The 288358-nt window shown below is 37.1% G+C and overlaps 3 protein-coding genes, 1 long non-coding RNA gene and 2 pseudogenes across 59 annotated transcripts, besides 11 other annotated features; 4 read left to right on the top strand and 2 right to left on the bottom strand.

Annotated features, from left to right (window-relative positions):
- The first annotated feature begins 24890 nt into the window (after window positions 1–24890).
- Window positions 24891–53682, top strand: PLSCR5 (phospholipid scramblase family member 5). Of its 3 annotated transcripts, none has more exons than NM_001321245.2 (8): window positions 24891–25037; window positions 29774–29913; window positions 35154–35196; window positions 36097–36317; window positions 38356–38517; window positions 40423–40584; window positions 44125–44207; window positions 53512–53682. In NM_001321245.2, the coding sequence occupies exons 1-7, from the start codon at window positions 25025–25027 to the stop codon at window positions 44161–44163; spliced, it is 780 nt and encodes a 259-aa protein (NP_001308174.1). In that variant the 5' UTR covers window positions 24891–25024; the 3' UTR covers window positions 44164–44207; window positions 53512–53682. The 3 variants fall into 3 exon arrangements, with proteins under 3 accessions (NP_001308174.1, NP_001078889.1, XP_016861862.1); NM_001085420.2 differs by lacking the exon at window positions 53512–53682 and adding an exon at window positions 44295–44400 and having other exon boundaries at window positions 29774–29949; XM_017006373.2 differs by lacking the exons at window positions 44125–44207; window positions 53512–53682 and having other exon boundaries at window positions 29774–29949; window positions 40423–40864.
- Window positions 39912–40635, bottom strand: PLSCR5-AS1 (PLSCR5 antisense RNA 1). The gene is made up of 2 exons (NR_046698.1): window positions 40449–40635; window positions 39912–40174 (listed from the first exon to the last, which is right to left on the bottom strand). It is a non-coding gene; the product is annotated as a PLSCR5 antisense RNA 1 (long non-coding RNA).
- Window positions 47357–48556: an enhancer, noted in NCBI's record as "MED14-independent group 3 enhancer chr3:146299468-146300667 (GRCh37/hg19 assembly coordinates)". NCBI's record gives its function as "activates an origin of replication core promoter dependent on BRD2, BRD4, P300/CBP and CDK7 cofactors, and independent of MED14, by STARR-seq in HCT116 cells {active_cell/tissue: HCT116}" and the evidence as "EXISTENCE:reporter gene assay evidence [ECO:0000049][PMID:35650434]".
- Window positions 58670–58760, bottom strand: RNU6-428P (RNA, U6 small nuclear 428, pseudogene; annotated as a pseudogene).
- Window positions 85301–85780: an enhancer, noted in NCBI's record as "active region_20674". NCBI's record gives its function as "activates an Ori minimal core promoter by ATAC-STARR-seq in GM12878 lymphoblastoid cells {active_cell/tissue: GM12878}" and the evidence as "EXISTENCE:reporter gene assay evidence [ECO:0000049][PMID:35858748]".
- On the top strand, window positions 85630–115057 carry PLSCR1 (phospholipid scramblase 1). 23 transcript variants are annotated; one of them, NM_001406035.1, is made up of 11 exons: window positions 85630–85770; window positions 89057–89103; window positions 92193–92241; window positions 93672–93697; window positions 96687–96767; window positions 101406–101623; window positions 104590–104632; window positions 108184–108404; window positions 108532–108693; window positions 113070–113231; window positions 114136–115057. In NM_001406035.1, exons 4-11 carry the CDS (start codon window positions 93685–93687, stop codon window positions 114190–114192), a joined length of 957 nt encoding a protein of 318 aa, NP_001392964.1. In that variant the 5' UTR covers window positions 85630–85770; window positions 89057–89103; window positions 92193–92241; window positions 93672–93684; the 3' UTR covers window positions 114193–115057. The 23 variants fall into 23 exon arrangements, 14 of the variants coding, with proteins under 14 accessions (NP_001392964.1, XP_047304285.1, NP_001392963.1 ...); XM_047448329.1 differs by having other exon boundaries at window positions 89057–91485; NM_001406034.1 differs by lacking the exon at window positions 89057–89103.
- Window positions 107064–107582: an enhancer, noted in NCBI's record as "OCT4-NANOG-H3K27ac hESC enhancer chr3:146240442-146240960 (GRCh37/hg19 assembly coordinates)". NCBI's record gives its function as "activates a minimal SCP1, AML or CMV promoter by ChIP-STARR-seq in naive H9 embryonic stem cells {active_cell/tissue: H9 hESC(naive)}" and the evidence as "EXISTENCE:reporter gene assay evidence [ECO:0000049][PMID:30033119]".
- Window positions 107583–108100: an enhancer, noted in NCBI's record as "OCT4-NANOG-H3K27ac hESC enhancer chr3:146239924-146240441 (GRCh37/hg19 assembly coordinates)". NCBI's record gives its function as "activates a minimal SCP1, AML or CMV promoter by ChIP-STARR-seq in naive H9 embryonic stem cells {active_cell/tissue: H9 hESC(naive)}" and the evidence as "EXISTENCE:reporter gene assay evidence [ECO:0000049][PMID:30033119]".
- Window positions 115584–116085: an enhancer, noted in NCBI's record as "H3K27ac hESC enhancer chr3:146231939-146232440 (GRCh37/hg19 assembly coordinates)". NCBI's record gives its function as "activates a minimal SCP1, AML or CMV promoter by ChIP-STARR-seq in naive H9 embryonic stem cells {active_cell/tissue: H9 hESC(naive)}" and the evidence as "EXISTENCE:reporter gene assay evidence [ECO:0000049][PMID:30033119]".
- Window positions 122821–123486: an enhancer, noted in NCBI's record as "NANOG-H3K27ac hESC enhancer chr3:146224538-146225203 (GRCh37/hg19 assembly coordinates)". NCBI's record gives its function as "activates a minimal SCP1, AML or CMV promoter by ChIP-STARR-seq in primed H9 embryonic stem cells {active_cell/tissue: H9 hESC(primed)}" and the evidence as "EXISTENCE:reporter gene assay evidence [ECO:0000049][PMID:30033119]".
- Window positions 125798–126614: an enhancer, noted in NCBI's record as "H3K27ac-H3K4me1 hESC enhancer chr3:146221410-146222226 (GRCh37/hg19 assembly coordinates)". NCBI's record gives its function as "activates a minimal SCP1, AML or CMV promoter by ChIP-STARR-seq in primed H9 embryonic stem cells {active_cell/tissue: H9 hESC(primed)}" and the evidence as "EXISTENCE:reporter gene assay evidence [ECO:0000049][PMID:30033119]".
- Window positions 126111–126160: an enhancer, noted in NCBI's record as "active region_20673". NCBI's record gives its function as "activates an Ori minimal core promoter by ATAC-STARR-seq in GM12878 lymphoblastoid cells {active_cell/tissue: GM12878}" and the evidence as "EXISTENCE:reporter gene assay evidence [ECO:0000049][PMID:35858748]".
- On the top strand, window positions 134246–238817 carry PLSCR2 (phospholipid scramblase 2). 32 transcript variants are annotated; one of them, XR_002959561.2, is made up of 13 exons: window positions 134246–134342; window positions 170154–170389; window positions 171784–171826; window positions 174778–174998; window positions 176074–176235; window positions 180870–181031; window positions 188416–188479; window positions 211094–211593; window positions 211721–213733; window positions 215070–215112; window positions 228678–228877; window positions 234316–234477; window positions 238675–238817. XR_002959561.2 is itself a non-coding variant. In XM_024453672.2 (10 exons), exons 3-9 carry the CDS (start codon window positions 168364–168366, stop codon window positions 188443–188445), a joined length of 894 nt encoding a protein of 297 aa, XP_024309440.1. In that variant the 5' UTR covers window positions 134246–134342; window positions 166243–166308; window positions 168281–168363; the 3' UTR covers window positions 188446–188479; window positions 196720–196949. The 32 variants fall into 32 exon arrangements, 21 of the variants coding, with proteins under 21 accessions (XP_024309440.1, NP_065092.1, XP_024309442.1 ...); XR_002959562.2 differs by adding an exon at window positions 215418–215480 and having other exon boundaries at window positions 211094–211869; XR_002959558.2 differs by having other exon boundaries at window positions 211094–211869; window positions 213631–213733.
- Window positions 160618–160687: an enhancer, noted in NCBI's record as "active region_20672". NCBI's record gives its function as "activates an Ori minimal core promoter by ATAC-STARR-seq in GM12878 lymphoblastoid cells {active_cell/tissue: GM12878}" and the evidence as "EXISTENCE:reporter gene assay evidence [ECO:0000049][PMID:35858748]".
- Window positions 241539–242738: an enhancer, noted in NCBI's record as "BRD4-independent group 4 enhancer chr3:146105286-146106485 (GRCh37/hg19 assembly coordinates)". NCBI's record gives its function as "activates an origin of replication core promoter dependent on BRD2, P300/CBP, MED14 and CDK7 cofactors, and independent of BRD4, by STARR-seq in HCT116 cells {active_cell/tissue: HCT116}" and the evidence as "EXISTENCE:reporter gene assay evidence [ECO:0000049][PMID:35650434]".
- On the top strand, window positions 281760–287254 carry PLSCR4P1 (PLSCR4 pseudogene 1; annotated as a pseudogene).
- Window positions 282740–283494: an enhancer, noted in NCBI's record as "OCT4-NANOG hESC enhancer chr3:146064530-146065284 (GRCh37/hg19 assembly coordinates)". NCBI's record gives its function as "activates a minimal SCP1, AML or CMV promoter by ChIP-STARR-seq in naive H9 embryonic stem cells {active_cell/tissue: H9 hESC(naive)}" and the evidence as "EXISTENCE:reporter gene assay evidence [ECO:0000049][PMID:30033119]".

The following is a 288358-nucleotide window of genomic DNA, read 5'->3' as shown; positions in this document are numbered from 1 at the left end:
AACCTAAAATATTTGTTATCAGTCTCTTTAACTGTGACAACATACAGTATAGGTTATAACTATGACAGAGTCAAAAATTGAAACCATATAAAAATCTTGATTTTTTGTATTGTATATTAATTGAATATCAGAGGTTTTTTTTTGAGAGCAACTCTATGATGCCTTTTTATTTAAAGGCATCCTACTGGCAACAAAACAGATATGAGAATGGAAAAGTTCAATGAGTAGTTTCAGAATTATGCCATTTAGGTTTATATAGCCCAGTTCCTCTAATACTCTAATACCATCTGAAGCCATTGTTTGTGGCTTGACATAAGACAAAGTTATTTGAAATTGTTCAATATTTTCCATTATATTAGAACTTTCAATATGCTATCAGATGCACTATTAATTTAATTTGTTATTATGTTACTGCCTAAAATGTTTTAGCTGTATTTAAGACAAATACAAGGACATACCAATAACAGTAATCTAGGATAAAATATATAAGTATGCAGAAATTAAATGTTTGGTCAGACCAGGGAATTATTCATAGATTCTACCTGTTTTCTGTCATACTCAGTGGCACATCAAAAAAAAAAAACTATCTCAGAGTGAAATAAATATATAGGTTATACACAATTGAGAATTTAATAATATAACATGCTTAATGAACTTGTATTCACATTAGTAATATTTAAAATGTATAATGTTAGAACTATGGTGCCCCTAATAATGATGGTTTTAAAAAGTATGCACACCCAAAATAAAGCTTTAAATTAAAAATAATAGATATTACTTATATTGCTTTTCTGAATGGAATTTCAAGACTGTTATTAAAAGTATAAAACAAATTAGACTGAGATTGTTAATGTCCTTTTTATTATTATAGAAGATAAATGCTTTGTTAGAATTAAATTCATCTCAAACTTATTCCTTCAACATGCTAATTAATAGAACAGGATCACGGATTTGTTAATTAAAATGAGATACCTCAGGGAATTGAAATTAATTTTGATGTCCTAATAGATACCCTTACATCAATAAATCTCCCAGATGTTTTGTCAGCATTATACAAAAATGTATAAAGGCATTTTTAGTTTGATTTTGGCTAAAATGAGAAGGAATTATTCATTTTAGGCTAGTTACAATGTATGAGGTAGATTAATGTAGTTTTTCATTAAGACTAATCTCTATGGATATGTTAGAAATTTTAGAGTAAGCTCTCAAACACTATATATCTAAGTCATTTGTTCAAATGTGATCCTGTTTAATAGTTACTGAAAGCTATAACCATCTGGCAGATGTTTTCTGGCCTATGTGAAATGAGTTGAGGGGCTCATTTCTGTTTCTATTGAACACATGTCCAGGTCACCAGAAATACCACCACAATTTGTACCCTAATTAGCAATCTCAAGCATGTTGTGGTTTGCATGGTAATGGAACATGGGCTTCTCTCCAAATTTGGATATAAATCTATTCAGATACAAATAGAAATGCCCTTGTAGGGTCAACATCAAGAGAGCTTGCATTTCTGTGTAGTGTAAATTTAAAGAACAAAAAAGATATTTTGGCTTATTCATTTGGCATTTTCTCTGAAAATTCTTCTTTCTCAGTAATAATTGTAAAATATAATACAGAGCAAAAGTGTATTGTGGCTTTGGTTCTTAACATTTGGGAAACACAGACCCCTTTGAGAATCTGATAAAAGCTACTGAGCATTAACCAAAAAAAAAAAAAAATTATATACATACACCAATATTTCTATATAATTTCAGAGTTTTCACAAAATATCCTTACTTTAGCATAATTAAAAATCTTATGATCAATATTTTCACTATGATGCATAAGCTAATATCAATAAACAAGGCTTTTCATTGTAATACTAAGGTCAATAAAAATACATGGTAAGAATTTTTAAATAAAAGGATTCAATAAAATCTATATCATTTCTTTTATATCCTAGCTAGAATCACACACACACACACACACACACACACACAAATTCCAGATGATTTCCGAAGTTAGTAATTCTTTAACATCTGAAGCTACATTTAAAAGTCTGTGGTCATATAGGCCACATGTTTATCAAGTCACCTGCATTACATGAGTCCCTTGATTTGGTTCATAAATATCAAGCACATACTATGAATGGCTAAATAGAATGTTCTTGGCCTGCTCAGAGAACAATTGCCAAAGTATAAATATAAAACTCATTTCATTGAGGGATAGCAAGAATTTTCCTTTTACATCAAGTGTATATAATAGTCACATGGGTGCTATGATCCGAATGTTTGAGTCCTCTGTCTTCCAAATTCATATATTAACATCCTAACCCCCAAGATGATGGTATTTGGAGGAAGGATCTCTGGGAGATGATTAGGTCATGAGGATGAAGGTCTCATGGATGGGATTAGTGTCCAGACATCAAATCTTCCAGTGCCCTGATCTTGGATATCTCAGCCTCCAGAACTGTGAGAAATAAATTTTTGTTGTTTATCAGCTTCCGAGTTTATGGTATTTGTTTTGGCAACCCAAACACACTAAGACAGTGAGTATGTGGCACTTGGGAAAATTCATTCAAAAACCTTTATTGAGTTAGAATGAAAGAAACAAGATAGGGGAAATTTCTGTCCTTTTGACAGAAACTAACATAAGGAAATAGTTGGATATAGCATAGCATAACAAAAGCTTTGCTGGGGAAGGACAAATTGGCCTGGTAGCCTCTGAGAAATAGATCTAAGAGAGAGCTGAGGGTCTCTGGACTTAGAGCTCCTAAAAGGTCATGTGTGTATTTCATTTGATTCTAAGTACTTTGTCCAGGACCATGACAGGTCCATAGAAAGGCTATAACAGAGATGTATTATTGTTAAAAATCCGATTAACAATGGAATTGGTGGTGGTGATGGTGTGTGTGTGTGTGTGTGTGTATGTGTGTGTACGATTTATAGACCATCCGAGTTTTTTGAATAATCAATATGGATAATTATTTTTACATTTTATAAAAATTTTTATAGAAATCTGAAGACCAGAAGAGACGTATGAGGTAATATTATAGATTTTTGAGTTGACAGAGATTAGAGCCAGCATGTAGATACAATTGTTCAGGGGGGGGTATAGAATGAGAAAATTAAAAAAGAGGATCAAGGATGAAGCACAGATAACACCAAAATTAAAAGTTAGGTAAAAACAAGAAAGCCCTCAGTGTCATAAAAGCAAAACTAGGGGGAAACACTATCAAATAAGCCAAAGAGGGAAAGTGTTTTGAAACAAGGGAGTTGTTAACCATCAATGCCAAGAGAGGTCAAGTGAGTAAGGATTTCAAAGCATATTTAGGTTTGGCAACCAGAGGGCCATATGTTACCTTGGAAACAGCAGTTTCAGAGATGCGATAGGCCTTTGAAACAGCGAGCGGAAGCAGATTGCACTTGTGTCAGTAGAGAATGGTGGGTGGTGGGTGGGGAGAGAAAGTTGACAAGGCAAATATTGACACGTTTTAGGAAGCTTCTACTCAAATGAAAGAAACAAAGGGTTTGACATTGCAGAGCTGCAAAATAGGAAAATATTCCTTCACATTTTCTGCCATATAATATGTAAATCCTGAGCAAAGAATTCCACACAGATTTATGATCTTCGTGCCGGGAACGGGAGGTCAAGAAAACATTACAATGAATTACTAGAAATAGTTTATGGAACCACCCTTCCTCTATGTTTATCTGTCCAAATTACTTATAAAATGTGTCTGAGGTTAATGAGATATAGCAGATAAGCCCTGGACCTCCCTTAAAACTCCGTAGCACTATCTACTTCTTCTATTTTAATTAGTCTTCTGTGGAACCACTTCCAAAGCTAATGTAACATTTCTCAGATTCTTCTTGGTTATAAAGAAGGTAAAATATAAGGGAAAAATTAAATAGAGATGATGTGTAAGCCCTTGCTTCAATTTCCTTATCTACAAATACTTGCAACCAAATCCTAGCCAGATCCTACTATAATCTTCACATTTCTTCCTTGCCATTGTTTTGTTTGTTTTACTTGACTAAACAATGGGTTTTCTTCTTGAGTTCTTTTGTACACTAATATATCCAAATGTAAATAAATTGAAACAGTCCAAATGAATTAGATGAAAATTTATGTATTCCTTTTTTCCTATATATAATAATTTTTAAAATGGAAAACTCTCAGATATAGTTTGTTTTTCTTCATTGATTTAAACTGGAAGATCATCGGACCCTTTGCTTTCCTCTAGCATGCCAATAAGGAGGAGGAGTGTGGTGGGCTTCTGGGAGATTCCCTATGGTCTCCTGCTTTGGAAATCCTATTTCAGTTATAAATGAAAGATAAATCTATCTTGAATTATTTTCCTCTCACTCTTTTTTTAAAAATTTTTTGATGTCTTATTTCTCTTTTATTTTTAAATTTTTGTTTTTAATTTTTGTGGGTACATAGTAGGCTTATATATTTATGAGTTATATAAGATATTTGATACAGGCATGCGATGCAATATCCATTACCTCCTTTGTGTTACAAACAATCCAATTATACTCTTTTGTACACTCTATATGTGTACAAAAAAAATAGAAAGAATAAGACCTGGTGTGTGATAGCACAACAGAGGGACTATAATTCCCTCACTCTTTTATCAAGATATCTTGGTGGCAGAGCCACTTAAGGCATTCTGTGTTACTTGATAGGCAGGTTTCATACCTCCGCCTGCCTGGAAAAAATTACAGATTGCTTCTAGATTCAGTATCAACATGAAAATGCAATATTTATACAGTAAATGGACAAATTATGCTTGCTTACTAATTGAATATTATCTTGATAAGAGTAAGAAGACAATAAGAGAACTCCCTAAAACAGATAAATGCCAGATTTTAAACAAGAACATGAAAATAATCTTTAGCCTGAGAGGTCACATGGTACTCCTTTTCTCACTTTCACTTTCTGAAGGAACTGCTCATGTGGGATCGCATATTTGTTTAATAAACTATCTGGCTTTCAATGACTTAATGGACCTTTGTTTGTGGAGCAAAATAGGTAATACTGAGTTTTTTGTGAATAGCAACCTGAATATTACTTTATTTCTACTTAAGTGTAATATTTGAAAGCCTTATTCCACTGGTATATTAGAGGAATTTTGAGTGAACATGAAGTAATTGATCACAAAATTTTTAGACTTTCTAGGCCAATTGTTTTAAAGAAAATTTTGAGATAAAATCAAAACTTCCTGATTAAAAAAGAGGAAATGGGAAACCAGAATCCCACCTGCTCAGCCTCACCGAAGCCCCCAATCTTGTACTGACCCTCATACACACAGCTGTCCAAGAGACCTCTTCTTGGGACCTGAGGTTTTCTCAAGACACATTTTAAAATTCATTGATCTGGTTTGTTACTTTATCACCTTTCTTTCCTTTTCTAATTTGGGTTATTTTATGGCTCATAATCACCTTCAACTGAAAAACAATCAACAAACATGGCTGGAACCAAATTTTGTAGAAAACATACACAGCATTTGTGAAATTAAGAGAAAATTACTCACCATATCAATTCGCTGTAATTAAATCTGTGTGTGTGTCTCTGTGTGTGTGTGTGTGTGTGCACGCAATCCCTTATTGTAGCATCTGATGCAAAATATGTGAAGCGTATGTGAATTTTCTTCCTTCCGTTTTCCTTCTTCAAGTATTCCCTTTCTCACATGAAACAAGGGATGTAGAGATACACCCTAGGCTTATTTTTTAAGAAAAAAATATTATTTAAAGTCATTATTCTCTAATAAGAATTATTTTGTTGTGTTTCCCAAACCATGGGTATACATATTCTAAACAAGGGCTGTAGAAAATGGAATGAATTTGAAGGAATTTCCCAATAATGGCTTTTAGGACCTGCTACACTTTGATGGGACTGGTTTCCCACTTCTGAATTCTATCAGTGTGACCCTGGTGATGTAATAAATTTTAAAATCACAGTAGCTCCATTTTACTGGTTAGAGGGGGCATTTTAAGCAAAAGACATCACTCATGGAGTCATGCTATGTTCCTAATTCTGAATTTTTGCTCACACATGAGGCATGGCTTTGTAAGTTGTGCAGTATACAACGTCATATTATCTATGAGAAGGCCACTCAATTGCACACAGGGCAAAAATCATTGATTCCAGTGATTTTTATGACAGACAAAAGTAACATCTCAGTTCTAACAAAACCAGAAAAGGGTCTCAATGTAGGGATTCCATGACAGATCTTTATTTTAGCCCCAGACACCCACTCTCTGTCCGTCTCCACCCATCCCCACCCTGCTCTCTGCCCAGGGAAGTTGACTTCTTTGTCCTACAAAACAAAATTTTCATGTCCTCTGTCTTCTTGTTGGCATTTAGTCAGTGAAGAGCCGGGAGATTGGGAAGGTGGGAGGACAGTGAGGTCAGAGTAGCTATTTCCCTGTCTCAATCCCTCTCAAGACAGCCAACCTCTGTGACTCTATTCTTCTGGATTCTTGTTTTAATTCATATATTTCTCTTTAGGACTGACTAATAGACTAAGGGGTATTTGTCTTTTGTCCCACACTCACAGATTTATAAATAATGCCTTTGCAAATGAGCATTCTGGATCTTCTTCCGTTTTGAAGGTGTCATCGAGTTTCTATTGGTACCCTGACTGTAGGAGGTCCCTTCCTCATGCACACTCAGGCATTGCATGACTAGCCCTTCCTTGTGCTCATGCTCCACATTCAGAATCTCAGTTCCACTGATATATGCCTCTGCATCTCCCTAACAGGAAAAAGGAAGCAAGGGGACAATCTAAAAAGAAGTATAGAGGCCGGGCGCGGTGGCTCACGCCTATAATCTCAGCACTTTGGGAGGCCGAGGCGGTCGGATCACGAGGTAAGGAGATCAAGACCACCCTGGTTAACGCAGTGAAACCCCGTATCTACTAAAAAAAGTACAAAAAATTAGCCGGGCGTGGGGGCGGGCGCCTGTAGTCCCAGCTACTCCAGAGGCTGAGGCAGGAGAATGGTGTGAACCCGGGAGGTGGAGCTTGCAGTGAGCCGAGATGGCGCCACTGCACTCCAGCCTGGGCGACAGAGCGAGACTCCGTCTTAAAATAAATAAATAAATAAATAAATAAATAAATAAATAAATAAATAAAAGTACAGTAGAAAATCTAGCAGATATGCTTATGTTCATCTTCAATTAGGAGAGAAATAAAAATTCCTAGACACTCCCTTTTTCTGTGAGAAATGCCACTACAGATTGCAGAACAAGAAATATTTTGATTTTTTTAACAAAGTGTCACTCTAGTTGTGTTTTTCCCACTTTGTATTTATTAATGCTATATTGTTTTTAAACTACTTCCATGTCCATTCTTTCATTTAATTAACCTAAAAGTATATGCTTTCAAAAAGTTAAAGTTGCCTATCTGTGATTACACAACTAATAAATGATAATTGCAAAAAAAAAAAGAAATATTTTGATTTTAAATTTGTTTAAAGTGCCTAATGCTCAAAACATGATATCAAACCATATAAAAGTTTTAAAATATGAGTTTTATATTCCATTCTCCAAACTCTGGTTCCATTGTATTTTTTAACAATTTACTCATTTTTCTTGGGATAGATGTCAGAAAATAATCTTAAAATACTCTAAAAATATTCAACTCTCTAAATATTATAAATACATAGAAACACTTATAAGATTAACCTAACATAATGCTTCAAATTCCTGATTTATCAATTTAACAGTATCTATTTATTCTCAATATAGGTTAGCTACCTAAGGAAATCACGCTTTCTTTCTCCATATATATAAATGTGTGTGTGTGTGTGTGTGTGTGTGTACACATACACAACTGCTGTTATGTTTTCAAGGTTTATATAATTTATCTTCTATTATTTATGTATAACCAAGACCTTTGGGTTTTATTCATAGGTGGATTACAAAAAGTGAAGACCAATAACAGTATTTATAATATAATGGCATACAATACTTCAGAACAAAGTTGCATGAAAGAAAAAAGTACAAGTAAGCTTAAGCTACTAAATATAAGCCACTAAAGGGAAAATATTCTCAGCATTAAGGTCAAATTAATTCTGTTTTCAGATAATCAATTGCTCAAAATCATGAGTGTGCTTGTTTCTCCACCTTGAACTGCAAATCTAGTTATATATAATTTTAAATGGAAGATAATTAAAAATAATCATATAGTCATCAATATATTATACACAAATATAGCATTATTTATGTTAAACTTTCAATGAATTTATTAATCCTAGGAAAAACTGATAATGAGAATGAAATCACAGCTTCAGAAAGGTAACCTTGGTAACAGTTTGGCTTGGTTTCCATGGTTACAAAGAGTACACTGAAAGACTCAAAGAATCACAATTTCCTTTGATTGGTATATTCTCAAAAATGATGATTTGGAAAGTGACAGAGGATTAAAAAAAGAAAACATATTTTTCTCATGAGGAATGAGACATTGGAAGTAATAATAGCATATTGATGGTTGGACACAAGACAGACCTTTGAAAATTAATGAAACTTTTGCTTCTTCATTAAAATATTGGGTAGAATATCTCCATTTTTAACAGTATGAATCTGCAGACAAAAATTCTTGCTCCTGATTAACTAGCTAAAGTATATTAGATTGTTTATAATCTACTTTAAATATTAGCTTAAAAATCTATTACTTAACTTACCTTGTGAATGAACCCAGACTAAAATACATATTTTTTAAATTTCTGTATTATTTTATGGAGTTTAATAGACAAAAAACTATGTTGTAATAGAAAGCATAGTAAGAAGAGCATTTAGAAAACTAGAGTTGGGTGTATCTCTGTAGCTAGTTGCATAATTTAGGTACATCATTTTAGTTGCAAATTGCTTTTCTTCTCACCAAGTAACTAGCAGTACGCACTATCAAAAATAACACAAAAACTGAAAAACTACCTAAGCTACTGATTAGGAAACACTATTCTGCATGATTTTAATAATGTCCTGCATGCCTTGAATCCCATGATTTTAAAACATTTTCTTTCAACTTGAAACATAAACTTGAAGAGATGCGTAGACAGTCCAGGTAAAAATTGTGGACAAAGCTCTATATACTTTAGTCCCCCAAGCCTCAGAAGACTCAGGAAAAATATTCAACAATCTTCAGGGCTTTTTCTCAGAAGGAAGAATGTTCAAAAGAAAAAGAAGAAGAAGAAGAAGAAGGATTGAACGATCTTTCCCAGAGTTAACTTGGAAAAGCAAAGCAATTGAAGACTAAGCATTAAAAAAAAAAAAATGCAAATCCTCTGAGAGAGGGGAAGAAGGTGAAATGAGTGCACTAAAGGCCATTGATTTAGCTGGGATCGTAACGCCAACCTCAGTCCCCTCTACTATGCAGTGCCTTAAACCTTCAAATTCTAACCTCATAGTCAATAGATCAGTCATTCTTGAAATTTTGTGATCAAAAGCAACAGTTTCTACTTGTGTTTCATTCCAGTGTGAGGAGACAGTGTGGAAATGGCTACGGGAAGAAGTGATGAGAGAATTACCTAGGCTAACCGCCTCAGGAGCAAAGGTGGGCTCCAGGGTCCACTTTATTTTGAATGCAAGAGCGCCCACCACAGAACAGAAGCAGCTGCACAGCCAACTTAGTATATTGAGACTTGATACAATATATTTCACAAAAAAATGGAAAAAGAAGCACAGAAAACACATCCTTTATATAAAATATCACAGAACCTAGGTTGAATTCTCCTCTTGAAACTTTGTGGTCTTAGGCTACGTAAAAGTAATGCAATGTGAAATAGCAGTGTTAAACTGAAGCTCTGTGAATTTTAAATTAGGTTGAAAAATTTACCCACACTGCATCATAACAATTAGAAGACCATGATATAGAAAAAAGAAAGCAGCATGTCAATACTGCAAATATACCATTATAAAAGGAAGGAATAAAAAAGAAAGAAAGAAACAGATAAAAGAAAGAGAGGAAGGAAAGAGGAAGACGAATGACCAAGGAGGTAGGAAGGAATAATGGACTACAAAAATGAAATAAAAAATCAACTCTAGAAGAAAAATATTACCTAATGAAATAAAGAAAAATATTGCACTGTTTCTTGGCAAAGAACTTACAGAAAACACATTCAAGGTATCAGTATACTAAGTTTACAATAATAAAATAGCAGATTAAAGTGAAAATACAGAGCTAAGAGCAAAACTGAAGGGGAAATAACAGTATTAAAGAACTAAAAAATAATTGGAAAATAACAGGTAAAGTAAGTAACCTAGATAATATTAAATAACATAAGTAGAACAGATAACACAGCCTTGCGGCCATAAAGTGAATGCAGAGAAACAAGACCAAGTGATTAAAGTAACTAGAAAAAAAAAAAACTATAGACAAAGAGCAGGGAATAAAAGTAAAACCTAAAATCCAGAATAACCTTGTATGCTAAGTAGAGAACACAATCGATGGGACAAAAAAGTTTCTTAAGAAAAAAATCTAACATATAGTAGTCCACCTCTTGAGATTCAAGGGTAAAGATAGACTTCTTCAGTCATGTAAGCAGTAAAAGCAAGACATTTATGAGGTGGAGAATGCATATTGTCTTCAGACATCCACATAAATATTCAGAGACTATAGAACAGTCTACAGTGTAACAGGACATGAAATGTAAACAAAGAATGCTATACTCAACCAATCTGCCAAGCAAGTATAAAGGCAACAGAAATTTTCAGATACACCTGAATTAAGAAAATATGAACCCATGAACCCTTCATGAAAACACAGCATCATGACAAATATAACCACCAATGATATGGTAATGTTGTGGTTAAAAGGCTAATGATAAACTCTAAAAATTCTATATGTAAGACTTAGACTTAAATGTTGTTAAGAAATATGATTGTGGAAAACAACTTTTGACTTTATTAAATATGCATGATCAGTTTGTAAGGTTGAGGCTCTAAAAGAATACAAATAAAACATTTAGCTTCCAAGCCAAGAAAGAAAAAGAAAATAAGGAGGAAGAATTAATAAAACTTTATCAATTCAAAAGGAGACAATGTGACTTTTTTAAATGAATCAGGAAAATAATATGCAACATATAAAATAAGATGGTAGAAATAAGCCCAAATAAATCAGAAATTGAAATAAATATAAAAGTAATATACATATTATATACTTGTCTACTGGAATATGTATATTACCAGATTGGATGGTTTTTTAAAAATCAGCTATATTTATTTTACATTTAAAATTTTGGGGGGCATATGATCTAGAAATTGAGTTAATCACAAACCTGTTTAATTCAACATTATCAGAACCATCTCTTATTTAGGTATTGCTTTACACTAATGTACTTGATGCATGTATTGGTGTGTATCTTGAAATAGCTTTAAGATTGTTTTATGTTGTGTGTTTCAACTATTTTGTTGTCATCTTGAGAATTAACTGTAGGGAACAGGGGCAGAAATGAGAAGTTTGTTTATGAGATGACTGCAATAACACAGGCAACAAAATATTACGACTGGACTAGGATGGAAGTCGTAGAGTGCTGAGAACTGGTTGGAGTCTTTATGTATTTTGAAGGAAGAGCCAAGGGATTCTGTATGTAAAATATATGGTATATGATTTTTTTTTCTATGAACTCTGCAGAGAAGTAAAAATATAAGGTATGAGATAAAGAGGGGAGTCACCAATGGCCACAAGATTTGGCCTAACTGGAGAGATACAGTTGGCATGGACTTGGTGGGTAAAGCAGATTAGGAGTTCAGTTTTCATCCTGTTGAGTTTGAAGTGTTATTATACAAGTAAAGAATGCAAAACAGAAGCCTGAGCTAGAGATATAAATTGGAACAGTCAACATGTATAGTTTATTTAAAGCCACGAGACTAGACGAGATAACCCAGGAAGTGAATATATAGATAAAGGGATTAAGGAAGAAGACTGAGGCACTACAAAATAGATGTCTGAAAGAAGAGGCGTTGCCAGCAAAACAGACTGAGAAAGAATGATCAGTAAAACCAATAATATGTGGCATGCTAAAAGCCTATTGAGGAAAGTGTGTCAAGAAGGAGGTTGTGATCAACTGTGTCAGGTGTTGTCAGTAGGTCAAACAAGAGGAGACACAAAAATTAATCATTGGACTCAAGGACAGGGAGATTATTATTAACTTTAACAAATGCAATTTGTGGAATAGTGAAGGCAGAAGCTTGAGTGGAGTGGGTTGAGGGAGTATGGGAGGAAAGAAATCAGGGGCTGCAAGTACAAAACTCTTCTGAAGAGTTTTGCTGCAAAGTGGAGCAAAGAAAGGGACAGCAACAAGTAGGGGGAGTCAGTCAAGAAAAAACATATTTAAGAAGGGAGAGAGGTGGATATGGCTAATGGGTACAAAAAATAGAAAAAAATGAGTAGTACCTGCTAATTTGATAGCACAGCAGGGTGACTATAATCAATAATAAGGTAATTGTACATTTTTAAATAAGTTAAAGAGTGTAATTGGATTGTAACTCAAAGGATAAATGCTTCAGGGAATAGACACCCCATTCTCCATGATGTGATTATTTCACATTTCATGCCTGTATCCAAACATCTCATGTACCCAATAAATATGTACACCTACTATGGACATGATCATGTGGAAAGTGAAAACTTGATGAAGTAGGAGAGAAGAGAGAACTGCTGGTGCACTGTCCTTGAGTGTAAAAGAGAGGATGAGACCTAGCGCACACGTGGAGGGAGGAGGCTGCTGTATCATCCTGGGAAACACGGGGGAAAGCGGACTACATGTGGGTGGGCTTGGACACTGGTGGGGAGATATGGTGGGGGAAGTTTTTAAAAGTCATCCTCTGATAGCTTCCATTTCTCAATTTATGTAAAGTCACCAGTTGAGAACAAGCGTAGGATAGGAGGTGTTGGGTTCTTGTGAAAGAAGTTTGAAATAGTCATCTAGGAGACTGGGTGACATGGACATCTTAAGTATTGAGGGCCCACTTGATTTTCAGGTTTACAAATATGGAAGTGAGACCAATAAGTATTCTTTTGCTTGCTTTATATGTGTTTAGGCACAAGCTTGGAAAAGGAGAAAAGTCAGAATAAACCAGGATTTTTCTTTTTTTCTTTGATCAAGTAAGTACTATCTAACAAGATATGCTTATATTCGGAGTGAAATTATAAAAATTCTTTCTGGAATTTAGGCTGGGTGACAAAGAGGATGAGGACATCAAGGAGGCAAAAGATAAGTGAGATCAAAGACCTTGGTGCATCAAAAGCTTATTTCAGTGGGAGTACCAGAGGGAGTGGGCCAGAAGTAGAGGAAGAAAATAGGGCAATAGGATACATGAATTTGATATTATGGTAGGACTGCATTTACAAGTCACAACAAATCTAAATTATAGCTATAAAATTATGTTTATTTAAAACAGGCCGAGGTAGAAGAAGAGACAAGATCATTGGAGAAAAGTAACAGGACATGAAAATGTTGGAATCATTTGTATGTACATGGAGTTTTCTAACAATTAAGATAAGGGTGATACAGGCCTACCTTAGAGGTATCACTGGTTCAGTTCTAGACCACTGCAATAAAGCAAGTCACACAAATAATTTTGGTTTCTCAATGCATATAAAAGTCATGTTTACACTATACTCTAGTCTATAAAGTATGTAATAGCATTATGTCTAGAAAACAATGTACATAACTTAAAAATATTTTATTGCTAAATAATACTAACAATCATCTGAGCATTTGGCCAGTCAAAACCTTTTTGCTGGTGGAGGTTCTTGCCTTGATGTTGATGGCTGCTAACTGGTCAGGGTGCTATTTGCTGAAAGTTAGGGTGGCTGTAGTAATTTCTTAAAATAATGCAACAATAAATGTTGCCACATCAATTGACTCTTCCTTTTTCAAAAGAGTTATCTGTAGCATGCAATATTGTTTGATAGCATTTTACCCATGGTAGAATTTTCAAAAGTGAAGTCAATCTTCTCAATCCCAGCTGCTTTATCAACCAACTTTTATGTAACATTCTAAATGTTTATGTCTTTTCAACAATGTTCACAGCATCTTCACCAGGAGTAAATTGCATCTCAAAAAACCTCTTCCTTTGCTTATCCATAAGAAGCAACTCCTCATTCATCAGATTTTATTGTGAGATTGGAGCAATTCAGTCCCATCTTCAGTCTTCACTTCTAATTCTAGTTCTCTTGTTATTTCCACCACAAGAGAATTGGTAATCACTTCCTCCACCAAAGTGTTGAACCCCTCAAAGTTATCCATGAGAGTTCTTTACTTCAACTGCGAATGTTGATATTTTGACCTTCTCCCATAAATCATGCTCTCAATGGCATCTGTTATAGAATGGTGAACCTTTTGCAAAAGGCTTTCAATTTACTTTGCCCAGATCAGAAGCTAAGAATTGACTTCTCCTCTTTAGGTATGAAATTTCTATCTAGTGTCTTCTTCCAGTCAAAAGCTGTTTCATATACAATGAAAATCTATTTTTTGATGTAGCCACCTTCATCTATTATTTTAGCTACATCTTTGGGAAAACTTGCTGCAGCTTCTACAGCAGCACTTGTTGCTTCACCTTGCACTCTTATGTTATGGAGATGGCTATTTTCATTAAACTATGGAGATGGCTATTTTCATTAAACATCATCAACCAACTTCTGCTAGCTTCAAACTTTTTATTTACAGCTTCCTTATCTCTCACCCTTTGCAGGATTGAAGAGTTAGGACCTTGTACTGGATTAGGCTTGGATTTAAAGAAATATTGTGGCTGATTTGATCTATTCAGACCACTAAAACTTTCTCCATATCAGCAATAATGCTGTTTCACTTAATTTTCTTCAAGAATTTTTCTTGGCATTCACAACTTGGCTAACCGGTGCTAGCATTCGACCTATCATGGCTTTTGACATGCCTTGTTCAGTATACTTAATCATCTCTGAGTTTGATTGGACGTGAGAGACATGTGACTCTTACTTTCACTTGAACACTTAGAGGCCATTACAGAGTTATTAATTGGCCTGTTTTCAGCTTGTGTCCCCGAGAATAGGAAGGCCTGAGGATGTGGAGAGAGATGGGAGAACACTCAATCGGTGGAGCAGTCAGAATACACACATTTATTGTTTGCCATTTTATAAGTTGATGGTTCGTGTGTTTCAACAAAAACAATTACAATAGTCACATCAATGATCACTGATCACATATTGTCAAAAAAGATACCATAGTAATGAAAATGTTTGCAATGTTGCAATGTTGCCAAAATTTCCAAAAAGGGATACGAAGTGAACACATGCTATTAGAAAAATGGCACTGATGAGCTTGCTCCAGATGCAGGGTTACAAACCTTTAATTTGTGAAAAACAAAAAACAAAAACAAACCAACAAAAAACCACTGTATCTACAAACAACAGTAAAACAAGGTATTCTTGTGTTGCAAATGGTGACAGAAAGCCAGGATCTCAAATCATTAAGAAGTAAAAGGGAATGTCAGATACCAGCAACAGAATGAACTTTGTTGAATTCTTACTTTTTTACTAAACACTTTTGTCAATATCTACTTAGGTAATTGTATGCACATGTACTTCATTATTTCTAATATTTGTATGCTATTCTACAGTGGGCCTCCATCACATTTTACTTTTATCAATTTTTTTTTGTTATGAACACCTGAGTTGCCTACAACTTCTCATTACCTCTAGCTATCATGAGTGTCCTCTATGAGCCCATGGAAGAATTTCACTGAGGTACGTACCCTCTGTATACACACAAATACTGCCAGATTACACTCCAAAGTGGCAACACCAATCTACAAACCACACCAGTTAAGAATTGGAATATTCCAGGAACTAAGAATCTAATTTTAGGTCCCTACCCTGTTCATATATCATTCTCTCCCCACTAAGGTAACTAAATATCAGTCTGATATTTGTATTAGTCATATGCCTGTTTTATTTTTTAAAGTATAGTTTTAGTATACAGGCATGCCATTGATTTAGGCCATTTCAAATTATATAAAAATTTAATCATACTTATAAGCAGTTTTCTGTGAATTGCTTTTTACATTTGACACCATGACTATAATATCCATGTTATATGCACATAGCCATAGGTCATTTATTTTCATTGATGAATAGCATTTCATTATATAGGTATGCAACTATCTCATGTTTGGTAAATGGACATTTTGGTTGTTTTCTATTTGAGGTAATAATGACCAATACTTCTACAAATAATTTTATGTAGTGTTCATGGTAAAACTATGCAAGTTTTTAAGCCTATACACCTAGAAGTGGAATTGCTATGACACAGAGTATGTATCTCTTCAGATATACTAAATATTGCCAAACTATTGTAGAAATACACTCAGTTGCCAGGAGTATATAAGAGCTGATATTGCTTTATGTTCTTCTAACACTTTGTATTGTCTGTCCTCTTAATTTTTGCCTCTCCAGTAAGTATTTAATGGTATCTTATTTAATTTATCTCTACTATTGAATTGGGCAGTGTACAGACAAATTTGTATAATATTTCATATGCATAGAAATTATAATATATATATATTCCATATATAATTATAAGCACATTTTTGACCCAAAATAGATATACAATAATTAAAGTAATTATTTTGGGGGAAAAGAACTGGTGGCAGGGGGAGAGATAATATTTTTAATTTTTATTTCTCATTTTACAGTATAATTAAAGTTAGTTTTTCATATCAATGTGTTACTTTTATTTTTAAAATATAAATTAAAAATTGAAGTTCAAAATTATTTTCAAACACTTATATTTAAACAAACTCATAAGGTTACTAAACAACATGTTATCTGTCACCAGCCAAGTCTTTTGCTGCTGGATCAATACACCAGGATTTTAGTGTTCAATACAGTAGCCAATAGTCATATGTGGCTACTGAACACTTCAAATGTGCTGATGGCCACATGATGAAATAAAAGTATTTTTTAAATAGTTGGTTAAATAAAATATATTATTTAAATTAATTTAACCTATTTCTTTTTATTTTCAATGTGATTTCTAGAAAATATTAAATTGCCTACATTGCTTACAGTATATTTCTACTGACAGCAATGCACTGGAATCTATTTAGTAAATTGAGAAAGGCATGATGAAGGCAGTTAAAAAAAACTATACAAGAATGTACTTCACTTGAAACAAAGCAGAATTTGAACAGTGTTCACAGAAAGTGAAATAGGAATTTATGAATTATTTTATAAATAAGGTAGGCAACAGTAATTTAGTTGAGTATTTAATATATTTTTAATTGATTTACATGCATCTTTTTACATGCATCTTTTTAAGAATTTGCTTAATTTGTACAATAAACCCACTGCAGTTTCATGTCTATATTTATTATCGATGCCATTCATTCAGACTGGAGTGCTCGTGTTTTATTACTCTACTTGGCACAATACTCGTACTATTCAGAATCGAGGTAAGATATCTCGTCCCGTAAGAAGTCTCGAAAGCCCCAATACCAGAGAGAGTGTTATCCTCTTCTTTATATTATACATACTTTAATTATAGGACTTTTTACATGTTCTGCTTTGCATCATAATTTGTTTGTATAGCTGCTTCTCACTGGACTACTCATTGCATTTTTTATTTGATCTTCTTAGCCTCAAAACATAGTACAGTACGTGGTACTTCCAAAAGATTCAATAAATATTTTTGAATTGACATTTGATGGATACCTCTTAAGAGCTATGGGTCAAAGTGCCTGGTCAGAAATTTCATATAAATCATGTGTATAAATAAGGTAAGTAGGAATATGAATCTGAGGTAAGCTAAAAATCTCAAAGCCTAAATTTTTGCCATGTCCATTTGATCATTATTTAATTCTGCAAAGAGTATCTTAATAATGTTTTCCAAAATTTATAGCAGTCTATATTTTTGGTCATACCAAAAATGCAGTAGTGCATACATATAAAATATGTATATATAAAATCATGACTATAATTTGAAGTCAGGAGCAAGACCATAGTTTTTATCTATTTTTCAAAGTTCAAGGTCAGGGCATGGTGACTCATGCTGTAATCCCAGCACACTGGGAAGCTGAGGCTGGAGGATTACTTGAGCCCAAGAGTTTGAGACCAGCCTGAGAAATATAGTGAAACCCCATCTCAAAAAAAAAAAAAAATACCTGGGAGTGGTGGTGTGCACTCGCAGTTCCAGCTACTCAGAAGGCTGAGGTGGGAGAGTCACTCCAGGAAGTTGAGGTTGCAGCGAGTTTTGATCATACCACTGCACTCAAGCCTAAGTGACAGAGTGAGACCCTGTCTCAAAATATATATATATATATGAATATATATGTATATAAATATATATATGAATATATATGTATATAAATATATATATATACACACACACATATATATACACACATATATATATATTTGTATCAGAATTGTTAAGGAGGAAGACTCAAGCCAGATGCTTAGAGTGACATCTATTCCATCATTCTTTCAATGAGCATTTCAGGAAAGCAGATAATGGGCCAGGACCTGCATTAGCAGCTTCTCTCCATTAAGCAATAACAAGGAAAAAAAAATTCACAAATAGCACAAACAGACCTTTTTCCACCAAACTTTAACCTTTCATTCAGGGAGGCAAGGTTCTACATGGTATATAGGACACATCCCACACTTCTAGCCACTGCTTAGCAAAGCATGCTTTCAAATGCAGGAACATTTTCTCAGTGATTTAGCCTATAAATAGCACCAGAAGTAAACACTAAACATACACTATTAAGCATAAATTAACTCTAATGTGTTTTGCCTATATATTTAATGTATATTTAACATAATAATTATCTCAATTTCTAGAAAACTTTGCTCTTGGGGGACCCAACCTCAGAGAAGCTTATTTTCATTGCTGGAAATGCAAAGAAAATGTGCTGCAGAAACAATTTATACACCCTTGCTGGCACTGAATTGCAGCTGCACTGGCCGTGCATGATATGGCTGCTGTCAATGAAGGCAGTTGTATGCAGAGCACTGCTGGGCTGTCGGCTGCAGCCACCAAAGGGCATGTTGCAGTATTTTGGTGATATCTGAAGATGCAGACAGATGTTGGGAAGACAAAGTGACTACATTGAGCAAAACCCAAGAACGAAGGCAAAGGTAAATATCATTTAAATAATGGTAGAAATAAAGAGGTTTTAAAAATAGTAAAGCAATTCTTGGTGGAAAGAATTGGGGTCTCTGAAAATTGTTAATGTCTTCTTAATTCTTCCCTCCATCTACTTAGTATAGCTCCAAATTCTTCTCTTCTCCCCTTCCTCCCTCCCTTCATCTCTCTCTCTCAGACACATACATAAACATATACTCTGAACAATATCTAGATAAATAGTCGTTGCTATTTCATATCTCTGCAGAGGGCCATTTTCTGCTTGCAATTTCCATCTCGTTTTCTTGTAATATAGCCTAGAATGTTTACATGCAAGAACCTCTCAGAATATTTGCTGTTGTTTTCAGACTCTTTAGAGGAAAGTACCATTATGAACTGTTAAAAGTTCATATTGTGCATAACAAATCATGCAAATGCCAGAAGACAAAGACACGAGTCTTGCTCAAAGAAAATGTATAAGGCTGAACATTTAAAAAGAACTTCTATAGATGAAACTTTTGCTTCTGCCTTGGGCTTTACAATCTGCTGATAATGAAATACCATTTGTCCCATGTTGTGTCTGTGCACAGGACTCCAAATTAGTTTTTTTCCATGTCATCTTGGTACATGGAGACCTAGATATATCTGCTCCAGAATTATCTTTTTCTTAGTTTCGGACAGATTCTACCATGTATCCAGGATTCTTTTTCTTTCATTCTAAAGAATGGATATTGGATCAATATAATTTTAGGTAGGCAGAAAAAGAGGGGATTAAAAAAATTATCTCTTATTAGAAGCTAAGAAGGGTGATCCAGTTTATTATCCTCATTATGTAAGAAAGAATATCTTAATAGTTATTACTTTCTTGTTTTAAAGTAACAGATTAAGGAAAAATCTGACATGTATGTGTGAAATAATGAATTTCTCATGTGAATGATACATTATTCATTCTAATTTCATTTGCTTTTAAGAGAGGATGAGTTATATCATTTTATTTTCTGGAGGTAGTAATTAACTTACAATTTAAAAAAATTAAAAAATTGCAATATTGCATCCTTGTATTATGATACTCCACTAAACTACATATTCCCCAGAGTGGAGTTCACATCATTAAACATCGGTATGCTCCACAATGTCATGTACATAGTAAAAAGTTAGTAAATGTTTGCTGAATGAATAAATGAATGAGGCACTCCATAAAAAGGGCAGGTTTAAATCAGATACTAAAAATTGCACATTGATAGGAGGTTTACAAAAGGTGAATAACTGGCTAATAGAAAAACACATTCCCAGAAAAGAAACATCCAGTTTGCATTAAGAAACTGGGTGTTTCATATTTAAGATGGTAGTTTTAAATCACATGACTCTGGAAAAACTATTTATAATATTTATTTATTCCCATATTTGTTTTATTTCTATTATTTTTTATTTACACATACAGTGTCTTGCTCCACGGTGAATTTTTTACTATGGAAAATTATAAATCCAGGGACAATAAGACTTAAGCATAGAAATGCATGCCTTAGGTGCTGCACGGTTGAATTCTTATGTGGATTCATATTTTAGCAGATCATGCCAGTAGCATCACTGAATGAAAGGAGCTATTTATCACTAACGTATAAACCATTTAGACACCATTCCCCACTTCTTTTATAACCAATTATTCACAAAATGTGCTATTATTCTTACACGATGAAATATAAGAAAAGATTTTTTTAAAAAGTGCTGGTTACCCAGATTATAATGTAATCAAGACCTCTGAAAGCTGCCTTCTCATAAATGAAAGACCCCTAGTTAATCCTCTACTACACTGACGAACCCAGTATTGGAAAGGGTATGTGGCAGTAGGAACTCTTATCCACTAACGTTTGGAATGTAAATTGGCACAAGTACTTTAAGATCAATTCAGTGCTAGCTGGTAAAAATGAAGATCTTCCTACCCCATAAACCAGAAATTTTATTTCTGAATATATGCCTTCAAAAGGCTGCTACAAATGTGCATAAGGACAATTGCTTTACATAATAGAAACAATTTAAATGCCCATTAAAAGGGCAATGGCCACCAATTATGTTCATTATATTTATAAAATGAAATAACATATGCAGTGATTTAAAATAAATGTAATTTTATGTATTATCATGAATTTTTAAAGAATATAATCTTAAGAGAATAAAATTTGTTTTAGAATTATACCTAAAATAATATTTATATAACTCAAAAAACAAGTAATTATCTCTCACTCCATATATTTGCATATATATGTATGTATGTATATGTTTGTATATGTATGTATGTATGTATATAATTTTTAAGATACATACATTTTATAGTAAAGCCAGAGGAAGAATAACCATAAGTCCAGTAAAGTATTTCTAAAGCCAGTTCATCCCAGTCCTTGGTTTTGCCCCAGAACTGTAAGATTATGTCTTACTCCATTTTCCATTCTAGAGAATATTAGTCTTTGCTTTGATTTATAACAGGCAACATTTCTATTCTGTCACTATATAGATTTAATTGACATTTCTCTCACCTTGTACTGAGAGAAAGCATTTTGATGCGTCTTTCAGACATTAAAATGTAAGTCAAATACTAGCCACTAAATAAAGAGTAAAGTTATGAACATCACTGTAATATTGAATGGACAACTCTTTAGAAACACCTGTGATATGTCCTGAAAATAGTCTATGGGCAGAAGGTAATTGTGCAGCAATTATGGTGCAATTTGTTTCCATTTCCTTTTGGCTGGAATGGAAGAAAAGGGGGGATATATGAGGCTCCTCTTGTTTCAGGAGGTACAGGACCAGAAAGGCAGATCATCCTGAGTAAATGAGCAAGCCCATGCAGCAGAGCAGCAAACCAGTGGCTCAGGAGAGAGCGATGACCAATAGGGAGTTTCCTGGGAAGAGGCAAAGCCCATTCACCCTATGGTTTCTGATATTCGTGTTCAAGTTTCCTGTTTCTTACAGCAATGCCCTCGATGTGATCTCAAGTCTTCAGTACTGTGTTAGACATGCCCACCTTGGGTTGGAATCAAGTGAGTGGGCCATAAAAACTGCAGGCTGGTGGCAAAGTCAAACTGATGCTTCTTGAAAAGGTCAAGGGCTTCATGGCACAGAGCCAAGAGGATGGTATGACCATCGTTCTTCTAGGAAGGCAGCAGGTGTTAGGAGAAGAGCACTGAGTACTATGAAGGTGAAGTTGAATGGCAGCAGCAATAGCAACAGGAGAGAGGCCAGCTTGTGGAGCAGCATCTCCTGGCTGCGTGAACACACAGTGTTAGGACACTTGAAACATGTGAGAGTCCTATTAAACAGAGTTTTGTGAGCCTCTCCTTGAGAAAAGCTGAGAAAAAGAAAGGAATGAACAAAAGGGAGATCTCAGGTTGGCAAACACTTAGCCTTTAAAAAGAAAAAAAACATTGGTATTGTCTTTGGCAAGACAGGGAGAGTGCATAAGGGAAGAAAAATGCATTGAGTATACCTCACCAGTAGCATTACCAGGTTCGATGATCTGAAAAGCCTCCACTGCAGATTAAATATTAAAAGATCCCATCAGTCAGTCATATGCCCATGTCATCATATGCCCAAGTCATATATGGTTGTCTTTGGAGAGTTCACAAATATGTTTAATTCACTAAGATTTTTATTTTTATTCCAAAATTTGTGCTGTGTAGGGCAGTCAAAATTAACTGGTGAATTCTGACCACATTTCAAAACATCTTGTTTGATAGCAGCATGATTTATATTCCTTTAGGTATATACCCAGTAATGGGATGGCTGGGTCAAATGGTATTTCTAGTTCTAGATCCCTGAGGAATTGCCACACTGTCTTCCACAATGGTTGAACTAGTTTACAGTCCCACCAACAGTGTAAAAGTGTTCTTATTTCTCCACATCCTCTCCAGCACCTGTTGTTTCCTGACTTTTTAATGATCACCATTCTAACTGGTGTGAGATGATATCTCATTGTGGTTTCAATTTGCATTTCTCTGATGACCAGTGATGATGAGCATTTTTTCATGTGTCTGTTGGCTGCGTAAATGTCTTCTTTTGAGAAGTGTCTGTTCATATCCTTCACCCACTTTTTGATGGGGTTGCTTGTTTTTTTCTTGTAAATTTGTTTGAGTTCTTTGTAGATTCTGGACATTAGCCCTTTGTCAGATGAGTAGATTGCAAAAATTTTCTCCCATCCTGTAGGTTGCCTGTTCACTCTGATGGTAGTTCCTTTTGCTGAGCAAAGACACATGCACACGTATGTTTATTGCGCACTACTCACAATACAAAGACTTGGAACCAACCCAAATGTCCAACAATGATAGACTGGATTAAGAAAATGTGGCACATATGCACCATGGAATACTATGCAGCCATAAAAAATGATGAGTACATGTCCTTTGTAGGGATATGGATGAAGCTGGAAACCATCATTCTCAGCAAACTATCGCAAGGACCGAAAACCAAACATCGCATGTTCTCACTCACAGGTGGGAATTGAACAGTGAGAACACATGGACACAGGAAGGGGAACATCACACACCGGGGCCTGTTGTGGGGTGGGGGGAGAGGGGAGGGATAGCATTAGGAGATGTACCTAATGTAAATGATGAGTTAATGGGTGCAGCACACCAACATGGCAGATGTATACATATGTAACAAACCTGCACGTTGTGCACATGTACCGTAGAACTTAGAGTATAATAAAAAAAATTTTTTTAATCTTCTTTGATAGTGTTAATAACTTAATTTTTTGTATTAAAGTTTTTCTAAATGCTCACGACAAACATTAGAAAAAACTTAGGAAACATACAGTTTAATTTAAAAATATTAATCATATTCACACATCTTTTCTGCAAAACGACAACTTAAATAATGGTAGCTTTTTTCAACTCCAAACACTAAGAAAACTACAACAACAAAACCACTCCTCTTTGTCAAATAAGGAAAACTCAAACTTTTGGCAGTCTGCAAACTGTGAGGTTGACTTTATAATTTTTCATCACAAGGTATACCTCCTGAAGCCTCTTAACTATTTTCAGAAAAAGACAGTGTTGCTGATAATGCAATATATCCTGCATGTTCAACCTTTGTGAATCATACCATGTAGGGCAATTGACTTGGTGAGCAAAATCTCCATGGTCACCTGGGTAGCTGCATTTAGAAATAGGAGCTGTCCAGTCAAGGTTACAGCACTTGTTTTCTTTCCTTAGAATTCAATGCAGTTAAATATCATCTGTAAATTTTGATTAGCTTTGCAAGGCTATTGAAGGTTTGTATATTCCAATGCCTCTGATTAATCAAATTCAATTAAAAATGAAAATAAAGATTTATTTATATAATAGTAGGGAATATATCCTCTTCTTATTTATTTTGAGTTGAAGAGATGGAGATAAATCCAATAGAAAAATAACAATAATAATGTTCAAACATTTTCAACATGTAAAGAATTGTATTTAGAACTATCAAAAATTTATACAATAGGATGTTTTATCACAGAATCTGGAAAGGAGACTTCTAGAAATTGAGAAATACAGGATATTTCTGATATAAGACTGAATGCAAATGTGTATATTCTAAGAAATACAAAAACAACTTGGTAAAAAAAAAAAAGACACTTAAAATGAGTGCTGTGTGCTTTCCTTTCTGGTTTTTATTATTTTTAAATTGTTCCTTCAGCCACCAAAGTTATATGATGGTTTCTGAACAGCGTTTACTTTTGTGACAGTTTCATCTCACTCTGTTGTCCAAACTGATAAAGTCCAGAAGTCTAGAAACAGCAAGGGACTCCCTTCCTCTGTTATATGTAAGCTGACAAGAGGCAGACAAACACGTTCTGAAGTTTTGTGCATGCTGCGTTTTCTCTCCTTGCTGCAACAAGAAAAGCCTTTGTTTTCCAACCTGGCAACCTTTGAAGAAGTGACTCAGACATCTTCATGGCCTCTAAAGGTAAGAGTAAATATAACCAACTAATAACTTTTTCTTATATTAAGACTAAAAATATACAATTGTGGATGTGTTACAACCAGTTAGATTGGTACTTTAAAAGCTGTCATTTGTCACTTTTGAACATTGTGATTTTAAAATCTTAACTCCCAGGAGCATGTTGAGTTACATGTAAAAACACTTTATCTGACAGACTGTAAAAGTTCAGATGTAAACGATGTTTTAGTTATCATGAATACAAACATAGTGAATTAATAAGAAAAGCTGCATAGCAAAGTTTAGAATGGGAATCTTCAATGTTAAACACAAGGACAGGGTGATATTTTAAGTTTAAAAGGATTTGAAGAAAACTTTTCACACATAAGTTAGAAAGTGTTAAAGTGCAATTTAATAATTTTTTTAATTAAAATATTAAAAATTTATGTGGGTACATAGTAGGTATATATACTTATGGGATACATGAGATGTCTTCATACAAGCAGGCAATGTGAATTAAGGACATAAAGGGGAATGGGATATCCATCCCATCAAGCATTCAGCCTTTGAGTTACAGACAATCCAGTTACACTCTCTAAGTTTTATTTTCCCATTTGTTATTCAAATTATGTGATATAGCCATTTATTATAAAGAATCTGACATGCGTTATTATTGATTCTTAAATGTGATGGGCTAGAAATAAGTATTTCTGAATTATAAAGCAAAAATATCTTGAAATTTCCTTATGGTAAATTAAAGATAGAAAACAAACAGAAAATATCTGCTTTAAGCGCACAGATCACTTAGCAGACTTTTGGGGAGTAGGACTGATGAGTTTTTTCTCAAATTCCTAAAACTGCAAAAATATCATTACGTTATCTTACTTTAAAGAAGGTCTAAAAAGACAAGAGATGTAGTTGTTTTTAAAGTAAGTTGCAATCTCACTAAAAACACTTGTGAAACTGTGTAAGAAATAAAATTATAATGTGCTTTCATTTCATTGTCAGAATGAACCACTAAAGCCTAGGCTATAATGAAAAGTTTTAGCATGAAGAATTATAATTAGTATAATTGGTGAAAACCTTTTAAATTAATTACAAATAGGATAATAGGGCTCATCAATTTGTAATATCCTAAATTAGTGATCCATTCAAACAAATGTGTATGCTTACTTGCTTCCTTTATCAAAACACACTTTTGGTCACTATTTAATATGAAACAAATGAGATAATCTTTCCATTTTTTATCAATCTTTAATGTAGACCAGTCCCTCAGTCCCTCAGAATCACTGAGAAAGCTCACACAAATTGTAAAACATAGATGTGAAATAGCAAAATCATGAATTTAACATATGTGTCATTTTTTTCTATCTGAAGACAAATAAACAAAAAACCTTGACAAATATTTCCTTTCATTTAAGACTGACACTACTATTTAGTCCAAAATACTTCATCACTTTATAAAATAAGAGTTACAGCAATACTGTAGACTGTAAGGTAAAAAGTTGCAGAGTGTATAAAATATTTATAAGCTAGTTATACATTTTTAAAAGAGTAGATAGAAATTCAAAGCCAGTACGAAATTCAAAGGAGTTCCTTCTTCATCTGGTTGTCTGAGTCTTTGAAGAAACTTGTGACTGGAAAGTAATATTATGTCAAAATATGATTAATCTAACAGGAAGCAGTGATGTTCCATAATGATAAAGACCCAAGTCTAAACTTAGAAGCAAAACTTCAGGTGGAAAACTGACCCTCCTTCTGCAACCGGCTCAAAATATTTAATGCATGGAAGGATAAAACACCTATTAGAGACTTCATACTACCTAGGAGAATATAAGTGATAATGAAGCTTTCTTGTGAATTAGATATCTTGTTTAAGAGGGCAAGTCAAATTATCACCATTATCTAAGTAAAACATTTTTGTGGATAGTTTTCTTCAGCTGTATATAAACACATTATTTATAACATCATGTTTTCTTGTCCAGTAACTATATTGGCAATTAGCATTTTCCCAGGGAATGCAGACTAATTGTACATTTCACATATTTCATAGGCAGATCAATCAGCACTACTAAACCAAAAGACAGTCTAAATACCAGGTGCCATTAGAACTGAAGAGACATTTGTGTGAGCTGGAGCATCCTGGCTTAGTAGAAATTAACACAATTTAAGAGCAAGTTGCTCTCAAACACGGTGATCTGAACTGAGCAAGAGCTGTCTCCAAAGGTTGCTTCAATGTGAACTAAAATCCCAGAAGAAGCAGCTAGTGATCTCAGAATAGTGATGTCTCTCAACAGTCTCAGGCAGAGACTCACTCACACTCTACTCCTAAATAAAGACTTTGGACACAATATCCTCTGAGCTCCAAGTGCATTAATGCTTCTGGACTTGCTGTGAAGTCTAAGGCCCTCCAGGACTGGGCGGGAATGTACAGCTACTTGCCAAACCCTCCATAACCTACTGCATTTTGTTACAGCAAACATAATTTACAAGATAAAATTGGGGTAATTTGTGAATCCCTTTAACAATTAAGTTTACAATGAGAGAGAATCTAAAAATCTTATACTAGCTATTGTTAGAAATTAATCCCTACACATGGTTTTTAATTGAGAGATAATATGTGCAGTGAAGTACATAGAGCACAAAACCTAGGCTCCATGATTTTTAAAATAAGGACCCATTCATGACCACCACCAAGATCAAGATATAGACATTTCTAGATTCTATAATGTTCTCTTTCTAGCCAATAGCCATGCATCCTCCCTTTCCCAAGATGGACCACTATTCTGGATTTTATCATTGTGAACTAGTTTTCCCTATATCATAATTTTGCTTCTATGTTTTTCTGAAAGTGACAATGGTACATTTTGCACTAACGCTAAAGAAATAATGTTTATTGCCTTTTAATATTTTTGCATCATTATTGTTATATTAATGGCCATTAGCTCTTCTCCCAAATCTGACATAGTGTTACATAGTCTTTCTCTGGCTTTACTTCTTAGGATCCTATTGAGGAGCCATTCTCAAGAGCAGGGGAAGGTCTAAAGCCTATATCCTTTGTATCTGCCCCAGATGTGTGAGAAGTTCAGGGTGGGGGTACTTGCGGAAACCAAACTGCTATAGTATTATCAGTAGGAAGCTGTATTTTAGTAGGGCCATTTGACAAGTTATTCCATTTGGTCCTAACCATAAAGCATGTCTACATTCTAAATATCACAGACCAGTACAAACTTAATGGCCCTACACTAATAATAATGAACTCAGTTTATTCGTACAACCTTAAGGTTAAATAAATAAATGAATGAATTTACTTCATGAATAAATAAATGAATGAATGAATGCAGAATATGCTTGAGTTTTCTTAATGATGAGAAATTTACTATCACCAAAGGAAACCCAATTCATTTTTAGAATTTATTTTTCACAGATTTAAAAGATAAAGATGTTTCTTCACCACCCCCCTGCCCCACACACAAACATTCATGAATTTGAGAGTCATTGCTGAAGTGAGAACATTGTAATTTGCTGCTAATTATATGGATTCCGCTTCAATTTTGGTATATGAGTAATGAGAATACTTATTCAAATCTTTGTGTAGCTGTTATAAATTTCCTACTTGTTGTCAATGCAGAAGCAATTTCCTTGTCCCTCTCTTTTGTATGTCTTTAGGACAATCTGATTTACTTGTCTTCATAACGGCCCTTCTCATATTTGAAAATACCTGTCACAAACCTTGCTTCACATCTATACCCAATCTAAAACAGCATAATGTGGATAAACTAACTGAATGCACTTGTGAAATCTCTAACACTTTGTTGATTACTAAACATGAGAAGTAAAAACACTGATATTCTTTGAAAAAAAAATTATATCTAATGAGAGAGATATCCAAGTGGTAGTTATGTGAGAAGAAAAAAATAGTAGAAAGGCTATCATTTATATTTTTAAACAAAACGACTTTTGCATATACCACCTTATTAGGGGTTATACATAAAATTACACAGAGTAATGCAAAGTAAATAACAAACCCCCAAATTTCAAAATAAAAGATGATTAAAATGGTAACATATTTACCTGGCAATAATATAGAAAACAGATGTCTTCTCTAAAAATTTTAGTCAAACTTTATAGAATTCTTTGATTATGATATCTTTTATATTTTGTAATATTGGGTGAGCTACAAAAGGATGCATAGCTTCAAACTATTATTGGTTATATAAATATAGACTTATACAAATATAAATATATAAAAATAAGTATATATATAAATATATAGACATGTATTACTGCATATCTATTCAAGTAACATCGATTTGTATGTATATACCTATATATAGTTATATAATATATAATTTATATATGTATAAAGTAACCGATAATTACTCTCCACATTTTGGTTCATATATGTATATAATATATAATTTATGTATGCATATAAATATATATGCAGTAAGTATATATATGCAAGTAATTATATATATACAGATACATATACACATATGCATATTTTTTTCTAAAGTCTTTTATTTTGGCTAAATTCAACTTTTTCTCACAACTACTACCAGCAGTCTTCTGCGTTTCGTTTTTTCTAACTTAGGGGACAAGTAATAATGGCAGTGAGTAGTGAAAAGAAGGAAAAGGGCATTAAAATGAGAGGCAGGAGATAAACTATCCTATCAATCAAGAAGTAACAAATACTTTAAGAAGGACTAAATAAAATGGCCTAAATTTAAATATGGATTGGGATTTCCATTCTCTTGCAGATGCCCAGAACCAAAGAAGAGGTCTGCCTGGTTTTCTTCCTGGAGCTCCAGACCCAGACCAAAGCCTTCCTGCCTCTTCCAATCCAGGGAACCAAGCATGGCAGCTGAGTCTCCCTCTGCCAAGCAGTTTCCTGCCAACAGTCAGTCTCCCTCCTGGTCTAGAATATTTAAGCCAGGTGTTTTTATCTTTCTATTACTACAGATATGTTCTACCCTTAAAATTAATACAAACTTTCTTTCTGGCTTTTCAATCAAGGTTGAAAGAATTTAACCAATAATTTACTGAAATGAAAAAAGCATTATAAATCATAAAATTATAAAATATTAACTTTATTTATTTCTACTATTTTTAAAAGTGTATCTTATTACTACTTTTATCTTCCTTATTTATTTGACAGAATGATGAGACTAAATATTTTTGATGGAGCTGTTTAGCATATTTATCCACTTGTTCATTGTTCAAGGTGTCAGTAAATTTTTGCTCAAGAAATTGTCTAATATGCCAGGCACGGTGGCTCACGCCTGTAATCCCAGCATTTTGGGAGCCCATGGCATGTGGATAAGCCAGGAGTTCCAGACCAGGCTGCGCAACATGATACAACCCTGTCTCTATAAAAATTATCAGGGCATGGTGACATTTGCCTGTGGTCCTAGCTACTCGGGATGCTGAGGTGGGAGGATCACCTGAGCCCAGGAAGGTCAAGGCTACAATGAGCTGTGATCTCACCATTGCACTCCAGACTGGGTGACAGAGTGAGACTTGCCTTGGAAAAAAAAAAAAAAAGAAAAGAAAAGAAATTTTCTAACATATCTAGTCATCTACAGCTATTTATTTAAAGAATATTTGTCGAGTGCTTGCTATACTAGAGACATATAAAAAGCACGAAACCTAGCCCCTCTTACCCAAAAGTTCTGCAACCTAATTGGCAAGACAAAAAAAAAAAAAAAAGTTAATGCAAAGTGCAAGCCTGTGTACAAATGACTGATAAACACACTATTGTAATTTGTGCAGGTGTATAGAGGAGAGAGAGGTTGTTAAGGATCAAAGTACTAGAGAGACTTCAACAATGAGCTGAGTTCAATGTCTTCAACTGAATCTCAAAAGGAGGACACAAATCCAAGACAAAGCGGTTATAAAGTGAACATTGTCTGCTGATACCACTGCATCTCCAGGCCAATTTGCTTAAAAGAGCATATTGCTATTGGGTATAGTCACTGTTCTAGTCATTGTAAAGTAGGCAGGATTCAAGCCTTATAATAAATCAATCAAAATATCACTATCTGAATTTTATGGCATATAAAATTCAGCTATTGCTATTCATGTATGTATATTATTGTTGCTTTTGTATTTTATCCTAAAAAGGATTAGAAGTACAATTACACTAATATTGAGATGTCAGCACATCTGCTGCAATTTTCAGCTTGTTTGGCATTCTTTCAAACTATAAAGTCTATCTCCTTTATCAAAATCAAATCTCTGTGTTAATTCCCTTAAGGTACAAGAGATTTCTGTTATGCCTGATAGGGTTTAAGCTGCACGCAGCATATGTTCCTGGGAAAATGTTTATAATTGCAGATGTCTTCTCCAGAAACCCACTGGCAGACAAATGTACTTTAGAGACTGGAGAGCTCAGGGAGATATGTAAAAGAGCTGGAAACGCAAACCTACCATCTTCCATCTGCAGAAAGGATCAGCTGTAATAGCTGACTAGAGTTGATTAACTGCTGCAAGCTGTTTGGGAATGTTGTCAGACAAGGTTTTGCCAAGTATAAAAGTGATATACCAGTGCCAGAGGGCTGAGGTTTGATGATCACATATGGTCATCACATATTCTTCTTCCATTCATGAATGATGACACACCCGGAGCCAGATGCTTGACATGAATACATTTTTGTTGTGTTCAATAAGTAGAGATATGAGCCCATTGGCTTTGGTTCTAAAATGGAATAAATTTTCCAAAAATATACCTTTGTTAATCATTCCAAGAAAAGAAAAATATGCCACCAATTGTTGAATATTCTACTTCTAAAGGGAAAGGTAATTTCCTCACTTTATACTAAAAGAACATTTATTTACTTTACTTTAAAGCAGTGCACATATAAAAGGATGAATGAGCACTTCCAAACTGTTATGCCATGAGTCTGGAAGAGACACAATATAAAATGAATTTTTAGATGCCAACTTTTCCCTAAAAGCCACAAAAATCAAACAAAATAATGAACATTTGGAAATAGTACATTAATCAATGAATAAACAGGAAATATACAATTAATATGTTCTAAATTTAAAAATTTAAATAAAATATTTTAACATCTATTCTCTTTTAATCAAGTCCATCCAATTACTATTGAGAATCTTGTTTCCATGAACAATTTGAAAATATACATATATGAGTGTTTAGCTATATAATGTACATTAAATCTAAGAGTAAAATCAATAAATTCTTTCCAAATTAAATTTACATGTTCATACAGTCAATAACATTTTACTGTATAGTGTCAAAGAATAATTATTATAGTCACCTATACATAAGAGTAATGAGTTAAAGTCTACAAAACATGTAAATATCCAATTTATTTTGAAATACATATATCAAATGGAATCATTGATACCTGTCAACTTGATTTTTTTTAAATTAATTATTAAGCCATACATCTAATCCTCTCATTGTATTTTCATTTCTACAGCTTTCATACTTAAGGAGTTAAGTTTTACTTGCCATGACACCTAAACGTATAATTCAATCTGTTTAAAGTTTCCAAAATTGCTAGTCTATCAATGAATAGAAAAAGAATGGAAAATGCCCCTTTGGGCCATAGTTTGTAAGTGGCTATGTGCTATTTAAGGAAAACTACAAGAACAGCCTAAAACAAACAACTCCCTTAAATCCAGGAGATTTTTTCACAGAGAGAGCAAATCAAATGTTATTACAGAGGATGGGGAGGGTATAAGAGTAAAGAAAATAGGAAAGGTACTCAAGTTTCATGTCGTCACTTAAGACTTATTTCCCTTAAATTTAGCGTAGTGATGTCCGTAAAGAAACAGAATAGAATGCATGTCAGAATTGATGTCCATTTACAAGTTCTGTGATGGTGGGCAAATTACTTAATCTCTGTGGGCTTGCTTCCTCACATTTAAAATTAATGATATTTATCTCTCTGAGTTTTTGTGAGGATTAAATCAGATGCTGTCTAAACATCTAGCACAGTGACTACCTTATGGTAGTTATTCAATTAAAAAAACTGTTATTGTTGGATATTAGAGAGGTACTACTTTTTCATTGTCAGGTGGACTTCAATTAATAGTTTCTAAATTTCAATACTAGAACTTGATTCATGACAACAGTATTCAAAGTACCTAAACTCCCACTTTATTCTTGATCACACAGATCTCCATTTCTAAGTTACTTTTGCTTAGATCAACTACTAAATAATAACATATATCCTTGTTGAGGCTTACCACTCCGTTTTCCTCAGAAGATAACAGAACTAATGCAGTACACTACTAAAGACTTGGTCTAGTATTTTTTTTCTAATAAAAGCTTTCTTATTATTGTTAATTTAGGTTTTAGAATATCTTAGATCATAAATTATTTTTGGAAAAATATTTTTTGTGAATCTTAAAAAAGAGGCCACACATATTATTTTATCAATAATAAGGTTTAAATAGAGAAAATGATATTAGTTTTACCTTCACCTTAGGACATACAAGGAGAATGAGGGAAATCATGTAGCTTCAAATGTTCTGAGATTGTGATGTCCAATCAATACCAAATTTTAGTAATGACTGGTTAGTTTAATAGTTACTGGTGAGTTTATTAATGCGAAGGGAGAATATGGTGAAGAAAATTTTAAGGTGAAAGGAAAAATGAAGCGTTAGAAAATACAATGATCAGCAGCATATTTAGTGTTCATGCTTTTGCATTACTGGATCTTCAAGTACTGAATATCAGATTGAAAATAAACACAAATAGGCCAGGCACAGTGGCTCATACCTGTAATGCCAGCACTTTGGGAGGCTGAGATGGGTGGATCACTTGAGGCCAGGAATTTGAGACCAGCATGGCCAACATGGCAAAACCCTGTGTGTCTACTAAAAATACGAAAATTAGCCGAGCATGGTGGCGTGCACCTGTAATCCCAACTGCTCAGGTGGCTGAGGCACGAGAATTGCTTGAACCTAGGAGGTGGAGGTTGCAGTGAGCCAAGATGGTGCCACTGCACTCCAGCCTGGGCCACAAAGCTGAACTCTGTCTCAAAAAATAAAAATAAAATAAACGCAAATAAATTTCTTTATAAGAACATAACTTTCATATTTCCTTTAAAAAGCAATTTGCATTACAGATTTTTTAATTTAATCATCATTTCTCAATTATCTGTGGATACTTTATCTCTGTAAATTAACTTTATTTTTAATTACATAAGTCAAATCTTGTAATGTATTTAGTGCCATAACATTTATTTGACTTAAATTGGTATTTTGTTGGCATCCACAGGAACTCATTTTTATTTTTAGTCCAAAGGAAAGTGTGAATGAGAGAAAAATGTATACAATAACCTTTCAGGTTTAACAAATATATTCCATCACTGAAAGATATGAGTTGCAGTTTGACAGAGTGATAGTAGACGTAGGCAGAGGTTAAGAGGAGAGGCCAGGCATTCAAATCATTATTGTGTTGTTTCATGTCTTCTAAAAAAATTGAGTTGTAAAACATCTTAAACATTATAATTCAGAGATTGTTTAAAAATCTTCACAAACTCTTGTTTTCAAGATCTACTCTAATTTTCTCATTATTGCGGAGTTAACACAGAGTTAGTTCTGTCTCAGTCTCCTTTTTCTTTCTTTTTCTTTTTTTTTAATTGAGACAGAGTCTCCCCTCTGGGGACTAGGCTGGAGTGTACTGTGCACCACAACCTCGACCTCCCAGGATCAAGCTATCCTCCCACCTCCACCTCTCTCCTGTGTAGCTGGGACTAGAGGCGCACGCCACTACAGCCAGCTAATTTTTGTAAAGACAGGGGTTTGCCATTTTGCACAGACTGGTCTCGAACTCCTGGGCTCAAGCAATCTGCCTACCTTGACCTCCAGAAGTACTGGATTTATAGGCATGAGCCACTGCGCCCAGCCCCGTTGCTATTCTTATTCTTGCTCAATGCTGCCTTGGAATTTTCAAGGTTCTTCTAAATTCTTCTTTAAATTAAAAAAAAAATTACGTTCTTTTGCATTGTAAAATGTGAGATATTTTCAACTGTTTTCCTAATAGAAAGCATGAAAATCACTAATTTTATGTAATATAGTAAATAGGGTACTAGTAGTATCTCCAAAGGTTTTCCGTGTGATGTTAATACTTTTTATTTCCTTTTATGTCATCCTTTACAGTTAGACCTGATAATTATACACCAGCAGGTGGAGCTGCTTGGAAGTAAGTGCATTATATATATTACATATTTATTAAAACTATTGAAAATATTTTAGTTTTCAGAAGTTTCTTTGCATCTAAATATGTTATAAATGAGAAAGTTAAATGTGTAGAATAGAATTAGATCAAAAAGAGTACTAGGTCTTTTTTCAATTAAAAGCTGAAAGTAAAATTATTAGTCTTATTTAGATAAAATAGAAGCATAAAACTCTGAATCTTTGGTGATATTGCCATTCAAATTCTGACATTACATATACTTTAAAATAGTAAAAGGTATTTGATCATTTCCGTGGATGCTAATCATTTAACTTTCCTAATAATTTCAAAAATGGAAGTCAAGGTTTTGACTAAATGAGTGATTTACCAAATAGGCAAATTATTTAAGAATCTACAAATTTACAAGCATGACTAACTGGATTCAAATTACTTGAGTATTTTCTGGGTTTAGTGCTCTATATTATGCCTAAATATATATAAAAATTGAAATAGCAGGATAGCGTACACCTTTAGATATATTACCAGACAAATATTTTAGACAAAATCACTATTATCACCATGAGTTGTCCCAATAGTTCTATAACAATAATATAATTATTTTTTGAGCTATAAATTATTCTTTAAAGCATTTGTCCTTTAGTGAAAAGGTACACTACATGTTCTCAAGTAGGTCATATATCTGGAATAAACATTAATTAATTATATAGCTTTATTCTCACCATTTACTTTTATTTCCATGGCTAAGTCCTAAAAATTTAGAGCATAGAAATAAATTTGTGTGAAGAAGATACCATATATTTAATAATTGATCAGACACTGTATTCTTTTAATAACATCTCCCCTTTATTTAAAGTTATCAATACTAAGGAAAAAAATGTTTTTATAATTTTTTTTTTGTTCCATTAGTGATACTTGGTACTGAGACCTCCAACAAATATGAGATTAAAAACAGCTTGGGACAAAGAATTTACTTTGCAGTGGAGGAAAGCATCTGCTTCAATCGTACTTTCTGTTCCACTCTGCGATCTTGCACCCTGAGGATCACAGATAACTCAGGTCGAGAGGTCATTACAGTGAACAGGCCCTTGAGATGTAACAGCTGCTGGTGCCCTTGCTACCTACAAGAGGTTAGTTACTGGCTCTGGTTGTCCTTTTTGATTTTTAAGATTAGCATTTGTTTCTTTAAAAGGAATTCATCTGGAGCAATGAGGCAATTAACCTGCCAGTTGTTTTAATTATTAATAGTATGTTGCTCCTTTAGGATCAGATCAGCTTGAGGATTTGGTAATTCACTAAACTTTTTTCTTTCCAACCAAAAACTATGGTGGCTTTCATGATATAAACTGTTGAAGACAGCTCATGCATCATGTAAATGAGATAGACCTCTGGAATCTCTATAGTAGTCATGTAATTGTAATGTCTACAGGTTCCACCATTGGGCATATACACCCTTTGTCTTCTCCAACTGGAGCAAAGTCCAGGAAATGCTAAGTGATATTAAACTCCTCTAAGGTATCCTCTTGGATAGGTATTATTATTTAGTATGGAATCTCACAATGCATTTACCCATTTATGACAAAGCCCAAGGTTTGGCAAGACAATGTTATTGTTCTACAGGGAATAATTCAATTATTTTATTTTAATATATAATAGATTTACGTTATTATTTAGTACACCTGTAATAATAACTTTCATTGACTTATGCAGTTAAATTGACACAGAACTTTTACTTACTTTACTGGCTTTGATACCATGATATTCTACTCATGAGCAAGAACAGAATCATGAAATCTCTAGGAGCTAGAAATAATTACTCTCTACATTTGGCAGTCAAGGAAGGAGAGTGGAGGTGACTACCTATGACTATACATTCAAGAAATCAGGAAATATTATAGATGGGACTTGAGCCAGGTGTCCTAATTTAAGCCCAACCTTCTCTGTTAGAACCTGTGGATAAGTACTGGCCTTAGGGTGATGGGAAAATATTAATATGAAAGATGGTTATTTAGGGAAGTTTCTAATAACATATATCAAAGCTAATTCTCCAACTATTTTTAGGTAAGCATCTGACTAAGTGATAAAATGATTGAAGTGCTCGTGCATGGAGCCCAAGAATTTCCATCCGTCTACTGAGGATATTTAATATTAATATGCCCCAAGAGAGTGTAGTCATTATGATCACAGAAATATGCTCATTTTAAAATTTTTGATAATTAACTTTTTCTTTAATGGTAGTCCAGGGTCATAAATTAAACATAATATATTACTTGATAACTATTAGTAACTTTTAAAAAAATTTGATCAATAGCAAATTAATAACTTTAAAAGTGATCCCAGAGCAAATCTATATTAATTCTAAGCAGTCTAGTTGAAATCACTTTTATCTATCCAAGAACATTATAGACATATGCATAAGACTATGAACTTCATAAGAAAAGTCAAAATGAGATCAGATGATGGCGATGTCTTGGTTTAAAAGCAAACATTTAAAAAATTTGTACCCACCCCCAATTTATTTTACAAAATATTTGATTGGGTTACATAAATATGTAAAGGTAATGGAGTCAAATGCTAAAGTAATGCCGGATAATGCAAAAATCCAACTACTAGTCTCGAACACTTTGGAAGCCACAAACCAGCAATCAAACTGGTGTTTAATGACTATAACTCTGCAAGAAGCATTTGTTTTTAATTAAATATAGATAATCTTGGAGCTTATAATCTTAGAGAAAAAATATGAATACTCAATAATTGATAAAGGAGACTTAAAATAGATGTGTGTTGTGGCTACAATTAAAAGGAGTAGATATGAGTAACCACATAGGAACAGCTTCAGTGGTTGACCAATGGTTGTACTTGGGATAAAATGGCAAAGAAGCCACTGTCCTAGGGTCAGAAGATAGTCGTGGGGTAGATTCTCTTTAGGGAAATAAGACATAGACTTTTAGTGCACAGTGCTAAACGTATGTTTATACAGTGAATTTCTTTGTTTTCTGTAAAATATTTTATAAAATCTGTATCCTTAGAAGCAGGTATTTAGAATGATTTGTAGAATATCAAAATAATTTTATAACAGTATATTGTTTACAGGTAAATTGACATTATAGTAAAATTAAAATATGATAACCTAAGAAAATCTTATTTTATCATTATCTCTTCTTACAGTTAGAAATCCAAGCCCCTCCTGGTACTATAGTTGGTTACGTTACGCAGAAGTGGGACCCCTTTCTGCCTAAATTCACAATCCAAAATGCAAACAAAGAAGATATTTTGAAAATTGTTGGTCCTTGTGTGACATGTGGCTGTTTTGGCGATGTGGATTTTGAGGTACAATTGACAAAATGAAAGAAGTTTTCATTTAGGTCCTGATTTTTTTTTGCAACATAATTCAATTTTTTTATGTTCAAATTAATTTCATTTAAAATAAGTTCAGAAAATGACATATTTGTAATATAATGTAATCAGCCCATATTGTACATGCTAAGAATAGGAATATGTAAATCCAGAGATATAAAGTCCAAGGATTTTTTAAAAATAATATTACAAAATTTATCACCTTGGCCATCATATCTGTCATAGACCAGTGTAAGTATTATCCAAAGTAATATTAATAAATTTTACTATAATAAAAGCATGTTTAGCTAAATATAATTCTATGTGTTCTATGGACAAAGCTACTATATCTCTTTGATTAGAATAGTAAATGTGTTGCTATTTTAATGTGTGCAAGACTTTGAACATCAAAAATTTTTGGACACATAGCTTTGCCTTTTTAAGATAACCAATATTTCCTGATTTTGAAAATTAGCACTTCATTCTTGTTTCAGTATGTTTTATTTATGTAGAATCACAGGACACATGGCAATAAAGCCAATATATACAGTTTAGAATCACCTAAATTATGTATCTTCTTTCCTATGGGCCTTGAGATCACATATCCCAGTTTAGATCTCATTTCAGCAGCACGTTACATTAAAACAGCATTAACTCAAAAGCTGTGTTTCTAAGACTTGCTAAGTTAGTTTTGTAAAAAAAACAAAAAAAAAAAACAAAAAAAAACCTTATTCTCGTATTTGTATAAATTGAATATTTAAAAAATAGAAAGTTGTAAATTTGATCTGTAGCAATATAAACTATCTTAACAGGTTGTCCTGGACATACAACTTAGGTAGAGGAGACAGCCTAATTGAAAGTGTATATTTATTTTTCATCCATTCATACATAAATATCTCAGCAAGGGCATTTAGTTCTCAGGACTTCAGGAAACACTATGCACGTAGAATACAATGCAAATTTTGCAAACTGAGCTGTTCCAACTTCACCCTATCCCCAAAGGATTTGGCATGACTTTCCTACGAGTAATATGATTGAGGAGGACTTTAAACATAAGAGTTTTAGCATTCATGCTATAGAAATGTCCTAAGTAACCCTCTCTATTCTCTATCTTTTACTACCCTGAAAAAAGTGATAGTTTCTCTTGAATTACTTTCAGCATCAGGATGGGAAGCAGAATAAACAAACAAATAGCTGATAAAGTTGATTTGTGAACTCCTTCTAGCTGAGAAGGACTGATTGATGTCTAGTTGGTCTTAACTTCCTATATGGTACATTAACCAGGAGGATTTTTTTAATGTAAAAATAGGATTTAGGATTTGTTAGAAAGTATTGACCTAATAAATGTCTGAGTATAATATAAAAATGTGATTTAACAATGGCCAATAATATTTAAATGTTTTAATAATTATAAAATTTTAGCAACTGAAATTTGAAAGTTTACAAATTATGCCTAGAAATTAATTTAATTCCTTCTGAAATATTTTTTCAAACATATCTTCTTTTACATTTTTAAGATGGAGAATTCAGGTTTAAAATCTGGACCTCAAGTAAAGAAATCGCCTTCATGCTTAGATGATACAATTGAACTATGTACCTGCTGCCATCTTGTGGTGGCTGAGCCTTAATTATTTATCCTGATATTCTCCATCTGCATACAAAAAAGAAAAAGAATTATGATGGACTAGAAAACTGTCAAAAAAGCAAAGTTTCTAAAAAGTAAACTGAAAAGCTAAATTTACAAACCTATGCTTATATGATGGAATGAATAACATGGAATTGTCATTTTGAAGATGACAAATAAAATAATTCAAATCTCTCATGAAGTAAACACCCTCAGAAGTATAAAACCAACTTTTTTCACTGTCAAATTTAATACTCCTTATTTTCTTTCTAAAGGTGAAAACCATTAATGAAAAGCTTACAATTGGGAAGATTTCAAAGTACTGGTCAGGATTTGTAAATGATGTCTTCACAAATGCTGACAATTTCGGAATTCATGTTCCTGCAGATCTAGATGTAACAGTCAAAGCAGCAATGATCGGTGCCTGTTTTCTCTTTGTAAGTATGGGCTTTGAGAGCATGAGTGATTTGTTATTCTCCCTCTTGCTTGTTAATTACAATATAGCCTATCCCATTTACACAGTTTTTACCCCCAAAGAGTATATTTTATTCATAGAAGGATAGCTTAGGACCAATGTTCTTCAAAAATTAGAATTTAGAACCCTGCATTTCTGTTAGGCAGCCCCTCTTCAGTGATCTCATATCCCCTTTCTCAAAGATTGAAGTGTTATCACATCCTATTCATCATTTCTTTAAAACCTAGTTTCCCCTTGCTTTTACGTTCAATTTAGATTTTTGGCTTATTTTCACTTGAACTAAAAAATATGCAAACATAAATATCACATGATTTATCCTGGATAAAGTTCCAGACTGGTTCATTGCATAATAGTGAGCTAGATGATATTAAGAATGTTGCCTTCTCAGTGTGAACATAGACACATGAAATGATTTGATGAGTTAATAGGTACCAGTTGCCATTATTTCTAAGATACTATGTTCTTGTTATTACTTTCCAACTTACAATTATATTGAAAACCTTTTCTTCTTTGGTATATGGAGATTGGTGATAGAAGAACAGAAGTCAAATAATACCTGTATCAAAATGCTTGACCTATATCCTGTTCTTAGTTTTCCCTCTAATATTTACCTAATTTCCTACCATTTTCAATGCAGCCATAAAAACTTATGGAGTTTTTATTTGTTGATATATAAACACATGTATTTTCTATAAATACATGAAAAAGATGTGTATACACAGGCACACACATAAGTGATTAAAACAAACAGCATAAGAGTTGAGAGTAGGTTGCAGACATGATGCCTTTTCCCCTAATTATATTAGTGTGCATTTCCTAAAAACAAGGAATTTTTTTACACATCACAGTACTATTGTCAAAGTCAGGCACTAAACACTGATTCAATGCTATTATCTAATCTACAGACTTTATTCGGTTTGCACTGATTTGCATAATGATGTCCTTTCTGACAATAGAAAATCCAAGATCATGAAGTATGTCCATTTTGTCACATCTCATTTGTTTCTTTTCACCTGGAACTGTTCCTAAGGGGTGTGTGTGTGTGTATATGTGTGTGCATGAACATGTGCACATGCATGTGCATTTCCCTGAGTCTCATGACATTGGCATTTTTGTTTTTGTTTTATTTTTTGTTCTATTTTTTGAGATAGAGTCTCACTCTGTCACCCAGGCTGGAGTGCAGTGGCGCAATCTTGGCTCACCACAACCTCTGCCTCCCAGGTTCAAGCGATTCTCCTGCCTCAGCCTCCCGAGTAGCTGGGATTACAGGCATGTGCCACCATACCCGGCTAATTTTTTTGTATTTTTAGTAGAGATGGGGTTTCACTGTGTTAGCCAGGATGGTCTCGATCTTCTGACCTCGTGATCCACCCGCTTTGGCCTCCCAAAGTGCTGGGATTATAGGTGTGAGCCACCTTGCCCAGCCGACATTGGCATTTTTTAAGTGCATAAGCCAATTATTTTGTAAACTGTGGCCTAATTTCAGTTTGTGTCATGGTTAGATTCAGGTTATGCACTTTTGGTAATCATGAAATTTTTATAAAGCTTAAATTCCTTCTCATGTTTTATTGTTTTCTGGGGTTTCAGAATGCTAAATCTGATTGTTTACATTAATGCCCTATTTACTGAGTCTCTTCTAATGATATTTGGAAAATATATGAACTAAAAATTATTCCCTGATGACTTCACTGAAACTCAGAATTTAATACATAGATATATATGTATATATATATGCATATATACATATACATATACATATACAAGTATGTATATTAGGATTATTTCTCCAGGATTTCAGAGGAATTATTTTAACTTACCAGTCTCCTATTATTGGTAGAAGATGGAAGTAATATCTATAGAGTGCTAGGTTTTTAAACTTACTAAGTTGTCACTTACTCTCAACTCCCATTTTCATCTGCAAATCTAACCAGCTTAGTCCACCTTGCCTGTTGCCTAATGTCATCTCTTCCCTATTCTCCTCTATCCACTGGACAGTGCTTTTAACTTGTCACCCTTCCTTTGCTTACTGTTCCCATCTTTGATCATTCTGACTTCAACACCAACCCCTCCACACACACACCCTTTCCCCAAGATCTTCATTAGGCCTTTCTGATTAAGCCCCACACTTAACGTTAATATTTAGAAATAGATCCTTTTTAATCTGCCCTACTCACCTATTTTACATAACAAGCTGATAGTTAAAATGTACTGCCAAAATTGGAACTACAGTTCTCTGTATTTTAAACCTTATCAGTTTTTCTTATTGTTTCAGAAACCCTCTAAACATATGTTCTTCTTGAAAAAGCATGTATTTCTTAGTCCATATGCTTTGAGAGATTGATGAGATGTAGGTTCCGTAAAGGTTGATCTAGGTCATACTCAAAGTGTGGTGCAAAGTGCAAGCATCTGCACCACCTAGAAGCTCGCTCAAAGCAAAGAATCTCAGATCCCACCCCAGATGCATCAGGACCTGCACTTGAACAAGATGCCCAGGTGCTTCCTCTATGCACTATAAATTTAAGAAGCACTGATCTAGATAATACCCTAATCATCTAAAAGGATAACTTTTAAACTCCAGCATTTAAGGGAGAAATGTTCACTGAGAATAGTTAATGACTCCCATTCATTTCTCTTTTTTTCTTTTTACCATCATATTGTAAAACATTTGCCTTTTTTTGCCAGCCAATATAGCTTATAAAACTATTTCTTACATGTATTACCAAGATAAATTACTTTCCTTATACATAATTTTATAGAAAGAATTATGTTTTTAATTTTTAATTGCTGTTTCTATTTTATTCAGGCGAAAGCTTTAGAAAGCTGCTGGTATAAGGTTATTTCCTCATTTAAATACAAATCTAAATCACAAATGAAATCTAATTTTTGGTCTCTTCTGGTTCCAAGATACGGCTTCACAACCCACCACTCCTCCGACTCACCACTCACTCTTTGAGTTCTCTCTGGTGTAGTTTTCAGTACTCCCTCAAATAACCACCTATTGCTGACCACATTATCTCTGGTAATATATCTAATTTTTGTTCAAATATTCGTATCCATTATAACTTCCTACACTGACCCAGAATGCATACAGTCTAATTCTGCAAAGGGTTTATCACCCAAAAGTTTGACAATACTATGCAGATTTAGATAAAGTTTCCAAGTTACTTATACTCTGAAAATTCAACATGAAAATAAAAAGTCACGAAGCTTAAAATTTTTAAATTTTTCTTCTCCAGATAAATCATATAATACTGGAACACTTTGACAATACCATGCAGATTCAGATAGGGTTTCTAAGTTACTTATACTCTGAAAATTCAACATGAAAATAAAATGTTGTAAAGCTTAAGACTTTTAAATTTTTCTTCTTCTGTTAAATCATAATACTGGAACACCACTGGAAATATAATTGCTTTACATAATCAAAGCTTGCATGTCAAACTTTTGATCTTAATTGTTGTCTTTTTGTAAATTCACTTATATTCAGTTTACTTATTTGTAGGATTTTATGTTCTTTGAACATTCACTGGCTGGATTATAATAACCAAGATAATGAAAACAATAAAATATGCAGAACATATTTCAGTAAGTAAAAAGCAAGTTTAAATGATCTCTTTCCCTTTGAAGATGTCTATATTTGACGCTATCTAACTCTTTTTCATTTTCTTCTAGAAATCCCTTGGGCTCTGGATTTCATTTCTGAATGGTTTGAATGTTTGCTTTTTTGTTAAAAAAAAATGTTAATTATTATATTTATTAAAACAGTTTAATGAGGCAATTATCTAGTTGTGAATGCATGATAGCTAAATACGTGATTACTGGCCTGAGCACAAGGTTGCTTTGAGAGATTACCATTCTTTCTTTTTATCCTTTTGAAGTTATTGCAATGGTAAGCATGAAAGATGAGAACTAAGGCTTGCAGCATCACTGATGAAAATTCAATGTTTAGAGAACACTTTTGAAGTTTTTCTGGTACTAAGGCTAGTTACTAATCAAAAGGACTGAGTTTCTAAAACATTTTTTCAAAAGTAGTCCCTTTATACTTTGTTTATTAATTTTCTTATTGTAGTGAGATATTATTACTTTACACTGGAAAAGTTAAAAGTTGGGTAAATAATATATCTAAAGATGAAGAGGAAGATAGATGGTATCAATTCATTCTAGTGGTAAGAGGCACAGTTACATTCCATAAAGAAACTAGTATTTACAAACCAAAGCATGCTTTAAATACCTACTCATGCCAGAGATTTAAATAAGCATATAAATAGACCTCTAAGACCTGCAGTGTTGTCTAGCAGGAATTTTATCTATTTGCAGTGAAAATTCAATCAATTAAGGGATCTAAGGCTCTGAAAAATAGACAACTCAAGGACTTAAAAACAAGCAAAGGAAACCAAATAAATAAAATCTTAATCCATGAGTCAAATGCAGAAGTAAAAGAGTCCAGTACATTCAATTAAATTAATATATTTCACTTCAACATTTATGGAGTTTTCCTGATTACTATCCACTAGTTATCAACATATCTCCAAAACCTACACAAAAGGAAAATTTGTTATGAATGACAATAATTATTCTCTCCTTCTTCCAAATGGAACAGATTTCTTTTAAGCAAGGTACCATGAAGCCATGTAGGCTCTATTTTAGACTTACACAAATACCACCTACAGTTTTATGCATGTATAAGGGTGTTTCAAGAAATTCCAGGCGATTCTTCACTTAGAAAAAGAGAATGTATGCTAAACATCTGTTACTAAGTTAGTCAAGTTAGAGTCATTTGAAATTAGGAGATGATCATTTCCTAGAAATAATATTATGGGTGGTAGTAAGTTCCCCAGAGAACACACAAATATCAATTTAGTTCTAGGCTCTGGAGTAAGGGCTTTATGCTGTATAACATAAAAATGAAAAGCTTCTCTCCCCCATACTCTGGTTCAGTATTCTTCAGTTTCTTTTTCCTTATTTACACCTTAACATTTTCTGATAACCCCCTCCTTTGGCATGCAAAGAATATACATTGCCTCAATCGACCATAACATATCTTGTACCTGAGGCAGAGTAGTTTAGGAATTAACTACCAAAAAATAACTATATTTTAAAATCACGTGCGACCTTTCTCCCAGTCATACCATTTATTTTTTCAGTGTAACTGGTATCACCTTCATTCTGGAAGCAATGCAGTCATAGAAGGGAACAAAAACCTTTTATGCAATAGACATAACCTGGAATCTAATTTTGCTGTTTGCCAGTGCTGCAACCTTAAACTGTGATCTTTGGGGATCTCCTTGAGATTCTCATATTACCTTGAAGAACTCTGGTGATGATGAAGAAGAGCTTAGCATTCCTTCCCTTTCCTCTCAATCTACTGCATTTCAAATATATGGGATTTATGGTTTTCTTATAATCAGCTAAAGTAAATTACACTTTTAAAGCTGATGCTCATTAACTAATAAAATGGAGGACAAATAACATGCCAGGCACCATGCTTTATATAAATTTCTGGTAGGGTAACGAAATGATAACAAAGGAAAATCAGTCAGTATGAGGATGACTGCCTGGGAAATTGTCTTCCCCCCTTCCCACCCAGCACTCCTGCTTCATGTCCCAATTTTCTTCCTAAAGATAATCTTGCTTTCCTATCTTCTCTTGTCCTTTACTTTTGGTTTCTAAAATATAAGATTTTTATAACTGATGTCATAGCAGCAACAGCTGAGATTTTCACCATGGGGCAAAAATGGGAAAAAGAAATTATCATTTGTAAGTGCTGCATTTTACCATGATAAACTGCTTTGGAGACTTTTTTTAATATTAAATGAACCCTAAAATATTGGACAGAGCTATTCAACACTTACACCAAAGGGAGACTCACTAAAGATTAAAATCCTTCTTAGAATATATCACTCATTTAAAAATTGGCTGCATTTAAATAAAAACCTGATGTAGCGCTTTGCTTCCAAGTTGGCATAGTACAATAAACTGAGACCCATTCTGTCTCTCCTTTCTTATTAAAGGTAAAATTGATCTTCTTATCTCTTTCATGCTCTACTTTTCCCTTTTCCACCAAACATAAGTCCATGAGAGACTAGCCAGACCTTATGATTTTTAGTGAAAAGCATGCAGCTCTAGACCAGGACTGATACTTGTACAACAGTGTTTCCTAGTGCACTACTGCCTCTTGTCCCCAGGACAACCCCAGAATACAGGCTCCAACTCTGTTTACTCCAACTCTGTTTACTGTGTTTACTGGGAAAAACTTGACCAGATTCACACAACTCTCATTCATTCATTCATTTAAATAAATATTTATTTACTTGCTCTTACATGCCAATAAGTAGACCCTTCTCTTACAGTGGTAACAGTTTAGTTGAAGAGATAGCTTTTAATCCAATAATGACAAGAACACAGATTACGTTTCAGATATGAGAAGTGTTTAATGGAGAGGGACAAGATGCTAAGATATGGCAATTTGACTTGGTCAGAGAAGGAGGGAGTGATGCTGGATTTAATTAGCACTCAAATCAGCCTCCCTGAACATTTGAAGGCTAGGGTTTTTCAAGAATCATTTGGCAAGCAGGGGGCTAGGGAATGGGTGCTGCTGATTGGTTGGGGATACAAACGTAGGGGTGTGGAAAATGGTCTTCATGCACTGAGTCCACTTCTGGGTGGAAGCCACAGAGGAGTTGCTGGTCTAGGCAGGACCATTCGGTTATTTGAAATGCAAAAGCCTGAAAAGACATCTCAAAAAGCCAATCTTAGTTTCTACAATAGTAATGGTATTTACAGGAGTAATTGGGAAAGTTGTAAATCTTGTGACCTGCAGTATAATGGTTGGTAATCATTTAATTACACCTACATCTTAGCAGAGTTCAGGCCCCTTTCATCCTTTTAACCTGGTGGCCTTTCATTAGATTTATAGAGACAGTTTTGTTCTGGTAAGGGCTATTCTCTTTTAAACTACAAACTAAATTTTTCCGAAGTTCTTTGTCTCACAGCTGAGAAAATCAAGAAGGCGACATGCCAAGGGTGAGGTTAGAGCAGCAGTTTAATAAGCAAAAGAAAGAGAGAAAGCTCTCTGCCACAGAGAAGGGTCCCAGAAAAGAGTTGCCATTTTACAGTTGAATACAGAGGCTTTTTTAAGAAACCAATGAGGGCTGGGCATCTAATTTGCATAAAGTACAAATTTCTGGTAGCTCCACTCTGTCCTCCTAGTGTGCATGCAGGCCCTTACCTTGAGTTACTCCATATTGCTTTGTTCCCCTTACTGCACATGTGTCAGGGGATGGAATTTTCCATTGCAGACATGTCTGGGCAAGTCAGCTGTGTGGCCTGTCTTATCTATGCAGTGAGGCCATGTCTTAGGCAAGCCCTCCTATGCAAGTTCCCTTATTTATGCCTGCAGGCTGTTCTTTTGTTTGAAAGAATTCAACCCAGGACCCACCCTAACTGACTACCTGTCTAGTTTCTTCCTACCTACTCTCTGTGAGGGAGAAAGGATTTCTGGCCTATGCCATTTACTGACAGAGGAAATATTAAAAGAGGATCTGGTTTAGGGGAAGAGCATAGGTTCAGTTTTAGTCATTGAAATTGTAATGCCTTTAAGTCTTTCAAAAAGAGATGTCAAAAAAGGAAAGTGGGTATCTTTTCAACTAGAATATTTCTAAAAAGAGAAGTGAGTTTAAGAGAACTAGATGTGGACCCATTAAGATCTGAATAATTTCTGGTTTACTTCAAGGATGTTCCTAAAAATGTGTTAAATAATACATGGACAATTAATCATTTTTTCATTTTTATTTATTGTATAATTGACCAATAAAAGTGTAATATTTATCATGTACAACATGATGTATTGAAATATATCTATACATTGTAGAATGGCTAACTTGAGCTAATTAACATAGGCATTATCTCACTTTGTTTTGTGCTGAGAACACTTAAAATCTACTACTAGCAATCTTCAAGAATACAAAACATTGTTATTAACTATAGTCACTCTTGAACTTTTTCTTATTCATTCACTTATTTAGCTAATATTTTTGAAACCACTTCTATGTACTAGGCTCCATATTAGGCACTGGGGATATTATATTCAATGGTACATTGTCCCTGCTCTAAACTCTCTTCAACAAATATTTCTGGAATGCATACACTGCACTAGGCATCAATGTCAGCATTAAGTTATAACAGTAAACAAAAGCAACAAGGTTCCTGCCTTTGTGGAGCTTACATAGAATAGAGTTGATAATAAACCAACAGATAACAACACGTTAAGGTTACCATAGATAACCACAAATATTGACAAGGAATCTACCACTCAATATCTAAAACAATAAGCTGAACTTATTACTTGTTCAGGCAAGGGAGAACTGGTTTTGCAAGACACAATTTATAAGCAAAGAAGGTAAATTATATAAGGTTTTGGGAAAGTGTGGAGTTTAAATGCTGGAGTATTGACTTTAGCTATGTAAATATGTTCACTGACTGGCTGACCCTTAGGAATCTATTCACTGGACTAAAGCTATTGCTGATTATCTGATTTTCAGAAATCATGTAAAGAAGATGTTTCCAATTGTCTTTCAGAGTGTGTGTACTTTTGTAATCAATCATTGATTGATTAAGCAGGTTTAATACTAGTTTTGATTGTTACTCGTTTGATTGTTAATGCAAGGAGTGAACAATCAATTCTTTCCTAGAAGGATGAGAATTTTACACCCTCAAACCCATGAAAAAGTAATTCAGGGTAACAAAATAGAAATAGAACTGCTGTTACATTTTAGCGTAGACCAGAAAGAAGAAAGCATGACTTAAGAATATTTAGGAAAAGAGTGTACCAGGCAGATATAAAAGTAAATGCGGGGCAGGCGCGGTGGCTCACGCCTATAATCCCAGCACTTTGAGAGGCCAAGGCGGGCGGCTTGCCTGAGCTCAGGAGTTCTCGAACAGCCGGGCAACACGGTGAAACTCCATCTCTGCTAAAATACAAAAAATTAACTGGGCATGGCAGCGTGGCCTGTAGTCCCAGCTACTCGGGAGGCTGAGGTAGAAGAATTGCTTGAACCCGGGAGGCCGAGATTGCAGTGAGCCGAAATCGTACCACTGCACTCCAGCCTGGGCGACAGAGAAAGACTCCGTCTCAAAAAAAAAAAAAAAAAAAAAAAAAAAAGCAAATTCAAAGGCTCTGAGTCAAGAGCAACTGGGCAAGTTTGAGAAGCACAGGAAGCCAGTATGGAGTACAGTAAACAAGAAGAGAGAGAAATGAACTGCTGTAGGAAAAGTAGCTAGGGGCTAAATCACATACAGTCTTGCAAGGCAAGTTTAGGAAGAGAAATTGACAAAACTTGGCATTTCGTTAGATATGGAATGTAAAGGATTTTAAGAACTCTAGTATATAAAATCAGTTCATTCCAATTTTTGTCATTAGAAACTGAAGGTATGGCCATGACACTCATAAGAACAGGTTCAAATCAGTGTTACAGGTGCTACAATAAAAAGAATGTACCACAAAGGCACAAAAAAAGGAAGCATTCAATACCATTTAAGGTGGAAAGTTAGTACCCCTAGAGAGTAGCTAACAAATAACGCATGAGTTGAATATGTGTCTTCCATGCTAAGTGGGGTCAAAGCTAGGAAGTGTTTGGCTGGGAGAACATTCCAAGCGAAGAGCACAGCACAAACAAAGGCACAGAAGAAATAGAAATATAGTAGTCAGAATGAAGAATGAAGAGGTTGCATAAGATCAGAATGTGCTTAATGAGGTCAGACTCTCTTAGGCTAGGCCACATTGTCCCACTCAGCTGTGCCCCACGTATCCTCCAAGTGATGGTGCTAGATGATGATTCAACTAATATTTTCTTCTGAATTTACGTACTTTGTATTTGGCCAAAGCATCTTCTAGGGGCTTTCGAAATTGTTTAGAAACTGTATTGAAACTCGGAAACTGAATCTGAGCGAATTGACAAGTATTAAGGAGGAACAAAACAATATCTTTCCGAAGCCATAATATCTGGAAGGAAGGAAGCTAAAACTTGTTAGATAAATCAGACTTTCCTACAAAAGAGGGGTTTGGATAGATGATCTGAAGAATTCAGGTTATAGCCCAGACAGGTTGCACACTGAAATTCTAATTCATTTGAGCCTTAATTAGAGGTTTATGGACACATTATTTTTAGATTTGTTGTATTTTATTTTCAAAATGAAAACAAACTGAGGAAATAACATAAACGTTTACTACTTCATAATTTACTCTTACTCCTGTTTGGTAAGTTTTATATTATTGTTTCTTTAATTGCTAAAATAAGGGGAAATGAAATTATTGTTTATCATATTTTGACTTTTCAAATTAAGCATTTTTTCCTTTCTATACACTTTGATTTTTATCATTTCTCCTTACATTGTGTTTTGCTCACCTTGGAAGAAAAAATTCTTTTTAATAAAATTTCTCTAAATAAGTGTAAATGGATTTTGTCTATTTCTTATGCTGTGAAATTTTTGCCATTAAAAATAGGTGGGAATTGTACTTAGTGACATGTATTGTGGTTCATTCTAACTGTCTAGGTGTTAAATTTAGGCATCACATATTTAAATAATTTGAATTGAATAATTTAAAGGATCTATAATATATTTTAAAAAGAAAAAAATTTTCATTAAAAATCTTGTTAAAGAAATGGAAAAAACCATAGTAACTTTTGCTGGCTGAGCCTCTATTTTATGACTGTCTGCCAAGTATTATTATCAGCATTATTGAAAATGCATTTCAAGGCATTTTTGATTTAATTATAAATATATTGTTTTTAAAAAACAATTACAATGGAACTATAAGAGATTTCAAATATTAAAATTTGATATTTTGCCCAAAACAAAATTAAAACACGATAAGACTATTTGTTTCACAAATATATAAAGCCTAGCATTAATGAACATTATGAGACACTGGGCTAGACTTCTTACAAACATTTCTCATCTGATTCCAGTGCCACACATTATAAGCCCAAAGGTACAGATGAAAAAAATCAATGCTCAGGAAGGTTAAGTAACTTGACAGATTTTACAAAACTGTTAGCTTTTTGTCGACCTTCCAGAATGAAGAATATGAGTGGGCAGGAAATGGCACAAGGAAATCACTTTTAAAATAAGGAAATAAAATGGGAAGCCAAAAAACTAGGGGAGAGATGCTTTTATTCCTTTAAGACCTGAATTAATAATATTCTCATCAATATTATGTACTCTTTCTATTTAGAAAGGTAACATATAAACAACTTTAACTCTTTTATCCACTGATAGTATATCTGTGGTGTTATTCTGTGGTTATCTTTGTGGTTATTATTCCACATAATAGATAAAGTAGCCAATGTGTAAGCCTGAAAAAATACCTTTGAGAAAAAGTTTACATTATATTGGAGTAATTAATAAAAAACTTTATTAAACATAAAAGATTTGGAAAATATTTTCCAATATCAATAAATCATAAAAGCAGTTTCGGTCTACCATTTCATTGCCTCTTCAATATTAATTTTAGCTTAACCAAATAATAAAATAAAATGTCAGTATTCATTTTGGCACCTATATTATATTCTTAAGTACATTGAATGTTTTAAACTATACCATATTTTTAATTATGTTGAAAGCTAGCTGTAGAAAATACATAGAAAGACTAATAGAGAATTAAACAGTTGTTACTTTTTAAAATCCAGTTACATATGCCTAGGTAATATATATGTTTAATAAGTCTTTCATGCTGCAGATGGCAGCAACACTTCACATTATGATGGCATTGCTTAGCTACACCAGCAGAATCTTGAAAATACAAATTTCTATTGAGTATTCATTTTGTTCTTTCTGTAATCTGGGAAATAAAACACATCAATTTTGTGTGTAGAAGGGTAAAATTTGATGTTATGTTTTTAATAAACTGAGAAACACTATATTTGTTAATGTATTATGCACATGATGAAAGTTTAGTAATTACTATTTTTAATGAGCAGACTGAATTGATGGACAGTTTCCATCAATTTAGTGAATGCATATATTCCTATTTTTCTAAGGAAACTGAGTAACATTGGCGTACCAAACAGTTAAATAAAAGCACCATAAAATCAAGCATATAATTGAAAGTAGAGTCCCAACTCTGATTTTCTATTTGTCATTTAAGAGCTAAACCATCAGTACACAAAATCTAAAATTATTTAAAATTATACAGAAAATCCACTCATTTTTGGTCATTTGTATGTTGCATCCTGATCGCCTTCAGAGGAAATGTATAGGCCAAACCAAGACACATCCATGGAGTCAAGTCCCAGTTTGGTGACTCAAGGTCATTGAGCAAGTGTGAGTAGGTCTAAGAATGGATACAAATGCCCCACCATTTTAAATAGGCTTTTAAGGTAACAAGATGATAAGAACATAAAACCATAATATTCTATCTAGAGTTAAGGTCAGGGGTCAGAAGCAGGAAAAAGCAATATAAATGTAGAAAAATCAACTTATCGTATGTTGACTTTTAACCCAGGCTAAATGTTTAAATAACATAGCTATTTTTTAAAAATATCCATACCCAGACCTCATTCTGTACCAATTAAGTCAAAATCCCTAAGAGTATCTTTTAAGTCACTTAATTCTTTTTTTTAAAAAAAGACTAGTAATTCTAATGTACAACCAGTGTCATAAACAATTTCTTTTCTAATGCTGACAAAATAGTATAACTTTTATTTTTAATTCCGGATTCAAAATTTGGCTTTCAAAACTATAGTAATCAGTGTCTGGCTTACTTATATAGACTTTATTTTAACCTGAGCCTTTATATTATAGTACTGTAATGTCCCTCTAGAATCCCATTATAGATCTCTAGCCTATTATCTTTAAGCAATAATAATAATGATATCATCTTATTTTTTAGAATTATTTAGAGTATTTCAAAGCACTTCCACACATATGAATGGCCTGCACTGGACCTCACAAGAAAACAGAGGGTTTCAACTGTGCATAACATCAGAGATGACCAGGTGCAACCTCCATATATTGAAGACTTAGAAAATGAGAAATATAAAAATTAAATTACTTTGTTTTACTTTGTGCCCACAAGTCTTTTTATTATACAAGAGTATATGCAAAAAGACTATACATAAATATATAAAATGCTCAACATGGTAAATTGTTTAATAAATTATGGTTCACATATAGAATGGGGTTCTGTTTTCTTAGAATGAGATTTTTAGATGATAAAATACATAGAGAGATAGACAGGATGGAAATTATTATATAGTTGGTAAAGGAAAAGCATTTACTTTGCATGTGTGCAGAACTATGATTCAATTCTTGTAAAATTAAAAAATAAGTACATATAATGTGCGTGTGTGTGAGAGAGAGAGAGAGAAAGAGAGAGAGAGGGAGAGGTGGAAAAGGTTAAATTTCCTAATTGCTACAGCAGAAGCACAGGTATGCAAATCACCTAAAAGCCATATTGATTTTTTTAAGATATACATTTAAAAGAATGCCAGCCAGGATATAGATCTACTCTAAGGTATTTCAAATTAGTAGCTCACCTTTCAAAACCATGAGATAACTTTTTTGATCAACAGAAATATTGTAAAGATTTGAGAGAAGTATTAAGCTCCTAGATCTAACTCTGGGGAACCCATATGATTGTGATCAAATTCAGAACAATGCATATTTTTTGTGGAAAATAAGTTCTTCCCAAGGGCTGTTCATAAATTTAACTTAGTCAGACAACCTTAATGAGCGAGGTTATTCTGGCCTACAAAACACAGCTGGGAGAAATGGACATGCAATCATCAATAGGAATATGTGTCTTCCTGATTTTTGGCAGCCAAGTCCCAGAAACACAGTTACTGGCTCTGACAGCGTCTCAGTACAAATAAGAACTACAGGAACTAAGACAGTTTGGTTCTTAGTAGAAATTAAAAAAAAAAAAAGGAGTACATAGTCCAGAAATGTAATGATGCTTACTCTATATGGAAAATTAATTTATGATAAAATGATGTTTTTCAAAGGAATAAGTCAATAAATAAATGACTATTTATTCATTGAATAATCATTCAATAAACTCTGGTAAGGAAAACCTTAGCCAATATGGAGCCACTTTTGTTTAGCTAGTGCATTTCCAAACTCCCTTTTGTCCATATCAATCTCAGAGGCTAAATGTGCTGTCTGTGTGTGTGATAGAGAGAGAAAGAAAGAGAGAAAGGAATATGAAAATGTTATGTTCCTTATTTGCTACAGCAGAAGCATAGGTACGCAATCATCTAAAACCATGTAAGATATTTTTGATATACGTTTAAAAGCATGATAGCCAGATTATAGGTCTACTCTACAGCCCTACAACTATTACTTTCTCAGCTTCCTTGTATCTAGGGGCCCCATGTAGTCAGGTATTGTCAATGAAACATAACCATAACTCTATTAGGACTTTCAGTAAAGCGTTTACTTTTCTGTAAAAAGAGGAAGATGTTGCTGGCTCTATTTTTCTGATTACTTCTTCCTCCAGGGAACACAATGTGATACCTGAATATAGAGCAATGATCTTGTGTGAATAAGTCAACAAGCCAATACTCTAAAAGTGTAAACCAAAAAACATAGAAGGAACACAGGTCTTTGAAGATACGATGAAATTGTTTTCCCTGTCCTGGACTACCTACCTCCAAAATTCTTAGCTGAGACCATTAAAGGTGTTATTGCTTAAGTCACAAGTGTTCAGGTACACTGTAACATGAAGCTGAAAATATTGTTATCTAATATGACCATTAAGAAAAATTAAAATATGATTTTAGGCCACACACAAATATAAATCTAGATATAAAAATAGAGAAATAAAATTCAACATTTTCTTCTTATGCAATAAATTAAAAAACAACTAAGGCAAATGAAAACTAAGACAATTGAAAAAAAGCTTACAATATAAAAGAAGACACAGTGTTTATCCATAATGAGGAAAGAGCTTCTGCAAATATATGAGACAAATATACTGAAAGAAAATAGGAAAAGCACAGGAACATAAAAATCACTAAAAGAAAGTATTAACAGCCAGTAAAAATAAAATTATGTTCAAATTCTCTATTAAAGAAATGAATCAGAATAGAAGATTCAAAAATCTGAATTATCCATTGTTATCAAAGATTCAAGAAAGTATATACTCTTGGCAGTAAGGTAAATTGATATAACTAATCAGGAGAGAAAATTTGCTTCAAGTGCATTTATTTTAAATGTATATTTTAGTCGAGTAAGCAACTTTGCCTATAGATTTGCTAAGTAATCACAAAAGCTTCCAAAGATGTGTCAGGGTGCTTGCTGCAACATTGTTTTAACATTCTCAGTAAAATAAATGAAGACATACTAAAGTTCACCAATGGTGATTTAGCTAATAAATTATTGTTCAAACATAGAATGGAATTGTCTCCTCTTAAAAATGAGATAGATTGGTAGCCAAGCAGATGGGGGTGGAAGGGAAGGAAGCAGGGATAAAAAGTATCTGTAATATTGTTGGTAAAGGAAAAACAAACCCTTTTCATAGCACGTGAACTCTGAAATGAAATTGAATGAAATGAAATAATTCATTTAAAATGTTAATAAAAATAATTACATGTACACTAAATAGGGCATTCTAAAATTTAAAAATCTAGAATACATACCAAAATATTGACAGTAATTATTTCAATGTAGGGTCAGGCATAACGGGGGGAATTAAATACTACTTTAAATAATTCTGTGTTTTTAATTTTTTGAACAATAAACCCATTTAATATATAGCTCTAAAAATACATATAAGCACACACGGCTCATACGCACACAATTGTTAAAGTACAACTATTTTTAAAAACAATTATCCAGATTTGCCTCATAAGGAAAAACTTGTGACATTTGAATTCATAGGAAAAAACTTAAGAATAAAATTTGTTAAAATAATGTCTTTCTTTTCTACATGACTACTGTCAACCTTTCTTTTCACTTGTTTCTAAATGAACCCATCTCTGATACATATCTATTTCATTTTTTCATTGATGTATTTGTCAGAATGTCTAACTCATAAAGATGTATAACTTTTCCTGGGATTTATCACACTACCCAACATATTTGAATCTCAACTGTTAGTATTTTATTTCACAAAATTCAGTGGTGATTTGATTTGATATGGCATCAATCCAACATGAGTACTCAAGGTGGGAAAGATATATTCGTCCTTTTTTAAAAGTTTTTTAAATTGTTATTTTTTATGGGTACGTTGTTGGTGTGTAATTTATGAGGATGTATGTGTCCTTTCATCAAAATATATACTCTGAAATTACTTGGTACCTAATTTACCATCAATGCATACTATAATACTTTCATTACTATTTCATTTTACGGCACATAAGTGCAGTAAGAAGAGAAGTTGAGAAGGTGGAATTCATTTCTTAATGTATTGGTCTTGAGGTGCTTATGGAACATCAAAGTCCAGAAAATTTGCAAGTACCTGCCAGGAGAATGCTCTAGCTTAAAGTTTTGAACTTAGAAAGTTAAACTATGAGTGCGTGACATAAAACCTTGAAGCTATATAGCAGGAAAAGATAAGTGTCAAAAGTCGAAGAAAGCCTTGGGACACCATACTTTAAAGAATAGAAGAGTCCACAAGGGACAGAGCAAAATTACCTGGAGAATAGCAGGAAAAACAAAAGTCTGATGCTTTAGAAATTAAGAGAGGAGAGATTTCTATAAAGTGGGCAGTGATTAACCAGGCTAAATGCTACAGCGAGTTAACAAAAAGATAGGATTTAGTTATTTTCTTTGGATTTAGATCTTAGAATATTAGGCCTTGGAGAAGGCAGTTTAAATTTATTTTGTTGAGGGTCCTAATTTAATGCATCTGGGCAAAATGAAAAGCAAGAAAGCAGATAAAATGGGTGACTTTTAAAAATGTAACAAAAATAACTTGGAATTAACATAAAAAGGTAGTAACAACCACAATGATCTGGCAGAGGGTAGCACTGCCAGGTCCTAATGAAGCAGGGACTATTTTATTTTGCTGCAGAGGAATTACTGGAAATATAAGCAAAGCCCAGAGAATAATAATATAAAAACAGCTTAATAAACCTGTTATTCTGGTAAGAGTGAGGTACTTATTCCAGAATCAAAAGCCTGAACATTATGCTGATCATGAGTTAAAAGATTAAGCTCAGATATAACTTTTCTGGAGTTATAGAAAAAACACAAAGAAAAATGAAGAATTAGATAAAGAATTAGAGCTTCTAACTTTCAATAAATTCTTCTATATGGGTTGCATGCAAAGCCAGATGTCATGGTTCCATATTAGATTTTAGAAAATATAATTTATCTATTAAAGTTAGCAGTTAAAATTTTAATTATGTAGAACCTAATTATAGAATTAGAAAATAATTTAGAACAGAATGTAGTCTGGATATTGACATATTGTATTTACATTAAAATTGTATCTGTCATTCTAAGGGAAGAAATTATTTCTTCTTGTGTGTTCACAACTGTCACTATCTTATTCCTAAGCCTGCTTATTCTCCCTGACACTAGCCTCTCCATCTTACAGTCCATTCTCCATATAATTGCTAGATTAATCTTTTTTTTTTCTTTTTTTTTGAGATGGAGTCTCCTGAGACACCAGGCTGGAGTGCAGTGGTGTGATTTCAGCTCCCTGCAACCTCCACCTCCTGGGTTCAAGTGATTCTCCTGCCTCAGCCTCCCAAGTTGCTGGGACTACAGTTTTGTTTTGTTGTTGTTGTTGTTGTTGTTTTGTGGGTATTTTTTTTTTTTTTTTGTATTTTAGTAGAGATGGGGTTTCACCATGTTGGCCAGGATGGTCTCCATCTCCTGACCTGATGACCCACCCTCCTAGGCCTCTCAAAGTGCTGGGATTACAGGCGTAAGCCACCGCGCCCGGCCTGGATTGATCTTTTAAAACCAAGTGTCTGAAAGTGCCTTTTAAAGTTCAAAATGGCGCACTGAAAATAACTTGTCTCTCCTCTCTCCTAAGTCCACAATACAATTATAGCAAATGCAAATGCTGATAGAAAAAACAACCTCTCAAATTTACCTCACAAATTTTCGTGTCATCCTTGTGCAGGGACCATGCTAATCTTCTCTGTATCGTTCCAATTTTGGTATATGTGCTGCCAAAGCAAGCACAGGATATTTTTAAAAAGATATTCATAAATTCTAGGCTGAAGTTCCAAGTCATATTGGAACACTGATAGATGGAGGAATATGTGAGCCTATCATTCAGATTAAATGTGCACATGTGAACAGTCTATGATGGAGAAAAGTCCTTATCCCAGGGAGCTACCTGGCTCAAAGACAGCAATACCAGGCAAGGTGGGAGTACGAAGAACAACTCAAAACAGAGTTAATTGAAAGTCTGTATAATGAAATATGCTAGTCAGGTGTCCCACACCAACCTCACTGCTAGTCTCTTCCTTATCTCAATGAACACTAAGCCTAAGCAGCCCAGCATTATACTTTCAGGAATCCAAATTAGTACTCTTATTGAATCTTAATTAATTGCACAGGGAGAACTAAGGTTTTGAAGTTTCTGGAATGGCTTCCCATGCCAAAGGATGGCACTCTCCTCATTTTAGCATCCAAAGAGCGATCTCCTCACCTGCTCACCCTAATTGTGATAAGCACTGTCTCTACCTTGGTTCCCAGTCCTAGTCCTACTAGTGGGAGAGACCTAGTAGAAAAATGGACATATACGACAGAGAAAAATAACAAGAGTCACCGGTCTTCCATTCTTAAATATAAGTGAACTAAGAACCACTACATATATGAAGCATAGAAAACCAAGACAACCAAAAAATAGGTGACCAATGAAGAAACAAATGTAAATCAAAAAACATAAAAAAATTTTAAAAACAAAATTCTACTGTATTTTGAGGAATTTGAAAAATTAATACATCCATTAAGGAAGGACAAGAGGGTCTGAAAAATAAATAAAAGGAAATGTAAATTACACATGCAATATAAACATATTACTACGTTCCTGGAATGGCTATGATTTAATATAATAATCCAAAGAAAATTTTCATTTTCTATTTGAATTAAGAGTTTTCACTCCCTTTCCAGGAAATATTTTAACATAAGTTCTAATAAGAAGCATAATCCACACATTTTAAATATTATGTCTTTTAATTCTCAAAAGAAGGTAAATATCAGCAATGAAGACATCACTAACCAAAACAAAGTAGTCAAAACATGTAGATTTCACATAAACAAATGTATAATCAGTTGCTGACTGTTTTGCTTACATATACTTAATAAATGCACCAGTCACTGTGCACTTTGGCACAAGAATTAGGAGCCAGATTTGTGTATTGGTAAAATAAAATAAAACAGAAGCTTAATTTTTTGTTTGATTTCATAACACTATAAAAGAAAGAAAAGAAAAATTGTAAATGTATAATCCACATGAATGATTCACAAACTGTCACAAGTAATTGACAAACTGCTAGCTGTTTTCTTAGATATTAGTATTACTTTTCTGAAACAAATAAAAATTCTATCAAATATATATATATTATAAAACATTTCCAGCTATAGGAAATTAATGTTATCTCCTTCTTACCCACAGTCTTTAATAACCACTATGAATGAACTATTCAAATTTTCCATGAGATGAATGTACAAAAACATTATTGTATTGCTTTGTATTATAAATAACATGGATTTTGCAAAAATAAATACCATAAGTAAAGTAGAATGGATTTTTTAAAACATGCATTCAATAATTATAAAAAGATTTACAGTGAGTCACTCTTAGAGTAAACTCTTTGGTATGACTTATGATTCTTTTTCATTGTAGAAGGTAAAACATATTTCAACTTTTGATATTCAACTTTTAATTCTATCCCTTTGTTCTCACAAAATAGGGTCCACCATGTGCATTTATGAATGCAACAGACGTTTATATAGGCACATCACTCACTGTATTTATGCCTGGTTGTGGCTTCCAGAGAATACCAAAATGTAAATATCTTTGCAAGATGGAATGTTTCCGTTATTCAAACTGCAAATTGAACAGCTGTGAGGGCTGAGGAATTATCAAAAATCACCACACAGGATGCAGATTTTAATTCCTGCCCTTCACACATTTATGCACAATTACAAGAACAAGAAAACAAAAACAAACCTGCACATGTATTAGCCTACAAGAGAGGGAGGCAGTGAAACCTCAATGTTGAAAAGCTGAAATACGAGTATAACACCTTTCAAATTCAATTCTGAAGCAAAAAGAATTACATCTTAATTTTAAATCTCAGCCTGACTAACTTTATTCAAATTTAACTATGCTTGAGGCACTCTGATTTTCCTGCATTCATTTATGCTTTTCCCTCTCCCTTAGTACATTTTTTTTCTATTTTTCTACCTGCCCAAATGCTCTTCATATTTAGTTTTTGTTTTTATTTTTGAGGCAGGGTCTCACTGTCACCCATGCTGGAGGGCAGTTGTGTGATTACAGCTTATTGCAGCCCTGAATTCTGGGCTTAAGAAATCTTCCCACCTCATCCTCCTTGAATAGCTGAGACCATAGACACATGCCAGTATACCCTGCTAATTTTTTTTTTTTTTTTTTTTTTTTTTTGTAGAAATGGGATCTCAGTATCTTGCTCAGGCTGGTCTCAAACTCCTGTCCTCAACCGATTCTCAGTAAGCCTCGCAAAGTGCTGAACAGGCATGAGCCACCATGCCTGATTTACTTTATCTTTTAATGTCAACACAGTTTCTGCCTCAAAATTGTTCTCTAATTTTTGTCCAGTGTGTGTTACTTTCTCCATTCACTTCATGCAAAAAAAAAAAGTAATGGTAAGTTTATTATGAAATTACCATATTCTACTGTGTATTACAGCTATTTACTTTCTGTCTCTGATGCACTTTCTTTATTAGACTGTGAGCTCGTTCTGGGCAGGATTTGACTCAGAACCATTTTTGTGTCTGTTCCCCATGGTGTCAAGAACACTGTGCTTTGGATATAATTAATTTCCATAAACATCAATTGTCTTATTGTATACCAGATGAAAAATTTAAGCAGATACTTGTAATATCAAAGACTTGACTAATATTCATCATTGAAATTTCACAATGGAGAGTATGTCAATCATCCATTACAACTTTCCATGTAAAATGAACAAACAAACAAACAGGAGTTTTATGTAACTACAAGCTCAGGCAACTGCCTAGAAAGCCAAACATTTACCGAGATAAATTGACAGAAATGTATGTCCATAACATAGGGGTAGCTATGGCACTGCATGTGTCAATAATTGAAATGGTTTGGCTGTATCCCCACCCAAATTTTACCTTGAATTGTAATAATTTTCATGTGTCAAGGGTGGGGCCAGGTGGAGATAATTGAAAAATGGGGTCAGTTTCCCTCATACTGTTCTTCTGGTAGTGAATAAGTCTCATGAAATTTGATGGTTTTATAAATAGAAGTACCCCTGCACAAGCTCTCTTTCTTGCCACCATGTAAGACGTCCCTTTGCTCTTCTTTAATCTTCTGCCATGATTGTGAGGCCTCCCCAGTCATGTGGAACAGTGAGTCCATTAAACCTCTTTCCTTTATAAATTTCCTTTATACCAGTCTAAGGTATGTCTTTATTAGCAGCATCAGAATAGACTGATAAGTAAATTGGTACAGGGTAGTGGGGTGCTGCTGTAAAAATACCCAAAAATGTGGAAGTGACTTTGGAACTGGTTAACAGGCAAGGATTGGAACAGTTTGGAGGACTCCAAAGAAGACACGAAAATGTGGGAAAGTTTGGAACCTCCTAGAGACTTGTTGAATGGCTTTGACCAAAATGATGATAGTGATATGGGCAATAAGGTCCAGGCTGATGTGGCCTCAGAAGGAAATGAGAAACTTGTTGGAACTGGAGCAAAGGTGACTCTCTATGTTTTAGCAAAGAGACAGGTGGCATCTTGCCCCCGCCCTAGAGATCTGTGGAACTTTGAACTTGAGAGAAATGATTTAGGCCATCTGGTAGAAGAAATTTCTAAGCAGCAAAGTGTTAAAGAGGTGACTTGCGTACTGTTAAAAGCATTTGGTTTTATGCACTCACAAAGATATGGTTTGGAATTGAAACTTATGTTTAAAAAAGAAGCAGATCATGAAAGTTCAGAACATTTGCAGCCTGACAATGTGATAGAAAACCCATTTTCTGAGGAGAAATTCAAGCCAGCTGCAGAAATTCTCATACATAACAAGCAGCCAAATGTTAATCACCAAGACAATGGGAAAAATGTCTACAGGGCAGTACAAAGGCCTTCACGGCAGCCCTTCCCATTACAAACTAGGAGACTTAGGATGAAGAAATGGTTTCCATAGGCCGGGCCAGGGCCTTGCTGCTTTATGCAGTCTCAGGACTTGGTTCCCTGCATCCCAGCTGTGGCTAAAAGGGGCCAACGTACAGCTCAGGCCGTTGCTTCAGAGGGTGCAAGCCCCAAGTCTTGGTGGCTTACACGCAGTGTTGGGCCTGCAGGTACATGGAAATCAAGAATTGAGGTTTGGGAACCTCCATTTAGATTTCAGAGGATGTATATAAATGCCTGGATGTTGAGGTGGAAGTCAGCTGCGAGAGTGGAGCCCTCACTGCTAGGGCAATGTGGAAGGGAAATGCGGGGTGGGAGCCCCCACACAGCATCCCCACTGGGGCACTGCCTAGTGGAGCTGTGAGAAGAGGGCCACTGTCCTCCAGACCCCAGAACAGTAGATCCACTGACACATTGCACCATACACCTGGAAAAGTTGCAGTCAGTCAAAGCCAGCCCAGGAAAGCAGCTGGGAGGCGGGCTTTACCCTGCAAAACCACAAGGGCAGAGTTCCCAAGACCATAGGAACCCACCTCTTGCATCACTATAACCTGGATGTGAGACATGGAGTCAAAGGGGATCATTTTAGAGCTTTCAGATTTTACTGCCTCACTGGATTTCAGATTTGTGTGGGGCCTGTAACCTCTTCATTTTGGCCAATTTCTGCCATTTGAAATGCATGTATTTACCCAATGCCTGTACCCCCATTGTATCTAGGAAGTAGCTAACTTGCTTTTGATTTTACAGGCTCATAGGCAGAGGGCAGGCTCTGAGACATCTGCCTTGTCTCAGATGAGACTCTGGACTGTGGACTTTTGAGTTAATGCTGTAATAAGTCAAGAAGTTGGGTGACTGTTGGGAAGCATGATTGGTTTTGAAATGTGAGAACATGAGATGTTGGAAGGGCAGGGGTGGAATGATATGGTTTGGCTGTGTTCCCACCCAAATCTCATCTTGAATTGTACTAATCTCCAGGTGTCAAGGGTGGGGCCAGGTGGAGATAATTGAATCACAGGGGTGGTTTCCCCCATATTGTTCTCATAGTAGTGAATAAGTCTCATGAGGTCTGATGGTTTTATAAACAAAAGTTCCCCTGCACAAGGTATCTTGCCTACCACCATGTAAGATGTGTCTTTGCTCTTCCTTTGTCTTCTACCATAATTGTGAGGCCTCCCCAGCCATGTGGAACTGCGAGGCCATCAAACCTCTTCCCTTTATAAATTACCTAGTCTCAGTTAGGCCTTTATTTACAGTGTGAGAACAGACTAATACAGTGATATTACATCTTGGATGTTACAAACACTATTATTATTTTTTCTTCAGTAGTAAAATATCTAAACTGTAGTTTTAGAATTTGGAACACATAAATATAACATATATTATAAAACATAAAATGGGTTTGGGCAATATCAAAATATGAGTGTCACTCAGTAACTTAAAAACAAAATCTTAAGTTGTATTAACTTCCAAATTTTATGTCTACTCAATAGATAAACAGGTTATTCATTGGTTGACACCTGGGAGGACTAAATAATACATATTCACTATTCTGATGATATTTCTAGGAGACCAAAAAAAACTGGTAATAGAACATAAAAAATGTTCTGTGGAGAAATTAAATAGTTAAAGAACAAAAAGAAACCTCTACAAATTTTGGAAATACCTCAAAAAATCATATTTTAAACAAATCACCATATAGTGTGGAAAATTGATGGGCAAGCCCTGCTGCTGAGATCTGCTATTTTACTTCCTCTGGCATAAATATAAATATACTATCTGAAAATCCCCAGACATTTAAGAAAATCCTCAGAAAAACAAAAATCAAAACATAAAATAAACAGAGACATTGCGAGTAGCAAGAAAAAAAATTGGGGAAAAATCCCAATTAATAAGATAATAATATCTTGTGGAATATAAAAAAAAATCTACCTAACAAGGATAAGAAACTTTTTTTTTGTTTTTTTGAGACAGAGTCTCACTCTGTTGCCAGGCTGGAGTGCAGTGTCACAATCTTGGCTCACTGCAACCTCCAACTCCTGGGTTCAAGCCATTCTCCTGCCTCAGCCTCCCAAGTAGCTAGGACTACAGGTGCACGCCACCATGCCCAGCTAATTTTTGTATTTTTATTAGAGAACAGGGTTTCACCGTGTTGGCCAGGATGATCTGGATCTCTTGACCTCATGATATGCCCACCTCGGCCTCCCAAAGTGCTGGGATTACAGGCGTGAGCCACTGCTCCTGGCCAAAACTGTTTTTTAAAAGGATATTTGGGGGAGGCAGGGGGAGATGAAAATAAGATACTAAAATTTAAAATTAATTTAGTGTCAGAAAGATAAATTGAGAAAACCTGCCAGAAATTTAATCAAAAAAAAAAAAAAAAACAGGAGAAAAATAAGGAAGAAAAGAAATGAAAGGGGGAGGGAGGAAGAGAGAAAGAAAGAGAATAAAAGAGAAAATTAAATTTAAATATCCTATTGTGAAATGGCCATGGGTTTACCTTGGCCAGTAAAAAGAGAAATAACCATTGCAAGCAAAGCTACTCTGTTTTTTTGTTTTTTGTTTTTTGTTTTGAGGCAGGGCTCAGTTGCCCAGGCTGGAGTGCAGTGGTGTGATCTCGGCTCACTGCAAGCTCCGCCTCCTGGGTTCATGCCATTCTCCTGCCTCAGCCTCCCGACTAGTTGGGACTACAGGCGCCCACTACCACACCTGGGTAATTTTTTGTATTTTTAGTAGAGACAGGGTTTCACCATGTTAGCCAGGATGGTCTCGATCTCCTGACCTCGTGATCCACCCGCCTCGGCCTCCCAAAGTGCTGGGTTTACAGGGTGAGCCGACCATGCTGCTCTGATTCGGAAGGAGCTAATCTTGGTAGCTTTTATGCTCTGTTTCATATTTCATGAAGGCGATTTTCCCCCTGGATTCCTGGGTTTTGCAACTGTGGATTCAACCAAGTGCAGATCAAAAATATTCAGAAAAAAATAATGTAATAGAACTTCAAAAACCAGAACTTGAATTTGCTTTGCCAAGTACTATGTAGAATCCACACAAATGAAGTAAAACGTATGGATTTTAATAGATATTGTAATAATCTAGAGATTATTTAAAGTGTAGAGGAAAAAGTTTGTAGATCACATGCAAATACAAGACCATTTCATAATAAGGGACTTAAGCATCCACAAACTGGGATATCTGAGGGAGGTTCTGGAACCACTCCCCCAAGGATTCCAAGAGACAATTGTACTCTTTTTCAAAATAAAATATTTAATTTCTTCTATGAAAAAGAATTATACACTGGGTGTGATGGACACATGCTTGTAATCCCAGCACTTTGAGAAGCCAAGGTGAGCAGAACTCTTGGGCCCACCAGATCAAGACCAGCCTGGGCAACATGATGAAACCCCATCTCTACCAAAAATGTAAAAATTAGATGGGCATGATGGACCACATCTTTAGTCCCAGGTGTTGGTAGCCTAAGCCGGAAGGATCAGTTAGCCTGGGAAGTTGAGTCTGTAGTGAGCCATGATCATGCCACTGCACTCTAGCCTGGGCAACAGAGTGAGATTTTGTGGAAAAAAACAAAAAACAAAAAAAAAACTATATATAATTTGTAAAAGAGTTCCATAAGGTTTGACTGTGTCCCCACCCAAAATCTCATCTTGAATTGTAATCCCCATAATTCCCATATGTCAAGGGAGAGACCAGGTGGAGGTAATTAAATCATGAAGGCAGTTTTCCTTATGCTGTTCCTCTCAAAGAAAAAGTTTCCCTTATGCTGTTTTCCTGATCTCATGAGATCTGATGGTTTTATAAGTGTTTAGTACTTCCTCCTGGGTTCATTCTCCTTTCCGCTGCCTTGTGATAAAGGTGTCTTGCTTCTCCTTCACGCTTCTGCCATGACTGTAAGTTTCTTGAGGCCTCCCAAGCTATACAGAACTGTAAGTTCATTAAACCTCTTTATTTTATAAATTACTCAGTCATGGACAGTTCTTTATGTGTGAAAGATGTGCTAATACAGTAAATTGGTACCCACAGAGAGTGGGGTACTGCTTAAAAGATACCCGAAAATGTGGAAGCGACTTTGGAACTGGGTAACAGGCAGAGGTTGAAACAGTTTGGAGGGCTCAGAAGACAGAAAGATGTGGAAAACTTTGGAACTTCCTAGAGAATTGTGGAATGGCTTTGATAGTGCTACGGAAAATGAAGTCCAGACTGATGTGCTCTCAGATGGAGATGAGGAACTTGTTGGGAACTGGAATAAAGGTGATTCTTGCTATGCTTTAGCAAAGAGATTGGTGGCAATTTTCTTCTGCCCTAGAGATCTGTGGTACTTTGAATTTGAAAGAGATGATATAGGGTATCTGGCAGAAGAAACTTCTAAGCAGCAAAGGGTTTGAGATGTGACATGGGTGCTGTTAAAAGCATTCAGTTTTAAGCATTCACAAAAAGATGGTTTGGAGTTGAACTTATGTTTAAAAAAGAAGCAGAGCATAAAAGTCTGGAAAATTTGCAGACCAATCATACAATAGAAAAGAAAAACCCAAATTCTGGGAAGAAATTTAAGCAGACTGCAGAAGTTTGCATGAGTAACAAGAAGCCAAATGTTAATCGCCAAGACAATGGGAAAAATGTCTCCAGGGCATGTTAGGGGTCTTCATGGCAGCCCCTCCCTTCATAGGTCTGGAGGCATAGGAGGAAAAAGTTGTTTCACGGGCTGGGCCCAGAACCTTACTGCTTTGTGGAGTCTCAAAAGCTGGTTCCATGTGTCCCAGCTGTGGCTAAAACGGGCCAACATACAATTGAAGCCATTGCTTCAGAGGGTACAAGCCCCAAGCCTTGGAGGCTTGCATTTGGTATTGGCCCTGCAGGTACACAGAAGTCAAGAATTGAGGTTTGGGAACCTCCACCTGGATTTCTGATGATGTATGGAAACACCTGGATATCCAGGCAAAAGTTTGCTGCAGGGGTGGAGCATTCATGGAGAACCTCTGCTAGGGCAGTGTGAAAAAAAAATTGGGAGTTGGAACCCCTGCACAGAGCCCCCACTGGGGCACTGCCTAGTGGAGCTGTGAAAAGAGGGCCACTGTCCTCCAGAACCCAGAATGGTAGATCTACTGACAGCTTGTACTGTCCACCTGGAAAAGCCACAGGCAGTCAATGCCAGCCTGTGAAAGTAGCTGTGAGGGGGGCTGTACCCGGCAAAACCACAAGGGTGTAGCTGCCCAAGGCTGTGAATGTCTCCTTCTTGCATCAGCATGACCTGGATGTGAGATTTTGGAGCTATAAGATTTGACTGCCTCTCTGAATTTGGGACTTTCATGAGGTCTGTAGCCCCTTTATTTTGGCCAATTGCTCCCATTTGAAAAGGGTGTATTTACCCAATGCCTGTATCCCCATTGTATCTAAGAAGTAACTAACTTGCTTTTGATTTTACAGGCTCATAGGTAGAAGGAATTTGCCTTGTCTCAGATGAAACTTTGGACTTGGATCTTTTGGTTAATGCTGGAATGAGTTAAGACTTTGGGGGACTGTTGGAAAGGCATGATTGTGTTTTGAAATGTGAGGACATGAGATTTCAGAGGGGCCAGGGGTAGAATCAGGGGTAGAATGATATGGTTTAGCTGTGTCCTCAGCCAAAACCTCATCTTGAATTGTAATCTCCGTAAACCACATAATCCCCACATGACAAGGGAAAGACCAGGTGGAGGTAATTGTATCATGGGTGCAGTTTCCCCCATACTGTTCTCATGATAATGAGTGAGTTCAACAAAATCTGATGGTGTTATAAGTATTTGGTAGTTCCTCCTACATTCATTTTCCTTCCTGACACCTTGTGAAGGACATGCCTTGCTTCCCCTTTACCTTCCACCATGGTTGTAAGTTTCCTGAGGCCTCCCCCACCTGCAGAACTGTGAGTCAATTAAACCTCTTTCCTTTATAAATTACTCTGTCTTGGGAAGTTCTTTATAGCATTTTGAAAATGGACTAATACAGAGTTCTCAAAGTACTTTGCAAAGGTGACTCAGCTCTATCATAATGGGAGATAATGCACTTCTTTTGGGAGGTCCCTCTGTAACTCATATTCTATGGTTATTCCAGGTCTCAAGGGTTTTGTGTGTGTGTGTGTGTGTGGGTACATAGTAGGTATATTTATGGGGTAAATGAGATGTTTTTAAGGTCTCAAGTCTTCTCCAAAAAATGGATTCTGAATTTTCACAAACTCTAATCCAAAATAAGTATTTCCACAGCATATGACACTGATAGCTTTTGGGGTCATTTGGAGCTACTGCAGACCTGTATCAAATTATTACCTGTGAGAACTAGGTTAAGCACCAAAAAAGCACCATTTTTCCAAATCTCAGGACTTCAAACAAGCATTTTTATAGGCAAGACAGATGGTAAAGTTTATCTTGATTGATTCTTAAGGACCTGGCCTCCAAGATAAGGAGTTAGCTTGCGGAACTTCTGATATAATGCTGAGGGCGACTCAGAACCATCCATATGATAAAACAGCTGCAATTGCAATGGAGTTCAATACCTAGTCATACCAGGATTATAACTGGTTCTCCCTCAAGCATGAATGCTGAGTAGAGGAATAGTGCTGACAACCAAGGTTCTGACATATCTTACTGCTATCAGGATTAGATTATTTTCAGGAATGATAACCAAAATTATCACTGGGATGGCATGGGAGCCAAGCAATTAGAATAGATGCTGTGATTGATGGAATTCTAAAGATTTCATTCCAAGTTTTCCTTACCCTGGTTATTTGATCAAACACTAGTCTAGATTTAACTAAGGCTACAAATCAGTTGACCTTAAGATGGGAATAGCATTCTGGATTATCCAGGGGGGATTCAATGTAATCACACGAGGCCTAAATAGCAGATGAGGCAGTCAAAAAGTTGCATCAGAGATGGAGGTCAGACAAATCGCTGGCCCTGAGATGCAGGGGTCCCTATGGCGCTAAGGATGGTTCCCCAGCTGACAACCAGCAAGGAAGCCAGGACATCAGTTCTACATACTCAAGGTAATGGATTCTGCCAACGACCTAAAGGAGTTTGGAAGTGGATTCTTTCCAGGGCTTCCCACTAGTAAGAGCCCAATTGACCAAGACCTGCTTTCAATCTCATGTGACCCGGATCAGAGAACCCGCTTATGATGGCTAATATTGATGGTCAACTTCATTGTATTGAAGGATGCAAAGTATTGTTCCTGAGTGTGTCTGTGAGCGTGTTGCCAAAGGAGATTAACTTTTGAGTCAGTGGACTGGGAGAGGCAGATCCACCCTCAATCTGGGTGAGCACCATCTAATCAGCTGCCAGCACAACCAGAATAAAGCAGGAAGGAGAAGATGGAAGAGCAGACTTGCTGAGTCTTCCAGCTTTCATCTTTCTCCTGTGCTGGATGCATCAGACTGCCTCGAGCATCAGGCTCCAAATTCTTCAGCTTTTGGACTCTTGGGCTTACACCAATAGTTTTCCAGGAGCTCTCGGGTCATTGGTCAAGGACTGAAGGCTACACTATCAGCTTCCTTATGTTTGAGATTTTGGGACTCGGACTGATCCACCAATGGCTTCCTTACTCCTTAACTTGCAGACGGCCTATTGTGTGAGTCAATTCACCTCAATTACCTTGTTATCGTGTGAGTCAATTCACCTCAATAAAGTCCCTCTCATATATGTACATATATCCTATTAGGTCTGTCCCTCTAGAGAACCCTGACTAATAACACCACTCAAGCCTACCCAGATTTTTGACATACAGAAGTGTGAGGCAACAAATTTGTGTTGTTACATGCTGCTGAATCTGTGGTAATTTGTTAGAACAGCAATAACAATGACAAAAAAAAAAAACCACTAAAAAAGTGTCAACAAATTTGTATAACTTGCATGCAGGCACATAACTGCTAAATATCAGCCCAGACTATGCCATAAAATGTTTTACCTAAAACTAGTAGCACTGCTGTCAACATAAATAGCAAAGAGAGAGGCTCTCTAAAAGACAAGATGTTTATTTGAGAATACAACATTGCAATTAGAATATGCCTGCTGTAGTAAACCATGCTCATATTCAGGAAGGTAAAGAAAGACAAAGGTTTTTAATGGAAAAAAAGTGAGGATTACAATTTTTAATGGAAAAAAATGAGGGTGACATAAATATTTTTAAATAATTATCCTTGGCTACAAAGATCAATAAGAAGGGTAACACCATTCTGAGGTTGGACAGGCAGTTGCTGGGCAGACTTTTTTGCAGAAGTACTTTTTGTGTAAGGTTGTGGTGGCCTTTGTGCAAGGTTGTGGTTTTGTAGAGTCTTTTTTTGCTATCAGGCATGTAAGCACGAGAACCTTCTCTTCATGGCCTTTCCAGGCTTTGTTTGTCAGGATTTTCCCAATGGAGTCATTAGTGATTCCATTTTGATTCTGACAACTTTCATAACACCAAGCTAACTGCTGAAATATAGAAAGCTTGTTTGTTGCGTATTTATTTCTGCATTCTATCTGCAAGCCTATATGGATAAAATAGATACCAGACTCTTCATTGTCCTTGTACACTAGTTCCATTTTGTTTCACTACAGGACTGATTACCTAGTAATTTTATTCCTAGGATTCTAACTCACACAAATAATTCTAGATGCTCATATATTTGATGTATAAGGTTGCTCACCATGTTATATATCATAATAATGCTTAAATATATTATGGTATAATTATTAGAAGAAATAATATGGAAACCTTGAAATAGATTTGTAGGGATCCAATTGTCATGTATAATTGGAAAGTAGGAAAGTAAATTGTATCAACAGTCTGAAGTGATTTTATTAAAAATACAAATAGACTGCACACACAGAGAAGACTGGAAAGAAGCACATTATGTTTGAGAGGTTATTAATATGTGGTAAGGTTTTAGGAATTCTTATTATTTGCATGTTTTACAAAAGTTCTATTTATTATTACTTTGTAATATATAGAGCTTTTATAAAATAAAAAGGTAATTAAGAAAACAACAATAATCTGTAGAATTAGCCTTCTATTTATATATATGTCTAACTCTACATACTTCCTTGCCAAATTAACAATTTTGCACTTTAAAAATAAAATTGACCTAAAGGGCCTAGCATTGGTTTGAACACAAACATTTTAGAAATATCTGAATTTAGAAATTACTTAGTCCACTGCATCGCTCTGAAAGAATACTTGAGACTGAATAATTTATATATTTTAAAAAATGTTTATTTGGCTCACTGTTCTGCAGGTTGCAAAAGAAGCATGGTGCCAGCATCTGTTTCTGGTGAGGGCTATAGGCTGCTGCCACTCGTGGCAGAAGGGGAAGAGGAGCCAGTGTTTCTAGAGATCACGTGATGAGAGAAGAAGCAAGAGAGAGAGGAGGGAAGTGCAGAGTGAGAATTCACTCATTACTGCAAGGATGGCACAAAGCCCATTCACGTAGGATCAACCCCCATGACCTGAGCACCTCCTTTTGGCCCCATCTCCAACATTAGAGATTAAATTTCAACATGAGGTTTGGGGGAAAAACATCCAAACCATAGCAAGCAGCTTCAAGAAAAGCTTAGGTATATGACATATTGCCCTAGAATCATCACCTCAATTTGGCAGTTTGCCATTTCTGTTCTTCATGTCACTATTGCACTAGTCCCTTATGAGCATTAACATATTCTGAACACTGAACATGAGTCTTCTACTAAGTCACAATAAATAAAGTCTTTTTTATTTTTCATCCTACTACTTCATAATTTTTGAACATGTTAAGACAGTACAAACTAGAAGGCAATCATTGGAAAATTGCTGTCTTAATTTCTCACTTTAAGTAACATCTTATGTAAATGACATCTATATAGAATAGTTTATTGGTGATTTTCCTTTTCAAATTCTTCATGCTATTATTATTTCCTTGTATTAACATTATACATATGAAAATAATATTCGTATGCCAAGACCAGCTTGGTTGTGGAGACCCTAACCCAGCAGTGCTAGAGGAATTAAAGACACACACACAGAAATATAGAGTGTGGAGTGGGAAATCAGGAGTCTCACAGCCTTCACAGCTGACAGCCTCAAACAGAGATTTACCCATATATTTATTGACAGCAAGCCAGTCATAAGATTTGCTAAAAGTATTCCTTACAGGAAATAAAGGGATGGGCTCTGGCTAGTTATCTGCAGCAGGAGCATGTCCTTAAGGCACAGATAGCTCACACTATTGTTTGTGGTTTAAGAATGCCTTAAGCTGTTTTCTGCCCTGGGTGAGCCAGGTGTTCCTTGCCCTCATGTTTGTAAGGAAGAGTTTTAAATTAAGTTTATTATTTTAAAAATTATATAGATGTGCTTACAAATACATACAGACTATATTTATCAAAACTACTTTACTTCTTCAAAATCATTTTAGCCATCTAATTTAAAGCTTAATAATCTAAGTACATATCAGCTTTCATGAATAAAAACATCTTATTTTTCATGTATTTTATCCTAGAAGTAGATATATAAATCAATGTTCATGTAAAAGCAAATTTGGTAAAATTCTTTCTGGGTGTGATTTGTGATATTGTGAGGTAATAAGAAGTACGTATTTGATTTCTGCCCCTGGATCCCAGCACAGAGCTCCTAAAACTCTCTTAATTTCTTGAACAATAGGAGTGTTAGGTGCATCTCTTGCTAGATTCTTGGTCTTTGACCCAGGTTCTTGATGCAGAGACCCTCATTAATCCCTTGGAATTTACTGTATGATAGGAACATTTCTTGTTCTAAAGAGATAACTGTTGGTGAGCTCCCAGATAGCCTCAGGAGGAGGCTGGTTACCAAGAGAGACAACCATGTGATTAGAAGGTTGGAACTTTAAAGTCCCAACCTCTAACCTCTGGGAACACAGGGAGAGAGGCTGAAAGTTGAGTAGATAAACAATGGCCTATGATTTAGTGAATCATGCCTGCATAATGAAGCCACCAAAAAAAGGACTGGGTTTGGGGAGCTTCAGGACTGCTGAATCCATGTAGGAACCTAGAGGGTAACACACTCAGAGAGGTTATGGGAACTCCATTCTCCCTACCCTAGACCTCACCCTGTGCATCTCTTCATATGTCCATCTGTATCCTTTATCATATCCTTCATTTATGTAATAAATCAGTAAATGACAGTATTTCCCTGAGTTTTGTGAGCCATCCTAGCAAATTAGTCAAACCTAGGAGTGGGTCATGAGAACCTGATTTACAGCCTGTTGGTAAGAAATATAAGTGACAACCTATTGCTCATGATTGGCATCAGAAGTGGGGGTGGCATTTTTTGGGGACTGATGCCTTAACTTGCAGGATCTGACTCTAACTCCAGGTGGACAGTGTAAGAATTGAGTTGAATTACAGGACACCCAGTTGGTGTCCTTTTGGCATGTGAAGAAAAACCCATAAACATCCATTGTCAGAAATTGAGTGCTGAGTAGTGTGTGAGAATAGGAAAAACAAATTGTTTTTTCTATCTCTTACAGACTGTGAGGGTATTCCCCGAAGAGATTATTGTTTGCATTTAGTAGACTGAGTAAAGGTCTCTCTCACCAAAGTGAGTGGGCAACATCCAATCCATTGAAGGATAGACTAAGTCAAACAAAAAGGCAAAGGAAGAGGTGATTTTGTCCTCTCTTCTTCTGCTAGGGCATCCATCTTCCCCTGCCCTCAGAGATCAGCATTTGTGGTTCTCAGGCATTTAGACTCTGGGACCCACACCATTGGCTTCCTTGATTCTTAGGCCTTCAGGCTTGGATCGGAACTACACAACTAGCTTTTTTGTGTCTCCAGCTTGCAGATGGCAAATTATGGAGCTTCTCAGCCTCCACAATCCCAGTAGCCAATCTCTCACAATACATCCTTTGTATCATCTGTATGCTTCCTGTTGGTCCTGATTTTCTGAAGAACCCCGACAAATACATCTCATATCTGAATCTTAGGATCTTCAGTTAATAGGGTTTCAAAGTGGTCTCGGAACTTTATATTAAAATGCCTCTTCCCTTCTTTTTGCTTGTGATACCTCCAGGAAAATTTATGTTTCCAATTAATAAATGTTGAGTTCACTGGATTCGTGGTGAAGTGATCCCCCTTTTAGGTTTTCATTACCTATTATGGTTAGTGATCATGATATTTGCCTATAATGTCTTTTGAGTAAGCTTGGTTAATAGTAATTGAAGTAACTTTTAAAAAATTCTAAATTTTTTGTTTGTATTTCATTATCTTCCCTTTTATTCTGCAAACCACTGAAATATAGTTTCTACCCCCACTATTTAAATAAAATTGACCTTTCTGTAATTGGTAGTGGCCTTTTAATTGTTAGAGCCCATAGAAACTTTTAAATATTGAACTAAAAGTGAGAAGAAATCTATCAAAATTCTTTTTTTTTTTTGCTTCGATTTCTAGCTTTTTTTCTTTTAAACCTAATAATATTTGTCTCTTAAGGTGGTCATTCAACAATTGGCTAAATAAGTAGAAACCTTTAGGCCCCAAATCTAACTGTTTGGTTTGGGAGGTTTGGATTTGTAGTAAGTGATAATTGTTTGCAAAGTGAATAAATGAAGGCGTCAAGTTCATCAGGTGGTGCCTGATAAAACCATAGCTGCAACTGGCTAGCCTCATAGATAGATTCAGCCTGTGCCTCCTCCCAGAGAAACCTGATGCAACAGCATGCTCACTCCCTTCCTGCTGGCTAAAAGAATGCTCTCTCTTTCTCTCCCCTGCCTGAAGAAAAAATGATAACTACTTTAGTAAATCCAGAAACTACACTGTGAGATCCTACTTTCTTTCCATCCAGATAGCATCGGCACAGTAGGCTTCAGATTGTGGCATAACATTGTGGGATATATCTTCCGATTACTGACTTTTTTTTCTTTATGGAACTGGGCGATGGGGAGCATAGTCAATTAGACACTGTGTTTGACCACAAGGTATATGTAAGCACGCTTTCACTGTCATTAGGTGCAAACAAAAGGACATGATACTATGTGAACTGTGAGGCGGGACTTGACCACGACAGCTACAATTTCTTTTATTTCCTTGCAATTTGTGACACCATTCATCACTTCCTTATGTAAGTCTGTCACATCTTAGTTTCAGAAAAACCACACTGCTCTCTTACACATCTTTCTTGGTCTTCCCTTTCAGTTTGCTTTAGGAAAGGTTAACAAACCCATGGTCTTTAAACATAGGTGTCCCAATTTCCCATACTTGAACCTCCTCTTCATGCAATAACATTTCAGCAGTGTTGCTCTGTCTAAACCATGGGTTCAATTACTGTGCATACAGCTGTTTCACTCCTAAGAGGTAGGCAAGCTTATCTTAATAAGCTATCAGTTTTTCCCACTTTGATGTCCCATAAGCCTCTCAAACTAAATTAATCTAACCAGACCCTCCCCCCAAATCTTCTTCTGCATTCCCTCATATATACATATATGTGTGTGTGTGTGTGTGTGTGTGTGTGTGTGTGTGTGTGTATGTGTACTATCAATTGCCCAACGTGGAAACATTCTTAAGACAATTCTCTTCCTTCCTCTCCCTTACATTGATTGAGTGGCCAAGCATTGTCTATTCTTTTTCTAAAATCCCTTAGAGACCTCCCTCCTTTTTAATTTTACTTAACATCACCTCACTATTTTAGTTCAGGATTACATTATTTTGATTTTGAATTGCAACTAAAGTGATCTAGCAGCTTGTTTTTCCTATCACACAAATCATTCCTCACAATGTCACTAATTTAGTCTTTCTAAAACAAGAGCTTGATAATGTCTTTCTGATACTTAAAATTATATCATTTTTCAATCTATCCTCCAAGATGAAAGCCAATGTCCTCTCCATGGTATATGGCCTTACACCAGTGACTCCTTCCCAATCTTTCCAGGGATTATTAGTTTGGATAGTGCTAGTTGCTATAACAAATTTTCCAACAGAATTTATTTCTCCCTGATATGACTATCAAGGTGAGAGTTTTGACTAATGGACAGCTTTTATTCATGTGGAATTTCAGGTTGGAGAGATTCTTTGTTTTGTAGTTCAGCCATCCCTTAAGAGCTCATCATCTTCTGCATCAAATCAATGGATGGAAAATAGCAGTGAAGGCTCACCTATTAAAAATTCTTGCTTAGAACTTAAATATTTGTTTCTTCTCACATTCTAACTGGCTAGAATTCAGTCATGTGACCACACCTCTATGCAAGGAAATACAGTCCCAGGCTAGACAGCCACTTCTCAGCAAGAATTGTATTCCATGAAAGAGAGAACAATAATTTTGATCCACAGTTAATTGTCTCTTCCTCAAGATCCAGAGTCTCTGTAAATTCCATACTTTGCTCCATCTTGCACTATAGTTATGCTTAACTGCTTGTATTCTTCAAATACACCATGGCCTTCCTTTGCTTGTGTTGCTGTCTTTTGCTTTTGAATATCTTCTACTCTTCTTTCAAAACTTAGTTGAGAAGGCTTGTCCTTCACAAAGTCAGCACAGAAACGTTATTTCTGGATTAATACCCTCCTTATGTATTCTATATTTTTCTCTTGCAATATGGTGCTTGGAAAATCTTGATAGGTTCAGTCTAATTTCTGTGCATTATTACTCTAAAATGTCCATTTTCTCTTTCTCAGTGGGACTAAAAAACATGGGTATTGAAAATCTGGCTTACTAAAAATGATTGTTATTACAAACTTCTGGAAGTGTTTTTGTTACAGCACTAGGATTTAAGATTTTATAAATACTTGTGATCATATATCCGGCTACAGTTTGTTAAAGAGGGACTTTTATTTTGGCCTTAATCTTTAGTGAAAATCTTCAGAAGATGGTGTAAATATTTCTTAATTAATCACAAACACATTTCCTTGTATTTCTGGGCAGACACTAGACAGCATCCTCCAGCCTCCTTCTCCATTAAGTGTGGCTGCTATCCAACTGAGTTCAGACCAATACAATGGAACCAGAAGAAATATGTGTCAATTTCATGTGTGGCTCATAAAAATCTCCCATATACAATCCTTTTTGTCCCATCATGACTGCAGACTCAATGTCAAAGCCCAGAACTACCTGGGAAGCCATATATTAAAGATGCCAGAGCTTCCATTAACCTGGGTTCCTAAATGATGCTGTGAAGCAGAGTCCTCCACTTACAAAAAGGAACATTTCCATGTAATTGTTTTATAGCCAAATTTTAAAATTTTATTTGTTATTAAAGTCTTGGAGTTGATGGTAATGTCCCCAGCATTACCCAATATAATTGGCCCAATGTTGATTAATAAAAAATTGAGAGGCCGAGACGGGCGGACCACGAGGTTAGGAGATGGAGTCCATCCTGGCCAACATGGTGAAACCCTATCGCTACTAAAAACACAAAAATTAGCTGGGCATGGTGGTGCATGCCTGTAATCCCAGCTACTCAGGAGGCTGAGGCAAGAGAATCACTTGAACCCAGGAGGTGGAGGTTGTTGTGAGCCGAGATAGCACTACTTCACTCCAGCCAGGCGACAGAGCAAGACTCTGTCAAAAAAAAAAAAAAAAAAAAAAAAAGGAAGATTTTTGTAATTTAGGTGACATTCAGGCACCCAGTTGTCAGGACTAGTGATTCAAAGTGAAAATTTCCTTCTTCTGCTGTTTCCCATAAAGCTCTGTTATATCAATTCTTCCTTGGAGCTGTGGGAGTCTTAGAGGTATTGATTCTAAGCCAGAAAAGAGAGTTAAGTGCAATAAAGATTTTAGAAGGAATACTAATAAAACCTCAGTAGTACAATGATTTTTGACTACAAATAAACTTCGATAGCTCAAACAAAAAGCCATTATCATAAAGAACTACAACCATAGTATAAAATTAAAAAGAAACCCCAGCATGCAGAAGAGAAGAGCAATAAAGAAGCTTGCTTGAATATGAAATCAGGTCAAGAGCAAAGAGAAATATCTATAGAGTTTATAACCACAAGCCAGCTTTCACGTAATGAGTCATCTGAAGCTATGTGAGTCCTGCATGAGTGTAGCAGGTCATCAGTGCCTCACGTGCCCTTGGAAAGATATGTAGAACATTTTGTATCCACCATCCTTAAGACTTGTTCTCCCATATTCTGTGATCTGAAGATAACTGTCATAATTCCATATGTCACTGCCTTATATAAGAGAGAAAGAGGCATATTATACACTTGCATGTGTATTTATGTGTGTATGCGTGCATATATATATATATATATACACACACACACACACATACACAAAAGCCCTCTTCTTGAGGGCTTCTAGGAAAGGGTTTACTGCTTACATTTGCATATGCCCTCAATTATACAAGTCAGTCAAAGGAGAATAGAATCACTATGATTGTCTATTACTCAAAATTCATCCTTTGTGCTATGACCCTCCTCTTATGATGCACTGTTACACAATACCTGAAAAAAATAGAGTTCTTTCAGCAAATGCTTCTTAAAATGTGGTCTATTGAAAAGAATCATCAGCACCCTACGGAAAATTGTTAGAAAAGCAAATTCTCAAAGCACATCCCAGACTTACTGAATCAGAAAGACTAAAGGCGGGACTCTGCAAATTTAGTTCTAATTAGATTTCCAAGTGATACTTATGCATGTTAAAATATGGGAAGCACTATTTTACTCTGTCAAAGCAAATACTGAGTTTTATTTAGGCAAACAATAATTTATATGGTATCTGGATGTTTTCTAATTAAAGATGGTACCTTTCATCAGAGACTATAATAAAATGAAAATGAAGACAATTAAAACAAAATAAAGAACCCAAAAGCTGTAAACACCACACAGACTATGAAAAGATGAGAATTTACTGTAGCAAGTGAGATTTCAACAAATTTGAGAAAATGGAAGGGAGAGGCAAAAGTGAAACTGATTTTGCAAGACTCAGAAAGTCACAACCTAAAGTGTGTAAAAAGGAAAATAAGATTCAGGAGATCCACCTTAACTCCACAGAAATCCAAAGAGGCTGAGGACTTAGTGGTGTCAAATAAAAAGACAAAGTTATAAATTAGCAAGTAAATTGAGGATGCTTGAAGGTCTATTCACAAGCCAATTCACCCAGCCTAACTTACTACCTCCACAAAGAGAATGTGGTACCACCCTAAGCAAAGGATAGATTTCTTCTGTGTAAAATTGGCAGAAAAGTTTTGGGATTCAAAATACACTATTCATCAGGGAAGGAGAGGTTGAAAAATATAGAAAATGAAAGCTACTGGATTTCTACTGTCTCCTGCCCTTTTGCAGCAGAAGTCCATTAGTCAGGAAGGTAAACCCAAAGCAAATGCTTACCCTGTGGCAGGCACCACCCTAAACCTTTTATGTATTTTAACTTTCTGAAGTTTCAAAAAATGTTATGAAGTAGATACTATTACTACCCTCATTTATAGATTTCAAAAAGAGGCACGGAGGCTGTCAGGTAACTTTCATGAGGTCACAGGGATGGTAAGTTGAAGAGAAAGAGATCAAACCTAGGTGGTTCAGTTTTCCCTCTTCCTTTTTCCACCATGTTTTCTCAATTTCTTTTTCCACCTTCCTGTTCTCTCCTCTCACTTCTCTTAGTAAATCTTCAAACATGTGTTAACCTTGGTTAGCAAGATAATGGGAATAAAACTAGGGAGTGAAAAGGACAAGATTTCACTTCTTTTCTGCATTTGCAGCTTTATTGTTTGGAAAAAAATCACATTACTTTTGTAAATAACAAATTTTAAAGGAAAATAATTATTCCTTCAGTTCAATAAATATTTATTTATTACATGTCTCTATGCCAGCTGCAGGGCTGGAAAAATAAACATTCTAAACAAATCTGGTTGGTTTGATTTCAAAACATATTTAAAATATCATTTGGTATAGTCCCATTTATTTATTTTTGTTCTTGTAGCCTGAGCTTTTGGTGTGATAGTCAAGAAATCTTTGGCAAGGTAAATGTCAAGGAGCTTTTCTCTTATATTTTCTTCCAGGAGTTTAACGGTTTGAGGTCTTACATGTAGGTCTTTTATCCATTTTGTTTTTGATTTGTTTGTGTGGTGTAAGACAACAGTTCAATTTCATTCTTTTGTATGTGAAAATCCAGTCTTCCCAGCACCATTTATTCAAGAGACCATCCTTTCCTCATTGTGTTCTCTTGGGGCCCTTGTGAAAAATTAGTTGACCGTGTATGTTTGGATTTATTTCTGAGCTATTTTGTTCCATTGGTCTACATATCTGTTTTTATGTCAGTGCCATTCTGTTTTATATAAATTTGTAATATAATTTTTAATTAGGAAGTGTTATTTCTCCAGCTTCAATTTTTTTCTCAGAATTGCTTTGGCTATTTGAGGTCTTTTGTGGTTTCATACAAATTTGCATTGAATCTATATATTACTTTGGGTAGTATGAACATTTTAACAATATTATTTCTACATCAAACCAAAAACTTCTGCATGGCAAAGGAAACAATCAACGAAATGAAATGGCAACCTATAGATTGGAAAAATATATATCTGCAAATCATGTTCTCAGAAAAGGGTTGAGTTTCCAAGATTTATAAAGAACTTATACAACTCAATAGCAAGAAAACATATAACCCAATTTAAAAATGGGAAATGGACTTGAATAGACACTTCTTCAAAAATGACATAAAAATAGCCAACAGGTATATGAAAATGTGCCCAGCATCACTATTCATCAGAAAAATGCAAATCAAAATCACTATGAGATACTACGTCATACCTGTTAGGATTGGTATTATCAAAAAGACAAGAGATAACAAGTGTCGGCAAGGGTGTAGAGAAAAGAGAATCCTTGTACACTGTAGGTGGGAATGTAGGCTGGTGCAGCCGTTATGGAAAACAGTACGGAGGTTCCTACAGAAATTAAAAGTAGAACTACCATATGACCCAGAAATCCCTCTTCTGGGTATATACCAAAAGCAAATGAAATCACCGTCTCCTGAAGATAGCCGCACTCCCATGTTCATTGCAGCATTATTCAGAATAGCCAAGATAATAGAAATAATCTAGGTGTCCATCAATAGACAACTGTATAAATAAAGATACATATATTCCATGTTGTGTGTATACACACACACAGATACACACAAAATAGAATATTACTCAGCCTTATAAAAGAAGGAAATTCTGCCAGGTGCTATCACATGGATGGACCTGGAAGGCATTATGCTAAATGAAATAAGCCAGACACAGAAAGAAAAATTTTGCACAATCTCACTTATATGAAATTAAGAAAAGGTCAAATATATACAATAGTGGTTTATAGCAGGGGTCCCCAAGCCCCAGGCCACGGACCTGCACATGTGAGGGATCTAGGTGCATATTTCTTAGGAGAATCTAATGCCTGATTATCTGAGGTGGAGCTCAGGCAGTGATGCTAGCATCGGGCAGCAGCGGCAAATACAGATTAACATTAGCAGAGAGTTTTGACTGCACAGAGACCATAATAAATACATTGATTGCAGACTCATATCAAAACCCTATCAGTGAGGGGCAAATGACAAGTGACAATTAAGCTGTGTCTGGAGGCAGGCTTTATAGTGGAAAATTGATGTACTTCAATTGTACAGTTGCATCTGGTGGCAGGCTTTAAGTCAGAATCCAACACTTATTTTAGTCTGTGCATGGCCCACCCATTATTTTACCACTTCCATCTGCACCTCTTTTCCACACTGTGCACTTGTCTTAGTCACAGTTTTGCTAAGCCCACAAGCTAACCCTTGTGAAAAACAAGGGTTTTTGTTAAAAAAAAGTTTTTGTTAAAAACATCAAAGTGAGTGAAAAACAAACATCACTGGACAGCTTCTTTGAAAATGGGGAAAAACCCAAAGGTGAGATAACAGAAGACTCTAAGACTGCTAACAAAAAGAAAGCTGCACTTAAAGGAAAATGCCAAGAGTCCTACTTAAATTACAGGTTCATTGCAACAGGTGGTTCACATTCTCCAATCCTGCTTTGTATAATATGTGGTGACCAACTGCCCAATGAAGCCATGAAACCTGCAAAACTACTTTGCCACATGGAGACCAAGCACTCTGCATTAAAAGACAAGCCTTTGGAGTTTTTTGTTTTGTTTTGTTTAAAAAAAAAACAGAAACCATGAAACCATGAACACAAAGAACACATAGAAGCAATTATTGAAGGCCACCATGTCATCAAATGTGTCTGCACTGAGAGCATCATTCATAGTGGCTAACTGCATTGCTAAAGCTAAGAAGCCCTTTACTATTGGTGAAGAATTGATCCTGCCTGCTGCTAAGGACATTTGTTGGGAACTTTTAGGAGAGGCTGCAGTTCAAAAAATAGCACATATTCCTCTTCTGGCTAGCACCATAACTAGATGAATTGATGAAATAGCAGAGAATATCGAGGTACAATTGTTAGAGAGGATTAATGAGTCACCATTAATCCTCTCTAGCAATTGGTATGCAATCCAGGTTGATGAGTCTACTGATATTGACAACAAAGCAACAATGCTTTTTTGTGTGTGATATATTTTTCAGGAAGATGTGCACAAGGATATATTATGTGAATTTTTGTTGCCAATCAAAACCACAGCTGAAGAACTATTTGTCTTTGAATGATTACATATCAAGAAAACTGAATTGGTTATTTTGTGTAGGTATATGCATGGAAGGAGTGGCTGCCATGACTGGATGGCTTTCTGGTTTCACTACTCTGGTCAAAGAGACCAGAATGTGAGTCTATGCACTGTGTCATCCACAGAAAAATGCTGGCTAGCTGAAAAATGTTACCTGAACTTAACAATGTTTTGCAGGATGTGACAAAAATAATCAACCACATTAAAGTACATTTTCTTAACTCACATCTGTTTGTGCAGCTCTGTGAGGAGATGGACACTGGGCATGCATGTCTTCTCTTATACACAGAAATGAGATGGCTTTCTAAAAGTAGATCACTGGCTGAAATTTTTGAATTATGAGAGCTGCTCCAGAGATTTATTTTAGAAAATCAGTCACCATTGGCGGCACATTTCAGTGACACAGAAAGGGTTGCAAAACTTGCTTACTTGTGTGATGTATTCAACTCGATCTATGAACTCAACTTGTCGCTTCAGGAGAGAAGGACAACTGTGTTCAAGGAAGCAGATAAATTGGTTGCATTGAAAGCCAAACTGGAATTATGGGGGCAACGAATGAACATTGAGATTTTTGACATGTTTCAAACATTAGCAGAGATTTTGAAGAAGACTGAGCCAGCAGCTTCTTTCTCTCAGCTGATGCATGATCACCTATCTTAGCTTTCAAAAGAGTTCGAGCATTACTACCCAACCACAAAAGAACCCTGAACTGGGAATGAATGTATCCATGACCCATTTGTGAGTAAGTCAGGTGAATCGATTTTGTCCGTACTAGAAGAGGATCAATTGCTTGAGATCACAAATGATGGTGGCCTTAAAAGTATGTTTGAGACAGCTTCAAATCCCATGTTCTGGATTAAACTCAAGGTGGGATATCCTGAGATTGCCACAAAAGCACTGAAGAGTCTGCTTCCATTTCCAACATGCTATCTTTGTGAAGCAGGATTTTCTGCAGTGACAGCAACCAAAACAAGATTACGGAGTAGACTGGACATAAGCAACACACTTCTGGTGTCACTGTCTCCCACCGTTCCCAGATGGGACCTTCTAATTGCAGGAAAACAAGGTCAGGGCTCCCACTGATTCCACATTATGGTGAGTTGTATAATTATTTTATTATATATTACAATGTAATAATAATAGAAGTAAAGTGCGCAATACACGTAATGTGCTTGAATCATCCTGAAACCGTCTGCCACCCGGCCCTGGTCCATGGAAAAATCCTCTTCCGTGAAACTGGTCCCTGGTGCCAAAAAGGTTGGGGACCACTGGTTTATCCAGGGTCATCCAGGTTGGAGTGGGGTCAGGAGAAATGGGGAAATTTAGGTAAAAGTATACAAAGTTACAAACACGTAGGATGAACAAATGGGAAGACCTAATGTACAACATGAGGGCTATAGTTAATGATAGTGGTATTCAGGATTTATGCTAAATAAGTAGATTATAGCTGCTCTTGCCCCAAGGGGGGAAATGTGTAATTATAGGAGTTGATGGATATGTCATACAAATAACTTAAATACACAGAATAAAAACTATTTTAGTTTAAAAAGGAACAATATTTATAAAAAAATAAAGTGAGCTCGAAAACATTCAAATAACTGCTTAAAAATTAAAAAGTAATATCACATAATTTAATAGAAGGAAAGAAAGAGCAAGACAGCAAGAAAGAAAAGGCACCATAAAGAAAAACAATTTTGGCCCCTCCTCATTTGTAGTCTTAAGCTGCCTCTACTCCCTCGCCTTGAAAAGCCACGGGCTTCCGAGGGATGGAGGTCAAAGCCAGAGTAAAGAAAGTTCCCGGGGGAGGCCACTCCCCAGCTGATGACTTTCCAGTTCCAGTTAGTGTCGGAGTCCCAGTTCCTCTCCTTAACCACCGGACAAACGTCTCTGGAGTCTCTCCAATGAGCAAGAAAGCAAGTCGGGGGTAGGGGAGGGGCCTCACACCAGGGGGTGGGCGCAGTCCCTCCTCCAGCTCCTTCACCCTCCAGTAGTCTCGTGGGTCCCCGAGCGCCAGCGCGGGAACCGGGAAAAGGAAACCGTGTTGTGTACGTAAGATTCAGGAAACGAAACCAGGAGCCGCGGGTGTTGGCGCAAAGGTTACTCCCAGACCCTTTTCCGGCTGACTTCTGAGAAGGTTGCGCAGCAGCTGTGCCCGGCAGTCTAGAGGCGCAGAAGAGGAAGCCATCGCCTGGCCCCGGCTCTCTGGACCTTGTCTCGCTCGGGAGCGGAAACAGCGGCAGCCAGAGGTGCGCGGGCGGCTTTCTCTGCCGCCTCCTGGGGACTTGGGCGCGGGAACTGCGCGGAGCCTGCGCTGGGGCCAGGGCCGGGGTCAGGTGTGGAGGGCAACTTGTGGGGAACCGGCGCGAGGGCCCGCAGGTTGTGTTTGCTGCTCTGGGGGTGGAGGATGTGGGGTGAAGGTTGGGGCCAGAAATGCAAGAGGCCTCTGAAAGGGACCCTGGAAGTGGAGCAGGTACACGGCAAGGGGCCCCAGGCGGCCCAGCGGCACCCGGGCTCACCCCAGAACCATTCGAATGACAAGGGGTGCCCTGCCTGAAAACGCCTTGCGGGGCTCAGCTTCCCCTTAGCTACACTGCTTTACAGGTAGAGAGCGGCCCTGAATCCTGGGTAGAGTCTGGGCTCAGGAGCATGTGCCAGCGTAGTGGGGCTATTAGAAGGAATGGTTAATACAGCCTGCAAGCTGTCATTTATCAGTAAGTATTCAATGAAGTCCGCCGGAGCCCACATCTATGCTAGGCCCTCTACAATACCAGCTTAGGAAAGATAGTGGCGGTATCTAGCACGGTTCCTAAGACCATTAGCTCCAGTCAGGCTCCCCGACTTTAAATTCGGCCTCTACTGCTTCACGTCTGTGGACTGTCAGCCACTTTCTTCTTATATATGTTCTTTCCATTGCCTCATCTCTGAAATTGTGTAACTATTAAATGAGCTACAGAGTATTAATGTAAAATTCTTAGAGCAGTGCCTGGCGCTACAGAAAGTACTCAGTGAAAGTTAGCTCTTATTATTTTAAATATTTGACAAAGTTCCTGCTTCTCCAAGCTGATTCTCTGGTTCCCAGGTGGTTTCATTCATGCACTGTTATTCCTGGAAGTCTTGGCATGGCCACTTCCCAGTTCCAGGAACAGGCAGTCGTTGTTTTTTCTGGCTTATCACATTGAGATACATGGTTACTACAAGTGACACTTAAACGTGTCAGACAGTTTGGGGGCTCCCTTCTTGAACTTTTTCTAAGAGCAAACCTTTGTCTTAATGCCACCCTGTTTACAACAATAGTAGGGCTTTGAACAATGAGAAAATGCGGGGAAATGAAAAAGACATATAAAGGGAAAGAGTGGATTTATGCAATTGGATAGAAAAGTGGCATGTAAAATAGCTGGTTTATAGATCAAACTGCCTTTAGATCTGTAAAGGAGCTTAGAGTACATACAGGTGGAGAGACATCAGATGTGTGTGAGCAGACCCTTATGTACTTCTCCATCTTCATCTCTAAGAATGTCTCCCTCTTTTGCTCTGTAACCTCACTCGTCTTCCTTTACTTGAATGAGGGACGTTCCTCCAGCTCAGGAATTCTACCTATGGAGTTCCCTCTATCTATGATGCCCTCCAACACCCCACCCACCATACCTCCATAGACTAGTTGATTTGAGACTTCCTTCATCTCCTAGTCTGACTTTTCTTAAACCCCCTACCACCATCTAAGTTAGTGCCCCATAACCCTTTCTTATAGCAACATTAATTTTATTTATAGCACTTAGAGTATTTTTAATAATATATTTAATTCTTAATTGTCTGTCTCCCCTAGTGTCTAGGTATTGTGCTCTAGTGCCTGGTATAGTGCCTTGCATGCTCTATGCCTTCAATTAATTCCTTTAAAACCACACAAGCTTTATATTTAGTGAATATTTATATAGGAAGAATTTCTATGTGTATATATGTGTATCTGTGTATATACACACTGTATTGCACTGCCCTGAATAGTGCTAAATTAAAAAACCAAAACACTTTTTAATCAGAACTTAATAGTTGCACTCTTCAATTTTCCATATGTTCTTTTAAGAAGTGATTAGAAAAAAATGATGTCTCCATATGTTGTCTGCTGCTGTAAAAGAATACCTGAGACTTGGTAATTTATAAAGGACAGAAATTTATTTCTTACAGTTCTGGAGGCTAGGAAGTCCAACATAATCATGTGTTGCTTAAATACAGGAATACATTCTGAGAAATGCATCATGAGGCAATTTTGTGGTTGTGAGAACGTCATAGAATTTACTTACACAATCCTGGATACTATAGCCAGCCTACTATTTAGGCTGGGGTGGTGGGGTTGGGGGTGTTGAGGAGAGTCAGATTGAGAGCTGAGGGAAGTCTCAAATCAACTAGTCTATAGACGTGTGGGTGAGTGGGTTGGTGGAGGGCATTATAGACAGAGGGAACCTCACAGGTAGAAGTCCTGGGCTGGAGGGAACTTGGCTCATTCAAGAAAAGGAATGACCAGTGAGGTGGCAGATAGCCTACTAGACCTAGACTGTGTGGAATAAGGTGTTGCTCCTAGGCTAGAAACCTGTATAGCATGTACTACTGTAATGAATACTGTATGCAAGTATAATACAATGTCAAGTATTTATGTATCTAAACATAGAAAGGGTACAGTAAAAATAATCTTATGGGACCACCATCATATATGTGATCTGTTGTTGTGGTGCATGACTGTATGGAGGCACCAGCATCTTGTGAGGGTCTTCTTACTGCATCATCCCATGGTGGAAAGTGGAAGGGCAAGACAGCAAGAGAGAGTGGAACTTGATTTCCTTACAAGCCTACTCTGGCAATAACAAACCCACTCCCAAGATAACGACATTAATCTATTCATGAAGGTAGAGTGCTTATAAACTAATCATATTTTATTAGGCTCCACCTCCCAACACTGTTGCATTGGAAATTAAGTTTCCAACACATGAACTTAGCTCACACATTCTAACCATAGCACCTGGCCTAGTTAAAGCTAAGTGGCACAAGAGTAAATTGAAATTCAAGCCTTTTCTGTCTTACATAAGAAAGATAACCTTAAAAGAGTCTTTTAACAAATTTCACTGAAGGATGTCAGTCTTCCTTTTTTCAGTGAATTAGAGACATCGGTGCAAAGAATATGAATTATTAATCATCTTAATTCAGCTAGTTAGCAAGCTGTATCACATTTATTAAAATCACTTTTATTTCTATGGGTTTAGTTTCACCATTTATTAGGAGGAAAGGAAGCAAATTTGTGAGGGAGCTCTGGGTTGTCAGGAAAGGCTTTTCAGAGTAGTAAAGCAATCAAATGAGAATAACTGATTCAGTATTTGTTTCCTTTGTCTCTTTGGTTTACTTTTTAGTTTTGTAGAACACTTGATCACTACCATCTCACTTGGTCCTAGTTGATGTATCATCTACATTTTTATTCAAGGTTTAATATAAAATGCTATAAAAGGCTATCCTAAACTGGTTTTAAGCATATTTGTTTTGTTTGTTCAGCATAAAATACACAAGAGGATTTTTATGGAATGGCTCCTTGTTACAAGGTACTTTGCATTTATAATCAGCCACAGTCACCTCAGTTTCATCCCGTATCTTACAAGTATGATGTGCTGTATACTCAAAGCCTCACCACCTGCTTGCCCCACCCATTTGCTTAAATGTATCAATTTTTTCTAAGCTTAACTTTTACCAAAACTGGAGTTCAACAGATGAATATTTTTCCTTCTTAGATGTTAACTAAACATTTTTAAAGGTACAAAATTTATGTACAAACATAACCCAAATGACATGGAAGTTACTTGATTTGTGACTTACCTCTGTAATGTTCCCCTGGCCTACTTGAAATTCCTACCTTTCCTCTAGTCTAGTATCTTATTCTCAGTTATTCGGAGGAAGTTAGGGACCTAGAATTCTTGTTTTCAGAGCAGTAGAATTTTGCTAACATAATTCAAAACATTTATCCCTATCTTGGGGCTTGAAGAGAATGTGAAATGCTTTATCTTCTGTTTTGAGGGAATGAGGGAAGGAGCTTGTTCTTAGGCAATTAACAAGTAAATTTAAATAAATAATCCAAATCTGGTGTGGGTAAACAAATTTTAGTTTTAGGAACTTTCAAAATTAAGTATGCTTCCCCTTTGGGTTCCAGATTTTACAGTAATACTTTTTGAAAGCAGTAAGATAAAAATTTCAGGACCTCAAGAGATGGGTCAAAAGAGTTTCACTGTAATATGAATTTTGAAGCCAGAACTGGAAATCCCCTGTGCTGTGTCTTCCTCTTCGTGGTAGTAGAGGTTACAGTTATCAAATAGTCCAGAGAAGCAATGGGAACTTATGATTTCTGATAGAAAAATTTTAACAGAGATGTACTTGTATGCAAATAATATATGATGCCTCAGTTTCCTCCAAAGTCTTAGTTAACAGAGTTAGAAAAAATCAGATTATATTTGAAGTTCTGTGTTCATACTGGAGTAATTATTATTCCAATGGTACAATATACAACATAACTTTATTACATTTTTTGGTACAGCATAAAGATGATTTTCCCTTTCTCTGAGTATTTCTGAAATTTAAAATGAAATAAGTGTGGTAGAAGCCATTATTTATGAATTATCATGCTAAATTAATTAACTCATTAATTCATTCAGGGCACACCCAGTTATTCCCCAAACTGAGTGATGTATTTCTGGGAATAGACTTATTAAGCTTGAGAAAACCCAAAGGATCATTATAACAGCAAACAGGAATGTAGGCATCCACATAGTGGATGACTTTAGTGACCTGGCACACAGTGCCTTATCTACTTGGCACATGTACAGGTACAAGGAACACTTAACATTTTGCACCAGAGCTTATTACATACCACTTTCAATGCTTGAGATATTATATAAATGCTAAAATTCTAAAACCTATAGTAAAGCAAAGACCCAGATTTTATACTGCAGTAGTTTTGCCAGTAAGTCTCATCCTCACTAACTTATCTTTTAAGATTAAAAATAATGTAACCAAGTGGGAAGAAAAAGAGCAAATATGAACAAATTGTCATTGTTTTAGAATCTGCTTCTTTTCCTTTCCGGTATTTCTGTGCAAGGAGAGAATGATCTCTGACCTTGTGAAAGGCAAATACCATGTGTATTCATGGTTGTTATTCATTTGGCAACGACTTGAAACTCATGACACTCCCTGCTGAAGATCCTCCACCTATTCTTAACAGCTGGGCTCCCCAGCTCCTGGATCACCAACCAGTACCAGTCTGTGGCCTGTTAGGAACTGGGCTTGTACAGCAGGAGCTGAGCAGCTGGAGAGTGAGCAAAGTTTCATCTGTATTGACAGCTGCTCCCCATCGCTCACATACATTACCACCTGAGCTCAACCTCCTGTCAGATCAGCAGTGGCATTAGATTCTCATAGGAGCAAGAACCCTATTGTGAACTGCATGTGTGAGGGATCTAGGTTGCGCACTCCTTATGAGAATCTAATGCCTGATGATCGGTCACTGTCTCCCATCACCCCCACATGGGACTGTCTAGTTGCGGGAAAACAAGCTCAGGGCTCCCACTGATTCTACCTTATAATGAATTGTATAATCCTTTTGTTATATATTACAATGTAATAATAATAGAAATAAAGTGCACAATAAATGTAATGCGCTTGAATCATCCCAAAACCATCCCCTGCTTCACTGGTCCATGTCTTCCACAAAACCGGTCCCTGGTGCCAAAAAGGTTGGGGACCACTGTTTACCAGGATGCATAGCATGGGTTTATGAATTCCCTATCTTTGCAGCACATCCTTTATTTCTGGCTTGCATGGGACTTGAAAGCCTAAAACAACTAAATGCTAAGAAAAATTATTTTTAAAATGATGACAAAAATATTTTCTATTTCAGATGTATAGATCTGCAATCCAGAAACTATGAATTTTTTTCAGTTGAGTAGTCTGTTTGCCAAAAAATAAAAAAAAATAAAAAATAAAAACTTGCCTAAGTTTCTTCTCTTACATTTTATTTAGGATTTGCCCTTAGACATTATTTAGTGCTTTTCTGACCCTGTAGGGACGGTGAGAATAATTGAAACACTAGTTTCTTAAAATTTCTGTTAAAATTGGTTAAAGGCCATAGAATTTTTTTTTTAAGCTAAGCATGTTATAGAGAGGTATCCTATAAGAAGCAAGGGGCAGGTAAAGACTTTAGAGATGTATAGTCCAGTGTGTTAATTAAAGGATACTACCTACTTCTAATTCGGTATGTATTAATCTTTTCTGATATATCTGTTAAAGTACTCTTCGCATATTTTTAAAAAATTGGCATTTTAAAGTATAGTCTTTGATGGTAGAAATGTGAGATTGACAAAAATCATGTCCTCTTATGTATGAATTTAGTCTTACACAGTTCTTCATATGATGGAATCTAAAACAAATGTAGTCTTGAAAACTTTTAGTCTACTTTGGTTACATGTGTTTATTATTGCTCACCTTATAGATTAACAGCAGAAAAGTATAAATTTTAATATTTCTACCTTTCTGGCTTGAGGTCTACAGCATTAATTTCTGACCAGTTAATGCAAACTGAGATTCCTATTGTCCTAAGAAAATCTGGGAAGTTAGTAACACAAACACATCTTTTGATTTATTTCAGGACCACATAAACCCATTTTGAATTATTCAACCATTGCTGAACTTCTTGAGTATGTATAATTAAGAGTTGACTATAATTGGAATGTTCTTAAGACTTTAAGTTGATTATAAAATTTTGTGCTTAAAGTTGGCAATAATCAAAACAAAACAAACAAACAAAAAAAACCCTTTATTTTAAAACACAGTCTTGCTCTGTCACCCAGGCTGGAATGCAGTGATGACATCATACTTCATTAGACCGTCAATATTCCAGGCTCAAGCAATCCTCCCACCTCAACCTCCCGAGTAGTTGGGACTACAAGCGCATGCCACCATGCTTGGCTAATTTTTTTTTAGTAGAGACAGTGTCTGTCCATGTTGCCCAGGCTGATCTCAAACTTCTGGACTCAAGTGATCCTCCTGCCTCAGCTTCCCAAAATACTGGCATTATAGGCATAAGCCACCATCCCTGGCCAAAAAATAATTCTGAAACAGCAAGGAGGAAGGCGGTTTCTTCTTGGGAAGTCTTGATTTTAGTTGAGCATGTAGAGGGATCACTTGACTTATTAACCACTTAGGATTGCACAGTAAGATAATTTAAAGGGTAGCCAGCACTGGAGTGGGCCTGGGAAGGGGATGGGCAGTTTGTGTTAGTGTGTGTGGGTCCAAGATAAAAATGTTGGGTAGCAGAGTTTTGCCTAATGCATTGTCGCTAAAAGGGATGAAGGGCATCGGGATCTACAGGAGATGGAAAAAGTAGTGACAGGATAGTAGTGGGAAAAACTAGGATCGGATCAAGGCACTGGAAGGCAGAAATATTGAGTAGAATGTTTGCTGCAATTTATGTTTCTGTATAAATACCGAGTACAAAGTTTCACTTGGGTGGTCAAGGTGCTATGGCTGTGACAACTCCTGAGAGTGGGTTTTCTGGTTAAAAAAAAAAAAAAATCTCTGAATGCACGGAGTCGTCTCAGGCCTTCTCAAATTTGCAAAGAACAGGTCCACAAGACCTACATTTCCCAAGATAATTGCAGTAGTGTGACCTGATAATTAACATTTTTTGCTTTCCTGCTGGAACATTCCTGGGGCCCAGAGACTGGGCCAAGCATTTCCAGTCCAAAGACTGGGAACTGAACCAAGCATTTCCTTTAGATTGTTCAAGTTGTGAAGGTTGATGTTATTAGCTTGGTTACTACTTGGAGTCTTAGCTCATAGTGTGTCTTTATGGCTTTCTGCCTCACTGGACCCTCTTCCCAAAAGGCTTTAGAATGTGTTCACCATCATGAGCTGACCAACAATTTCTAAATTCCTACTCAGAAACACAGCAAGGGGAATGCAGTCAAGCACAAAGGGCTTAAATGACCAGATAAGGCTGGGCTGGATGAATAAAGAGGAATATCCTATGAATGTGACTGTGTAGTTTTAGAGTATCCCGATTCAACTGTTATATTTGACTTGTGGCCTTGTAGACAGTGTGTTAATGTCAGATCTTCTTTTTCAGAACTGTTTTAATCATGGACAAACAAAGTAAGTAATTTATTTTAAATGTTTACTTTCCTCCTTATAATGTTAATCTGTTGGTAACTTGTTATTTGTCATAATGTTTTATTCAGTGTCTGAAAGTGTATAATTTGTTTTCTGTTGTTTATGCTCCAGAATACAATGTCTAGTTCAGTATTTTGACTATAGAGAAGATGTACAAAAATAGCACTATCACTAGGTTCTTCATTAAAAATACGAAAGCCTTTTGGAAAGCTAAGAAATGCTAGATTTATTGGGAAATATGTTCTGTAACATATATTTAAACCACAACAATATTCTCTTTGTGTATTTTATATGTATAAAGATTATTCAAGTCATACTAATTAACAGATAATAAGATTTGAGTTCATTGTAATAAACTCCTCAGATACACACCTCAATGTATATTTCATCACAGACACATGTTTGTATTTTAAGTAAATACCAGTCATTATGTTCTGGCTTTTTTTCTCTCAAGAAAATTCTAAGTAAGATGGATATTTATCAAGCAAGTAATAAAAGACTGTCTTATTAAGATATCAAGGTTCTGAAGAACAGAGGGAAAATTATGTTCAAAATTCCCACTACATAGGGAAAATTAAATTCAAAAATTAAATCCTGTTTTTCTGAAACGCTTTTCTTTATTCTCTCTTTCATCTTTGTTGAGGTAACAAAAAAATATTTATCTGTCACTACAGTGTCACCCTTATTAGATATATGAAATAATCTCCAGGACTAGACTCCTTGCTTTTCCCATGTGAAGTTTTATGATTTTCTTTTTACTTACAAAACTCAAAGCTTTTTAAATGTAAATTTATATAGAATTATACTGGTTTATTTGCCACAGACTTTAAGTTGATTCCACTCAATTTACAAAAATGTATCTGGTGATGGTCATAGGCAACTTTTAACTCTTCAGTTTTGTATATATAATTGTATGTATGTATGAATGTATTTGCATAAATAGAAATAAAATGTGTATATGTGTGTGAATAAATGTGTAAATATGTATATATACATACATGTAGACATAAAAAAAAGTACCTTTAAGACAATGTGATAGACTTGTACTTCTTATAAGCCATTTTAAGTTGCATTTCAAAAACGCAGTAATCAAACCATAATTAACATGCTCTTTGTTCTGCTTGAACACCTGCCCATTCACTCATTCTCCTTGTATGAATTCCCCCTGGAATGCCTGAAATCAGAATCATTGCTTTGGTACCAAAAGCCCAGAGATTGTGAGCTCATGATTTCTTGAGTCTGTCTGTTCCTGTATATGTGTGTGTGTGTGTGTTCTATGTTATAGTATTCAAACAATGTTGCTTATTAAGAGGTATCACAATGTGACATACCTGTCAAGGGTAGATCTTTACTTCAGACTTGCAAAATATTTTCTTGAAATCTATTCTGAGTCTGATGCTGTGTTTCCAACTTAATTTGGGAGTAGGGGCTGCAGGCAGGGCCTTATTAGCTAGAGAACTAGGGAGTTAGGTCAGTCACTTGATGCTGAGAAATAGAAGAGAATGGATGGGAAAGAATGATGGGGAGTTTCAGAGATTTGTGATGATTCACAAATCACAAGGTATGTTGCAATGTTTGTCCAGGGAAAAGTCCTCATTTGTTTTTTGTTGTTGTTTTGTGTTATTTATTTATTTATTTATTTATTTGAGATGGAGTCTCGCTCTGTCGCCCAGGCTGGAGTGCAGTGGCACGATCTCGGCTCACTGCAACCTCCGCCTCCCGGGTTTAAGTGATTCTCCTGCCTCAGCCTCCTGAGTTGCTGGGACTACAGGCGCGTGCCACCATGCCTGGCTAATTTTTGTATTTTTAGTAGAGATGGGGTTTCATTTTGTTGGCCAGGCTAGTCTTGAACGAGTAGGAGAGCGGTTTTTTTGCCTGATTTTACACAATCACCATGGACTGGATTCCGCTGAAGTCATCATGAAGCTATTTATGAAGGAGAAAGGCCGGGGCAGGGGGTGGGGGAAACAATCCAATCTTCCTGATAAAACCACACGATTCACAAGTTGAGTGGTCTTTGAAAGTTCATAATAGAGACACATACAGAAAAATGTGTTACAGTGAAAGTTTGACCTATATGTTCTTCTATATTGATGCCATGTCTCCATGATTCTAAAACAAAAGACTTTGAATTTACAGTTAGTAATTCATAAGGAAACAGATAAGGAGATAAGTGTAGTGTCTACTGCACCTTAAGCTGTATGAAAGCAGAGCCATTGTAGCCACAGAGCCTAATTCAAGGGTGACACAGGACATGCTCAGTAAATATTTAGAGACTGGCTGCGGTAGGTAACCGAATGACTAGATAGACATGAATATTAATATTTAGGAGGTTGAACCATTTGTGCATATATTAAGTTTACTCAAGCCTTATTAGCAAATAACAAAGTTTAATATGCTAGTGTATTGTAATTAAACATGGCTTTTGTGGGTCAAAAACAGTCATATTTGGGGAATTTCATATGGTTCAACTTCATTGGTGTAGTTCCAGAGTAAGCATAACATATATAAATACTGAAGTATATTCATTATTTTAAATATTTAAAATAATACTTACAGCAATGATGATAGATATCTTTAAAATCATCCATAATTCTACCATCTTCACATCCCATTAATTTCATTTATCTCTTTCTTCGTAGTCTGTATGTAATTTTAAAGCTATCTTTGTTTTATTATCAACAAAACATGGAACTGAACATTCATCAGGGATGTTTCAAAAACTGGTAATTCAGCCCCAGTAACTTAACTGTCTCATTTTATCTAAAGGAGAATTTGTTTGAAACAAATTTGCTAGTTGCAAATTAGCTCTGAGAACAGGCACAGCTTACGTTAAGTGAAAATTTTACTTTCCCTATTTCAATACAGCATAAGAACATACAAGTTACAATTATCTAAGTACAATACATTGTTTCTTTCTAATATATATTTTATTTAATCAGACATCTATTTACCTCTCCTTGAATTGCAGACTCACAGATGAATGCTTCTCACCCGGAAACAAACTTGCCAGTTGGGTATCCTCCTCAGTATCCACCGACAGCATTCCAAGGTAAAGCAGTTGCTGAAAGAAGAAAAAGTAAAATTAATTGAGAGACAGAGAGAGAGAGTGAGAGTGGGAGAGAGAGAGTAAGAGAGAGAGAGAATTGTGCATTTGTTTTTATTTTAGTAGTTCTTTTTTTAAAATTATATTAATGAAATTTTGGCAGCCTAGTTGTTCTTGATTATTTTTATTTGGCTATCATTTTGCACAGAAGTAATTTTTATTTATAGAGGACAGTAAAGGTATAAAGAAAGCTAGTAAAAACAACATTAGGTTTACATTTAGCAAATGAAATACAAGACTGTACATCCTAAAATACAAATGTTAAGTAAAATATTTTATTGATCCTCCATCTGTTCTGAAAATTATGATCATTTAATCACATTTAGGAAATTTATTTCTGATAAACTGAGTCATGTAGTAGCTTGGCATGTGTTCAGTGAGAGTCACATCAAAATAGTAAGACTGCTTAAAACTGAAAGTAATAGAAATTCAGTTACCTGGGAATAATTCTCATTTTAATTTTATAATGTATATGAAAGCTTTATTTTTATATATATGCTGATTCCACCCTGTATTTCTAAGAAAAGTAATTGAGTCATTTGACTACATACATAATTGAGTACATTTTTTCTTTTCAACCAATGCCTGAAAGAATTCAGAGATTTTCATTTAGGCAAATGCAGTTATCAAAACTACTAGAACTTTAAAAATAGCAAAGTCCATGGCATGTCCAGATTTACAAGCAGACAGGCTACCCACATCTTGAAAGAGCATCCTGAGGATTTAGGACCAAAGGGAATGTGGTTTGGATAGAAGGATGTACCCACTGTGTTTTCTTCTCTGAGTAAACAAATGTGCTTAGGAGCTGAATGTCATGTTTAATTGCCTAGCAAGAAACCTCCCTGCGGGTCCCGGATCTCATCCAGATGTTTGCAACTGAAAGAATATGAGCTAGATAAGCTCAGACTCTCAAGTGGTGGCTCATGGCAACCTTGTCTGCACTGAAGTATCATCACCCAGAAGCACTTAAAAATAGTAGTGCAAAGGCACTATTCCAGAAAAATTAAATCATAGCTTCCAGTGGTGGGACTCAAGGAATAGTAATCTTTTAACACCCCAAGTGATTCTAAGGTGAAGCCAGGGTTGAGAACATCTGCTCTAAATTCTTATAGGGTTGGTGTTTGAAAAATCATTAGTAAGTCTATAATATTCATCCAAGGCACTTAAGAGAATGATTTAATCCACCCTATCACTAATTAAAAGTAGATATACATAAATAATACAGTTCAGATATAATCAGACTTGAGAGTTTGTTTATATATATAGATATATATGGCTCTACAGCTTGATTTTGTTTCTCAAGTCCAAGATTACATATAGCACAAGTCTTAAGATAACGATGCTAAGAGTAAGGATAATTTAAAATTGAGATCTTACCATGCTTTAGTCATTGTTTTAAATGTGGAGTTAATGTGGACTAACACTTTTAATTCTTAGAATACTCTTATGAGGTAAATACTGTCAGTTATCCCCATTATGTATGTGGGAAAGCTGAGGCATAGGAAGTTTGTATCAGGCTTCAAGTTCTGCCTACTTTAAAAAAAAAATTCGTATAGGTAAATGTGCTGGTAAACCAGGTTCTGCCTTCTGTACTAATAGTTATGTGGTAGTTTAAACAAGTTGCAGTACCTCAAAGCCTCAGAGTTCCTATCTATAAATAAGGGTGATATTTTCAATGTAGGTTGCTTTGTAGAGTAAATGAGAGTATATGTAAAACACTGAGCACAATGCTTGCAAATTATAAATGACAAGTATTTGCTAACATATTTAAAATATTTTAAATCAATTAGTCTTTACATAAATGATACTAGTATTCAAATTTCAGGTAATTCTTTATGCTTAATTCATTGATTTGAGGAGTAATCCATCATACTTTCAGAGTCTGGGGAAAATTATGATGATGTTAAAAATGTAAGAAATTAACTCACATCTCCATATCCCCACTGGTCTGCCTATGGTCTGGTTTCTGTGCTGACCCCAGTGATCTTTAAAAATGTAAATCTGCTCATATTACAGAGAGTGTAGAGCCCCTATTTTATTAGTGGCCTATTACTTTTAGGATAAAGGCTAACACTAAACTCAGGATGGCCTTTTCCATGCTCTCTCTTTAACTTCCTCTTGAGCCTGGCTTGCTGTTATTCAGCTAGACTGGCTATTTTTCAGATTTTTAAAGGCCTATGTTAGTTACTGTCCCAGGACGTTGCTCTGAAATGTTCTTTCTGTGACTCTGGCCTCCTGAACTCCTGTGCATCCTTCAGATCTCAGCATAAAGGTGACCCCTCAAGGCAGCTGTTCCTGCTCCTTCCCTTTTTCTCTTCCCATCTCAATAGCGACCTTTGGCATCTCTAGTCATAAAACCGTGGTCTCTTACTTGAAAGCATTTATCTCCAATTCTAATGAATCAATTAATTACACTGGTATTATAGCTCCCTAGAATAAGTGGGGATATAAAGTTGTCTCTCTCATTAAACAATGATGGGCAGGGATTGCATCTGTGTTTTCCATTGTAAATTCTAATGCTTTTCCACTCCTGAAAATTTTGTAAGATATAGATAAGACCATGGAACTCATTCTTCTGCTTAAATTCCTCCAGTACTTGCCAATCATAATTGGAACCAAATCCAGACTCCTTACTAAGGCCTCCTTTGATGAACAGCTTCCTGTTGCTTTGCTAACAGCCTTTCCTAGTCGTCTTCTTTCTTATGACATTCCTCTCTCTTTTACGCCTGTCAAATTCATTACAAAGTCAGAGGTATTCTATTTGCCTTTCTTTCCTCCTGAAGCATTTATCACTAATCTTCATATAAAGCTTTTCTCTTCTCATCTTTTAGACCTTGATATAAATTATATTTACCCAAAGTAACTGCCTCATACCCTGCCCTCGCTCGCATACATTCTCTCCATCACATCCATATGAATTTTTTTTGTTTTAAATGTGTTTTCTTTCTCCCAGAAGTTGACTGTAAGCTCTCTGACAGCAGGCTGCCTCCTTGAGAATTGTATCCTCATATTCTACAACACAGCCAGTCACATTATGATCATTTGTAAATATTCATTCATCATAAAGGAATAAATTATAAAAGCTATATTTATGATGCATTATTGTGAGGTTTATTCTGTTTTTCTAAGCCTTATTTTTGAAGGGCAAATGAATTTTATCATAAATGATCCATTTAAAAGAATTTGTAAATTTCCTATTCTAAGTATTACATTTTGCATAGGCTTTAATGTTAAAATATTGAGAAACACAGTCCTTTGAAATTGTATTCCACTGCTATGGAATTGCTACACTGTGGACCATACAAACAGGTATATAAATCTTCATTGTAATCACACATTCGCAGAGAATATGAAGTACATTTACTGTTATTAAATTTCTGCCTCTTACAATTTTTTGCCATCCTTGTTTCTCAAATTATATTTTCCAGAGACCAAAGGATGTTAAATTGTGAAATTTAAATTTCTAACCTAAATATTATAATAGAATTTTATTTTAATGAAGAAGGACTTAGGAAAGCAATACATTATGGATTAAAACATAAGGCAAAGGATTAACCCAAGCAGGCATCTGGAATGTACTAAAAGAAATGACGTGTACTAAACGAATGGGCGCGGTGGCTCACGCCTGTAATCCCAGCACTTTGGGAAGCTGAGGTGGGCAGATCACGAGGTCAGGAGATCGAGACCATCCTGGCTAACACACTGAAACCCCGTCTCTACTAAAAAATACAAAAAATTAGCTGGGCGTGGTGGTGGGCGCCTGTAGTTCCAGCTACTTAGGAGGCTGAGGCAGGAGAATGGTGTGAACCCAGGAGGTGGAGCTTGCAGTGAGCAGAGATGATGCCACCGCACTCCAGCCTGGGCGACAGAGCAAGACTCTGTCTCAAAAAAAAAAAAAATGGAAAGAAAGAAATGACGTGCTTTCACCTTCAACAGTGGCACTATAATATTTTGGGCTGGACAATTCTTCATTTTTAGGGAGCTGTTCTGGCTCTTTTAAGATGTGTAGCAGCAGCCCTGGCCTCTACCCACCAGATGCAGTATTATCTTCCCCTCCAGTTGTGACCAAAAAAAGTCTGCAGATCTTGTCAAATATCCCTGGCAGAGAGGGGGCAAAACTACCCCCAGTTCTATACATATATTATAAGGCATTTGCTAGAATTTCAGAATTATCATTTTTCACAAGATACTTTGGCCCTAGAAATGCTGACTCAAAGCCATTATTTTGGGCCTTCTACCAATGACGTGTTTGTTTCCCTTGAAGGCTTGCCAGAATCTTTATGTAGGTGACTCTAGATCATGGTTATTTATTTTCATTTTCTCAGATATTAAAGCATATTTTCCTTCTGAGTTTTGAATGGTAAGGGTAAGGCTATTCACCGCATACTATCATCCAAATAGAAGTGGATGTGCAACCACAGATATTTCATTGAAAAATCTCAGAAAGAGAAAAGCGTATTAAACATCACAGATACAGATGTCTACGCTGAAATGTCAACTTATAGATAGATGGCATAACCCTAAAAAGGTTGACAATTCCATTTTTGGTGCAGTTACAAATCATTTCACTTGTTTGTATTTCAGGACCTCCAGGATATAGTGGCTACCCTGGGCCCCAGGTCAGCTACCCACCCCCACCAGCCGGCCATTCAGGTCCTGGCCCAGCTGGCTTTCCTGTCCCAAATCAGCCAGTGTATAATCAGCCAGTATATAATCAGCCAGTTGGAGCTGCAGGGGTACCATGGATGCCAGCGCCACAGCCTCCATTAAACTGTCCACCTGGATTAGAATATTTAAGTCAGGTAATTTCAAAGACACAAAATACTCATAAAAAACAGAACTGTGCTTCCAGCTTGCTTAACCAGATTAGCAAATGAATAATTCACCAAAGTCTGAAATAGCAAAACTGTATTTTCTGCTAACAGATTACTCTAATTCTTCTAGGTCTGGTTCAATTTTAAAGCAAAATACAAATGCCTTAGAAAATTGTATTTTCTGTTATCTTAAATACAATCTATGATAATGGCCAATAGCAAACATTTAATTAGCACTGTTTCCTGCCTTTGTTGTATGCCTGATACATGTATTAACTCATTTAATCCTTATTGAAAGTCTGTGATGTATAGGTGCTACATTTTTCAAAAGAAGAAACTGAGGTCCAGAGAGGTTATATAGCTCACTCTGGGGTGAGAACCTAAAGAGTCAAGACTGTTTTTTTAATCCCGAAACTTTGGTACTGAGCGAAGTGCTCTTTAGTCTCAATACTGAATAATTGCCTTATAATTTGGAAGAAAATTTAAATAAAGTTTATTGTTGAGTTTCAATAAGTGGCCCCAAACAAGGGGTTAATATTTTATGTATAATATGACTCACCTTTTTATTGTAACTAATAAAACTGCATTTTTATGATGCTGCTTTTGTTCTTTGGAAGACCTAATTTTATAAATGCCATTAATAAAGGAGTAAAAAGTCCTGGATTTTGTTGCACTAAATTATAATTAATCTCAGCAATAAGAGGTTTAACATTTAATTGGTGTTAGAAATCAGGTAGGTCAAATAGAAACAAGAAACTCTGTGTGTCCAGTCTATACACATACAAATATTCTTGTGATATTCAACCAGTTTTCATTTCATAAATCATTTCTTTCTTGCACTCTCTTTAGTAACTTAATTTCCCACAATGTGCTTAAGTGGCATAATCATAGGAATTTTTGGTCATTATTATATTATGCAAGAAATACATAGAAATAGATATTTTAAAAATCAGAGTCTCATAAAATACATAAAGGATGTTATCACATATGACAAAGGTTGATATTAAGTATGCTTAATACAAATCTGAAACTTGTAAAAAAAAATCTCTTTGATGGCTAAAAAAGTTACCAATATTTCTTCAGCCTATTCTAGAAGGAAGATTGTTTTCTACCTTTTGAATTGTTTTTGACACATAATAATTGTGCATATTTATGGAGTACAGTCTGGCATTTTAATGCACATGTACTACGTGTAATGAAAAATAAGGATAATTAGCATATCTGTCACTTTTAATATTTATCATTTCTTAGTGTTGAGAACATTCCAAATCCTCTCTTCTAGCTATTTGAAAATATACAATAAATTATTGTTAATTATAGTCAGCCTACATAGCTATAGAACACTAGAATTTATTCCTCCTATCTAGCTGTAATTTTGTATTCATTAACCAACTTCTCTTTATACCTCTCCTCCCTACCCTTCACAGTTTCTAGTAACCACTATTCTAGTATCTACTTTTTTTTTTAGATGGAGTCTCATCCTGTCACCCAGGCTGGAGTGCAATGGCACGATCTCGGCTCACTGCAACCTCCGCCTCCCGGGTTCAAGCTATTCTCTTGCCTCAGCCTCCCAAGTAGCTGGGCTACAGGCTCCTGCCACCACACCCAGCTCATTTTTGTATTTTTAGTAGAGACGGTTTCACCATACTGGCCAGGCTGGTCTTGAACTCCTGAACTTGTGATCCGCCTGCCTTGGCCTCCCAAAATGCTGGGATTACAGTCGTGAACCACTGCGCCTGGCCTCTACTCTCTACTTCTAAGAAATCAATTTTTTTAAGCTTCCATGTATGAGTGAGAACATTCAGTATTTTTCTTTCTGTGCCTGGCTTATTTCACTTAACATAATGTCCCTTAGGCTCATCCATGTTGCTGCCAATGACAGGATTTCATTCATTTTTATGGCTGATTTTTATTCCATTGTGTGTATTAAGAATGAATTTTTCTTTATTCATTTATCTATTGATGAATACTTAGGTTGATTCTATATATTGACTGTTAGTGCTGCAATAAGCATGAGATTGCAGATACCTCTGACATATTGATTTCCTTTCCTTTAAAATTTTTGTTTTGAAAATTTTGAAAAAATACTGTTTCAAAAAAAACAGTAGTGGGATTGCTGAATCATATGGTGGCTGTAATTTTAATTTTTGAGGAACCGCTACACTGTTCTCCATAATGGCTGCTCTAATTTACTTTCCCACCAACAGATTTCCCCTTCTCCACATTTTTACCATTATTTGTTATTTTTTGTCTTTTTGATAAAAATTCTTAACTGTACAAAGATAATATCTCATTGTGGTTTGGATTTCATTTCCCTGGTGATTAGTGATGTTGAGCATTTTTTCATAAACTTACTGGCCATTTTGTATCAATTTTCTTTTCTTTTTTTTTTCTTTCTTTTTTTTTTTTTTTTTTTTTGAGATGGAGTCTCACGCTTGTTGCCCAGGCTGGAGTGCAGTAGCGCGATCTCGGCTCACTGCAACATCTGCCGCCTGGGTTCAGGCGATTCTCCTGCCTGAGCCTCCCAAGTAGCTGGGACTACAGGCACCTGCCACCACACCCAGCTCATTTTTTGTATTTTTAGTAGAGACAGGGTTTCACCATGTCAGCCAGGATGGTCTCGATCTCCTGACCTCGTGATCTGCCCACTTTGGCCTCCCAAAGTGCTGGGATTACAGGCATGAGCCACCTCAATTGTCTAATTTTTAAAGGTACTCCAGTATAAATCAATTTTATTTGACCTAAATTTTTCCACATTAATAATGAACACAATAAATATTTTATTAATTAAAAATATTAACTTCAGTTTTACACTAAAAAGTAATATAAGCTGTTAAATATTGATAATTGGTTACATGTACTTTAAAAATATAAATACATGAATTTTAATTTGGTTAGCTTATAAAAACCTTCATTTGACATATACATACCACTTATTTTTTTTCCTGCTATAGATAGATCAGATACTGATTCATCAGCAAATTGAACTTCTGGAAGGTATGTATTCATTGTTTTAATCCTGTTTCTATAAAGAGTAGAAGTTTATGCAGATAAAGGCACATTGACCTCCACAAATATAACACTCTCACTTATATAGGACAGTTAAACCAGTTATTTACAATAATAAATGTTATCAGCAATTCATTTCTAAAATTTAGGAATCAAAAGGTAAAATGCTGTTATGTTGGGCACCTGCCCTCGGGATATTGACACTAACTTAGAAGGAAAATAATCAAAACCCTTATTTTGCTCCTCTCTTCATACATCACTTTTTTTCTGACTTCTACCACTTAAGCTATTTTCTCCGTAATTGTGATCAGCTTAAGAATGGCACAGAGCCACATTCCAAAGTAAGTTATCTTTTTTATTTGGATGAGGAAGTTTGGGAAAATTATCATTTGTGCCCACAGTTTCTCTTGGGAGTTAAGATGAACCCTATAAAACCTTTGTATACGAGGTCAGATGCAGGCCACTGCAGTGTGGGAGGATGCTGACCAACTAGCCTGCAGGCTTGGCTTCATAGAAGAGCACTCCTGCTCCTGCTGAATGGCCTGACATTTCCTTGGGTCCAGGGCTCCTTAGGTGCAAAAATAAACCTAGGAAGCCAATTAATGTTTTATAATGGCTGCCAGGGGAAGAAGACCCTGGATAGATTTATGAACCATAGTGTTTTCCTTCTAGATAAAAAAGGTTTAATAAAAAATAAAACTCTCCAGTTTTTAGGAATATGTCTGCTAAATTCATTTTCACCTGTCTCCAAAGTTTCTTTCCACTGGTAAAAATTAGAAGATGAATTGTATAAGCAGAATAATGGATTTGGCTAAAATATACAATTGTCATCTATTACATTGAAGTTATTTGTAAAGCACATTATTATTTATAAGTTACTTGATTTTTTTTTTAGTGTATCTAAACAAAGCTTTCTCTGGAAGACAGCTTTGTATTCTGAATTTTTTAATGTTTTATAGTATATATTAGTAAGGCTATAAAATCCAAACAGACATATAACCAAACATTACACAGCACACTATTTATCTTTTTTTGTAGATTTATAGGCTTTATAAATATTTGTTAAATATGTGTTAATTATGAAATAGAAAGTTCCAAATCTAACAGTTTTTAATTATGCTTATTTTTCAAAAAAGAAATGTCTCCAGTTTTTTTTTTGTTTCTTTTTCTCCAAAATTGAAAGTCTATGTTATTTTTTCATGAGTGGTATAAAAAAGATGAAGATTACTCAGGTTTTTAGAATCTGAGCATAAACTAGGCACTTACTTTTTTTTCTCAATTCAAAACACAGAAGACAATAAAAATATAAACAATTTGTTTACATTTTTAAAGTAAATGAAAAGAAACTTAAAGGTTATGTAAACCAATGTTGTTTTACAAATAAGCTGGAGATTTTTGAGATTAAGCTACTTAATGTAACAATTAATTAGATAATGAATGTCCTCTCAAAATCAGCTTAACTTTTTTCTCATCAAACATTTGACTATTTCAGATGTTGAAATCAGACGTTGTTCCTATAAATGCAGAGTACAGGGTCTGTCTGTGTCCCACCAAGGACACTTAAAGGAGTTCATGGTGGTAAGACTTGTGAAGGCCGTCTTTATCCGACTCAGAGTCTTTCCACATAGGCATTATAGAGTGACTTTTCCTCCATATATTTATTTTAATCACTCATTATTTTAGCCAGGCTTCTGACATCTATGACCCCAGTTACTGAGGACTATGTACAAATGGGACAGTTATTGCTCCTTTCTGGCTTTAAATATGGAGAGGTTTCCAATGTATGGTTAGATATGGAAAGCCCTTGATACAAAGTATGTGAGTGTCAGCATTTTGCAGCCATCTGTTTCCCTCATGAAGATAGATTAGCCCAGCAAAGGTGCAGAGTTCACTTAGGATTCCCACGGTCTAGATATTCTGTGAGTTGAAGCCTTGGTTGCCGAACACGTTTGTCTAATACCCACCTCCCACTTCTGAACAACTACTGTTGAGTTGAATAAGGATGCCCTGGGTCCAATGTGACATTCTAATTCATCTTTCATTTTTACTCCCTCGGTTTTTATGCGTGTACATTGCCTTCTTTCAAAAGCATTGCAAAAAAATAAGACATAAGTAAGGTTTATAAGACAGTCTCAAACCAATTGATTTAATATAAAATTTCATAGCACATAAACAGCAATCCTCTTATATTCCCCTCCACATTACACATAAACTATCCTGCATTAGTGGACATTTTATCTATACACCTAGCACCACCGTGCCCACCCACAGCATTGCCCCAACTCTCAGCAGAAAAGTCTCTCTTCTGACAGACATTTATGGAATTAGGAAAATATAACTTGTTTCCAGTGTCTCACATAATGAAGGGATGGGTTGCCCCTCCACACTTGTGGGTGTTTCTTGTTAGGCGGAACGAGAGACTTGGAAAAGAAAAGACACAGAGACAAAGTATAGAGAAAGAAAAATGGGCCCAGGGGACTGGCATTCAGCATACGGAGGACCCGCGCCAGCACCGGCCTCTGAGTTCCCTTAGTATTTATTGATCATTATCGGGCGTTTCCCGGAGAGGGGGATGTGGCAGGACAATAGGATAATAGTGGGGAGAAGGTCAGCATGTAAACACGTGAACAAATGTCTCTGCATCATAAAAAGGTAAAGAAAAAGGTGCTGTGCTTTTGATGTGCATATACATAAACATCTCAATGCCTTAAAGAGCAGTATTGCTGCCAGCACGTCCCACCTCCAGCCCTAAGGCAGTTTTCCCCTATCTCAGTAGATGGAATATACAATTGGGCTTTACACCTAGACGTTCCATTGCCCAGGGACGAGCAGGAGACAGATACCTTCCTCTTATCTCAACTGCAAAGACGCGTTCCTTCCTCTTTTACTAATCCCCCTCAGTGCAGACCCTTTACGGGTGTCGGACTGGTGGACGGTCAGGTCTTTCCCTTCCCAGGAGGCCATATTTCAGACTATCACATGGGGAGAAACCTTGGACAATACCTGGCTTTCCTAGGCAGAGGTCCCTGTGGCCTTCCACAGTGTTTTGTGTCCCTGGGTACTTGAGATTAGGGAGTGGTGATGACTCTTAACAAGCATGCTGCCTTCAAGCATTTGTTTAACAAAGCACATCCTGCACAGCCCTTAATCCATTTAACCCTAAATTGACACAGCACATGTTTCAGGGAGCACAGGGTGGGGGGTAGGGTTACAGATTAACAGCATCTCAAGGCAGAAAAATTTTTCTTAGTACAGAACAAAATGGAGTCTCTTATGTCTACTTCTTTCTACACAGACATGGTAACAATCTGATCTCTCTTTTCCCCACGGCATAAGGACTTAATTTCTCTATACATTGGTAATCTCTCCTTTTTTTTGCCATTTTTCTCTGTCTGGATCATCTCTAAACATCATTTCTTCTCCTCCTTATGCCACTTGGGGTATCATCAAAAACTGGCATAGCTAGATATTATAATATCTGGATAAATTCAATATTTTTAACATAGAGGTGATTATGATTTCGTCTTTTATGTTTTTAGTTTTAACAGGTTTTGAAACTAATAACAAATATGAAATTAAGAACAGCTTTGGACAGAGGGTTTACTTTGCAGCGGAAGATACTGATTGCTGTACCCGAAATTGCTGTGGGCCATCTAGACCTTTTACCTTGAGGATTATTGATAATATGGGTCAAGAAGTCATAACTCTGGAGAGACCACTAAGATGTAGCAGCTGTTGTTGTCCCTGCTGCCTTCAGGAGGTCTGTGATCAATTACCAGGGCACTTTGTAAAATAGTTCAGCAAGAATTTCTGCCCTGTCATTGAACCTTTCATCGAACCTAGGCATTATGATTATTACATTTACATATATTATTTTGCCTTTGTAGATAGAAATCCAAGCTCCTCCTGGTGTACCAATAGGTTATGTTATTCAGACTTGGCACCCATGTCTACCAAAGTTTACAATTCAAAATGAGAAAAGAGAGGATGTACTAAAAATAAGTGGTCCATGTGTTGTGTGCAGCTGTTGTGGAGATGTTGATTTTGAGGTAAGAGATGTCATAATGTTTATAAGATTTGCTTTCCTAATATAAGAAGAATGTAATTTTGCAGGACATTATAAATGCATTAAATAAGTGTTGTGTGCCAATGTCTCAATAGCAAGATGATTTTCTCATTTATTTAACTTTGGGCAGAGTGGTAGTTATCACTCTGATTAAAGGTCACTGTTGGTCATGAGAAATGGAAAAAAAAGAAGCAGACCTATGTAGTCAAATAAAAATAAGCAAATCATCCCTCACTTAAACGTGGTGGTTTCTATGTGATGACACTGTATATTATCCATTTTAAACAGAACGTTAACCTTGCCATCTAAGTCTGATTGCCAAAGCATATGGATCCTTCTTAAATCTGAAATATCATCTGCCAATGCTCAAGGCCATGTTCAGAATGTCTGACATCTTTGAATTCCTACAAGAAGCCCAATTATGCAAAGATAGTTTTGAGAAAATTAGTATAATATGTACTACCCAGTTATGCTTCTCTGTGGTCTCTCCTTTTCCCTATATTAAATTAGGTCACTAGAAGCTGCAACATATTAATATTTGTATATTTACTGTAATACATTGTAGAATTTCATTAGAGTAGCTCTTCAACAACAGATGGTCTACTTTTACAATCCAAATTTTTTCATTGCAAATGTTTAAAAATCAGAAGGTTTTATAACTTAATCTTGATTTCTTGTTTCTCTTGGAAAATCAGAAAATTGGGTTAACTGGGCCCACCTTTCCAACAAAAGGGTAAAAATCTACTAAAGATGTGTGGGGCTGCCCCTTGTAATAATGACATGGGAACTCTACCACTGTCTCCACCCCTTACTGAGGTTTTTCAATATCCAGTGTCATTCATTTATGTGATCTGCCTGCCTTCTTTAATCACATGGTATTTTATTCCTCCGTCAGACTTTAGCTATATAAAGATGAATCCTTTCCCCCATTGACTTCATAATCTAATGACAGAGATTTGCAGTTCTAAGGAGGATGTGATATAGAAACTTTAAAAAGGCTCTTATAAGGGGATTATATAATGTGTGTATGTATATGTGTGCATAATATGCATGTATAAAAATTTTATGTAAGGGTATGCATAATAGCAGTTCTTCATGTAAGGGATGGAATCTCTGTCCTACATCCAGAGAAGTGAAAAGTAATTTCTCATTCAAGGAACAATATTAACAGAAGTTTGGCTGGCATATATTTTATTTTTAGTAAATAAATGAAAACACTGGAAAAACATTGTGTAATCCTTGTATTTGATACTAAAAAATTTATGTTTCATCTGGCAGTCTTTCTTGATGGATACCTTAAAGCATCCATTCCATGTAATAAATTAACTTTTCTTCTATTTATCTAGAATGATGATATCAAGGTACTCTCATGGAAAGAATTGAGAAATAGTCACTTGAAGAATTTTCCATAGAGTTGACAATGGAAACTTTGACACCTCAAAGCAGAAATTATCAGTATGAGGGACCACTAAGGAACATGAAATCCACCAGGGTGTCACTGGGCATGGAAACTTGAAGTAATAAAAGAGATAAAAGCCTGTTCCACAGCAGGGGCAGGAGTCATTCTAAAACAGAGAATAACTCAAGAGGCATTTCATAGGTGTACTATGTGGAACTAATTCATGGATTTGATATCAATTGAGGATGAAAAAAATTTTGGAGATAAACTTGATGTGTTATTATTCTGATATTACATTGGCCAAGTTAAGAATCTTGGAGGAAAAACACTTGATTTGTGTCCTCTTGACCATTATGATAGTCTGCTTTTTAAAAAGTAAGGTATCAAATACTAATACACATCTAGGTCAGGGATCAGCAAAATATAATCAATGAGCTGTAGTTGATTATATAAAATATATATGGGAAGTTAATGACTTGAATTAAGGTCATGTTGGATTTTAGTTATGTATAGGAAAAGAATGGAGAGTTTTCAGCAAACAGACAGTAATTGAATCTCTAAGAAGGTTATCTTAATGGTGAGTAAGAGAGAGCCTAGTAGACCTTTTATCCAATATAGGTGATAAGAGAGTCTGTCTCCTTCAAGGACTCTTGGTAGGGGGAAAAAATATGGCCACATGAAACTGACATACCAAGTCAGCTCTGTCTATGAGCTTGAAATCTGAATTCCTGCCACTGTTGTGTTTCAGGAATCTCAAAATATAGAAACTGATCCTGAGTAGTGATAAATTTTATATGGTCAACTATAGCCCACAGATTTTTTTTCCTGCCCTCTCAACTAGATTTTCATTAGTATTCAATAAATATGTTTTTAAAAAGCAGACAATCCTAATGGTCAAGAGTATAGACACTGGAGCCAGATGCCCAGGTTTGAAACCCATCTTCACAACACTTATCTATGTGACTTTAACAAATTCTTTCACTTCTCTTTGCTTTAGTTTTTTTACATGAAAATTGGGTGTAATAACAGTAAATAAATAAATCATTAGTAAGTAAATAAAATAGCTTACCAGCAACTATTAATATACTCATGATACACTTTTTATATTTCTTTGCTACATACCTAGATCCTATATGCTGTCATTATATTTCAGTATTTTGCATTTATATTTGCATTGTGAGATGAATCTATGGTTTTCTTTTTAGAATGCTTTTACCAATTAGTATTGCACTCATGGATTTGAAAGTTTAACATTATACAATACCAATTTATTATTTCCAAATGTTGACATTTTATTATAGTGATTTTCTATTCCAAAATGTCTACAATTTAGCTAAAAATTATCTAGTCCTGCTAATTTATTGGTTGAAGATCATTATTTGCATTTCTTATCCTTGCCATAAAAAATGTATTCTCTACTTTGTTAAATTTCTTGCTGTAGTAATCAAAAAGGGCAAATGTTAATATCTTTATCTGTATAGTGTTGAGTTTACGGTGGCTAGTAAGTTGTCAGCTGCATTTTTCATTTTTTTAAATTTCAGAATTAAAAAATAAAACATAAGAGTTTTCATTACTAGCTTCAAATGCTTCAATGACAGCTATTAGCAGAAAAATACTAACATGTACAAGAAAGGATTTGTATTAGTTTATTTCACCACAGTAGTATTTCATTACACATAATCCCTAAAACTCAGCAGCTTGCAATAAGTGTTTATACTCATGCTTATGGGTGTGTAGGTCAACTGTGTTTCAGTGGATGTATTTAAGCACTGACTTAGGCGCATGTTAACCTCAATCTGCTCCAGGTAGATTTGTTCTATGGCTGTAGCAGCAGCAGCTACCTGAGTCATGCTTTTCTAGTGGCTTGTCACTGAAGATCATAAGCCAGGCCAAAGCACTTAGCCAAGTTTAAGGACACTACTCATGTCATATCTGCTAACACCCGTTGTTCAAACAAGTAACATGGCCAAGCCTAATTATGAAGGAACAGGAAGTATACTGGCCCTACAGAAGGAGAGGGAATGAAATGAATATTTGATGAACAGTATTATGCTATCAGCTTCATATTAGATGTTTATTTCTAGTATTTTACAAACTATCCACTTGTACTCAAATAAAATGAGTCAAGTATTTTTAGATTCCCCACATTTATTTAGCTGAAAAGGACACTCCTCTGTTAATACAACTATATGTGTACATAGTTTTGTGAATTTCAGCTACATTCAGTCCCCACCTGCCCTCCTAGAGGAGTTGCCTTAGTCTGAGCAAAGTCCATTCAACCCTATATGATGGCCCTGGGCTTTCCTCAGGCAGAATTGTAAAATTAGGAAACTTCTACTTCGGAGCTCATTTGTTCATACACTCTTCATCTTTTATTCACACCCCACTAGTTATCCACTCTCAACCTCAACCCTTGGCGTGGGGCATTTCATCAAGTTACTTATTGGTATTTGCCTTTACTCCAAACTGCTAATCTTTTCTAGGTGCTTAGCATTTCATGTTTGGCAACTCACAGTGGGTAGTAATAAGCCTTTTCATCATATTTAATCTTTCAGTCTGTGTAAACTGTGCTTCTCCTAAAGCAGAAGTCTAATAGGAGTTTTGTTCATTAACTTCCTGATGGCTTCTAGAAATGTCATCAAAGAAACATTTCATATTTATATCCTTTTTTGCTTAAATTTTCTTTTGGGTCAATTCAAATAATTTATTAATGTCTATATTAATATAAAATAGAAATTGTTAAATATTTCAGGAAAACTTTCTGAAATATAATTTCTCCGTACAATGAAACAGTTTTTTTCATATATCTATAAATAGATACAGGAGCCTCCAGTTATCTAATGAGGGTTACATATGGTGCATAATTTTAATACCATATTTGTTTCATCTTACTTCAAATTTGAAAGTACTTTTGCTATAAGTTTCCTAAAAGTATTTAATACTTTTTTTTTTCAATTTAGATTAAATCTCTTGATGAACAGTGTGTGGTTGGCAAAATTTCCAAGCACTGGACTGGAATTTTGAGAGAGGCATTTACAGACGCTGATAACTTTGGAATCCAGTTCCCTTTAGACCTTGATGTTAAAATGAAAGCTGTAATGATTGGTGCCTGTTTCCTCATTGTAAGTCTGTTCTTATTAATCTTGATTATAGATGCTTTCTCTAGGTTCATTCTGAAATGATTCAGTAAAGTGTATATTTCAAAATGACATTTTAAAATTTATAGATTTTAAATCAGGATTCCCATTTAATCCTAGCTCTGAAATTCTATTTGATCCTGACACTCTGGGGTCACAGGTGACTAGTTTCTACCTGAAGAGTCTATGAATATTCACATGGCAAGAGGGGGACTAAGGAGATGTACTAAGGAGAGATTTTAGTCTCCCCTTAAATCAGGCATCTCCTAGATGCTTTGAGGAAGAAGTTGAAAGTAGGCATATGTGGAAAAAATTTAGTGAAACAAGGAAACTTTACCATGACTCATAGTAATTAAATTAAACCATCTAATATAGGAGTATGAAGTACAATAAGAGTGTACATTCACTCAAGTGTGTAGACCTAACTACCAAATTACAGGAAATAATTGGATATACCAGTGATTCTGAAATTGCCTTCACATTAGAACCACCTAGGGACTTTAAAAACTCCAAGGACTAGTCCATACCTCAGTTCAACTAAATCAGAAACTTCGAAGTTCATATAGTGTTCCAGGTGATTCCAGTATGCAGCCAAAGATGAGAATTATGGGGATAGAGAAAAAGTAACATTTAGAGAAAATGACTGGAAGATTAATTAAATTCATACAGGTATCAATAAATGAATAGAATTATAGAATTTATTATTAAAATGGAAAGCCAAAGGCAGAACTTATATAATTATAGAGCTTTTGTATATTTACTTATTACATTTAATTTTTTTAACAGATTTGTTACTGTGTTTCACTAGATCCCTTAGTATTTCTGCATCTGATAATTGATCTCTGTTTTGTTGTTGAAAATTCATTTGTATACTTTTGTTTTTATCTAGGACTTCATGTTTTTTGAAAGCACTGGCAGCCAGGAACAAAAATCAGGAGTGTGGTAGTGGATTAGTGAAAGTCTCCTCAGGAAATCTGAAGTCTGTATATTGATTGAGACTATCTAAACTCATACCTGTATGAATTAAGCTGTAAGGCCTGTAGCTCTGGTTGTATACTTTTGCTTTTCAAATTATAGTTTATCTTCTGTATAACTGATTTATAAAGGTTTTTGTACATTTTTTAATACTCATTGTCAATTTGAGAAAAAGGACATATGAGTTTTTGCATTTATTAATGAAACTTCCTTTGAAAAACTGCTTTGAATTATGATCTCTGATTCATTGTCCATTTTACTACCAAATATTAACTAAGGCCTTATTAATTTTTATATAAATTATATCTTGTCCTATTAAATCTAGTTACAATTTATTTCATGCATAAGAGCTAATGTTATTTTGCAAATGCCATATATTCAAAAAAGCTCAAAGATAATTTTCTTTACTATTATGTTCAAATAATATTCAATATGCATATTATCTTTAAAAAGTTAAATGTTTTTTTAATCTTCAAGAAATCATGCTACACTTAACTTCTCCTAGAAGCTAATCTATACCATAATATTTTCATATTCACAAGATATTAAATTACCAATTTTCAAATTATTGTTAGTAAAGAACAAAATGATTCTCTCCCAAAGAAAGACACATTTTAAATACTCCTTCACTCTAAAACTCTGGTATTATAACTTTTGAAAGTTAATATTTCTACATGAAATGTTTAGCTCTTACACTCTATCCTTCCTAGAAAATGGTAATTGAGATTACTCAGATATTAATTAAATACAATATCATATATATATTCACAGAGTATAAACCTAAATAATGATCTATTAGATTCAAATATTTGAAATAAAAACTTGATTTTTTTGTATATTTGATTTTTGTTTTTAAACGAAATGTGTTCAGATGGTATTTTGAGCACTCATTCAGTTAAATGATGGTACATTTGAAGCAGGATATTTCCCTGACCCCTTCACAGGACTCGAGACAGGGGTGCCTTGTTTACTCAGCCTGCCATTCTCAACTCCTCCTGGGAGGGAGTGCACAGGCAAACAAGGCAGGAACTGGAGTGTACAAGCACTGGAACTGGCTGGCCGCTTTGGCATGGGCAGGAACAAACTGTGCAGGCCCTGTGGTAGCATCCAGGTGGGGTTGCCTGCGATTCCTGAAGCCCCAGAAGATGTGTTAACAGTGCTCTTTTAGCTCTGCTGTCTGTGGACGGCTTAAGTGTTAACAGCTCAGTGGGCCCTTTGCCTTGTCATGTGGGACAGCTGCCCTCCACCAGCAAGGGCAAATGGCGAATGTGAGAGCCTTTTATATCGGCACTCATGGCTCCCAGGCTCTTGTCCGGTGTCCAGGAAAAATGTGGTCACAAAAACAAACTGAAGGATGGTAAATGAGGGGGATTTTATTGCTGATGAAAGTGGCTCTCAGTGAGAAAGGGAGCTGAAAAGGGGACAGTGGGGTAGGTGATCTTCCCCTGAAGTCTGGCCCTGTCCAGCTGGATTCTTCTCTGAAGTTACACTGTCAAGCTGTCCCTCTGAAGTCAAGCTGCTTCTCTCCAATGTCCAGCCATAGTCTCCACTCCTCTCTGACTGAGTCTTGGGTCTTTATAGGCACAGGATTGCAGGCAGGGCGGGCCATGGGCAGTTTAGGAAAAGGCAACATTCAAGTAGGAAAACAGGGATATAAATTCTCACTTTGGGCCGGGGTTTCAGGCATTTCAGCTTGAGGGTAGGGTTTTCACTGGGGACTCACCCTTTTCTACCTAGAATTTCTCTGCCTCCTGTCTCCATCATATTTAACTGACTTTTCCTTTCAAATCTCCTTTAAAAATGAGCAAAGGTACATGACACTTTGTAGTAAAATCTGTACCAGTGTTGGAAACTAGGATTTCCACCTGTCAGAAGCTTATAAGAATTTAGTTAATCTCTTTTGTAATGAAGATTGAGTTGAAAGATGACATGAACAACCCACAATATTCTTCATGCAATGGAAAAGTATGCTTAAGCAATAAGGGCATGTGGAAGAGTCCCTCTTTCATATTCAGCACAATTCTTGTAACAGCAGCTCTCCTCATGGTGTTAGTGCCCTAGACCTCAATAGCTCCAAATGGCAAGCGGTGAGAACATTAGTATGCAGGAGATCTTCAGGAAAAGTCAAGTCTAGATGATCTCCCACAAGTCTAAACAATTCACCAGATGCCAAGTTCCAGTGATGAGGTGTACCCATGGAACTCAGAGCATGTGCTTGGTACAGATGGCATGCCAAGAAAAGTGGAGGTACTTGCATAGCTGAATCCCAATGGCATTGTTATGCCAGTTACAGAAGAGGGTGGGCATAGGATTTCCAAACTGGCCATAATGTGCCAAAACTAACCCAAAATAAGGCTTAGAGTACTGACATTATCTCTGTGACAGCTAAATTTTACTTTCATTATTTCTCTCTCTCTCAACAGGATTCTGGATCTTTGGTTAAGCAAAATGAAACTAAACTGATCTAAACATTTCTTTCTTCAACTCTGCAAAGAAGATCTGAGCAAAACCCCACATATCTTCTGCAGAACCTATTTAAATACTAGACAAATATCTTCTCATTACATAATTACATACAGAAAATAATCACACATGAAAAATTCGATATTTAATTAAGAAAATACCAGGAATTGTTTTTCAAAGTTTAATTTGTAATCTCAATGAGATTTGAGGAAATGTTGCATATTTTTTTATTTCTACCATGTGAGTTATAACAGTGAATGGAAAGTCACTGCGTGTCCCTGACTAGGGAAAATATTCAGGAGGAAAAGCTGCAATGGATGGGGCATGGAGGTATATTTTTGATCTTGGGAAGGAAGTTCTAGGTAGGTGGTCAGTGAGGAAGGGGGAGAAGGAGGGAGGAAGAAGGAGGGGAGGGAGGGGAGGAAGACAAGATTAAGGGATGTCAGTACCTCTCCTATGTACCTCTTGGGGGAGGGTTGAGGAGTGAGGGGAGTGTAAGTGAAAGTAGAGACAAGGCTGGGAGAGGAAAAAACAAAAAGCACCAGCCACAGGCAATTAAATTGCCAGAAAGTCAGTGTCTGGGCTCCCGGCATCAAGTTAGCTAGCTACTCTATGGATAAGTACTGAAGCTTTAATTGCATTTGGGCTCAAAAACAACAACTGTAACTTTAGGGTAACTAGAAAAGCCTCTGTAGAGAATCGCTGCCATCAGTTAAGAATGGAATGATTTAAAATGTCTCTGGGCACAATGAAGTGCTCCTAGAGCTTAAAGTGCCAGAAAAGTGTACAGGGTTTCCCTCCATGTCCTGCCTCTCTCCTTTACTGTCTCTAGCCCAGCATACACCGCCTGAGTTTCTAGGGCCATGTTCCTGCACCTGGTACTGTCTCCTTCAAGCTGTGTGTTCCTCCTTGTGCCTTAATTTCCCTTAGTTGTCAATAGTATCGTTGTCAATTGATTATGTTATCTACCTCATAAGGTCAGTATGAAGATTCAGTGTTCTAATGCAGGTTCAGAGACCTGAGCAGGTTCCTGCAATAGAACCAGTGTAAAAAATGAAAAGGGCTATGTGTTGGTAAAGATCAATGGTTTTCAGAACACAGAGAAGTGTCTCAAAGCCAGTGAAGAATATTTGGCCTAAAGTAAATTTCTGTATTGTGATTTGAATAGCAAGCAAAATCCATTTAAACCCTAGCAAGAATACTATCTCCTCAAAAAAAAAAAAAAAAAAAGTCCATGCAAGATGCCAAGCTAGGGAATGATGCTCATCTCACAGAAGTGTAGATTAAGGGAAATTAAGGCACAGGGAGGAACAGAGTCTCTGGCTTCTGTGTTAGAGCCTTTTTTAATCTTAGCTTTATAGTGTCAAAATGTGGCAAGCTATTTTAAGAGAGGAACAATAGCTGGGCGCAGTAACTCATGCCTGTAATCCCAGCACTTTGGGAGGCCAAGACAGGTGGATCACCTGAGGTCAGGAGTTCAAGACCAGCCTGGCCAAAATGGTGAAACCCTGTTTCTATTAAAAATACAAAAATTAGCTGGGCATGGTGGCAGGCATCTGTAATCCCAGCTACTGGGAAGGATGAGGCAGGAGAATTGATTGAACCTGGGAGGCGGAGGTTGCAATGAGCCGAGATTGCACCATTGCACTCCAGCCTGGGTGACAAGAGTGAAACTGCTTCTCAAGAAAAAGAAAAGAGAGAGAGAGAGGAACAATAATCTGGGCCCCTGAAACCAGATGAAACAACTGACAATACAGAGTCTGAACTCATGATTTACAAACTGAGAGGGCCATGGAATGATAAGGAACAAGTACAACTGGTCACAGAGCTCTGCACTTAACAACCCTCCACACACATACACACACCAAGCATTCAAGTTAAACGTTAACCTACTGTTAATGTTTATATGGTAGAAAACATCAGATTTATGCCAAAATGCAGATTATAAATCTACCCACATTGAATTCTGAATAGATTTGGAAAATTGATCTGCTTGCCTACTAAGTACAATTTGTTTCTGCCTGTGGATTCTGGGGGTTTTCCATCATTAACACATTGAGGTTATTCTGTCTGGCAGTGATAGGGAACAAACATTGGCCTATTTATTTCAGCAAAGGAGTTAGTTGCTAGGAAACATTTCAACTTTAGTCAGGTATTGCCAATAGACTGCAACCACCTGAAAATATCTTAGAGAAATTCTCGGTTATATTGACTTTACAGAGTTAATTAGATCTTAGTCTACCACCCGGTCCACTCGGGCTTCTATACCAAAACACCTTAGACAGGGACAGTGTAATTATAAAGGACTAAAATTTGTTAATTATAGTTCACGAAGCTGAGAAGTCCAAGATCAAGTCACCAACAGATTCTGGTGTCTAGTGAGGGCTGCTCTCTGTTTCTAAGATGGCACCCTGTTGCTGCATTCTCACATGGCGGAAGGCAGAAGGTCAACAGGGACCCAACCGAGCCCTTTTAAAAGGTCACCAATCCAATTCATGAGAATGGTGCCTTCATGACTTAATCACATCCTAAAGGCCCCATATCTGAATACTGTCAAAATGGGTCTTAGTTTCCAACAAATGAATTTGGGGGCACACATACCTTTAAACCATGGCTCCTACTAAGCACATTTCTGTTAAATCATACTGCCTGAATTCTTTCCCCGTTATTGCAAGTCACAAGCAGAAGATAATTTACTCGCAAAATTATTTTTTTTGCAAATCTATTTCAGTTTTTATGAATAAAGACAGATTCACTCAAATAATTCACATAAATGTATTTGTAAACGTTATACCTGAGGAGGAAATGAATATAAAAAAAAAAAGTTGATTGATTTAAGGGCACTGAAACTGCTCATCAATTATTTAACAAGTACATACGGAGCTTCTACACTGGGCCAGTAGTTACGCTAGGTACGATGGTCTCAATAAGCAACAAAAATTATTTTCTACAAGATGCTTAAGGTCAATTATACATATGGAATGTTTGATTATAGGATCCAGAGTACTATGGAGAGGGGTAGTAGGGACACTGAACTCAGTTTTAATGGTCAGGAAATTAGGGGAAGTAACTTTTAAACTAAGAAAGTTTGCTGGACAAAAGGCAAGTGAGATTATTTCAGGCAAAGGAAAGAACATAAACAGAAGTCACCTCAGGGGTCTGAAATGTGGCTAGGCCACTGGTTTTGTGTTCCTTCGTGAGTGAAAGACATGCAGGGGGTAGGACATCTAAAGAGTGGTTAGATCATACAGTGCCTTAGCCACATTAAGAAGTTCAGGTTGGGGCCAGACATGGTGGTTGACACCAGTAATCCCACCACTTTGAGAGGCTGAGGTGGGAGGAGGTAGGAAAGATCAAGTGTCCTTTCCTACACATAGTTCTCTCTCAGTCTCTAGGAATCAGGTGGTGGACTTCTCTAAAGCTGCACTTTTTTTTTTTTTTTTCCCAAGCAGCATGGCTTGCCTGATTGTTCTCTAGGAACTAGTCTAGCCTTTTCAGATGAGAAAGTTACTTTGTCTACACAGAAGTTTTCTCATGGTGATTTGGTATCTCCCTCATCACCAAAACCTGGATACATGGTAGATGGCCTAAAATTGTTGAATTATCTATCTTTCAAATTTACAGTGTGAATCGATTTACGTTTCAGGTCCTGAAAGCTATCAAAATAACCAAAGTCCATTTATCTGAGGAGATGGTATTAATAATTAGTTGTGTAAGTAAAAAAGTCAATAAAAGATGAAGCATATCTGTAAAAAAGATGAATATATTTAAAATAAATTAAGGGTGAATTTTATTATTTTGTTATTATTATCATATCATTTATTTATTTATCAATCTTTTAAGTAGGGGCAAGGGCCAAGTGTGGGTCTACTATTCTGCACTGTCTTTCTTCTATAAAAATACACAGTTTATTTTTGTTTCAATAGAGCCAGAATTCTAAGACACTTTCAAAGGTATCTTAGTGTAGACCAGTCAATTTTTACCATGATTTTTCAGTCATTCATATTTGGCTCACCCTTTACTAACTCAGTAGCAATCAACTTTACTGAGTAGACTTAATAAGCATTTTAAAGGAATTCAGATTAACTTACATAGAAACAATCTTTTATATTAATATTTAATCAAAGCAAGTAAAAATATTTACTTTCTGTAACTACAATAATCTTTTGTATAAACTGATTTACAAATAAATACAAATCACTTTTAGTTGGTGTAGAACTTTTGAGAGAGTAGACGTACCCTAGAACTAGAGAGTCAATAGGGACCCTCTTAATGTAATAGTCAAGTGTATTCAGCATAATTTGAGCTAATAATTAGGTTTTACAGAGAGAATAGGAAATGTCAACCCAAGGAGTTGGGTAAATTAAGATCAGTTAAGAGAGTATCTATATTGACTTTCTTTAATAATTATTTTCTGACAAGGAAAACAATAGTCACCATCAATCCAGTAGGTAAAATAATATGACACTTTTTTATACGATTCATGGCTCCCTCAAGAACTTATCTGCTGCAAAAAGTAAAGGAGAAAGCAGGAAAGAAGAAAGGAAGGGATTAAATGAAAAGGAAAGAAGAAAGAAAAGGGGTTTTTGTTTGTTTGTTTCATTAGAAGTCAACTAAAAAATATAGAAGAAATGACGAAGGTAGGAAATGACCATTTGACAGTCATCATCACAATAATTTTATTCCAGCAAGGAAACATCGGTGGCTGCTAAAATTACTGATGAACATTTAAGGAAAAGCAATATGCAGTACTTACATTGTCTCAAAGTAGCTTCTTATAAGATACTTATTAATTTCAAAAAATAAAATAGTGAGTAACTTTACATTTACTGCATGATACAATTCAGCTGAGCTGCCTGCCATGATATGAAAAAGATCTCCATTCCTCCAGTTTCCAATAACAAGTTTTTTTCCACTCATCTGAACCTTCACCTGAAGTGCATTTAATTCTGTATTTCTACCATCGGTCTCTTCATGTTGATGTAAATCTTCTCTAAGATGATCAACATTTTCTTAGAGAAAATACATACCATGCTCCTCACTTCCTTTTGTATACTTATCAGTCATTAACATCCATATCTCTTCAGTCTTGTCTTAGTTGGCACAGGCTGTTACAACAAAATATCATAAGCTGTCTTAAACAGGAGACGTTTAATTCTCATAGTTCTGGAGCCTGGGAAGTTCAAAATCAAAGTACCAGCAGATCTGGTTTCTGGTGAGGGACCTCCTTCTGTCTTGGAGAGAGCCACCTTCTTATTGTGTTCTCACATGGCAGAGAGTCCAAGCCCTGGTCTCTCTTCCTCCTCTTATAAGGACACTCATCCCATTATGAGACCCCCACCTTTATAAACCTAATTGACTTCCAGAGGCCTTGACTCCAAATACCACCACATTAGGGGTGAGAGTTTCAACATATGAATTTGGCAGGAGAGGTACACAAACATTTAGTTCATAACATTCCACCCCTGGCCCCCCATCATTCATGTCTTTCTTGCATGTAAAATGTATTAATTCTATCCCAATAGTAGCAAAATCCATAACTCATTCTCTCATCAACTCTGGACTTCTAAGTCTCATTTAAGAAACATCTAAATCAGATATGAATGAGACTCAAGGTACAATTCATCCTGAGGCAAAATTTCTTTCCAGCTGTGAGCCTGTGAAACCAGATAAGTTACGTACTTCCAAATTTCAATAGTGGGACAGGCATAGAATAGACTTTCCCATTACAAAATGGAGAAGTTGGGAGGAAGAGAGGAGTAACATGTCCAAATCAAGTTCAAAACCTAGCAAACAAATGCCATTAGATCTTGAGGCTCAAGAATAATTCTTTTTAGTTTGATGCTCTGTCTTTGAGACCCATGTCCTGCAAGGCTTTTTTGGGTGGGGGTTGTGCCCTCAAAGCTCTGCAATGTGAGAGTCACATCCACCCCCAAGGCTCAGCTGAGTGAATTCTCATTCTCCAGGCTCCAGGCTGCCACTGTCTAGCCTGTTGAAACCAAGGCAATGGCTCTCTCCCCCATTGAAAACCAAGGAGACAGACCTGATGACCTCTGAATTGCCCTCAGGATTACTGCTTTTCTTATCTTCAAGAGTAGTACACATCTGCAGCTAAATAGCTTGATGTTCTGGTACTGTGGGCTGTAAGAAGTCCTGTAGCTTCTTTCTATTGAAACTGTTTCCATTGTCTTTAGCTCTGTCAATCTGAAATAATCAAAAGAATCAGAATTCAGTCTTGAAGAATTTATTCTAGCAAAAAGTTTGGAATGATCATTAGAGAAACATTGGCTCCAGAAAATGAAGTAAGTTCCAGTGGAGTCACAGATTAGAAAATGAGTCAATGAATATACTTGATGCAAATCTCATGCAGTTTTTTTTTTCTTTTTTTAATAATCAACTAATCTATGTTAACTGAGACTCCTTGTTCTCCAGCTACTCAATCCACAGGTGGCCTGTGGCTCCTGGTAAACAGAAAGGATAGCAATGTAATTGAAGGCTGTTGTGACTCCTCTTATTGTAGGCCAACTTACAAATATCACCAGGAAATAAAGTCTCATCATTCTCATTGACTAGACAATAAAAGAACAATGGGCCTTGTAAGGTGGGAATGAGGAAATGGCACAATTAAAAAAAAATGATTGGTTAACATCAGATTACTTCAGGTTACTTTTTTGTAAGGGTTAAAGCAGAGGGACTTCCTTATTATGCTGACTCAATCAGATTGAAATTTCCTGTTTTCAGGGGAAAAAAATGGTCTGCTTGGGATCTGTCTGTTTCCTTAAAGTTTCAGTATGATTGTGTAACATTTGGCATGAGTGACTCTATTGTGGTTTAATCTGGTTTGTTGGAGTCTAGTGCGTGAGCTCACTCCAAAACAATGACCTCCCACAATTTTTGTTTACACACACACACACACACACACACACACACACACACACACGGTATATATTCACTTTTTTTACCCCTATTGGTTCTCTTTCTCTGGAGAACCCTGAATAATATGCCAACTTTCCTCTTTCCTCTATAATCAACTTCAATGAATATTTCTGTACATGTATCCTTGTGCTCATGTCAAAAAAAGCATTTATGATTATCCTTATGAGTAAAATTGCTGCTTCTAAGGGTCTAAACATCATTATGAAATATTGTAATATTGCTCTCCAAATAAATCATACCAATTTATTGTCTAAACACCAGTGTATGACCATCACTACAGCTTTACATCCCCCATCAGATCTGGTATTGTTGGGTTATGTTTTGTTTTGGTGAATTCCCAATATTTTTAATTGGGAATCTCATTCTTGTTTTCATCTGCATGAAATTGTGAGGTTGAGTATGTTTTCATTTGTTAAAATTAGATGTTCATGTTTCCTCTAATGTGAATCATCTTTTTGCACACTTTAGTAATTTTTGTATTTGTTTGCTGTCAACTTTCTTATTAATTTGTAGAAGTTTCTTTTTATGCAACCAAATCTTTTATAAGTTTGTAGGCATTGTAAATATCTTCTCTCAGGATATGGCTTTTAATTCACTTTATTTGTGAAATAATATTTTTGTTGTCTAGAGAAATTTTAAATCATATCATTTTTTCAAGGTTTGTATTTTTTTTCTTTTGTTTTGAAGGTTTATTTTTCATAGATAGGTCATTACTCCATTTGGAACTTTTTAATATATGAGTAGATATCTAATTTTATTGTATACAAACAGCTAATCGCTCCAATAACAGCAAAGAGTTCATCTTTTCTACTGATTTGTATTGCTACTTTTGCCAGCCATCCACTTTTCATAGATTTATGGATCTGTTTCCAAGCTTACTCTCCTATTCTGTTGCTCAATATTTTTGTATAAACAATTCCCTTCAAATATTCCTGACAGCTTATTTCCTCTTGAATGTTATTCTGGTCTGGTCCCCTTAAACAGCTGCAATTTATTGATGGAACATAAAACAGGCAAAAGGAAGGAGCAAGACACAGAGTTAATTTAATATCCTGATAAAATAGATCAGCCTTTAGTATTTTAACAGCTATATATTATTTATTTAGTAATTTTGGTTTTGTTTGTAAACAAGCAAGTTATATTGTGGTAAAGAAGAAATATGGGAGTCAAAATAAGACTTTAAAGATGTATCTAATTTTGTAATTAAAATACATTTCCTACTCAACATTTTTTTAATTTTATGTAAAATATTTTAGGCTACACTGTGCATGTTTTAAAACCACTTGATTTTAAAGCTTTTTAATAGAAGAAAAAAGATACAAAGCTGAAGTTGTAAGGGTAAGTGTTAAGTATTGAAGTTTTGTGGGCCTAACAAATGACTGGTTTATATAATTTGTAGAATACTTTTTTATTTTACATACTTACCTAATATAAGTGGTGCCTAAATAAGTAATGCTTTATAGGACGAATTGATGCAGGTGGGAGAGTCACTGTGATATGAGACTGTCAGAGGCCTTTGAACCAGAGCAATTCTATTGTGAATAGGGGCTGGATAAAGTAAGTCTGAGACCTACAGGGCTGCATTCCCAGGAGGTTAGGCATTCTTAGTCAAAGGAAGACACAGGAGGTAGCTCAAGACACAAGTCACAAAGACCTTGATCATAAAACAGGTCGTGGTAAAGAAGCCAGCCAAAACCCACCAAAACCAAGATGTCAAGGAAAGTGATCTCTGGCCTTCCTCACTGCTCATTATATGCTAATTATAATGCATTAGCATACTAAAAGACCCCACCAGCACCATGACAGTTTACAAATGCCATGGAAATGTCTGGAAGTTACCCTATGTGATAAAAAAAGGGAAGGAACTCTCAGTTCTGGGAATTACCCGCCTCTTTCCCAGGAAACTCATGAATAATCCACCCCTTGTTGAGATATAATTGATAAATAACTATAAGCATACTAAGTCAAGTAGCCCATGCCACTGCTCTATCTATGGAGTAGCCATTGTTTTATTCCTTTACTTTCTTAATAAACTTGCTTTCACTTTAGTCTATAGGCTTGCCTCTAATTCTTTCTTGAGTGAGGTCCAAGAACTCTTCTCCTGGGGTCTAGATCAGGACCCCTTTCCAGTAACAAAACTAGGGAAAGTTATCAACTTAACTTACAAGTAAATTAAAATAAGCTTAATTCAACTGAGTAAATATTAAATACACTATCAAAGAGAATACAGTCAGAAAGACAAAAAACAAGGAGGGAAATGAAGGAGAATCAAGAATGTTTGCATTCGGCCGTGCTCGGTGGCTCACGCCTGTAATCCCAGCACTTTGGGAGGCTGAGGCGGTGCGGATCACGAGGTCAGGAGATCGCCACCATCCTGGCTACCACGGTGAAACCCCGTCTCTACTAAAAATACAAAAAAATTAGCCAGGTGTGGTGGCGGGTGCCTGTAGTGCCAGCTACCCGGGAGGCTGAGGCAGGAGAATGGCGTGAACCCCGGGAGGCAGAGCTTGCAATGAGCCGAGATGGCGCCACTGCACTCCATCTTGGGCGACAGAGCGAGACTCAGTCTTGAGCCCACAAGAGTACAGGGAGGTAAGAATGTAGTGGGTGTCTGGCCAAGCTGGGCTTAAGTTTCAGTTACAGCTGAATCTGCACAAACCCCTGCACTGCCGCAGACTCTGCAAATGAGTCACCAACCAAACACTGCTGATGTTATAATAAGGAAAATCCATGTGCACTGAATTCAAGAGTATTTACAGTTGTAGCCACCTGTGGACTTACTGGTGCCCCACTAGAGAAAGGTCTTAGGAGAAATTTGTTTCACAAATGAAGGGAGAGAAAGTAAAAAAAGAATTTGAGATATGTAAAGCACTTGACTTTGCCTACTCACTAGAGTTTCTAAGTATCTCAGTCCTTTTGTTCCCTCTGCTGACTCACGTCAGAATCAGTGTAGTTCCGTGTAGTCTAGCCTGTTCCACCAGATTGAAATCCGTTCCCTTGGGAATGGTGGGAGTTTATTTTCTGGTAACATTTGTCAATTGCCTTGCAATAAAAGGAGTCTTTCAATTAAATCTATCCTTTCTGTTTACCAGGTGCTGCAGGCCACCTATGGGTTGGGTAGTGGGAGAACAGGGAGTCTCAGTTAACAAAGAATAGTAGACCATTAAAAAAGAAAAAAAAAAAAACCTGTCTGAGATTTGCATCAACTATATTTATTGAATCATTTTCTGATCTGTGACTCAAATGGAAAATATATACCCTGGGAATTTGAATTATTATCAGGCAACTCCTACAGATTTCTGTTTGTTTTCTTGTTTGCCATAACTCATAGGAGATTACATTCTGACTTCTAAGGAGAATGATGTGAAGTTCCCACAGAGAAACTCCTCATATAGGTAGGGGCCAGAAGAGAACAAAGTAATCCCATGTCAGTAAAAAAAAATAAAGGAGATATATCCCATCATGTACTTGTGTGTCTTTGTGAGCTTTGTTTTAGGACTCATGTTGACTAGGACTAAACCTGATAACCAAGACTCATGACTCAACCACCTGCTTGGGCCAGACAAGTAAGATAAATGCATAGTACTACAGGTGTAAGACATCCAGCAATGAGGGAAGGTAGGTGCGTTTGTCTGTTTTACATTGCTATAAAGAAATGCCTGAGACTGGGTAATTTGTAAAGAAAAGAGATTTGTTTGGCTCACAGTTCTTCAGGCTGTACAAACATGGCACCAGTATCTGCTCAGCTCTGGTGAGGCCTCTGGAAATTTCTACTCATGGTGGAAGGCAGAGAGGGAGTAGGTATGTCACATGGTAAGAGAGGGAGCAAGAGAGAGAGGGGAGAAGGTGGCATAAAAAACAACCAGCCTTCATGTGAATTAATGGAGTGAGAACTCACTCATTACCATGAGGACAGCACAAAGCCATTCAAGAGGGATCTGCCTTCATGATCCAAACACCCTGCACTGGGCCCGCCTCCAATATTGAAGGTCACATTTTAATATAAGATTGAGAGAAGACATACTTCCAAACCATATCAGTAGAGAACCAAAACTGCAGCCCAGCTAATGTCTCTCAAATTAAAAACACACAAGCAGGATACTTTGCTGGCTAAATTCTCAAATGTAGTCTGGCCTAATTAGCCCTAAATGTCTCCATTTGCACCCACCTACCAGTAGTTTTGTCATATCCATAAAATACTCCTCAGAAGAAAATAATTGAATAAAATTTAAGTATTTAAAATGATTTATTATAAACATCAGCATTTTCTCATGATTAAAAGTGGAGACCATGGAAATATCCCATTAGAGTTAGTCCCAGCTGTGCCGCAGTTTCCTCTGAGCAGTTTTGAGCTTTGGGCAAGTCATATAACTTTTCCATGCCTTAATGTTCCCATCTGTAAAATAGGCCTATTAACAGGGGGAACCAACCAGTCCACCTGTGGCCACACTTCTAAATAGTTTCAATACAGTTCAAAGGGTTGTTTTAAGAATTTTATGAGTTTTGATATGAAATCTTCATTGAGCCATGTCTGGCATGTTGATAGCAAGCAGCACAATGGCATTACCTATTATTATGTTACTCACTTTTCCCCTTTAAAGTGAAAGTCTGTTTGATATCTGAGTATCATACTTGCATAGTGTTATGGTCTGAATGTTTTTGTTCCCTTGAAAACTCATATTGAAACTTAACCCCTAGTACAACAGTGTTAGAAAGTGGGGCCTACTAGAAAGTGTTTAGGTCATGAGGATGGAGCTCTCATGAATGAATTAATGCTGTTATACAAAGGATTGTGGGAACAGATTTTCTCTCCTGTTCTTTCAGCATTCCTCCCCTCCAGATTATGCAGGGTTCAAGGCACCATCTTGGAAGTAGAGACCAGGCCCTTACCAGACAGCAAACCTGCCAATGCATTGATCTTGGACTTCTCTGACTCCAGAACTATGATAAATCATTTCTATTGTTTATAAATTACCCAGTGTGTGGCATTCTGTTATAGCAACATCAAACAAATTAAGACGCAGAGTTCAGTTATTCTGAAATCCTTTAACCACTTGCCTTTAAAACTTATTTTAAAATATCATTTCTAGTTAAACTTTGGAGCAGGTATATCCACTACACATAACCTATTAGCTAGGGTTCTTTTGGCACAGTGATTGTTGTCATATTTTAGAATGTATATAAATTTCCTGGAGAACTTGATAAAATGAAGATTGCTGGGCCCATCCACAGAGTTTCTGATTGAGTAGATATCAGACTTTTCCAGAGAATTTATTTGCATTTTAACAATTTCTAATGTGATACTGATTCTGCTGATCTGGGGACCAGACTTGAGAACCATTGTCTTAGCAAATGACGTCCAATGTTTGTTTGGTAAAGAATTTTGAAAATGTAAACAGTAAATTTACTCCTCTGTGTGTGTATATATACATGCATCCACATTCACATTTATAATTTGATATATAAAATTATTATCATTTACTATGTATTTAAAAAGATATTAAATAATCATGTAGTATGAATATGTAGGATGTTTAATATTCCTGTAACATTTCTAAATTGCCATCATTGGCATGTTTTAAAAAATATTTCATAAACATGGGATTTTTAATTTCTTAAAACTACTAATCAGCTCATTCATCGTTGTCTGACAGATATAATCACTGCTCATTTGGGGCAGGAAGGCTTCCTGGATGACCTCCTTCAGGCCCCTTCCTGGCCCCTGCTCACCTTGGTAAAGGTCTGGGAAAAAAATAAAATAATGAATAAACAGAAAAGTTTTCTGGCTTCCAGGCACATGATTCTGTATGTATATGAGCTTTTGAGATTTTCTTTTAATGAACGGTATTTTCTTTTAACAAAGTATAATTAGAAAGAATATAAAGGTATGTAATATGGAATTTTTAATAACTATTAGTGACATAGTAATAGTAAATAATGTAAGGAAGAGGAGGGCCAATCAAAACACTAATGAGCAAGCTTGTATTTTGTAACTGAGTTTTTCTTACATATAGATGTGCATAATTTAAAATGCAAGATAACATGTGAAAGATTTATTTGAACTTCCGTCTGTGGTAAAACTGGCAGTGAAGAACTCATATCCAGGGACATAATACTCCAATTTTACCATAGATGGTGATTTTTTTGTGCCCAGTATTTAGTCTTTCTTGCTTTTTTTTTTTTTTTTTTTTGAGATGGAATTTCACTCTTGTTGCCCAGACTGAAGTGCAATGGCGCGATCTTGGCCCACCCCAACCTCCATCTTCCGGGTTCAAGCGATTCTCCTGCCTCAGCCTCCCGAGTAGCTGGGATTGCAGGCATGCACCCCCATGTCTGGCTAATTTTGTATTTTCAGTAGAGACAGGGTTTCTCCATGTTGGTCAGGCTAGTCTCTAACTCCCCACCTCAGGTGATCCACCCGCCCCGGCCTCCCAAAGTGCTGGGATGACAGGTGTGAGCCACTGCGCCCAGCTATTATTTCTTTTATAAATGTGAGAGGGAACTAGTATTTGAACTTTGAAAAACTGGGTGATTCAAGCTATTGTCTGATTTAAACTCACCTGATTTTATTACATTTTCTTATCTTGCTGAAAATATAGGTGTTTTATTGAAGCAATTACATTCTTAAGAGAAGGAATTTATTCTTTTCACTGTTAATGTATACAATGTCTCAGAACATAAAATAATCTAGGTGTTTCCATGTGGCCAAATTGTAAAACAATATGTTCTAGGATTCTGCCAAGTGACAGTGTTCCCACATCTCCCATATAGGATTCTGCCAAGTGATCAGACAGTGTTCCCACATCTCCCATTCAAGATCACAGGATATCAGCTTTAAAGAAACAGAACTCTGAAGCCCAATTAATCTAAAAGGTGGTCCATTTTTGTTAGTTTCTTGGTTTCGGGCACTGTTCTGTTTTATTGTACAGGTCACAAAGTTCATGTGAAGTCTGTAACTGATCCAGCTTTCCCAGTTGAAAAAATAAGTACCCAGTTCACCTCCTTGCCTCTAAATGGCATTTTGAAAATTATTAATCAAACTACTCTTCTAATAATAGATTGATTTCATCCATCTGTAGCAAAAGTAAGTGCTGGATAATTAAATTCAATTATATTATCAACCATAAGAAATAAGTAAATCATTGTTGCTTCTGAAATCCAAATATGACAAGGATTTGATTTCAGGCACCTGAACTTTGTAGCTCAGTCAATTTGAACAAAAACAATAATGGTTATCTAAGCTTTGGTTTTCTTACCTCTAAAATTAGGATAATAACCTCTTCATTTTAAAGTTTGTATTAGGATAAAGTAAACATGTTCTACTATTATTCTTATTTTTATTATTAATGCACCATTAATTTTCAATTCTACTTAGATGACATTCTGCTGCAAACCATTTTTTATTAATTTCATATGATGTAGGTAGTAATCTAACTGATTAATTTTTTAAAAGAATGATTGTCTATTCATCCTTGGTATTGGATATATCTAATCTAGCATTTTCCTTCTGAGGAATTAAGTGCTTTCTTCAACACTGGTGTATGTTTGTGACGTAATTTCAGGTCTTGATATGTAAAGAAAAGTATGTATTTGTGTGTGTATCTACTTACTTAACAGACGCATACTTCAGTTTGTTTTCCAATTTTAGATTTCCAAATTTTAGTTTTGTCTAAACTTGTAAACTTATAATTTTAATTCAGCATATCCATATATCAAAATATGATCACTTCCTTTAGAATTCAAATAAGAGTGTGTGAGAATAGATGCACTACCGGGGAATTTTATTACCAGAAGAAACCCTCCAGTATAATTTATAAATACAAAAACTGAGGTTTTAATGTTACTAAGTTAATGTTAAAGCTCATTATTATTACTCCTTAAAGATTCTGGGTTTCGAGGTGTCTATATTACCTCATGAGTTTGGTAAAAACAGAGAACATTGAATCAGTGACTGAAAAAGGAGGAAATTCAGTTCCGGGTAAAGAAGGTTTTGAGGCACTATTCTCTTTCAAAAATCTCAATATACTAGATGTTGCAGTGAGACACTGTTGTTTCCATGTTTTGTTTCATCACTTTTATGTCAGTGTTCTGTAACCTATTGTGTCCAGAATTGGTGGGTTCTTGGTCTCACTGACTTCAAGAATGAAACCACAGACCCTCGCAGTGAGTGTTACCGTTCTTAAAGGCGGCATTGTCTGGTGTTCGTTCCTTTTGATGTTCAGATGTGTTCGGAGTTTCTTCCTTCTGGTGGGTTCGTGGTCTCCCTGGCTCAGGAGTGAAGCTGCAAACCTTTGTGGTGTTACAGCTCTTAGGGCAGGGCGTCTTTAGCTGTTCCTTCCTCCCAGTGGGTTCGTAGTCTAGCTGGCTTCAGGAGTGAAGCTGCAGACCTTTGCGGTGAGTGTTACAGCTCATAAATGCAGTATGGACCCAAGAAGTAAACAGCAGCAAGATTTATTGCAAAGAGCAAAAGAACAAAGCTTCCACACTGTGGAACAGGACCCAAACCGCTTACCACTACCAGTTCCGGCAGCCTGCTTTTATTCTCTTATCTGGCCCCACCCACATCCTCCTGATTGGTCCATTTTACAGAGAGCCTATTGGTCTGTTTTAGAGAGAGCTGATTGGTCCATTTTGACAGGGTGCTGATTGGTGCGTTTACAATCCCTGAGCTAGACACAAAAGTTCTCCACGTCCCCACTGGATTAGCTAGATACAGAGTGCTGATTGGTGTATTTACAAACCCTGAGCTAGACACAGAGTGCCGATTGGTGCATTTACAAACCTTGAGCTAGATACAGAGTGCTGATTGGTGTATTTACAATCCCTTAGCTAGATATAAAGGTTGTCCAAGTCCCCACTAGACTCAGGAGCCCAGCTGGCTTCACCCAGTGGATCCTGCAAGGGCCGCAGGTGGAGCTGCCTGCCAGTCTGGCGCCTTGCGCTTGCACTCCCCAGTCCTTGAGCAGTTGATGGGACTGGGCTCCGTGGAGTAGGGGGCTGTGCTCGGGTGCACTGCGCAGGAGCCCACGGCAGAGCGGGGAGGCTCAGGCATGGCGGGATGCAGGTCCTGAGCCCTGCCCCACGGGGAGGCAGCTAAGGCCCAGAGAGAAATCGAGCACAGCCCTGGTGGGCCAGCACTGCTGGGGGACCCAGTGCACCCTCCACAGCTGCTGGCCTGGGTGCTAAGCCCGTCACTGCCCGGGGCCGGCAGGGCCGGCCAGCTGCTCCGAGTGCGGGCCTGCCGAGCCGACGCCCACCCAGAACTTGGGCTGGCCTGCAAGCGCTGCTTGCAGCCCTGGCTCCTGCCCGTGCCTCTCCCTCCACACCTCCCTGCAAGCACAGGGAGCCGGCTCCGGCCTCGGCCAGCCCAGAAAGGGGCTCCCACAGTGCAGCAGTGGGCTGAAGGGCTCCTCAAGTGTGGCCAGAGTGGGCACCGAGGCTGAGGAGGCGCCAAGAGTGAGCGAGGGCTGCCAGAACGCTGTCACCTCTCACTATGATCTAGGTTAGTGGATCCAAGAGGGCCCAGTTCTGGGAGGCTAAGTTGCTCCTTACTGGCCCAGATAAAGGGGAGGTTTTCAACATGCTAATCTGGCTGAGGGCTTATGAGACTATTTGCTTGTGACCCATTTAGCCTCTCTTGTCTTCTCCATGGGGAAGTTACACAATTTATTTTGGACAGGCCAAGCTCATCTTTCATAAAGTGGCAGCCTTTATCCTGTATTGTTTCCACTGATTAATGCCAGTAGGTTCTTATCTGTCTTGACCAGATGCTGCTGTGAGGTGCTAAACCTGTGCCCTTATTCACAGGAAATGCAACCCCGCCCCCACCACCACCCTGGGATTCATTGACATCATAGTCAGTGGAAGAAGTAACTTCATGCCCATGTACCTTCACAAGAGTCCAAATCCCTTCACTTTGTTCAGAGAGGATTACAGACACCCAAGGCTGTTGTGTTGTCCATAGCTAAGCTTGGCAAATGGGCCCACACAAGAGAGTCACTTACCATAGTATCCTTAACATTCTGCTTCTAGATCCTGTAATTGAAATGTGTATCCAGGTTGTTTCATCTCTCATACATTGTGAATACTTTTCCTTTCTGTTCTGAGATACCAAAGAGATACTTTTCCTCTTACTCAAATCCTACTACAAAACATAATGTTCTAATTTACATTCCACTTAGGCTTTCTCTCTTTTTATATGACTGAGAAGATCTCCCAATAACAGTGTGCTCTTGCACAAAGTGCAAAGTAATGAAACTAGTACAACAGAGGACAACGTACAATGCTCTGAAACCATTTTATGCACCATCATGTAATTATTTGATTGTTCCATTTTATTGTTTAACATGTAGTGGTAAAGCCTTAGGTATCAGAAACTTCATGTGGAACTGGCCCCACTTGATCAATTATTGGAATATAGGAGGTGTGACATACTACTTTGAGGTGTGAATACTGCTTTGAGGTGGCACACTGCTTGCAGGAGGCATGACCACTGCTTTGAGCCTTTGCTGCCATTCCAACACCATGGGAGAATTACAAGCTTTATATCCTGGTATGCGTACAATTATTCATAGAACTAGTCAGCTTCAAAGTTCTAAATGGAATGTCTATTGTTGTGGTTGCTTGTATCTGCCCATCTTAGATTCTTCCTAGCAATAATTCTGAGAGACTCTGGATTGTGGGCCGAATGGAGAATGAAGCCTTTTCAAATTCACCTCCCAGGTAGCCAATGACATGTAGTTTCCAGAGACTAACGTGCTTCAAATGTTGATCTCTATAACTACTACATACTCCCTTTTGTTTATGCATATGTTCCTATTCACGAACTACCTAATGGGGACCTTAAACTCATACTAGGTATCTTAAACAGTGTGAACTGCTGTAACAAATACCATAGACTGGGTGACTTATAATAACAGAAACTGGTTTCTGTACTTCCAGAGGCTGGGAAGCCCAGAATTAAACAGATTTGGTGTCTGATGAGGGTTCACTTCCTCACAGATGACCAACTTCTCACTGTAACCTCACAGGGCAGAAGCGGGGAGGGGTCTTTCTGGGGTCTATTTCTATAAGGGCATTGCTCCCAATTCTGAGAACTCCTCCCTTGTGGCCTAATCATCTTCCAAAAGCCCTACTTCCTAAAACCTCTGGGAGTTAGGACTTTAACATATTAATTTCAGAAAGATATATTCAGTCCATTGGACTGGGAAACTGTAGTATTCAGAATTTATTACTTTGCTGATGCTTCATTGTTGCCCATATAATATAAAAGAATATTGTGATGTATTTTTAGAGACATTGCCTAGGATTCCAGGTTTGGGACAAATCTCTGAGCTTCCACTCAGTACAAAGTGTCCAAAAATAGGAAGAAGACATTTATGTTCTTCTCTAGAGAGAAGAAAAACGAATGCCATAGTTGGAGTGTAACAAAGCCTCCAACTTCATCTTACATCTAACTTGAAAATCACCATGTATATGAAATATGTCTGACCCTGAATGAACCTCTTCTCTCCTACTCTAATTGATACTCCTCTTTCCCAATCCATTATTTATGTCAACTATTCCTGCCATTCCTCTTCTTTAGGATACCTGGATTCACTTTATAGCTCTTCCATGTATAAATCTAATGGATAACACAACATCTCTGAGGCTCATATTTTGATCCATAAAACTGGGATCAGAGTTGACCTACAAATGATCTGCAAGTTTCTACAGTGAACCCACTAGGAAACACTTCTAGAGATAAGAGTGTTTCATAAGTATGAGACCTCATGATGGAAAGTCTGAATTTTCTTTCAAAATTAAGAAACCTATATATTTGGGTGAAGCATAATGCAAAATCATATTCCTTCTAAGACTTCAGGAGAACTTTCCAACTAATATAATTGTGTGATTATTACTATTCTTTGAAGATCTGTGATTTAGAAAGTATTTAAACCATGAGTGTTTAAAAACTGTTTGTATTTTAGGTTCACTGACAGCAATATATTACTTTATCAAATTAAATAGACTTAAGAATAATACAACAATGTAACATTGAGATTCTTTGACAAAACAACTGGAAGACCACCAGTTTGTCTGGCATAATTAAATATTTTGTCTGGTGACATGTATGTTTAAAAATCAATATAGTTATACTTATTAGCAAGTATTAAAACATATATACACATATGCACTGTATATGCACACATGTAGACAACATGAAAAACAGTAATATACTTAATAAAACATAAAAATTAATAAATACATACATATCTGGGATTTTTAAATTAAGTACATTGCCATTCATGTATATGAAATATTTATGTACTTACCATTATACATAGATGTGACATAGTTCTTATTTGTTTTAATTTCAAATAATAGTCTCTATGTACAATTTCATATGCACAAAACAATTCAGAATAAGGGCTCCAAAAATCTGTGCCTCAAAGAAAGCAGTCAGAACCCAGGTAAAAATGGTCAAAACCAAAATTTTAGAACTCCGAACATTAACCAATGACCTCAATCTAAAGGTCATCTTAAAAAATGTGAAACTATCATAGAACAGTGAGCTGTGGAATTTCAACTTGTTCTATTTCCATCCTCCAATCCCCAGATTCACAGAAGATTTGCAAACCAACAGCTCTGTAGTCACAGTAGCCATGATGTAATCAACAGAAAAATTCCACCTAAAGATGTGTATGTCATATTCCCCAAAACCATAAACATATTATCTTACACATTATTAATGTCAACATAATGTCTATGGAATGAATCCAGTGACATATACTTTAGAGACACAATGTTCTCAAAGTTTTTACACTTGCAAAAAAAAAAAAAAAAAAAAAAAACGCCACCTTGGACTGAAAAACAGAAAGAAGAAATCAAAGAAATTTGTTGGACTCCCGAAATGCTATAAACAGAATATTGCCTAATAAAATTACTCAGCTGAAAACACATGCTTACCTTTTTTTGTTTGTCATAGATGGCTCTTATTATTTTGAGGTATATTCTTTCACTGCCTAGCTGTTGAGTGTTTTTAACATGAAGGAATATTGAATTTTTATCAAAAGCCTTTTTTATGTCTATTGAAATGATCATGTGGTTTTTGTTCTTAGTTCTGTTTATGTGATGAATCACATTTCGTGAATTGCATATGCTGAACCAATCTCGCATTACAGGATTAAAGCCTACTCAATCATGATGGATTAGCTTTTTGATGTGCTACTGGATTTGGTTTGCATATTTTGTTGAGGGGTTTTACAACAGGGATATTGTTCTGAAGATTTTCATTTGTAGTGTTTCTGCCAGATTTTGGTATGAGAATAATGCTGGCCTCCTAAAATGAGTTAGAAGATAGTCCCTCCTCCTCAATTTTTTGCAATAGTTCCAGTGGGACTGTTATCATCTATTATTTGTATATCTTGTAGAAATAGCCTAGTCCAAGGCTTTTTCTTGTTGGTAGGTTTTTTATTACTCATTCAGTTTTGGATCTTGTTTTTGGTCTGTTCAGGATTTCAATTTCTTCCTGGTTTAATGTTGGGAGGTCATGTATTTCCAGAAATTTATTTATTTCTTCTAGATTTTCTAATATGTGTACATAGAAGTGTTTGTAACGGTCTTTGAGACTTTTTTTTTGTATTTCTGTGGGGTCCATATTAATGTCTCCTTTGTCATTTATGATTATGTTTATTTGGATTTTCTCTTTTTTTCTTTATTCATCTAGCTAGTGGTCTATCAAAGCAAGCTTGATTTTTCTTTTAAAAAACCAAGTTTTGGTCTAAGTTAATCTTTTGTATGGTTTTTCACATCTCATATTCATTCAATTAGCTCTGGTTTTGGTTATTTCTTTTCTTCTGTGAGCTTTGGGGTTGGTTTCCTCTTCTTTTTTTTTAAAATTCCTCCAGGTGTGATGTTAGCTTGTTAATTTGAGTACTTTCTAACTTCTTGATGTACCTGTTTGGCACTATAAACTTTCCCCTTCCTACTTCTTTAGCTGTGTCCCAGAGATTCTGGTGTGTTTTATCTTTGTTTTCATTAGTTTCAAATTTTTTTTGATCTGACTTAATTTTATTCTTTACCCAAAAGTCATTCAGGAGCAAGCTGTTTAATTTCCATGTAATTGTATGGTTTGGATATATCTCCTTAGTATTGATTTATATTTTTATTGCACTGTAGTCCAAGACTGTGATGAGTATGATTTTTTTTTAAATTTTTTGTGAATTGCTTTATGCACAAGTATGTGGTTGATCTTAGAGTATGTGCTGTGTGGAGATGAGAAGAATGTATACCTGTCGTTGTTGTGTGGATTATTCTATAGATGTCTGTTACATCTGTTTGGTCAAGTGTTGAGTTTAAGTCCTGAATAGCTTCATTAGTTTTCTGCAGAGTATTGTTGCCAGTGGACTGGGAACACCTCAGCCTCTCCGATGCAGTGAGTATTTGATCTCAAGGGGCCAGCACATACAACTGAAGGCCTGTTTCCAGGTCAGTAGGGTCGGAACATACAGCTGAGAATTGCTGATCTGAGCCTCAGAGCCATGTAAGCATTCAGAAATGAAGCCAGTTGACTAAACCCAACTTATAACACAGTCAAATCCTTCAGGGCATCAAAGGATACAAAAACACAAAGACCCATCCAAAGGACAGCAACCTCAAAGATTAAATGAACACCAGTCCACACAGATGAGGAAAAGACAGTGCAGGAACTCTGAAAACTCTTAAAGCCAGAGTGTCTTCTTACCTCCAATCAACTGCAGTAGCTCCTGGTTCTTGGTCACACTGAAATGGCTGAAGTGACAGACATAGAATTCAGAGTATGGATAGCAAGGAACCTCAAAGATACAGAAGCAGTTTGAAACCCAATTCAAGAAAACTAATAATATGATCCAAGAGTTGAAAAGTGGCATAGTCATTTTAAGGAAGCACCAAAATAGCTTCTGGAAATAAAAAATTCACTTCAGGAATTTAATAATGCAATTGGAAGCATTAACAACAGAGTAGAATGAACTGAAGTAAGAATCTCAGAGCTTGAAGAACATTCCTTTGACTCAATGCAGGCAGACAAAATTTAATATTTTTTTAAATGAAGAACACATCTGAGAAATAAGGGATTACGTAAACAGAACAAGCTTATGACTCATTGGCATTCTTGAAAATGATGGAGAAAGAGCAAGCACTTGGAAAACATTGTTGAAGATATTGTCCAAGAAAATTTCCCCAACTCCACTAGAGAATTTTCAGTGTGAAAATTTAAGAAATTCAGAGAACCCTGTAAGATACTGTACAAGAAAAACATCCCCGAGACACATAGTTATCAGGTTTTCTAAGTCAATGCAAACAAACCAACAAAAAAATCTTAAAGGCAACTAGAGAGAAGGGGCAGATCACCTAAAAAAGGAACCCTAGTAGTCTAACAGCAGAAGTTTTAGAAGAAACCACACAAGCCAGAAGAGATTGGGGAGCTACATTCAGCATTATTAAAGAAAAGAAATTCCAACCAAGAATTTTATATTCACCCAAATTGAGCTTCAAATGTGAAGAAGAAATGATATCTTTTTTAGGCAAGCAAATTCTAAGGAATTTGTTACCAGTAGGCCTGCCTTACAAGAAGTCTTTAAGGGAGTGCTAAACATGGAATCAAAAGAACTGTAGCTGTCTCCACAAAAACATACTTAAGTGCATAGCCCACTGACACTATAAAGCAACTATACAATCAGGTCTATATAATAACCAGCTAACAACATGATGACAGCATCAAATTCTCACATATCGATATTGATTTTGAATGTAGATGGGCTAAATGCCCTACCTAAAAGGCAGAGAGTGGCAAGCTGAATAAAGAAGCAAGACCCAACCATATACTGTCTTCAAGAGACCCATCTCAACTGTAATGACACCCACAAGCGCAAGGTAGAGGGATGGAGAAATATCTATTAAGCAAATGGAAAACGAAAAACAGCAGGAATTGATATTCTTATTTCAGATCAAGCAGACTGTAAATAACCTAAAAAGTCAAAGCATTACATAACAAGAAAGTGTTCAATTCAACAAAAAGACTTAACTATCCTAAATATATGTAAACCCAACACTGGAACACCCAGATTCATAAAACAAGTTCTTAGAGTTCTGCAAAGAGACTTAGATAACCACAATTAGATAATCACAATAATAGGGGGAGTCTTCAACATCTCATTGACAGTGTCAAACAGATCTACGAGGCATGCTTCATTTTCAAAGAAGGAAGGAAGTATTCTCATGGCAGAGTTGTCAGCCCAGAATGCAGAGAGCTCTCAGCCCAGAGAATGGAGCTGACAACCACAAAGGAATATTCTCAGGCCTTGAGAGCTAATGGAGTTTGCTTTGCTGAATTTCAAATTTCCTCCAAATGGTGGTTCCTCTTTTTCTTCTATTTTTTCCCCCTTTTGAATACAAACATCTATAATAGGTATCCTATACATGTCCCATTATTGTGTTTTGGGAGCACTAACTACTTTTCCAGTTTCAGAAGTCCACAGTAAGAGAGAAATTTTGACCCAGATGGATCATTCTCAAAATTATTATCAACATATGGTCTACATGAAAAGATCTGGGACTTTTATGATGAGATTTTTGGACTTGAGTAGATGCTGTAATGTGTTGAGGTTTTGGAGACCCGGAATGGGGTAAATGTGCCTTGCATGTGAGATGGCTATGAATCTTTTGAAGCAAGTGGGAGAAATATAGTAGAGAGAAAAATAGTTCCCAGCATGTTCATATTATACTCCCTGGAAATCATAAATGTATTGCCTACATGGAAAAAGGTAGCTTCAATCATGACTAATTGAAGGATCTCTAGATGGGAGATTATTCCACACCATCTGGGTGGGTCTTCTGTAATGGCAAAGGTCCTTATGAGAGATCACAAGGTCAGAAGATTAGAAGATCGAAAAGGCAAACAAGTATTCTTTATATAGTTTCTGGAACAATAACTGTGAGGAATCATTTAAGACTTCGGACCTCCAGAAATGAAAGACAATACACTTGTATTCCTTTAAACTACTGTTTGTGTTAATTTGTTACAACAGAGAGAAAGAGAGAAATTAGTAAATGTGAAAACTAGCAGCCAAGCAATCAGTCACTGGAGGGAACAGAACATGATTGGACCTCTCTAAAATTTTTATCCTCTAAGAATTGCTGCCATTTTACTGGTCTACAAGTTCCCTTGAAAATCCATTTGCAGAGCTTGTCTTTATTTGACCTAACTCTGAGCTCAGTCAGTGAAAAGAAATAACGTTTCCCCACATAGCTGTTTTTAATATATATTTTATTTTATTTTAAGTTCTGGGATACATGTGCAGGACATGCAGGTTTGTTACATAGGTAAATGTGTGCCATGGTGGTTTGCTGCAACCATCAAGCCATCACCTAGGTATTAAGCCCCACATGCATTAGCTATTTATCCTGATGCTATCTCCCCTACTACTGCCCCAACATGCCCCAGTGTATGTTGCTCCCCTCCCTGTGTCTATGTGCTCTCATTGTTGAGCTCCCACTTATGAGTGAGAACAAGCTGTGTTAGGTTTTCTGCTCCTGTGTTTGTTTGCTGAGAATGATGGCTTCCAGCTCCATCCATGTCCTGCAAAGGACATGATCTCATTCCTTTTTATGGCTGCGTAGTATTCCATGGTGTATATATACCATATTCTTTTTATCCAGTCTATCATTGATGAGCATTTGGGTTGATTCCATGTCTTTGCTATTGTGAATAGTGCTGCAATTAACATACATGTGCGTTTATCTTTATAATAGAATGATTCATATTCCTTCTGTTATATACCCAGTAATGGGATAGGTGGGTCGAATGGTATTTCTGGTTCCAGATCCTTGAGGAGTCACCACACTGTCTTCCACAATGGTTTAGTTTAGATTCCCACCGACAGTGTAAAAGCATTCCTATTTCTCCACAGCCTCGCCAGCATCCATTGTTTCTTGACTTTTCAGTAATCATTCTGACTGGCATGAGATGGTATCTCATTGTGGTTTTGATTTGCATTTCTCTAGTGATCAGTGATGTTGAGCTTTTTTTCATGTTTGCTGGCCACATAAATGTCTTATTTTGAGAAGTGGCTGTTCATGTCCTTTGCCCACTTTTTGATGGGGTTGGTTTTTTTCTTGTAAATTTGTTTAAGTTCCTTGTAGATTCTGGATATTAGACATTTGTAAGATAGAAAGACTGCAAAACTTTTCTCTCACTCATTAGGTTATCTGTTCACTCTGATGCTAATTTCTTTTGCTGTCCAGAAGCTCCTTAGTTTAATTAAGTCCCGTTTGTTAATTTTTACTTTTGTTGCAATTGCTTTTGATGTATTTGTCATGAAATATTTTCTCATTCTTGTCCTAAATGGCATTGCCTAGATTTTCTTCATGGGTTTTTATAGTTTTTGTTTTTACATTTAAGTCTTTAATCCATCTTGAGTTAATTTTTGTGTAAAATATAAGGAAGGGGTCCAATTTCAATATTCTGCATATGGCTAGCCAGTTTTCCCACTTATTTTTATTAAATAGGGAATAATTTTCCTTTCCCCATTTCTTGTTTTTGTCAGGTTTGTCAAAGATCAGATGGTTGTAGATGTCTGGTCTTATTTCTGAGATCTCTATTCCATTCCATTCATCTGTATGTCTGTTTTGGTACCAGTACCTTGCTGTTTTGGTTACTATAGCCTTGTAAAATAGTTTGAAGTCATGTAGCATGATGCCTCCAGCTTTGTTCTTTTTGCTTAGGATTGTCTTGGCTATAAGGGCTCTTTTTTGGTTCCATATGAAATTTAAAGCAGTTTTTTTTCTAATTCTGTGAAGAATGTCAATGGTAGTTTAATGGAAGTAGCATTAAATTTATAAATTATTTTGGGCAGTTTGGCCATTTTTATGATATTGATTCTTCCTGTTCACAAGCATGGAATGTTTTTCCATTTGTTTGTGTCTTCTCTTATTTCCTTGAGCAATGGTTTGTAGTTCTTCTTGAAGATGTCCTTCACATCCCTTGTTAGTTGTATTTCTAGGTATTTTATTCTCTTTGTAGCAATTGTAAATGGGAGTTCATTCATGATCTGGCTCTCTGCTTGTCTATTCTTTGGTCTATAGGAATGCTTATGATTTTTACACATTGCTTGATTTTGTATCCTGAAATTTTGCTGAATTTGCTTATCAGCTTAAGAAGCTTTGGGGTTGAGATAATGGGGTTTTCTAAATATAGGATCATGTCATTTGCAAACAGAGACAATTTGACTTCCTCTCTTCCTATTTGAATACCCTTTATTTCTATCTCTTGCCTGATTTCCCTGGCCAGAACTTCCAATACTATGTTATACAGGAGTAGTGAGAGAGAGTATCCTTGTCTTGTGCTGGTTTTCAAAGGGAATTCTTCCAGCTGTTGCCCATTCAGTATGATATTGGCTGTGGGTTCATCATAAATGGCTCTTATTATTTTGAGATATGTTCCATCAGTACTTAGTTTATTGAGAGTTATTGACATGAAGGGATGTTGAATGGTATTGAAGGCCTTTTCTATGTCTATTGAAATAATCATGTAGGTTTTGTCATTAGTTCTGTTTATGTGATGAATTATGTTTATTGATTTGCATATGTTGAACCAGCCTTGCATCCCGGGTATGAAGCTGACTTGATCGTGGTGGATAAACTTTTTGATGGGCTGCTGGATTCAGTTTGCCAGTATTTTATTGAGGATTTTAGCCTTGATGTTCATCAGGAATATTTGCCTGAAGTTTTCTTTTTTTGTTGTATCTCTGCCAAGTTTTGGTATCAGGGTTACGCTGCCTCCTAAAATGAATTAAGGAGGAGTCCTTCCTTTCAGTTGTTTGGAATAGTTTCAGAACGAATGGTACCAGTCCCTCTTTGTATTTCTGGTAGAATTCAGCTGTAAATCTATCTTGTCCTGGGTTTTTTTTTGGTAGGCAATTTATTACTGCCCCTATAGTAGAAATTGTTATTGGTCTATTCAAGGATTCAACTTCTTCCTGGTTTAGTCTTGGGATGGTGTATATGTCCAGGAATTTATCCATTTCTTCTATATTTTCTAGTTTATTTGTATAGAGGTGTTTATAATATTCTCTGATGGTTTGTTGTATTTCTGTGGAGTCATTGGTGATATCCCCTTTATCATTTTTTATTGTGTCTATTTGATTCTTCTCTCTTTTCTTCTTTATTAGTCTAGCTAGCAGTCTATATTTTATTAATATTTTCAAAAAAAAAAAGCTCCTGGATTCATTGATTTTTTTTGAAGGGTTTTTCATGTCTCTGTCTCCTTCAGTTCCACTCTGATCTTGGTTATTTCTTGTTTTCCACTAGCTTTTAGATTTATTTGTTCTTGCTTCTCTAGTTCTTTTAGTTGTGATGTTAGGGTGTCAATTTGAGATCTTTCTAGCTTTGTGATGTGGGCATTTAGTGCTATAAATTTCCCTCTTAACACGGCTTTAGCTGTGTCCCAGAGATTTGGGTACATTGTCTCTTTGTTCTCATTGGTTTCAAATAACTTCTTGATTTCTGCCTTAATTTCATTATTTACTGATACAGTTTGGCTCTGTGTCTCCACCCAAATCTCATCTTGTAGCACCCATAATTTCCACATGTTGTGGGAGAGACCATAAGAGATGATTGAATCATGGGGGTGGGTCTTTCCCATGCTGTTCTCATGATAGTGAATGGGTCTCACAAGATCTGATGGTTTTAAAAATGGGAGCTTCTCTGCACTAGCTCTCTTTTTGCCTGCTGCCATTCATGTAAGACGTGACTTGCTCCTCCTTGCCTTCCGCCATGATTGTGAGGCTTCCCCAGCCACATGGAACTGTAAGTCCAATTAAACCTCTTTTATAAATTGCCCAGTATCGGGTATGTCTTTATCAGCAGCATGAAAACAGATGAATACATTTACCCAGGAGTCATTCAGGAGTAGGTTGTTCAATCTTCAGATAGCTGTATGGTTTTGAGTGAGTTTCTTAATCTTGAGTTTTAATTTGATTGTGCTGTGGTCTGATAGACTGTTTGTTATGATTTTAGTTCTTTTGCATTTGCTGAGCAGTGTTCTACTTCCAGTTATGTGATTAATTTTAGAGTAAGAGTCATGTGGCACTAAGAAGAATGAATATTCTGTTGCCTTGGGGTGGAGAGTTCTGTAGATATCCATCAGAGTCCACTTGATCCAGAGCTGAGTTCAAGTATTAGATATTCTTGTTAATTTTATGTTTTGATGATCTGTCTAATATTTACAGTAGGTTGTTAAAGTCTCCCACTATTATTATGTGGGAGTCTAAGTCTCTTTGTAGGTCTCAAAGAACATGTTTTATGAATCTGTGTTCTCCTGTATTGGGCGCATATATATTTAGAATTGTTAGTGCTTTTTGTTGAATTCATCTCTTTACCATTATGTAATGTCCTCCTTTGTCCTTTTTGATCTTTGTTGGTTTAAAGTCTGTTTTGTCAGAGACAAGGATTGCAACCCCTCAACCCCTGCTTTTTTTTTTTTTCTTTCCAGTTGCTTGATGAATTTTCCTCCATCCCTTTATTTTGAGCCTGTGTGTGTCTTTGTACAGAAGATAGGTCTCCTGAATACAGCACACCAATGGGTCTCAACTCCTTATCCAATTTGCCAGTCTGTGTCTTTTAATTGGGGCATTTAGCCCATTTACGTTTAAGGTTAGTATTGTTATGTGTGAATTTGATCCTGTTATCATGATGCTATTTGGTTATATTGGACACTAGTTGCAGTTTCCTCATAGTGTCATTGGTCTTTATCTTTTGGTGTGTCTTTGCAGTAGCTAATACCAGTTTTTCCATGTCATATTTAGTGCTTTTTTCAGGAACTCTTGCAGGGCAGGACTGGTGGAAATGATAGCCCTCAGCATTTGCTTCTCTGAAAGGAATTTTATTTCTCCTTTGTTTATGAAGCTTAGTTTGGCCAGAAATAAAATTCTGTGTTGGAAATTCTTTTCTTTAAGAATGTTGAATATCAGCCACCACTCTCTTCTGGCTTATAGGGTTTCTCTTGAGAGGTCTGTTGTTAGTCTGATGGGCTTCCCTTTGTAGGAAACCAGGCCTTTCTCTCTGGCTGCCCTTAACAGTATTTCCTTCATTTCAACCTTGGAGAATCTGACGATTATTTGTCTTGGAGTTGATCTTTTCATAAAGCATCTTAATGGTGTTCTCTGCATTTGCCAAATTTGCATGTTGGCCTGTCTTGCTAGGTTGGGGAAGCTCTTCTGGATGATATCCTGAAGTGTGTTTGCCAACTTATTTCCATTCTCTCTGTCTTTTTCAGGTACTCCAGTCAGCCATAGGTTCAGTCTTTTTTCGTAATCCCATAGTTGTCGGAGGTTTTGTTCATTCCTTTTCATTCTTTTTTCTCTAATCTTGTATGCCTGCCTTATTTCAGCAAGATAGTCTTCAAGCTCTGATATTTTATTTTCTGCTTCATCGATTTGGCTATTTTACTTGTGTTTGCATCACAAAGTTCTTGTGCTGTGTTTTTCAGCTCCATCAGGTCATTTATCTTCCTCTCTAAACTGGTTATTCCAGTTAGCAGCTCCTATAACCTTCTATCATGGTTCTTAGCTTCTTTAGATTGGGTTAGAACATGCTTCTTTAGCTCAGTGAAGTTTGTTATTACCCATCTTCTGAAGCCTACTTCTGTCAATTGATCCATCTCAGCCTTCACCGAGTTCTGTGCTCTTGCTGGAGAGATGTTGTAATCATTTGGAGGAGAAGAGGCACTCTGGCCATTTGCATTTTTAGTGTTTTTTTCTTTGATTCTTTCTCGTCTTCATGAATTTGTGTAGTTTTGATCTTTGAGGCTGCTGACCTTTAGATGGGGTTTTGTGGGTATTTTTTTGTTGATGCTGTTGTTACTGCTTCCTGCTTGTTTGCTTTTCTTTCAACAGTCAGGCCCCTCTTCTCTAGGGCTGCTGAAGTTTGCTAGGGGTTTACTTCAGGCCCTATTCACCTGGGTTCCTCCCTCACTTAGATACATCACCCGAAGAGGCTGGAGAACAGCAAACAGCAAAGATGGGTGCCTGCTCCTTCCTCGGGGAATCTTTTTCCTTGAAGAGTACCAACCTGATACCAGTAGTAACATTATATATATATATATATATATATATATATACACATGTATATATATATATATATATACATACATGTGTATATATATATATATTAAGTTTAAGTTCTAGGGTACATGTGTACAACATGCAGATTTGTTACATAGGTATACATGTGCCATGTTGGTTTGCTGCACCCATCAACTCGTCATTTACATTTGGTATTTCTCCTAATGCTATCCCTCCCCCAGCCCCCCACCCCCCGTTCACCACGTTCATTGTTCAATTCCCACCTACGAAGTGTCTGTTCATATCCTTTGCTCACTTTTTGATGGGGTTGTTTGTTTTTTTTCTTGTAAATTTGTTTAAGTTCTTTGTAGATTCTGGATATTAGCCCTTTGTCAGATGGGTAGATTGCTGAGATGATGGGGTTTTCTAAATATACAATCATGTCATCTGCAAACAGGGACAATTTGACTTCCTCCTTTCTTACTGGAATACCCTTTATTTCTTTCTCCTGCCTGATTGCCCTGGCCAGAACTTCCAACACTATGGTGTTTGATTTTCTGTTCTTGTGATAGTTTTCTGAGAATGATGGTTTCCAGCTTCATCCATATCCCTGCAAAGGACATGAACTCATCATTTTTTATGGCTGCATAGTATTCCACGGTGTGTATATGCCACATTTTCTTAATCCAGTCTATCACTGATGGACATTTGGGTTGGTTCCAAGTCTTTGCTATTGTGAATAGTGCTGCAATAAATATACGTGTTCATGTGTCTTTATAGCAGCCTGATTTATAATCTTTGGGTATATACCCAGTAATGGGATGGCTGGGTCAAATGGTATTTCTAGTTCTAGATCCTTGAGGAATTGCCACACTGTTTTCCACAATGTTTGAACTAATTCACAGTCCCACCAACAGTGTAAAAGTGTTCCTATTTCTCCACATCCTATCCAGCATCTGTTGTTTCCTGACTTTTTAATGATCACCATTCTAGCTGGCATGAGATTGTATCTCATTGTGGTTTTGATTTGCATTTCTCTGATGACCAGTGATGATGAGCATCTTTTCATGTGTCTGTTGGCTGCATAAATGTCTTCTTTTGAGAAGTGTCTGTTCATATCCTTTGCTCACTTTTTGATGGGGTTGTTTGTTTTTTTCTTGTAAATTTGTTTAAGTTCTTTGTAGATTCTGGATATCAGCCCTTTGTCAGATGGGTAGATTGCAAAAATTTTCTCCCATTCTGTAGGTTGCCTGCTCACTCTGATGGTAGTTTCTTTTGCCATACAGAAGCTCTTTAGTTTAATTGATCCAATTTGTCTATTTTGGCTTTTGTTGTCATTGTTTTTGGTGTTTTAGTCATGAAGTCCTTGCCCATGCCTATGTCCTGAATGGTATTGCCTAGGTTTTCTCCTAGGGTTTTTATGGTTTAGGTCTAAAATTTAAGTCATTATTCCATCTTGAATTAATTTTTGTATAAGGTGTAAGGAAGGGATCCAGCTTCTGCTTTCTACATATGGCTAGCCAGTTTTCCAAGCACCATTTATTAAATAGGAAATCCTTTCTTCATTTTTTGTTCTTGTCAGGTTTGTCAATCAGATGGTTGTAGATGTGTGGTGTTATTTCTGAAGCCTCTGTTCTGTTCCATTAGTCTATATATCTGTTTTTATACCAGTAGCATGCTGTTTTGGTTACTGTAACCTTGTAGTATAATTTGAAGTCAGGTAGTGTGATGCCTCCAGCTTTGTTCTTTTTGCTTAGGATTGTCTTCACAATGCAGTCTCTTTTTTGGTTCCATATGAACTTTAAAGTAGTTTTTTCCAACTCTGTGAAGAAAGTCATTGGTAGCTTGGTGGGAATGGCATTGAATCTATAAATTACCTTGGGCAGTATGGCCATTTTCACAATACTGATTCTTCCTATCCATGAGCATGGAATGTTCTTCCATTTGTTTGTGTCCTGTCTTATTTCCTTGAGCAGTGGTTTGTAGTTCTCCTTGAAGAGGTCCTTCACATCCTTTGTAAGTTCAATTCCCAGGTATTTTATTCTGTTTGTAGCAATTGTGAATGGGAGTTCACTGATGACTTGGCTGTCTGTTTGTTATTGGTGTATAGGAATGCTTGTGATTTTTGCACATTGATTTTGTATCCTGAGACTTTGCTGAAGTTGCTTATCAGCTTAAGGAGATTTTGGGCTGAGATGATGGGGTTTTCCAAATATACAATCATGTCATCTGCAAACAGGGATAATTTGACTTCCTATTTTCCTAATTGAATACCCTTTATTTCTTTCTCTTGCCTGATTGCCCTGGCCAGAACTTCCAACACTATATTGAATAGGAGTGGTGAGAGAGGGCATCATTGTCTTGTGCCAGTTTTCAAAGGGAATGCTCCCAGTTTTTGCCCATTCAGTATGACATTGGCTGTGGGTTTGTCCAAAATAGCTCTTATTATTTTGAGATACGTACCATCAATACCTAGTTTATTGAGAGTTTTTAATATGAGGAGCTGTTGAATTTTTTGAAGGCCTTTTCTGCATCTATTGAGCTAATCATGTGTTTTTTGTCATTGGTTCTGTTTATGTGATGGATTATGTTTATTGATTTGCATATGTTGAACCACCCTTGCATCCCAGGTATGAAGCTGACTTGATCATGGTGGATAAGCTTTTTGATGTGCTGCTGGATTCGGTTTGCCAGTATTTTATTGAGGATTTTCACATCAATGATCATCAGGGATTTTGGTCTAAAATTTTCTTTTTTTGTTGTGTCTCTGCCAAGCTTTGGTATTAGGATGATGCTGGCCTTATAAAATGAGTTAGGGAGGATTCCCTCTTTTTCTATTGATTGGAATAGTTTCAGAAGGAATGGTACCATCTCCTCTTTGTACCTCGGTAGAATTCAGCTGTGAATCCATCTGGTCCTGGACTCTTTTTCATTGGTAGGCTATTATTGCCTCAATTTCAGAGCCTGTTATTGGTCTATTCAGAGATTCAACTTCTTCCTGGTTTAGTCTTGGGAGGTTGTATGTGTCCAGGAATTTATCCATTTCTTCTAGATTTTCTAGTTTATTTTCGCAGAGGTGTTTATAGTTTTCTCTTATGGTAGTTTGTATTTCTGTGGGGTCGGTGGTGATATCCCCTTTATGATTTCTTTATTGCGTCTGTTTGATTCTTCTCTCTTTTCTTCTTTATTAGTCTTGCTGGTGGTCTATCAGTTTTGTTGATCTTTTCACAAAGCCAGATCCTGGATTCATTGATTTTTTGAAGGGTTTTTTGTGTCTCTATCTCCTTCAGTTCTGCTCTGATCTTAGTTATTTCTTGCCTTCTGCTAGCTTTTGAATGTGTTTGCTGTTGCTTCTCTAGTTCTTTTAATTGTGATGTTAGCGTGTTAATTTTAGATTTTTCCTGCTTTCTCTTGTGGGCATTTAGTGCTATAAATTTCCCTCTACATACGGCTTTGAATGTGTCCCAGAAATTCTGGTACACTTTGTCTTTGTTCTCATTGGTTTCAAAGAACATCTTTATTTTTGCCTTCATTTTGTTATTTACCCAGTAGTCATTCAGGAGCAGGTTGTCCAGTTTCCATGTAGTTGTGTGGTTTTGAGTGAGTTTCTTAATCCTAAGTTCTAATTTGATTGTACTGTGGTCTGAGAGACAGTTGGTTGTTATTTCTCTTCTTTTACATTTGCAGAGGAGTGCTTTACTTCCAATTATGTGGTCAATTTTAGAATAAGTGCAATGTGGTGCTGAGAAGAATGTATATTCTACTGATTTGGGGTGGAGAGTTCTGTAGATGTCTATTAGATCTGCTTGGTGCAGAGCTGAGTTCAAGTCCTGGATATCCTTGCTAACATTCTGTCTCATTGATCTGTCTAATATTGATAGTGGAGTGTTGAAGTCTCCCATTATTATTGTGTGGGAGTCTAAGTCTCTTTGTAGGTCTCTAAGGACTTGCTTTATGAATGCTCCTGTACTGGGTGCATATATATTTAGGATAGTTAGCTCTTCTTGTTGAATTGATCCCTTTACCATTATGTAATGGCCTTCTTTGTCTCTTTTGATCTTTGTTGGTTTAAATTCTGTTTTACCAGAGAGTAGGATTCCAACCCCTGCTTTGTTTTGCTTTTCATTTGCTTGGTAGATCTTCCTGCATCCCTTTATTTTGAGCCTATGTGTGTCTCTGCACGTGAGATGGGTCTCCTGACACAGCACACTGATGGGTCTTGACTCTTTATCCAATTTGCCAGTCTGTGTCTTTTAATTGGGGCATTTAGTCCATCTACATTTAAGGTTAATATTGTTATGTGTGAATTTGATCCTGTCGTGATAATGTTAGCTGGTTATTTTGCCCGTTAATTGATGCAGTTTCTTCCTAGCATCAATGGTCTTTATAATTTGGCATGTTTTGCAGTGGCTGGTACCGGTTTTCCTTTCCATGTTTAGTGCTTCCTTCAGGAGCTCTTGTAAGGTAGGCCTGGTGGTGACAAAATCTCTCAAGATTTATTTGTCTGTAAACGATTTTATTTCTCCTTTACTTATGAAGCTTAGTTTGGCTGGATATGAAATTCTGGGTTGAAAATTCTTTACTTTAAGAATGTTGAATATCGGCCCCCACTCTCTTCTGGCTTGTAGAGTTTCTGCCGAGAGATCCGCTGTTAGTCTGATGGGCTTCCCTTTGTGGGTAACCCGACCTTTGTCTCTGGCTGCCCTTAACATTTTTTCCTTCATTTCAACCTTGGTGAATCTGACAATTATGTGTCTTGGGGTTGCTCCTCTCGAGGAGTATCTTTGTGGTGTTCTCTATGTTTCCTGAATTTGAACATTGGCCTGCCTTGCTAGGTTGGGGAAGTTCTCCTGGATAATATCCTGAAGAGTGTTTTCTAACTTGGTTCAATTCTCCTCGTCACTTTCAGGTACACCAATCAGATGTAGATTTAGTCTTTTCACATAGCTCCATATTTCTTGGAGGCTTTTTTTAGTTTCTTTTTACTCTTTTTTCTCTAAAATTGTATTCACATTTTATTTCATTAATTTGATCTTCAATCACCAATACCCTTTCTTCCACTTGATCGAATCAGCTACTGAAGCTTGTGCATGCATCTTGAAGTTCTCATGCCATGGTTTTTACCTCCATCAGTTCATTTAGGGTTTTCTCTACACTGTTTTTTCTAGTTAGCCATTCATCTAACATTTTATCAAGGTTTTTATTAGCTTCCTTGCAATGGGTTAGAACATGCTCCTTTAGCTCAGAGAAGTTTGTTATTACTGACCTTCTGAAGCCTATTTCTGTCATCTCGTCAAAGTAATTCTCCATCCAGCTTTGTTCCATTGCTGGTGAGCAGTTGCGATCCTTTGGAGGAGAAGGGGTGCTCTGGTTTTTAGAATTTTCTGCTTTGGTTTCTCCCTATCTTTGCGTTGGTCTTTGATGTTGGTGACCTACAGATGGGGTTTTGGTGTAGATGTCCTTTTTGTTGATGTTGATGCTATTCCTTTCAGTTTGTTAGTTTTCCTTCTAACAGTCAGGTCCCTCAGCTGCAGGTCTGTTGGAGTTTGCTGGAGGTCCACTCCAGACGCTGTTTGCCTGGGTATTACCAGTGGAGGCTGCAGAACAGTAAATATTGCAGAACAGCAAATATTGCTGCCTGATCCTTCCTCTGGAAGCTTCATCCCAGAGGGGCACCTGCCTGTATCAGGTGTGTGTCAGCCCCTACTGGGAGGTGTCTCCCAGTTAGGCTACACGAGGGTCAGAGACTCACTTGAAGAGGCAGTCTGCTCATTCTCAGAGCTCAAATGCTGTGCTGGGAGAACCACTGCTCTCTTCAGAGCTGTCAGACAGGGTGTTTAAGTCTGCAGAAGTTTCTGCTGTCTTTTGTTCAGCTATGCCCTGCCCACAAAGGTGAAATCTATAGAGGCTGTAGGCCTTGCTGAGCTGTGGTGGGCTCTGTCCAGTTCAAGCTTCCTGGCCACTTTGTTTACCTAGTCAAGCCTCAGCAATGGCTGACACCACTCCCTTAGCCAGGCTGCTGCCTCGCAGGTCAATCTCAGACTGCTGCACTAGCAGTGAGCAAGGCTCCATGGGTGTGGGACGTGCCGAGCCAGGCACGGGAGAGAATTTCCTAGTCTGCTGGTTGCTAAGACCATAGGAAAAGTGCAGTATTTGGGCCACGGTGTCCCTTTTTCCAGGTGCAGTCTCTCACGGCTTCCCTTGGCTAGGAAAGGGAAATCCCCCCACCCTTTGCACTTCCCAGGTGAGGTAACGCTCTGCCCTGCTTTGGGTCACCCTCCGTGGGCTGCACCCATTGTCCAACCAGTCCCAATGAGATGAACCAGGTCCCTCAGTTGAAAATGCAGAAATCCCCCATCTTCTGCATCGATCACGCTGAGAGCTGCAGACCAGAGCTGTTCCTATTTGGCCATCTTGGAACAGAACTCCAGCAACACTCTGGTATAAGGTGTCTGGTGACCTCTGTTTGCGGGGGTTCTCACCCAGCTGGGAGGCATGAGATCCGAGACCCACTTAACAAAGTACCCTGGCTGTCCCTTGGTCCAACAGGTGTGCTGTTCTTAGGGGAATCCCACTCATCTGGGCTGCCTGGATTCCTCAGAGCTACCAGGGGGAAAGACTAAGTCAGCTGGTCCATGGAGACCATGACTATCCTTCCCCCTAGGGGCTCAGGCCCAGGGAGACCAGAATTTTGGCCCTAAGCCCCTTGCTGGAGTGGCTGAAGTTTTTGCAGGGAGGCCCCACCCAGTAAGGAGGGATGCATCAGGGTCTGCCCTAAAGAGGCAGTCTGGTCGTGATCTGCCACAGCTGGTGTGCTGTACTATGGGGAGTGCCTTTTGAGTCTCCCAGGCACCAGCCGGGGAAATACAGTGGGCTGGAGCTGTAGTGATGGCTACTGCCCTTTCCTCCCAGTAGTTCAGCATCTTAGGCAGCTAGCAGCTGCAGTGAGGGCTGCTGTCCTTTTCCTGGGGAGCTCAGTTGTCTTAGGCAGCAGGCAGCTGCAGTGATGAAGGCTTCCCCTCCCCCTGGGAGCTCAGTAGTCCTAGGCAGATGCCAACTGAGTAGCTGTTGAGAATCTATGCAGCTCTGCGGTTGGGACCCAAGGCCCTGGTAGCATGGGCTCACAAGTGGGATCTCATGATCCATGGGTTGCACAGATCCATGGAAAAAGCACAGATCCCCAGGCTGGGTAGCATGAACACTCAGCGCCTCCCTTGGCTGGGGAATGGGAGCTCCCCCTGCCCCATGTGGCTCTCAGGTGAGGCGATGCACCACACTGCATTTCCTTACTCTCTGTGAGTCACACCAACTGCCTAGTCAGTCCTGATAGAACCTGAGGGTACCTCGGTTCCCAGTGCAGGATTCACACACTGTCTTCGTTCTTCTTGGTGGGAGCCTTTGATTGCAGCTGCTTCTTGTCAGCCTTCTTGGCCCAGTGCACCCCCCGGCGCCCCCGCTATATAACAGTTTTGGGAAATAATTAGTGGTAATTGTTTAACATGACAATTGAGTGAGGCCTTAATAATAGTTGGGGCATAGAAGAAGCTGACCAAAATCTCTTAAAAAGAAAATCTGGGGAATGAGATATTAATAGGGGCTTTTAAAAGTTCTGACATACTCCTGAAAATTTAGAAGGAAATGTGCACGTACAGAACTGTGCACATACCCAGAAAAGACCTGAAAAAGAAATAATCTCTCTCGTCTGGCTGACCTTAAGTTTCTGTGCAAGCAGTGAGAGAAAGCTAAGCCAATACCGTAAATCATCTATTGGATCTTTGAAATAGTGTCCCCAAACACAAAAAGGACCTTTTGGAAAAGGCTGGGAGATACACTTATGCAGCATATTTAAGGAAAACTATATCCATTTATTGAATGACTACTATGCTAACTGAATAGATGTCAGTGGTCACACATAATGAAGAAAATAGATTAATATAATTAGTTGAGGAAAGTAACCAAATGCACAATAGGAAAAACACCACCAGCAACAAAGCCTGGGGAGGAGGCATATACAGTTTCCAGAGTTGTCATATTATATTATTCTAAATATATGGTTTTCAACAAGTTATGAAGCATGTAAAGAAGTAGGAATGTAAGATGAATAGGGCCTGAAGTGAACCCCCAGAAAACTGCAGCAGCCCTACAGAAAAGGAACCTGACAACAACAAAAATGACCCCCGCAAAAATGGCCCCCACAAAATGGCCCCTACAAAAACCCCATGCAAGGGTCAGCAGCCTCAAAGACTGAAACTAGGCAAACTCATGAAGATGAGAAAGAATCAGTGAAAAAATGCTGAAAACCCAAAAGGCCAGAGTGCCTCTTCTCCCCCCAAATGATTGCAACATCTCTCCGTCAAGGGCACAGAACTGGACAAAGGATCAGATGGATGAATTGACAGGAGTAGGCTTCAGAAGATGAGTAATAGAAAACTACACTGAGCTAAAGGAGCATGTTCTAACCCAATGCAAAGAAGCTAAGAACCTTGATAAAAGATTAGAGGAATTGCTAACTAGAATAACCAGTTTAGGGAGGAACAAAAACCACCTGATGGAGCTGAAAAACACAGCACAAGAACTTCATGAAGCATACACAAGTATCAATAGTCAAATCTACCAAGCAGAAGAAAGGATATCAGAGTTTGAAATGCACCTTACTGAAATAAGACATGCAGACGAGAATAGAGAAAAAATGAGTGAAAAGGAATGAACAAAGCCTCCAAGAAATATGGGACTTTATAAAAAGACTGAATCTAAGATTGATTGGAGTACGAGGAGGAGACAGGGAGAATGAAAAGAAGTTGGAAAACACACTTCATGATATCATCATCCAGGAGAATTTCCCCAACTTAGCAAAACAAGCCAACATGAAAATTAAGGAAATACAGAGAACACCATTAAGATACTCCACGAGAAGATCAACCCCAAGACATATAATCATCAGATTCTCCCAGGCTGAAACGAAGGAAAAACTACTAAGGGCAACCAGAGAGAACAGCATGGTCTCCTGCAACGGGAAGCCCATCAGATAAAAACAGACCTCTCAGCAGAAACTCTACAAGCCAGAAGAGAGTGGGAGCCAATATTCAACATTCTTAAAAAAAAGAATTTCCAACCCAGAATTTTAACCCACATGTTAGAACCATGATGCAAAGTGAAATCGTCTTCTGCTACTGTTTCCCATAAAGCTGTGTTATACCTTTTCCCCCTTGGTGCCGTGGAAATCTTGGAGCTATTGAAAAGAAATAAAACCCTCCATGCAGAAGAGGACAACAATAAAAAAAGATAGCATGTTTTGAGTAAGAAATTGTGGAAAGAACAAAAATAAATACCCTCATAGATTCTATAACCACAAGTCAGTCTTCACATAAGTGTATATATGGGCTGTGTGTGTACATGTACTTATGCACATCACAGATACATATTAATATACATATACAAAAGTAAGCAGGAAACTCTTTCCTAGAAGTTCTCAATATGACTCTTCTTTAGCCAAATCTAAGTAATATAACCAAATGCATACCAATAACAGAGAAAGGAGGCTGGATTCATTATGACTGACAATTAACCAATATTTGTTCTTTGGGTTAGGACATTCCTTTCAAGAACATATTGTTCTTCAAGAACTGAGCAAAATAGAACACTTAGCAATGGTTCTTAAAGTGAAGTCCCTGGAAAACCATCATGAGCGTCACATGGGAATTTATTAGAAAAGCAAATTCTCAAGCCCCGTTCCAAATATATTGAATTAGAAACTCTGGATGTGGGAAACACATATTGAGTTTTAACAAGATTTCCAGGTGAATCTGAGGGATACTAAAATTTGAAAACCACTATTTTACCATGTAAGAGCAGATACTGAGTTTTGATTAGTTAACCAACAGTGTGTTTATGTTATACCTAGATGTTTTCTAATTTAAGATAGTACTTTTCAGCCAGGCGCAGTGGCTCATGCCTGTAATCGCAGCATTTTGGGAGGTCGAGGTGGGTGGATCACCTGATGTCAGGGGTTCAAGACCAGCCTGACCAACATGGCGAAACCCCATCTCTACTAAAAATACAAAAATTAGTTAGGCGTGGTAGCAGGTGCCTGTTATCCCAACTATGGGAGGCTGAGGTAGGAGAATTGCTTGATCCTGGGAGGTGGAGGTTGCTGCAGTGAGCTGAGATCGTGCCATTGCACTCCAGCCTGGGCGACAGAGCAAGACTCTGTCTTAAAAAAAAAAAAAAAAAAAGATAGTACTTTTCTTCAGGACTATAATACAATAAAAGTGAAGATAGTCAAAACAAACAAAACCCAAAGCTGTAATAAACCAAGGATGAAAAAAAGATGAGATTATATAGCAGGGCATAAGATTTCAACAAATTTGAGAATATGAAAAAAAGCAGATGTGGCAAATCATTTTGCAAGACACAGGAAGTCACAAAGGGTGTCTAGACAGATATAATAAGGAGATCCAATTTATTTCTACAGTACCCCAGAGAAAAGGAGGGATTGGTGATGCCAAATTAAGGAAAGGTTAAAAATTCTATGATGGGATCAGTGTCCTTATAAGGAGAGGAAGAAGAACCAGAGCTCTTTCTCTCTCTGCCATGTGAGGCCACAGCAAGAAAGGGACTGTCTGCAAGCCAGAGAGGCTTCAACAGATGATGATTTTACTGGTTCCCTGTCCTTGGACTTCTCAAATTCTAGAACTGTGAGAAATAAATGTCTGCTGTTTAAGTCACCCAGACTATGCCATTTTGCTGTTGCAACAGGAGCTAAGACAGATGTTGCTATTGTCTGAATGTTTGTGTCCACTCAAAATTTATATGTTGAAGCCTAATCACCAATGTGACATATTAGGAGGTGGGGCCTTTGTGAGATTAGGTCACGAGAATGGAACTCTCATAAATGGGATTAATACCTTTTAAAAAAAAATGAAAGAAAGAAAAATACAATCTTAGAGAGATCCCTCGTCCCTTCCACTTTGTGAGGACCCGGTGAGAAGATGCCATGTATGTGTTAGAATGTAGGCCCTTCTGCAGACACTGAATCTCCTGGCACCTTGGTGTTGGATTTGTCAGCCTCCAGGACTATGAGAAATAACTTTCTGTTGTTTATAAGCTACCCAGACTATGGTATTTTCTTTTAGTTGCCCTAATGAACTACATGAAAAGAAGTCTAAATGTAAATAGATACTTTCTCAATTTTAATACCTCTTTGAATAATTGATAGATTAATCAAACCAAATATTAGCTAAAGCAACAGCAAAACTAACTGACACAGCCAATTAGAATGAAAATACATGACTTGTACACAACTGCAGAATACACCTATTTCTCGTACAAAATATTTATAAAAATTGGCTGTGAACCAGAAGGTCATAATGTAAGTCTTAAAAATTTCAAATGACTGTAACCATACACAGCATGTGCTTGCACTACAATAAAATTACAAATAATAAAAAGACAACTAGACATTCCCAACTGCTTGGAAATAAGGAATAGACGTAAAGGAAGAAATCATAAAAATGTCCTGGGTACAAGAGGCAGTTTAAAATAAGATTCAAAGACCAGAAGTCAAAATGAAAAAATAAAAGTAAAAATCACTGAAAATAAAAATTTCTGTGTGGTGAAAGCAACCTTAAATAAGTTTCAAGCCAGAGACACAGTAGGCAAAAGAATTGTATCTTGGCCGGGCATGGTGGCTCACGCCTGCAATCCCAGCACTTTGGGAGGCCAAGGTGGGTGGATCTGAGGTGAGGAGTTTGAGACCAGCCTGGCCAACATGGGGAAACCCCATCTCTACTAAAAATACAAAAATTAGCAGGGCATAGTGGCATATGCCTGTAATCCCAGCTACTTGGGAGGCTGAGGCAAGAGAATTTCTTTAACCCGGAGGGTGGAGTGTGCAGTGAGCTGAGATCGTGCCACTGCACTCCAGTCGGGGCAACAGAGTGAAACTCTGTCTCAGAAAAAAAAAAAAAAAAGAATTGTATCTTATTTAACATACCCACAATATATAAAGACCACTAACAAATCAGCAAGAGGGAAAAAAATCCCAATCCAACAACAATAACAAAATGAGCATTATATTTCAGACAAATCACAGAATAAAACTGTAAAATAATTAGTAATCATATGAAAAAGTCCTCAATCTCATTAACAATCAGAATCAACAAACAAAAAATAAGATAATGCTTGCCATTCACAGTAGGAAACATTTAGAATTGGTATTCTAGAATCGAAGAGGTGTGGAAAAATTAGAAATCCCATGACTTATTGGTAAAAGAATAAAATGTTTTTTTTATTGTATACAGAAAGATATGTGCAAAGATGATGACTACAGCACAATTTATAATTGATAAAACTTGGAAACAGTACCTAGATTATTAGATCAATGACACAGTTCTGTATTAGAGGGATAGAGATTTCCAAGATGCACTGTTAGGTGAAAAACACATCAGAGAAGAGCTGTATAAAATAATCCTCTTTATGTAAAAAAAAAACAAAAAAACAAAAACACTGTGTAGCTGTGTATATACTTATTTGTATGTATATAACATTTACTGAGCGCTTACTCTATGGCAAACATCATTCTAAATTCTTTATATATTTTAACTTCCTTAATCATCATAAAAATCCTCTGTGGTAGATACCATTACTACTCTCATTTTACCGATTAGAAAACAGGCAAAGAGATTGTCAAGTAATTTTCACAAGTCACAGGCACAGGAAGTAAAAAAGAAAGAATTCAAACTCAGGTAGCTCGATTTTCCTTCTTCCTTTTTCTATCTTATTTTCTCAATTTCTTTCTCCACCTTCCTCCCTTCCATTCCCTTTTTTCTTCCCTCCCCCCACCTCTCTTAGTGTGTCTTCAAATGTTTGTGTCAACCTTGGTTAGCAGGGTAATCGGGAGAACAGCACCGGGAATGGAGAGGGTGAGGTTTCATTTTTCTCCATATATGGTGTTATTGTTTGGAAGATCATGTGTTTTTGTTTGTTTGTTTGAGACGAGTCTTGCTCTCTCTCCCAGGCTGGAGTGTAGTGGCTGGATCTCGACTCACTGCAACCTCTGCCTTCCGGGTTCAAGCGATTTTTCTCCTGCCTCAGCCTCCCCAGTAGATGGGATTACAGGGGCACACCACCACACCTGGCTCATTTTTGTATTTTTAGTAGAGACGGGGTTTCACCATGTTGTCCAGGCTGGTCTTGAACTCCTGGTCTCAGGTGATCCGCCTGCCTCGGCCTCCCAAAATGCTAGGGTTTCAGGCGTGTAAATAAATTTTTAAAAAATCAGTAGAAACGTCAGTGCAATATGTATTTATTTATTGCATGAGGGTGTGCCAGTTGCAGGCACACCCTGAAAAATCAAAGGCGCGTCCTGAAAAATTAAACATTCTACACGCCTCATCATTTTCACTCTTAACTTAAAAATGCCTTTTGTTGGAAAGAAAAGGGAGAAGGGCAAGGGCTAGAGATAAAATAATCTCGACCGCTCCTCTTTTGTAGTCTAAGCTCCCTCACCTTGAAAAGCTACAGGCTTCTAAGGGATGGAGGTCAAGAGCAGAGTTAAGGAAGTTCCCGGGGTAGGCCACTCCCCGCCTGATGATTTTCCAGTTCCAGCTGGTGTCGACGTCCCAGTTCATCTGTGCCCTTAACCACCGGAGAAACGTTTCCGGAGTCTCTCCAAAGAGCAAAAAAGGGGACGGGGATGGGGAGAGGGAGACGGGACGGGCTGGGCGGCAGCTGCGCGTCGCACACGGCGTGGGGGGGTGGGTGCAGTCGCGCCCCCAGCTCGGCCGCGCTCCAGCAGCAAAGCCGGATCCTCTGAGCCCGCGCAGGGACCAGGGGAGGGAAGCCTTGTTGTACCCTTGGGGTCCAGAAACCTAAACTAGGGGCTGCTGCAGGTGTAGACTCTGAGGCTGGTCCAGGCCCCTTTTCCGCCGACTTCCGGGAGGGCTGTGCAACAGGTGTGCCTGGCAGTCACGGGGCAGACGGGAGGAAGCCACGCTAGGACCTCGGCTCGCTCAGGGCTGTGCGGGAGCAGCTGCAGCCACGGGTAAGGGGGCGGCTTTCTCAGTCGCCTCCCTATGGGACTGGGGTGTGCCTGGCTAGTGGGGACGATGCTCCGCCCCATAATTGTGTTTGCGTCAGAGGGCGGGGCAAGGGCCCAATGGGCCGCGGGAAGCGACACCTGAAGTGGAACGGAAACTCGGCAAGGGGCCCCAGGCGGCCCAGCTGTACCCTGGCTCACACCAGAACCGTTCGAATGACAAGGGGTGTCCTGCCTGAAAACGCCTTGCGGGGCTCAGCTTCCCCTTAGCTACACTGCTTTACAGGTAGAGAGCGGCCCTGAATCCTGGGCAGAGTCTGGGCTCAGGAGCATGTGCCAGCATAGTGGGGCTATTAGAAGGGACGGTTAATACAGCCTGCAAGCTGTCATTTATCAGTAAGTATTCAATGAAGTCCGCCAGGAGCCCACGTCTATGCTAGGCCCTCTACAATACCAGCTTAGGAAAGATAGTGGCGGTATGTAGCGCGGTTCCTAAGACCATTAGCTCCAGTCAGGCTCCCCGACTTTAAATTCGGCCTCTACTGCTTCACATCTGTGGACTGTCAGCCACTTTCTTCATATATGTTCTTTCCATTGCCTCATTTCTGAAATTGTGTAAGTATTAAATGAGCTACAGAGTATTACACTGAAATTTGGCACATTGGGAGAATGTGAGATTTTTTGTTTGTTTTTCAACGAAATAGGAACATAAATGCAACGGACATGAATCATGAATAATTTCAATTCAGCTAGTTACTGAGCTGTACAGCATTAAGTAAACATTTTATCTTTATGGGCTTAGTTTTCTCATTTATAAAGAAGAAAGGAAAACTCCTATTTGTGAGGGAGGTCTGGGTTGTTAGGAAAGGTTTTTGAGCAGTAATTAATGTGTGTTAATGTAAAGTTCTTAGAGCAGTGCCTGGCACTACAGAAAGTACTCAGTGAAAGTTAGCGTTTATTATTTTAAATATTTGACAAAGTCCCTGCCTCTCCAAGCTGACTCTCTGGTTCCCATGTGGTTTCATTCATTCACTGTTATTTCTGGAAGTCTTGGCATGGCCACTTGCCAGTTGCAGGAACAGGCAGTCGTTGTTTCTTCCCGCTTATGACACTGAGATACATGGTTAGTACCAGTGACACTTAGAAGTGTCAGGCGGTTTGGGGGCTCCTTTCTTTCTTGAACTTTTCCTAAGAGCAAACCTTTCTCTTATTGCCACCCTGATGTTTACAATAGAAGGGTTTTGAGCAATGAACAAGCACAAGGAAATGAAAAACACATACAAAGGAAAATGAGTGGATTGCTGCAGTTGGATAGACAAGTGTAAAATACCTGGGTCTCACTGTACATGAAGCAGCCTTCAGATCTGTAAGGGAACTATTCTTACTGACTGAAAAGAGCAAAATAATACTGTACACTCATTGTTGAATTAACAAACACAGATTAAGTGGCTTGTCTTGGATAAGACAAACCAAGCTCTGGCCTTTGAGGTCTTAAAGTGCAGGTAGAGCGACTTTAAACATTTGTGAACTGGCCCTTGTGCACCTTTCCATCCTCATCTCTAAGGGTCTGTCCATCTTTGGCTCTGTAATTTCATAAATTTTCATTTCCCGAATAAGCCCAGTTTCCTGCAGCTTAGGACTTCTACTAGTGAGCTTCCCTCTGTCTATAATGCCCTACCACGCCCCTCATACATCCCTATGGCCTGGCTGATTCTAGACTTTTTTCAACTCTCCGCTCTGACTTTCCTGACAATGCCACCACTACTCCAACTAAATCAATGACTCCATATCCTTTTTATTGTACCATTATTTGTATTCATAGTGCTTAATGTATTTGTATATGTACAAATACATTTGTATTGTTATATATGTGTTATCCATAATATATTTATAATAAATTTAATTAATATAATGTGCTGGAATATATTTAATTTTATTAACTGCCTGACTCCTCCATTTTTTAGTGCCTGTACAGTGCCTTTCATGCTCTATGCCTTTGGTTAAGATTCCTTGAATATTAATCAAATGGTAGTAATTAGATGGTAACCAAATCTTTTAAGTGCATAAAATTTACATATCATGTAAATATATTATTCAACTAGATTAATATTCAAGGGAGGTCTGGGTTGTTGGGAAAAGTTTTTGAGCAGTGATAAAGCAATCAAATGAGAATAACTGACTTTAAGACTCATTTTTGTTTCTTTTGTCTCCTTGGTTTACTTGTTAGTTTTGTAGAACACTTTACTACTACAATTTCAGTTGGGTCTAGTTGATCAATATTCCTTGAAAAACAAAATAAGCTTTATGTTAAGTGAGTATTTATGTACTTATACATTTATACATGTGTACATATATGTGGATATATGTATGTACACATATGTGTACCTGTACACACACTCTATAGCACTGCCTTGAACAGTGCTAAATTTAAAAGCCAAAGCACTTTAGTTAATCAGTAGTAACAACTGTGCTTTTCATTTCCCAAAATTTGTTGTTAAAAACTGCTTTTAAAAAAGTTTTGCCTATCCTAGTTAAAAACTAATTGATCATGAGACTAAATTGAAATTCAAGATATTTCTATCTTACGTAAGAAAGATACCTTAAAGATAACCTCTAACAACTTTCACTGAAATTTGGCACATTGGGAGAATGTGGGGTTTTTTGTTTGTTTTTTATTCAATGAAATAGGAACATGAATGCAATGGACATGAATCATGAATAATTTCAATTCAGCTAGTTACTGAGCTGTACAGCATTAAGTAAACACTTTATCTTTATGGGCTTAGTTTTCTCATTTATGAAGAAGAAAGGAAAACTCCCATTTGTGAGGGAGGTCTGGGTTGTTAGAAAAGGTTTTTGAGCAGTAATAAAGCAATCAAATGAGAATAACTGACTTTAAGACTCATTTTTGTTGCTTTTGTCTCCTTGGTTTACTTGTTAGTTTTGTAGAACACTTTACTACTACAATTTCAGTTGGGTCTAGTTGATATATTATCTACATTTTAATTCAAGGTTTAATATACAATTCTATAGGCCAGGTGTGGTGGTCCACACCTGTAATCCCAGCGCTTTGGGAGGCTGAGGTGGGCAGATAACGAGACTAGGAGTTTGACACCAGCCTGGCCAACATGGGAAAATCCCGTTTCTACTAAGAATACAAAAATTACCCAGGTGTGGGGGCATATGCCTGTAATCTCAGCTATGCTGGTGGCTGAGGCACGAGAATTGCTTGAACCTAGGAGGCAGAGGTTGCAGAGCTGAGATCGTGCCACTGGCCTCCAGCCTGGGCAACAGAGCAAGACTCTGTCTCAATAAAACCAAAAGACAAACAAACAAACAAAACTGTAAAAGCCTATCTTACATTGGTTCTAAGCATATGTGTTTTGTTTTCTTGAGCCTAGATGCTGAAGTGGATTTTTATAGTAAAACTCCCGGTTACAAGGTGCTTTGCATTAATAACTGGCCTCAGTCACCCTACTTCAATCTCATACCTCACAGATATGGTGTGCTTTGTACTCAAAGGCTCACCATCTTCTTGCCCCACACATGTGTAAAAATGCATCTGTGCTTGCTCTGCTTTACTTTGACTGAAACCACAATTCAAGGGATGAAATGTTTGTCTTCTTAGATGGTAACCAAATCTTTTAAGTGCATAAAATTTACATATCATGTAACTGAATGATGTGAAAGCTATTTAATTTGTGAGTTACCTCAATAAATGTTGCCTTCTCCCTGGGCTATTCACAGTTCCCCTCTGGCATAGCATAATGTCTCATTCTTACTTATTGGTAGGAAGTTAGGCACCTAGAATTCTTGTGATTGTTTTCAGAATGGTAGAATTTTGCTAAAATAATTCAGAACCTATGTCTCTGCTTGGGGCTTGAGAAGAATATGAACTGTTTTATATTGTGATTTTTTTTTTTTTTTTGTGGAGGGTGAGTGTGGCGGGAGAGAGTTGTTCTTAGGCATAACTAGGTTTAGGTTATTAATCTGAATTTATTTGTTAATTGTCTATGTTAAAGGCATAGTAATTTTAGGATCTTCCAGAATTAAGTATGATTTCCCTGTGAGTTCCAGGTTTTACTTTAGTTATGTTTGAAAGCAGTAAAACAAAAAATTTTCAGGACCTTAAGAAATAGGTCAAAAGGCTTTAGCTGTGTCAAAAGATAAATTACAACAAATTTAAAGATGTAATTAGCTTATATTAGGAATTCATGAATATGACAGCATCTTATCTAAAAATAGAGAGATGCTACATGCGGCATTGCAGAATAGTCAGTTTTTATAAGGTACCTTGAGCAGGAATGAGGAAATAGCATAATACAAAAAGTGGATTAGTTAACGGTAGATTAGTTCAGGTTACTCTCTTTATAAGGACTAAAGTAGTGGGAACTTCTTTATTATGCAGGCTAAAACTGGCCTGTTTGGAGTCTGGGCTTTCATTTCTCTCCTGATTTCTTGGAAGGTTAAATAAACAACTTAGTTTCAGTTTGGTAATGTGGAACTTTAGCATTAGTTACTCCATTTTGATTTGATCTGTTGAAGCCTAGTGCAGGAGGTCAAACCAAATGGATGTCCTCCTATACAGCTGTTAATATTTAACAACTGTAATATAAATTATGAAGTCAGAACTGGAAATCCTCTGTGCTATTTCTCCCTCTCCCTGAGTGCAGAAGTTTATAATTATCAAATAGTCCAGAGCAGCAATGAAGACATGATTTCTGATATAATTACTTTAAAAGAGATGTACTAATGTGTATATAGTATATGCTGCCTCAATTTACTCCAAATTTATCACTTAACAGAGAGTTAGAAAGAAGTGTGTAGTAATCAGATTGTAACTTGAAGTTCTGTGTTTGTTTTGGAGTAACTATAATTCAAATGGTATAATATATAATATGACTTTATTACAAACTTTTGCTTTGTTTTAGTACAGCATAAAAATATGATTTTCTCTTTCTCTGAAGTTATTTCTAGAATTTACTTTTTAGTAAGAGTGGTGGAAGCAATGATTTAAAGTTATCATGTTAGATTAACTAGCTAATTTAGTCAGGACACAGCCCAATCATGTCCTAAACTGAGTCATGTTATTTCTTGGAATAGACTCATCATATTAGTCAGAATTCTCTAAAGAAACAGAGCAGTAGGATGTAGACATATATATATGAAGAGATGTATTATAAGAAATTGGCTCATGCAATTTTGTATGCTGAAAAGTCCCACCACATTAGAAGTCTGTAAACTGGAGACCAGGAAAGCTAGTGGTCTACCCTAGTTAGTCTAGTTACCCTAGTTAGTCTACCCTAGTTACACATGTTTACTAGCTTATTGTTCACCTTATAGATTAACTGCAGAAAAATGTAAGTTTTAATATTTCTACTCTTCTGACTTGATGAGGTCCACAGCATTGATTTCTGACCAGTTAATGCAAACTGGATTCCGATTGTTCTAAGAAAATCCGGGAAGTTAAATCAGTAACACAAATACATCTTTTGATTTATTTCAGGGCCAAATAAACCCACTTGGAATTATTCAACCTTTGCTGAACTTCTTGAGTAGATGTAACTAAGAGGTGACTATAATTGGAGAATTCTTAAGAGTTTCACTATATTATGAAAATGTGTGCTTAAAGTTGGTAATCATAAAAAATAATTTTGAAATGGCAGGTAAGGAGGTGGTTTCTTCTTGAGAATTCTAGATTTTAGTTGAGGATGTGGAGGGATCAGTTGACTTATTTACCACTTAGGATTGCACAGTAGGAGGAGTTGGTAAAAGGGAAGCCAACACTGGAGTGGGCCTGAGAAGTGGGAGGGCAGTTTGTATTAGCGTGCATGGGTCCAAGATAAAAATTTTGGGTAATGGAGTTTTTGCCCGATGTGTTCATTGTAATTAACAGTCATGAAAAGCACTGGGATCTACAGTAGATGGAGAAAACAGTGACTGGATAGCAGTGGGAAAGACTAGGATGGGGTCAAGGCATCAGAAGGCAGAATTACTGAGTAGAATATTTGCTGTCATTTATGTTTCTGTAGAAATACCAAGTATAGGCAGGGCGCGGTGGCTCACGCCTGTAATCCCAGCACTTTGGGAGGCCGACGCGGGCAGATCACGAGGTCAGGAGATCAAGAACATCCTGGCTAACATGGACAAAAAAAATTATTCCGGGCGTGGTGGCGGGTGCCTGTAGTCCCAGCTACTCCGGAGTCCGAGACAGGAGAATGGCGTGAATCTGGGAGGCGGAGCTTGCAGTGAGCCCAGATCTCGCCACTGCACTCCGACAGAGCGAGACTCCGTCTCAAAAAAGAAAAAAAAGAAATACCAAGTACAAAGTTTCACTTGGTGGTCAGGATGCTATGGCTGTGACAGCTCCTGAGAGTGGGTTCTCTGGTAAAAAATAAATAAATAAATACATCTCTTAATGAACAGAGTAGTGTCAGAACTTCTCAAATTTGCTGGTCAGGATTGGCATGACAGGGCCACAGGACCTGAAATTTTCCGAGATAATTGCAGTGGTGTGATCTGATAATTAACCTTTCTTGCTCTTTAGCTGAACCATTCCTGGAGCCCAAGCCCAGAGGCTTGGAAATAAACCACACACTTCATTTAGATTGTGCAGGTTGTGAAGGCTGAAGTTTTAGCTCAATTACCCTTTGGGGTCTTAGCTCGCAGCATTTCTTCATGGCTTTCCTCCTGATTAGACCTTCTTCCTAAAGGCTTTTGGAAAGTGTTCACCATCGGCCGAGCGCAGTGACTCACGACTATAATCCCAGCACTTTGGGAGGCCGCAGTGGGCAGATCACGAGGTCAGGAGTTCAAGACCAGCCTGGCCAACATGGTGAAACCCCGTCTCTACTAAAAAATACAAAAATTAGCTGGGTATGGTGGCGTGTGCCTGTAATCCCAGCTACTCGGGAGGCTGAGGCACGAGAATCGCTTGAACGCAGGAGGCAGAGGTTGCAGGGAGCCAAGATCATGCCACACTACACTCCAGCTTGGTGACAGAGGGAGACTCCATCTCCAAAAAAAAAAAAAGAAAGAAAAGAAAAGAAAAAGAAAAAAGAAAGTGTTCATCGTCGTGGGCTGACCAACAATTTCTAAATTCCTACCAAGGCCACATGCAGCGGTTTATGCCTGTAATCCCAAGACTTTGGGAGGGCGAGACAGGAGGATCGCTTGAGTCCAGGAGTTTGAGACCAGCCTGGGCAACATAATGAGACCTTGTCTCCATAGAAAATAATAATCAATTCTACTGTGAAAACAGGAAGGGGAATGAGGTCAAGCCCAAAGGATTTAAATGGCCAGATAAGGCTCTACTAGATGAATAAAGAGAAATATCCCATGAATGTGACTGTATTGTTTTAGAATATCTTGTTCCAACAGTTGTATTGGACCTACAAATGTATAGACAGCATATTAATATCAGGTCTCTTTCAGAACTATTTCAATCCATGAACAATAAAAGTAAGTAATTTACTAAGTGTTTAATTTCCTCCCTATAATACTAAATGTGTTGTTGACTTGTTCTTTGTCATTTTTTTTTTTAGCTTATGAAAGGATATTATTTGTAGCTGTGTTTTCCCTTGTAAATTCCAGTACTGGGCACTCCTGAAAACTTCGCAAGATATATATGAGATCATGGAACTCACTCTTCTGCTTAAATTCCTCCAGTAATTATCAATGACACCTGGGATAAAATCCAAACTCCTTACTAAGGGTCTCCCTAGATGAACTTCTTCCTATTGCTTTGGTGACAACCATGCATACTCCTCCTTTCTTATGACTCTCCTCTCTCACGAACATGCTAAATTCCTTACAGAGTCAGCGTTTTTACATTTGCTTTTCCTTCCTCCTATAGCATTTCTCGGTAGATCGTCACGTAAAATTTTCCCCTTCTCATCTTTTCGATTTCAACATAAATTATATCCATCTAAAGTAACTTACTTATCCTCTGTCCTTTCTCCCATGTTTTCCCCATCATACCAATATGAAGTCTTTTATAAAAAATTATTTTATTTCTTCCAGAAGTTAACTGTAAGCTCATTGACAGCATATTGACTTTTTGATAGCTGTATCCCCTGATTCCACAACAGAGCCAATCACGAGTCATCTATATTCATTAATCGTAGGAGGAATAAATTATAAAAGCTATATTTACAGTGCATTAGTACTAGGTTAAATTGTTTGCTAACCCTTATTTTTTATTAGTATATGAGCCTGTCACCAGTGTTCCACTTAAATGTATTGCCTATTCTAAGTATTATATTTTATGTGGCATTAAGTATTTATTTAAAATATTGAGGAACATAGTCCCTTGAAATTATTTTTCATTCCTATGGAATCACTACACTGCGGACTATACAAATAAGCTTATGAAGCATCATTGCAATGTACATTTACATGTAATATAAAGATTATACTTATTAAATTTCTTCCTCTATTCTGCTACTTTAGAATTTTTCATCTGTTAAATATTTTGCTTTTCTTCCTCAAACTCTGTTGATTTTTTTACTTTTGTTTTGTTTAATTTTCTCAAATTATGTGTTCTAAAGATCTAAGAGTGACAAATTGTGAAATTTAATTTTGTAACCGCAATATCATAATTGATGTTTTAAGAACAATATCAAGGGAAACAGGAGAGGAACACGCTGTAGATTAAAACTCCTCGTAACCCATTGGCCCAGACAAGCATCTGAAAAGTACTAGGAGGGACGACATGATTTTACATCTATATTAGGGTTTCTCAACACTGTAGTATTTTGGGGTGGATAATTATTTGTTTTCAGGAGGATGTTCTGGGCATTTTAGGATGTTTAGCGGCATCCCTGGCTTCTATCAACCAGCTGACAATATCAGTCTCTCCTCCAGTTGCGACAACTAAAAATGGATCCAAACCTTGACAGATACCCCTTCAGGGGTCAACCCCATCTCCCCATTGACTTCTATACATATAGGATATGTCATTTGTTATAATTCCACAATTAAAATTTTTCACAGGGTGCCTTTGGCTCTGGGAATGCTGACACATAGCCATTATTTTTGGCTTTTTTTTTTTTTTTTCCAATTTCATCTCTCTTTTCCATGAAGGCATGCCACAATCTTCATATAGATCACTTTAGATCATGGTGGGTTTACTTTCACTTTCACAGGTATAAAAGCATATTTTCTATCTGAGTTTTACATAGTAAAAGTAAAGCTCTAGGCCGACTCTATTCACAGTGAACCACCCTCAAAATAGAAGTGAATGTGAAACCACAGATATTTCATTAAAACATATCTGAAGATAAAAACATACCTCAAGCTTCACAGATATAGGACTTCTGAGCTGAGAGGTCAGTTTGTAGATAACTGGGGTTATTCTAAAAAGGATTGATGACTTTTCTGGGCAGCTACAAATTATTTTACTTGCTCCTATTTCAGGACCTCCCGGACATATTGTCTACCCTAAGCACCAGGCTGGACACACTGGGAAACAGGCTGACCACCTGGGCTCCCAGGCCTTCTACCCAGGACGTCAGCATGACTACCTAGTCCCACCTGCTGGCACAGCTGGCATTCCTGTTCAAAATCAGCCAGGTAGACCTGAAGGGGTACCATGGATGCCAGCACCACCACCACCATTAAACTGTCCGCCAGGATTGGAATACTTAAGTCAGGTAATTTCAAATACGTAAAATACTCAGAAAAAAAAAAAAACTCTCTTTCTGGTTTATGAACCATAGTAATTATGGTTAAGTGATACTTATTTATTTACTGCTTATTAATTAATTAAAGTCAGAAATGGTAAACAGCACATTCTGTTAACAAATCACTAGTTCTTTTGGGTTCGATTCATTGTTAAATCAAAATATGAATGTCACAGGTGATTGTTTTCTATGATCTTTTATATAATGTGATAATAGTCCAAAGTAAACATTTATTAGGCACTATTTTCTAGGTTTTGTTCTAAGCATAATACATGTATTACCTCACTTAATCTTTACAGAATCCCTATGATGTATAAGCGTTGTAATCATCACTACTCTACACAAGAGGAAACTGAGGTCCAGAGCAGTTATATAAATTACCAAGGATTAAAAACCTAATGAACTGGGGGTACACTGTTCATCACCACCCTGATTCTGGATTCTGCGCTTTTTAATTCCAATACTGAATAATTTTCTTGACACTTAAAAGACATGTAAAGTTTAGAGTTGAGTTTTAGTAAGCAGTACCAAAAATGACTTAATATTTTTGTGTGGGATTTGACTCATTTTTTCTTACAATTAGTAAAATTACATTTTTATGATGCTTTTTTCCTTTGGAAGACCCAATTTTACAAATGTCGCCAATAAGGAAAAAAAATGTCCTGGATTTTGCTGTACTACATGATAGTTTACCTCAGCAAAGTGAGGTTTAATGTTTGTTTTGTCTTAGAGATCAGATTGGTAAAATAGGAATATAAAGTTTTATATCTCCAATCTATAAACAAATATTTCTATGATAGTCAATGAGTTTTCAGTAAATGAATTATCTCTCTTGTACTCTTTATAATAACTTAATTTTCCACAATGCACTTGCACAGTGAATATTATAAGAATGTTTAGTAGTTCATATTTCTCCAAGAAATGCCCTACAGTTTTTTTAATCAGTCTCAAAAATATATAGAAGAAATTATCACTTACTACAAAATGATTATATGAAGTAGATGTAAAATGAATAACTGAGACTTACAGTAAAAGCTTATTTAAATCAATAAAAAATGTCTTTATATGTTTAAGCCTCATTTAGGAAGAACATTGTTTTCTAACTTTTATAGGGATTCCACTATATTAGTTTATTTTACCTAAATTTACAACTATAATAGTGAATGCTTTCAATAAACATACAGCATTTTTAATTAAAAATATGTTAACTTTAGTTTTACAATAAAAGGTAGCAAACTTATTAAAATTTGATATTGATAAATGTCGATAACTGATTATATGCAGTATTAAATAAAAACATGAATAGTAATTAGTTCTCTATAAAATATTTGACATACAACTTCATTTTCTTTTTACTATAATAGATAGATATGATACTAATTCATCAGCAAATTGAACTTCTGGAAGGTATGTATTAATTGTATTGCTCATAGTTCTAAAAAGAGAAGAAGTTTATGCAAATAAAGATACATCAAAAACTATAAATATAGCATTCCGAGTGATGTGGGATGGTAAAACTGACTATTTACGAATGTCTGTCTTTACAATAATGAAATCAGTAGTCTATTTCTGAACATCAGAAGTGAAATGGTAAAATACAGTTGGCCCTTCCTATCCGTGGGTTCTACCTGTGTGAATTAAATCAACCATGGATCAAAAACATATTTTTAGAAATTGTACCTGTACCGAGCATTTGCAGACTTCTTTTTCCTTGTCACTATTTCCTAAGCAGTACAATGTAACAACTCTTTACATAGCATTTACCTTGTGTTTGTGTATTATAAGTAATCTAGAGATGATTTAAATAATACGGGAGGAGGTTCATAAGTTCTATACAAACACCACGCCATTTTATATCAGGGACTTGAGTAGCCTAGGATTTTGGTATTCACAGGAAGTCCTAGAACCAATCTCCTACAAATACTGTGGGATGACTGCACTATTATGATAAGCATCTGTCCTAATGTTATAAACTCTAATGTAGAAGGAATACAGCCAAGACTTACTTTTGCTCTCTTTTGCAAATAACATTAAGGGATTCACTCACTTTACCTGACTTCTACCACTTCAGCTCTTTTCTCTCCAATTTGTGATCACCTTTAGAATGGCACAGAGCCACATCCAATATTTTAGTTACCTTAGTACATTTCCAAGTGAGTAAACTTTTTGAATTTGGATGGGAGTGTTTTGGAAAATTGCTGTTCCTTCCCACAGTTTCTCTTGGGAGTTTGGATGAACCCAGTAGAATCTTTGTTCCACGTGCTGTAGATTACTAGCCAGGGTGCAGGGGCACTGCAGTGTTGGAGGATGCTGACCAGCAGGCCTCCAGCCTGGCTTCTTAGAAGAGCACTCCTGCTCCTGCTGAATGTTCCTGATGCCACCAGTTATGTTCTTAGGTCCAGTGCTTCCTAGGTGCAAGAATAAATTTAGTAAGCCTCTAGATGCTTCAGAACAGCTGCCAGGGGAATGAGAGCCTAGGTAGAGTTATGAACCACAGCGTCTTCCTTCTGATATAATAAAGTTACTTCTTCTATTTATTATAAAAACTGCTGGTTTTTAGAATATATCTGTTATAATAAATTCATTTTTGCATACTGCAGTTTCTTTAACTCGTTGAAATTATAACTTGAATTGTACAAGCAGAGTAATGAATTTCATTAACATATACAATTGTTACCTATTACATTTAAACTGCTTTTAAAGTACGTGATTAGATATTTATAATGTTCTCGGTTTTTTGTAGTTTGGCTAAATTAAGTTTGCTCTGGAAAGGAGCACTTTGTTCTGTAATAATTTGTATTCTGAATTATTTAAAATGTTTTATTTTATGGAATATATAATTAAGATTATAAAATCCAAAAGGCCAGACACTATACATTATACAACATTATATTTATATTTTTTAGATTTATAAGCTTTACATATATTTGCACAATATATGTGCTTCATTGAAAAATACGAAGTTCCACATTTACCAGTTTTTAATTTTTTAAAAAAGACATTTTTAATTTTCTTTTCTTTTTTTCTCAAATTGAAAGTCTATATTGTTTGCTAACATCGAGGCATATAAAAAGATGATTACTCAGTTTATTTTTAGCACCTGAGACTATGACAAATACTTATACCTTACCACGACTGAAAAGTTAATAGATGCTAAAAATATAATTGTTGCAATCTTTTGTTTTGTCTCCATTTTTCAAGTAACTTGAAGGAAACTTCAAGATTTTGTAACCCCATTGATGTCATTTTATAGATAAACAGCTTAAGATTTTCGCAAGTAAGTTACATAATTAAACAATTAGTTGGATAATAGATGACCACAGAGGAATCAATTTTTTTATATTCGATTTTAAATTTTTTCACAAACTTTTGTCTACAGCAGATGTTGAGGTCAAGTGCAGTTCCTATATAGGCAGAGTCCAGGCCTTGTTTGAGTCCCACCGTAGACTCTTAAGGAAGTTTATGGTAATAGGACTTGTGAGAAACATTTCTGTATGATGTCCTTCTGTGGATAGTGGGACAATTCATTGCTCCTTCATGGCTTTAAACAAGGAGAGGTTTCCAATGTGTGGTTCAATATGGAAGTCCTTGGTAAGATACCATGTGAGCATCAGCATTTTGCATTCCTCTGTTTTCCTCATGAAGAGGTTAGCCTATCTAAGGTGCAGAGCTCACTTAGGATGCTCGTGGTCTAGATATTCTGAGTTGAAGCCCTGATTGCCAAGCACCTTCCCCATTTGTTTAATATTCATCTCTTACTTTCAAATTACTGCTGAGCTAAATAAGGGTGCCCTGAGTCCGATGTGATCTTCTAATTTCCTTCCATTTTTGCCTCTCACTTTTTATGCACGTGCCTTGAGAGTTAGCCCTCTTACTGCCTTTCACCAAACAGTGCAAACAAAGAAGACATAAGTATGACTTACAAAAGGAAATCTTAAACCAATTGATTTAATATAGTATTTTTTGCAATCATCCTATATTCCTCTCCATAATATATGAAAACTATACCAAATAAATGGACATTTTATCCATACACCTAGCACCACTGTGCTTACTGGCAGCATTGCCCCAACCCTCAGCAGCAAAGTCTCTCTTCTCACAGGAGCCTATGGGATTAGGAAAATATGACCTGCTTTGTTTTCCATATCTCACATAAGGAATCAATTTCTCCATGCATTAATAGCCTAACTTCCTCTTTTTCCTTTGCCTTTTTCCTCTGCCTGATCAACTCTAAATACCATTCCTTTTTGTTCTTTCTATGATACTTGGAGCATCATCTAAAACTAGCTAGATATAATATCTTAAGATAGGTTCAATCATTTTAACGTAAAGGCAACTGATTTTATTTTCATTTTTAGTTCTATTCAGTTTTGAAAGTAGTAACATGTATGAAATCAAGAACAGCTTTGGGCAGAGGATTTATTTTGCAGCAGAAGATACTAATTTCTGTATCCGAAATTGCTGTGGGCGGTCTAGACCTTTTACCTTGAGGATTACTGATAATGTGGGTCGAGAAGTCATAACTCTGGAAAGACCACTAAGATGTAACTGTTGTTGTTGCCCCTGCTGCCTTCAGGAGGTATGTGAGCAATTACTAGAGCTTTTCATAAAGTAGTTCAGCAAGGATTTCCACCCTTTTATTGAATCTGTATAATCAAATGAAATTTAAATGAATATGGCTCCATGAGCTATATGTTTGGGCTTCCAAATCAATTGTATAAGAAGGAAGGCAAGTAAACAACAGGGAATAGTTAGCCTCGTGTCCCGCAGCAGTCTGCCTCATGGGGTTGAGCAACTGCTCAGAAATGAGAGTTCTTGATATTAAAGGAAAGGTCAGACAGGGCACCTTTTTCAAATCATTTTTTAGAGATGACTGTAAGAGGCATGGTCGAAATCAGCAGAGTTGCACCATTGAAAATATCCTAAAATAGCATTCTAGGATCATGGGGACAAAAGAATGAAGGAAAGAACAGATGTATTCATCTCATAATTTTGGCCAACCTAGTAAGGGACAAACCTAGAACAAAGTCTTATCTCCTTTGTTTTTCATTTCTCCTTTTCAAAATAAAAACGTACATATCTATGTCATCTGCAAAAGGGATATCCTAAATGGATATCTGTAGAGACCAGATGTCTCTGTTTCATATTGCATGGCAGCCTACTCCTAGAAAATATGATTTCAGAGAAGACAGTAGGGTTCAGAGATGTTTTAGGAAAGTTGGCCTTTTCCAGGATCCCATTGGCGCAACACCATATCTGCCTGGGTAACTTAGTCTTCCATACAGATTGCTGTGAGAACATCATACAGATAGAGATAAAGGCATAGAGTTATTTAAAGTCTAATACTGCACTTATTTTGAGAGGATAACTGAAGTTATTTATAATGAATTGCTTTGTTTTCCATGCCATTTAGGTTAGGTATAATTATATATTTGTAAGAATAACTGAGGAAAAACTGACAGTTTGATGGGAAATGCTCTATAATTTGACTAGCACATTAAAATACTTTACCTTATTCAATCTTTAAAAAAAAAGTCCTAGGAAGTCCTCACTTACAATGTCTGGCACTTAGGAAATGCTCAGTAAATTAGAGCTATTATTAGATATTTTTATTATGATGATTTATTACGTTCACACATATTTTACTTTTGTAGATAGAAATCCAAGCTCCTCCTGGTGTACCAGTAGGTTATGTTACTCAGACCTGGCACCCATGTCTAACAAAGTTTACAATTAAAAATCAGAAAAGAGAGGATGTACTAAAAATTAGTGGTCCATGTATCGTGTGCAGCTGTATTGCGGGTGTTGATTTTGAGGTAAGAGATGTCATAATGTTTATAGGATTTGCTTTTTTAATAGAAGAATATAATTTTGCAGAATATTATGAATGCCTTAAATTAGTATTGTGTACTGATGTCTCAATAGCAAGATAATGTTCCCATATATTTAACTTTGGTCAGAGTGGAGGTTATTACTGACTAAAGGTCAATATTGATAATGATAAATGGATAAAAGAGAAGCAGAGCTCTGTAGTCAAATAAAAATAAGCAAATCATCTAACACTTAAACATGTTGGGTTCTGTGTGGTGACACTATATATTATCCATTATAAAGAAAACTTTAACCTTGTCATCTAAGTCTGATTGCCAAAGCATATGGATCCTTCCTTAATCTAAAATATAGGCTGCCAGTGCTCCAGGCCATGTCCAGAAGTTCTGACATCTTTGAGTTCCTACAGAAAGCCCAATTTGGCAAAGATAGTTTTGAGAAAGTCAGTGTAATATGTATTACCCAATTATACTTCTCTGTGGTCTCTTCTTTAACCCTGTATTAAATTAGGTCATTGGAAACCACCATATGTCTCTATATTTAATTCCTGCAGAAATTTCATTACAGCAGTTCTCCAACAGATAGCCTAGCCTTATAATCAAATCATTTAGTTGCAAATGTTTAACCATCAGAAGGTTTTATAACTTAATCTTGATTTCCTGATTCTCTTGGAAAATCAGAAAATTTAGTAAACTGGGCCAACAATTCCACAAAATGAGGAATAAAAATCCTAAAGTTGAGTAGGGCTACCTCACTTATGATAAAATGTGGGAACTCTGACAGTGTCCCCACATCTTCCTAAGGTTTAGCACTATCCAGTTTCATTCTGTTGCATCCTTCCTTCTCTAATAATATGATTTTTAATTTCTCTATTAGAATTTGGTTATATAAAAATGAATGCTTCCCCTTTTCAACTTTATAATCTGATGACAGAGATGGGAAATTCTAAGAAAACACATGTGTTGTAGAGACCTTTAAAATGCTCTTATAAAGGGATACATATATATGTATATGAAATATATGATTATATATGTGTATATAAAATATATGATAATATGCATTGGATATATACACATGTGTGTGGGTATATATGGGTGTGTGGGTATGTGAGTGTGTAATATGTATGTATAGGAACTTTATGTAGGGATATGTATAATAATAGTTTTCTTTTCATGCCCATAAAAATCCAGACAAGTGAAAGATTATTTCTCCTTCTAGGAATGATATTAATAAAAGTCTAATTGGAATATAATTTATTCCTAAGAAATGAGTAAATCACTAAAAAATTGTGAAACATTCTTAATACTAAAAATTTAGATTTCATTCAGTAGCTCTTCAATTCTCTATGTCTGCAGACACCAGATTCTAAGAGTAACTAATAGTCATACGATTAGAGAATGCAGGAAAATAATGCATATAGCAAATTTTATACAAATGCTGAGTTTGTAATTTAAAAATACCTTTTCAGTAACCATTCATAAATTATATGTTTTGAATTATATAGTGCTCCTCTAGTATCTTACACATTATTTTAATATATTCTTTTGATGTTTACCTAGGTTCTATGTGCTAGTGGCCTATTTGCATTTTTTGCATTTATATTTACACTGCAAATAAATATTTAGTTTTTTAGACTATCTTTACCAATTATTAGTATTAAATTTACAGATTTATAAATTTCATGCTAATATAATACACTACAATTCTTTTTTTTTACTCATACTTCTGATACCAAATGTGTGGATATTTTTTCTCCATGTCAACCAATTCTCCTTCTCTACAGACATCAACTGGGTTCCCTACAACTCAGTTCAATTCTGACACTCACTCACCTGTAGATAATGCAGACACCACAGTTTAAGGTCTCAGTCCCACAAAACTGTTCCCAATTTCAAATTCCAACCACAAATGCAAGACCTCCTGTACGTCTAACCAACTAGCTATAAAGCAGGATTCACACAACCTCCTCCATGGGTTTGACAATTTGTTAAAACTACTTACAAAATTTAGGAACATATTTTATTTATGTTTACTGATTTATTATAAAGGATACAGATGGATAGCCAGATGAAGAGGTTAGTAGATGAATTCTGGAAGAGTTCTGAGCAAAGGGGGATCTGTCCCTGTGGAACTGGGGTAAGCCACCTTCATGGCAAGTGAGTTCACCAATCCAGAAAGCCTTTGAACCTGTTGTTTAGAGTTCTTAGGAAGTTGCATTATGTAGGCATGACTGATTTAAACCACTGGCTATTGGTGAATAACTCAAACTCTGGCCTTACTCTCATCTCCGGAGGATGGGGACAGGACTGAATGATTCAATCCTCTAAGCATTGCTTGGTTTTTCTGGTGTCCAGCCTGATACTGAAGCTATCAGGCACCCCAACCACCAACCACCAGTCATCTTAGTATATAAAAGATTTATTGCTTAGAAGAGTCTAAGGATTTTGAAGCTGCGTGCCAGCAATCTGGGACAAAGACCAAATATTAAAACAAGACTCTCCTATTACCCCTATCACTTAGAAAGTTATGAGCATTTTAGAAATTCTGTGTCAGGAAGCAGGGATAAAAACTTAATGTAGGCCGGGCACGGTGGCTTATGTAATCCCAGCACTTTGGGAGGCCGAGGCGGGCGGATCACCTGAAGTCAGGATTTCGAGACCAGCCTGGCCAACATGGTGAAACCCCGTCTCTACTAAAAATACAAAAATTAGCCAGGCGTGGTGGCAGGCGCCTGTAATCCCAGCTACTCGGGAAGCTAAGGCAAGAGAATCCCTTGAACCCGGGAACAGGAGGTTGCAGTGAGCGGAGATCGCGCCGTTGCACTCCAGCCTGGGGGACAAGAGCAAGACTTCGTCTCAAAAAAAAAAAAAAAAAAAAAAAAGAAAACTTAATGTATACTTCTTATGATGTTGTAAATACCAACGTATTATTTCCAGAGGTTGAAGTAATTTTACCATATTTTTTTGTTTTGTTTTTAAAATGTTATATAGAATTTAGCTAAAATTATCTATACTTTATAAATTTTTTTTATAAAAATTATCTAGACTTTATAATGATCTGTATATGCATGTCATTATTTATATTTCTGATCCTCCATTAAAATTTTATTTTCTACTTCTTGCATAAATTTGGTGAATTTTTTAATTTCTTGCTATAGCCATCAAAATGGAGAAATATTTGTTAAGTCTAGTAGTAGGTTTATGGTAGCTAGTAAGTTACCTTCAGCATTTTTTATTTTGTAAATATTTCAAAATTTGAATGATTTTTAAAATAAAAATATAAAGTTCTCATTAATAGTCTCAAATGCTTAGATGATATATGTTCACTCTGGATATGTAGCAGCAGAGGCTACCTAGACGATGCTTTTCTAGTAGCTATTTACCTGAGACCAAGAGTCAGAGCAAACCACTTACCCATATGTAAGATCACTGCCCATGTTACAGCTGCTAATATTCCATTGGTCAAACAAGCCACAAGGCAAAGCCTAATTATGAAGAAATAGGAAAATGCTTCAGACTACAATGGGAGGAAAAATGAAATGAATATTTGATGAAGAATAATCCATAGCAATCACAGTTTTATATTAGACATTTATTTCACTTTTTAAAAAGAACCTTTTCACCAACACTCTAAAATGAATCAAATGTTTTCAGTTTCCCTACATTTATCTAGATGGTCACAACCAGAGGCAATGGCTTCAAAGGGTGTTGCTGACACATGTGACCTGTATATGTAGGTCATTATTTATATTTCTGATCCTGTGTTCAAATTTGAAAATGACATTCCTGACTTGGGTTGACATAACTCTTAACATGTAGTTTGGTGAATGTTAGTTATATTCCGCCACTACCTGCCCATCTGGTGAGGTGTTTTTGTCTGAGCACACACTTTTCAATGCTATATAATGACCCTCAGTTTTCCTCAGCAGAATTTTTACAACCTTTATTTTTTTTCACAAAAATAGAAAAGTTTTACATTGGAGATCTTGTCTACCTATTCTTTTTTTATTCTTCACACCCCACTAGTTAGCTGGTCTTGCCCACACCCTTGACTTGAGGCATCCCATCAAGTTACTTACTGGTTGCTTTTCTTCACTCAAACTGTCAGTCTTCTTTTCTAGGCTCTTAGCATTTTATGTTTTCCTACTGACAGTGGGTGGTAGTGAGGCCTCTCTTCATATTTAAACATTCAGCTGTGTAAACTCCCTGTGCACCTCTAAAAAGCAGAAGTCTAATAGGAGTTTCATTTGTTTCCTTCCTGATGGCTTCTAGAAATTATATCAAAGAAATACTTCAAATTTATATCCTTTTCTGCTTAAATTTTGTTTGGGTTAAATTCAAATAAATAAAACATATATTAATGTCTATCTTAATATAAAGTAGAAAATGTTAAAAATTTCGTAAAACTACTTTTATGTAAGTTTCCTACACAATAGAACAGTTTTTTATGTATCTATAAATATACAGGAGCCTATATGCATCTAATATAACATATTAACTGTATACTCATGTATGGTGCATAAATGTACTATAATATTTCCTTCCTTTTACTCCAGTGTTAAAAGTAATTTTGCTATAAGTTTTCTAGAAATTTTTAAGTTTTTTTTTTTTTTGCAATTTAGATTACATCTCTTGATGAACAAATTGTGGTTGGCAGGATTTCTAAGCACTGGTCTGGGTTTTTAAGAGAGGCATTTACTGATGCTGACAACTTTGGAATCCAATTCCCTAGAGACCTTGATGTTAAAATGAAAGCCGTGATGATTGGTGCCTGTTTCCTCATTGTAAGTCTATTCCTGCTAATCTTGGTGACAGATGGCTTCTCTAGAATCATTCTGAAATACTTCAATAAATTATACATTTTAAGATTACCATTTAAAGTGTAAAGGTTTTATAAAATGTTCTCATTTAATCCCCGCACTGAAATTCTATTTGATTCTGATACTCTGGATTTATAGGTGGTTAGTTTATGTCTGAAGAGTCTACACACTTTCAAATGGCAAGAGAATAACTTTATATGCTAAGGAGAAGCTCTGGTTTGGGGTAGGGTTATTAAAAAATCAAATATGTTATTAGGAGAAAAATGTGAAGCTAGTCTTACATGGAATAAAACTCAGTGAAACACAGAAATTTCATCCTAACTCATTAAATTAAAACATCTAACATGGGATTATAAAGTGCAATAAGAGTATACATTCAATCAAGCCTCTAGAGCTAACTATCAATTTACAGGAAATACATGGGGTAAAGCAGTGATTCTGAATGTATATTTATATTAGAATTATCTAGAAACTTTTTTAAAACCCTCAAGTATCAGGCCATTCCCCACTTCAACTAAACAAGAAGCTCAGAGTCAGAAGTTTGTGTAGTGCCCCAGATGATACGAACATGCAGCCAAAGTTGAGGTTTATGGAAACAGAGAAATGGTCTTCAACCTTAGCTACACAGTAGAAACACCTGGGTAACTTTCAAACTCCTCATGTCCATCCAAATTTATTAAACCAAAATCTCTGGAGTTGGGATGAAGACTTCAAGCTGTTTAAAGCTCCCAGGTGATTCCAATATGCAATCAAGGTTTGACACACCAGATAGAGATCTTAAACATTAATTTGGTGAAATAATCAGAAAACCTTAACAGATAATATACAGCAAAAAGGACCCAGCTGCTTCAACAAGTAAATGCCAATGAAAATAATGGGATAAAGATTAAACAGGGGAAGCTGATGAAGATGGCTGAATAGAAGGCTCTGAGAATTATCCCCATTGCAGGAATTCCAAATTGAACAACTGTCCACACAACAGAAAGCAATTTCATAAGAACTGAAAATCAGTCAAATGATCATTGTACCTAGTTTAAAGATCACATTAAAAAAAGAGGCACTGAGGAGGGTAGGAAAGACAGTCTTGAATCACCTAAATCACTCCTCCCCCATACCCGGCAGTGGCTTTCTGGTGGAGAGAGAAAATCTGTGTGGTTGGGGGAGGGAGAACACAGTGATTGTGGGACTTTGCATTGGAACTCTGTGCTTCCCTGTCATAACAGAAAGTAACAAGTGGCATGGCACTCATGGAGACAGCATATAAACCAGCCTTAGCCAGAGGGGCATTGCCCATCCCAGCATTCAGAACCTGAGTTCTGACAAACCTCGCTACCATGAGCTAAAGTGCTCTGGGGTTCTAAATAAACTTGAAAGGCACTCTAAGCCACAAGGACCACAATTCCAGGGCAACTCCCGGTGCTGTGCTGGACATGGAGCCTCTGGACTTATGGGTATATATAACCTAGTGAGACACCAGCCAGGGCAGCCCAAGGAGTGCTTGCATCACCCCTTCCCCAACTCCAGGCAGCACAGCTTGCAGCTCCAGTAGAGACTCCTTCCATCTTCATGAGGAGAGAGTAAAGAGGTCTTTTTCTTGCAACTTGTATACCACCCCCCTACAGTAGAATAGGACACTAAACAGAGTCCTGAGGCCCCCATTCGAGGCCCTAGCACCCAGACAATGTTTCTAAAGACACTGCTGGCCAGAAGGGAACCTGCTGCCTTGAAGAGAAGGACCCAGTCCTGCTAGGATTTATCACCTGCTGACTAAAGAGCCCTTGGGTCCTAATGTCTGTCCTATTGATAGCCAGGCAGTACTTGCCATGGGCATTAGGGGAAACTCTTGAGACATGCTTGCTTCAGGTGTGGCCCAGCACATTCCCAGCTGTGGCAGATATGGGGAGATAACCCTCCTACTTGAGGAAAGGAGAGGGAAGAGGAGAGAAGATTTTGTCTTGCAGCTTGTATACCAGCTTGGCCACAGTGGGAGAGAACATCAAGTGGGCTCTAGAGTCCATGTTCCAGGCCGTGGCTCCTGGATGGCATTTATGGACCTGTGCTGGGCCAGGGGGGAGCCCGCTGCCATGAAGGGAGATATTCAGGACTGGCATAATTCACCACAAGCTGACCGAAGAGCACTTGGGCCTTGAGTGAACATCAGTGAACATAAGTATAAGCTAGGTAATATTTAACATCAATGGTAGCTAAACAGTATGTATTATGGGCCTGGGGTGGTGGTGGCCAATGAGAAAGACACTTTTTCTTAAGGAAGTGGAAGAAAAGCATGGGAAGATTTTTTCCTTGCAACTTGGGTTCTAGCTCAGCCACAGAATAGAGCAGCAAGTAGATTCCTAAGGTTCCCAACTCTGGGCCCAGGCTCCTGGACAGTATCTCTGGACCTACCCAGGACCATGAGGGAACTTGATGCCCTGAAAGGAAGGATACAATCCTGACTGGATTTGACACTTGCCAATAGTAGAGCTCTTGGGACTTGAGTGAACATAGGTGGTAGCCAGATAGTGGTCATTGCAGGACTTAGACAAATCCAGTGCTGTGCTGGCTTTGAGTCTGACCCAGTTCAGTTCTAGTGGTGGTGGTCACATGGGTTTTTGTGTCACCCTTCCCCCAGATCTAGGCAGCTCAGCACAGAGACGCTCCTTGTTGGGGGAAAGTCAGGGAAGAAAACAAGAGTCTGCCTGGTATTGCAGGGAATGCTTCTGGATTTTACCCAAGACTGCCAAGGGATTACCACTATGAGTCTCCAAGAGCCACAGCATTACTAGGCTTGGGGTATCCACTAAAGTATATGTGGCTGCAGTAACCAAAAACTTAGATCAAAACACCCAAGTTCTTTTGAATACCTGGAAAGCCTTCCCAAGAAGGACAGGTACAAACAAGCCCAGACTGCAAAGACTGCAATAAACACCTAACTCTTCAGTGCCCAAACATGAATTAACATCCACAAACATCAAGACCATCCAGGAAAACATGACCTCACCAAATGAACTAAATAAGGCACCAGGGACCAATCACAGGGAGGCAGAGATATGTGAACTTATGGACAGAGAATTCAAAATAGTTGTTTTGAGAACACTCAACAAAATATAAGTTAACACAGAGGGGGAATTCAGAATCCTATCCGATAACTTTAACAGATAGATTGAAATAGCTAAAAAGAAACAAGCAGAAATTCTGGAGTTGAATAATGCAATTGATGTAATGAAGAATGCATCAGAGTCTCTAAACAGTAGAGCTGATGGAGCAGAATAAATAATGAGTGGGCTTAAAGACAGGATATTTGAAAATAGACAGAGGAGACAAAAATAAAAAATAAAAAACAATGAAGCTTGCCTGCAAGATCCAGAAAACAGCCTCAAAACGGCAAATCTAAGAGTTATTTGTCCTAAAGAGGAGGTAGAGAAAGAGACAAGGGTAGAAAGTTTATTCAAGGGGATAATAACAGAGAACTTTTCAAACCTGGAGAAAGATATAAATATTCAAATACAAGAAGGTTATAGAACTCCAAGCATATTTAACCCAAAGAAAACTACCTGAAGGCATTTTGTATTCAAACTCCCAAATGTTAATGATAAAGAAAGGATCCTAAAAGCAGCAAGAGAAAAAAAAATAACATAAAAGCAAGATCCAATACATCTGGCAGCAGACTTCTCAGGTCAGAAGAGAGTGGCTTGGCATATTTAAAGTGCTGAAGGAAAAAAAACGTTGATCATAGAATAGTATATCCAACAAAATTATCTTTTGAACATGAAGGAGAAATACAGATTTTCCAGGCAAACAAAAGCTGAGGAATTTCATTAATACCAGACCTGTCCTACAAGAAATACTAAAGGAAGTTCTTCAATCTGAAAGCAGATGTTAATGAGCAACAAGAAATCACCTGAAGGTGCAAAACTCACTGGTAATAGTAAGTACACAGATAAACACAGAATATTATAACACTGTGATTGTAGTGTGCAAACTACTCATATGCTAAGTAGAAAGACTAGAAGATGAGCCTATTAAAAATAAAAACTGCAACAACTCTTAAAGACATAGTATAATAACATATAAATAGAAACAACAACAAATTTAAAAATGGGACAATGAAATTAAAGTGTAGATTTTTTATTACTTTTCTCTTTGTTTGTTCATGCAATCAGTGTTAAGTTTCCATGAGTTTAAAATAGTGGGTTGTAGGATATTATCTGCCAGCCTCAGAGTAATCTTAAATCAAAAACGTAGAAAAGATACATACAGAATCAAAAGCAAGAAATTAAAACACTCCACCAGAGAAAATCCCTTTCTCTAAAAGGATGACAGGAAGGAAGGAAAGAAGGAAGAGAAGATCACAAAAATAACCAGAAAACAAAATAACAAAACGATAGGAGTAAGTCCTTACTTATCAATAATGGCATTGAATATAAATGGACTAAACTCTCTAATCAAAAGACATAGAATGATTGCATGGAAAAAAACAAACAAGACGCAACCTACCTGTTGCCCTCAAGAAACACACTTCACCTCTAAAGACACGCATAGACTGAAAATAAAAAGATGGAAAAAAATTCCAGGAAAATGAAGAGCAGGAGTAGCTATACTTACACTAGACAATATATATTTCAAGGCAAAAACTGTAAAAAGAGACAACAAAGTCATTATGTAATGATACAGGGGTCAATTTTGCAAGAAGATGTAACAATTGTAAATATATATGCACCCAATACTGGAGCACCGAGATATAGAAAGCAAATATTATTAGAGGTAAAGGGAGAAATAGACCCCAATACAATAACAGCTGGAGACTTCAACACCCTACTTTTCAGCATTGGACAGATCTTCCAGACAGAAAATCAACAAAAAAACATCAAATTGAATCTGCACTATAAACCAAATGGACCCAATAGATATTTTCAGAACAGTTAATCCAACGTTTATAGAATACACATTCATCTCATTAGCATATGGCTCATTCTCAAGGATAAACTATATGTTAGGCCACAAAAAAAGCCTTAAAGATTCTTTAAAAATATGAAATTATATTAAATATCTCCTCTGACCACAATGGAATAAAACTAGAAATCAATAACAAGAGGAACTTTGGAAACTATAAAAACACATGGAAATTAAACAATATGCTCCTAAATTACCAGTGGGTAAATGAAGAAACCAAGAAGGAAATTAACAGGTTAATTGAAACAAATGGTAATGGAAACAGAACATACCAAAAGCCATGGGATACAGCAAAAGCAGTACTAAGAAGAAAGTTTATAGCAATAAGCCCCCATATCAAAAAAGTAGAAAAAGTTCAAATAAATAACCTAACAATGAATCTTAAAGTGTTAGAAAAACAAGAGCAAATTGAACTCAAAATTAGTTGAAGAAAAGAAATAATAAAGTTCAGAGCAAAAATAAATAAATAAAATTGAAATAAAAAAACACAAAAAGATCAACAAGTAAAAATTGGTTTTTTGGAAAGATAAGCCAAATCAACAAATCTTTAGCCTGACCAACTAAGAAAACAGAGAGAAGACCCAAATAAATAACATCAGAGATGAAAAAGGAGACGCTTTAATTGATACTGCAGAAATTCAAAGGATCGTTAAAGACTACTGTCAGCAACTGTATGCCAATAAGTTGGAAAACCTAAAACAAATGGATAAATTTCTAGACACATATTGTCTACCGAGACTGAACCATGAAAAAATCTAAAACCTGAACAGTCAATAAGTAATAAGATCAAAGCCATAATAAAAAGTCTCCCAGCAAAGAAAAGCCCAAGACCCAATGGCTTCAGTGCTGAATTTTACCAAACATTTAAAGAATGAATACCAATCCTACTCAAGCTACTGAAAAATAGAGGGGGGAGGAATACGTGCAAACTTATTCTATGAGGCCAGTATTTCTCTGATACCAAAACCAAACAAAGACATATTTAAAAAAGAAAACTACAGGTTAATATGCCTGATGAACATTGATCCAAAAATCCTTAACAAAATACTAGCAAGTCAAAATCAACAATACATCAAAAAGATAATTCATCATGAGTGAGTGGGATTTATCACAGAGAAGCAAAAAGGGTTCAACATACGTTTTGGATATAGCCACTTATCAGATACATGGTTTGCAAATATTTTCCCCCAATCCATGGGCTGTCTCCTTACTGTGTTTATTGCTTCCTTTGCTGTGCAAAAGCTTGTTAACTTGAGGCAATTCCCTTTGTCTCTTTTTGCTTTTGCTGTCTGTGCTTTTTAGGTCATATCCAAGAAATCATTTCTCAAACCAATATCATGGAGATTTCCCCTATATTTTCTTCTAGTCGTTTTACAGTATAGGTTTTACATTTAAGTCTTTAATCCATTTTAATTTTACTTTTGTATATGGTGTGAAATGAGGGTCAAAATCCATTCTTCTGTATATATATTTGGTCTTCAAAACACCATTATTTAAGGGTACTGTCCTTTCCTCATTGTGTGGTGGTGGTACCTTTGTCAAAAATCAATTGATTACAAATGTTTGGGTTTATTTCTGTGCTTTCCTTCCTGTTTCATTGGTCATTGTGTCTCTTTCTATGCAAGTACGAAGCTGTTTTGATTACTATATCTTTGTAATATATTTTGAAATAAGGTAGTATGATGCCTCCAGCTTTGTTTCTCTTGCTAAAGATTGTTTGGCTATTTGGGGTCTTTTGTGATTCCATACAAATTTTATGATTATTTTTTCTATATCTGTGAAAAATTCACTGGTATTTTGAGAGAGATGACATTGAATCTGTAGTTCCCTTTCAGTAGTATGGACATCTTGGCAATATTAATTATTCTAATCCAGAAACACAGAATATCTTTCCATTTATTTGTGCCTTTTTCAGTTTGTCTTACAGTTTTCAGTATACAGAATGTTTGCCTTTTTGGTTAAATGTATTCCTTAGTATTTAATATTTTTCGATGCTGCTGTAAATGGAATTGTTTTCTTAATTTGTTGTACATGGAATGAATTCAAATTACAAGAAGAGTTATATTACTAGAGAAGGACTGCAAAACATTAAATAAGAAAGATTGAAAAAGGATGATTTCAGGAGGATAAAAGTGACATTTACAGAAATTGCCATAGGATTAATTAAATTAATGCAGGTGTCAATAAATAAATAGGATTATAGGATTTAATTTCTATTAAAATAGATAGCTGAAGGTAGAGAACTTATACCTGTAGACTTTTCTCACATTACTTATTATAGTTAATTTTTCTTATTTAACAGACAATTAACTGTGTTTCATCAGATCCCTTAGCATTTCTGCATCTGATCTCTGTTTGGTTTCTGAGAATTCATTTCTGTATTTTTGTTTTTATCCAGGACTACATGTTTTTTGAAAGAACTAGGTAATGACTGGAATGTCAGAGTGTGGGAGTGGATTAATGTAAGTCTCCTCAGAAAATTTGAAGTCTGTGTTGATTAGGATTATCTAAAAGAAAAATTCAGTGTTTTTTTCTTTTCTTTATTTAAATTACTTACACCTGTGTGAGTTAAGCTATGATGCTTGTAGCTCTGAGTATATAATTTCACTTTTCAAATTCTAATATTTATTTTATTTATAACTGGGTTATAAATGTTTTATATACTTTATTAGATTATTCATTGTATATATGGGGAAAAGAATATAGGAATTTTTAAATTTAGATACAAAACTTCCTTTGAAAGACTACTTGAATTATAGTCTGGGTTTCCATTTTATAAGCAAAAATTAAAGCCTTATTAAAGGAGTCTTAATGTATCATTATATTTTATTTTTTAAAGCTAGTTATAATTTATTTTATGTAAAAATTAATATGCAAATACTGTGTACTCAGAAAACAACTTAAAAATTGACACAATTTCAGTTTCTTTTACCATGCTAAATATTTAATATGCATATTCTCAAGCAAAAGTAAATGTGATTTTTTTTTGTTTTTGAGATGGAGTCTAGCTCTGTCACCCAGGCTGGAGTATTTTTTAATCTTCAGAAAAGCACACTATATTTACCTTCTCCTATCAGCTAACCTAGTACTATAAATAAGGTTTTCGTAATGACTACATGATAAATTAGCAATTTTTTATGGTTTTCAGTAAATAAAGAAAGACATGACTGTGTGAGTCTATCCAAAAGACAGACTCATTCTAAAATTTGGTATTGTTATCACTTTTGAAGTTGTTTATTACCACATGGAATGGTTAGCTCCTGTATTCTATCATTCCCAGAATATGTTAGTTACAAGATTAATCAGGTGTAAATGAAATAAAAAATATGTGTATCTTTACAAAGCATACTTCATTAGTGGTCTTAGGTTATTTTATGCCAAAAATCAAATTCCTAAAGTAAAATTTATTGATATAGTTTTTGAATATTTTATTTTTGTTATAAAAAAAACTGGATAACACATTCAGGTGGCATTATGATCCTACACGTTTACCTCCTTTAAAATCACCTTTAAGGAGGAGGTTCCAAGATGGCCGAATAGGAACAGCTGCAGTCTACAGCTCCCAGCATGAGCAACCCAGAAGATGGATGATTTCAGCTTTTCCAACTGAGAAAATGGCACACCAGGAGATTACATCCCACACCTGTCTCAGAGGGTCCCATGCCCATGGAGCCTCGCTCGCTGCTAGCACAGCAGTCTGAGATCAAACTGCAAGGTGGCAGCGAGGCTGGGGAAGGGGCGTCTGCCATTGCTGAGGCTTGAGTAGGTAAACAAAGCAGCCAAGAAGCTCAAACTGGGTGGAGCCCACTGCAGCTCAAGGAGCCCCATCTGCCTCTGTAGACTCCACCTCTGGAAGCAGGGAATAGCTGAAGAAAAGGCAGCAGAAACTTTTGTGGACTTAAATGTCCCTGTCTGACAGCTTTGAAGAGAGTAGTTTTTCTCCCAGCACAGAGTTTGAGATCTGAGAATGGACAGACTGCCTCCTCAAGTAGGTCCCTGACCCCTGCGTAGCCCAACTGGGAGGCATCTCCCAGTAGGGGCCAATTGACACCTCATATAGCCAGGGACCCCTCTGAGAAGAAGCTTCCAGAGGAAGGATCAGGCAGCAACATTTGCCGTTCTGCAATATTTGCTGTTCTGCAGCCTCCACTGGTGATACCCAGGCAAACAGGGTCTGGAGTGGACTTCAAGCAAACTCCAACAGACCTGCAGGTAAAGGTCCTGACTGTTAGAAGGAAAACTAACAAACAGAAAGGACATCCACACCAAAACCCCATCTGTACGTCACCATCATCAAAGACCAAGGGTAGATAAAACCACAAAGACGGGAAGAAACCAGAGCAGAAAAGCTGAAAATTCTAGAAATCAGAGGGCCTCTTCTCCTCCAAAGGAATGCAGCTCCTCGCCAGCAATGGAACAAAGCTGGACGGGGAATGACTTTGACGAGTTGAGAGAAGAAGGCTTCAGATAATCGGTAATAACAAACTCCGAGCTAAAGGAGGATGTTCAAACCCATCACAAAGAAGCTAAAAACCTTGAAAATAGATTAGATGAATGGCTAACTAGAATAAACAGCATAAAGAAGACCTTACATAACCTGATAGAGTTGAAAACCATGGCACAAGAACTACGTGATGCATGCACACAGTACCCAATTTGATCAAGTGGAAGAAAGGGTATCAGTGATTGAAGATCAAATGAATGAAATGAAGAGAGAAGAGAAGTTTAGAGAAAAAGAGCAAAAAGAAATGAAAAAAGCCTCCAAGAAATATGGGGCTATGTGAAAAGACCAAATCCACGTCTGATTGGTGTACCTGAAAGTGACGGGGAGAATGGAACCAAGTTGGAAAACACACTTCAGGATATTATCCAGGAGAACTTCCCCAACCTAGCAAGGCAGGCCAGCATTCAAATTCAGGAAATACAGAGAATGCCACAAAGATACTCCTCGAGAGGAGCAACTCCAAGACACATAGTTGTCAGATTCACCAAAGTTGAAATGAAGGAAAAAATGTTAAGGGCAGCCAGAGAGAAAGGTCAGGTTACCCACAAAGGGAAGCCCATCAGACTAACAGCAGATCTCTCGGCAGAAACTCTACAAGCCAGAAGAGAGTGGGGGCCAATATTCAACATTCTTAAAGAAAAGAATTTTCAACCCAGTATTTCATATCCAGCCAAATTAAGCTTCATAAGTGAAGTAGAAATAAAATACTTTACAGACAAGAAAATGCTGAGAGATTTTGTCACCACCAGGCCTGCCTTACAAGAGCTCCTGAAGGAAGCACTAAACATTGAAAGGAACAACCGGTACCAGCCACTGCAAAAACATGCCAAATTATAAAGACCATTGATACTAGGAAGAAACTGCATCAACTAATGAGCAAAATAACCAGCTAACATCATAATGACAGGTTCAAATTCACACATAACAATATTAACCTTAAATGTAAATGGGCTAAATGCTCCAATTAAAAGACACAGACTGGCAAATTGGATAAAGAGTCAAGACCCATCAGTGTGCTGTATTCAGGAGACCCATCTCACATACAGAGACACACATAGGCTCAAAATAAAGGGATGCAGGAAGATCTACCAAGCAAATGGAAAACAAAAAAAAGCAGGGTTTGCAATCCTAGACTCTGATAAAACAGACTTTAAACCAACAAAGATCAAAAGAGACAAAGAAGGCCATTACATAATGGTAAAGGGATCCATTCAACAAGAAGAGCTAACTATCCTAAATATATATGCATCCAATACAGGAGAATCCAGATTCATAAAGCAAGTCCTTAGAGACCTACAAAGAGACTTAGACTCCCACACAATAATAATGGGAGACTTTAACACCCCACTGTCAACATTAGACAGATCAAGGAGACAGAAAGTTAACAAAGATGTCCAGGAATTGAACTCAGCTCTGCACCAAGCAGACCTGATAGACATCTACAGAACTCTCCACCCCAGATCAACAGAATATACTTTCTTCTGAGCACCACATCACACTTATTCCAAAATTGACCACATAGTTGGAAGTAAAGCACTCCTCAGCAAATGTAAAAGAACAGAAATTATAAAAAACTGTCTCTCAGACCACAGTGCAATCAAACTAGAACTAAGGATTAAGAAACTCACTCAAAACTGCTCAATTACATGGAAACTGGACAACCTGCTCCTGAATGACTACTGGGTACATAACGAAATGAAGGCAGAAATAAAGATGTTCTTTGAAACCAATGAGAACAAAGACAAAACATACTAGAATCTCTGGGACACATTTAATGCAGTGGGTAGAGGGAAATTTATAGCACTAAATGCCCACAAGAGAAAGCAGGAAAGATCTAAAATTGACACCCTAACATCACAATTAAAAGAACTAGAGAAGCAAAAGCAAACACATTCAAAAGCTAACAGAAGGCAAGAAATAACTAAGATCAGAGCAGAAGTGAAGGAGATAGAGACACAAAAAACCCTTCAAAAAAATTAATGAATCCAGGAGGTGGATTTTTGAAAAAATCAACAAAATTGATAGATGACTACCAAGACTAATAAAGAAGAAAAGAGAGAAGAATCAAATAGATGCAATAAAAAATGATAAAGGGGATATCACCACTGATCCCACAGAAATACAAACTACCATCAGAGAATACTATAAACACCTCTATGCAAATAAACTAGAAAATCTACAAGAAATGGATAAATTCCTGGACACATACACCCTCCTAAGACTAAACCAGGAAGAAGTTGAATCCCTGAATAGACCAATAACAGGTTCTGAAATTGAAGCAATAATTAATAGCCTACCAACCAAAAAAAGTCCAGGACCAGATTCACAGCCAAATTCTACCAGACGTACAAAGAGGAGCTGGTACCATTCCTTTAGAAACTATTGCAATCAATAGAAAAAGAGGGAATCCTCCCTAACCCATTTTATGAGGCCAGCATCATCCTGATACCAAAGCCTGGCAGAGACACAACAAAAAAAGAGAATTTTAGACCAATATCCCTGATGAACATCAGTGCAAAAATCCTCAATGAAATACTGGCAAACCAAATCCAGCAGCACATCAAAAAGTTTATCCACCATGATCTAGTGGGCTTCATTCCTGGGATACAAGGCTGGTTCAACATAACACAAATCAATAAACGTAATCCATCATATAAACAGAACCAAAGACAAAAAACACATGATTATCTCAATAGATACAGAAAAGGCCTTTGACAAAATTCAACAGTGCTTCATGCTAAAAAGTCTCAATAAACTAGATATTGATGGGATGTATCTCAAAATAATGAGAGCTATTTATCACAAACCCACAGCCAATATCATACTGAATGGGCAAAAACTGGAAGCATTCCCTTTGAAAACTGGCACAAGACAAGGATGCCCTCTCTCACCACTCCTATTCAATATAGTGTTGGGAGTTCTGGCCAGGGCAATCAGGCAAGAGAAAGAAATAAAGAGTATTCCATTAGGAAAAGAGGAAGTCAAATTGTCCCTGTTTGCAATTGACATGATTGTATCTTTAGAAAACCCCATCATCTCAGCCCAAAATCCCCTTAAGCTGATAAGCAACTTCAGCAAAGTCTCAGGATACAAAATCAATGTGCAAAAATCACAAGCATTCCTATACACCAATAACAGACAAACAGAGAGCCAAATCATGAGTGAACTCCCATTCACAATTGCTTCAAAGAGAATAAAATACCTGGGAATCCAACTTACAAGAGATGTGAAGGACCTCTTCAAGGAGAACTACAAACCACTTCTCAACGAAATAAAAGAGGACACAAACAAATGGAAGAACATTTCATGCTCATGGACAGGAAGAATCAGTATCATGAAAATGGCCATCCTGCCCAAGGTAATTTATAGATTCAATGCCATCCCCATCAAGCTACCAATGAACTTTCTTCACAGAATTGGAAAAAACTACTTTAAAGTTCATATGGAACCAAAAAAGAGCCCACATTGCCAAGACAATCCTAAGCAAAAAGAACAAAGCTGGAGGTATCATGCTACCTGACTTGAAACTATACTACAAGGCTACAGTAACCAAAACAGCATGGTACTGGTACCAAAACAGAGATATAGACCAATGGAACAGAACAGAGCCCTCAGAAATAATACCACACATGTACAACCATCTGATCTTTGACAAACCTGACAAAAACAAGAAATGGGGAAAGGATTCCCTATTAAATAAATGGTGCTGGAAATACTGGCTAGCCATATGTAGAAAGCTGAAACTGCATCCCTTCCTTACACCTTATACAGAAATTAATTCAAGATGGATTAAAGATTTAAATGTTAGACCTAAAACCGTAAAAACCCTAGGAGAAAACCTAGGCAATACCATTCAGGACATAGGCATGGGCAAGTACTTCATGACTAAAACACCAAAAGCAATGGCAACAAAAGCCAAAATTGACAAATGGGATCTAATTAAACTAAAGAGCTTCTGCACAGCAAAAGAAACTACCATCAGAGTGAACAGGCAACCTACAAAATGGGAGAAAATTTTTACAATCTACCCATCTGACAAAAGGCTAATGTCCAGAATCTACAAAGAACTTAAACAAATTTACAAGAAAAAATCAAACAATCCCATCAAAAAGTGGGCGAAGGATATGAACAGACACTTCTCAAAAGAAGACATTTATGCAGCCAACAGACACACGAAAAAATGCTCATCATCTCTGGCCATCAGAGAAATGCAAATCAAAACCACAATGAGATACCATCTCACACCAGTTAGAATGGCAGTCATTAAAAAGTCAGGAAACAACAGATGCTGGAGAGGATGTAGAGAAATAGGAACAGTTTTACACTGTTGGTGGGACTGTAAACTAGTTCAACCATTGTGGAAGACAGTGTGGCAATTCCTCAAGGATCTAGAACTAGAAATACCATTTGACCCAGCCATCCCATTACTGGGTATATACCCAAAGGATTATAAATCATGCTGCTATAAAGACACATGCACACATATGTTTATTGTGGCACTATTCATAATAGCAAAGACTTGGAACCAACCCAAATATCCATCAATGATAGACTGGATTAAGAAAATGTGGCACATATACACCATGGAATACTATGCAGCCATAAAAAATGATGAGTTCATGTCCTTTGTAGGGACATGGATGAAGCTGGAAACCATCATTCTGAGTAAACTATAGCAAGGACAGAAAACCAAACACCACATGTTCTCACTCATAGGTGGGAATTGAATAATGAGAACACTTGGACACAGGATGGGGAACATCACACACCAGGGCCTGTCATGGGGTGGGGGGAGGGGGGAGGGATAGCATTAGGGGATGTACCTAATGTAAATGACAAGTTAATGGGTGCAGCACACCAACATGGCTCATGTATACATATGTAACAAACCTGCACATTGTGCACATGTACCCTAGAACTTAAAGTATAATAATAAAAGTAAATAAATAAATAAAATCACCTTTAAAAAGAGCACAGCAAAAGAAAAATTGAATAACTAAATCACTATTGGAAATAAAACAAAGTGAAATGACTTTCTTGTAAAAATAAATAAAATCATTTGTTTCCATTTGTTCTTAATTTTTAGGGATTGAATTTTCTCTTCTAATTTTATTTTTGTATATATTAAGGATCTATAAATTTTCAGGGCAAAATTATATCATATATATATAAAAGTCTACATAAGTACATAGAGATGTTTTCATTCCTTTTACTAGTTGCATAGTATGTCATTAAGTGGCTATGTCATGGTTTCTTCAAACAATTCCCTACAATTGGACTTTCATTTTCCTTGAAATTTTGTACGATTCCAAGTAAGCTTTCATGAATAAATAGGCATACATATTTTATATTTTTCCTAGTGCATATTTAGAAGTGATTTGAAAAGTGGAATACCTGTTCAAATTATCCTTCATAGAATTTATTTATCTATGAATTCCCATCAGCAATTTAGAACAGTGTTCAGTTGCCCAGAGCCATTCAGGTATATATTATTATATTTTTGTGTGGTTTCCAATACAGTGAGATATGTTATCCTGACATAGTTAAATGTTTTATTATCTCATTTTTAATAACGTTCAGCATTAAAAAAGAAAGGGAAGACATATAATATTTTGTAGTAAAAACTGTACCAGTGTTAGAAACTAGGATTTCCAGCTGTCAGAAACTTAAAGGCATTTGTAATTTGTTTTGTAGGGAAGATTGAATTGAGAGAGGGGACAGCCAACCCACAATTTACTTCATGCAAAGAAAAGTATGCTTAGGAAATAAGGGTATCCCTTTCAGCTTCAGCAAACTCCTCCAACAGCCACTCTCCCCATAAGTGTTACCACCAGCAGAACTCTACCAAAGCCAATAACCCCAAATGGCAAATGATGGATGAGAACATTGGTATAGCAGTGGAGCTACAGAAAAAGCAATGTCTAGATGACCTCCCAGCAGCCTAAATAATTCATCAGATGCCAGATTCCAAGGATGAAGGGTACCCAGGGCACTCATCTCTAGCATATGCTTAGTACAGACAGTATGCCAAGTCAAGTGGAGGTATTTGTATGTGGCTTTAGTTGTGCCAATTAGAGAAGGGGAGGGCTTGCAAATATGGCAGTCAGATGCAAAACCAACCCAAAATGAGGATTAGAGGTACTGACATTATCTCTTTTACAACCATGTCTTACTTTCCTTTCTTCTCTCTCTGCATAGGATTCCGGATCTTTGGCTAGGCAAAATGAAACTATAACTGATCTAAACGGTTCCTTCCTTCTTCTACTGTGCAAGGAAGATGTAAGGAAAAACTCGCACACTATCTGTGGAACTCATTTAAATTCAAATACTAGATAAACATTTCGCATTGAATATTTACATGGAGAAAAATCATCAAACATCAACAATTATCAAGTTAATTAATAAAAATACTAGGTATTGCAAAAAAGGCTTAATTTGAATTTTAGTGAGATTTGAGAGAATGGTGTGTATTTGTTTCTGAAACAGGCATACAGAAAAAAGAACATTCTGATGTGCCAAATTTTAATAAAATTGAAAAATATGATGACCCTATTTTAAAGTATGATGGAGGCACCAGAACAACAGATTGCATAAAATAGATAGCTAACACAATAAATTAAAAAATAGGTTTTGGAAGTTCTCCCAGAAGTAAGATTAAACACTGAATATAAAGAAAAAAGTTAAGACCTAGCAAACAAATATGTCAATTTCAATTCATGCACAATAAGAATTCCAGAAGGAGAAATCAGTTGGAGGCAAGAAAATATATTTTAATGTAAAAAAAATTTATTTGCAATCAAGACATACTATAGTCTTTAAATTAATGGATTTACCATAAAGCAGACAAAAATGAATGAAAATGACATACTTATGATTATTTTTCAAAAAACATTATTACATGGCTAGTATATGGAAGACTTTTTAGGTAGTAATAGAATAGTTTCTGTGGCTTAACTTCCATGATATACCCACATTCTAGTTTATTATATTTTCTACCTCACCAGCAGCATTTAATCAAATTTAGCACACTTTAATAGCAGGCATTTAAAAGAACCAAAGGATTTAGAACAAAAAGGTAGATTCTATAAAAGTATTTTTGTCCTTGCCCTCCTTTTTGCCATACCTGCCTTTGAGTAGAGACCTTACCACTGCAGGAATTTTTTCCTTCAGCATGATGTGACTTATACAGATATGGTGTCTTAGGCTCATTCCTAACAGTGGCTCACTTTGCCCATCTTTCTTACTTTGAAAAAGCAAAGGAACTGTATCACATCTCAGGCCACCATTTTGCCCACCAAGTCCTAAATCTTGGTTTCTAGATACTATTTTCCACTCAAATCAACTGGGCTTGTTTTGAGAATGGTTGATCCCAGGATTTTGGTAGGGAAAGGTGTAAGATAAGCTTTGTACAACTTGTGGAAACTCAAGGAGGTGCTCAAGTAATGATGCTGACATGGCAAAAGGATAAAGGAAGGAACTTGAAAGGGTTCTCCCCAACAAAATTAAGGATATTATTACTTCCTGAATAAAATTGGACACGGTAAGTTCATACAGATATTCTTATAAGTAAATAAATTAATTAAAGGTTTGATGAAGACCATGATATACACAGTTTCAATTTATTTTCCCTCAAATTATTTTAATTTCAGAGGGAAAATGAGTAACATTTTAGAGAATGTCTAGCAGCCAACTCCATTAAAGAAAATTTAAAGTAAAATAATTAAAATAAACATCATCAGTAATGGGATAAAAGAAAATCAAGTACCACCTAATAGGATGCACTAAGACACAGCATCACATAGATCTTGATGTGTACAGGAAAGAAGATAATAAAGTCTTTTTTTTTTTTTTAATGCTTGATGAGCTTGCCTGTCCTTGTGGTAAACCTTTTGGCCTGTGAATTGTGTTTACGCAGTTCATAGCTTGGCTTAGTTTCAAGTATGTTGTATAGTTACCTTTGTTGCACCCCAGTCTTCGTATTCTTTTAGTGATAACTTTTGTTCAAGATGTAGGCTACTTTGCCAGAGGGTTTTACCACATGTTTGCTCCTTGGAGATAATCTGTATCTTGTGGTATTCTTACCTGTAATTCACTGTTCTTTCCACTCAATTATTGTTAGTTAGTTAGTGGTGGGAGATGGGGAACAGAATATTCCCTGATGTTTTGGTTTAAGCCTCCCTCTTAAGCAGGCACACTCCAACTCAATGTAATCCTGAAGTCAGAAACTGTAGGGTCTTGGCCAACTTGCTGCTTTAATCATGTCATCATGCAGCAAGCATTCACTAAGAGGCCAGTGCTGGCTAAAAATCTGAGTTGTGTCTGGGTATGTTTATGTGAAGGGAGTTGTGGGATGGAGAAGAGTGAGTTGATAAAACTTTCAGGCAAAAGATAATGAACAAGAAGACAGATCTAATGATTTTGGATAGAAACATACTAGAATAAAAAAGTTCTGAGAAAGTTCCTTTTCATGGCCCCTTGCCTTAAGTGGCTTAGTGAGGGGAAACTGCTTAGAGTATTGTCTCTACTATTATCCTAGGACAGAAAGTGTCTCCTTTACACAGCCCTTCCTTCTCTAACCCTTCTTTGCTCCCACCCTTTCCCCGGAAGTCAAGCATCCTTGGCCTGAGGGGGAAGGCAATGAGTGAGAAGTTTCTTTTCCTGCTCCATGAGGGCCTAACACCCAGGAGAGGAGAAGTTTGGGTGCTTGCCTCATGCTAGGACCTGTGTCACTGTGGGGTGGTTGTAACAGTGCATGGAAGGTCAGTAGGTATCCCTGACTTGGAGTAACATTGAGGAGGAAGAGTTGTGATGGCTGGGGGATGGAGCTGTGTTTTGTATTGGGAAGGAATTTCTGGGCACATGGATCAGTGGGGAAGGGGGAGAATAAAGAGGGAGGGAAAGAACAAGGCTAAGAGATGTGACTGCCTGGACCTGCATACCTCTTGGAGGAGACTTGGGGGTGGGGGGAAGTGAAAGTGTAGACTGGAGACCAGACTGAGGATAGGAACAAAAAAGAACACACAGGCAGTTAAATTGCAGAAAATCACTGTGTGGACTCCTGGCATCAAGTTAATTAACATCTCTCTACAGCTTAGGTATTAAAGTTTTAGCTGAGTTTGGGCTCAAAAGGAGCTACTGTAACATTAGTGTAATCAGAAAAAACTCAATAGAGAATTGCTGCTATCATTTAAGGACAGAATGATTTAAAATGTCTCTGGGCACAATTAAGTGCTACTGATGCTGTGAAGTGCCAGAAGAGTGCACAGAAGTTCTCTCCAAGTCCTGCCCTACTCCTGCCCTTGTTATTACCCACCATACAATGGCTTCCTGACTTTCCTAGAACCTTCCTGCACCTGGCCCTATCTCTTTCAAGCCCTGTGTTTCTCCCTGTGCCTTAATTTTCCTCAATTTTCAATAGTATAGTTGTCATTGATAGTAGTATCTACCTGTATTAGTCTGTTTGTGTTGCTACAAAAAATACCTGAGGCTGGGTAATTTATAAAGAAAAAAAGGTTTCTTTGGCTTCCATTTAGTCATGCTAATCTCTCTAGCAAGTGGTGGCTCTACAGCCCTCTTTTATTCATCTTCTGAAAATGCTTTTTCCTTCTTTCTACATGGCTATGCTTCAAATTTTTATACTTTGCCTCCCTTTTAAATATAAATTCCAGCCAGGCGCGGAATTTAGTGGGGGGAAACTGCTTTGAGTATTGTCTCTTTAATTATCCTAGGACAGAAAGTGTCTCCTTTACACAGCCCTTCCTTCTCTCACCCCTCTTTGCTCCCACCCCTTCCCTGGAAGTCAAACATCCTTGACTGTAATCCCAGCACTTTGGGAGGCCAAGGTGGGCGGATCACACGGTCAGGAGATCGAGACCATCCTGGCTAACACGGTGAAACCCTATCTCTACTAAAAATACAAAAAATTAGCTGGGTGTGGTGGCGGGCGCCTATAGTCCCAGCTACTCGGGAGGCTGAGGCAGGAGAATGGCATGAACCCAGGAGGTGGAGCTGGCAGTGAGCCGAGATCATGCCACTGCACTCCAGCCTGTGTGAAAGAGCGAGACTCCATCTCAAAAAAAAAATAAATAAATAAATTCCAATTTTAAGTTATTTCTTTTCTCCCACATCTGTGTAGGCTGTTAGAAGCAGCCAGGGTAAATCTTGAATGCTTTGCTGCTTAGAAATTTCTTCCACTAGATACCCTCAGTCATCACTCTTAAGTTCAACCTTCCACAAAGTCCAGGGTCATGGACACAATGCAGCTAAGTTCTTTTTTCTAAGGCATAACAAGGGTGACCTTTGCTCCAGTTCCCAATAAATTCCTCATTTCCTTCTGAGACCTTGTCAGCCCGACCTTCGCTGTTTGCATTTCCATCAGCATTTTGGTCACAGCCACTGAGCAAGTCCCTAAAGAGTTCCAAACTTTCCCTTGTCTTCTTGTCTTCTTCTGAGCCCTCTAAACTCTTGCCCTCTCCTTTTCCATGTGACATGCTGGTCCCCTTCACCTTTCATCTTGATTGTAAACTTCCTGAGGCCTCACCAGAAGCAGATGCTGGCACTATGCTTCATGTGCAGCCTGCAGAACCATGAGCCAAATAAACCTCTTTTCTTTATAAATTACTCGGCCTCAGGTATTCTTTTAAAGCAATGCAAAATGGATTAATACACTACCTCATAAGGTCAGTGTGAAGATTTAGTGATCTAATGCGGGTCCAGGGACATGAGAAGGTTCCTGCAGTAGAACAAACATAGAAAAAAGGACTGTGTGTTGGTAAAGATCAACAGTTTTTAAAACACAGGGAGGTGGCTCAAAGCCAATGTGGAATATTTGGGCTACATTAAATTTCTGTTTTGCAACTTTTAATGGCATATAAAACCATTCTGAACCCCATGATGAATATTGATTATCCTCTCAGAACAGAAAATAAGTCTTTATGCAAGATGCCAAACTAAGGAATGATTCTCATCTCACAGAAGTGTAGACTAGCATCTGGGCTAGAGACTGTTTTTTCTTAGCCTCATAGCATCAAAATGCAGAAGCCATTGTCTGAGGGGAGTAAAAATCTCATACCCTAAAACCAGATGAAACATAACTGAACAATATAGGGTTTGAACTCAGGATTTACAAGGTGGGAGGGCTATAGAATGATAAGCAATACACAGAGCTCTGAACTTACTATTCCCACAAACCAAGCACTGAAGTCAAATTTTAATCTAATATTATTCTGTGGCTGAAAATATCCTATTAATGACAGGTTATAAATTTATCTAATTTGGAAATGAACTAGATTTGGAAAACCAATACTTGAAATCTACTTGCCTACTAATGGCAATTTGTTTCTGCTTGTGGATTCTGGCCTCTTGTCATTAATATATTGAGGTTATTTCTGTCTGGCAGAGGTAGAAAACAAACATCAGTTTCTTTCTTCCTAAAATTGCATTTTCTCTTGAGAATCAGTTTCTAAGAAACATTTCAACTTTAATCAAATATTGCCAATAGACAGTAGTAATTCAGAGATAATCCAGATAAATTCTCTTTCAGATACCCTTTACAGAGTAAATTGGATCTACCACGTACAAGCTAAGTACATTTCTTTTAAATTGTACTGCCAGAATTTTCTCACCATTGTTGCTAATCACAGGCAGAAGTGCATTTGTTTGCAAAATCCTTTGTTTTGCAATCTAATTTTTGTGTGTGTGTGAAAAAGATAGTCACTCATATAAATGCATTTGTGGCATTTATTCCATGAGAACTGAGGGGGAAACCAATATAAAAATATAAAATTGATTGATTTAAAGGAGATAAAGTTGATTATCAGTCAATTAATAAATACATACAAAGATATTGCTCTGGGCTATTGGTTTTGTTAGGTATATTGACCTCAATAATGAACAAAATTATTATCCTCAAGGTGCTTAAGTACAGGCATACATGTGAAAAGTGTTATGATCGAGTTCAAGGTATATAGAAACTAAGTATTGGGAATGCTGAACTCAATTTTAATGAAATTCTTCCTGTGGGTGGTGACTTTTAAACTAAGACAGAAAGTTTGCTCAGCACAAGAGAATTGGGGAGAATATAGTTTTAGACAGAGGAAAGAACTTGGACAGAGTTCACATCGGTCCTCTGCAATGTGGCTGGACCATTAGCTTTGTATTCTTGTGTGCATTGCCGGTGCTGGGCAGGGAGGGAGGTGCAGCATGTGAAGGAAGGCTAGATAATGCAGTGCCTTGTTAGCCATGTTAAGAAGTTCACCCATCTTATCCATGCTCTTTCTCTTGACTGGACAGCCTTTCCTAGACTTTCCAACCATTCCTGAAAGATCAAATCAAGTGTTTCCTCCTCCATGTAGCTCTCTTTCAGTCTCCAGGAATCCTGATGGCAGGCTTGTCTGAAATTGTACCTTTTTCTTTAGCACCATGGCTTGACTGATTGTTCTCTAGGAACTAATATAGATTCTACAGTTAGAGAAGTTCTTTTTGAACATGCTAAAACTGGATACATGGTATATGGCCTAAAATTGTTGAATTACCCATCTTTCAAATTTACAGGGTGAATTGATGTGTATTGTAAATCTTGAAAGTTCTCAAAGTTGTCAAAGTCCATTTATGTGAAGATATTGAGTTTAGCAGTTGTTTAAATAAAATGTCAATAAAAAGTGGAGAATTGTATTTTTAAAATGCATGCATTCTTTTAAATAAATTGAGGGTGAAGTTTACTACTACTATTATTATTATATCATTTATTTATTTTCTAGTCTTTGGATGTAGGGCCAAAGGCCAAGTTTGGACCTGCTGTTCTACCTTGTCTTTCTTCCATAAAGATACACACTTTATTTTTGTATACATGGAAACAGAATTTAAAGACACATAAAAACGTAATTTAGTGCAGAATACTAGATTTTTACTACCATTTTCTAGTGTTTCATATCAACTTTAGCAACTAGCTTTAATAAGTGTTTTCAAAGATTTCAGGTTAGTTCTTGTACAAAATATTTTTAAATTAATCTTTAATTAAAGTACTAAATAATATTTATCTGCTTTCCGTAATATTAATGAATATGTTTTGCATAAACTGGTTTAAGAAAAAATACAAATCACTCTTTGTAGGTGTAGAACTCAATTTGTTAGGGTAGATGTACCCTCACAATTAGAAAATCAAAGGGACAAATTTCATGTACTAGCCACACACATTCAGTGTAATTTGGGGATCATGGGTAGGTTTTATAGAGAGTTTAAAAAGTCAACCCAGTAATTTGGGCAAGTGAAGATCAGTTAAGAGAATGCCTATCTTGACTTCCTCTAAAGTTCTTTGTCTGAAAATGAAAGCAATAATCACCACCAGTCCAATAGGTAGAATAATCAGACATTTTCATATACGATTTTGATGGAAGGAAGGAGGGAAGGAGGGAAGGAAGGCAGGAAGGAAGGAAGGAAGAAAAGAAGGAAGGAAGGAAGGAGGGAGAGAGGGAGAGAGGGAGGGAAGGAGGGAGGGAAGGAGGGAGGGAAGGAAGGAGGGAAGGAGGGAGGGAGGAAGGAAGGAAAATAAAGGGGGGAAACAGAGAGGGAGGAATAGAGAAAAAATAGAATGTTCCTTTGTTTGCAGAAAAGCTAATTAGAAGTAGAAGAAATGATTGAATTCAAAAAAATTCTCAGTTGGCAATCATTATGACAACAATTTCATTCTAGCAAGAAATCATAAATGGTTTCTATAATCAGTGGTTGAAAGTTTGAGGAGTAAAAGTGTATTTACATTGTCTCAAAGCAGCACTCAATAAGATACTTGTAAATTTACAAAGAATAAAATGATGGCTTTAATGCAGCACAAAATTTAGCTCATCTTTCTGCCATTATATAACAAAAATCCACTTTTCTCCAGTTTCAAATAATAGGTTCTTCATCTTTATCTGAGCCCACACCCCTTCAGTGCCTTTAACTCCATATTTCTATCATCAGTCTGCTCATGATGATGTATTATTTAAAATAGTACTTATTTTATTTTCATGAACCTCACTTCTTCTGAGTACTGACTAGCAGAGTCATTAACATCATATTTATATGAAACAGCTATTTAAGCCATCTATACTTTTTCTATCATACTCCCCAGAATCCTTTCAGCCTGGCCCATTGCCAAATTCCAAAGCTACTTCCACATTTTTAGATATTTGTTAACTGCAGCACCCCACTTCCAGATACAGTTGCCACCCTCTTGTCTGCAGGAAACCGAAGCCACACCCATGGTGGAAACCCCAAATAGTAGATAGTACCAAACTCTACATATGACTTGCCACATAGTACCAGAGTTAATATGTCCTTTCATGGTTTAAGTCCTGGTACCTTTTTTGCACTTTTATGAATGTAGTTTCTTTTGGGCATCTTCTTCCAGAAGTGCCACGTTTGGATGGTATACTTTCCCCTTAACTTCTTTAACTCTTCCAGAAATGTGGTAGCAGCTTCTTAATGGGCAGATACAGCCTCTTACTTGCAATAAATGACTTGATGTCATTCATTTCAGGGGATCCCTTGCTGGAGTCTTCACATAGTTTCAGTGCTTCCTGGTGCAACATATTTAACGTCTTTTCTATCTTAACTAAGCACTTATCAGGCACTATGGCTGTAACTTTTAGATTTTGTTGTGCAGCAGTGAAACAAACACAAATTTATTTTTCCTTCCTTATAATTTCATGGATAGAAGATTTGTTTTTAGTATATATATATATACTGAGGTTCCATATATATTATTTCTTTCCTTATTAAGTTGAGAACTTTCACCTGTTCACTTAAAGGAAGCACTTTATGTCTTCTCTTTATCATATCTGTATTGCCAGCATCACTACTCTTGCACTTTAGGGCCCTTATTAAGTAAAATAGGGTTATTTGAACACAACCACTGTGCACTCAAACTGATAATGAAAATGTCCTACGGGAGGGTGGTGGAGACAGTGTGGATCTGCTGGACAAAGAGATAATTTACATCCCACAGGGACAGCTCAAGATTTTCGCACACTACTCAGACTGCCATACAATTTAAAACTTATGAATTGTTTATGTCTGGAATTTTTCATTTAATATATTTGGACCTCAGTTGACCATGCTGGTAACTGAAACTATAAAAAGCAAAACAGCAGAAAAGCTGTGATTCCCGTACCAAGATTTATATTAGGATTTTATTGCTGGCATAACCATCTACCACAAACTTCATGGCTTTAAATAAAACAAATTTATTGTCTTATAATTTCTGAGGTCAAAAGTCTAAAATGAATCTTACTTGGTGTGATGGACTAAATGTTGGTGTCCCCCAAAAATTCATATGTTGAAGCCCAAACCCGCAATGTGACTGTATTTGGAGATGGAGCCTATAAGGAAGTAATTAAGATTAAATGAGGTCAGAAGGATGGGGCCCTGATCCCAAAGGGTTAGTGTCTTCATAAGAAGAGTCACCAGAGAACTCTGTCACTTTCTGGGCACAAGCACCAAGGAAAGACCAAGGGAGGACATAGTGAGAAGGTGGCCATGTATAAATCAAGAAGTGAGCTCTCACCAGAAACTTACCATGCTGATACCTTGATCTTTTTTTTTTTTTAAATACTTTAAATTCTGGGATACACGTGCAGAATGTGCAGTTTTGTTACATAGGTATACACGTGCCATGGTGGTTTGCTGCACCCATCAACCCATCATCTGCATTAGGATACCATTATCTTGAACTTCCAACATCCAGATCTGTGAGAAAATAAATTTCTGTGTTTAAGCTCTCTGGTCTGTGGTAATTTATTTGGGCAGCCTGAGAAGATTAATACATTGGGTTAACATCAAGTTATTGGAAGAGTTTCATTATTTCTGGAAGCACTAGGGAAGAATCTGTTTCCTTATCTTTTCAACTTTTAGAGACCACCTCTGTTTCTTGACTTGTGGCCTCCTTCCATCTTTAAAACCAGCAAATGTTTCCACTGTAACATCTCCATTCTCTGACTTCAATTCTTCTGCTTTCCTCTCCCACATTTAAAGGAAGCTTGGAATTACGTTGGTCCACCTGAATAATGCAGGATAATCTACCTATTTTAAGGGTACCTGATTAGCATTATCTAAAATATTTTAAGGTGCACAAATCATATTTACAAGTCATTGGATATTAAAGCTCTTTACTAGAAAAAAATGATGGAAAGCAGATGTTTTAAGGGTGAAGCTTGAATATTTTTTTGTGTGGACCAAATGAATGACTACTTTATGTGACTTGTAGCATAATCTTTATTTTACAGTTATACCTAACATTAGTGGAGCCTAAATAAGTAATGTGTTATAGATAGTATTGAGGCAAATGAAATAACTGATATTGAATAGAAGTAGAAAAGGTTATCAATTTTACTTCCAAGTTAAAATATTGTTAACTAAGTAGAGTTAATATTAAGTTTCTTGTGAGAATCTAGCCAGGGAGAGAGAGAGAGAGAGAGAGAGAGAGAGAGAGAGAGAGAGAGAGAGAGGCACTGCAAGGAGAGGAAAGAGACAGAACCAAAGAATCAAGAATGTTTGCATTCTTGAGCCCACAATAGTGTAAGGACATAAGAATGTAGTGGGAGTCTAGCCAATCTGGGCTTAGGTCTCAGTCACAGCTGAATATATGCAAACTTCTTTCCCACAGACCCTCCAAATGGGATGCCCATACACACTGCCGACATCCTAATAAGCAAAATGTTATAATATCATAGTATTATAAATACTATAAGAAATATAGACCTCTGATTTATCTAAAGGGTGGTCCATTTTTATTTTTGGCTTCATTTGTGGCAGTGTCCTGCTTTATTTCACAGATCACAAACCTATTATTATACCAGGTTTACCCCTATGCTTCTAGGTTTTGGGAGTTAATGTTTGGAGAATTATATGCACTGAAGTGAAGAGTAATTTAGAGTTACAGCCACATATAGACTTATTTGTGTTCCATTGGAGGAAGGTCTTGGGAGAAATTTGTTCTACAAATGAACAAAGAGAATAAATAATTTGAAACATGTCAAGTACATTGACCAGCTTGCTCACTAAGAATCTGTCTTCTTGTTTCCCTTGTTGGCTCAAGTCAGAACCAGTGTAGCTAATAAATTATGCAGTGCATAGCTGTTCCAACTTGGTCCGCTAAGTGGAACCATGTATAACCAGTTCCATCAATGGGAAACCCGGAAACTGGAATGATGAAAGTTTATTTTCTGATGACTGTGATAACACCAGTCATAGCTGTCTTCAATTAGGTTGCTGTCCCTGTCCTCTCTATTTACCAGGAATTTCAGCCACCTGCAGGCTGGGTGGGTGGAGAAAAAGGAGTTACAATTTATATAAATAAGAAATAAAGAAAAGACAAAAATAACACAAAAACACTTTGTGTGGGATTTGGATCAGCTACGTTCATGGGCCAGTTTTTTAATCTGTGACTCAAAATCTAAAATATCACCCTGGAGACTTGAATTATCAAGCAATTCCTGCAGATTCCTGTTTGTTTTCTTGTTTAATATTACTCATACCAGATCACACTCTGACTTCTAGGCATGAATGATGTGAATGAAGTTCTCTCAGAGAAACTCCTCATGGAGGTGCCAGCCAGAATGGGTAGAAAAAGGTAACCCTGATGCCAATAGAAGATTAAAGACAATATCTTATATCTGTGCACTTGTATGTCTCTGAGAGCTTTGTTTTATGACTCATATTGACCAGAACTGAATCTGTTAGCCATCGCTCATGACTCAACTGCCTGCTGGGGCCAGGCAAATAAGATAAATACATGATGCTGTAGATGTCTTAAAAGACAGCCAAGAATGAACAAAGGTAGGACACTGAAAGTGCTGCTCAGCTAATGTCTCTCAAATTAAAAACAAATACGCAAACTATTTTTCTGGCTAAGCCCTCACCTGTTCTGGCCTGATTTGGCCCAAAGGTCCCCATTTGCACTAACCTACCAATTGTGTTGTCACACCCATTCACTACTTTCAGAAGCAGACGACTTATAAACACATGTGAGTATTCATAGAACTAATTACCTTCAAAATTCTGAATGGAATGTTTATTGTTGTGGTGGCTTGGATCTCCCCATCTTAGACTCTTCCTAACAGCAACTTTGAGAGACAGTGGGTTGTGGGCCAGACAGAGGACCAAACCGTTTCAACTTACCTGTCAGATAGCCATTCCACATGTAGTTTCCAGAAACTATTCTGTTTCAAATGTTGATGTCCATAACTGACAACTGCCCTTTGTTTATGTCTATAGTCCTTTTCATTGCTGATCTAATTGAGATTTTATATATCTCACACCAAGAAATAGTAGTCTTCAGGCTAAAGAATCTATAACCTTTCTGATGCTTCATTGCTGCTGATCTAATATGAGATAAAATTCTGCTCTCTTTTGTAGAATATGCCTAGGTTTCTGGGTTTAGTATATTATAAATATGAGAGACCCACATAGATCTTCAGTATACAAAGTAGGAGGCAGACATTTATGTTTGTATCTAGGTGACACAGAAATAAACAACATAGATGCAGAGTAAAAAAGTCTTCAACCCCATCTTTCTTCTGATTTATGATTAAACATTTCTGTAAAATATATATGTACAAGCCTCTTTTGTCCTGCCCTAATACATTTTCTCCATCTATACTCTCCACTTTCCTTCCATGGCCCATCACAGCTGCTTCTGCTGTTTCTCTTTGGGATATCTGGGTTCTCTTTTTAGCTCTTTCATTAATAAATCTAAGTGACCACACAACATCTCTAAGGCTCATCTTTTTGATCTATTAAACTGAGATGAGATTTGAACTAGGAATAATCTATAAGGTCCCACACTGAACCAACTACGAATCTTTTTTGTATGTATGAGATTTCATGAATTCAGCCAGAATTTTATTCTAGAATTAACAAACCTATAATTGGGCTGAAGCATAATACAATACGCCTATTTTCTCTAAGGATTCAGGTAAATTATCCATTTTATATAATTGTGTGGTCATCACTGTTGTTTGAAGATCTATAATATAGAAAGTATTTATATCATGACAATATTTAAAAATTGTTTGTATTTCATGTTCACCAGCAGCAATATATTGCTTTATTAAACTAGAGATAATCAATAATAGAGCAACAATTTAAAGTTGAGATTCTTTGAGAAAACAATTGAAAGACAACCAATTTATTCAGCATGATTGCTTTATATCTTTTTGCTTGGTTACAAGTGTTAAAAAAATCAACACAGCGTTACTTAGCAAACATTAAAAACACATATATTTATATGTACATATACAACTATATATACAATATTACACTGTATAAAACCAATATATTTATTGAAAATATAGAAAAATTAATAAGTAGGTAATTGGAATTTTTTAGAAGTGTATTTGTCATTTATATATTTGTGTATTTACCAGTGCACATAGATGCTATATTTTGATTTGTTTCCTAGTAATAGTCTCCCTACATATGTTGATTATTTTACACAAATTTAGAGTGAGGGTGTCTGAAAATCTACTCCTCTATAAAAGCAATCAGAATACTGGTAAAACTTGTCAACATCAATCTTCAGAACTTGGAAAATTAACCAAAGGCTTGCAACAATCTGAAGAGCATTTATTCAAGAAAAATGGGAAAATCTCAGTAAGAAGAGTGAGCTTTGTGACATTTTGATTTACCTTATTTCCATCACCTTCTCCTCAGCATCACAGAAGTCTTGGAATTCAACTACCTTGAAGTTACAGTAGCCATAATGTGATTGATAGAATAATGGCCCCCAAGGATGTGCAAATCACAATCCCCCAAACCTATAATTACGTTGTCCTAAACAGCAAAAGTTACTGCACATATGTGATTAAGTTAAGGGCTCCAAATATGGAGAAATTATCTTGTATTGTCTATGAGGCCTCGATATAATCACAGGTGACCTTATAGGACAAAGGCAGAAAGTAAAAGAGGGAAGGAGACGCTATACTGCTGATTGTGAAGATGGAGGAAGGAGGCCACAAACCAAGGGATACAGGCAGCCTCTGGAACATGGATAAGGCCAGAAAACAAAACAAAACAAAACCTGAAACAAAACATATTTTTTGTTTCCTTAGAGCCCCTAGAAAGAATAGAGTCCTGCCGATTCAAGTTTGATTTCTTAACTTCATAACTGTAATATCATACATGTGTTGTTTTAAGCCACTAAGTATGTAGTGATGTGTTATAGCAGCAACAGGAAATTAATACAGGTTTTGGTACGTGGAAGTGGGACATTGTTTGCTGTAGCAAGTACCTAAAAATACATAAGTGGCTTTGGAATTGTGTAATGGGTTTAAGCTGGAAGAACTTTGAGGAGCATAATAGAAAATTCCTGGATTACTTTACAAGACTGTTAGTGGAAATATTGTTATTAACAGTACTGTATGTGAGAGCTCAGAAGGAAGTTATAGGAAACATGAAGAAACTGTATTCTTTTTATATAATGATAGAATGCTTAGCTGAACTGTGTCATAATGTTATTTTGAAAGATAAATTTGATTTTTAGTTGGGATTCCAAGCAAAGTATTGAAATTGTGGTTTGGTTTCTTCCTTTTGCTTATAGCACAATGTGGGAGATAAAAAAGAAGAGAGAGAGAAAAAAAATCTTGAGAGAATTTTAAGAAAAAGGAATCAGGACTTGATGATTTAGAAGATTTTCATCTTATCCAGATTGCACAAGACACTAAAATGAGCACATTCAATGTCAGGAAATTGTGCTCTGGAGAGAAGGCAAAGGGAATGGCTGGACAACCTTTTGCTAATGCTTCTGAAGCAGCAACATTTCAGAGTATTCAATCACACAAAGGACTCTTTGAAGAGTTTAGGTGTGTGATTTTTGGTTCTAAGCAGAAACCAGGAATGAAGTTGGCATTATCAAGGAAATATCAATGGAGGAGCAAATGACAGGGAAAGGAAGAAATAAAAGAAATTCACTAGAATTGCAAATGAAAACTGCCTAATAACATTACTCAGCTGAAAACACATGCTTCCCCTTAAGAAAAATGAAGAATGATTCTGAGGGCAGAGCTGCAGGACAAGAGGGCAGAATCCTGAAGCCAGAAGGTGAAACTGACAGCCACAGAGGATTATTTCAAGTCCTCAAAACCTAGTAGAGCCTCACATGCTGGATTTCAAAATTATTTGGATTAATGATTCCTTTTTTCATTCTATATTCTCCCTCTTTGAACAGAAATGCCTCTAACAGGGAAACTATGCCTGTCCTACATTGTGTTATGAAAAGAGTAACATGTTTTCTTGTTTTACAAATCTAAGTTTGAAGAGAAATTTTTACCCATAATGGATCATACCCACAGTCACAACCGATGCAAGATTTACATGGTGAGATTTTGGATGTTTCAGCTGATGAGGTTTATTTGAGATTTTGGACTTAAGTAGATACTGTAATGTGTTGAGATTTTGGAGATTTGATATGGGGTTTATATACTTTGCATGTGAGATAGCTAGTCCTTTAGGGGAACCAAGAAAGAAATATTGTAGACAGAACAATGGTTCCCCAACATACCTATATCATAATCCAGAAAGCCAGTAGATATATTACCTAGATGAAAAAAGGTATTTTTCAAACATAATTGCATTAAGGATCTTTAGATCTTTTAACACAAGTCAAATTATCCTGTGTTATCTGAGTGGATCAAATGTAATTACAAGCCTCCTAATGAGAGAATACAAGATCAGAAGGTAAAACTAGAAAAGAGAAAGAAAAATATAATTCCTACAGCCTCCAGCACAAAGGCAACCCTGAGGACCCATTGCAAACTTCTGACCACCAGAAATTGTAAAGCAGTACATTTGTGTTGATTTTTTTAATTGATACTTAATATTTTATGTATTTAGGTGCTACATGTGAGTATTTGTTAAATGCAGAAAATGGGTAATGATAAAGTCCAGGGTATTTGGAATTATCCATCACCCTGAATATTTATCATTTCTTCATGTAGAAAATATTTCAAATCCTCTCTTCTAACTACTTTGAAATATACAATACATGTTGCTAACTAAAGTCAGCCAGCTTTCCTTTTGAACATTAGAACTTGTAAAATGGAGTAGCCACTTTGGAAAACATTTAGCAGTTTCTCATAAATTTAAACATACAGTTGTTAACTGACCCATCTAAAATAATAATAATAGTAACTTAAGTTTGTATCATCCTCTCTTCTGCTAGGATTCTTTCTTTACTTCTCTTTACCTCATCTCTTATTTCATAGTCAATATCTTTGGAATGCAAACCTGCTATTTAAAATTTACTCTTGTTTTTGGCAGTAAACATTTTTCAAAGTATGTTTCTTCTTTGTCATTATTAATATTTGTCTCTTGTCTACATGTTGTGGCCTCTTAGTTACAAGTTCAAATTTTTTCTTGTATCTATTTGAGAGTAGTTCACACAATATTTGCCACAAAATAATGTAAGTTCTGCAATATTTTCAATGTATTTGTAGGCACTGTTAGAATCCTCCTCTTAAATTTTGAGCTGGAAACAGGGTTTGTAGATGGATTTATTTTATAAGTTTTATTCTGAGCAACCTAAGGAAAACACAGAGAATAACAAAATCCTAATTAGGGCCAATTAGAAAATTTGGCTCCATAGAGATGCATTCTAATTTTGTTAGAATCATGGTGCTGGAGACAGAGATCTACTCAAACCTCATTTTAAGATGATTTATCTTGTCTTTACTTGGGACAAAATGTTGCCATGTTTACCAATGCTCATTCTTCAAGATTGGTGTAGGTAAAATCCAGCCATTTCAAATGATTCTGAAACATAAAGATTTAATTGTGTTTAAATAGATTAAAGTCACATGGGAATATCAATTTGCACTCAGTTTATCATGACTGTATTAACTAGTACTTGTACTCCTAAAATTCCTTTTTGGTATTTGATAAGAGACAGACTTCATATATAAAACCACATATATTAAAAACAATTTACAAAATAAAAGATGAATCATGTTTACACCATTAAATGTAGAAAAGCTAAAACTGTAGTTGTATATTCCTGTCTCTAACCAAGCTAATATGTTTTGATAATGTTAGATGTTAAACATAAAAGGCTAAATATTTTCAATTTGTCATACTCTAAAGCACTTACATAATCCAGTTTATGGCTATTTATGACCTACGACCCTGGTTGTCTACACCAGAGACAATAACCAGCTGTCCACTTGGATTAGAGTATTTGCATCAGGTATGGCAATGTGTTTCTCAACTTACTTGATCCATAACAACATGAATTTAGATCGTTCCAGAATATAACTTGTTATAAAAAATTTTGACTGTGGATTAAAATACTGTGACTTTAACATTAAGATTTTTATATTTTATTTATATTTAAATTTTTATTTTTGATAGAGATAGTAAACTTACACTTTACATATTATAATATTGTTACATACAAATTTATTTCCTAGGAATCTCATTTAAAAACAAATGCCTACTTTTGGCCAGATGCAGTGGCTCACGCCTGTAATCCTAGCACTTTGGGAGGCTGAGGCGGGCGGATCATGAGGTCAGGAGATAGAGACCATCCTGGCTAACACGGTGAAACCCCGTCTCTACTAAAAATACAAAAAATTAGCCAGGCGTGGTGGTGGGCACCTGTAGTCCCAACTACTCAAGAGGCTGAGGCAGGAGAATGGTGTGAACCCGGGAAACAGAGGTTGCAGTGAGTCAAGATCGCGCCACTGCACTCCAACCTGGGTGACAGAGCTAGACTCTGTCTCAAAAATAAAATAAAATAAATAAAAATAAATAAATGCCTACTTTTAAAATAGGAAATTGTATTTTGAGAATATAACTTACATTAACCTTGAGAATCCTCACTTCATCTATTGCTTGTGCGTTAGAAACCTGGTATGAAAATGTAAAATATAAACACTAATTTTGGGAAAATGTCTCTTATTCTGTACTACATTGAATACAATTAAATCAAAGTTTATGATTTCAATTCTGATTTAATTTCCTGTGATATTGTCTCTTGAATAATTAACTTTGACAATTTAGTTGTCTGTAATCATTGGCCACATTTTATTTTGTAATACTTTAAAAATAAAATAGTATATATGTAACTTCTTGAAAAGGTTGTTTACATTTTCAATGCTTAATTATAAACTTGTCATAAATTATGATATAAATATAACAAAACCTTTTAGCATTTGGGTAAAAACTATATTAAAATATTCAAATGATAGTATAGATATTATCTGAATTTCAAAAATATTTATAATATGTACTTTAAATTTTTTGTTAACCAAATTATTGAGTATGTTAACAATAGAGACAAGACAAAACACCTTATAGACTGTAATAATAATTTTTCATTTGCCTGTTTCCATGGTGAAGTAAAATAAAATTTAATTTTAGACTACTATGATATACAAGACAAGTGACAGAAAAAAATCAAAGATGTTGACAATGGATCAATTACTTTAAATATCCTAAATGTAAATATTAAGTTATGTGTTATGTTCTTTAAATTTAATTTGAGTACTTCATAACCACCTTCTTTATTTTTACTCTAATAGATAAATCAGTTAACAGTGTGTCAACATTTTGATCCTCTGGGAGGTATGTACCAAACATACTGATATATTAATTCTTTAAGATATAACTTGTTTTGTTGTAGTTAGATCAACCCCCATAAATTAAAGTGTTTCTTAAGTCTGAGGAAAGCTAAACCTTGCAAACCTGAAGAGAATGTGTAGAAGGTCCTTAGATAATGAGAAGGTAAATGCAGCAATAGTCTTCTCATGGGAAAGGAAAAAATACTGGCTGCAGGATCATTCCTGAAAATTCTGGTCTGCCCTTTTAGTATGCTAAACATAGGTATAACACTTGAAATGGTTTTCCCACCCTGATTTCCTCAAATACAGGTATTTCAGAGAAGCAATAATTCCAGATTCTTCAGAAATTTTGTTAATAGAAGCAGAATGCAGGTAAGTTTCTGGATAGTCCAATTGTGCTCCCAAGTCTGAAAAATTAAACTGTCCTTTAGAATTTAACTGTTTACCTTTATCTCGACTTAGTATGAGTATTTCTTTTATGTGGATGAAACCAAAATGCATGGAAATGAGTGTCTAGTTACAAAAAAAAAATACTATCATTGCCTTTCTTATGCGTTAGCGATTCTAAAACTAAAATGAGCATTTATGATTTATTTAACTCATGAAAGCTCTTCCGTTTTGGCATATTATAAAAGGATGCTTTCTTTGTTTTTTTCTTGCTGAATTATACTAAATTGTTTTATTTTATGCAAGATCATTTACTACAGAAACACCATAAGTAATTACAATAAACAAGGTATATGCTAGCCATTTTGAGAGAATCAAGGAAGAGTCAGATCCAGGATTGCACTGAAGAGCTTCCTCTGAAGTGTGAGGAATACATTTGCTGTGGTTTCAATGTGTTCACCAAAGTTCATGTGCTGGAAACTTAATCATCAGTGCGATGGTGTTGACAGGTTGGACCTTTAAGAGGTGATTAGGTCATGAGGGCTCTGCCCTTATGTATGAATTAACACCTTTATCTCAGGAGTAGGTTAGTTATTGTGGGAGTGGATTCCTGATAAAAGGATGCATCTGATCTCCTTCCTCCCCCTCTCTCTTACACATTCTTACCATGTGATGCCTTCCACTACCATATGATGGAGCAGGAAGGCTCTCACAAGGTGCCAGCCCCACCTTCCACCTTCTTGGACTTCACCACCTCCAGAATTTTAGAAATAAATCTCTGTTCTTTATATATTACCCAGTCTGTGGTATTATTTTATTGAAATACCAAACAGACTAAGACAGAAAATTGATACATGAAAATGTGGAAGCAGCTTTGGAACTGGGTCATGGGTAGAGGCTGGAAGAGTTTGGAGAAGCAAGCTAGAAAAAGGCTAGATTGCCATCAGTGGAAAATTAAGGGTGATTCTGGTGAGGACCCAGAAGAGAATAGCTATAAGGAAGTCTGAGATTTCTTAGAAATTACTTAAGTGACTGTGATCAGAGCATTGGTAGAAAGATACACAGTAAAGGCAATTCTGATGAGTTGTAGATATAAATGAAAAACAAGATGTTGAAAACTGGGGTGAAGGCCATTCTTATTACACAGTTGCAGAGAACTTGGCAGAGTTGTGTCCATGCCCTTGAGCTTTAGGGAAGGCAGAATTTAAGCATAATGAATGAGGATATCTAGCAGAAGGAATTTCTATGCAAAATATTGAAGGAACTGCATGATTAGTTTTAACCACTTATAGTAAGATACAAGAGGATAGAAATGACTTAAAATGGAATTTATAATTAAAAGAGAAACAGAATGGAAAAATGTGGAGATTTCACAGAGTAGCCATATAAAGAGTAAAAAGGTATGTTTAGGAGAACAAACCAAAAGTGTAGCCAAGCAGTGGTTTACTAAGGAGATTAGTAAAAATACAAGGGAGCCAGGTACTGTTCATCAAGACAATGGGAGAATGGCCTTGAAGGCATTTCAGAGAGCTTTGAGGCTTCCCCTCCCATCCCAGGCCCAGAGTTCCAGGAGCACCAAATGTTTTTGGAAGATGGATCCAAACAACACTCCACAAGCTCACTGCTCAGGGCTGTCTTGGTTCTGTTAAATATAAGGAACTCCATGTTTCTCTTCAAAGAATCAGTATGTTAGTATGTTCAGCTCTCTTATTCTTTGTTCTCCATTTTAAAGTTTAACTTCCTGGTTCTCTTCACCCCCTTGCCTCTAATTTCAGTAAACAACTTTCCTGCCAGTTCTAATCAGTAGTTCACATCTGTTCGCCTGGTCATCTGCTCTGACCTGAATCATCCTGAGTCACCTGTTCTGTAACCATCCTTCCCACCAAACTACTCACCCCACCACTCCAGCTCGTACCCTTGCTTTCTTTAAAATAGCCAATCAGAATTAGCTTAGACTGTGCGGTCCAACCCTAGCCAATAGGGGAACGACACAGCAGTAGGGGCTATCTGCGTCAGGAATAAGAACCTCTTCCCCTCCCTTGTTCAGGTGTGCTCTTGTCATTGCTCTATCCACGAGTCACACCCTTCTATAGAAGTAAAATTGCCTTGCTGAGAAAATTAAATTTATGTTCAAGTGCTATTTCGTTTGTGGCACCGAAAATTTGTTTGTAACAATTCTCTAGTCCCCATACCTCACTGAAGTACTCCTTGGCTACCTCAACCATGGCTCGAGCAGGCCCAAGTGCAACTCATGCTGCAACTCCAGAGGGCACGAGTGGTAAGCACTGGTGACATCCAAATGGTGCTTAGTCTTCAGATGTGCAGAGCAAATGAGCTGTGGAGCCATGGAAGCTTCCATGTAGATTTCAAAGGATGTCATAGAAAACCTGGGGGCCCAGGGAGAGACTTGTCACAGGAGCAAAGTCAATACAGAAAGCCTGCACTAGGGCAATGCTCAGTGGAGTGGTCAAAGTGGGCAGCTCCAGAGACCACATTACTGTAGGGTCTCTAACAAGCAACTGCAGCCTGAGAAAGGTGCAAGCATGAGACTGCAACTCCTGAGAGCTACTGGGTGGACTAAAACTGTAATGCCCAACCTTGTTTTTACTAACCCTGTTTTTAGACTCTCCCTTTTCCTTTAATCATCTAGCCTTGTTTCCACCTGAATTAACTCTCCCTTAGCTAAGAGAGCCAGACAGACTCCATCTTGGCTCTTTCACTGGCAGCCCCTTCCTCAAGGACTTAACTTGTGCAAGCTGACTCCTAGCACATCTAAGAATGCAATTAACTGATAAGACACTGTGGCAAGCTGTATCCGCAATTCCCAAGAATTCGTCTAATTGATAACACCCAAAGCCCTGAGTCTATCACCTTGTAATAGTCTTAAAGTCCCTGCACCTGGAACTGTTTACTTTCCTGTAACCATTTATCCTTTTAACTTTTTGCGTACTTTATTTCTGTAAAATTGTTTTAACTAGACCCCCTCCCCTTTCTAAACCAAAGTATAAAAGAAAATCTAGCCCCTTCTTCGGGGCCGAGAGAATTTTGAGCATTAGCTGTCTCTTGGCCGCCGGCTAAATGGTCTCTCAATTCATCTCAAAGTGTGGCGTTTTCTCTAACTCACTCAAGTACAACATTTGGGGGCCCCAGTGAGATATTAATGCCACCGGGCAAGAGCCGGTCTTGCTCCAGGCTCCCCCGGAAGGACGGCTGGCTCGGAGGGGGAGCGCCACCTAAGAATTTTCAGGTCCCCGAAGAGTGACCGTCTTCCGGAGGAGAGCGGATTGACTACGGTGTGGGTGCCCTAAAATTCAACATCTGAGTCCTCAGCTTCTGACCCCAGGGTCAGGTATGTCAGATTTGACTTCGATTCTGGTAAGAGGGAAGCGGCCCTGATGAGGGCATCCCTCTTTTGACTCAGCCCCTTACTCTAGGACGCTAGAGGTTTGAGCCTTGGTTTTCTGGTAGGTGCCTTTGTGTTTTGGTTTGGGTGGGAAGTGGTCCTGACAGGGGCCCTCCCTTGATTTAGTTCACGTCCCAGAACGCTGGGGAACTGAGCCTTAGTTTCTGGCAGACTGGTCTCTCTCTCTTTCTCTCCCTTTTTCTATCTCTCATCCTTCTTTTGTTCAGGTTTCTTGGAGAATCTCCGGGAAAGAAAAAAAAAACTGTTATAAATTCTGTGTGAATGGTGTGTGGATGGGGGAGGACAAGGGCTTGCACTTATCCTCCAGTTTGTAGCTCCACAGTGAAAGCTACGGAGTTCGAATGGGCCGTCACCTGCAGTTCCGTGGCGACCTCATAAGGCTTAAGGCAGCATCGGGCATAGCTTGATCTGAGCCGGGGGTTTATACTGGCCTGCCAATGCTAAGAGGAGCCCAAGTCCCCTCAGGGGGAGCGGCCAGGTGGGCATCTGAATGATCCCATCATGGGACCCCTTCCCCTTGTCTGTCTAATAAAAAATAAACAGGAAAACTGTTATAACTGTTTAGATGCCCTAGGGTCAATTGTTTGTTTTATGTTTATTGTTTTGTTCGGTGTCTATTGTCTTGTTTAGTGGTTGTTAAGGTTTTGCATGTCAAGACGTTGGTACTGCCCAAGATGTCTAGGTAAAAACTTCTTCAAGGTCCTTAGTGCTGATTTTTTTGTCACAAGAGGTTAAATTTCTCATCAGTCATTTAGGCTGGTCACCACAGTCCTGTCATTTCTGCCAGAGGCAAGTCAGGTGTTGTTACAAGAACGAGTGTGAAAAACATACACCTGATTAGGATTTCTGGCACCATGAAGGTTGTAGGTGTTTAGATTGTCATACCCCACATCCAAGTGATTGGACCTCCTCTAAACTAAACCGGTGGTAGGTTCAAAACAGCCACCCTGCAGATTTCCTTGCTCACCTCTTTTGTCATTCTGTAATTTTCCTGTGCCCTTAAATAGAACACTGTGTAAGGAAACTTACACCCATACTGCTTTACTTCATTTAGATTCCTACTCTGTTCCTCCGTGGCTACTCTCTCATCTTAAGGATGATCCAAGTAGTCCTTTTCCTCCTCGCCCCTGCCCCCTACCCCACACATCTCATTTTCTGGTGTGACAGCAAGTTCAGCGTCTCCAAGACTTGGCTGTGCTCTCACTCCTTGAACCCTTAAAAAAAAAAAGCTGAATTTGAGCTATTTGCCTTTGAGTTGTGGAGACATCAAAGGTATTTAGAGTACAGGTCTAGAAGGAAAATGAGAAGGGAAAACGCCTAGATACAACTGACCCAGGAGATCTTGGGCTGGCCTCTAGTCCTCCTCCCTCAATCTTAAAGCTACAGTAATGTGGTAAGTGGTATTAGCTGTTGTAGTTTTTCTGTTCTTTCTGGTTAATTCTGTTTTTCCAATACTCCAGCCCCCCAGGGAGTGAGTTTTTCTGTCCATGTTGGATCTAATATCTCTGCTCAAATTCTGTTAAATTGCCTTTTAAAAAATAATAATAATAAAAATAGGAAACACTTCCTCCCAGCCTTGTAAGAGTTGGAGCCCTCTCCAATGTATGCTACAGAATTTTTCTCTCGGTTTTTCAGAGAATTATGAAGTCCACCTTAAAAAAGGCAAGCTCCAGACACTCTGCGGGATAGAATGGCCAAAGTTAGGAGTTAGGTGGCCCCCTGAAGGGTCATTGAATCCTACAATAGTTCAAGCTGTGTGGCGGGTTGTTACTGCAACTCCCGGCCACCCTGATCAGTTTCCCTACATTAATCAATGGTTGAGTTTGGTCAGAAGGCCCCCTCCATGGCTCTGCTCATGTGTCATTCATAATTCTACCTCCAAAGTCCTCCTGAGCCAGGCCGCGTTTTCACCTCTACCCTCAGCCGGCTCGCTCCCCCTGTACTGCCTCCCTCTGAAGACGAGAAGAGTCTCCCTCACCCAGTCCCACCACCTTACAACCAGCCTGTTCCCTTAGGGTCACCCCATGTCTCCTCGATGACACCCCCTGTGGGCTCGCCACCCATTGCCTCTTGACTGTAGAGGAAATAGCCCCTCTACTACCACTGAGAGAGGCACAAGTCCCTCCAGGTGACGAGCGCTCAGCCCCCTTCTTAGTTTATGTCCCTTTTTTCTACTTCTGACTTGTATAATTGGAAAACCCATAATCCTCCCTTCTCTGAAAAGCCCCAGGTTTTGACCTTTCTGATGGAGTCCGTACTCCGGACTCACTGGCCCACCTAGGATGATTGCCAACAGCTCCTTTCAACCCTTTTCACCTCTGAAGAGAGGAAATGTATCCGAAGAGAGGCCAAAAAGTACTTCCTCACATCAGCCAATAGACTGGAGGAGGAAGCTAGAGACCTCCTTGAGGAGGTCTTTCCCTCCACCTGGCCTGAGACCCAAATTCCTTAAGTGGAAGGAGAGCTTTAGATGATTTTCACCAGTATCTCCTCATGGGTATTAAGGGAGCCACTTGGAAACCCATAAACTTGTCTAAGATGACCGAAGTTGTCCAAGGGCCCGATGAGTCACCAGGAGTGTTTTTTAGAGCGCCTCCAGGAGGCTTATCGGATTTACACCCCTTTTGACCTGGGAGCCCCCGAAAATAGCCGTGCTCTTAATTTGGCATTTGTGGCTCAGGAAGCCCCAGATATTAAAAGAAAACTCCAAAAACTAGAAGGATTTGCTGGAATGAATATCAGTCAGCTTTTAGAAATAGCCCAAAAGGTTTCTGACAATCGAAAGTTTTCTTAAAAAAAACAGAAACAAGCAACACAGGCAGCTGAAAAGGCCGCTGATAAAGCATTCAAAAGACAAAAAAAAATCTAAATGGTGGCTATCCAAGAGGTGCAGGATGAAATGGCCCGTTAATTTGGACAGACACAGAAGAACAGACTTTTCAAAACCTGAAAAAGGCATTAACTGAAGCCCCTGCTTTAGCCCTCCCTAATATCTCAAAGCCGTTTCACCTGTTTGTCCACGAAAGCCAAGGAGTTGCTAAAAAGGCTCGAGACTCCAGACTTTAAGACCCTAGAGTTGCCCAGTGGCCTATTTATCTAAGAGACTGGATCCTGTGGCCTCTGGATGGCCAAGTTGTCTGCGAGCTGTAGCGGCTGCAGCAAGCCTAGTCCAAGAGGCTGATAAGTTGACTCTAGGCCAAAATTTAACCCTTACGGCTCCTCATGCTGTAGAGACTTTACTTCAAAGTGCTTCTGGTGAATGGATGTCAAATGCTCGCATCCTGGCAGTATCAGAGTTTACTGTTAGATCAGCCTCCTTTGACTTTCTCTCCCACAAGGTGTTTAAATCCAGCTACTATCCATGACTGTCAAGAACTGTTAGAAACCACCGAAACTGGCTGACCCAACCTTCAAGATGTACCCCTAGAGAAGGTGGATGCCACTGTGTTCACAGATGGTAGCAGCTTTCTCGAGCAAGGAGTACGAAAGGCGAGTGCAACTGTTACCACAGAGACAGATGTGTTGTAGGCTCAGGCTTTACCAGCAAACACCTCAGCGCAAAAAGCTGAATTGATCACCCTCACTCAGGCTCTCCGATGAGGTAAGGATAAACATATTAACGTTTACACTGACACCAGGTACGGCTTTGCTACTGTGCATGTACATGACGCTATCTACCAGGAATGCAGGCTACTCACCTCAGCAAGAAAGGCAATCAAAAACAAAGAAGAATCCCCCATTTTCAAAGCCTAACAGATCAAGCAGCTCTCCAGTGCACAACCTGCACCCAGGTGAATGCCAAGCAAGGTCCTAAACCCAGCCCAGGCCACCGTCTCCGAGAAAACTTGCCAGAAGAAAACTGGGAAATTGACTTTACAGAAGTAAAACCACACTGGGCTAGGTACAAATACCTTCTAGTACTAGTGGACATCTTCTCCGGATAGACTGAAGCATTTGCTACCAAAAACAAAACTTCCAGCACAGCAGTTAAGTTTTTACTCAATGAAATCATCCCTCGACATAGGCTGCCTGCTACCATAAGGTCTGATAATAGACCAGCCTTCACCTCATCCATAGCTCAGTCAGTCAGTAAGGTGTTAAACATTCAATGGAAGCTCCATTGTGCCAATCGACCCCAGAGCTCTAGGTAGGTAGAACGCATAAACCGCACCCTAAAAAACACTTACAAAATTAATCTTAAAAACTGGTGAAAATTAGGTAAGTCTCCTTCTTTTAGCCCTACTTAGAATAAGATACACCCCTTACTAAGCTAGGTTGTCACCTTTTAAAATCATGTATAGGAAGGTGCCACCTATCTTGCCTAAGCTAAGAGATGCCCAATTAGCAGAAATATCACAAGCTAATTTATTACAGTACCTACAGTCTCCCCAACAGGTACAAGACATCATCCTGCCACTTGTTCGAGGAACCCATCCCAATCCAATTCCTGACCAGACGGGGTCCTGCCATTCATTCCAGCCAAGAGACCTAGTGTTTGTTAAAAAGTTCCAGAAAGAAGGACTCACTCCTGCTTAGAAAAGACCTCACACCATCATCCTCACAATGCCAACAGCTCTGAAGGTGGATGGCATTCCTGCTTAGATTCATCACTCCTGCATCAAAAAGTCCAACAGAGCCCAACTAAAAACATAGGTCCCCAGGCCTAGGTCAAGCCCCTTTAAAACTGCACCTAAGTCAGGTGAAGCCATTAGATTAATTCTTTTTATCTACCTCACTTGTTTGTTTTTGCCTGTTATGTCCTCTGCGCCTTCCTACTCCTCTCCTCACCTCTTTCACAACAGGACATGTATTTACAAACACCACTTAGAAGGCCAGTACCTCCAAGGAAGTCTCCTTTGCAGTTGATTTATGTGTACTGTTCCCAGAGCCAGCCCGTACCCACAAAGAACAACACAATCTGCCAGTCCCAGGAGCAGGAAGTATCGACCTTGCAGCAGGATTTAGATGCTCCAGGAGCCAAACTAGATGTAGAAGCTCCAAAGGTGCAGAAAAAAGGACTCCAAAATGTTGACTTTTACCTCTGTCCTGGAAATCACCCTGACGCTAGCTGTCGAGATACTTATCAGTTTTTCTGCCCTGATTAGACAGGTGTAACTTTAGCGGCCTGCTCTAAGAGATCAACCACATCTTCATTCCATAACTTGTGCTTCTCATCCTAAATTATGTACTAGAAAAAATTGTAATTCTCTTACTATAACTTCCATGACCCTAATTCAACTCAATAGTATTATAGCATATCATAGAGATTAAGATTTTATATCCCAAGATTTGATGTTAAGACTATGTTCACCATCCAAAAAAAATCCTGGTCTCATGAAGCCCACCCAAGCCAATCAGGCCTTTAACTGATCTAGGTGAACCTATGTTCCAGAAACACCCTGACAAAGTTGATTTAACTGTTCCTCCACCATTCTTAGTAATAAAAAAATATATACTCTAAAAGGTGCGAGAAAAATCTAGATAAGCGCCAACAAAAACAAGAAAATAACATCCCCTGGTATCAAAGCATGTTCAACTGGAACTCATGGTTAGCTACTCTAATCACTAGGTTGGCCAGACCCCTCCCCATCCTACCATTAAGTCTAATTTTTAGGCCTTGTATATTAAATTAGTTTCTTAATTTATAAAACAATGCATAGCTTCTGTCAAACTTATGTATCTTAAGACTCAATGTAATCCCCTTGTTATAACTGAGGAATCAACGATTTGATTCCCCAAAAACACCAGTGGGGAATGTAATGCCTAACCTTGTTTTTACTAACCCTGTTTTTAGACTCTCCCTTTTCCTTTAATCATCTAGCCTTGTTTCCACTTGAATTGACTCTCCCTTAGCTAAGAGAGCCAGACAGACTCCGTCTTGGCTCTTTCACTGGCAGCCCCTTCCTCAAGGACTTAACTTGTGCAAGCTGACTCCCAGCACATCCAAGAATGCAATTAACTGATAAGATACTGTGGCAAGCTATATCCGCAATTCCCAAGAATTCATCTGATTGATACCACCCAAAGCCCCGAGTCTATCACTTTGTAATAGTCTTAAAGCCCCTGCACCTGGAACTGTTTACTTTCCTGTAACCATTTATCCTTTTAACTTTTTGCCTACTTTATTTCTGTAAAATTGTTTTAACTAGACCCCCCTCCCCTTTCTAAACCAAAGTATAAAAGAAAATCTAGCCCCTTCTTCAGGGCTGAGAGAATTTTGAGCGTTAGCCTTCTCTTGGCCGCCAGCTAAATAAACGGACTCTTAATCCGTCTCAAAGTGTGGCATTTTCTCTAACTCGCTCAAGTACAACAAAACCAGTAAAGCCACAGGGATAGGGTTGCCTGAGGCCTTAAGGGTCAAACATCCCCACCCTGAGTATGTCCAGGATGCAAGACATAGAATCAAAGGAGATTATTCTTCAGCTTTAAGACTTAATGTTATTTTTCCTATTGGACTTTGGACTTACCTGGGACCAGTTAACCACCACCCCCCCCCTTTTTTTTTTTTGCCTATTTCTTCCTTTTGAAAGGGAAATGTTTGTCCTATGCCTATTCCACCATTGTATTTTGGAAGTAGATAACTTAATTTCATAGGGTAGTAGCTGGAAAGGAATTTGCCTTGGGACAAATTGTGCCTGGAGTCTCACCAATGTCTGATTCAGATGAGACTCTAGATGTTGACCTTTTAAGTTGATGCTTTGAGACTATTGGGTGGAATGAATGTATTTTGCATGTGAGAAGAATGTAAATTTTGGTGGCTAGAAGTGGAATGCTGTGGTCTGAATGCATCCCCCAAACTTCATGTGCTGAAAACTTAATTCTCAATGCAATAGTGTTGTGATGTGGGACCTTTAAGAAGTGATTAGGTCATGAGGGCTCTTCCTACATGCATAGATTGTTGCCATTATGGCAGGAGTATGCTTGTTATTGAAGGAGTGGATTCCTAATAAAAGGATGAGTTTGGACCCCTTCCTTCCTTCTCTTATATGTTCACTCACCATATGATGCCTTCCATCATATTATGATTGTTATAAAGTTTTGGTGCTGCAAAAGAAATAGCACTCAAATATAAAATTTTCTTTTTAATTCTCAGCAAGGCAAGGTACTTCTATATAGAGAAGGGTGCACCCTTACAGATGGAGCAATGGTGAGCACACACTTGGACAAGGGAGGGAAAGGGGTTCTTATCCCTGATGCATGTGGTCCCTACTGCTGTACCATTCTTCTATTGGCTAGGGTCAGAACACAGGCTAAACTAATTCCAATTGACTAGTTTAAAGAGAGTGACGGGGTGAGTGGTTTGGTGGGAAAAATGGTTATGAAATGAGTCAGGGTGGAGTAGGTAATCGGAATGAGTCAAGGTGGAGAATGAGTTAGGGTGGAGCAGGTAATAGGAAAAGGTTGTTTTACGAGGAAGTTAAGTTTAAAAGTAGAAGGCAAAGAATTGTACTGACATATTAATTCTTTGAAGAGAAATTTAGAATTTATATTTAACATGATGTAGTAAGAAGGCCCTTACCAGATGCCAGCCCCTCAGCTTTGGACTTCCAAGCCTCTAGAACTGTGAGAAATAAATCGGGTTTTTAAATAAATTATTCAATGTGTGATATTCTGCTATAGTGACACAAAAAAAACTAAGACAATACTTAAATAAAATATATAGCATAGAGTCATAAAAATAATGAGACAGGTAAAAACTAATTGTGGAAATTCAAAGGAGAGAAATAGCCACAGTAACTCATAATTTAAGAAGTCACAAAAACAGCAAAAATATTGGGAATCTAAACATCCTTGAATAGGGAATTTCTCCAAGCCAGTGACTCTCCAGGTGTGGTCCCTGGAACAGCAGCATCAACATCACCTGGGAACATGTTAGAAATGCAAGTTCTCAAGCTCCATTACAGACCCATTGTTGATTCAGAAAATCCACAGCTTGGCGTCAATAATTTGCTTTATAAAGCCCTCCAGGTGACCTCGATGCAGGCTTAAATTTGAGAACTACCACTCTAAATGAAGACACTTCCATGTAATTTAACACCGTGAGTTAGTTAAAAGAATTAGACAGCTCTACAGATATGCCGGGGATATTTTCAGAATATATCACTAAGAATAAACAACAATTACAAAGTAGAGCATGTAGTTAGGAGTGTGCATGTGTGTGTGTGTGTGTGTGTTTACAATATGTGAAGATTTTTTTATTTGCTTTGTATATCTCTGAAAGGATGCATATGAAATTGGAAAAGGATGGGGATAGGGTAGGGCTGGAAGAATAAATTATTTTTAATTTTATACTCCCATTTGCTTTTTAAAAATTTGTGCCATGTATACATAATTTCTACTTAAAAATTGATTTTTAAAGCAGTTAGAAAATATTATTTTAATGAGTTATGAATCACGATTAGTCCTCAATATCAAATGAAAATGTGTACATTTTATATGTGTTGGCACAGGATAGAAACATAATTATGTTTAATACCTGCAGAATCATTAAAAATGAAGAAATTCTATACTCAACCTGTTTCAGAGTTTAGCATTAGAACAGAATGTTTAGGCTGGGCACGGTGGCTCATGCCTGCAATCCCAGCACTTTGGGAGGCAGAGGTGGGCCGATCATTAGGTCAGGAGTTCAAGACCAGCCTGGCCAATATGGTGCAATCACATCTCTACTAAAAATACCAAAAAATTAGCTGGGTATGGTGGCACGCGCCTGTAGTCTTGGCTACTCGGGAGGCTGAGGCAGGAGAATCACTTGAACCTGGGAGGCGGAGGTTGTAGTGAGCCGAGACTGTGCCACTGCACTCCAGCCTGGGCAACAGAGTGAGACTCCATCTCAAAAAGAAAAAAAAAACACCAGAATGTTTAATGTATGTTAGACTAACATGTACTCATTAAGTGTATACTCATTTCAAAAATAGCAGTGAGAGAAAAAAGTCATCCATGCACAACTACTGATACATTTCCTCTGAAGAGGTTTTTAAAATTATTATTTTGTTAGAGTTTTTAAAAAATCATTTTTAATTACTGTCCACATGATTTTTCATATTTAGTCACTTAATGTTATTTTTTCTTTATCATAAAACCCCAGCATTTTAAAGAGCTACATAGTAATCCTCAATAGGGGATAATAAGTATTGCCTCTTATTGGACACTTTCTTTGTTTTCACTTTATTTTTTCTGTTCTAAATAGTGCAGTAGTGAACATTTGATGCCTAAAACTTTTTTAAGTTTTAGGGTTGTTTTGTTTGTATAATAACAGAAGAAAAATTATTAAAACAAAAGATAATAATATTCTTATTTGCTTGCAAAAGGGGTAAATTTGATTATTATCTTATATAAATAATATATGAGAGTATTTCCTACTTCCCTCAATTTAGTGTAAGTACAATTTTTTTTATTTCTACTATCCAGAATGGAGTTCTAATGAAATCCTTTAAAAATTCTATAATAAGGAAAAGATGAAGAATAAAATTTAACATAACTTAAAACATAATAGTAATGGGTCAACTTCTTTGAAATTCAAAAAGGATACCAAAAAGTTATGCATAGAATTTTAGCAGTAAATGGATCCAGAGAGTACCTAGCCTATCTCTCATTTTTCTTCATAAGAAGACTAAGATACCAGTTAAAGAAAGTTAGTTAACTAAATTCGAGCAGTTTATTATCCAATATAATTTCCTATTTGAAGGTAATTTGATACCTGTTTACATACATCTTACATCAGTATTATTAACAAATTAATGAATTATTTTATTCTCTAGTCCTCAGAAAATTTGAAACTAGTAAAACGTATGAAATCTTGAACAATCAAGGACAGAGAATTTATTTTGCAGAAGAGAGAAATAATTGCTTCCTTCGACACCTTTGTGGATTTTCAAGCCCTTTTACTATGACAATTTATGATAATGTAGGTAGAGATGTACTTGCTCTGCATAAGGCTCTGAAATGTAGCTTACAAAAGGTAAGTAAATATTTATACCATCATATCAAAAAAGCCTCAATGCCGGACAGTATGATAAAGTCTAAACATTGGGATTGGCTGCAAAGAATTGTCTGGAATGGAAAACGTCAGAGAGATAATTGTATTTTTGTACCACATAAGTATAGGGTGAGAATCATCCACAACATTGCAAATTTTTTCTAGGCAATGAAGGTCATAAAATCTTTAGATGTTTTCTATTCTAAACTATCTAAGCATCCATCCAAGGCTTTTTGTGACCTAAGAAATCTGCCTATTGTAAAGTGGCAAAGACTCTACCTCGTGTTTCCTATAGAAACTCTATATTTATATTTAAATCTACTTCCATTTTGAGTTAATTTTTGTATTCATGTGAGGAAAGTGTTGAGATCCATTTTTTCCCACTTTAATATTTAGTTGTTTAAACACCATGATTTGTAAAAGACTATTCTTTTTCTACTGGATTGATTTGGCAACATTTCTGAAAATGAATTGCCAATGTATATGTTTACATATTTCTAGAGTCTACTCTCTTCCATCGTTCTACCTATGTATATACATACAAATATATATACACACACGGAGCTAGGATCATCAGGACAATATAATATTGGCATAATACCAGCTGTAGAGTAAGTCTTAATATCAGGTAGTACAAGCCTTCTTATTTTGTTTTGCTTTTGTCAAAGCTTTTTTGGCTTTCTTACTTCCTTCACATTTTTATATAAATTTTACAAAAAAAAAACCTATCATATTAAAAAATTCTGCTGAGATATTGATGGTATTTAATCAATGGATTAATTTGAAAAGAACTGATATCTTATTAATATTGAATCTTCTGCTCAATGGCTATGGCATATTTCTCCTTCTATTTAGATCTTCTTTAATAACTCCCAGTAACAGTCATTTTCAGTACTTAGGTCTTACAAATATTATATTACAAATAAATTTAATTATTTTATATTTCTAGATACAATTATAAATAGTATTTTTATTTAAACTTTACTTTTTTGTTGCTTGTATATAGTATATTGTATATAGAAAATTATTGCTCTGTGTATACCTTCACTTTACTCTGACCTTGTCAAAAATTACTTACAAATTCTAGTAGCTTTTTTGTAGATTTCCTAAAGTTTCCTACAATTATAGATATGAAAATACAGATTTTACTTCTTCCTTTGTCATCTGTATGCTTTTTATTTGTATGTATAAATTTATGAATGTATGTATTTATTTACTCTCTGGATTCTGGAAATCTCAGAAACATTTTGTTCTTGTCACATATTTCACTACATCTACCTATATTTTGTGGCTTGAGGCTTTGTTTTTCCATCTAATTTTGCCATCTAATTTTGTCTAAAGAATTTGACAGTGGTTTTGTTTCGTTTTGCTAGTATACTTGTTCTGTCCTTTTCCATGAGAGTTTTTGGGGAGATTTACAAACCATACCACCATTACCACCATATTGACTTAGCAGTCTTCCTTTACCTTTTAATGGGTAATACTTATATATGGTAAGAAAAAGGGAAGGAAGAAAGGAAGGAAGGAAGGAAAGAAGGAAGGAAGGAGGAAAGAAGGAGGAAGAAGAAAGCAAGCAAGAAAGCAAGCAAGGAAGAAAGAAAAAAAAAGAGAGAGAGAGAAAGGGAGAGAGCAGAAGGAAGGAAGGAAAGAAGGAAGGAAGGAAAGAAAGGCCAGAATTCTCTACTTTTCAGAATAGAAGAGGACAGAATATAATGGAAGTATATTCAGGAGAAACAATTTCTCTCAAATGCTTGCTTCCTAAGCCTCCTACATTCCTTTTTAGATACAACTACTATTACAAGTTTCTTATGTATTCTCCCAGTTATTTTGTGAATATTTGTATAATGTATTACATAAATACAGCATATTTATACTATGTGTGTATATGTGTGTGTGTTTTAACATAATTAGTAGCATATTATTCTACTTTTTAAACACATAACAGTATAATTTGAGGATTGCATCTATGTTTAGAACTTCTTTGTTCCTTTAAATGGCAGCATAATAACCCATTATATGGATATGCCATAATTTATTCAACAAGTCTCTGTTGAGTCTGATGAACTGAGCTTTAAATAAAAATTGGGGCAAAATTTATATTTGCCATGGCAAAGAGTTATGAAAGTGCTTGGCATATTGAGTAATAAGCAGTTTTGGATGAGATTAAAGTTTCGTTGTGTTTCATGGGCATGGCAATTTAAAAAGTAATTCTCATACATGCCTAAAAAGGAAATTATTATTATCCCTCTTTTGCAAATGGAAAGTAAATTTCAGGACTTTAGTGATTTGTTCACATTTCAAGCAGTGAAGTCAGGTCTTAGCTCAGGGGGCTCTAACATCTAAATCCTGGTCTTCTCACTTCTATGTTGATTCTCAAACATGAAGCATCCCTTAAATACAGAAAGTTCTGTCAAAATATACAAAAAGCTCATTTAAGAGGTAGTACAGAACTAAATAAAGTGTTACTTACAAGTCTAACATATCCAGTTGGATCAATATTATATTTTCAATCTTTTGTAGCTAAAAGTTGAAGCTCCACCAGGTGAAACAATTGGATATGTTTATCGATACTTTCACCCATTCTTGCCAAAGTTCAAAATAAAAAATGAGAATAAGGAGGACGTAATGAAAATTATAGGCCCATGGTTGGTCTTCAGCTGTCTTGGGGATCTAAATTTTAATGTAATTAATTAATAAAGTTGTAATATCATATTAAAATTAGTTAATTATTAGATTTCTTTAATATATAATTAATGAATATGATTAAAGATAAATAAAAGAATATTATTATGAAAATATTGTAACTATTTGCTTTTTAAAAAAAAATTGGATTACTAATTCACAGCGTCCTTATTTAAAAGCTCTATAAGTTTATGTAGCTTATAAGGCAAGTTTTAAAGGTATCAGAAGTTTGTTATTTAATATCTCAAAGAATATTGACAGAGAAAATTAAACTTTATTTAAATGGACAATGACCTAATCTGGTACTAATTATAGATAATGTGTTATATTAATGTTCATTAACGCAGTTTCTGCTTTTTATAAAACTTTGAAACTCAAAATAATTTTTAAAAATTTTTAGGTGCTTACTAATTTACTTCTCAGATTATAGCCAACATCCAGATAATAATTTGGGAAATTAGCTACTAAACATACTTCACATAGTTAATAAAATTAAATAACTTGTTATATTTATTCAAACCTGAAGATTCTTAAGCAACAGAGAATATTGTGTTGGTTTAACATCATAGTAGATGTGCAAAAAGCCATACTTCCCTAACTTTCATCTAAAACATGTTTGTTTGTTTGAATATCTAAAATATCTAGTAAGAAATTTGGATACAGCCTAACTAAAATACTACCTGATTTTCCTTCCTTTCTTAGAATTATGTCAATTCATTTTAGTGATTCTGATTCTTACTGGCATCTGCATATACTGATTAAGTAAAATATACTTAATACAGTACAAATTAATTGTTAATAATATGGTTAGTTTGGAAAGTAATAATATGACTACATAGGATTCTATTTTAAGTTAAAAGCCAAAGTAACAGAGTAGACTATGCATAAAACTCTGGAATCCAAAGCCATTTTTACTGACACCAAATAATAAAATGCTTTTTGTGCATTTTTTTATATTTCAGAGTATAATACAGCAAATCCTACTCGTTGTAATATCTTCAAAACTTTGTCAAAGTTATATAAAACACTTCCTATTTTTTCTGTTTGAAGCGAAACAATTTTAAAGCTGGCACTCTTGGGTAAGCTCCAAGTAAGAGGAGCAAGAAAGGGAAATCAGGATTCTGTAAGAAAGTCATCTTTTCCATGAATGTGGACAATCCTTTTAATACTTTTGGCTATGAATAAGAGGAAAGAGATAAAGTAGTAGCTAGTTACAGGGCCAGAACTAGAGTGAGGCAATGAAGGTGTTCATCTCAGGTACAAAATTTAAGGGAGCAACACAAATCTCAGTATTAAAGGTAAGTGATACCTGAATGTGTTGCATTGTTTTTTAAAAAAATTAAAATTAATGCAAAAATTTTTATTATGAAATACACCAAAAAATTAAGAAACGAACTGACCATGTACTTGCATTACTTATATTTCTGCAATACCCTAATCCTGTTTCTGGCTGGATGAAGGCACAGGGTGGAAGGGGAGGTATTTTTCTGAAAAATATGTCGTTATCCCTTTGATTGTAAAAGAACAGAGCCAAATGAGAGAAAGTATGGAGATACAACAGAGGCTGAATACTTGATGAACCCGGTTTCTTATTTGGTATGGGACTAAGACGCATGTAGAGAACTAGCTTCATATAGAGATGGCCCATTCATCATAACAGGAAGGAGGCAGGAAATGTTGGTATGAATATGTTCTGTTTGTAGGGCTAGTGTGTGAGTGTGAATTCCTGTTCCATAGCTTTTATTTTTTCTGTAGTATAAGAGATAAGATATTTTGTTGAGAATGAGGGGGAATGGTGGGTTCAGAGTTCTGAAAAGAGTGGAGAACTTTGGGCATATTTAAAACACTTTGATATTTCTCGTTTCCCATATTCCTTAGCACTACTTACAAGGCTGTGTTATGAGCAGCCCTGCTAACCTCTTTGGTCTCACTAATTTTCTGCTACTAGCCCCCTCCCTCACTTCACTCCAGCTATGGTCCTTCCTAACTTGGGGCCTTTTCACATGTTAACTTTCTCTGGAATTCTGTCTGTCTTCCTATTTCTCTTGTCACTAATTCCTTCTGGTCCTCTAAGTCTCAGCTTAAATGATGCTGTCCCCAAGCACTTACTCTAAAACCATGCCCCTACCATTTGTGTAGTCTGCTTATTAGCTCCCAGTTGTACTACATGATAGCACCCTACCCTTCCCTTATGGCCCTCATTACAAGGCAGGTAATATGATTCATCCCAGGTTTGTTGTTTTATATTTACATGAGTATCTCTTATTCTGAAGGAATTAGTATGAGTTGGTATGAGAAATGATGCTCTAGGAGGTTTAGGTAAGTAACAGAGAGAAAAAAAAATGAGGAAAAAGTAAAGGGAACCAGAAAATAAAAAGCACTTATGAAAGAGTTGGGAAGCTGTGTAATGAGCTGAGAAGCTAGTGGTTTTCATTTTATAATGAAATTCATTCTCACATTAAATTAAAGCAAATAATATGAATTAAGTGTATACGTGTGTATACATAGACATAGAAATAGATATAATCAGTTGTATACAATTTGAAAATCTACTTTTAGATAGGAATTGCCTATAAATTTTACCAGGCTATTATGTGTCCATGTTGCATATTTTGTAAATTGTTGGGTACAATCAGTATGATTATAACTCATCAAGGTCATAATTAATAAATTTGGTACAGGAATAACTTTTTGTCTCACAGATTTTTATCCTAAGATTATATATTTTTCCATTTTAGTTATTGACTCTGGATGAGGAAATGGTTATTGGAAAGATTTCAAAACAGTACTCTGGATTTGTAAGGGGAATATTAACCAATGGTGAGAAATTTGGGATCCAGTTTCCATTTGATCTTGATGTTAAAATTAAAGCATTGATGCTTGGAGCAACTTTCCTCATTGTGAGTCTATTTTTACTCTATTTAGCTGAAAATTATATTTTCTGAGATTACCATTGCACTTTTACTAATATTTCTCCTTGAATCATCTGAATCAACTGCAAATTGTGCCTTTCTGGCCATCCTCAGTCCCCGAATGATATCATGGATTCAGTATTCACATTGCAAAGGAAGCAAAAATTAGAGTGTCCTAGAAACATGATGATTCAGGTTTAAATCCTTTGCCTTCATGAAAAATCAGATTGTCACTGAAAATAGTAAAAATATGGTTCATTCAGTGTGACTTATAGTTATCTCTTACAATGTAAAATTTATTAATACATGCTTGTTACACTTTATTTAAATGGTAATATATTGTTAATTTGGAAACTATAGATATTATTTGATTTAGCTCTATCTCTTGCGCAATACAAAGACCTTAAAAACATTTTAATTCTAATCTCTTTCTCACAACTTATATACTTTTGTTGACTAGTGTTTTAGTTTTGCTTCTTTTTAAATTCACAAATTAAATATTTGCTATTATTTTATTTTTCTAATAATATCACAGATATGTTTAGCGTTTTATTTGCTCTTAAATTTTATTGAACTTTAGATGATCCCTCTAAGGTTATGTTCCTTTTTCCTAATCCTCACTTAATGTCATTGTATTAGTTCATTTTTGCACTGCTATAAAGAAATACCTGAAACTGGGTAATTCATAGAGGAAAGAGGTTTGACTGACTCACAGTTACACATAGCTAGGGAGGCTTCAGGAAACTTACAATTATGGTGGAAGGTGAAGGGGAAGCAGGCACCTTTTCCACAAGGCGGCAGGAAACAGTGAGTACAAGCACGGGACATGCCAGATGCATATAAAATCATCAGATCTCCTGAGAACTCACTGGCTATCACAAGAACAGCCTGGAGGAAACTGCCCCCATGATCCAATCACTTCCCTCCCTCCCCACTTGGGGATTACAGGACCCTGCCTCAACACATAGGGATTATAATTCAAGTTAAGATTTGGGTGGACACCCAGAGCCAAACCATATCAGTCATCAATAGGCTCTTGGAAACTGCAAATTTAAGCACAATGATATAGAATAAAACTAATTATTTTTGTCATCAACATTATAACAAAACAACATTTAACAAAATGACATTATTTGTAAACCTTCTGTAATTACCAGTTGATAGATAGAAATTGTTAAATTGGTCCAGGCACGGTGGCTGACACCTTTAATCCCAGCACTTTGGGAGGGCGAGGTGGGCAGATCACCTGAGGTCAGGAGTTCGAGACCAGCTTGACCAACATGGAGAAACCCCGTCTCTACTAAAAATACAAAATCAGCCGAGCAGGTGACACATGCCTGTAATCTGAGCTACTCGGGAGGCTGAGGCAGGAGAATCGCTTGAACCCAGGAGGCAGAGGTTGCGGTGAGCTGAGATTGCACCACTGCACTCCAGCCTGGACAACAAGAGCGAAACTCCATCTCAAAAAAAAAGAAAAGAAAAGAAAAGAAATTGTTAAATTGGATTTTTAAAGTATCTGTAGTCTCTTTTAAAAAGACAAATCTAAATTAATGACCAAAAAATGGAAAGAAAGAGAATATGGATAAATACTAACCACAAGAAAGCTAGGGAAGCTAAATTAATACCAGGGGAAAAAAAAGACATTAAGACTCCAAAAAATAGAAACAGAAACAAAATGGGTAACTACAATGATAAAGCTTCTATTCAAACAAGATGTAATAATTCTAGACCTGTATGCATGTAATATTAACTTCAAAATATAGAGACAAGTGTTAAAAAGTTAGAATGACAAACCCATCATCAAAATGCGGAATTTACTCACATCTCTTCATTTATACTAGATATAAGAGACAGAACATTAGTAAAGTTATTTAAAATTTGAACAACAAAATGAATAAGTTGATTAATGGTCTTATTTAGAAGTTTTTTTTTTTTTTTTGAGACGGAGTCTCTGTCGCCAGGCTGGAGTGCAGTGCAGTGGCACAATCTCAGCTCACTGCAACCTCTGCCTCCCGGGTTCAAGCGATTCTCCTGCCTCAGCCTCCCCAGTAGCTGGGACTACAAGCGCATGCCACCACGCCCAGCTAATTTTTGTAGTTTTAGTAGAGAAGAAGTTTCACCATGTTGGCCAGGATGGTCTCAATCTCTTGACCTCGTGATCTGCCCGCCTCGGCCTCCCAAAGTGCTGGGATTACAGACGTGAGCCACTGTGCCCAGCTGAACTTTTTATCAAACAATTAGACAACACACATTTTTCTCAAATAAATATTGTTTACAAAAATTAATATAATAGTGGGCCAAGAAGCAAGTCTCGACAAATTAGAGAGAATCATTATCATTTAGACCTTAGTATATGAGCAAACAACACTCAATTAGAGGTTAATAAATATTTTTAAATGTTTTATACATATAGAAATGTAGGCTGGGCACGGTGGCTCACGCCTGTAATCCCAGCACTTTGGGAGGCCGAGGCGTGTAGATCACGAGGCCAGAAGATCAAGACCATCCTGACTAACACGGTGAAACCCTGTCTCTGCTGAAAATACAAAAAATTAGTTGGGCGTGGTGGTGGGCGCCTGTAGTCCCAGCTACTTGGGAGGCTGAGGCAGGAGAATGGCGTGAACCAGGGAGGCGGAGCTTGCAGTGAGCCAAGATCACGCCACTACACTCCAGCCTGGACAACAGAGCGAGACTCTGTCTCAAAAAAAAAAAAAAAAAAAGGAATGTAAATAACCCAATTATTTTTTTAAAAAGCCGTAACAAAAAATTTAAAATACTTTAAAATATGTAATAAAATATTACATCTCAAAACTCTATAGCTATAATTATTGAAGAAAAGAGAAAAATTAATAAGCTAAATTAATTAGCTAAAGCTATAAAGTTAGGAAAAAAAAAAAGAATAAACCCAAGGAAGCATAATGAAGGAGATATTGAACCATTAAGCAAACAAAAATAAACAAAGAGTACCCATACTTGTACTCTAGACAAAATAGGTCTTTCAAAGCAAGAAAATCATAAAGTAACAGACTACTAAATTTAAATAGTTTAAATGTGTGTACCCCATAAAACCTCATAATATTAAATATTTAAAAGCAAATAATAAATTAAGGAAAGTATAGGAAATAAGGAAAATAATAAATTAAGGAAATACACAACAAATATGACCAAGGACTAATGTTCTTATGTTAATAAAAATGATATTTAATTAAGAAAAATATCAAATACTTAACGAAAATGTACAAATATTATGAAAAATAATTCAAATAACTATCAAAGAGGGAATAAAAACCACTAAACTTAAGAAAGCGTCTCCAAAAACACACAAGAGAAGCAAAAAATAAAGGATAAAATACCATTTTTTGTTTATCATGTATTAAAGTTTTTATTTCTAATGATGTATGCTCAATGCTGATGAAGATTTAAGGAATCAAGTGCTCATGAGCTATAGGTACAACCTTTAGAGGAATAAATTAAAAACATTTGTCAAAAATTTAATGTTTATATTCTTTCAGATGCAGACAAATAATTGTGTACAATATAGTAACTAGCAATGTACACTCTATGTAGCAAACTTAAATAAACAGCAAAAATTAAAACAACATAAAATGTGTGAGTATGAGGCTTACTAAATACATTATGAGACATCTCTAGACTAGAGTAATAAATAGATATTAAAACAAACTAAAAAATGAAATACTTTTAAGGACCTTTAATGACACAAATACTCAGAATATTTTATGCAGTGAAAAAAACCAGGGTATAAGCATATTATAACAGCAATTATGTATGTCTTGGAGTAATTTGTACCAAAATACTTATGGTAGATTTTGGGATTGATTGAAAATATAAATTTTTTCCTTCTCTTTTCCTCCAGTTTTCTAAAATGAGTATGTAAATGAAAAAACATACATAAGTAAAATGAGGTAGAATTAGTTGCTGATCTCTAAGGGCCTTTAGAGATGTACAAATCTATTATTTTGATGTATTTAAGGGCAAACAGTCATTCTTATACCCTTGCAAGTTGGTTCCTCATGGGTCTGCTCCTCAGACTTCTGCTTTTTAATATGTTTTGTGATCATGTTATTATAATACAGGGACCTTAAAAATCATTCTCATGTCTAATGCCTGTAGTTGTTTCTACTGTTAAACCAATCTAATTGTATTTATTTTTCATTTTCATTCTAGGAATACATGTATTTTGAACTGTGGCCATAAGAATTACCCTGAAAGAATATGTCAGAGATTACTGGCATTTATTTTTGCCAGCCCTCAACAAAACTAAGCAACTTTCACTGAAAATATCTAAATAAAGTTTTATTTTACTAAAACTATTCATATATATTCTTTCTGCCTAATAAACTACATCAAAAATGTTTAACTTCAAATAATCATTGTGTTTAGTTTAGGATTCTGTTGTATAGTTCTCCTGTTCAGAACCTGGCTCACTCATGCATTTTGAGTCAATTATCAGATTGGTTGGGACTGTCTCATCCCAGATGGCTTCATTCACATGTCAGGCTATTGGCTGAGGGAATGGGGGCAATAGGTTGCATATTTTTCATCATCTAGGAGGCTAGCCAAAGCTTTTACACATGACTGTGTTCCAAAAGCAACAAGAAAGCAAGTTCAAATGTTCAAGCTCATTTCAAGCCTCTGCTTCTATTATGCTTAGTAATATCCCATTGACCAAAGCAAATCACATAGCCAAGCCCACATTCAAGGGGTGGAAAAATAGACTCAATTTTTTAATGACAGTTGCTGCAAAATAATGTTGCCATTCTTCCTCCAACACAATTTATCACTGCCTTCTCTCTGGTTCCAATTATTTACATTCTCCCCAAACACAAAATATCCTTAACCCTCTCAGGACTCCCAACAAGTCTCTTTCAATTATAGCATTAAGCTCAAGTCCAGTATAATGTGATCTGTTACCTTTTGTAAATGTGAGTGAGGATACTTGGATGCAGCTTCTCTTGATTCAGAGCCTTGAAAACAAAAAAGACCCACCTTACATGTAATAGTGAGCAAAGGTCAAAATAGCCACAATGAACAAATAAAATTCATGTAGTAGTCACTGGTCAATAGAAATTATAGAAATCAGAAGGGATATGTTTCTAGTTCCCCTTACTCTGGGGACAGAGAAAATTCTGCTCCCTGGGAGTGACTTTCCAGTCCATTGTTCTACTCTGGTCTCTGGAATTTTGGCTCTGCCTTCTGAAACATTTTTTTTCTTTTCTAAATGAAATTACCATGTTTTTAGCTGAGTAGCTTTTGTAGGCTTCTATCTGTCTATGAATATTGGAAACAGAGGTTTCTTCATTTTAAAATGTCTTAGTCTCTTTTAGTTTATGATTATACAACTCCCTTAAAAACTGTGGATTTCTACTTATCAGATTTTGACCACTTCATTGGAAAAAAGTCACATCTACTATTCTTTTTATTTCTTTCTCTGGACTTATTCATATCTAGCTTAGCTTCTTTATATGACAGGTGGGTTGCAAAGGGAGCCAGAGAACACATCCTTAATGAACAAGCACATTTCAAACCTCTGCATCATGTCTGTTAATGCCCCATTGACCAAATCAAGTAACATGGCTAAATCCCCGTTCAAGGGATGTTGAAAGAGATCCCACTTCTTGATGAGAAGATCTGTAAAATATTGTGGACTTTTTTTTTTTTTAACAATCTAGCACGCTATTTAACAGGTGATTTTTTTATTCATATTACCTATGAAATACCTTTGAATTTGGGATATTTTCAATTATATATCATTATTGAATTAATTAAAATATTTATGATAATTCATAGGTATTATTGGTTTCAATGAATGATAATATCCGAAGACCAGGTCATCCTACATCAGAGCTACACAGACACTCTCTCTTAAAGATCAAGAGAGATAAAGACTTGGTGAAATGTAATAAAATGAGTCCTGGATGCTTCCACAGAAAAGCTACTCTTCTTTCTTATAAAAGTATCTGGATAGAGCAGCCCTAATTATACAAGTGTTACCATGTAATGTTTTGGATAAATCCTCCCCTTGTGGTTAGGATTTCTGTCCACAGAACAAAACAGATTTTTGTTTGCAAAAGTTTATGCTTAAAAGGGTATAGTCTAGGTCATTCTAGAAAGACATGGGATCAAAAATTTAAAGCCATCAGAAGTGGCTCCCTCCAAGGGAGAGGGAACAGACTTGAGGCACATATTGCCAAGGCGCAAGGATCTGTCCCTTACTCCTCTTCAGAGATCCAGAGGCAAACTGACCCACATGTATGCCTGAAGATGTTTGTTAGGTGCACTGTCCTGGTAGACTCACATAAAGAACCTCATACTCTGGGGTGGCCAGGAGGATGTGGAAATTCCTGCCTTCCAGGGGACTACAAGACCCTAGCCTATAAGCTTACCCCAGTTCTCTATGCTTTATAACATTTCTTAGGAATCTTTTAGGACATTTTATTGGGAAAAAGGCACATACCACTTTTTCTCAAGAAAAATAATTTAAAAATCATAAAGTGGAATTTCTCATAAATGAGTGAAAAGAAACCTGAAACAAAATTAATTTAAACAAGAACATAAATAACATGATATTTTCTGCTACAGAATTCTGGGAAGCAATCTCATTTCCAAATTATATGTCTTGTTCACAGTTTCTTTTATGGAACTTCCCTGCCTACATCCCCTGGAAGACAGACCAACTTTTCCCTCTCTATGCAGATTTGACAGAATCAGGGTTTGGAATATAAAATTAGGGAATTTTCATTACAATGCATGATACATACTGAATGCTTAGTATATATTAGACAGTGTTATTACAGTCATGTTCAACTGAATGCTGATAGTTCAGATATTCTATGCTCACACAGAACATTTGCATATGAAGAAAGTTAGAAATTTTCACACACCATTATCTTGTTTGCCCCCATTCATACAGATTAAAACTTTTTTTAGAGGAAGAAAAGTTTGGTTGAAGTCGTTAACAGAATTTTTTAATGGAACATTTTATGCTTGTTTTTGGTCAAGCTTGCAAACACTAAGCACAAAACATTAAAATTTCATTGCTCACGTTCCAGAACACAGTTCTAAACCATTTATGTAGGCTGTGTTGAAAAAAATAAAGCTGTCCTCAGCTCAATTATGCCAATACATTTCATGTAACAAAACAGTTACAGGAGGACGAGAAGAAAGTATATACTATGGTGTCTGGTCTCATCCTTTGTGTTTTGAGTATTGAGGATTAGAAGTTGGTAACATTGCTCAAGAAGAAACCATGTATGCTTCCTGACACAGGTGAAATTGTTTCAGGGACAAAGTTTACCTCTAACATTGTAGATTAATTGATGCTCGTCTAGCACCCTAAGGATTGGAAGCTTTGACAGCACTTACACCCAGTGACATTCCCATAACAAATCATAGCACAAGTGAAGTTTCTTCAGATGACTCGGTAGGCATTAGGGATGATTAAGTGGAAGCAAGGGCACAAGAAGCAAAGACAGCCTCTAGCAGGGGGAATTAGATGTACAGACTGGCTTTTGAAAACACGTAAAATACGCCATTCACTGAAATAGCGGTTTTCAACTTTAGCATGTATCAAAATCACCTGGAGGGTCTTTCAAAACACAGATTGCTGCATCTCATCCCCAAAGTGTTTGATTCAGCATGTCTTGGGTGTGCTGATAATTTCCATTTTAACAAGTTACCAGGTGAAGCTGCTGCTACTACTAATCGGAACCACACTTGAAAATTTTGGCACTCGAGCAAACTACCAGACTTCAGCCAGAATTCTGTGAGCTGCTTGCTAAAGGCAGCAAGTCAAGAAAATTATGAAGGCTTATGAAACATTTTAGAGGACCACTGGAATCATCCAAATTACCCCATCTTTATGCAGCATGGCTGGGGATCTTCAGGTATGTCCTCTTTCTTTTATCTTCAGTCTCCGTCTCTGGAATATAAGGTCACTCTAAGTGCAGCTTTGAGTCAGCAATATTAACATAATCTGGGAACTTCCAAAAAGGCAAATGAATGAGTCCTACCCTAGACCTAGTCAATCAGTAACTCTGAGGATGAGACCCAGCAATCTGTCTTTTATTAATAACAAATTCTCAAGATAATTTTAATTGTGGAAAACGTTAGAATAATGCAGTGCTTCTCAGACTTAGCTACACATTGGAATCACCTGGGAGCTTTAAAAAACTATTGATGCTTTGGTCTTATCCCCAGATAATGATTTCATTTATCTAAAGTACAGTTGGGGCACTGGATATTTTTAAATGAGTAGTTTTAGGCTCACAACAAAATTGACTGGAATGTACAAAGGTTTCTTATATATCCCTATCACCATGTCACATATAGGCACTAAAATTTTTTGAAGTTTTCCAGGTGTTTCTTGTGCACAGCCAAGTTTGGGAACTAATCCCAAGAACATTTTGCTTATCAGTATTTAAACATGCTGAGGACCTTATTTTAAACAAAATTTCTTTTGATCACATAGCTACCTTTCCCTTTAATATTTTTGTTGGTTTTTTTTTTTTCATTTTAAGCTTCTTCAATTTTCTCTACTTTCTTTTTCCACTTCCTTGCCTCTTATTCACCACAAGTCCACTGTGGTGACTTTGCATTTCTACCATGACCTTATTTTTTACCAAGGGATACTTTTAAATCTTACCTTAATTGAATTCTGTACAGCATTTAGTATTGTTGATCATTCCTTCCTAAAGTCTTTCATTCGTTTACAGAAAACCCATTCTCTGATTTTTTTTTCTTGTCACTCATCCTTAGGCTCTATTAAATCTTCTTGTGTACCCATTCATTAAATGCTGATGTTTCTCAACTTTGTATCTTTGGATCTTTTCTGGACTATCTAGCTTGTCACATAGCAGGGAAATTGAAGGTACATTAAAAACTTAAAATTAATTTTTATTTATCAAAGTAAAACATTTGAATAGTCTAAAATGCCAAACACTGCTAAAAGACTTATCACACAATCAATAGCATCTGGCTACTCCCCGCCACCCACTTTCTACATATATAAGCAAAAATCTTGCTGGAACTTTTATTTGGATTTTTATTGAATTTTTAGATAAATTTATGGAGAACTGATATTTTGACAATATTGAAACATCTAATATGAAAATGTCATATAGTTCTCTTTTACTTAGGGCTCCTTTAATTTCTTTCATGTAAGTTTTGTAGTTAGCACAGTACAAAAAAAAGTTCCTTACATATTTCTTATTACTTTTATTACAGATATCTAGTGTTTTGATGCTTTTGGACAAGGCATCTTTCAATTATATTTTCTAGTTTTTTGTTTCTAGTATATGGAAATACAATTGATTTTGTACATTGGCTAATACTGTTACCTTTGTCAACCTAAATAACAAACAGAAAAAAAGAAAAAGATATTTATTTGGGAGTAGGGCATTATAATGGGCATATGTGGGCCATAGTAAACTATGTGCATATTCAGGGAAGTAAAGGAAGGCAAAGATTTTTAAAGAAAAAATGAAGATGATCACATAATTCTTATATAATTATCTTTAGCTACAAGAATCGGTAACAAGAGTGACACTAATTTGATGTTGAATAGGCAGTTGCTAGACTGATGTCTTTTCAGAATTATTTTTTGTGTAAAGTTGTAATGGCCTTTGTTCAAGGCTGCAGAATTTGCAGTCCTTTGTGATCATTTTTATCAGGCATTTATACATGAGAACCCTCTCTTTGTAGCCTTTCCTGGCGCAATTTTTAAGGTTTCATTTTTAACACAAGCAACTCTATTTTTATTCTGACAACTTTCTCATTTCCCCCTATTGATCAAGCTATTTCTCTGAAAACATCATTGATCAATCATCCTATAGTTAGGTTTGTGTTATCTCTTGCTGCCAGAATGAACCTATTCCAGTTTGTTGGTCTGGTCCCATGTTGGGAGAATGGTGAGTAGGAGTCAGTGTCAGAACTCTTTTAACTGCATTTGAACAACAATGGTGGTTTGAAGGAAGTGGCTCTCAGGCTAAGCCTACCTAGAGTTCATTATTAAGTTCAATTTCATCTCTTCTGTAGTCTTTTGCTATCATCTCAAAGAGCTGGGCCAGTATTATTTTGTTAAGAGTTGTACTTCTGCAGAATTTTAACAAGTGGCAAATATAAAGTTTAAAAATGGAAAATACAAAGTAAAATTAATAGTCATATAACAATCTCCATTTGCATAATGGTTTAGAGCCATGAATCTAGACTTAAAGGCAACTAATTGAGTGAATCAGATTATCTATTATCCTGCCAAGTGAAAAAGGTAGGCATTAAGAGGGGTAAGAGTCTCATTATGACATGGAGTCTTGCTCTGGCATCTGTGGAAAACTGTCTACTGCATGAAAATGTCATCTTCTTGTCCCGGTTTGCAATTTGAGTGTCTCTTGGTTATGGCATCAGGTGGGTTTGGTAAACTTTTTGTGTGGCCAATAGGTACAAGTCTTGCTCCTTAAAATTATTGTAGTTTTAGCATATAAGGCATTAAGAACACAGCAGTTCCCAATTTTAATAACTCCATGAAAGAAAGTTGGATTGGAAGAATGTAAAAGAATCCAGGATCTAGTCTAGTCTATTGGTAGATAGCAAGAACTTGAAAACAATGCACAGGGCTACAGTTTGATAATAGATGTATTGTGGCTTTTCTTTGGAAATATGTTTTTTCCTGTATGTTGATTATAAAGGAATCTCAGAAAACCTCTTGAGACTAGGAAGCCAAACCAAGGCAGACTTTAGATTTTACATACACTCTTTAAGGTTTCTGGGCCTGCCAAGAAGTAACCATTTTTATCTGCTAGGAAGATAAAAAGGCTGTACTGTAAGGAACCCTTGAAACCAGGCATTCTCAAAAGTGGTATTTCAGTCAAAGACTTGGTAATATAAACAATGTTTCCAATTGTATCCTGCTATATAGAGAGAGCAGATTTTTACTGGACTTATGCAAATAACCATATTGTCATGAGAATAATCATGAACACTTTTGAATTTTGGTGGAATCAAAGAAGGAGAAAAAGCAATTCCTTCTATCTTTGTTTTCAGATGTATATTTTACCAAATTTCTGTAAAGTTCAAATAGTTTGAGAGAACAAAAATTTCTTACATTTGGAAAAAAAATTTAATAAAGAGTCAACAATGTTTTAAATGTCATAAAAACATTATCTTCACTAGTTGTCCAATCTCATGTAATTAATTTTTGTTCTGCTTGTTCTTGATTAGAAATTTTATGAACCCATCAGTTTCTTCATTAAAGTTTTGAAAAAAATTTATTTTGCCCATTGATCTTAAATATATTAGAAACCTATATTTAAGAGGACATACAAATACTTGTTAGTCTTTCCTTGAATCTGATTGCACATGCTTTCAGAGAAGAGTTCAAAATAATCACTGTGAGTGACAAAAACTTAGAATAGCCATGGTTAAAAATCTGGTGGAAGTTTATTATAATCAGCATTTGACAAGATAATTTAGTTATTTTTGTGGCATACAATATGGTAGCCACAATTATGATGGATAACATATTAGATTTCTAAGAGTTTTATCCAAATTTGGAATATGCATATTAATAACATACCCATAAGTGTAACTGAAACATCTAGATACTCTTATCAGATTGAATAAATTTAATTATAGTTTTCAGTTGCTGAGATTTTTATTAACCTGATTAATGAGTTTGAAGATTGATTCTATTACTTATAAAACTATATATAGTTATAAAAATTGTTCTGAAACTATAAATTTAGATATATTACATATTATAATATATATAAAACATTTATTAATGTAGAAAAATTATTTCGTTACAATGAAGATGGCCTCAATCACATTGTGTCATTCAAGAGACACTAATTTCATATATAAGTGCAGTATTCCAGGACAAAGAAAATCAAATGAGAAAAGGACAAAAGGCATTTTATGATCCTGCTGTCTGACAAATCAATTTGTAGTTGCCTACCTAATTATCAATGGTTTTTGTCAAATGCTATTGGAGAAAGATTTATGCTAATAGTGTTTCACTTTATCTTATGCTAGGACATTAATAAGTGGATCACTTTCTCTTTAGCTAAAACATTAGCTAAATCACATTGGGAAAATAAAACCCAGAAGCAGAAACTAATTGGAAACATTGCTTTTAGGTAATGAAGCACTTACATATCTGTTTTGAGGATTCATTAGTTTTAGTTTGGGGAAGTTTCTACATAACTCACCTGAAAATATGCATAATTGTCATTGAAATATATACTGCCAAAGTCATTGAATAAAGGGGGAACTTTGGCATTTTATTTCATTTCATTTTAATAAACACTCCATGAAAGTTTGGGCTACATTTCAGGCTCTAAAGATAAAAAAAAAATAGATGATCAAGGCTGTATCCTACTACTTAAGGAGCCTAGTAGGGGAGGAGAAACACAATTAAACCAACAACAACTCTACGAGGTGATAGGGCTATTAAAGACATTTACATAATGTGCTACAGAAACACCACGAGATCAAAATTGTACATTCTTTCTAGATAGGAGATATAGTTTATCGATAGTGTTTTAACACCTCTTTGTCTCTCTTTCCCATAGACTTAGTATTTTGAAGATAGATGCAAGAAGGGCCAAAGTATCCCCTCAGTAAACTAGAGAAAGTTGCAACTGCCCCTGTGGTTTGCTAAGAGGTTTGCATAAACCAAATGAAGAGCATTCTAGGCAGCTACAGAAGGGCTCAGTAGAGTATTTTCCTTTGGAGAACTTTCAGAAAGCATCATTATGGGTAGAGAGCTCTTCAGCAACAAGCAAGCACATTTGGGGTCAATAAGTGCAATTGTCATAGGTAAGAGAAACTGATATCTGAGAGGTAAAGCTGTTTTACCAATAATGAAAAGAAATGGATCAGTCTTATGGTTGTCCAGCGACAATTTTTCTTATTAATTAGAATAGGTTGTATCACATTCATTACAAACACAGAGACTATTTTAAGAGATGTTAAGATATTTTCCAGAAGCAGGACTAGCTACATAATTTGTTGAGCTCAGTGAAAACTAAAATGTGATGTTCCTTCTTCAAATATTATTAAGAATTCAGGATGGAAACAGCAGCACATTAATGCAAGCACAGGGTCCTATGTGACTACCTGGCAATCAGGCCTATGAAGCCAGCAGTGGCCAGAGGGCAGTATCGCTTTGTGTACTGTAGCAAGCTAAATATTTCTAGAATGAGAAACCATAGCTTTGAACTACAGCACATGCAGATCTGAGTTCTAGCTCTATCACATATTACCTACTGTATATTGAACAAGATGTAAAATTTTCTACTTCCTCATTGAAATATGGCCATGCAAATTAAAACTTCCACTTAATCTCCAATATTATATACAAATATACATGTAAATTTTCTTCTGCTGAATATACAAAAAACTGATTTTATTATTTAAAAAAGAATGTATCCAAAGTAGTGGCTTTCAAATATTGCTGCTGATTTTAGAAATATAATTTTATTAAAGTAAAACAATTTGTTCATTTTCAATTATTATTTTAATTTCCTTGGCCATTGATTTCACCACTCACCCCAGTTGTGCACTAAAGATTCACCGTTAAAAAGATTATTTTAAGATTGGATTTTAAAATATTTAAATAGCTGAGTGCAGTGGCTTATGCTTGTAATCCCAGTGACTTAGGAGGTAGCAGGATCCTGCGAGCCCAAGAGTTTGAGATTAGAGTCAGGTATGATTGCACCACTGTACTCCAGCCTGCATGACAGAGTGAGACCTCATCTCTAAAAATAAATGAATGAATAAAATACTTCAATAGAAGTCATCTATTGAAGATTTAGAACATAATATTCATGTGTGTTTTATAATCTCCACACAGAAAATCGTACTCTTCATTTCAGTATTTCATTATTACCTTTTGCTATTCAGAGAGAGACTCAATTAATTTATGTAATGCTTTACTATTTTAACAATATGTTACTTATATTTTGTCCTTTAATTATATGAAGAAAAGGAGTGCTGGAGCAGTCTCTCTGGGTGGCCCAGCAAATTTCTTCACCGTCTCCAAGTGCTAGAGAGCTGGCTTTTTCCAGCACATCGTTAGAAAACTTTCTCCAAACCTTAAAGTATCTATTCCCCTGAGAAACATCATTGCTATACTTACTCAATTAAAAATAGACAGCAGCAGAAGGCAGATGACCTCTGTCAGCACCCAGTCCCATGGTCTAAGCACATCTCTCCAGACTATTGCAAAGCCAGAGACGTGTGTTCCTGCTCACCCTTAGCCTGTGAGTTCCTACCTGCATTGTGTGATGTTTGCTGTTGTGTACCATTAGTAGAGGCAGGAGGCAGAGAAATTCTAGGCAGATAGGGGCAGATGTCCAGTGAAATCCCACATTCAAGCCAAAGTAGCCTGAAACCTGTGGCCCAAAATGAGAATTTCTATTCTTGTTTGCCTATTCTCTCCTGATTAGTATTTTCTGAATAATGTAGTTTTACCAATCGAATGTTGCCTTTTCCAAAACTACCTATGGCCTAACCCATTCCTATCCTTCACCTATAAAGACCCTAGACTTAGTCAGTAAAGGGAGAGAGGCAGCTTGACTTCAGCAAGATGGCTTGACTTTGGAGACAAGATGGCTGGACTTTGGCAATGAAGAGATGGCTTGATTTTGGGGAAGACACGGCTGAACTTCAGGGAGAGCTATCTGCCCTTCCATTCCCTCTGCAGCTCTCCTCTCCACTGAGAGCCATTCCCATTGCTCAATAAAATTATTCACGTTCAGCATCCTTCAAGTGTCCATGCGACCTCATTCTTCTTGGACACCAGGCAAGAGCTCAGGACCCACTGAGTGCAGGTACCCAAAAAAGGCTGTCACACTAGCCCTTTGCCCTCTCTGGTGGAGGGAAGCCGCCCCACATGATGAGGCAAGGGGCCAAATGAGCTGTTAACACATAGCCATCCATAACCAGCGGAACTAAAGGAGCATTGTATCACCTCTTCTGGGGCCTCAGGGTCACAGGCACCCCACCTGGGCACTGTTGCACAGAGCTTGCTCCTGCTGGCACCTGGAATGGCTGGCTCGATCCCTCACAAACCTGCTCATGTGCTGCCTCCTTCAAGGGGTTGAGCATAGTTGGCCAAGTAAGTGGGGCACCCCTGTTGTGAGCCTGATGAAAAGGCCAAGAAAAATTCTGCACCACTATGAGCCTTCACAAGAGAAAACCTATCAAGTCATTGTGGGATAATGGGGACAGGAATTATTAATCTCATTTTACCAGTGAAAAACATAAAGTCACATGGATCATGTAAAATGCCCAGGGTCACAAATCTAGTGATCAGCATTGATGTGGCACTTGAACTTCCTATTCCAAGATAAATGATCAGTGATATAGGCCTCTGGAAAAAAAAAAAAAAAAAAAAAAAACAGCTAGCACATTATTTACTTTCTACCAGCTCCTTTCATGAGTACTTCACATTTATTGACACAGTTAAGCCTGCAATAAACCTCTCAGGTAATAACGTGACCCCTTTTTTACAGTGGAAAATACTGAGGCAAAAGAAAGTTTGGTGACTTCCTCAAAGTCACCTTACTGTTAGTGAGTTGGAAAGTGGGTTGTTAAATCGTCCAGAGTTCATGCTCTTTTTTTGTAGCTGTACTGAAACTCACATGCTGACTTAGAAACCTTTTCTCAGAGCTAGGAGAGCTACCCAAACATCACTATTCCTGAGCCATATAACCAGTTGGTGTTGAGGAAAAGAAACTGAAGAATCTCCTCATCAGTGGTCAAGTTGGCATGTAGGCTAATTCAAGATGCCTGTATTAACTGGGAGTTTTTGTAATCTTGAGACTCTTTTTTGGATTTAATTGAGATAGACTATATAAATAAAACTACAAATGTTTCAGTCGTTAAGTTGTGTACCTATTGCAGGTCCTTAAATGTTAACACAATATCTTGGGGATATATAGGACTGACAGTAAAGTAGCATGTCCAACCCATGGATATTAACACAGCCAGAAGTATGAGATATAGGCACAACAGAACTAAGGGAGAGGCAGAAATATTATACTACTTTTCTTAATCTGAAAAGCATCATGCTACACCTATTTCTGAAAGCAAGGACTTTATTTCTCTATTCTTGGGTATTCAAAGTCATCAAAAATATAAAAACATAATCCACAATTTATACTTTTATGAATTTAGTGATAAGATCATTATATTTTCTTCAAATTATTCTCTATAAAATATCATTTATAATTATTTTAAACACATACATTTTGTAGACTTAAATACTTCTTCCCTCTTTTCTTAACCACCATGAAGCTTAGTACCTCCTGATTTACTCAATTTAAGATTTATTCAGACCTTCAGAAAACAAGAAATATTCAAAATGAAAATACTATATAATGGATTTCATCAGCTCATGGGTGAAGCTCAGTCTTATTTTGCAGTATACACGGTAACATTTCTCATAAATTTTTCTGTGTCCCAAAGCATTATAATTTTGTTGGCGCCTTCCTCATGTTAAATAAAAAGGAACCTTATCTTTGGATGGCTATCATAGTAATGAAGAGAAAATTACCAGATAAATTGACATAGAAACATTTAATTTAACAATGATTCACTCAGTGTGCTGTTAATGAGTTTTCAGAATGCATTTTAAAATGTTCTTTATCTTAATAAAAGTAAAATGAGGTGTGTATTAGTCCATTTTCACACTGCTGTAAAGAACTACCTGAGACTGAGTAATTTATTAAAAAAAAAAGAAGTTTAACTCACAGCTCCTCATGGCAGGGGAGGCCCCCCATGAGGGTGAAACAATCATGGCAGAAGGCAAAGGGGAAGCAAGGCACATATTACATAGCAGCAGGAGAGAGAGAGAGAATTAGGGGAAGTGCCACACTTTTAACCATCAGATCTCGTGAGAACTCACTCACTGTCATGAGAACAGTGTTAAGGAAAAAGCTCCTGTGATCCAGTCACCTCCCACCAGGTCCCTCCTTCAACACATGGGGATTCGGGATGAGATTTGGGTGGGAACACAGAGCCAAAGCCAAACCATATCAAGATGAAATGAAGAAAAATGGAACAAGCAATATGTCTTGGCCTGTTCTGCTGTCATCTACATGGCATTCTCTAGGTGACTACTCAATTCTAGTAAAATATATGCAGGAAATGGATTTGTCCATTCAAGAAACATTAAATCCAACTAAATTCCAAAGTATAGAAACCAGAGAGAATGATGTCAGGGAGCAGAGGGTCAATCAAGATGGAATCGTGTCCACAAAATATGAAAATACACATGCCATTGTTTAAGCCAGAACTACCTTTAGAAGTATTAAGAAATGAATCTAGATCAAGGGTAGTTGAGAAATAAATGGGAGATAACAGAAATATATAACAAGCTATGCTTTTAGGAAGCTCAGCAGGAAAAGGGGAAGTAAGAGACTAGATGGTGGCTACAGGGAGTAGAAAAAAGAGATGGCTTTATTTGATGGGAGAGCAAAGTCTACATTTTTGATATGGGCAAGAAAAAAACAAAAAAAAAAAAGAAAAAATAGTTGAAGACATAGGAGAGGAATACTATGTATGACCAACAGAGCAAGAGCCTGGAACCTAAGGATGGAATAAGAAGCAGGAGACATGAGGAGGGCACACCTACTCTTCTGCAATTAGAAGAAAAGTTAGTATAGACATACATGTTGATAACAGTTTGGGTAGGTCAAACAGGAGAGTAAGGAGGATTACTCCTGATGGCCTTTGATTTCATAACAAGGTAGCAGCTAGATTCGCTTCTATGTCATACTTACTATTCACTTATTCATTCAACCAGTTGATTCAGTATCCACAATGCATTAGTTAACGAAGGAGGCACAGTTTCTGCCTGTACTAATTTTGCAGTCTAACAGTCTAGTGGGATTTGAAGATGCATAAATGTGTAGTAACAATACAGTGTAATGAGTGGATTTACAAGAGAGGTAGAGATTAATGGCACTCATAAAAATGTTTACCAATGAAGATGGGCTATCTCATATGACTCTGTTGCAGAAAAACTATAATTTTAATTATATTCTACTATTTTGCTTGCATATTCTTGGACATTTTCTCCACAAAATTTTGAAGATCATATTGGCCAATTTTGGTGAATTCATAGTGTAGTATTATGTAAGAATAAAAACCATGACATAGATCTATTTTAATCTAATCAAAATAACATTTGGTGCTTATTAAAGCGAAAACAACAAAAAAAATTGCCTCATAGTATGTGTGTCCTAATGTTTAAAAGGAAATTATAAACCAAGGAATCAGAAAGGAGCAATTGATTGTGTAAAATATTGTATCAATGTTAATGTCCTGTTATGTTAATTGTGGTAATATTAAGGGAATGTTCCTTATGGAGATAATGCACACTGAAGTATTTAGGAGTACAGCAATACCATGTTTGCAATTTAAAATTATTATTTCATATGTATATATGTATATATTAAAGGGAGTAATAAAGCAAATGTGAAAAAATAGGGGAATATAGGTGACAATTGTGTGAAAATTTTTTGTACTATTCTTGCAACTTTTCTGAAAATATATAATTATTTCTAAATTTACAAAAATTACCAGGCAGTGGGAGGCAATTGGATAGTTTAGCATAGGTTTACATAATAAAGTAGTTGACCGCCTGAAGGTCATAGGAAAAGAAAACAAAACACGTCGCATGCTTTTTCTTTTCTTGTAGTATAATAAATTCTAAAATTATGCTAACATTCAAGATAAATTAAACTTTCAGTGGCAAAGTGCCAGTTTTGTCATTTGTATGTTCAAGTAACCAAGATAATCTGAATGGAGAAGAAACAGCTGCCACCTGGATTCCACACCTCCTTGAGTACCCACCTTTATTTGTCTATTCTCAGAACCCCAAATTTCTCCTTTCTTTTTCCTTGCTGCAGAAAAATGTTAAACAATAACTATAAGTCTCACCATGTGCCCTAATTCTGAGGATTTCCTAAGCATATGGAAAACTTAGAAACTGAGAGACTAAAGATAAACTAAAGATAGACTAAACTAAAGGTAGATATATTTGTATAGCTATCTTTCTATAGCTATCTATCTACTTATGCTATTCGTTTTGTTTCTCTGGAGAACCCAAAGTAATACACATTATGAATGAAAAAAAAATTGATGGGATAGGGATACTAAGAAAAACATTTAACATTCTAAATTTAATAAACAGAAAATGGACAGAGATTCTTTCTTTGTAACAATTCAGATAGCAATAAACTCACATGTAACACATGGTAATTCTAAAAAAAAATTTAAAAATAGAATCAAATTCTACATCTTCACTGGAAATAATCAAACATCTTAAAATATTCTATTATTTTTACTCTTTATTTCTATAACCTACAGACAATTTCTAAAATGCAAAATATTTTGAATCTTTGTTCTTCAAATTCACAACACACCACTGTATAATTATGATTGAAAAAATTACATTGTGGGTTGAACAAGAGAAGACTATAAAATAGATTAGCAAACCTTTTTAACACTTGTCATGTATTTGTGAGTCTAAAGCATTGAGAAGCTACACTTTGAAAGCTAATCAAATGGACTGCATTACTCATGGAAATGGACTGGAAAAATCACTTGTGCAGGATCACTGATGTGGAAAATATTCAGATTCCATTACTTTGAATTATAATTTAAATTATATTTTCAATATTTTCCTTGCCTATGTGGGGGAACTTATTTCTCCCATAATTTGAATATAATTTTAGATAATTCTTTAAATGCTGGGATTATTATGTATTAAATTAATACGTTAAATTTGAATGAGTTCACTTTATCTTTAGTGATCCTATTCAAAAGCATTGGTTACATTTCCAACATTCATTAAAATGTCACTTTCTCATGAATATCTTTATTTTTAAGTTTATTCTTAAATTCTAAATTTGTCTTTCCAGTGCATGAATTTTTATTTTTATTTTATTTTATTTTATGTTTACTTTTTTAGAACTATTGAAGCTTGTATTCCTTGGGGGAGGCAGAAGACAAATTTAATAAATACATTTGTAGGCAAACAAATTTTAAAGAAATAATATATATAGCATTCGACAAACCAATCTGTAAAAGTATTTTAAAAAGTTATAAGTGCATTAGGTAAAAGACAAGAAACTAGGAAAACACTGTGGGGTTGAAATTTTAAGTAGAATGATCAGGAAAAAGTTTTATATTTAAGGAAAAATTTGAGGAAGATCAGAGAGCAAAACTTGTGGCCATCTGGGAAGAGCATTCCAATCAGAGGATGTAACATTTGCCAAGATCTTGAGGTGGGAGTATGCCGCAGATGTTCGCAAAACAAAACAAGGCCAGTGTGGCTAGAGTAAAAGCAAGAAATTAGAGAGAATGAGAGATGAGGTCTGAACTGCCAAACTGTGCGGGTCATTATAAGACATTGGTAGGTATTCTGAGAGGACTGTAGAATAAAAGCAGGGGAGTCACCTGTCTCCTTCTGAGGCAGTTGGAGGAAGATTTTTAACACCCAAATCTACTAGGACTCTCCTAGACAGAGGGGCATGAAGGTCAAGTTCTTGTTATCTGTGCTATGCAAGTCCTGGCTTACAAAGATGATCAAGCCCAAATGATACATGGCTCTGCATTTGTTGTCCAAACCAACATCTCACATACACACAGGCAACAGTGGGCCTAAGAATTTCAGGAAAGAGTTCTTAGGAACACAGGGAGGAGACACTGACACAAATAAGTAGGTAATGGAGGGAAGGGAGCTACTGTGCAGTCATCACCTTCATAGAATCCCGTTCCAGAATCTCTAACGATATTTAGCTCAATTCAATTTCACAACTTCTCTTCATTTCTCTTCCCTTATCCTGGAGAAGACAAAAAGTCACAAATCAAATTATTTCTGTATTTTAACAGATAGCATTCAAGTAATTTATTTGACCTTGGTACTGTAAAATGAACTTTGTTCAACAAATGATATTGTTCAACAAACAGTATTTTACTTTAGACAACTGGCAAACCAGCAATCCAAAAAGTCTTGGCTGTGTACAAAGAAGCTCTAGCTTCTTCACAGAGCTATTCGTGACTGTGGAATCACCGTTGTTTGAAATAATGAACATGAATATAATAAAAATGACAACAAATATTTTTTCAGTGCCTTCTGTTTGCCAAATATTCTGTTAAATATTGTATATATGTGGTTATCTCAATTCTCAAAACAATGCAGTGTGGTAAGTATTACTGATATTTTACTACCACAGAGGTGGAAATATATAGACACAAACACATGCCAAGTGGCAGAGCTGGTCTTGTCTGACTCCAAATCCAGGGGACTTAATGCTTATTCATTGTTTACAAAACCACTGAAAAAGTTGGAATTATCCAAATGTAAACGATGCAGAGCATTTACAAAAAGCTGTATTGCAAAATTCTCCATTCTAGCTGACCTATTCAGTTAGACAAGAAGAGCAGTTCAAGGCTTATTTCAGTGAGCATGATGCAGCTTTCAACAAAAGAGAGTCGTGAAGAAACAGCTGTCTATTCTATTTTCAAACCATCCTCTGCAATGATGCTGCAGAGCAAGAATTACATTTTTAGTTGCGAGGCACTCTCTCCCTTAAAGATGCAGCTTCTGTATAGATGACACTTTACTCTGCCTCTGCTTTTTATTCTGTCTCCTGAAAACCAAAGGATATTTTTAAATGGTGAAATGTATTTTATTAATTTAAAATTCTCTAAAGAAAGTGAGAAAAGCAATAGAATGTACGCATTTTCCACTTTCCTAACTGTGAAAACACCAGGTTTGGCATAATTTACTCACATTATCATCATCATCATCAGTATTTGTAGATAAGTTCATTCTGTGATTAAAGTATTGTGTCTGATCTACTGCACTAAGAAGTGAAGCTCTCTGATCTTCCCTTCTCAGATAATTTTGCCAGGGCTGGGCAGGGACTATGCATATCTGGAATCCTCTGTATAGTATACTTGCCAGGAGGCCCTTTGTGATTATGCATAAGGCAGTCATTAGTTTTTAAAACTTAAATGTCATACTTTTTATTAATTTAATTTTATGTCATGAGTTTCCCCCAACTATTTTAGTGCTAGTAGTAGTTAGCTGTTTGGAAAAAAAAAAAAATAGATAGGGTTAGCAATTTGATTAAAGATACGATAACCAAATTGATTGGACTGACAGAGAAGCAACTCATGTCTTGTTCATTAAAAATTGAAGTCCCAGAGAAGACGGTGGATAGGAGACAGAACTAGCTTGCAGCTCCTGCTTGGACAGAGAGAGCAGCGTGTGGAGATTCACATCATCAACATCTAAGAACTACTGCAGGAACATACCAGGAAAGCTGAGAGAATCCACAGATGCTTTGAAGAAACTGGATTGCCACTGTAGGCTCCCTGAGATGCTGAAGAACTGTGAGTCCTCTTGCTTTCTCAGTGGGGAGGCTGGTGGTCTGGGGCAAGTTGTCAGCCCTGGTCACTGGGTGCCTGGAAATAGACTCGATGCTGTTGGAGGGGCAAAGTGGGAGTGAGATCAGCCTTAGGGACTGCGGGGTTGTGTGGGAGGGGGTGAGGCCTGGAACTGCTGGCTTTCCCCCACTTGCCTGGCAACCTGTATGATACAGCAGAGGCAGCCATAATCCCCCTGAGATAATAACTCCACTAGCCTGGGAATCACACCCCCATTGCCCACAGCGGCCACAGTAAGCCCCACTTACGGAAAGTCTGAGCTCAGAAATGCCTATACCTGCCCCCACATGGTGGTCTTTCTCTACTCACCCTGGTTGCCAAAGACAAAGGAAATAATCTCTTGGGAGCTCTATGGCCCTACTCACCACCTGAGAAACATGAATATATAAACAGGCAACGCTAAGGCAAGTCTGCATCCTCTCTATAGTACTGCAGCTGATGTGCTGTTGAAAACGCCACCTCCAGGCTGGAGGTTAACCAACACAAAATCAGCACACTAAATAAAAATACAAACAAGGATGCTCACAGAGTCCACTTCATTCCCTTACTACCTCCACCAGAGGTGATGGTATCCATGGCTGAAAGACCTGAAGACAGATCATATCACAGGACTCTTTGCAGACAGTCCCCTGTACAAGCCCTAAGCTCAGTAGTTCCACTGGGTAGCTAGACCCAGAAGAGCAAAAACAATCACTGCACTTTGGCTCTCAGGAAGCCCCATCCCTAGGGGAAGAGGGAGGACACCACATCAAGGGAGCACCCTATAGGACAAAAGAATCTGAATGGCAGCCCTTGTGTCTCAGATCTTCCCTCTGGCATAGTCTACCCAAATGAGAAGGAACCAGAAAACCAATTCTGGCAATATGACAAAATGAGGTTTTTAACACCCCAAGGTATCACACCAGCTTACCAGCAATGGATTCAAACCAAGATGAAATGTCTGAATTGTCAGAAAAAAATTCAGAAGGTCGATTATTAAGCTAATCAAGGAGGCACCAGGGAAATGTGAAGTACAACTTCAAGAAATACAAAACATGATACAGGATATGAAAGGAAGAAAAAAACCTCAGTGAAATAGCATAAATAAAAAACAAGCACAACTTCTGGAAATCAAGGACACACTTAGAGAAATGGAAAATGTACTAGAAAGTCTCAGCAATAGAATAGAACAAGCAGAAGAAAAAAACTTCAGAGCTTGAAGATAAGGCTTTCAAATTCACCCAATCCATCAAAGACAAGAAAAAAGAATCTTAAAAAATGAACAAAGCCTCCAGGAAGTTTGGGACTATGTTAAGTGTTCCAAACCTAAGAATAGTTGGTGCTCCCAAAGAAGAGAAGTCTAAAAGTTTGGAAAACATATTTGAGGGAATAATCAAAGAAAACTTCCCTGCTCTTGCTACAGATCTAGACATACAAATATAAGAAGCTCAAAGAACACCTGGAAAATGCATCACAAAAATATTATAGCCTAGGCACATAGTCATCAGGTCATCTGAAGTTAAGATGAAGGAAAGAATCCTAAGAGCTGTGAGGCAAAAGCATCAGATAACCTCTAAAAGAAAACCTATCAAAGTAACAGCAGATTTCTCAGTGGAAATCCTACAAGCTAGAAGGAATTGGGGCCCTACATTTAGCCCCCTTAAACAAAACACTTTTCAGCCAATAATTTTGTATCCAGTGAAACTAAGCTTCATAGAAGGAAAGATACAGTCTTTTCCAGACAAACAAATGCTGAGAGAATTCACCACTACCAAGCCATCACTACAAGAACTGCTAAAAAGGCTCTAAATCTTGAAACAAATACTCAAAATACACCTAAATAGAACTCCATTAAAGCATAAATCTCACAGGACCTATATAACGATAACACAATGAAAAAAAAACACATACAAAAACAAGGTATTCAGGGAACAAATAGCACAATGAGTAGAATAGTACCTTGCATCTCAATACTAACACTGAATGTAAATGGCCTAATGCTCCACTTAAAAGATATAGAATGACAGAATGGATAAGAATTCACCAACCAAGTTTCCTCTGTCTTCAGGAGACTCACCTAACACATAAGGACTCACATAAACCTAAGGTAAATTTTATGACATTTTATGCAAATGGACACCAAAAACAAGCAGGAGTAGCTATTCTTACATAAGACAAAACAGACTTTAAAGCAACAGTAGTTTAAAAAGACAAAGGAGGTCATTATATAATGATAAAAAGATTAGTTCAACAGGAAACTATCACAATCCTAAATATATATTCACCTAACACTGGAGCTCCGAAATCTACAAAGCAATTACTGCTAGATGCAAGAAATGAGAGACAGCAACACAATAATAGTGGGGGATTTTAATACTCCATTGACAGCACTAAACACGTCATCAAGACAGAAAGTCAACAACAACAAAAAATAAAACAATGGACTTGAACTATACACTACAACAAATGGACTTAACAGATATTTACAGAACATCCTACCCAACATCTGTGGAATATATGTTCTATTCATCAGCACATGAAACATTCTTCAAGATAGACCATGTGATAAGCCGCAAAACAAGTCTCAGTAAATTTAAGAAAATTGAAATGTTATCAAGTACTCTCTCAGACCACAGTGGAATAAAATTGGAAATCAATTCCAAAAGGAACCCTCAAAACCCTGCAAATACATGGAAATTAAATAGCTTGATCATATATGATCATTGGGTCACGAATGAAATCAAGATGGAAATCAAAAAATTCTTTCAGCTGAATAATAGGGACACAACCTATCAAAACCTCTGGGATACAGCAAAAGCAGTGCTAAGGGGAAAGTTTATAGCATTAAATGCCTACATCAAAGAGTCTGAAAGAGCACATATAGACAATCTAAGTTCCTGCCTCATGAAGCTGGAGAAACAAGAACAATCCAAACCCAAACCCAGCAGAAGAAAAGAAATAACAAAGATCAGAGCAGAACTAAATGGAACTGAAACAAACCAAACACACACACACACACACACACACACGCAAAAGACAAATGAAACAAAAAGCTGGTTCTTTGAAAAAGTAAATAATATTGATAGATTGCTAGTGAATTAGCCAAGAAGAGAGAACCAAATTAAATACCTATGTTACAAAAGAGAAAAGTCTCAAATCAATCATCTAAATGTGGACCTCAAGAAATTAGAGGTAAATTAAGTCCAATATAAGCGTTATGTGGAATCCAAAATCTATTATTGCTTATATCTTCCATCCTTATCATTATCCTTTTCTAGTTGTTATCTTCTGATTTTGAAAAAAAAATTTTTTCTTATCCTCAGGACATCTGTCTCCAGGGAATTTCAACATAGATGAGAGAATTCAGGATTGGTCCCCCAACAATTTACTTCTGCTTTCACCACAATGAATTTAAGGTAATACAATATTTCCCTGGCTTCCTCCTCCAGAGACCAATGCCAACAGAGCTTCCTAAGTGTAATTAGTTTCCCCAGATGTAGATGAAAGTCATATTTTCATCAAATTTACCTGCCCAATATATGGAAACCACATTAGTACACTAGGTGGGAAAATGCATATCAAAAATTTATTTTTGAATTTATCATTTTTTCATGAAAAGAGCAATTCTCAAATTGTTGTTTGTTAGATTTGTCTAAAACTGCTTTTGACTTCCTTTTTCCCATTTCAAGCCTTAGGCCAAATTTTTATTTTTCTCATTCTTTGAAGAGCTTTTCACATTTCTCTTCTGGCATTGGCTCCAACTTCTTAGAAATACAACAGAGAATATATCCAGTTTTATCAAAATTTCTTTTCACGTTTATAGCCCCCTCTCTTCAATTTGTTTCATAGTTCTCAATATCCAAAGTAAAAAGGAGCAGCATTTCATCACTCAGTTTTGTTATGTTATTGCTTTTCTTCATCTCCTGCTGAAAGAGGAATATGGTTATAGGTACAAAGGGCATCTTTACATAGTTCAGATTTTGCCTGTTATATCCAGCAAATTGCTTACTCGTGAAGATAATCATAATAGCATGGTTAATCCAAATATTTCCTTGACCCACACAATAAAAAAAACATCACCATGCCACTATTCTTTAATGAGATTTTTCCATTTTTCTCGGGTTCACCCAGACTCTTGGTACTTTCTCCTTCAAGGTTCTCTCTAACCATGTATCTGTAAATCTGCATAGCTTTGTAACTATCACCACACCCATGTACCTTGAAATCAGACTCCATTACAGTTAGTAGTTCTTTCTTGGAATACAGTGTTCTCACAACTTCTTTGTTTAATTGGTTGTTTTCATGCAGTATATTTTGATTCTCTTGAATCTGCCATAAAAACAGCAATGAAAATTTGTTCTTTCAGTTCTCAAGATTGTTTAGAACTTGACAGTGAGATAATGCCCAATTTTACTTTTCTAGTCAAAAATTCTTTAATGTAGATCACCTTAGCTTTTTTGTTTTGCTATTGTTTAATTATCTCATTCTAATGGTTTATACTGCAGAATTAATATCACATTTCTTTTCTCACTCTGAACTCTGTGCTGATTTTGCAACAGCAGAAATTTGTCTTTTGATGCAAATTTAATGTGTCAGACACTTCATGGGTTTCTGCAAACCTTTAATTTATTGGTTTTCCAAGAGCTCTGAAATAAAACATTGATGGATGGGGGCAAATTCTTAGATCATTTTATAAGTGGACAGATTCACTATTTTCAAAAAGTCTAGAAGAACTTGTCCAAAGTTTGTAGAAAAGGGATGTTTTAATGTACTCTGCCATTAGGAAAAGTTGGTTCTAAAATTTTGCAGAAATTATTGATTCTATCGCTCAGAAATGATGGCCAGGAAATCTAAACAAGTAAAGCACAATTAATCAAAGTGAAAAGCTAAAAATATTCCAAACAGAAATGTTCTTTCCAATCTTACTAAGAAAAAAAACAACAAAAAAAAACACTTTAATTTGAAAAACTATTCAATTATGAAATGTTCAACAAGTACTTATTAATTGCTTACTGTTTCAGGACTGTGCTAATCCCTGGAGACAGAGAGATAGAGATGGTGCCCTCTTGAAACATGCAGCCTTATGTCATTTAATCTTCATTTGTGAAGAATTCATTTGAAAGAATCTTTGGATTCTTTCAAATAAATGAGTTGGCATTATTATGTAAATAATAGATAAGAATCAAAATTAAATGGTTTGTTCAGGGTCAAACTGGAACTTAAATCTTCATATTCTTTTTTTTGGTATTTTTAACATATGAAAATTGAATTATATCATAATTTTAAAATATCTTCTGTATCAAGTTATTAAGTTTCATGCACATCCATGTGAAGAGACCACCAACAGGCTTTGTGCGAGCAATAAAGCTTTTAATCACTTGGGTGCAGGCGGGCTGAGTCCCAAAAGAGAGTCAGAGAAGGGAGCTAGGGGTGGGGCCATTTTACAGGATTTGGGTAGATAAAGGAAAATTACAGTCAAAGGGGGGTTGTTCTCTGGCGGGCAGAGTGGGGGTCACAAGGTCCTCAGTAGGGGAGCTTTTGAGCCAGATGAGCCAGGAGAAGGAATTTCACAAGACAATGTCATCAGTTAAGGCAGGAACAGGCCATTTTCACTTCTTTTTTGGTGTAATGTCATCAGTTAAGGCAGGAACCTGTCATCTTGATGTGTACGTGCAGCTCACAGGGGATATGATGGCTTAGCTTGGGCTCAGAGGCCTGACATTTCTGTCTTCTTATATTAATAAGAAAAATAAAATGAAACAGTGGTAAAGTGTTGGGATGGTGAAAATTTTTGGGGTTGGGTATGGAGAGATAATGGCTGATGTTTCTCAGGGCTGCTTTGAGCAGGATTAGGGGCAGCGTGGGAACCTAGAGTGGGAGAGATTAAGCTGAAGGAAGATTTTGTAGTAAGGGGTGATATTGTAGGGTTGTTAGAAGAAACATTTGTCGTGTTGAATTATTGGTGATGGCCTGGATACGATTTTGTATGAATTGAAAAACTAAATGGAATGAGAAGGAGAAAAACAGGTATAAAATGTCTAAGAATTGGGATGACCCAGGACATCTGATTAGAGAGTGCCTAAGGAGATTCAGCATAGTCCTGCCAGCAAAGATTATTTATTTACTTTAACAGTTAAGAGTGGCAGTTTGGGGATAGCACCAGGAGATATCAGCTGTGATGGCTTGGAGAAACAGTGTAAACCAGCAGTATAAACAAGAGCAGGGCATTTATGAGTAGTTGAGAATGATGAATAGGAGTATGACTAGAGAGAAGACAGTAGGGATGACAAGTTTTTCTGGGGCACAGTCTAAGTTGGTCTGGTGTCTGGAATGAGACTGGGGCCTAATAAAAAGGAGCATCTATACAGGAGCTCAAATGGGCTGTACCTTGTAGCATTCTGAGGACAGGTCTGACTTCTGAGAAGGGAAAGTGGTAAAAGTATTGTCCAGTTCTTTTTAAGTTGGTGGCTGAGCTTGGTGAGGTGTGTTTTTAAAAGACCTTTAGTCCGTTCTACTTTTCCTGAAGACAGAGGACTGTAAGGGATATAAAGGTTTCACTGAATACTAAGAGCCTGAAAACCTGCTTGGCTGATTTGACTAATAAAGGCTGGTCTGTTATCAGACTGTATAGAGGTGGGAAGGCTAAACTGAGGAATTATGTCTGACAGAAGGGAAGAAATGACTGTGGTGGCCTTCTCAAACCCTGTAGGAAAGGCCTCTACCTATCCAGTGAAAGTGTCTACTTAGACTAAGAGGTATTTTAGTTATCTGACTCGGGGCATGTTGAGTAAAGCCAATTTACCAGTGCTGGGTGGGGGCAAATCTCCAAGCTTGATGTGTAGGGAAGGGAGGGGGCCTGAATAATCCCTGAGGAGTAGTAGAATAGCAGATGGAACACTGAGAAGTTATTTCCTTGCGGATAGATTTCCACGATGGAAAGGAAATGAGAGGTTCTAAGAGGCGGGCTAGTGGCTTGTACCATAGCATAGCCTGCTTTTGCTGGTGTGTGGCCATTAGGCCTGGTGGAACTGCCATCAATAAATCAAACATGATCAGGGTGAGGAACAGGAAAGAAGGAAATATGGGGAAATGGGGTGAATGTCAGGTGGATCAGAGAGATACAGTCATAGGGGTCAGATGTGGTATCAGGAATAATGTGGGAGGCCGGATTGAAGTCCGGGCCAGGAACAATGGTAATTGTGGGAGACTCACCAAAGAGTGAGTACAGCTGAAGGAGCCAGGGAGCAGAAAGTATATGTGTAAGGTGTGAGGAAAAAAATAGATTTTGGAAGTTATGAGAACTGTAGAGAGTGAGTTGAGCATAGTTTGTGATTTTAAGGGCCTCTAAAGTATTAGGGCAGCAGCAGCTGCTGCACAGAGACATAATGGCCAGCCTAAAACAGTAAGGTCAAGTTGTTTGGACAAAAAGGCTACAGGACATGATCCTGGTCCTTGTGTAAGAATTCTAACTGCACAGCCCTGCACTTCGGCTGTGTGTAATGAAAATGGTTGGGATGAGTCAGGGAGAGGTACGGTGGGGGCAGTCTCTAAAGTTGTCTTCAAGGAATGGAAAGAGGAGTTGGGAAAGGATTTAGGATCTATGGGGTCAGCTGGGTTTCCTTTTATGAGTTTATATAATGGTTTTTTTAGGATGGCAAAGCCTGGAATCCAAAGGCGAAAGTATCCAACCATGCCCAGGAAGGAAAGGAGTTATTGCTTTGTAAGGGATTGAGGTTTGGGAGATTGGTCAGACACGATCAGCAGGGAGAGCACGTGTGTTTTTCTGAGAATTATGCCGAGATAGGTAACAGATGAGGATGAAATTTGGGCTTGATTGAAGTAATGGGGGCTGTCTGTGAAGCCTTGCAGCAGTACAGCCCAGGTAATTTGCTGAGCCTAATGGGTGTCAGGGTCAGTCCAAGTGAAAGCAAAGAGAGGCTGGGATGAAGGGTGCAAAGGAATAGTAAAGAAAGCATGTTTGAGATCCAGGACAGAATAATGGGTTGTGGAGGGAGGTATTAAGGATAGGACAGCATATGGGTTTGGCACCATGGGGTGGATAGGCAAAACAATTTGGTTGATAAGGCGCAGATCCTGAACTAACCTGTAAGGCTTGTCTGGTTCTAGGACAGGTAAAATGGGGGCATTGTAAGGAGAATTCATAGGCTTTAAAAGGCCATGCTGTAACAGGTGAGTGATAACAGGCTTTAATCCTTTTAAAGCGTGCTGTGGGATGGGATATTGGCATTGAGTGGGGTAAGAATGATTAGGTTTTAATGGGATGGTAAGGAGTGCATGATCAGTCACTAAGGAGGGAGTAGAGGTGTCTTATACTTGTGGGTTAAGGTGGGGAGATACAAGGGGAGGATGTGAAGGAGGCTTTGAACTGGGGGAAAAGGTGGCAATGAGATGTGGCTGTAGCCCAGGAATAGTCAAGGAAGCAGATAATTTAGTTAAAGTGTCTCAGCCTAATAAGGAAACTAGGCAGGTGGGGATAACTAAAAAGGAATGCTTAAAAGAGTATTGTCTAAGTTAGCACCAGAGTTGGGGAGTTTTAAGAGGTTTAGAAGCCTGGCTGTCAATACCCACAACAGTTATGGAGGCAAGGAAAACAGGCCCTTGAAAAGAAGGTAATGTGGAGTGGGTAGACTCCATATTGATTAAGAAGAGGACGGACATACCCTCCACTGTGAGAGTTACTTAAGGCTCGGCATCCATGATGGTCTACGGGGCTTCTGAGGCAATCCAGCAGTGTCAGTCTTCAGCCGCTAAACCGAGAAGATCTGGGAAGGAGTCAGTCAGAGAGCCTTAGGCCAGAGTTCCAGGGGCTCTGGGAGTGGCTGCCAGGTGAGTCGAACAGTCCAATTTTCAATGGGGTCCTGCACAGATGGGACATGGCTTAGGAGGAATCCCAGGCTGCGGGCATTCCTTGGCCTGATGGCCAGATTTCTGGCACTTGTAGCAAACTCCTGGGGGAGGTGGTTCTGGAGAAATGCCTGGCTGCTGTGGTTCAGGCATTTGGAAGTTCTTGTGTGGTGGAGATGAGGCTGGGATTTGTCTCAGTGGAGGCAAGGAATTGCAACTCAGAAATATGTTGCTACTTGGCTGCCTCTACTCTATTATTGTACACCTTGAAGGTGAGGTTAATTAAGTCCTGTTGTGGGGTTTGAGGGCTGGAATTTAATTTTTGGCATTTTATTTAATGTTGGGAGCAGATTGGGTAATAAAATGTATATTGAGAATAAGACAGCCTTTTGACCTTTTAGGGTCTAGGGCTGTAAAGCATCTCAGGGTTGCTGCCAAATGAGCCATGAACTGGGCTGGATTTTTATATTTGATGTAAAAGAGCCTAAATGCTATCTGATTTGGGATAAAGAAAAAGGAACATTAACCTTGACTATGCCTTTAGCTCCAGCCACCTTTTTAAGGGTAAATTGCTGGGCAGGTGGGAGAGGGCTAGTCACGGAACAAAACTGTAAGCTGGACTGGGTGTGAGGAGGGGAGGTGATAAAAGGATTATAGGGTGGAGGAGCAGAGGCTGAGGAAGAATTGGGACCTAGCTTGGCCTGGTGAGGAGGGGAGAGGTCAGATGGGTCTGTAGAAAAGGAAGATTAGAAAGACTCAGCAACGCTTGGGGTTGGGGCTGAGGGGACAGGTGGGAGGGAAAGAAGGAAGATTTGGGAGGAGTTGCACTGGGCACAGAGACTAAGGAGGGACCAATGTGCAAAAGAATGCCTGGACGTCAGGCACCTCAGACCGTTTGCCCACTTTTCAACAAACATTATTTAGGTCTTGTAGGATGGAGAAATCGAAAGTGCCATTTTCTGGCCATTAAAGTCATTTTCAAGTTTGTACTGGGGCCAAGCAGTGTTGCAGAAGAAGATAAGGCATTTAGGTTTTAGGTGAGGTGTGAGTTAAAGAGATTTTAAGTTCTTGAGAACACAGGCTAAGGGAGAAGGAGGAATGGAGGGTGGAAGGTTGCCCATAGTGAAGGAGGCAAGCCCAGAGAAAAGAGGGAGTAGAGGCATGGATGGAAGGGGTTTGGGGGTTCTTACCCTCCAGAAAAGTGAGAAAGGGTTCGGGGCACAGAAGGGGTTAGGGCACAGAGATAAGAGGCTGGGGAGTGGAAATAATGGATTGGGGTGCAGAGATAAGAGGTTGAGGTGCAGAAATAAGGGATTGGGTGTTCTTGCCCCCTAGAAAAGCAGGACTTGCTAAGGGTGAAGGAGAAGGGGTTGAGGGGTTCTTGCCCCTCCCCCAGAAAAGCAGAGAAGGGGTAAAGACATGGAAAGAAGGGGTTGGGGTACTTTCCCCTTCCCCAGAAAAGCAGGACTTGCTGCTAAGGGTGAAGGACCAAGACAGGTGTCCCTGCATGGTCTGACACCTCTGAAATGTGGGTGAATAATCAGAGAGGCATCCCTGCAATGATTAAACACCAAGGGAAGGCTGCCTTCCCAGTCCGTGACCGGCGCTGGAGTTTTGGGTCCACCGATAAAATGTGTCTCATTTGTCTCTACCAGAAAATGAAAGGAATTGAAATTAAGAGAAGGGAGAGATTGAAGTGTGGCACCAAGATTGAAAGGAGAAAGAGGTTGAGGGATAGTAAGGGAGGTTGGAGAAGAGAGTAAAAAGAGGCTGCTTACCAGATTTGCAATTGGTGAGGTGTTTCTTGGGCCGGTCAGTCTGAGGACCTGAGGTCATAGGTGCATCTTTCTCATGGAGCAAAAAACAGGAGGACAGGGGATTGATCTTCCAAGGGAGGTCCCCCAATCCGAGTCATGGCACCAAATTTCATGTGTGTCTGTGTGAAGAGACCACCAAACAGGCTTTGTGTGAGCAACAAGGCTGTTTATTTCACCTGGGTGCAGGTGGGCTGAGTCCGAAAAGAGAGTCAGAGAAGGGAGATACGGGTGGGGCCGTTTTATAGGATTTGGGTAGATAAAGGAAAATTACAGTCAAAGGGGGGTTGTTCTCTGGTGGGCAGAGTGGGGGTCCCAAGGTGCTCAGTAGGGGAGCTTTTGAGCCAGATGAGCCAGGAGAAGGAATTTCACAAGACAATGTCATCAGTTAAGGCAGGAACAGGCCATTTTCACTTCTTTTGTGGTGGAATATCATCAGTTAAGGCAGGAACCAGACATCTGGATGTGTATGTGCAGGTCACAGGGGACATGATGGCTTAGCTTGGGCTCAGAGGCCTGACATTAAGGATAAACCAAGAAAGAAAATTTAAAAAATAGGACCATTTGTTTTTGGCTTTTTTTTTACTTGGATAATTTATACACTGAATTACTGTAAATTGGTTGCTTATTGCAGCAACTGCTCCCCCATGCAAACTATTCCTTGCTTTCTATTTTGATTCATTCTTTTTGTACAGATAACTTTTGTGAGATAGGTATCAGATACTATATTTGGTTTCATTCCAACATATCTTTTTTTTTTTTTTTTTTTTTTTTGAGACGGAGTTTCGCTCTGTCGCCCAGGCTGGAGTGCAGTGGCGCGATCTCAACTCACTGCAAGCTCCGCCTCCCGGGTTCACGCCATTCTCCTGCCTCAGCCTCCCGTGTAGCTGGGACTACAGGCGCGCGCCACCATGCCCGGCTAATTTTTTTGTATTTTTAGTAGAGACGGGGTTTCACCGTGTTAGCCAGGATGGTCTCGATCTCCTGACCTCGTGATCCGCCCGTCTCGGCCTCCCAAAGTGCTGGGATTACAGGCGTGAGCCACCGCGCCCAGCCCACTCCAACATATCTTAACGTAATTAAAGAACCAGCACACTCCAACCCCACATTTTCCCTCTGTACAGACACAGTAGAGGTTCTTTGTGAGGGCTCTGCTTCTGTGACAGGCCTCTGCCTGGGCACCCAGGCTTTCTCATACATCCTCTGAAAATTAGGTGGAAGTTACCATGCCTCCTTCACTCTTGCATTCTGTGCACCCACAGTCTTACCACTGCACAGAAGCTGCCAAGGTTTACAGAAGCTTGTGTTCTCAAAAGTGACAGCCTGAGAAATATCTGAGGCCCTTTGAGCCAAGGCTGGAGCAGGAACAGTTGGGACTTGGGGAACAGTGTTTCAAGGCTGTGCAGGGCAGTGGGTCCCTGGGCCTGGCTCAGAAAATTATTCTTTCATCCTAGGTCTCTGCCTGTGATGGGAGGGACTGCCTCAGAGATTTCTGAAAGGTTTTCTAGGCCTTTTTCCCATTGTCTTGTATATTAGCACTTGACCCCCTTTTAGTCAAGCTAATCTCTATAGCAAGTGGCTGCTCTGCAGCCTACCTGTATTTCTCTCCCGAAAATGCCTTTTCCTTTTCTATCACATGGCCGGGCTGCAAATTTTTCACATTTTTATACTCTACTTCCCTTTCAAATATAAGCAGCAACTTTAAGTCATTTATTTGCTCTGGTACCTGACAATAGGCTATTAGATGCACCCAGGCTTCATCTTGAATGCTTTGCTGCTTAGAAATTTCTTTCACCAGATACCCTAGGTGTATCAGTCCATTCTTGCACTGCTGTAAAGAAATACTTGAGACTGGGTAATTTATAAAGAAGAACGATTTAATTGGCTCATGGTTCTGCAGGCTGTACAGGAAGCATGCCAGTTTCTGCTTGGTGTCTGTGAGGCCTCAGAAAACTTGGAATCATGGCAGAAGGTGAAGGGGGGAGCATGCACATCATGGCTGGAGCACAAGGAAAAGAAGGAGAGAGAGGGAGGAGGTGCTACACACTTTTAATCAACCAGGTCTCACAATAACTCACTCACTCACTATTATGAGAAAAACACTGAGGGGATGATACTAAATGATTCATGAGAACTCTGCCCACATGATCCAATCATCTTTCACACAGGATTACAAGTTGACCTCCAACACTGCAGATTACAATTTGACATGAGATTTGGGCAGGGGCACAGATCCAAACCATATCACCAGGTCATCACGTTTGAATTCAAACTTCCACAGATCCCTAGGGCATAAACACAATGCAGCCAAGTTATTTGCTAGGGCATAATATGGGTGGTGTTTGCTTTAGTTCTTAATAAGTTCCTCATTTCCATCTAAGACCTGATCAGCCTGGACTTTACTGTCCATATTTATGCCAGCATTTTGGTCACAACCATTTAACTAGTCTCCAAAAGGTTCCAAACTTTCCCTTATCTTCCTATCCTCTTCTGAGCCTTCCAAACTCTTCCATTCTCCTTCTATTACGCAGTTCCAAAGCTACTTCCACATTTTCTAGTATACTTGTAGCAACACCCCATTCCTGGTACCAATTGTCTGTATTAGGCCATTCTTGTGTTGCTATAAAGAAATGCCTGAGGCTGGGTAATTTATAAAGAAAAGAGGTTTAATTGACTCACAATTCTGTAGAATGTACAAAAGGCATGGTGCCAGAATCTGTTCCTGGTGAGGCCCTCAGGAAGCTTACAATCATGATGAAAGAAAAAGAAGAGCAGGCACATTACACAGCAAGAGCAGACAAGAGAGAAGAGGGAGGTGTCACACTCTTTTAAACAACCAGATCTCATGGGAAGCTAGAGTGAAAATTCACTCATTACCATGGAAATGCCATGAAGCCACTTATGAGGGATCTGCCACTGTAACCCAAATATCTCCTACAAGATCCCATCTTCAACATTGAGGAATACATTTAAAAATGAGATTTGGAGGTGACACATATCCTAACCATATCACTGCAATAAAACCCATAACATTTTCAGACTGCCCAGTCTCACACTGCCTCTCCATTCCCTTACTTCCTCTGTTCTTCTCTACCCACAAAGTGTGATGAGATTGAGCTGTTGTTGAAAAATGAAAGGTAATTTTCGTGCACGTCTGTGTGAAGAGACCACCAAACAGGCCTTCTGTGAGCAACAAGGCTGTTTATTTCACCTGGGTGCAGGCGGGCTGAGTCCGAAAAGAGAGTCAGAGAAGGGAGATAGAGGTGGGGCCATTTTATAGGATTTGGGTAGGTAAAGGAAAATTACAGTCAAAGGGGGGTTATTCTCTGGCGGGCAGGAGTGGGGGTCACAAGGTGCTCAGCAGGGGAGCTTTTGAGCCAGAATGAGCCAGGAGAAGGAATTTCACAAGAGAATGTCATCAGTTAAGGCAGGAACAGGCCATTTTCACTTCTTTTGTGGTGGAATGTCATCAGTTAAGGCAGGAACCAGCCATCTGGATGTGTACGTGCAGGTCACAGGCTTAGCTTGGACTCAGAGTCCTGACATTCCTGTCTTATATTAATAAGAAAAATAAAATGAAATAGTGGTAAAGTGTTGGGACAGTGAAAATTTTTGCGGGTGGTATGGAGAGATAATGGGTGATGTTTCTCAGGGCTGCTTTGAGCAGGATTAGGGGCGGCATGGGAACCTAGAGTGGGAGAGATTAAGCTGAAGGAAGATTTTGTGGTAAAGGGCAATATTGCGGGGTTGTTAAAAGAAACATTTGTCATGTAGAATTATTAGTGATGGCCTGGATACGGTTTTGTATGAATTGAAAAACTAAACGGAATAAGAGAAGGAGAAAAACAGGTATTAAAGGACTAAGAATTGGGAGGACCTAGGACATCTAATTAGAGAGTGCCTAAGGAGGTTCAGCATAGCCTTGCCAGCAAAGATTATTTATTTACTCTAAGAGTTAAGAGTGGTGGTTTGGGGATAGCACCAGGAGATATCAGCTGTGATAGCTTGGAGAAACAGTGTAAACCAGCAGTGTAAACAAGAGCAGGGCATTTATGAGTAGTTGAGAACAGTGAATAGGAGTATGACTAGATAGAAAATAGTAGGGATTACAAGTTTTTTGGGGTGCAGTCTAAGTTGGTCTGGTGTCTGGGATGAGACTGGGGCCTAATAAAAAGGAGCATCTATACAGGAGCTCGAATGGGCTGTACCTTGTAGCACTCTGAGGACAGGCCTGACTTGTGAGAAGGGAAAGTGGTAAAAGTACTGTCCAGTCCTTTTTAAGTTGGTGGCTGAGCTTCGTGAGGTGTGTTTTTAAAAGACCTCTAGTCTGTTCTACTTTTTCTGAAGACGGAGGACCGTAAGGGATATAAAGGTTTCAATGAACACCAAGAGCCTGAAAAACTGCTTGGCTGATTTGACTAATAAAGGCTGGTCCGTTATCAGACTGTATAGAGATGGGAAGCCCAAACCGAGGAATTATGTCTGACAGAAGGGAAGAAATGACTGTGGTGGCCTTCTCAGACCCTGTAGGAAAGGCCTCTACTTATCCAGCGAAAGTGTCTGCTTAGACTAAGAGGTATTTTAGTTATCTGACTTGGGGCATGCTGAGTAAAGCCAATTTACCAGTGCTGGGTGGGGGCAAATCTCCAAGCTTGATGTGTAGGGAAGGGAGGGGGCCTGAATAATCCCTGAGGAGTAGTAGAATAGCAGATGGAACACTGAGAAGTTATTTCCTTGCGGATAGATTTCCACGATGGAAAGGAAATGAGAGGTTCTAAGAGGCGGGCTAGTGGCTTGTACCATAGCATAGCCTGCTTTTGCTGGTGTGTGGCCATTAGGCCTGCTGGAATTGCCATCAATAAACAAAGTGTGATCAGGGTGAGGAACAGGAAAGAAGGAAATATGGGGAAATGGGGTGAATGTCAGGTGGATCAGAGAGATACAGTCATGGGGGTCAGTTGTGGTATCAGGAATAATGTGGGAGACCAGACTGAAGTCTGGGCCAGGAACAATGGTAATTGTGGGAGACTCACCAAAGAGTGAGAACAGCTGAAGGAGCCAGGGAGCAGAAAGTATATGTGTCAGGAGTGAGGAAGAAAATAGATTTTGGAAGTTATGAGAACTGCAGAGAGTAAGTTGAGCATAGTTTGTGATTTTAAGGGCCTCTAAAAGTATTGGGGTTGTGGTGGCACCTGCTGCACACAGACTTGAGGGCTAAGCAAGACAGTAAGGTCAAGTTGTTTGGATAAAAAGGCTACGGGGTGCGGTCCCAGTTCTTGTGTAAGAATTCCGACTGCACAGCCCTGCACTTCGGCTGTGGATAATGAAAAGAGTTGGGATGAGTCAGGGAGAGCTAGGGTGGGGGCAGTCTCTAAAACTGTCTTCAAGGAATGGAAAGAGGAGTGGGGAAAGGATTTAGGATCTATTGGGTCAGCTAGGTTTCTTTTTGTGAGTTTATATAATGGTTTTGTTAGGATGGCAAAACCAGGTATCTGAAGTCAAAAGTATCCAACCATGCCTAGGAAGGAAAGGAGTTGTTGTTTTGCAGAAGGTGTTGTGGTTTGAGGGATCAGCTGGACATGATCGGCAGGGAGAGCACGTGTGTTTTTCTGAGAATTATGCTGAGATAGGTAACAGATGAGGATGAAATTTTGGCTTGACTGAAGTAATGGGGGCTGTCTGTGAAGCTTTGTGGCAGTACAGCCCAGGTAATTTGCTGAGACTGATGGGTGTCAGGGTCAGTCCAAGTGAAAGCAAAGAGAGGCTGGGATGAAGGGTGCAAAGGAATAGTAAAGAAAGCATGTTTGAGATCCAGAACAGAATAATGGGTTGTGGAGGGAGGTATTGAGGATAGGAGAGTATATGGGTTTGGCACCATGGGGTGAATAGGCAAAACAATTGTGTTGATAAGGTGCAGATCCTGAACTAACCTGTAAGGCTTGTCTGGTTCTAGGACGGGTAAAATGGGGGAATTGTAAGAAGAATTTATAGGCTTTAAAAGGTCATGCTGTAACAGGCCAGTGATAACAGGCTTTAATCCTTTGAAAGCATGCTGTGGGATGGGAGATTGGCATTGAGCAGGGTAAGGGTGATTAGGTTTTAATGAGATGGTAAGGGATGCGTGATCAGTCGCCAAGGAGGGAGTAGAGGTATCTTATCCTTGTGGGTTAAGGTGGGGGGATAAAAAAGGGAGGACACAAGGGAGGCTTTGGATTGGGAAGAAGGGTGGCAATGAGATGTGGCTGTAGTCCAGGAATACTCAGGGAAGTGGATAATTTAGTTAAAGTGTCTTGGCCTAATAAAGGAACTGGGATAACTAAAAAGGAGTGCTTAAAAGAGTATTTTCTAACTTGGCACCAGAGTTAGGGAGCTTTAAGAGGTTTAGAAGCCTGGCCATCAATACCCACAACAGTTATGGAGGCAAGGGAAACAGTCCTTTGAAAAGAAGGTAATGTGGAGATGTGGTGTGGGTAGCCTTCGTATTGATTAAGAAGGGGATGGACTTACCTTCCACTGTGAGAGTTACTTAAAGCTCGGCATCCGTGATGGTCTAGGGGGCTTCCAAGGCTATCGGGCAGTGTCAGTCTTCAGCTGCTAAGCTGAGAAGATCTGGGAAGGAGTCAGTCAGAAAGCCTTAGGCCAGAGTTCCAGGGGCTCTGGGAGTGGCTGCCAGGTGAGTTGAACAGTCTGATTTTCAGTGTGGTCCCGTACAGATGGGACATGGCTTAGGAGGAATCCCAGGCTGCGGGCATTCCTTGGCCTGATGGCCAGATTTCTAGCACTTGTAGCAAGCTCCTAGGGGAGGCAGGCCTGGAGGAATGCCTGGCCACTGCGGTTTAGGCGTTTGGAAGTTCTTGTGTGCCGGAGATGTGGCTGGGGTTTGTCTCATAGTGGAGGCAAGGAATTGCAACTCAAAAATACGCTGCTACTTGGCTGCCTCTACTCTATTATTGTACACCTTGAAGGTGAGGTTAATTAAGTCCTGTTGTGGGGTTTGAGGGCCAGAATTTAATTTTTGGAGTTTTATTTAATGTCGAGAGCAGATTGGGTAATGTATATTGAGAATAAGATGGCCTTTTGACCTTTTAGGGTCTAGGGCTGTAAAGCATCTCAGGGTTGCTGCCAAATGAGCCATGAACTGGGCTGGGTTTTTACATTTGATGAAAAAGAGTCTAAACGCTGTTTTGGGATAAAGAAAAAGGAGCATTAACCTTGACTATGCCTTTAGCTCCAGCCACCTTTTTAAGAGTAAATTGCTGGGCAGGTGGGGGAGGGCTAGTCACAGAACAAAACTGTAAGGTGGACTGGGTGTGAGGAAGGGAGGTGATAAAAGAATTATAGGGTGGAAGAGGGGAGGCTGAGGAAGAATTGGCACCTAGCTTGGCCTGGTGAGGAGGGGAGAGGTCAGATGGGTCTGTAGAAAAGGAAGATTAGAAAGACTCAGCAACGCTTGGGGTTGGGGCTGAGGGGACAGGTGGGAGGGAAAGAAGGAAGATTTGGGAGGAGTTGCACTGGGCACAGAGACTAAGGAGGGACCAATGTGTAAAGAATGCCTGGACATCAGGCACCTCAGACCGTTTGCCCATTTTACGACAAGAATTATTTAGATCTTGTAGGATGGAAAAATTGAAAGTGCCATTTTATGGCTATTTGGAACCACTGTTGAGTTTGTACTGGGGTCAGGCAGGATTGCAAAAGAAAATAAGGCATTTAGGTTTTAGGTCAGGTGTGAGTTGAAGAGGTTTTAGGTTTTTAAGAACACAGGTTAAGGGAGAAGAAGGAGGAATGGAGGGTGGAAGGTTGCCCATAGTGAAGGAGGCAAGTTTAAAGAAGAGGGTAGAGACATGGAGAAGGGGGTGGGGAGCAGCCCTGGGCTGCAACGTGGGTGAGCAGCCAAAGCAGGTGTCCCCGCAATTGACTTGCCACCAAGGGAACATGGGTGAAAGATCAAGTCAGGCATCCCTGCGGAGATCAGACACCAATGGAATGTGGGTGAATAATCAGAGAGGCATCCCCACAATGATTAAACACTAAGGGAAGGCTGTCTTCTGAGTACATGACTGGTGCCGGAGTTTTGGGTCCACGGATAAAATGTGTCTCCTTTGTCTCTACGAGAAAATGAAAGGAATTGAAATTAAGAGAAGGGAGAGATTGAAGTGTGGCAGTTGAAAGGAGAAAGAGGTTGAGGGATAGTGAGAGAGGTTGGAAAAGAGAGTAAAAAGAGGCCACTTACTGGATTTGAAGTTGGTGAGATGTTCCTTGGACTGGTCGGTCTGAGGACCTGAGGTTGTAGGTGGATCTTTCTCACGGAGCAAAAAGCAGGAGGACAGGGGATTGATCTCCCAAGGGATGTCCCCCGATCCGAGACACGGCACCAAATTTCATGTGCATCCATGTGAAGAGACCACCAAACAGGCTTTGTTTGAGCAACAAGGCTGTTTATTTCACCTGGGTGCAGGCGGACTGAGTCTGAAAAGAGAGTCAGAAAAGGGAGATATAGGGGTGGGGCCGTTTTATAGGATTTGGATAGGTAAAGGAAAATTACAGTCAAAGGGGTTGTTCTCTGATGGGCAGGAGTGGGGGTCACAAGGTGCTCAGTAGGGGAGCTTTTGAGCCAGGATGAGCCAGGAGAAGGAATTTCACAAGATAATGTCATCAGTTAAGGCAGGAACAGGCCATTTTCACTTCTTCTGTGGTGGAATGTCATCAGCTAAGGCAGGAACCAGCCATCTGGATGTGTATGTGCAGGTCACAGGGGATATGATGGCTTAGCTTGGGCTCAGAGGCCTGAAAGTAATAGTAACCACAGTTCTTTCACTTTTCCTTTCATGGGACAACTATTTTTTATCTGTTTTTAAATATGGCGTATTCATCCAATTCCAGCAGCTCTCAGTAGGTGGATAGTAAAGTATTACTATGGAAGAGATTTGAAGCTGGGAACTGATAGTGAGAGTGAATACTGAGGAATATTGAGGTGCAATGGGAGCAAGTGGTGGCTAGAGGGGAGACGAGCAGTAATTATTGCATCATTAGAGTCACAAGAGCTGATATAGTTTGAATGTGTCTCCCCATCCAGATCTCATATTGAAACATAATCCCCAGTGTTGTAGGTGGGCTTGTGGGGAGTGACTAGATCAGGGGGATGGATTTCTCATGAATGGTTTACCACCCTCCTCCTTGGTACTATTCTTGTGATAGTGAGTGAGTTTTAATGAGATCTGGTTGTTTAAAAGTGTGTAGCACCACCCCCCTCACTCTCTCATTCCTACACTGGCCATGTAACATGCCTGCTTCCCCTTCACCTTCTGCTATGATTGTAAGTTTCCTGAGGCCTCCCCAGAAGCTGAGCAGATACCAAACTCATGCTTCCTGTACAGTCTGCAAAACGTTGAGCCAATTAAAACACTTGTATTTATAAATTACCCAGTCTCAGGTATTTCATTATAGCAATGCATGAATGGACTAATACAAGGGGAGTGTCTATCACCTATACCCAACTCAGGGTCTCCATTACGCAGATCTTCACAGATGTAAAACAGACTATATACTTCTGGGTAAGTTTTTATTATTTCATTTTTTTCAGAGATTGAAAAAACTTTTTTTAAAAGTTTTGTGCTTTCAAAAGAGACATTATTTGACTACTCATCTTGATTTTGACATCCAATAAATCTAAATATATGGCTCATAGAAGATATTTAAAATATCTGCTGAATGACATTATAATAGAAAAGTAATTTGATATGTTTTAATTTCCTTGTTCCATTAGAGTTCCAAAGCCTGAATTTATTACCTTTCCAAATTCTGATATCTAAATATCTAAGTTTGACAGTTACATATTTAGTGTAACCTTTTTCTTAAATGCATTCTATTATTATTTATTTTTTCAGCTTTACTTAGGTGTATTGACAAAAATTATATATGTTTAAGGTATATGATGTAATCTTTTGATATAAATAAATATTGTGAAATGATTACCACAATCAAGCTAATTAACATATCCATTGTCTCACTGAGTTACCATGGTGTGTGTATGTATGTGGTGAAAATACTTATTTGTTCTCAGCAAATTTCAAGTATACAATGAATTATTATCAAGTACAGTCACTTTGCTAAATGTTAGATCTCCAGGATCTATTTTATAACTCAAAGTTTGTATCCTTTGACCAAAATCTCCCCACATTCTTCATCTCCCCAACCACCAATCTACTTGCTGTCAAATGGTTCTTTTATATGTGAACTAATGTCATATATCTAAAAATTCATAAACACACATTTCATTTAAAGAATAATGACCTATCATCTCTATTACTTAAGACTATTAGCAGAAAGTTAGTCTCTTGTTCCTCGTCACTCCTCTCCAAAGATAACCATTGTGTTTTTGTGTTTCTCTTCATTCCCTAGCTTTCTTTTTAAGTTTTAACTTCATACATGCATCTGAAAAAAAACATTATTTAGTTTTTCTGTTCGTAAATATTTTAAAATAAAATACTATCTTCTCCAGTGACTTGCTTCTGTATCTCACTATTACATTTTTGAGTTTTATTCATGAATGCATGAGGCTATATTTTTGTTTTCACTAGTGTGCTATTGTATGATTATACCACATCAAGTCTGCTGTTGATGGACATTATAAATGTTTTCAGTTTCTCTTCATATGAACAATGGTGTTGAGAATATTCTCATACATATCGTTTGTGTACATGTGTAAATCGTTCAAGGGTATATACCTAGGAATGACCAGAGTTGAAGTTTCCATAAATATTTGTTGTTTTCCAAAATGCCAGAGATTTTTATCATTGAGGGGTAAGACCAATACTTGAACTACTTTGGCTGTCCAATAATTGAGACATGCTTTTTGATGTGTCCCAGAATACTTTTATACCTCTTGATACTATACAACTAACTCAGGCACCAGTGAGAGAGTGGAAATAGTTCAAGCCTAATTGGCCTCTTTCTCCCATACATAGCAAGACACACAGTTGGGCTGAAAATCTACATATTGGCTTATGACTTGGTGAGTTTCTTAAGTCAAATCAGTATCAATATGCTGTTCTAATGCTTCCTTGACCTACTCTACCTCAGCAGCTTTCCATCTCACTTGAGCTACACAAATGAACACAATCTAAACACTGATAAACAGGATAACATAGTAGAAAGAATATGGTGACTATAGTCAATAATAATTAAACTGTATATATTAAAATAACTTAAAGAATGTAATTGGATTGTTTGTAACTCAAAGGATAAATGCTTGTGGGGATGGATACCCCATTCTACATGATATGTTTATTTCACATGGCATGCCAGTATCAAAACATCTCATGTGCCCCATAAATATATACAACTACTATATACTCACAAAAAATTTTTTTTTAATTTTAAAAATTTACAAAAAAGAACTTGGAGTTTGGATTCAAAGGTACTTGACTTTAGTGGGCTTAATCATTTACTAAGCTATACAGTTAAATTTCTATTTCTCTGAGCTCATTATCTCATCTATAAAATTGGGCAAATGATATGTATCTTGGAGACATGTTATAATTAGAGACAATGTAGGCAAACTGCTTGGCTGAGTGCCTGACCCTTGATAAACAGTCAGTAAATTATAGCCTTAGTTGACATTGTTCCTCTTCGTCATCACCTAGAACTTGGAAATATGAAAATTCTGAAATATTGAAATTTCATTCTTTGAAGATAACATATATTTTCTATATATACGTGTGCATATATATGTATGTGTTTATATGTCTGTGTATATACATCTATGTATATAAGTGTGTGTGTGTGTGTGTATGTGTCTATGTGAATATATTCGGCCTAATGGAATCCACTACATCTGCCCCCGCTGCTTCTTTCAAAACTCATGTCAACTTCTAGTTTTTACCCTTCAGTTATTCCCATAATGTTGCAGATACATACTTTTTATTTAAATGTTTAACTTATCTTCTTTTGGCCTCTCATTAAACATAACATGCCCCAGTCTAAACTTTTCAATCCCCACCGTTTCCCCTACTATTTTCCTCTCTAGTTTTGTTAATAGCGTCACCATCAACTCAGTTACCTTGGGCTATGACTCAGAACCCTCTTTGACTCCTCTCTTTTCTTTAGTCCATCAGCAACTCCTCGAGGCCCTGCTTCCAAACAGTGTCATGCCTCTGACCACTCCTAACCCTCTGCAGTGTCACCTCCCCCATCTAAGCCTGCATCAGCTCTCACCTGGATTGCTGCTGCCATCCGTCACTGCTCCCTGCTTCTACTCTTGCTCTCATTGTATGGTGTCGGTCAGATCTGATCACTCCACTGACTGAATCCTCCACACTTCCCAGTTCCAAATACCAAAAATGCCAACCACCTTGACATGGCCTTCAGATGAGATCAGACCTCTCTGTCTCCATGTCTTACTTCAGTTCCTTTCTCTCACTGTGGCCCAGTCACTTCTAACTGCTTTTTCTTTCTCTCCCTTGAGTATCCCAAGCTCACTGCCACCTCTGATCCTTTGCACTAATCTCCTATCTTCCTGGAACTCTCTTCCCACAATTTTAGTGTGATGTTTCCTTTTCATAGTTCAAATAGCTCAAAGGGCACCTCCTAAGAGTGGCTTTTCCCGACTCTCTTAAAACTAACCATCCATGTTTCTCTTAAACCTGTGACTTTGTTTTCCTCATAACTACCATCTAAACATAAATATTTGTTGACTTTTTTTTTTTTTTTTTTTTGAGACAGAGTCTTGCTCTGTCACCCAGGCTGGAGTGCAGTGGCGCAATCTCGGCTCACTGCAAGCTCCATCTCCCAGGTTCACGCCATTCTTCTGGCTCAGCCTCCCGAGTAGCTGGGACTACAGGTGCCCACCACCACGCCTGTCTAATTTTTTGTATTTTTAGTAGAGACGGGGTTTCACCATGTTCGCCAGGATGGTCTCAATCTCCTGCCCTCGTGATCCACCCACCTCGGCCTCCCAAAGTGCTGGGATTACAGGCGTGAGCCACTGCACCCGGCCTTGTTGACATTTTTAAAATCTCACCCCATGTAATCTCCAGCAGAGTGGCACTTTATCTGTCTGGCTTATTGGTATATTCTCATCATCTATAATAGTGCCTAGTATATAATAAGATACTCAGTAAATATTTATTGAATTAATGAAAGAATGAATGAAAAGTAACTGGAAATGAGATAATGTACACTATTTCTCTAAAATTTTAGCAATTATTGTGAAATAAAGTTATCCTTGCTTTTCCAGTGGCTAGAAAGAGACCCTGCCACCTTACTAGGAAGCCTATTTTCACAGGAATGGGGATGAGGAAGTGCTCATTGTTACTGCTTGGCTGGAGTTCAGGCTCCCTACTGGTCCTCTACTGCCACCATCTTGGCTGGGGGAGGGAAAGGGATGAGAGAAAAATGATATCACTGCTCTTTTTAAGAGACATTTGATAAAAGAATAACAACTAAAGTCATACATTAGTGGTATATTCATATGAATTTATGATTATGAGTGCTTATCTTAAAATGTTATGTTTTCTTAACAAAATCTGATTTCCTTGACTGTGATCTTATTTATATTGACAAAGTTAATAGTTAACTGATGCCATGTTGGAGGTGAGCTGTCTGAGAACCAGATGATGTTCATATAAACAAGTGACTGAATCAGAGGCAATATAACAGGCTTAAAATCACCACTTTGAGATTAAGACCTAATTTCAAATCCCAGCGTTATCACCTTCTATCTATGTGAACTTGAATAATAATAATAATGAACATAATAGAAATTTGCATAGTGCTGATTTTATGCCATGCCCTGTGCTGACTCTGCAACAGCCTGATGAGATAGTTGTGAAGAGATATTGACAATCTCCTCAATCTTAGTGTTTGTACTTGTGAAATTGGTATACCTAATTTCATATGGTTTAAGAGGATTATATTTCTCCATGATCTGGAAATCTCCCTAGTAGGCTTTTGATATATGAAATGCCATGTCCTCAGAAAGTGGAGACTTTTGTTATATCTAAAAAGCTGTCATGTGACCCATGTCATCTACAAATAAAAATTCATCCCATGTCCTAAAATATTATAACTTTAAATATACATAATTATGTCATTGTTTCAATTATTTCATTTGTCAGCCATCCCTCCATCTGGAGGCTTCCACAGCAGCCCAGTACCTTCCCCTTGTATCAGCCAACTATCCCATCCTATCCAGTATCAGCCTGGTAAATATCCTATGCCAAATCAGCCTGTTCCAATAACATGGAAGCCAAAGCCAACTCCTTTGGCAAACTGCTCTCCTGGTCTAGAATATTTAGCTCAGGTTCTCCATGCTTTGGCAAACTGTCCTCCTGGTCTGGAATACTTAGGCCATACAAATCCAAGTTATTTTTCTATGAAATATGACCATAGTGATCCAATAAGGAGCGAGAAAATATAGGACAGAGTGAATAAAGGAGATGGGACAATGTTAACATGTCTAGTTTCTAAGACTGTAAGAATGGTGGTACTAACTTCAGAAATGTAAAGGGGAAGCAAAAAGTATAGAGATGTTTTTAGTGGGATGAGTATGGAGTTTATATGATTCAGGTTTACCATTAAGATATTCAGGATGTCCTCTTAAAAAAAGGTAGAAAAATAGAAACAGGAATAGAAAAAAAAATGTCTTAGACGCTAGCTTGTGTTTCATTTACTTGGAATAAAAGCGACCATCCAAAAAAGACATATGAAAGGAACAGAAAAATTAGTGGCTAAATCACTTAAGTGCCTTGGCCCTTTGATTTCCTTCACCACCTATAATTTTCATCAGCTATTCCAGACCTCCCCCCACCAATATCTATTTTCCATGTAAAAACAGGGTGCTAACCAAGTACATATAGCAGCAAGCCAAGTCCTTGAGGTCCCTTCTTAAGTGGTGATACCCTAATGCTCTTCTCTATAAACATTATGGAGCCACCCTGACACTCAGGTCAGAAACTTGAGGAATAGGAATATTTGGTAAACAAAATGGTATAAATAAATAAATTAAAGGTAGTATTAAAAACTATTCTGTAACCCTTGACCCTTTCGGCTTAAGAAAGAGGAGACATTTAAATTCTTTATATGTAAGTATCGGGGAACCTGCCCTGATAATCACGTAGGTTTTTTTCTATTTTTCCTAAGCATCGGCCAGCTTGAGAAATAAAGGGACAGAGTATAAAAGAGAGAAATTTTAAAGCTGGGCATCCAGGGGAGACATCACACGTTGGTAGGATCCGTGATGCCCCACAAGCCACAAAAACCAGCAAGTTTTTATTAGAGATTTTCAAAAAGGGGAGGGAGTGTGCGAATAGGTGTGGGTGACAGACATCAAGTACTTAACAGGGTAATAGAATATCACAAGGCAAGTGGAGGCAGGGCGAGATCACAAGACCACAGGACCAAGGTGAAATTAAAATTGCTAATGAACTTTCGGGCACCATTGTCATTGATAACATCTTATCAGGAGACAGGGTTTTGAGATCAACTGGTCTGACCAAAATTTATTAGGTGGGAATTTCCTCTTCCTAATAAGCCTGGGAGCGCTATGGGAGACTGGAGTCTATTTCATCTCTGCAGCCTCGACCATAAGAGACAGGCGCACCTAGGGGGGCTGTTTATAAGCCTATACCTCCAGGCACGTATTCTCTTCCTCAAGGATGTTCCATGCTGAGAAAAAGAATTCAGCGATATTTCTCCCATTTGCTTTTGAAAGAAGAGAAATATGGCTCTGTTCTGCCCGGCTCACTGGCAGTCAGAGTTTAAGGTTATCTCTCTTGTTTCCTAAACATTGCTGTTATCTTGTTCTTTTTTCAAGGTGCCCACATTTCATATTGCTCAAACACACATGCTGTACAATTTGTGCAGTTAATGCAATTATTACAGGGTCCTAAGGCGACATACATCATCCTCGGCTGACAGGATTAAGAGATTAAAGTAAAGACAGGCATAGGAAATCACAAGGGTATTGATTGGGGAAGTGATAAGTGTCCATGAAATCTTTACAATTTATGTTTAGGGATTGCAGTAAAGACAGGCATAAGAAATTATAAAAGTATTAATTTGGGGAACTAATAAATGTCCATAAAATCTTCACAATCCACGTTCTTCTGCCATGGCTTCAGCCAGTCCCTCTGTTTGGGGTCCCTGACTTCCCGCAACATGTAAGGAACTCTTTAATTCAATATTTGCCTCCCCACATAATCAAGTATTTCTTGGAGTTCACAAGGTCCTCTTTGCAATTCCACATGTTACTAATCCTGTGCATTGAAAACTATTGGTGCAATGCTATAGAGTTGATGTGTGAATTGGATTAGAAATTTGGAATTTTCTTGAGCCAAAAATTTTATTAAACTGATCTCTTTATAAAATAACAGAAAGGGGTGGGGCCAAGATGGCCAAATAGAAGCAGCTCCAGTGTGGCTCTCACAGACAGGAATGAAAGGGGCGAGTAAATACAACACCTTCAACTGAAATATCCAGGCATGCATTTGCATTGAGACTGATCAGGGAAACAGCTGGAGCCATGGAGAATGGAGAAAAGCAGGGAAGAGTGACAGCCTGCCCAGAAGCAACACGAAGCCAAGGGAACCTCTCTCCACCCCAGGGAGTGGATATGTGACCTTGGGAAACCATGCTTCTCCCATGGATCTTTGCAACCCTTGGGTCAGGAGGTCTCTTCCTGAACCCACTCCACCAGGGCCTTTGGTCTGACACACATGGCTGTGTGAAGTCTTAGCAGAGCAGCTGCTCAGGCACACGCAGAATTCCAGGAGCTCTACATATTCTGGCTCCAGGAAACCTGGCAAAGGTGACTGCAACTCAGTCAAGGAGGGAAGTTGGATGTTCCTACACACCCCTAGGGAAAAATAGCTGAATTCAGGAAGCCAAGCAGTGCAGGCCTATGGGCCCCACTTCCACAGTGCCTCGCAGGACAAATCCCACTGACTTGGAATTCCAGCCAGCCCCCAGAAACAGTGTTGCACCTACTTGGGATGAGACAGTGTTCCCAGAAAGAGGGGCAGGCTGCCATCTTTGCTGTTTGGACAACTCAGCCATTCCAGCCTGGGGGTTTAGGAGACTCCAAACCAAACCAACCAGGGATGGAAGGGACCTCTCCTAGCACAGCATAGCTGCTCTACCAAAATATAGCCAGACTGCTTCAAGTGGGACCCTGATCTATTCCTCATCTCAGGGCAATGCTTCCCAACAGGGGCCTCCAGCAAGCCCTACCCATATTCTCTGGCAGACAGAGTTTTAATTTCTCCCTTGGATGGAGTGCCCAAGGGGAGAAGCAGTTTGGACAACTCAGCTGTTCCAGGAAGTGGGCTTAGGAGAGTATAAACTGTCTGAGGCAGAAGGGAGCCCCCAGCAATGCACAGCTGCTCTACCAAAATGCTGTCAGACTTCTTCTTTAAGTGAGTTCATGATCTGCTCCTTATCTCTGGGTGGGACTTTCCAACTGGGGCCTCCAGCTACCCCCACCCACATTCTCCACCAGACAGTTTTGATTTCTGCCTTGGATGGAGCACCTGAAGGGAGGGATGGCCAACCATCTTTGCTGTTTAGACAACGCTGTTCCAGTCTGTAGGCTTACAAGAGTCCAAACCACCTGAGGATGGAAGCGGTACCCCCGCAGGGCACAGCTACTCCACAAAAGTGTGATCAGACTGCCCATCAGACTTTCATCTTGTGAGTGATTCCTAAGTAAAACCAAGATTAAAAGTTTACCTAATGTTTTTCCCAAACTCATTTTTCATGTAATCCTACCACAGAATGTGTTCTCTCCTTTGTGCCAGTTTCATTCACATGCTTCTGCCATCTTCGACCCTCTCCTTATTAATCCATGCACCTAGGGAAAACTGCCACTTTTAACTCAAGTGAATGGAAGTCAATACATTATTCTCTCAGAGGTACCCATGAAATAATTTAAAATTGGTCACACTTTGAGATTCACCTTGGCTAACTTACTCTCCCTAAGCCATTGAAAAAAATTGCATTCTGTATAGGTGGTCCATGTAAAACCATCCTGAACTTCCTGATCAAATCCAAATGGCAGGTGATATGTCAGAGAGACCAGTGAGTAGTAACTGAGCAAGAAACAATCTAGGTATACACAGCTACTTCTAGATGTTGTTGCTTTAGCAAGTTAATGTTTTTCAGATATTTTAGATAAAACAGTCTTATACAGTGGAACTGGAGAAAATTATTTTTCCTATTTGAACAGTCCTTTTAATGTCTATATGACCAGGTGAAAATAGGCTAATTTCAGGTGATAACACATATTTTTAAATTAATTTCATTCATACTCAAAAACTGTTTTGGAACTCAGTTGATTCATTGTGATATATCTATCATCAATTTCTTTCTTAATGCTAACTTAATTCTCTTATTTCTGTCTCTCTCAATAGTTGGACAACATGCATGTTTTTCAGCATTTGGAGCTCCTGGAAAGTATATATAATTTAGTAGTGTTCAGCAGTATTTGAATCAGGTGGAAATTGACATTATTAAACAGGCAGTTACTTTTTTTACAGCAATCATTTTTTCAGTGGTTCAAACAGAAAACACTGTTCTCCAGAAATTAAAAGAGAATTATTTTGTGTAATTTGATTTATTTACAAATTATATAATCATTAGCTCTTAGATTAAAAAGGATCTTATATATTATCTGGTCAATGCCCCCTTACACTTACACCTTCTATCCACCCATCATTTAACTTTCACAGATGCGGAAAAGAAAGAGCAGAGGAATGAAATGACTTAGTGAGGGTCAAGCAGAATTTAGATTTGCTAAAGTGTAGTGCGGTGCCTTTGTTTTAGAGGCAGGAAGAAATGAGCACAGTAAACATGAAGCCTAACATCTGTTCATCAATAGAGTGTGGCTGATTCTTAAAGCAGCAGCTTTACACATTCATTTAGCAACATAAGGTCTTCAACTCCTCTTGGTTACTTTTTCTATTTGCAATTAGTAGTGACCCTGATCATCTTACTGAGCTATTTGCAATTAGTAGTGACCCTGATCATCTTACTGAGCTGGATAATTTATGCTCTAATGTATAAAATAATTAAAATATTTTATAATTAAAGTCTCTGAATGCAGTTAATATATAAGACATAATCATCCTTATACAAGATGACTTTTATCTTTTACATGGAAAACTCTTAAATCATCTTGCACTGAATTTAAAATAGACACTTTAAATTCTAAAGCATATTAATACTTATAAGGTGATGAAATAGTTTGGTGTTCCCATCAGTTGTTTATGTTTCAAATGAAATTTTTAAAAGGCTATTTGGCCTTACACCCTGTGAAATGATTGATGATGACCTCTTGAGGGCAGACTTAACAGCTAATAATTTAAAGATGACTTTCTCATTTTATTTTCTAGTGATGACACATTTTGAAACTAATAATAGAAATGATGTTAAAAACAACTCAGACCAGATGGTTTTCATCATAACTGAAGACACACATATCTTTACCAGGAATGTGTATTGGACATTAAGGCCCTTCATCCTCCAGATCACTGAATGCATGGGCTGAAAAGTCATGACCATACAGAGACCTTTCAGATGTACCTGCTGTTGCCCCTCTGCCAGGCAAGAGGTCAAACAATGAATGTCCAATCCACAGTTTCCTTCTGATTCAACTTTTCACAGCAGTTTGCTCCTTCCATACAAAAGGGATTTTCCCTGGCTCATCCAGTCAGAATGGGAGAAGGTAGTGGAGAGGCAGGAAACCAAATTATCTCACCTAAGGAAAATCACAGAGACCTTTTTCATGTGGGTTATTGCTCTTTAGTGCTAATCGGTGGGTCAAGCACAATTAAGCTTGTTTAGTCAATAATCATGATTCCGTCAGTTGCATCTATGCAATTAGAAATTTACCTTTCACATAGAATAGTCACATACATTTATCTAAATATACCTACATATTACCAGGTAAGGTAATGCTAAACATAAACATATGCTTTTAGAATTGGAAGGGACTTCAGATACCTTTATACTACTCATCACAACCCACACCTTTCTGTTTTTTGTTTTTTGTTTCTTTTGAGACAGAGTCTTACTCTGTCACCCAGGCTGGAGTGCAGTGGCACGATCTCAGCTCACTGCAACCTCCGCCTCCCGGGTTCAAGCGATTCTCCTGCCTCAGTCTCCCGAGTAGCTGGGACTACAGGCACACGTCACCACACCTGGCTTATTTTTGTATTTTTAGTAGAGACAGGGTTTCATCATATTGGTCAGGCTGGTCTCGAACTCCTGACTTTGTGATCCACCCGCCTTGGCCTCCCAAAGTGCTGGGATTACAGGTGTGAGCCACCGTGCCTGGCCCCACAACCCACACCTTTCTACAGAGAAAGAAAGAGTGGCTGAAAACGATTAAGTGCCTGAGAAGGTATTACACTTGACTGTGCCAGAATTTCAATGGAGATGTGCTGCATTACAAGCTGGTTACTCTTATATAACCTGCATCATTCTAGGAACATCTTTTACCATAGTAAAAAGAAAAGCGGTTTTGGAGCAGCCAACCAGAGTTTAAATTCTAGATATGACACCTACTTAAATTTGTACAATTTACTTAACCGATTTGGGCTTCAATCTTCTGGTACATAAAATATGCATAACAATACCCCATAGGTTTACTGGGATATTAAAAGACATATTAAGTACCAGTATTTACTAATCTCAATGTATTACAATATCCTCTTTTCTTTGATTTCCTCCAT

The sequence above is a fragment of the Homo sapiens genome, chromosome 3 (assembly GCF_000001405.40).
Source record: "Homo sapiens chromosome 3, GRCh38.p14 Primary Assembly".
NCBI classification, from domain to species: domain Eukaryota; kingdom Metazoa; phylum Chordata; class Mammalia; order Primates; family Hominidae; genus Homo; species Homo sapiens.
The sequence above is the reverse complement of the archived record's forward strand: the minus strand, read 5'-3'. Positions and strand labels throughout refer to the sequence as shown.

Coding starts and splice junctions, on each gene's coding strand:
- PLSCR5 (XM_017006373.2), top strand. Junction 29,950..35,153: donor GTCTAGAATATTTAAGCCAG/GTGTTTTTATCT, acceptor CATCCTTTACAG/TTAGACCTGATAATTATACA. Junction 35,197..36,096: donor GCAGGTGGAGCTGCTTGGAA/GTAAGTGCATTA, acceptor TTGTTCCATTAG/TGATACTTGGTACTGAGACC.
- PLSCR2 (XM_024453674.2), top strand. CDS start 168,364: ATGAGATCATGGAACTCACTCTTCTGCTTAAATTCCTCCA. Junction 168,404..170,153: donor CTTCTGCTTAAATTCCTCCA/GTAATTATCAAT, acceptor CTCCTATTTCAG/GACCTCCCGGACATATTGTC. Junction 181,032..188,415: donor TTGGTGCCTGTTTCCTCATT/GTAAGTCTATTC, acceptor GTTTTTATCCAG/GACTACATGTTTTTTGAAAG.
- PLSCR1 (NM_001406033.1), top strand. CDS start 89,081: ATGGAATGGCTCCTTGTTACAAG. Junction 89,104..93,671: donor GAATGGCTCCTTGTTACAAG/GTACTTTGCATT, acceptor CTTCTTTTTCAG/AACTGTTTTAATCATGGACA. Junction 108,405..108,531: donor GTCCCTGCTGCCTTCAGGAG/GTCTGTGATCAA, acceptor TTGCCTTTGTAG/ATAGAAATCCAAGCTCCTCC.